General features: G+C 35.9%; 2 protein-coding genes and 1 long non-coding RNA gene across 5 annotated transcripts; 1 reads left to right on the top strand and 2 right to left on the bottom strand.

The window, feature by feature from the left end:
- The first annotated feature begins 3,888 nt into the window (after positions 1 to 3,888).
- On the top strand, positions 3,889 to 9,598 carry LOC111503135 (protein N-terminal asparagine amidohydrolase). Its single transcript, XM_023157362.2, has 4 exons — positions 3,889 to 4,022; positions 4,078 to 4,527; positions 4,620 to 4,889; positions 5,599 to 9,598. Exons 2-4 carry the CDS (start codon positions 4,236 to 4,238, stop codon positions 5,964 to 5,966), a joined length of 930 nt encoding a protein of 309 aa, XP_023013130.1. The 5' UTR covers positions 3,889 to 4,022; positions 4,078 to 4,235; the 3' UTR covers positions 5,967 to 9,598.
- LOC141483853 (uncharacterized) lies at positions 4,746 to 10,266 on the bottom strand. Its single transcript, XR_012466326.1, has 2 exons — positions 7,318 to 10,266; positions 4,746 to 7,194 (listed from the first exon to the last, which is right to left on the bottom strand). It is a non-coding gene; the product is annotated as an uncharacterized lncRNA (long non-coding RNA).
- A 3,592-nt stretch (positions 10,267 to 13,858) lies between these two features.
- On the bottom strand, positions 13,859 to 154,093 carry Pde11 (Phosphodiesterase 11). Of its 3 annotated transcripts, none has more exons than XM_074178755.1 (17): positions 153,856 to 154,093; positions 111,646 to 112,297; positions 85,362 to 85,551; positions 77,145 to 77,469; positions 67,884 to 68,195; positions 55,051 to 55,158; positions 54,518 to 54,766; positions 37,280 to 37,380; positions 36,628 to 36,691; positions 34,529 to 34,864; positions 30,814 to 30,900; positions 30,506 to 30,673; positions 30,301 to 30,410; positions 23,367 to 23,549; positions 22,073 to 22,286; positions 18,234 to 18,317; positions 13,859 to 17,176 (listed from the first exon to the last, which is right to left on the bottom strand). In XM_074178755.1, the coding sequence occupies exons 2-17, from the start codon at positions 112,031 to 112,033 to the stop codon at positions 16,967 to 16,969; spliced, it is 3,129 nt and encodes a 1,042-aa protein (XP_074034856.1). In that variant the 5' UTR covers positions 112,034 to 112,297; positions 153,856 to 154,093; the 3' UTR covers positions 13,859 to 16,966. The 3 variants fall into 3 exon arrangements, with proteins under 3 accessions (XP_074034856.1, XP_074034855.1, XP_074034857.1); XM_074178754.1 differs by having other exon boundaries at positions 34,517 to 34,864; XM_074178756.1 differs by lacking the exon at positions 111,646 to 112,297 and having other exon boundaries at positions 34,517 to 34,864.
- Positions 154,094 to 214,222: the final 60,129 nt, after the last annotated feature.

Below are 214,222 nucleotides of genomic sequence, written 5' to 3' on the forward strand. Positions count from 1 at the left end.
GCATACATCAATTGCACCACCTTTCCCAGGCTTCAGGAAAAATAAATTCTTGTACTGCTGCCCAAGCCCTGTCATGAGCACAAGGAGATCAACATCCTCCCCAACCAGCACCACAACATCACATTTCTGGGCCTTGGCTGTGGCGGTTTCCACTTTGAGTCTGTCAGCATCCTCATGAGCCTGATTGACTTGAATTCCACAATCCTCTAACTCTGTTTTGAGTAGCTCAATTGAACTGATCTTGTTATTGGCGTTCGATAGAAACTTGTCTTGAGCAACTGCGTTGATTGTGGTTTTGTCAAAGATCACATCAGGAGAAGTGTGGATCTGTATCTGGCGTAATCTTTCAGCGCTCTTTGTGCCAGACTCTGCAGGGTACCCATCAAAAATAACTGCTACATCAGCTTCGTATCGCTTCGTCAGAAATGATCAGCTACTTTTTTATATGGCACTGAAGGAGACGTTTTTCTGCCAAACCACTTCATGTAATTATATGACGAATGAATTTACTACCACTTCATTTCAATAAATACCTACTCATTCCTCATGAGTTATCAAATTGGGTGGTGTGGGGGTGTGGTGATGGGGAGGGGTCTGGAGAACCTTATCGGAAAGTACAACCAAAGAATTCATGGGTCGCAATAACACACACAAAAGAAGGCGCTATTTGGCTTTTTTACCATTTCGAGAAAAATTGTCCATTTTTGAGATGCTGTAGCTCGCTCCCTTGATTGATTGATTGTAGAAAAAAAAATCATTTATGAAATTTGTAGGGAATTTAATGTTCTTCAACTTTGTATGGTAACCATTTTCCGCTATAAACACTCCTTTTCGAGATATTGCGAAAAAACCGAAAAATATCCGAAAATGTCGAGGTTTTTCGGCTACCAAAAATTGTGCCGACAGTCACATTTTTTATATTTTACTCTTCACACCCATTAAAACGAAAAAAAAATGAAATCTTGTACCCCACCTTTTGTAAGTTGAACCCCTTTCTTGGTCTCTGGGAACTGAACTAGATATGCGGTTGCGAATAATCCCCTTAGGGAACCGGGCGAAACCTCATCGTGATCAGCCCTCCTCTGGTAATGCGGGGCTCTGCCAGAGGTGACCAACTCTTCCCTTGCTACTCATGGGAACACACATATATGAAACAAACAAACAGACACACAAACACCAATCCCGTGGCTGGACAGAAGTGCTCATCTCAATATATGGCAATATGAACAGAAGTATTCACCCCAATCTACCTCTGGGAATGAGGCTGGACATAGATCACCTCGTGATGTAATACAAAGATGGAGCATTTGCGGCGCTGAGGCCAAAAGGAGAAATAGAGCAAAAGAGGTAGGCGTGGCAGCAACTATAAGTGCACCCTCCTCCTCCTCCCCCACTCCACCTCCAACAGCAAGGGCACTTCCTGCAGCGGGCGCCAAGATCTCCGCCTTGAGCCGGCTTCACAAGGAACCGGCTGCCCCTGCAGAAAAGAGCCTTCACTTGAAAACCACCATTAGGGGAACCCCGGAAGGTTGAAGAAGCCGCGCAACGACAGAAATGTCGCTGCACCTTCCAAAACCTTCGAGGCCGCCGTAAGATACCTCAAGGTTGCCAGAGAGAGTGTGTGTTCGGCGAGTCTTGGCCTACACCTGCCGAAATAAAGGAGATGTTTCCTAGTAACCTGTCCATCTTCCTGGAAAGGACAGGATGGATGATGACTTAGGAGGACAACTCCTCACGGGATGTACAATGGGTCACATGTGGCCTAAGTGCTTAGGTATACACTCACCCTTCCTACTATATACATACATACATACATACATTGATGACAGAAGTTGGTCAGTAATTTAACATATCATTTTGACTTCCAGATTTGTAGACTGAAGCTACTCTACCAACTTTCACTGGGACGGCATATTACCCTTTATGTAATACAAATTTATCAAATGAACTTGTGGTTTCAATAAATATTTATGCAAAGGTATGTTTATTAGTTTGCTAGTTATTTCTTCAGAACCTGAATGAAACAGTCGTTTCATAAACTGTTTGGTGAAAATCTCATAATGAAGTGAATGAAATAAATTCAACAATAATATCATCAAGAATGGGATATGTACAAACTTTAACTTCTTACCTAAACGAAACCAATCTAAAATGCTGCATTCATATCTCAAAACTCTCCATAATTCTTTCAGTGATGTAATCTTGATGAAAACGGAAAATAGGTACGGACCCGATAAAACATTTCCATTAACTCCCTCAAAGTAGATATCTTGGCTTCTATATTGGCCCATTTGTAGTTCTCGAGGCAAAAACCGGATTTCCTCCATCGATTTTCACTTCTGCAGTTTCTCATTTGCAGTACAAATTAATCAAGTAAAAAGCTAGAAGGAACGTAATAGGTCGTTGGAAAGTTGGTAGAATTTGTTTGAGCAATTTAGTAAATTAAAAACAAGTGGGTACATAAACAGAGAAGAGAAAGAAAAGTAAACAAGGAGATGGACGTATGAAATTGGCAGAACTTTTTATTTATTCAACGGCTAAACGGTTAAAGTTCATTTAGTTGTCCTTTAGGAATAGAAGTGAACTTCTGCGTTGTTGGGGAATTTTTTCAAGGAGCATGCGACTTATCCAACAAGACCTATAAAGAAAAAATAATGAATAAAACTTTTTGAATAACTCGATGATGATAGACTATTCTTGTTGTTGGAAATTGGGTAATGATTTGTCATCGGTTGGTTAAATTAGGCTCATTATTTCATTTTAATTATACTTCAACTACCGAAAAAAATAAGAATGTGAGATCTTTTGGCCAAAATCAATAAGTACCGTAAGGCATTTATACTTGGAGATCGTTTCCAGAATTGTGCTGCAACTTTCTGTCAGCCAGAGTACTCTGCTGCGCTCCGAATAAGCTTATTTTATGCAAAACAAGAAGGGAAACAATAGCATAGTTACAAGTCATTGAAAAATAAATAAATGAAGAATAAACCTAATGGAATCAAATAGAATTATGCCTTTTTATCATTAGCTTTGTATATAGCGGATATAGTCTATATACAAAGATAGTATGATTCTGTATTATTACGGCTTCAAATTGGGACGTGTATTTGAAATCTATTCGAGAGTTTTCAATCTGTCTTTAAGAAATTTTTCAATGTGAAAGTATAAGAGAATTGAAATTTGAATCATGATTAGGGTTGGCGACGTTACACGGCATTACAGAAAGTGTGAAGGGTATATCGTGTAACTAGCGACCCGCCCCGGCTCCGCACGGGTGCAATTCTGATACTGAATATACTTACATAAATATATACAAACGCGTACGATCGCTGCGGTACTGCCGCAACCACTGCGGTACCTTCATTTTAAATCTGTGATATCTTCCAAAATATTTATTCAAATTACATGCTGCAAAAGGCCATATTGATTTATATCAAATGCACATTGTATATAGGATACTCAATTGGATAACGAGTATTTCCGTACTGCTTAAAATCGCTTCGTAAAAAAGTGAAGGATAAAAAATGGTTATTGTGGGTTATCGCTATGAGAGATAGATATATACCATTGCGGTCTTTTTTGCAAACTTTTTTTAGGGGTACTAAACTGTAGTACATTATTTTGATCTATCTCGTAGAGTTTAGCCAGCTCGCAGCGTTTGCAATGTAAGCTCAAAAATGTTTTTATCTGAACAAAATACGCGCGACAGATTTCGATTCCTGCACCATCTATCAACAAGTGTACAAGGTTGGGTCTATCATTTCTCGCGTCGAGGGTTTTTGACAAAAAAAAAGCGAATGGGTAAAAACACGAAGGTTTCTTTGCATCTTGGTCCCTATGCATCCTGCGGTCATTGCTATGGTTAGTCAAATTCAAAGATCCTGCCATTGTACATAGACTACTCATATAGGTATACAGAGATCCTCCTTTCGATTTTATAACTGGCTTTTGAAACTGAGATCAAACCCGCAAGGTGTCGCACTGTGCACAATTGAAAAAAATGTTTTTGTTAAATACTGATTGTAGGTTAGATTAAAAATTAAATATCAGTTTATATATAATGTTCTTTCGTTACAGATACGAACTGAGGCAATACATTCAATCATTACTAAGAGCAAGAGGAAAAATCTAGTGAATAGTGAGGAACAACCATATTTATGTTTAATGACAATTTATTTTTTGGAATTTTATTCAAAGTTGATTTCATTTGATGTAACATTTTGAAACTGAACAATATGGTGCTAGTTTTGAATGGAGTACTACAAACAAAATGCCCCCAAGATACACAGTCACTGTACAATTTGCATCCAGTCTACAGAGATACCGCCAGTCAGTTGCTAGCGATACCTAACAAAGTTATTGGGCCAGTGGGACTTCTATATGTCCAACAGAGAGAATATGCCGCTACCGTTCCTCATGATAAAAATGTGACCATCATCGGTTCAGATGATGCCACCACATGCATAATAGTTGTTATCAGGCATTCGGGCTCTGGAGCTGTTGCTTTGGGTCATTTCGATGGATCGGGTGAGTTTTTGGAATATTTGGTTTAGATGCACTGATGACTTTGTGAACAGACATCATGCAGTTCACTTATAATATTTTTCAACCGTTTTCAGGTACAGACGATGCCATTTGTGCGATGATCCGTCAAGTACAGGATCTTGCTCTGGGGTATCCTGAGGGTAGAATCGAAACTCAACTGGTGGGTGGTTACTCAGATGCCCGACATTTTTCTGAAGAACTTTTCCACAACATTATGAATGCTTTTCAGAAGCAGTCTGTTGAGGTTGATTTAACACTTGCCTGTGTAGGGCAATTGAATACTACTATTCGTGAGGGAACCCCTTGGCCAGTCATATATGGAATTGGAGTTAATGTCAAGACAGGTGAGAATTTATTTTTCATCAATTTATTATTAACATCTTTCAAATTTTGAAACTACACAGCGATTTGGTTTAGGTGTGAAAACATTTCAGCTCAAAAAATCAATCACAAAAAACTAACCTTACCTAAAAAAAAAAATGCTAAATTATGTCAACGCTGTATTTATTTTTGGAAGAAATATGTGCCATATTTAACGATACGCTAAATTTTTGCTATGAAGATAGTATTCTGGGAAATACATCCTTCACAGCAAAAAATACAACACAAATTTTTCCAGATTTTCCTGAAAGTGTATAACTTTTCTTCCAGATAAGCATATCCCCAACTGGGTGGTATATAGTCCAGAAACATCAATATTTTCTTGATGTTGCATCATTTCAAACTCCAAACTAAGAGTTATTGATTTTTGTTAGGCTGGGGAATGGCAGAATTTAATAAAATTCAATTTCTAAAAAGTATTGAATCCAATTTTGATAGACCCAATATTGTTCAAGGATTCCATTTTTCATTTGTTATTTCAGCTGAACAAAATATTGATTTCAGTATCTGAAACATACGGTACATTTTTTAGCTGTGTGGATGGCCCCAGACTTGTTCATTTCTTCCAAGTCAACACTCTCTTGAATTTTTGTCGTTCTCCTAATCTTGTACTTTGTGTAAACTTTTTTCATTGAAAATGACATCAAACATTTCAATCAATGCGTTTTACAGGTGAACTATTCCCAGCAACATTCCCAGAGAAAGGTCCTGAAGAATCCTTGCGAAATGCCAGACATCTAACGGGCAACCATCAACTCTTAGATATCTACGACTGTAATCTGGGTCTTCTGACCATTGGTCCCTTCAACTATACGCCTCTTCGAGGAGCTGATCTGTGGTTAGAGCAAGATGATGAGTTCATCTTGAATCATTTATCCACTTCGCCTGATGTTCAGCTGCCACATTTTGTATCACAAATTAGGGCGACATTGAAGTACATACAGGAGAATCCATTTCCGGCTGTGACTGTTTTCAGAGATAATCGACCTCATTATTTCAGGCGTGATGAACATTCAGGTTTGTGGGTTCCAGTCTATTAGCTTCGGTAGTTGACTCCAGAGAGAATGTCGTATGGGAATTCAAATTCATCATTCTTTTGGTTTTGCTAAGTTTCAACAAAATAATACTCCCTGTACACCTTGAAAGTGCATTGGTGATTATATTAGAATCATACATTCTTGTCACGCAAACTTATTTACAAAACTGCTTGACTTTGTTCGCTCTACAGTAGCTTTCTCAGATATGAATCATAAATATTAATAACATAATACTAAGTTCTAGTAACTTCAGTATACCAAAACAGTTGCGAAATTTGAAAAGAAAACAAATTGCAAGAGTGAGTTTCATACAGGTGTAGAAAGGTTGAATTCCAGTTCATCGCAATAAGTTGCAACATAAATACCTACCAATATACTTGTATTTTATTATGTATATAGATGAAATGAGTAAAAAAAATTATGCTGAACGATATTATTAAAAAAAAAGATAAGAATGATGTAGATGATGTACTAACAACTGAAAAATGAATCGGAAGGTACTAGGTAGCAGTCATCACACCACCTTCTCAGCAATCTACAGTATTGATCAGATAAAAAAATAATAAAATCGTTGGGCGTAGCTTAACCTGAGTGAATATTTATGTAAATACTACTTCAAACGATTTTGTTGTTTTTCAATCTGGTCAATTCCATCAAATTGCTGAGAAGACTGGTGTGATGACTGCTAGGACCTTCTGAATTATCGTTTTCATTGATATGTGACAAGGTGCATTATCTTGATGAAACAGCACTTTTGTTCTTAGAATGAGTCCGTTTTTTCCGTGATTTCGTTCTTCAAGCGCTGTAATAAGCCAAGTAGTAGTCGCTGTTGATGGTTTTTCCTGATATCATAACTTTGCCAGCAGACTATTGCGACTCTGCACACTTTGGAGAGTGTTCACTACTACAGTCCACTCAGATGACGTTCGTTTTGTTCCTGGTGTGCATGATGTTGTAGTGCTTCATCCATTGTCACATATCGATACATAAATTCACGTTTCTATAGTGGAACAGCTAAAAACACTGCTCAGAATCATCAATTCGTTGTTGTTTCTGTTCAATTGTGGGCTCGCGTGGCACACACTTTGAACAGAGCTTTCGCATACCCAAATATTCATGCCCGATATGTCCATCACGTTCGTTTAATATCTTTAAATCCTCAGCGAACACTTCACTTTGCCGTCATCCAAAATTATTTTGTGGACTTTTTGATGTTTTCTTCAGTAACAGCCTCTTTGAGACATCCTCTGCGTGCATCGTCTTCGTTGCTCATTTCACCTCATTTAAACTTTTAGCAAACCACTTCTCAACGGATGATTTTCTTGCTGAAAAGTTTAAATAATGTTTATCTAACCAAGCCTTGGCTTCAACAGTATTTTTTGACAAAAAGCAATGCAAGATGCTCCACTAAAAATGTTCTATCCCACAAACTAATAGTCTGACAGCTGTGAAATTTGAACGTGTCTTTTGGAGGTTAGGGTTAACTGAAAATAATGAGAATTAAATTACTAGTGGCGCCATCTGTGTGTTAGCCTACGAACTTTTCAGTCCATCTAGTGTATGAAATTAAATATGAGTTAAAATTCGTCCAGAGTATAAAAACAATCAATTGATGAAAATTATTTAAGTTTTTGTTTGAAAGTAAGTGGTGAGAGTGTCATACTGTATGACTGCATACTTAGGAGAAACACAGTATGAAGATGTTTTCGAGTTGTAAGCACATTATTGTTCTTAGTATCACAATTATATATTTCAGAAAACAAGTCGAAGTGTCTTGTCAATATATGTCAAAACTCTCAAGATGAATATGAATATATGCGTCTTTTTGTGATTGAATCAATTTTCAGTTCCGTTCATGACAGGTACTTTGATGAGACTATTTGCGAGTTTTAATTCTGCGACCAGTTTCATAATTGAAATTTTCATTAAAGGATCTGTAAAAAAAGGTATCTGAGGAAGTTATTGTGTATCAAAACTAAGATTGTAGTTTCCAAGATGATTTTCTTTTGGTATATTGAAAGAATCTCTAATTGCGTTTTCAAAAACCAAATTACGTTATAACTGATGTTATCATGTAATTTGAACCCAAAATATTTGCGCTTTTGAGAAAATTGTAGAATTTTGGGAAACTTTTTCGAATATTTTTTATTCAGGATATCAAATTTGTATCTCATGGTTTATCTGTAGTTTGGACTTTTGGTTCATTCTTCACCTTCACCAGTCCGGTTTCAATATACACAAAATTGAAGTGTTACTTTGCGATATCTTCTAAAAAAATTATTTGTACACTGACTGCAATTCCAGCTAATTTGTTTTTATATATTTACTGTGTTGATGGAAACTTCTATTCGGTGACCATTTATGTTGGTCAAAAATGTTTTTCAATTATACAGTTGAATTGTTACTTGAAATGTTTTTTCTGCAAGATGGATTTGATAGATAGGTGAAGTTTCTTTTTAAAACCACATCTGTGCTATTGAAATCTTTTGTATCTGAGGTATGAGGAAGCTAGAAAATATAAATGAATCTGTTTATTCCTTTTGGTTGTAAACTCTACTGCAATATTAACGACACACTTGCTTTCTCCAAAAAAAATTACAATTACTGTGTCAAAGCTATTTTCCAAGTTTTTTGGCCTTGATCTGCAGGTTTTTGCCTGACGTTTCGTCAACCACTGCGGTAGCCATCAAATGCGATGGGGTAACAATGGAAGTGCTTGAATTGGTGCTCGATTTGAACGTAGAACCTACAATGCAGGTATTTGACTCCGATTTTATATTACTGTACGTAGATGTGGCTTGGTTCTAGTCTATGGTCAGCCAAGGACCCCAGAGAATCTTCAGCAACACTCGTGGTATACCGGATTCATTGTATCTGCAGGTCAGGCAACATTGGAACCACGAAATAAAGTGTAGGTACCCGTTTCAATAGAAAAGAAGAAGCAATGAACATCAATAAAATCTGGCTACCTGTTTTTACTGGTACAAAAATAAGGTCAGGTTAATCCAATTGAGAGAAGCCAAGCCACGCCTAACTGTAAGACAAATTCCAGTATTGTAGTTTCTGCATGGAGTTTGTAAGACACCTAGAGTGTTCAATTAATTTTGCGATTGAGTGTATATGTGATGCGCTGATAGTGTAATTGGGTATTACAACATATTAGCAAATCACATGCAGATATCATTTTTGTAAGGATTCACACTCACAAGGACTTAACTGCAATATATAGAAGAAATATATAATGTTTAAACTTGAATTGATTAAAAAAATCATCAAATTGAGAAAAAAGTCAGATCTTTGAACTTCTTAAACAGTCTCGATTTTTACACTTTAAGATTTAGCTATTATTGTGATTTTAGCCAATGAACACAAAGAATCTAATGGTCAGGCATATAAAAAAATATGATAATTTCATTGGTCTTCAGCCACTCTGAAACAATTTTTTTTACAGGTACTCTTTAGTTTGGATAGATTTATATATTTTTGCATGATTTTACTATCGATACCTGTATAACTGTCTCTTAAATGATAAGCTAATGTGATCTACACATTTTATAAGTTAATTGGTTGTTAAAATTTTATATCAAGTGTTTGCCATATAGATATATTTCAAATAAAGCAATATTTTATTTAAATGATATTTCATTACATCCATCATATCGAAAGTGTTCTAAGAAATTTTTTTTTGCTTAAATTTTATCCATTAACTAACTATATTTATTTATCCTTTGAGACGTTAACAACGTATAGGACATGTCAGTACAACACGTTAAAATAGTATAAAGAAAGTAAACATACATAAAGATAAAATATCTCAGTAGTTTTAAAGTATAAAAATGTATAAAATATAAAGGAAAAAAAACAAGATTAGTCAAAATTGGATGTATAATAAAATAATAAAATCAGGATGAAAGTCTGGACCGCAATCAGCTAAAGTCGTCTGAAAGGTATTCACTGACACTGTAATAAGCCTTAGACAGGAGCAAATTTTTAACTTCTCTTTTAAATGATATCAAACTCGTAGTTTTAAAGTGATCAGGTAGGTGATTGAATAATTTTATTCCCCTATATTTGGGTGACTGTTCAAATTTAGAGGATCTGTGTCTAGGAATACTTAACAATTTTCCATTTCTGGTTGAGTAACTGTGGTAAGAAGAATTTGTGTTATATTTTGTTAAATTATCGTGGATGTATAGTAAGCATTTAAATATGTAAATACAAGGGAATGGCAGGATTTGATATGATATGAAGTGCTGCTTGCACGATTCTCTCCATGGGATATCAAATAATTTTCTGATATTTTTTTTTTGAAATCATCTAAAAGAACAATTCGTTCAGGCCAGTCTCAACACCCTACACAGTAGGTTAATGGACTGACACCTATCAGAAAACAACTACTCCCCTGGCTAATGCCACGAAGGGCGTTGGATTATATCCGACAGGTGTCAGTGCAGGATTCTTCACTGAAGTTATTCCTGCATATGCTGTTGGCGATACAACTGCCGCAATAGATTTTCAATTATTGGAACACACTTGCAGACCGGTTTCGGGCTGTTTGGCCACTCGTCAGTGCAAGGTAGTGTATATCATCAACATAAAGTCGATGATTTCCGATAATTGAAAATCGAATTCCGTCAGAGTATCATTCCTCGAACTAAGCTGAAGACTACAACAAACAACAGGTTTGTCGTCGCTCCATCTGCCTGTGAACAAGGTAACCAACTGCATATCCAAATTTGCCCAATTCCTCGTAAAAGGAAAGAAATCTTTCACGTATAGTCAGTCACGTATAGTCACGTATAGTCACAGGCAGATGGAGCGACGACAAACCTGTTGTTTGTTGTAGTCTTCAGCTTAGTTCGAGGAATGATACTCTGACGGAATTCGATTTTCAATTATCGGAAATCATCGACTTTATGTTGATGATATACACTACCTTGCACTGACGAGTGGCCAAACAGCCCGAAACCGGTCTGCAAGTGTGTTCCAATAATTGAAAATCTATTGCGGCAGTTGTATCGCCAACAGCATATGCAGGAATAACTTCAGTGAAGAATCCTGCACTGACACCTGTCGGATATAATTCAACGCCCTTCGTGGCATTAGCCAGGGGAGTAGTTGTTTTCTGATAGGTGTCAGTCCATTAACCTACTGTGTAGGGTGTTGAGACTGGCCTGAACGAATTGTTCTTTTAGATGATTTGATTTATAGCCAGTCTTCAAGTATGCCCACTGACTATACGTGAAAGATTTCTTTCCTTTTACGAGGAATTGGGCAAATTTGGATATGCAGTTGGTTACCTTGTTCACAGGCAGATGGAGCGACGACAAACCTGTTGTTTGTTGTAGTCTTCAGCTTAGTTCGAGGAATGATACTCTGACGGAATTCGATTTTCAATTATCGGAAATCATCGACTTTATGTTGATGATATACACTACCTTGCACTGACGAGTGGCCAAACAGCCCGAAACCGGTCTGCAAGTGTGTTCCAATAATTGAAAATCTATTGCGGCAGTTGTATCGCCAACAGCATATGCAGGAATAACTTCAGTGAAGAATCCTGCACTGACACCTGTCGGATATAATCCAACGCCCTTCGTGGCATTAGCCAGGGGAGTAGTTGTTTTCTGATAGGTGTCAGTCCATTAACCTACTGTGTAGGGTGTTGAGACTGGCCTGAACGAATTGTTCTTTTAGATGATTTGATTTATAGCCAGTCTTCAAGTATGCCCACTGACTATACGTGAAAAATTTTTTTTTTGGGAAATAAAAACCCTATTTTTGTTGGTGGCATATCCCCAAAGAACCACATTGTAGCTTAAATGGCTGTAGACCAAGCTATACTATACGTCCAGCAAGGCATGCAAGGGCATAAAATGTTTTATTCTGGAGAGAGCATAGTACGCTTGGTTAACTTTTTTACAAGTGACTGTAATTCAATTCACATAGAGTCCCCAAGATTTTCTTCTAAAACCGCAGAAGGAGCTCAATTCTTGAGTCTTTCTGTGGAACTCCGCAAGTGATAGTTTTCAATCAATTCAGACTGCAAATTGTATTTTGATATTTTCTGTGGCCAAATTTTTTTTTTCCGAAAGACAATCAGGGGCCCGACTCGTCAAATAAAAAACTTGCGGTCTACTCTGAGAAACAGTTGATCAGATTGAGTAGTATTATGATTTTTTCAAGGACAAAACACAAGCACTACAGGAAAATCCTTAAAAGGCGCTCTATGAGCGGTGCCTGTGCGAAAGGGTGATTCACGTTCTCAGGAAGTTTATTACACACGAATGCAGTTCTCCAACTGAAAGAGTCCTTGAACACTGGAGTTCGAGGTGTACTGAGTTGAACCTCAAAACAATGAGCAGCCACAGTCTGTCGCATATTTCTGATATGTACCGCTCTTGGTGGAATCAAATGTCTCAAGTCACTTGAACACTTCCCGTGAAAGTATCTGTAGAAGAGAGACAAATCTCCAACCTTTCTTCGATGTTCCCAACTATTAAGGTTGCAAGCTGCAGCAGCTTCAGAGTATGCTTAGGGGAGGAGGAGCTGCATACATGAGAACAATACTCCAATACTGATCTGAGCTTTATAAAGCATTAAAAGTTGCTGAGGTGTGTACAGTGGGGAATGTTCCTCCTGACGAAAATCAAGTAGTTTTCATAAAAGACCTCTAAAACAACGCATTTTAAATTTATCATTTCAACCTCTTTCTTCAAAAAATTATTTAAATACTCAAAAAAAGAGGAATGAAATAATGCATTCAACATTTAAAGGGATACGTTTATATTTTTTACCATTTGGCAACATCGGTTATAGCTAATAAAGGACAATGAGTTTGTGAGACAAACAAAGATGAAATATTTCAAAGGCGTGCTGTTCTGTTTACTTATGTTCCGAGACATTCTGTGACATATGACATTTTGTTCACCTAACCTATCTTCTTCTATATAAATAAAAGACAAAACAACTGTTGTTTATGTGGCTTGTGGAGGTGGTATTGAACTATAATTTATATTTTGCCGTAATTTAACACTATTGACATGATTCCTCTTCTTCTAGCATACTACTAACCTGAACTCCGATCTTGCATTCTAGGCGCTGTTGCCAATATGTGAATTAGAAACAAATCCCTTTAAAAATTAAAACCCAACATTTGAAACATCAATTTGAATACTTTTCGAAGTGAATTTGAAAAACTCATGAATGGAACTCAACTTTATTTTGTTCAAACTTGCATTTGCTGTAATAACCCAAATTGAGGAACATTCCCCATTTTCTGGTTCGGAACAGTGTTCCAAGCTTTTGCAATTCCAGCGGCATGATTGTGCCAAGACATATTGGTATCCATTTCAAACCCCAACCAACCTATCGAAGCAGAAGGTGAAATTGTCTGACCTGACGTTATTGTATCCGGTTCGGAGACACTTATCTTTGTGGAGAAAACCAATGCCTGGGTTTTTGTGGCATTGAATTGAACCTGGTTACTTTCACCCCAATTCGAAATTACTTCTAGATCCTCATCAAGATATGCAAACTCTGCTGCTGGTGAAGAAGTGTATCTGCCGCAGATGTTCTGGAATCCAAATGGAATGACAAAACAAGTGTGCTGTCGTCAGGAAAGCAATATATTGCATTCTTGATTTTTTCCAATAAGTCATTGATATACAATAGAAAGATAAAACTGCTTTGTGAAATAATAGTCAGATATTAAAGTAGCGACTGATTTTAGTTTGAAGGTTCAATTACAATTCGAAGAATTAAAATCTGTCTGTTTATCGTTAACCAGCTGTCACACCCCTACAATCGACAACCCTCAGAATTCAAAACTTGTGCGAGCTAAGGGTTAACGAGGTCTTACCTTTCAACGTGTGATTCCTAAAAAAACACATACATCTGATAAATATAATATATTATTATTGTGGTCATTTTTACATACTCTGTACATATGTTAAATCTTACAAAAGAAGATAGAGGTTTTTGAAATCATGTCCAGGTAATTCACAATCACACTACTTACTAAAAATATTAAATTTGCAGAGGTTTAACTAATTGTAAGAAAAATACACTTTGGTTCGAATAGTATGTAATACCATATTGAAATACGGTTTTACTGCCACCGTTGAGGAAAAATCAACAGGCAGATTAACAAAATATCACAAACACAACTTAGAAGTAAACTTACTCATTTGAGAGAGCTAAATTAAAGAATACTTGCACAAATGATTATTCTAGGAGATTTCGAATAAATATTTAATCCGTGGGAATTTTCACACTTCTGACTCAGACCAGCATGTAACTGCTAGTTGTTTTTTCAATTGTATTCAATTGTATAATTTTCAACTGAACGCATCCAGTTTAAAATTCAGTTTAACTGATAATCTGAAACTAAGTCATGTGTGACAACTTCCATCCAAAATATACCATCCCATTTGTTATTCCATTATATTTGTTGACAAGTATCAAAGGAGTCAAAAGTGAATTTTACAGGAGCGAAACCTACAAACTATTCCCTGTTATCTTTTAACTTTTCATAAAACAAGTATCGTCAATTTGGGAGCAGAGAACTTTTTACGATAGGACAAAAATTATAATGTGTCGTCAAAACAGTTTATTCATTCCCTTAGAGATGAAACGGATAGCAGTTTTGCCGGATACCAACCTTGCCGCCGGATATTTACCGCCGAATATATCCGGCGGATATATCCGGACATATATATCCGGCCATTTGGTGCATTTAAAAATATCTATTAGAGATGAAACGGATAGCCGGATACCGACTATTGCCGCCGAATATATCCGGCGGAACGTAGGCATTTGGTCTATGGATATTCGACCAAAATTGCAGCCGGATGTTTGCCACCGAATTTATCCGGCGGAACATAGCTATTGGTGTATGGATATTCGGCCAACCTTGCAGAAGGATATTTGCCGTCGAATGTATCCGGCGGAACGTTGCTATTTAGTGCATTTAATGATATCTATTAGAGATGAATCGAATAGCAGCCGGATAGACGAATATCCGGCGGCGCGCAAAAGGTAGGGTGGTCCAATTCGGATCTTTTCGTTAATAAGCGAAGTTAACAATTGTTTCATTCATTAACTTATTGTATCGACTGCAGTGCATCTATCTTTCATCAACTTGCAGAAGTGTGTACAGCAAAATACTTTTTCCTGAAGCTGGTCTTATTAACGAGGACAAGCGAAATCACCTGCTATCTCGCAATGCAGAAAAAATAGTGTTCATTTACCATAACTTGCCCTTAGTGCAGTATTTGCACTTCATTTTCTGAGTTGTAGAATTATGGTGCAATTACTGATTGTATTTCTTGAGTGATACATATTGAACAAAGCAAATAATTACCTGAAATTACTTTTTTTAATCCGATATACCGCTGGATAGGCTCTACTTATCCGGTATTAGTCCGGGTAGTATTTAGATTGCCGGATAGTTGCCGGATATCCGTTTCATCTCTAAATACAATGCCAAAGTGAAATACTTCAAATAAAATCCCAATTATAGCGCATATTCTAGAAATTCCGAAGCAATGTCATTTTCAGGTTCTGTTTATAGTAAGTTAATAACGTAAAAAAACTATGAGAAAACATTATATAATTTCAAAAAATTTTATCATGCCTTGACAAGCATATTAAAACTTTATTGTTAGAATGTTCCATGTCTCTATACAGTAATTTCATGTAGTTATTGTACAGGGATGCAGATGTGGTTCAGTAAATGAAATATTTTTTGAATTTGTCTATCATAGATGAATTTCTAGGCCTTGCTTCAAAACTATAGAATTTTTCTCTGGTTCATTTCAAACTTCCAAAGTCAATTTATTTTATGAATCTTAAATAAAGAGCTAGATATTAAAAATTATAAAAAACTGATATGTTTCAGGATTTTTACATAATTTTAACTTCCCGAATTCACTTCAGTGAATTTAAATTTCAAAATTTTAAAGAGTAATATTGTTTCACAGTAAATTTCAGCAACAATAATTAAATAATGTGTACCTGTTTCTGTGAAGAATATGAGGAAAACGAGTTTGACAATGAAATCGAATTTGAGAATGAAACCAGACGCCAGCTCGGGAATTTTCAAATACACACAATAATTGAGAAAATGATTTTGTTCACTTTATTCGTTCCATTTATGAATTTTTTTTCTTTTCAGGAAACTTGAATTTTTTTAATTTTCAGAACACAGTTATGCACAGTGACAATGAAAGTCATTGTAGGAACTAATGATTAATTAAAAGCTGACTACAAATAACTACTGTCGAAAAAAATTAAGTACCCAAATGATAACTGCAGCGTTACATAAAAAAAAATATTATCGGTTTCATGAGATTTTTATGAAATTTTGCACAAATTTAGTAGACTCAAAGACGAAAGGGATATAATAATATTGTTTGCATGTAATTTAGAGAAAGTAAATTTTTTCCTGCAAAGTTTGTCCTGTGTGTAGCTTCCTAGTGAAAAACATTTATCATGAAACAGAAAACAATGTCAACGAGAATTTTATTTTGTTTCAAATTCTTCGCATTTTGATTTCGACGAGGTTCATTTGACTCTTCTGATTACTTTTGAATATTATTTAAATTGTATCACAGTTTTTTCACACCCAGAATATTATTACATCAATGAAGAAGCAAAACAATAGTTTTATGACAACTCATCATCAAATTATTGTAGTTTTGAAATAGTTATTGAAAGCTGTCATAACGAAACTATTAAAGATAATGAATTGACAGGGTACATATATATCATTGATTTTAATGAGCCCTACAGAAAAAGCATTTGAAATTTTTACCGATATCTCATAATTACCCATTACAAATGTTCACAAAATGTACATTGGAAATGGGCACACCTACTTCACAACTCTGCAATCTACTTTTACGCATTTCACTACTCGTCCATTCAAGTCTTCGATTTAAAAATATTTCAATAAATAGACTTATCAATAAATATGTACATAAATATTAAAATTCTTCATACTAATTGGTAATTGTTTGACTGTTACTTTCCGAAGAACTGTGTTTTTGATCGGGACTGTTGGATTTTGATAAATTATCATTATTATCCCTTTCATCCACATCTTCTTCAGGAACTAAGTGTGCTTTTTGTGCTTCTTCTAACCAGTGAATCCTGTTCTGCTTAACACCATCCAGCAAAGGTTGTAGATTTTCAGATAAATTAGCGAAAGCCTTCAAAGAAAAGAAAACTATCAACAACTACACATTAAAGAAATGTAAAAGGCAAGGAATTGTCACTAAAATAACAAACGCCACTCCAAAGTAAAGAACTTGTTGAAAACTGTTAGATATTGAGTAAAGGGTATTCGTCATTTACAATCAAAATAAACATTCAGATCAACAGTGATTACCGTGGCATAGTGCATCTGGAGTTCTTTCCACATGATCGTAAGATCATTGAGGAGTATTAACTTGCGCCGCTTGCAAAAAGCAATACGAAGAAAATGTCGGTATTGTGGAAAAACAATTCATGGCTTTTACATCACCATAATGCACCTGCTCACTCTTCAGTGCTTGTTCATAATTTTTTGTCCAAAAACAACACCGTAATCATGCTTCAGCCACCGTATTCACCAGATTTGGCATCCTGCGACTTTTTCCTGTTCCCAAGATTGACGAAACCCATGGAAGAATGGCGTTTTGCGATGACTGATGAGATAGAAAGGATGTACCAGAAATTTCATCAAAACTGCTTTGAAGAACGGAAAAACTCTGGCATAAGTGAATTACTTCTGGAGGGGATTTTTTTGAAAGGGACAAAATAGAAATTGATAAATAAATAAATGTTTTTTGAGAAAAATGAAAGTTCACCTTATTCTTTGATATATCAGTATATAATAAGATTTATCTAGAGGCTTCAATCTTCTTAACAGAAGAAGAGATATCAAGGACCTTTTTCACAATAACTGAGATTCCTTCGAAGAATATGAAGTGTATTGTTTTGCCTGTCAATGGAGATGTTGACGATTTCTATTTTATATGAACTTATGATGCACTGTTTGGAACCTTTGGAGTAGTAATGAATATTACTGGAGTTTTTTCCCAACACCAAATCGTTATTTTTAACACCTCGACACGTGGTTCGATCACCAAGTGATCATCTTCAAAGAGGAAGATTAAAACTAAGAACTTGGTGATCGAAACACGTGTCGAGGTGTTAAAAATAACGATTTGGTGTTGGGAAGAAACTCCAGTAATATTTTATATGAAGCTAAATTATTGTACTTACTTCATAAATGGGGAGACAAATTGAATCAATGAAGTTTATTTGCATAACAGGTAATTTTTCTGCTTTTGTTCTGTCCATTATATCCTGAAAAAAAAATGGAGAAAATGAACAATAAACTTTCGGGAACAGTCACCTAAGAGTTTGGTACAAAAAGATTATTATAAAGTTTTAAAAATCTCCCCCCTTTCACCATACTCTCTTATTACTTATTGAATCATGCTTCCAATTTTTCAAGATAGTTTGTGCTGAATTATGATAATTCAACCGATTTGCTTCACCTGTTAGAGGAGATTATGAGTATTCATGAGTTAAGGTTGCTAATTACAATGATATTGAACTTCCAAGGAGAAATTCAGAGCTTATCTCTTAGATTTCCCAACAAATTCTTGAATGTCACTGTATTTCTTTTGATATTACAATACATGGAGGATATATTTCTTTCAACGTATTCAAACTAACTGAAAACAAGAGTTTAATTATCTTCACAATGCTGTAATGAAGCCGCTTCATAAAAATTATGAAAATAATACAATTTTTATGGAGCTTTTTGAGACATTGAGGTAGAAGGTCATGTCCCCCACTTTCATTTCTTGAACGGGCCAACTCAAAAAATTGAAATTTGGGATAATGAAATTAATGCATGAATACTTTATTTTGAAGTGAAATTGACAGATGAAATTTTCAAGATGGCGACTGGGCGCCATTGGGGAAAAAAATAAATGGAAAGGAAGATCTTGTGTCACATCATTTTGAAGCTCCTGACGAATACTTTACAACCCTAGACTATGAAGTCAATATCTTCACCTACTACAAAATGGCGGAACATTTAATAATTTACATAACAATTTTTGTTTATAAAAACGACAAAAAATGTTAGTATGACAATGAACATCATTGTTCAGTTAAAATATTCTCATTTAGTTCTCGGTAGTAAAAAGGTACCACGTCAACAATCTCTAAAATGGTCAATTCTCGTCCATTGGAAGAAAAAATTGAAGCGATTTTTATTTACGGTGCGACGCGTAACTTTCACGAGAGCGAAAGGATTCTCAATCAACGTTTTCCGAATCGTCCTATCTGTAGAAAATATTTGAAGGAACTTGTATCCAAATTCTCAACTACCAATAGTGTACAACAAAAAGCCCCACAGGTCATCCGTCCATTCCGGAAGAACAGCAAGTGCAAATGATTGGTGAAATGGTAGTGAATCCTGAACAGTCTACTTATTCCGTCGCGAATGTTTGTGAGGTGTCTCCTTCTACTGTGTGGAGACTTTTGAAGAGGAATAGGTATCTTCCATTTAATATTTGAATGGTACACCAATTAACTGAAGATGACGCTGATCTAAGAACAGACTTCTGCGAAACACAAACCCAATATCCAGAAAAAATTAAGGCTTGGGCAGAAATATTGGAAAATCATATTGTAGGACCTCTATTCAGTTGATAAGAATTCAACAGGGGAACTGTATTTGAATATGCTGGAAACTACTGTTAACCCTCTCATAACTGAAATCGTCGAAGCGTTTCCTAGTGAATTCGATATGGATATTGTACTCCAACAAGATGGAGCACCACCACATTACTCCAGACAAGTAAGAAACTATTTGTATACTACTTTTCCCGGTCGTTGGATTGGCCGTAGAGATCCTACAGAATGGCCAGCCCGCTCGCCAGATTTGACACCTTTTGACTTTTTTTATGGGGCTATTTGAAGCAAAAGGTGTACGAAACTGAACCTACTTCAATATTGAATACACGGCAGAGAATAATAAATATTTTTAGAGATATAGACGTTACTGTGTTCGAAAATGTTCGGCGTGAAATATCGGATAGGCTGTGCATATGTCAAGAAGTTCAAGGCAACCATATCGAGCATCTTCTGAACTGACCTCAAGCTTATTACCTCATATTATGCTGTTAAATGTCAATGTATTCAGGCAATTATTAAAAGTTCCGCCATTTTGTAGTAGTTGAAGATACTGACATTATATTCTAGGGTTGTGAGACATTTACCAGTAGCTTCAAAAAGATGTGACACAAGGAGTGAAAGGGGAGTTTCCATTTAATTTTTTTTCCAGATGGCGCCCAGTCGCCATCTGTCAATTTCATCTGTCATTTCATTATTCCTAATTTCAATTTTTTGAGTTGACCCTTTCAAAAAATAAAATGGGGGGACATTAAAGAAAAGCACTGTATAAAGCACATATTAAGTAGAATTTAGCTATATTAACACTAAAGAAAACGTTATAGCGAAACATGTGTTGAGGTTTTGTAAACCATTTATAGTACAATTTCATAAAAGTAGGCACTGAATTCTAAGAAATATTATTGCATTGAAACAAAAACATTGTTGTCAAGGTTGTGATTCTATATATTTTATTATCATTTTTCCTCATCTGTCTGGTATAATTTCCGTACGCCACTGCAAGAGACAGATTACGGCAAAAACGTCGGTAATTTCTGAGAATTTAGTGCCCTACTATTTTGGAATTATAGTATAGTGAAAATCTCAGTGAATACATTATGGATTTTTACAAAGTATTGGCCAATTCCATTATTTAACTATAATACTTCAACTAATTTAGCGTTCTATTAGTATATTGGTAGATAACACTTTTCACTTACAGCTTTCATTGTTATTTATAATTTTCTAAAAGAGTTAATCAAAATTTCATTGTCAAAAATATATCATTTTTATAGGTTGTCTAAAAACATAGTGATTAATTGAAAGTCAACTTTTCAGATTTTTCCTCTACAATGACTATAAACCAGTGGTCGCCAACCTCTTCAATGTGTTGAGCTACGTTGTCAATTTTGGAATAAACAGCGAGCTACCCACACGGAAGCCACGTAACGCAACGTAAATGAAATAATCTGTTTAAAAAATCTGTTTAAAATCTGTTTTTCCGTAACCAGCTGTCGCACCCCTACGAACGACAACCCTCAGAAAGCCTGTTTTATCATTTCCCCGTCTTCATAAGGTTTCTTTTTTTGTGCAATTATCTGGGACACACGGTACAATGCTTCAGTTGCAGCCTTATTTTTGTCGACTGTTCTTAAAAATATTGATTGTTGTCCAATTAACTGCTTTTTTAACTGTTTCAGTTTCTCCTTTCTGGCGGCAGAATGTAGTGGGAATGATTTTTCATTAGACTGTACAGTTTTATGATGTCTCTCAATATTTCCTTTTTAGCAACGGAGACCGAAGTATTACATAACAAACACACATTTTTATCTTTAACTTCTGTAAAAAAGTATTGTTCTTCCCAATCCGAATGAAAGTGATATGTCTTCACTTTCTTACAACTGCTTGCCATAATATTATTTTTGATGTTCTCTACTAACCCAACCGCTGGACGTTGGTTACGCGTTCAGTTTTAAACAAAGCGCAATGTCGCCGCGCCGTGCGTATTTATCCCGTTCAAAGCAATCCAGATCGTTCTCGAACACTAACGCGCTGGTCCGGCTGGTCGGTTCTAGCCGATTCTAGCTTGATGGCGTCTGCGGCAGATCGCTCACCGCAACGTTGCCGCTGTTTATGTTCAATATTGGGACAATTAGATTTTTTTGTGAAATTTTCGGAAGCTTCTCTGATTTTTGCAGTTTATATTTTTTAAATTAAAATCGTTGTGAGAGCTACCAGAATCGCCTCCGCGAGCTACCGGTAGCTCGCGATCGACAGGTTGGCGACCACTGCTATAAACAATACATTCCTCTTCAGTTTTCATTCAATTTTTTATGATGTTTGCAAATGATGATACTGAACAAAAGCACTAGTAAAAAATTTCTCTCGAGTTACATTTGATAATGTACACAATATAATATATATCAACTCACCATCGGTGTTATATTCAACTTCTCTCTTTCCAAATCACCCTGTTCGAAAAACTCTGCAGCCACCAACTCGGCAATTCTTTTCTCCACATCCCAAGGTTTCGTAATGGCCGCCAAATCACAGACTGTCATTAACATTCCCCTCACTGACTCCTTATGATCTTCCCTTTTCCAGTTCAATTCACCACTAGCTATTTGGAAGAAATCGACCCGGTTCCTGTATGAAAAAAGTCACTTTCTGAATACACAAAATCAAACACCATGATGTTGATGTCAGATTATCAAAATGTGGCTTTTAGAAACTTTTACATCATTAATAAAAGTGGAATTGTGTCGTTTGTAAAAATGATAAGAAAGGGAAGGTATGTACAGGATATCAATTCATTTCATTTGAAAGATTTTCCAAATGAAAGTTATCCCATAGCATAGTTCTGTTAGAATAAATCAAAATTAAATTTGAAGTTGGAACATACTCATTGATTTTCATAGAGGTGTCTTTTTTAAAGAAACAGTAACAGATAAAGGAAGATTTTAGTGGACTGGAAACCAGAAACTTCAGTTGAACAATTTTTATGATATCAGTTTTTTCCTTTAGTTGAATATGTTCACCAGTTAAATTGAAGAAGTTTTTTTTAGTGAAATAAGAGTGAATGAAATTCATAATGAGGAAAATGTTTATTATCATGGATACTCATTAATTGTCCTCAAGTAACGAGTCAGAATACGAGGTCTCTTCAAAAAAATAAGATGAACTTTCATTTTTCTCAAAAAATATTTGTTTACTCATCAATTTCTATGTTATCCTCTTCAAACTAGTCCCCCTCAGATATAATACACTATAATACATCTCCTCAATCTTCGCAAAAAGCTATCCTTTCATGAGTCTCTGCAATTTTGAGAACAGAAAAACATCGCAGGGGCCAAATCTGGAGAATATGGTGGCTGAAGCATGATTAAGGCACTGTTTTTGGAGAAAAGAACTACCAACAAGCAATAACGAGTGAGCAGGTTCACTATCATGATGTAAAAGCCATGAATTGTTTTTCCACAATACCGGACTTTGTCTTCTTATTGCTTCTCGTAAACGGCGCATAACTTTTAGATAATACTCCTTTTCGACTATTTGGCAAGAACTTCTGATGCACACCGAAAGAAATTCGAAAAAAACAGTGAGCAAAACCTTGACGTGCTTTTTTTGGCCTTGACTGTACCTAGCCCGAGCAATTTGAACATTCACCTCATTTTTTTAATAGACCTCATTTTGAAGAAAGTCACGAATACAAACATGATTACTCACTTGAAATATATTGCCAAATCTGTAGCTAATATGGCGTCTTCTAATACCCTGATGACCCTGGTGTGTTCTTCCGGAGTGAGATTTGAAAGAAGTTGAAGAGAATTGATGATCATCAAACATTGGTCAAAATGATGGTGTTCCATAGTGGAAGTGGAATAAAGTTGTGCAATAGGTGAGTGAATCCTGCAAAAAAAGTTGAGATTAAATTTTATAAGTCATGAGAAACGAAACGGAACTTTAAATTGTCTCTTACACTATTTTCATTACAAGATAAAAAAAATTGTTGGATTCAATAATCTATTGTGAAGAGAGGTTACTGTAATGTTTGATTCAACGGATATTTACAAAAATTAATCATACAATAAATGCATGGCACACCAAAAATAAAGGTATGATGAAAAAGGAGAAAAAAAACTGATATGATCACAGAAATTCCAAGTACAAATGAAAATTAGATATTTCTGATCATAGAAGGATTAAATTAAAAATATAGTTAACAAATCTAGAGAAAAAATGTAATTGCAATAGGTAAAAGTATAATTATTTTAATTGTTGAATTTCACTAGTTCGGACTTCCATTGTCTACTATATAAAATGATTTGAAATCCCTGAAACAACTGAAAAAGAAGAATTGAAAATGAATAGCTGAAAATAACAATTATATTAAGCAAAATAAAGCTGAAATGAAATAATAGTGAAATAAACTATAAGTAAAAATAGAACAATTGAATAAATGAAAACAAAATAAAAATAAAGGAATGAAAAAAGAAAATAAAAATAAAAAGTGTAGAGATTCCAAGTCACGTTAGTTCACGGCGTTTCGATTGTTAGTATCTACAATCATCTTCGGGTGACAATGGAGAAGGAAATCCACAACGAATTGCCATTCTTGGACGTTTTGGTGAAGAGGACCGACGCTAAGTGGGAAACATCTGTATACCGAAGACCCACTCATACGGGACAGTATATGAACCACGAATCCAACCACCATCCATCGACTAAAAGAGGAATCAACAAGACTCTATTGGACCGTGCTTTTGGGCTCTGTAATACGAAGGAAGGTCTCGAGAAGGAACTAGACATCATCAAAAATGATCTTCAACAGAATGGCTACTCCAAAGCGATGATAGAGAAGACTTTGGCTAAAAGACAGCAGGAGCCTCGCAAGGAAGAGAAGCCGTCACAACCAGTGCTTGCACTTTCCTACATACACTATCCGTAGCAGCCTCACGAAAACCAGGCCAACAAACGCGAACTGCGATTCCAAGAATTGCATTTACCGGATACCCTGTGAGTGCGGAAAATCCTATATTGGTGAAACTAAGAGGCCATTGAATGTTAGCATTGCCGAGCACAAGAAGCACACACAGCGAGGGGAAACCAGCAAATCAGGAATAGCAGACCATGTTTGGACCCATCAACACAAACAACATCGAGTGGTCCCAAGCTGAGATCTTGCACAGAGAGGAACATTGGTTTAGGAGAAAATTCAAGGAAGCCGCATACATGTTGTCCAACAACGTATTCAGCCAGGCCAGTGTAGAAATACGCAACATATGGAAACCCATCATCAAGCGAAAAATGGCCAACTCCCGCCAAAACGGTCATCTTCCACGGAACCAGTGAAGCGGAAAATGGAAAGCAGGGATAAGTGAAAGTACTCGAACGACCTATAAATAGTCATCTCTCAGAGGAATCAGTCCAGTCATCACCCGAAGACGATTGGAGATACTAAGAATCGAAACGTCGTGAACTAACGTGACTTGGAATCTCTACACTTTTTATTTTTTTTATTCCTTTATTTTTATTTTGTTTTTATTTATTCAATTGTTTTATTTTTACTTGTAGTTTATTTCACTATTATTTCATTTCAGGTTTATTTTGCTAAATATAATTGTTATTTTCAGCTATTTATTTTTAATTATGCTTTTTTATTTGTTTTAGGGATTTCAAATCATTTTATATAGTAGACAATGGAAGTCCGAACTAGTGAAATTCATCATGAAACATTGTCAATCACCTTCAAACAAATTTTAATTGTTCTTGCCAATATCTTAATAATAATAATAATTTTTATTATCCTGTAAGACAATCAAAAAGGTACATTGTGTAGGATTAGTCAGAAAATAGCTTAAAAGTAAAACTAAAAATAAGACAATTTACTAAGAGTAACACATTCATTGAATTTTTCATTTTATTATTCAATCATTTCTTGAATGGAGTCATAGGTTTTCTCTAGTAGGTAAGAAGACTTAAGTCTAGTACTAGAGTTTTTTAGTTCAAGTGGTAGCAGATTAAATAATCTGAGCTCTATTACATTGGGGGAATTGTAAGTCAGTACATTACAATATGGCATATGAAAGTCTGTCTTGCACCTGGTATCAATAGAATACACATTTTCATTTCTTATGAAACAGTTACGGTTATCATATATGAAAACACATAATTCGAATATACAGGGTCCTGCAACAGTGGCGCGGTGTTCCATATCTCTACATAGGAAGCAGATAGGAATCTAATTTTCTATAATATTACCTTATTGCTCGAGCTCGACGAAATAAAAATATTGGCGGTCACACAGGGTGTTCGATTTTTTCTGGGCGGATCCCAACTGTGTCTTTTTAAATGGCAACCTATATTTTTTATCGCTTTTTCGGTTTCTTCATAGAAAATAAAATAAACTTTATGTATATCTGCACTTCGAAAATATTGATGGTTTTCGAGATATCTAGCATGACAGGTTTTTTTTTCCAATATTCGTCACTCAGAATATTTGAAATTATAAAGTGGTGCCAAGTCCAGTTGAAATTTTTTTTTGGTCGAATATTCTACATTGGTAACTCTCTCAAACGATATATCTGAAATCGACCTGTGATATACAGGGTATGAAAAACCGCTTGCCAAATATTGTAAATGAAAATTTGCGAAATCTTTCTTAGATTAAATGGAACACCCTGTATATTATTGATCCATAAGAAGCGCCAACGAAACCTCTACAGATTTCATTAAGTATCCCCTATGGCTAAGTTCAATAGTTTTTCTTAAATGAGCATTTCTTTCGAAAAATGGTCATTTTTTCAAAGCGAAATCCATTTGACGACTGATAAGAATATACAAAAAATACCCTTTCCTTAAAATATCGCCCATTCCTAAAATTACCTGTTGCTAGATAAACAAGTTGCGAATTACACCACAAAATGGACGTTCTTGAATAGTTACAATAATTTCAAAAATCTCGGAATTTGTGCCATATTCTTTCGGTCTAAAACAACCTTTCAGCGAATGAAATATTTATTGGAAATCAAGTAGTCTGGCAAATGACAGAACAAAATATTTGGCTGCAAATGAATATTGAAATTTTTAGTCAATCGTGAAGTTGAACTGTCGGTATAATTTCATCAGAATGTTGTTATCAAAAAGTGATTTGATTGATATGATTTTCATATTAGGTGAATCAGACAGGAATTGTTTATTGGCAAGTAGAATTTATTCTCAACGGTATCCAGATAGAAGGCATCCAGATGAAAGATCTTTCCGAAAGGTCTTGGGACGATTCGTTGAAACTGGATCTAATAATTATTCCAAACATGAGCGCATCAAGCCAGCTACTAATGAAGATAATGAATTGCAAGTTCTTCTTGCTGTTGAAGAAGGTCCTAGTAGGAGTCAACGACAAATTGGGGAAATAGTGGATATAAGTGAGAGATCAGTGCAACGAGTATTGAAGAAACATCGCTTGCATCCATACCACGTTCAGTTACATCAAGAACTACTGTATGCTGATTTCGAGAAAAGAGTGAGATTTTGCAATTGGGCCATGAACAAAATTCGTCGAAACGAATATTTTTTCAATAATATTTTATGGTCGGATGAATCGACATTCCATAAAAATGGATTTGTAAATCGACATAATTACCATTATTATGCGACAGAAAATCCTCACTTATTGAGACAGGTGGATTATCAACATAGGTGGTCGATAAATGTCTGGGGAGGCATCATTGGAGAATATGTAATTGGTCCATACTTTTTTGAGGGACATATGAATGGTGCAATGTATCTCAATTTCTTACGAAATGATTTACCAGGTTTGTTAGATGATATTCCTCTTGACCTCCGCAATAGAATGTGGTTACAACATGATGGTGCACCTGCTCACTATTCGGCAGAAGTGAGAGATCATCTAAATGAAGTGTTTCCCAATAAATGGATAGGACGGAATGGGCCTGTACGGTGGCCCGCTAGATCACCATATTTGACGAAACTAGATTTTTTCTTATGGGGATACATAAAAAATATGGTTTACGTTGAGCCACCAACTTCTCCCGAAAATATGCGACTTAGAATAACGAATGCTTTTCGCAGCATTACACCAGCTGTCTTACGCAGGGTAGAACAGTCTTTCAAACATAGACTTCAGCTCTGCATTCAAGAAAATGGAAGACATGTTGAACATATTTTATAAAAGTTTCATTATCAACCTTAATTAAACTCTCCCTTTTGTAGTTTTGTAATTTGCCAGTTGACAAATTTGAATATCTAGAACTCAAGCTCTGAATGAATATAATAACATGAAAAAAATAGTTATTTATAATGTTTCTTTCTTTTAACTTGTTTGGTTTGATATTGCACGATTTATGAGTGAAATTCTGCATCCAATGAAAAAATAATTTTCCATTTAGCAAAAAGTGATAGGTACATACATTCATTTCGTTAAAAAATATTTGTTTGGACACCTTCTAATGTACAAAATTGAAACAAGATATCTTTCGTATATTTTTATCAGTCGTCAAATGGATTTCGCTTTGAAAAAATGACCATTTTTCGAAAGAAATGCTCATTTAAGAAAAACTATTGAACTTAGCCATAGGGAATACTTAATGAAATTTGTAGAGGTTTCGTTGGCGCTTCTTATGGATCAATAATATACAGGGTGTTCCATTTAATCTAAGGAAGATTTTGCAAATTTTCATTTACAATATTTGGCAAGCGGTTTTTCATACCCTGTATATCACAGGTCGATTTCAGATATATCTTTTGAGAGAGTTACCAATGTAGAATATTCGACCAAAAAAAAATTTCAACTGGACTTGGCACCACTTTATAATTTCAAATATTCTGAGTGACGAATATTGGAAAAAAAAACCTGTCATGCTAGATATCTCGAAAACCTTCAATATTTTCGAAGTGCAGATATACATAAAGTTTATTTTATTTTCTATGAAGAAACCGAAAAAGCGATAAAAAATATAGGTTGCCATTTAAAAAGGCACAGTTGGGATCCGCCCAGAAAAAATCGAACACCCTGTGTGACCGCCAATATTTTTATTTTGTCGAGCTCGAGCAATAAGGTAATATTATAGAAAATTAGATTCCTATCTGCTTCCTATATAGAGATATGGAACACCGCGCCACTGTTGCAGGAACCTGTATACAGGCATGGCAATGCTAGTATTTCAAAATTAAAAAAAATACTTTTATAGCTTTGTATTTCTTGAGACTCCTGCTCTACATCTTATAATTTTTTTCTGGGCGACAAGAACATCTTTGCATGAAGAAGAAGCTCCCCAGAAATAATACCATACCGAAGACATGATTCGACTTGAGCATGATACAACATAATCAACTGTTTCTGGTCGAAGGTTTCTCAGAAGATGATTCATGGAATTCAATTTTGATATAACTGTTCCACAAATGAGTTTTCCAGCTGAGAAATTCATCCAAGTGTACACCTAAAAACTTCACCGTAGATCACGGAGAAATTTCAGCATCTTCAATTCTCAAGTTGAAACTGGTTATTTCTTTTTGTCTAACATGAAATTTTATCGAACGTGTTTTTTGATTATTCGAATGTAGGGAATTTTCCTTGAACCAGGTGTTCAATTTTTGCAGGATTGAATTACCTTTGGTTTGTAGATTTTGTTTTACTTTATTTGATATAACCAGAGATGTGTCATCTACATATAGTGTAAAATGAGCATATGTAGAGATGGATTCCATATTATTTACATATAATAAAAAAGTATAGGGCCCAACACTGATCCCTGTGAGACACCAACGTTATTATCCACATAATTGGATGTATATAACTTTCTCAAATTATTGGTATCATTGATAATACTGACATATTGCTTCCGTGTTGAGACAAACGTTTCCAGCCAGTTGAGTGCATTTCCTTGTATGCCAATATTATGGAGTTTTATGTAAAGATTTTCGTGATCAACACAGTCGAATGCCTTACTGAGGCCAGCTAATTGTTTTTGTAAAGGTTTTTTGTACATTCCTGGAAATTCTAATATGTATAGCACTCTGAATATTTTTTTTCTGAAGTGTTATTCCAGTCAGAGGCTCATTGACTGGATAATTACGGATGTCTTCAATTTCAGCCTATATGATTCAAGGAAAGCAAATTCAAGGTGGTTACATTTTCAAATAATGAACCAACACACTGATTTTAAATCAAGTCTGAAGACTGTATCAAGGAGAGAAACATACGTATAAGGACTGAAATTTTGAAATATTCTCTCCCAACTTACATACACAGTAGGTTCTGGTTAATACCTGCTGGAAAACAACTAATTCCCTGGCATATACCACGCAGGACATTGAATTATATCCGACAGACATTTATGCAAGATACCTCACAAAGGTTTGAAGAAGACTCTGAAACGACCTAATAGTTATATTGTCATCCTCATCGACAATATAAAAGACGTGATCCAACAAACTATTAAATAACAACACAAAACAAAAAAGCAGGTTGCATCTTCGATAATAGTGTGAGTATGAATGGTCAAGTGGACTGTAATACTTTTCATATTGATATTATTTCCAATATATTTCGAATATGTATTGTTATGCAAGTTTGATATAAAATAATCATGTTCAAATAGTATTTCCATACTAATATATTATAATCTCAATGACTACTTACTTTATTTGAAATGAGTTATTTGTTCCCCTGTGGTCTAAGTCATGACAAAGACAAGCTATCATCAATGCAAGGCACTCTAAGGATCCCAAATATTCCCACCACCTTGTTGCCTGAAAATAATGCAGTTGTTAAAAGAATCCATTTACCTCAGGATCTCCAGCAATTATTGTACACAAGGTATAGATATACGCATTTTTTCACTCACAAGTAATATTGAGTACATCATTTGGCCCACATTGAAAGCGTGTCTCCAGTTGTGGTAAGTAACATCTCTGTAATTTTTCTTAATGGATAGCAACCATCTACATAAAACATCGTAGTCTATATGGAAACTCTCTACCAGATCCAAGTCTATGAACATTCTCAAACAGGCCTGAAAATCAATATTATCAGTTGCAGTAACTGGGTGTTTTAGGACATGAAACAATGTATATCATTTGATGGAGAAAATCCAAGCAACAAACCTTTGTGAAGGAAAGCTAGAAGTTCCTTCATCAACAAATATCAACTTACACTTAGAGTCTCATCATCTTTCATATGGATATCATCGAAGGCAAAGTCGAGCAGTCCAAACTTGGTGTTTGATGGTACCTTGAGGTCCTGTGAATGATGAAGACATGGTGAGAATGACGAAGGAACACTGTAACTATAGTACATAAGAAAAATAGCGAATGATGCACTAGTCAGAAGCAAACACGATGTATTCACAAACTAAATGATTGTTTTGAGTTGAATACCACAAACAATTTTTTGATTTGAAGCATTTTGAAACCATATGAAGTTAGTGATGAACATGAAAATTATTTTATAACGCGGAATTGTTACAACTTTATACGAAGAAAACATATAGGACTCTGACCTCGAGGATGTCTAATTTATCTACTTTTATAACTCGTTGAAATCATTGACTGAATCACATTTGTGCAGACTTCTTCCTCTGCACATAATTGAATCAATGACAACATTTATCTAGACAAGTTTGATGAGCTCAAAAAGTAAATTGAAAAAATATCTGTCTACCTTTATTGTTCTCATTAAATGATGATAGAAATTGTTTCGTTCTGCTCATCAAGGCAATCGAAGCTACACCTTGGAACCACTTAAAAACTTCAAATTTTAAAACTTCAAACTTTCGAACTTCATGGTCAGTAGACCAAAGAAGGTAAGGGGTCACCTATAACGATCAAATATATTCTAAAGTATTCTAAAAACACTTAATATTGTGATTTTCACTAGACAGTTTTACAAAAACGCAACACGTATTTCGCCATACAATGGCTTCCTCGGGCGTGTCGAGATTAAGACACGCCCGAGGAAGCCATCTTCTTTGAGAACGACGTTAGCAACTCTTCAGAATTGGATAAAGAAACTAGGATTTAGATTTGAAATAATTAACAAACGTAAAGCAGTTATGGAAAACTAGAATTGCGTAATAAATGCTTAAAAGGAATAACTAAATACAGACGAGAACAACGGCAAATTTTCTATTTGGACGAAACTCGGTATGACACTAACGACACAGATGCGAAAGGGTGGACTGATGGTTCGAAAATGTGTACGCCAAACAAGCCTGCAAACAAAGGATCGTGACTAATCATTGGGCATTGCGGAGGAAGTAAAGAATATGGAAAAAAATTGAGGACTGCAATGTTGACTATCATAAGAACATGGACGCTAATATTTTCTAGGAATGGTTTGAAAACACATCGATCCCAAATTTGGATGCAATGACATTTGACATATTTTTGATTACGATCGTCAAGTTTATCATAGAAAAAAGAACGACAATCATAGGTATACGTCACTGTGATTGGTGTCATCATGTGAATGTGGATCCACCCCGGTTCTACCCCGTTCCCTTCCAGAAATCTACCTCGATGAAAAAATGGCTTGTGGCAACACTGTAGCCACACCATCACTGTCAACGGCGAACACTATATGTCGATGATTACAAACTTCTTTTAGCTTGGGCGACCCTGGGAAGCTGTCTGTCGCCGAAGAAATATCTGGAAATGACCAGGAAAAACTAGGGACATGATTATGGGGCTAGTGGAAACACCTCTATGCAGGATGTGTGAACAGTAAGATGAAACTGTTAGGCATGTCCTATGCGAGTGTCCGGAGTTATCGTCAATAAGAGAGTGTGTGTTCGGCGAGTCTTGGCCTACACCTGCCGATATAAAGGAGATGTTTCCCAGAGACCTGTCCACCTTCCTGGAAAGGATAGGATGGACGATGACCTAGGAGGACAACTTCTCGGGAGGATGTAGAATGGGTCACATGTGGCCCAAGTGCTGCGGGCCTACACTTAACCTCCTTATAGTCATGGAAAAATAAACGTGTAGGATGCGCTCCATACAGATAAGTCGTGGCGGACATTTGAATGATGTTATATTACATACAATGGAATCAATATATCTTTCAAACGAATAAACATTTTTGTATTATATATGTATATATAACTTTATAACTTTATTCAGAAATAAATGCTGGTGAAGTAGCTGCCGCAGTTTTCTGTGACATTTCGAAGGCTTTTGATTGTGTTAACCATGAATTATTACTCAAAAAACTTCACCGGTATGGCTGCAGAGGGGTGACGTACAATTGATTTGAATCGTACCTCTCAGGTCGAAGTCAAATGGTAAGAACATCGGAACTCTCAGAAAGCAGGACAATCACATCTGGTGTGCCACAGGGTTCTGTGTTGGGCCAGTTCTGTTTTTGTTGTATGTTAATGATTTGACTATGATAGATATATCTGGCAGCTTTACTCTATTCGCGGATGATACAACAATATTGTGGAAGGAAAAAAACACAGAAGAGCTAAATAAAAAGATATCATCTGATTTAGAAAAGGTGAAAAATTGGTATGATGCTAATTTATTATCCTTGAGTATCTCCAAAACAAATATAATAACATTCAAATGTCTGCTAAATGAACTGTCAATAGACAATGATATCTTGGAAAACAAATTGAACACAAAATTTCTTAGCGTCTATATTGATAATAGGCTCAAATTTGATGAATACGTCAGGCAAATCAAGAGTAAAATCTCCTCCGGATGTTATGCAGTGAGGGTGGTTTCTAACGAGCTGGGTTTTCACACAGAAAAAACGGTTTACTACGTTTTAATTGAATCCCAAATAAGATATGGAATACTATTTTGGGGAACATGCAGTGCAATCCTTCTCTCATCTGTGTTAATATTACAGAAAAGGGTAGTAAGATGTCTCTGTAAAGTCAAACCTGGGGAATCATGCAGAAATTATTTTGCGGCCAATAAGATTTTAACCGTCGTTGCACTGTTCATTCTTGAAACTGTATGTTTGGTGCACAAACATAAAACAGAGTTTGACTTTGTCTCTTCTCCTTATGCTACTCGTAATAGCATATTCAATATAAGACTTCCTATACCTAACTCAACATTAATCAAGGATTCCATTTTTTATAATGGTGGAAAATTATTAAATTACTTACCAGTAGATATAAGGTCTACAAATTTGCTAGCTGATAGACCCCATTATAGCTTGCAAGAGTAATTTAATGAATCATTTTAAAAGTGTATCCCATTTTATATTTATTTTTATTGTATTTGTACCTGTTTTATTCAAACCTTCATTAATTGCCACACCATTAGTTATGCTTATATTTATACCTACAAAGCTTTGTCGATGGGATACAAAATCTTCTGACAATAAAGTATATTTTGATTTGATTTGATGATTTGATATGTATTATATAAATTTTAAGGTAGAAAGCGCTTAATGAAATGCGCTATATACGGAAAAATACATTGCAGAAAACTACACTAGGATAGAAGTTGAAAACTTCACAGAAGTAAAACACTTGAGGGCCTACAACAAATGGTACAATTTTTTATGAAAATAAACAAGGGTTGGTCCTGCATGATACAAAAGATGAGTTAAATAGATGGGCAGAGTATTTCTATGATTTATCAAACGATGGAAAATGGATAGATGCAGGAGGTGATGGAGACAATGAAGAAATTGAAACATACTGAACAAACAAACATCTAATACTGAGGTTGATCAGTTTTGTTCGATCAGTCTTTTTTAGTACTAGCATAAAAATGATCATTCAGTATACCAGTGAATGCCAGATTCCGAGGCAAATGAATGAATACAAAAGCGATGTATCAATCCTAGATGACATAACACAAAGCGGTACTCAGATGTTTCAAAAATAATACTTCACCTTTGGGCTTACCCTTAATCTTTGTGCCTCTTCTACGCTGGCTGTCGCGTGGTATGACAGAACCTCCAAGATGACCTTCTGTTTCGCCACCGCTGTTGTTGCTTGTTCATACATGCGAGTGTTATGAATGCCCATGCCGCAAAATATTGCGAAAGCTTCGACGAAGTTCTCGTCATTCTTCGTGAACGGGAGATCGTTGAATTTGTTGATGAGCTGAATCACACCGATAATTCGGCCCTTGGAGTTTTTTATCGGCATACAGAGAACCGTTTTGTGTCTGAAGTTGGTGCCTTTGTCTGCGTCTGGATCGAAACGGGGATCTTCATATACGTTCAGCAGGTTAACTGTCTGTAGAAATTGTAAATTGAAACATTTCAAACGATGAAGAAGTTGGTTTATAGACGAATAATCGGGTAATGCTTATCAGAAAGGAACCAAGCAATATTTTTATGAAAATGAGTTTATAGCACTATACAGTGTGTAACAAAGAAAACTTAACACAGCCGTTTTTGAATATAAAAAGTAAGCTTTTTAAAAAAAGCTTGGACACGTCGATTTCTAATTAAAGGGGGACACCTTTCAGACTAATCAGATTTTTTGTAGTACGCACCCCCTCGGAGGGGTGCGTCCGACGATAGGGGACGCAGATAGGGGAAGTAGACCGAGTGGCACCTTGTTTTAAAGGCCTTTTGAATACCTTTACAACTCTGTTAGAAGAAATTTTTGTAACGATTATTTTTCGAGATGAAGTTAAAATTGCCATGTTAATAATACATTAGACAGACCACTCGGTAACTTGTATGCCTAAATGAAAAAAATTTCGACCAAAATGCTAATAGAACATAAATTTTATTTAACGAGCAAAACTCTGTTAACACCAAAGCAGAAATCACGTTCTGGATTTGGTCACAAAATTCAGAGAGACAGGTTCGGTTTTAAATAAAAAAAAGAAATGTTCAGAGAAGGGTAGTAAATGACGATAATGCGATTGGAGTGATTGGTCAAGTCATCGCCAATCCCAGGTTAAGTACCAGAGGTTTATCAGCAATGACCGGAATGAGCCATATGGGCGCATGGAGAATCCTTAAAAACCACAAATTTCATCCCTACAAAATTAAACTTGTTCATGAACTACAATGAGGATGATTTTGACCGAAGACAGGAGTTTTGTGAGGGCATGAGTGAGAGATTAATGCAAAATCCCTCGCTGCTTTATAACATCTGTTTTTCGGACGAAACCTCATTTTATTTAAATGGTTGCGTGAACCGTCACAATTGCCGTTATTGGTCGGAAGACAACACACGACAATACGCAGAAATACATACCCAACATCCCCAAAAGTTGAATGTCTGGGCCGGAATATTAGGCAATCATATTTAGGTCCATTTTTCATTGATGGAAATTTAACCGGTGATTCTTATTTACAACTTCTTGAAGAGGCAATACAACCTCGTATAGTTTAAATAATTGAACAGGATCCAAGATGTCAAGATGAATTTATCCATTTTCAACAAGACGGTGCACCACCCCATTATGCCCAGCAGGTTCAAAATTTTTTGAACAATCATTTTGAAGGACAATGGATTGTCAGAAGAGGTCCAATTGAATGGCCAGCACGATCACCAGATTTAACACCACTGGACTACTTTTTGTGGGGATATTTAAAGTCTTAAGTTTATGCTACACAGCCAGACAATTTGGATAAATTACGTCGTAGAATTATTGATGAATGCCGAGCTATAACTCCTGAGATGTTGAATAATGGAAGAGCAAAATTCGAACAAAATCTTTATTGTTGCATGGAGCAAAATGGCGCACATTTTGAATATTTACTCTAAATTTCCTATGTGAGTTACCCTTATTAGGTGTTACTTTTTTTGTGTGTGCTTGAAAAACAATTATTGGGATTTATTAAACTAAATTTATTGGGCTCCAGAAGGTTATTGTATTGTTTTTCATTTCGATAAATGGGTCCGATGAATTCATGCTGTTTTGAAATTCATGTTTTAAGAATAAATGTGTTTCAAGAATTAGGAAAAGCACATAGATTGAATCACTAACTAAAAGTTATTTTCAATTTCAACAAAAAATTGAGAAGAATCAAACTCACCTCTCCTGTCGTTGCCACATAACCCGTGATTCCTATATTGATTGGAAACCGTCCCTCTAATGGACTGAAAGAATGAAAAATGATGAAAATCACTCAGCATTATTCAACTTCTAGCATTCTCTTTCAAATTAATATGAACTGAGAATTATTGACTAAGTACAATAATTTGAATTATACTCCGAAAGGAAAAATAGGTTTACAGTTTACAGTACAGTATTCGTGTATTTGCATCTACAATCGAAAAGCCAATTTGGATCTGCACATCATTTGAAATAAAAAACAACTTGAAATCCTGAATATAATATTTTATATACCTACTTATAAGAGGCCTGTTCGAAAAATAAGACGAATGGAAAATTTTTGATGCTCCTTTTAGATGCAAACGGAAATAAAAAACCACATCTGAAACAACTACTTTTCATAATGAAAACATCACTTTTTTATTCGCTATATTTCCAAAGAAAATTCATGGATAAATGAAAGGATATTGAAATGAAATGTTCTCAGTCTCAAATTTTACAAAAAATAGTTCGTAATTATTAATTGTCTCCAATCTCAAATTGTACAAAAATTTTTTTAGATGTTTTCCTTTCTTTATATTTTAGTATAGAAGTGAAAAGCCAGAAATATTTTGATTTTATGAGATATTTACCTGGTCCTACTTTCTCCTGATTCTATTATGTTCACATCACTTTCTTCAAAGTCAAAAACTCTTGAAAAGCTGGCACTCGAATCTTTGTGAGTGAGAAGAATCTGAAATATATAAAAAACAATGTTAGAATCCGGTGTGTATCACTCGTTCCGTCTTTGGCAAATTTGTTAGTTGTTCGACGCTTTTGCTGATCTTGGGAGAGTGAAAATGTGAGTTCCTTCAACAACATTCTTCGTGAATTAAAGTATTTTTATTGCTAGACGCATAAATTATTGAACTATTGAATCCAACTGTGATAATTGGCTGAACATTGAACTCAGAGGAATCTTACATAAACATGGTGGTACTTTGACAATACGGCACCATCAGTGTGTGTATCGTATTTGAATCTCTTCGCGGAAACAGCAAAATTACACGACTGGAATTTTATTGATATACAATAACTAGAAAATAACTCACAATAACTAGAAAATCCTCACTAGACGAGAGTAGGAAACCATATAATTGGTCCCTTTTTCATTGGGAGCAACAAGAATGGCGATAATTATTTGGCACTACCAAATTTAGCAAATTTATATCCTTATCCAGGAAGCCCTCAAGTTCCAGTGAATGCAACATGGTTTCAGCAGGATGGAGCACCACCACATTACATTAAGTTAATGTCCGGCAATACCTCGATACCACATTTTCCACTCGGTGGATAAGGGGCGAGGATCGATTGAATGGCCAGCGCGATCACCTGATCTTCCATCATTAGATTACTTTTTATGGGGATATGTAAAAATCAATGTGAACAAAACTGAACCTTCAGATTTGAACGACTTAAAAAAACGAATAACATCTACTTTAACATTCATATTTCTTTTTCGTATTCTACATTTCATCACGTTTTGCATTACATTTCAGTTTTTGAGTGTATTTTGCAATAAACTTGAAAGCGATAACATATTCGAATAGAGAATGAAGGGACCTTTCAAACGATATATCATAAACCTATAATTCCCATTTAAAAATTGGGAGTTGTACCTGTTATTCGAAGGGGGTTAAAAGTAGGGTTGGCATTTTCACGTTGAAGAATGTCAAATCATAATTTGCATTAGACGTGTTTCGGGATTTTTCTTAAATATGTACAGTAACCGAAACAATCAATTTATTCCATTTGGCTTTCATACACTTTATAGGCAATTCACTTACCAACAACATTGAAATTACCAAGAACATTCAAAAATCATTAGATGCAAACAATCAATGTGGAAGCATTCCAAAAAATTGAATCCCTCCAATATTTTGCTAGAAATTGCTAGAATGTTTCTGTTAGCATCTATGTTATGTTCGAATTTCAAGATTCAATACAAATGAAAATTAAAATAATCGAATGGTTCTACAAAGAAACATAGTAAAGAAATATGTCCTATTGATTTGTTATTCTACGCGAATGCCGAAAAAATAGTGTACGCAACACGTCCGAAAATTGTTTTTTTGAAATTGTCTAATAGTTATTTATGTATCAAGGGAATTAGGAGGGTCTTAATTACCAATGGCAAAGTTTGCGTCCCGGGGGCTCTGGCCCGAGGGACAGCAATTGCCTGAGGTTATTAAGGCTCATTAATTCCCGTGGTACATAGATAATTTTATTTCTAACCGATTTCAATAAAATTTTGTTCATTTTTGAATCGGAAAAATGTACCAATTCATTACCTTCCCGGTATATTTGAATCAAGTACCGTTGATTATAGTAAAGTTTTCTTGTTGCTAGGTTGTTGCTATGTTACTTGTTTATAAACGGGACTTTGTTATCAAGCTGTGTTTGCGGTGAAAACGTGTTTTCTACCACAAATATAATGGAGGATATTTTGAAAAAAGCTGAACAAGCAAGAGAATCATTAATTCCATCGAAAAGTGAAGCCGTATACCAAAAAGAATACAAGATATATCTGGACTGGCTGACACGGGAAAATGTTATGCCAAAAGATGTCACTGAAACTGTATTTCTGGCATATTTTCAAGAACTGGTAAGGAATTTTCTATGTTTTTCGGTAGATTTGGTAGTAATTGTGTTTATTCGTTTCAGTCAGAAACGTATAGTCCGAATTCTTTATGGACTAAATGGTCAATGCTAAAATCGATGGTGACTATACATGAGAAACGAGATATCACCAAGTTCAATGAACTACAGGCTTTTTTGAAACGGAAGAGTAAGAATTATAAGCCGAAAAAGTCTGCTGTTTTATCTCCTAAAGATGTTATCAGATTCCTAAAGGACGCTCCTAATTATATTCATTTATTGCATAAGGTAATTTTTTTCTTATTTTCCTTTTTGTGTGTATTTATTTCCTTTTTTTTGTTATAGATTGTTTTGATTATGGGTTATTTTGGAGGATGCAGAAGTCAGGAACTTTTGAATATGAAGATATCGGATATAGAGGACCGGGATTCCGTTATGGTAGTGAACGTACCGGAAAGTAAAACTGGTGTTTCGAAGAAATTTACAGTTGTGGATGAAAAAGAGTTCTCCGCTTTGCCTTTATTAAGACTTTATATGTCTTTGCGTCCTGAAGGCATTGAACGATTTTTTTTGAGCTTCCGACAAAATAAATATACATCTCAGCCAATTGGAAAAAACATGTTTGGGAAAATCCCCAGCAAAATCGCAATGTATTTAGGATTGCCAAACTCATCTTCCTATACGGGACATTGCCTTCGTCGCACTTCTGCTACTGCTCTAGCCAATGCAGGAGCAACTATGACTAACTTAAAAAGACACGGAGGTTGGAAAAGTTCCACGGTGGCGGAGGGGTATTTGGAGGATAGCATCGAATTGAGAAATAAAACGGCGCGTATGTTGTCTACTTTGTCATCAGAAGAGGCAGGTACCTCGACAGTAGTGAACAGAAGCTCCAGCCATACAAAAGAAGAAATTGTTTCCAGTGGCGGAAGTAATTTTCAGGGAACATTTCAAAATTGTACATTTATTATTTGTAATGACGTGAATAAATAAAATATGGTTCAGTTTTCATTTCTATTTATTTTTACTTGTGAAAGGTAGAGGGAATTATAAAATCTATAATGTCCTAAGGGAGTTATGACCCTCTTTATTGATAGCGTAACTATGACGATATAAGCTTATAATATCCCGGTCAGAAATAAACTCTTATAATATTTTATTCTCTGCGAGCAAAAATTTACTCTGTTCACAATTTAATTTTTAATCCAAGGGCCAAATTGTCAAGAGAATTTTTATCTCCACTTTTTAAAATTAACTCGTATTAAAGAAAGATAAGTCAGTTCAGGTCCTCTGACTTGTAAATCAAAATTGCACTAGTAATATATAATATATTACTGCGTAAGCAATAATCAAGTAAAATAGGTTATTTTTCTTCAAGAGTTAGTAATATTAGCGCCTTCACCAAATAAGTGAAGGCGACCTACTGCACCATTACAAATTCAATAAAAAATTATGAACCTGCGTGGTTACTTTACAGAAATGTCTCCACCTGCAAATAACCAAGTCACTCATTTCGATGGAAAATTCTCAAACCACATAGTTTCGAATCTTCTCGTTTATGCACATCCAGAAGATTTTCCTCGTGAAACCGATGTTCCGTCTTAGTTCCAAAGGCTCAATACCCACACAATTGCGTCATGCCGTACGATTCTATGACAATATTGTAGCAAGATAATGACGCCCACCACTTAAACCGTAGGATATAGAACGTCGAGTGTAATTCGGTTGGGAAGTGGAATGGAATAAAACGATGAGGTAATTGATGAAATGAAATGGGAAATTATTTCGGAATTCAACCGTATTTGGACGATATTCGCGAATAATTCTAAACTTTTTTTATTCAACGTCATTTTTTTTTCTCAGAGACGATCGACAGTGCGATGAAATGAGATATGCCATTTTTTATTTATTATAAATTTATCTACAGAAAGGTCTGTTGCTTTTTGTCGTCATATACCAGTTTCCTGGACAAATTTAGAACTGGTGGCCCCTAAAAAGGTATCCAGGAAGGATTGTTCTGCGGTAAAGAATGTAGTGGATTTAGAGAAAATCAAATGGGCTATAAACTCATTCCAAGTATACACAAATCGCCAGGAACACATGAGATTTACCCTGTAATGTGGAACTTCTACTTGAAAAATTGTTTGACAAGTTTGACTCTGGAATACATGTTGTTTAGGCAAGGTTGACTCCGGAATACATGACAAAACATGGTGAGTCACATTTATTCGGAGGCCTGGAAAAATTGGAAAGGATGTCCCATGTCATTTGAATAAAGTACACTGGAAAAACTATTTGAAAGGTACATTAGCGATATTAAACTGGCTATCAGACTACAGCATCGAGACCAATATGCATGAATGTAAGGTATGTCAACGGAAACGGCTGTATGCCAGGTCACGCCATATAGTAGGGTCAGTGCTGTCTCGATATATCAACTGAATTTCCTCATTTCGAACGATATTTGTTTCAAGGAGGCGAAAAATTTCACGACGAATATCGTCTTCTTTGTTAAGTTGATTTTGAAACGTGAAGTTAGTCTTCTGAAAACCTTTCTCCTTCACCAGAGGAAAAAGAAACGTCTTCTTTCATGATTGAGAAGGATATCAGCTTGTATCTGCCTGAGGGTGGGGAACGAGTCGTTCTGATAAATTCGGCCTATCCCATTTCCCATAACGGCTACAATATACCCGGAGGCACTAATGATGTCTCATCAATACCAGAGATTCCGCGTTGTATCAGTGGATATACGCCGCATCAATGCTGGACAAGCAAATGGCTGATTCATGGATGAGCCAAGGTCATCATGGTTCTTAAAAAGACCCCAAACATTGGCTTATCCTTATGAAATTGTAGGATTGATATCTGCAGCTTCATAAGGGTTGTTTGCTGAACGAGTACCCAACAAGAGTTCTGTTCACCACGGTCAGTGTCAAAAACCAAGTTGAGCTCATCGACCTCTTAGGTACCTTCTTGAGAAAAATCTAATAGCCCCGCTTTTTCGGAGTCTTGGACTATTCACGGGAGGAGATCCAAACTGCTGAGACTATACAGGCTTCAGTCAGAACCATTATGTTACGTTGGTACGAAATCTACGACATTCCAGTTGTAGTAGAATGTGTAACCAGAAAGGTATGATTTGGTATGCAAACTTCCATGAAGGTGCATTACTTTTCGTGTCTTCATGTTGAGTTGGTACAGCTCCACTATTCAAAAAATTAGAGCAAAATAAGAGGGTTGGGTATATTTGCAGAAGAAAGTTTGTTGCTCCCCGAGCTCATTATAGTCATTACTTCTTGGTTGCGGCGTTGTTCTATTCAGAGGTGAGTATTCGTCTATCCTAGGTTTGTTCTGGTTCTACGAAATTCAGGTTTTAGGACGTCAGGATCATGCGGAGGTGATATAGAGCGTTCTGGTTCATTGAGAATAATTTCGGATTGATGAATCCCCTGTTCTAGTATCGACTGCGAAATGATCCTAAACTGTCTTGGACCGTCCCGAATCATTCTTGGTCTCGAGGCTGAGCTGTGGAGAACTGTTCCCGTTGCTCATGCGCATTTATGTGGAAATTTGTTTGGGTTATTTTCTAGGATGTTTTTTCATTTATTTGATTTGAATAATTGATGATTGAGGTTAGATAACATAAGGATACGCTGCATAACAAAATGGACATGATCAACATTATTTTCTCATCTTCATCTCTTCATATATACGATAGATGGCACAGTGGTCTCCTCAAAATGCGTTCTGGGTCAACCAAGTGCCCGAGACTATTTCGTACTGTTTGAGATGGGGCAGGATTCTTCCTTCTACGAGCTGCTCCTTCCCATAACCCCCGCTTCACTCTCTTTCGAATTAGAAATCGAGCTTAATATCCCCCTCGGTATCAATTTGTATCCCAGCGATAACGGCATCGATTTCAGCTTGATATTTGTTTACATGCTGCAATCTTGTTAATGGTACAGCAACTAATTATTGCCGACTAACAACGGTTATTCTGGCGGCGCTTGTATTGCTAGTGAATGGGCAAATATGTCGACGTAAGTGACTCGAGGCGGGGAAAATTGCGTTATAATAATTATCTTTCTGCGTGGGTGATAAATTATATCTCTGGATAATGATTGCATGTAGAATATCAATAAAACAGCTTTTAGACAGGGCCCAGCTTGACTGAAGTTGCCTGGAGTTGACTGGAGTTTCCTCCGACACGTGAATGGAAAATTATATTAGGTTGGTTCAGAAGTTTTGTAACTCCATATCTCAATGAATATTCATTCTACTATGTCGTGGTATATACTGATCAACAGAGAATGTTGTACTCTATACATTGATGCTGTTTATTTTTTCAAAATCTTAATTTTTTGTCTCTTTTTAGCTTATTAACATGTGATTTTTGGACAATTTTTAAACGTAATCAAACTTAACCAATGCGCTGTCGAAACAGCTGCTAAATCTGGCATTTGGCAATATTAAGTGTTGATGATCGCATTGTATAACGAAGATTTTAGCCTCGAAGATGAGCCCCAAAGTGGTCGACCTACCCATCACAAACGATGCATGGGATGGCGGAAGAACTGGGCATTAGCTTCTATGCGGTTTTTTATGGTTAAAACGTAATGAAAAGATCAAAAACCTCGAAAAGTGAGTGTCCCACGATTTGAACGATCAACAAAAATTGTCACGTGTCGAGGTCTCTTCCTATTTGCTCTTGCGCAACCAAAACGATTATTTTTTTGATCGGATCTTCACGTGTGATTAAAAGTAGATATACTACGACAACAGAATACGTTCAGGACAATGGTTGGATACCAATGAACCACTCAGGCTGAAAGGATTCGAGAAGATATTGGACGGACACATCAGGAGGATGGCATTAATTGCATCCCGCCTGAATAACCACCCGTATGCTTATCAACCCGCCAAATCGACAGATTTAGCATTAAACAACCTTGTAGAGAACATTTCCCAATTCATCCACAACAAGGATATTGCGGTTGCTACATTTCACGATATTGAAGGAGCATTTGACAATGCACTACCTAAATCTATAGGATCATCTCTCGCTAGGAAATAATAATAATATAATAATGACTTTATTCATAAAAAAGAATAATTATAATCATACAAACAAATAATAGCTATGTTGAATAAAGTAAAATGGCAATAAGTGCAGAAGCACTTGTTTCCCCTAAAAAAGAAAACTTAACACATACACACACAAATACATACAGACACTTTTTTTAAAATAATGTTAGGGCTATAAAATGACCAAATTGTAAACCTAGAAGGTGAACGATCAGAAGGGTGATATTTTTCATTTCATAATAGGTACTGTTGTAAAAAAATTCAAAAAATAATAACGCGCATTATACATTATATTATGAAACTGCTTTATACTTGAATGAATTGATGTTAATGATGTACATGCAAACATATGCATCATATGGGTTCAGGTATATTACAAACATAACACACGAATTTCAAATATTTTTTTTGTCAACAAGTTCAGCAAAAAAAATTCTTGGTTGAGATAATATGAATAATCTTAATTTTTTCTTGAACAAATGAATAATTGTGACACTGCGCATTTCGTCGGGAATAGTATTGAACAGCTTAGGAGCAAGGTAATTGTATGAATGCTGGAAAATTGATTTTTGCGTTTGAGGAATAACGTGGTTATTTTTTTACGGGTGTTGTATAAGTGAGTCGGAAGAGTGAAACATCTGTTCTTGTAATAAGCTATGACAATATATAGTAAAACAGTTGGCGGATATCGAAAACTTTAGCTTCGGAATACAATGATTCTGTTGAATAATGTGGTGGTTTTGATAGCATCAATTTCAGGAACCTGTTTTGGAGCACCTCAAGTGGACGAAGGTGTATATGGAATGTTCCACCCCAGCAAGCGATTCCATAGCTCAGATGACTCGCCACGAGTGCGTGATATAGAATTTTGAGATCAGAGTATGTCAGTATTTTCAACAAATATTTGAATTTGTATAGTATACAACGTAACTTATTACAGATATATTGAATATGTTCCTTCCACTTGAGATGTGAGTTAATTATCACACCTAGATATTTCACTTTTGATTCGGGAAATATTACATGTTGTCCAATCTTCAATTGTGAAAAAAAAAGGATTACTGAAATTATTGCAACTGAAAGGTAGATAATGAGTTTTATCGAAATTTACTGTCAACAATCGATGTTCAAGCCAATTTTTTATTGATCCGAGATCAGTTTCAACAATACTTTTCAGTTCCTCCCAGCCATTCGCCTTGTAGAAAATAGCCGTATCGTCTGCAAAACCTAATATTTTACCTTTACTTTCGATAGAGTACAGTCCATTCACATATATGTTGAAAAGGATTGGTCCTAAAACCGTGCCTTGGGGAACCCCAATAACAGTTTTTCGCGTGTCACTCAACACGTCATCAATTCTCACACATTGGAATCTATCAGTGAGGTAACTTCTGAACAAATTCAAAGTTTTGCCTCTTATACCAATATCCTCCAAGGATTTCAATAGAAGGTCATAGTCAACTGTGTCGAATGCCTTCGACAAGTCGATGAATACGCATAGGCATGGTTTATTTTCATTAAGAGCTGATGATATATCTGTGATGAGAGCTATGATTGCGTCCTGAGTGGATACTTTTTCGCGAAACCCAAACTGACGATTAGATATTATGTTATATTTCTAGACGTACGATGTTAACCTTTTTTAAAGGATTTTTTCAAAAACTTTGTTCAGGTGTGTAGTAAGGGAAATGGGTCTGTAATTTGTAACCACTGTCTCATCGCCGTTCTTGAATAAAGGAATAACTATTGTTTTTTTTAGTGCTGTTGGCCAGAAACCTGTATCCATACACATATTGAAAATGAATGCCAAAGGCTCCTCGATATACAAGGAAATGGATTTCAACGTTTCAGAACAGATACCGTCAATTCCAGTGGATTTTTTTGGCTTTAGATCTTTGATAATCTCTTTGATCTCATTTCTGTTGGTAGGAAGAAGAACAAAAGAATTTGGTACAGTTTAAGGGAAATATAGGAAATTTGGGTTTTTTATCTTATCTGCCATTTTTTTTCCTAAGGTGGAATATATAAAGTTGAATTCGTTGGCGATTGCATGTTTATCTGTTACAGTACCATCCTCTTCAGTTTTTATTTGAGTAATGGGGCGTTTCGTTTTATGTGTGTTACTTACTTCTTTTACAACTTCCCATAAGCTGTCGAGTCTGTCGAGTTCATTTTAATTTTTTTCTGATAATAGTCATACTTTGCTCTTCTTATTAAATTTGTTAGTTTATTCTGATATACTCTAAGATCATTCCTCAACTGCATATTCATCGGATTCGAACGTACGCGTTTGAAAAGTTCATTTTTTGTATTAACCGATTTCACTAAACCATTTGTAATCCGTGGCGCTATCTTTGTGTTTTTTCTTTTAGGTCTTATTCGAACTGTACATAGCTCTATGGCATTATTGATGATATTGAGGAAACTATTCATAGCATAATCTGCTGAGGGTGCATTAAAGACAACCTCCCATGATATGTTTTCCATATTTTTTCTTAACTCGGATTGTTTAATGTGCGTCATCGTCTTTTGGGTGATTTTTTTATTGCATTGAGGAGTATCAAATATCATTTGAATCGCAGTTGGAAAGTGAAAAAGGAAAGGTATAGAATCGACCATAACTGGCTGAACTATCCTATGCTGTTAAACAGAACTGCAACTAAGACACTTCAAGGCGAGGCCATTCGGTTCAGGGTCACCAGGGGCTGCCCTCAAGGTGGGGTACCATCTCCCCTTCTGTGGTCACTCCTGATGGATAGTCTGCTTGATGCCCTCGACAAAAGAAAAGTAGATCTGCAAGCTTATGCAGATGACTTGGCATCTTGGCAAGGTCCATGTCGAAAAGGGTAGCTTGTAATATCCTCAAAGGCACGATGGACGTTTTTAAAGTTGGTGCCTGAAGAAGCAGATGTCTGTCAACCCCAGCAAAACTGTGATAATCCCCTTCACCAGGAGGATAAAATGACGATCTAACGCCACTTTCCCTCAATGGTAAGGTCATTCCATTTGGAAGAGAGGTGAAATAAGTAAGTAACATCATTCTGGAAATGACCTCTGGCTTTATGCTCTCCTCGATAGGAAGACTTATCAGATTGTCTCTGTTCTGGATTCCTGGCTGTACTGGACTGGAAGGCAATGAGGCTGCTGACTCCCTTGCAAAGCAGGTACTGCAAGCAGCTTCATTGGACCAGAACTTGCCATTGGCATCGCTTTAGGCTTTGCTAAACAAATATTGAACACCTGGATGGCAGAATCTTCCAGGATTGGCTTACTCCAAGGCGTTTATTCACCCTTCGAAGCTTGATACCACCAATTAGCTGTTGGACTACACTAGGGATGAACTATTATGTCTAACAGGACTTCTTACAGGTCACTGTCATTTGAACCATCATATGCAGGGACTCTGACTGTCGAAAGACAGTGTTAGTAACCTCTGTTTGGAAAATGATGAAATCGCAGAGCACATACTTTGTGCATGCCCCGCTGGGGACTGAGACTCCGGCAGAGCCGTATTCTTACCGTCTGACCTGAAAGACCACTCACTATAAAACTAATCGGCTTCGTTAAGAAGCTGGGTTTATTTTGTTGAGTGTGAATAGGTGTGATCCACAATGAACCCTTGCGGGTTGCGGTGGAGATCGAATAGACCCACTCACTTTGGAACTAACATAACCTAACTTAGCTCCTATTCGGTTTTTAATGGTTTAAAACGTATTGGAAAGACCAAAAAGCTCCAAAAGTGGGGGCCCATGATTTGAACGATCGATAGAAATTGTCACGTTTCGAGGTTTATTCCTCTTTGCTTTTGCGCAACCAAAACGATCATTTTTTGGATCGGATCGAGTTAAAAGTGGATACTCTACAACAATAGAATATGTCCTGGACAGTGGTTGGATACCAATGAACAACCCAGGCATTTCACAAAGGCCAAAACCAATCAAAAAAGACTATGATTATCGCGGCTGATTTGATTTCCTATAACTTTCTGCAACCGGGCCGAACTAATTGTCAATTATCTTTCTGTTTGATATAAAAGGCTGTAGTGTAGCTGATTCATCGTTCGTTTTGTAATAGTGAATTCAAAGGGCAGCAAAGTTCATTTTTCACATAATTTCCATGGTTGTGTACAAAGTAAATAGGTATGTGAGTGAGAAGAGATAACGACATAAGTGGCGATATACGTAGTAATATAATCCAGTACATTGTTTCCTCATTTATTAATATTTTTTATGATCTTAATATGACGTTGTTCATAATAATAAAAATTTTCATCATATTTTTACGTACTTCACGAAACGTAAATATGATTTGAGGGTATTTTATACAACGATAGTTGGGACTTATCGCTTTAAAAGGAACATATTATGGAAAGTCAATATTATGCATACAGAAAAAAGTCTACCAAGGATTGACGATTTAAAAAAAAAGTATTGAGTGTTGAATCAATTATGCTTGAGAGATTTTTCCTTTGAAATAAAACTTGTTTCTGAAGACGAACTAGAGAAATAATCCTTGTTTCTATTTCATTAGTCCACCCCGTATGATTATTCCAGTGTTCTATCACATTACATGCCAGCATCAAACATAATATGACTATAATATAATTTCAATTTCCATTTCATTTATGTCGTTCTCGAATATTGTGTGCATTAACAACCATTAAGGGATTCTCAAGCGAAACGTATCTCATTAATAACCACTCCGTCCTCTTGTGGGAGCTTCTCGTATTGATTTGTCATTATCTTCTTACAATCAGGTCTCTGGCAAGTACATCAAGTTGATGAGTTCGTGAGATAGGCGGGAAAGGGAGAAAACATCCTCTTCAAGAAAGTTGCTTACGTATCTGTACGTGGCAGTTTCATTCGGAATTTTCCGCAATATGCATCCATCAACAAAATTAGGAGTACTCGTTGTCTTGCCCTTTCTTGAGAGTTACTCTGTTATTATAAGGGTTGATTATTCTTACTGGAATGTTCTGATTGTTACCATTTACGAGGGATCTGGCCACGAAAATTCCTGCTTCAGAGCCGTCGGATGGCTCTATCAATGCTGTGCCCAAGCCGCCATGTCCAACAATTTCCGCTTGAATAATTTTCTTGGTGTTGGGAGAGATTCTGGAATCTTCCAGTATAACCACCTTGGCACTGTCTTAAGGTTGAGAGGGCACATTGAGTGGAATTTTCTCGTTTCCGACTTTCAACAGTATGTTTCTTATGTCCACCATGAATCCGTAGGAGGACATGATGTCTAGCCCTAAAGTGAACTCGTCGACGATGTTGGCCACTAATAGCAGTTCAATTTAATTCAATTCAAATATACTTTATTGTCTGAAGAATAAATTCCTATTGACAGAGCCTTGTGAGAAATATAAATAACATATACCGGGTGTCCCACATTTTATGTGAAAGGCAATATCTGGTTTGTTGAAGGAGATACACAAAAATGTTTCATACAAAAGTTTTAGGAGTTCATAAGAGCTATATTTTGATATAATTTTTAAATATACAGGGTGTTTGGTGTAGGTGCTTCAGACCAAAATTCCATTTTTTAAAATAGAACGCCCTATATATCATTACATTTTCAGATGCTACCTTAAATTCTGATATCATTTCATGTTTGGTTTTTGAAATTCGGTTACGGCGTTGTTGAGTTATTGCTTAAAATGTAAAGTCTTGAGAACGACTATTATTTTTAAAAATATCTCGTACAATTATTCTCTCTGCATCAGATCACATGAAAAAGTCAAAATTTTGGGTGTTCGAAGTAATGGTTTCAATTTTGAGTTGTGGAATTCAGTCAGGAATCATTTTGAATATGAAACAATTGCGAAATTGAAAGAGGTGTATTCGAAAACAAATCTTTAATTAATAACAATGTAAATAATATAACTTAATAAATCATTTCATAAGAATGGTAGGTACCTAGAAATAAGTCATAAAAATTGTTCAAAGTGATGCCTATTAGATATTATACAGGCTTCGAAACGTCGAATCACTTCTCTCGTACAAGTCGCTCTTATAATATCAGGCGTAATATCACTGCACGCTAGTCGAATTTTCATTTTCAGATCATCCACATTCGAAGGGAGAGTAGTGAAAACAATATCTTTTAAATAACCCCATAGGAAAAAATCAAGCGGTGATAAATCTGGGGAACGAGCCGGCCACCGATTTGGACCCTTATTACCAATTCATCTATTAGGGTACGTTCTATCCAGATATTCAGTAACAACCTGTGAATTGTGAGGAGGAGCACCATCTTGTTGCCACCAAATTCCTTGTCGTTCTGCTATGGGAATATCTTCCATCAACTGGATCAAATCATTTTCTAGAAAATGTAAATATCGCAATCCATTGAGATTTTCATTGAAAAAGTGAGGTCCTATGATGGGCCATTGAACAATCCACACCATACATTAATACCCCAAGTAGTTTGAAAATTACTTTCGCGGACCCAGTGGGGATTTTCTTGAGACCAATAGTGACTGTTATGTCGATTCACAACTCCATTATTGTGGAATCGCGATTCATCGCTCCACAAAATTTGACTGAATATGTTAGGACTTTCATGTAATATTACCTGAATACAAGCAATGAATTCAAGTCGTCGTTCAAAGTCCGTGGGTTTCAAACCTTGTACCAACTGAATTTTGAATGGGTGGTATCTATTTTCTTTCAGAATTCTCTGTACATTAGATTTACTCACACCGACTTCTTCTGCAAGAGTACGGATAGATGTGGATGAATAATAATATAAGCCAACACATTGATCTCTAAATCTTCAGTTCTAACAGATCTCGTATGACGACGATGCTTCATAGTAGAAAGAAATGACCCAGTTCGCAATTTTTCTACAACTCTCGAAAAAGTCATTCGTGACGGAATGGGTCTGTCTGGAAAACGTTCTTGGTATAGACGTTGTGCTTGACGGCAGTTTTTCTGACATTCCCAAAAATTAATAACATATCAATGCAATCACTTGGACTAAACGCGAAAGGCATACTGGAGTTTTCGCACAAAGAACACAGTTACTGTTTTGCAAAGAATCACTGAATCGAACTGACAAGTAGATACAATTCAACAACATTTGTTACTATGCCATCAACAAGCATAAGCTACTTGATGAAATTGTGCAATATAAAGCAATTCACCCTCAAGTTAGTCACATTCTCAAGAATTTCAATATTATATTCAACTGATATCGATATCGTATCGTAGAGGTGAGAATAATGGTTTGTATTCAGTAGTAGTCTAGTTCAATTTAATAAAAGATATAGACTGGATTCGTATACGAGTAAATAAGTTTTTTGAAACTTTATATTTAAGAAAAAGTGCAATAACTCAACAATGCCGTAACCGAATTTCAAAAACCAAACATGAAATGATATCAGAATTTAACGTAGCATCTGAATATGTAATGATATACAGGGCGTTCTATTTTAAAAAATGGAAATTTGGTCTGTAGCACCTACACCAAACACCCTGTATATTTAAAAATTATATCAAAATATAGCTCTTATGAACTCCTAAAACTTTTGTATGAAACATTTTTGTGTATCTCCTTCAACAAACCAGATATTGCCTGTCACATAAAATGTGGGACACCCGGTACATATTGAATCACAAAAGTATCACAAAAGTAAAATCACTGAAAATAAGTTATAACTGAAAAGAGACATGTAAATAATAATAACCTAACACAAACGTTCAGGATATAAGAACATGGTCAATAAAATTAAATAAATCAGTTTAAACTAAATTGAATCAAATTATTAAAATACCGTAGAAATTACAGTTAGTCTTCTCAATTAAAATTATCATCATAGAATTCTGCTGAGCTATAATAAGGTCTCACAAAAAGCAAGTCTTTCAACTTTTTCTTATGAGCTCTAAGGTCATTTATGGTTCTTATAGCTTGAGGAAGGTGATTGAACATTTTGAGACCGTTATAAATAATGGAGTCTTTAACTAGGGTTGAAGAAGGCAGCGGTAATTTAAAGCTGAATCTTTGCCTGGTTTGATACATTGGCTCGTTCGTCCAAGTTGTTAAACAATACCCTAATTCAGAAGAGAAGGCAGATTGTCTCATATATAAATAAGGAGACCACAGTCAGGATTCTGTTAGTGGCAAAAAGAGGCCGACAAGAGTCCCTAGGCTTGGCTTTGCATATGCATCGTATTGCACGTTTTTGTATTAGTGATACTGATTGAAGACATGTGGTAGAACACACACCCCAAAAGCAAATACCATAACGAAGATGGGATTTAAAAAGGGAATGATAAACCATTCTAGCTTCTGCAGACCCGAGCCCAAATGCAGTTACTCGTATTGCATAACATCCAGAGGAGAGCTTCGATTTCAAAGTATCTACATGTTTGTTGAATTTTAAATTGTCGTCAATGAACAAGCCAAGGAATTTAAAAGTTGCTACGTTGTCAATTTGAATATTATTTAGATGTACGGCTGGAATCTGGCAACGATAGGTCACTACTTTTGTTTTTGATAAATTCAAGCTCAAGAGATTTGAGTCAAACCAGTCTTTCACTTTCGTGATGTCATTCTCAATAACTCCTTACAACGTATGGTTATTAGGAGCATGCCATAAAATTGTAGTTTCCAAGCCTCAGTCTCACTTCAGCTCCTCCATAGACTGTCAATCTATCTCCAGTGGCTGTTTCCAAAACAGGTTCTACTAATAACCTCTTCAAACTATTTCTGTGATTATTCAGAAATCCATCGACAACTGAGCTGTTACTCTTGCGTCCTATCATGGAAATCGAATACCTGGGGTGTTGGTATGCAGCAGCCGAACCCCAAAGTTCTAGTTTCGGTGATCTCGAACGTCGAGCTCTTCTTTTGTTGGATGTTGAACGAGATCGACAGTCCCATCTTAAATGTACTCCTTTGCCGCAGTTATAACATTTTGGCCGCCTTTTTGTCTTAAAGAGTTCTGATAGACCTACCATGAGTTTTATCGGAGTTTTTTCCCAACACCAAATCGTTATTTTCAACACCTCGACACGTGTTTCGATCACCAAGTGATCATCTTCCGAAGAGGAAGATTAAAACTAGAAACTAATGCGAGCTAACCCTATTTATGCTATATAGTGGTTTCCCACTGCTGGTTTCCCACAGCAGTGGGAAACCAGCAAATCAGGAATAGCAGACTACGTTTGGACCCATCAACACAACATCGAGTAGTCCCAAGCTGAGATTTTGCACAGAGAGGAATATTGATTCAGGAGAAAATTCAAGGAAGCCGCTTACATGTTGTCCAACAACGTACTCAGCCAAGCCAGCGTAGAAATACACAACATATGGAAACCCATCATCAAGCGAAAAATGGCCAACTCCCGCCAAACGGTCATCTCCCACGGAACCAGTGAAGCGAAAAATAGAAAGTGGGGATAAGTGAAAGTACTCGAACGACCTATAAATAGTCATCTCTCTGAGGAATCAGTCCAGTCATCACCCGAAGACGATTATTGATACTAACAATCAAAACGTCGTGAACTAACGTGACTTGGAATCTCTCCACTTTTCATTTTTATTTTCTTTTTTCATTTCTTTATTTTTATTTATTCAATTGTTCTATTTTTACTTGTATTTTATTTCACTATTATTTCATTTGAGGTTTACTTTGCTTAATATAATTGTTATTTTCAGCTATTCATTTTTAATTCTTCTTTTTTAATTGTTTCAGGGATTTCAAATCATTTTATATAGTAGACAATGGAAGTCCGAACTAGTGAAAGTATTCATGCATTAATTTCATTATTCCAAATTTAAATTTTTTGAGTTGACCTTTTCAAAAAATAGAAGGGGGGAGGGGGCTTTAAAGAAATGCACTGTAGATATTAAAATTCTATAAATGATTTACTCTTAGACTGTCTTGACACTTTTTAAACGAATTATTATTTTAATGCAGTCAGGTTTTTATAATAAATTCGAAATATCTTGTTCGCGCCCTCTAGACGACATGTCATACAAACACCAATGTATTTTTTATCGAAAAATATCAAGAATTATGCCCTTTAATATAAATTTCATCTCTTTATCTTGTCCCGTTCAAAGGTTTACAATAGAAGGAAAGAGAGACTTTTTGAGCCAGCATTTCAATTAAAACCTGAACCTAAAAGTAAACTCACCTGCACCCTTTGGCATTGGATGAGACTCTGTGTGTGGAGTAAAATCCTGTAGACGACGTGCTCTAACGTTGATTGCTCTTGGAATATCATCCTAGCCAAATCTAATAGTACTTGATTCCTTCTTATTTCTAACTGCGACTTCTCGTACAGGTGAGCATTCCTGAGTCCGATGCCGCAAAACTGCAGGTACTTCGAAAATACTTCTTCATCCACCTTGGTGAAGAGCTGATCGCCAACTTTATTTATAACCTGAAACAAATATTCGCATCATACCAATTCCAGAGCAAATTGAACTGATTCATCACATGCATGATAAGAGCACTTTCCTCATTTCAGTTGAGAGATTTGAAAATTTGATCCAAATAGATACTTACCAAGATATGCCTGGAAAAATAATATATTATGCATGTTTCGACCCATCATAGTATACTATTCTCAGTGCTGACTTGAGATCTTACACTAAATTATTTTCTTATTAAAATTATTGAATTTTCATCAGTCAGTTTCATTTCTAATGCCGGAACTTTACTTACTTGGGCAACTCCAATGACGTCACCGTTGGTATCTTTGATGGGCATGCACAGAAGAGACTTCGTCCTGTAACCTGTCCTACTGTCGACCTCATGGTTGAACCTTTCATCCTGAAAAAAATATAACCCCATTTTAAATTTGCCATTAACTTGGTTATAAAATTGAGTAACCTGTTCACGCACTTTAGGAAAAAATTATCATTTCTTCTGAAGTGGGTATTCATTACACATAATAATAATATAAATAATATTTATTTGTAGTTTCTTATCACATATACAATAATTATTCAATCTATGAAACTAAAAAAAACTACAAATGAAGCTAGAAACAACATCTACGGGAAGGGTACTGTTGATCTTGATTATAGCTTGATTATAGAAAAGAAAACTAAACTAGAGAAAAAAAAAGAAAAAAGAGGAAGGAGAGAGGGAACAGGGAGAGAAAACATGTCAAATGTTCATACTGAAAGTTTCTCAGAAGTATAAAATCTATGAAATCAATGACTTTCTGATTGAGCAGCGATGGGATATTTTTTGCTAATAGCACTTAAACAATAACAATGGAGAAACAGAGGTATTACTATAATGAAGTGGGAAACAATCTAAGAGTCGAAAAAACAATATGAATCATCCAACAAACATAAAAAATGAATGTTTGTGGAATACTCAGAAATGAACATTTGGAAATAATACCAAACAAATTATTATCGATTAGTGCAATTTTCGCTGGAGATTTTTCATTAGGAAAATTACAGAAAAATATCACATCGCCTTAATAATTTGAAAAAAATGCATAATTTTTCCAAAATTGATAATAAAAATGATAAATCAACGTATTCATCTGAAAATGGGATATAAATACAAAAAACAAGTTATGCAAATACATCGGATGAACAGGCAGATTGTCAGCGAGATCTGTTTCTTTAATAAACCTTCAAAATATACAATAATGAAAAGAAAAAAAAATCAAGATATACAATGGAAGACAAATGTACCTAAAACAATACAAGTAATACAAATTTTCTCAAAATGAATTCATACGAACTTGGCAATTATCGATATACAGAGCACCAATTACTGGGATTGAAGTCACTGAGATATTTCTACCCGCTTTGCCCCTTCAGGATACCGCTAACGAGGTATTAAAATAGTGACATGCGACAAACGACGTCAAAAGAGGCGGCCGATCATTTTTTTCTAATTGCGTTAAAGATAATATTGATGGGCGTCGGACTTGGGGTATTAATGTAAATTATCCAATGATAAATTTCGTATGATGCGAAAGTAATTGAAATACGAATGTAGAAAGGGCAAAAAACTGCATTTGATAAATAAGATTTTCGAGGAAAAACTTTTTTATCAGTAATGTGAATTTATAAAATTCTGCATATAAAAATAAATATGTATCATCTGGTGACGTTTAAAAAATTGTTTAATGTCTAAACAGGAATAAATTCCAATAACAAGACATACTAATATTATCAACAAGCATGTTACAGTTTTATATCTGCCTATATACACACAATACACATACATATATACATACATGCATACATACATACATGAATACAATACTAATTTATCAACTAGAAACACCTGAAGCGAGTAAACAAAAACCAAAGTAAAGTAAACATTTGGGAGAGTTAAGCAAAAAATTAGGTGGAAAACTTGTGTGCAGCAAGCTAGGAGAGTAATTGTAAAAAAACCATAAGTCAGATATAGAGCTAACAAGTAAAAACATAGTTCAAGTGTATTACAAAAAAAAATAATTTAGCAGTATTACAGTAGTAGTAATAAGCTCACATGGTAGAATAACTTTCAATTTGGGTTCATGTGTTTTGACTAGAGTGTAAAAGTTTCTCAACGTGGTTCTAAACTTTCAAATCATCTGCAAAGAATAAGAAATTGCTAAAGAGATTATTTCCTATGTCGTTAATGAAGAGTGAGAATAAAAGAGGTGCTAAATTGCTTCCTTGAGGGGCACCACTGTTTGCAATAAATTGGAACGACTTGTGACCCCTATAATCTACGAATAGGATACGTTGAGTTAAGTATGAGCGGATCCATATTGGTGAAGTTTATTGATAGGAATGTTATGATCCAACTTGTCAAACGCCTTCGAGAAATCTGTACGCTATTATTAAGTGCATTACTTACTGATTGTGTGAAGCACATTAAGTTAGTTATAGTTGATATTTTGCTGAAGAAACCATGTTGATTGTTTGAAATGAAATTCTTAACTTCAGGAAAGATTCTGTTGTACAAGAACATCTCAAAAATCTTTGCAAAGTTTGATAAAAAGGTTGTGTAGGTCGGTAGTTTTGGATATTGTTTATGGCACCAGCTTTGAAAATTGGCGAAATTTTTTATATTCTCCATTTTTTAGGAAAGCATCCTGTACTTAGTGTTAGATTGAAGATTGGGTGTAATGGAATAGCTAGGAGGTGTGCACAATCTTTAACGAAAAATCTAGGTTTTAAAGACTATCCATTTTCTTAATTCAACCTATTTAAATCAAAACATTATAATTTGTGGTGGTGTTTAGTCTTCCGATGTAAATCAATTCAATATTATTATTATTGACACTGATGATATCAAATTGATTGTAGATTTGATAATGAAGATGGATACACTCTTCAAACCGTCACCAGATAAGTATACAAACAGAATAGGTTTCCGTGGTTGGAACATCTGAATTTCGGGATGAACCGCGCCCAAAATTTTGCATTGTTCGACGTTCCGGCTTCGACTTTGAAGCCATTTTCAAGAAGTAGAAAAGTGTTTCTGTACTGAGAGACACACTTTAGGGTTTTGTGACTTGACGCCGGCCTCGATCTCTCTACTACCAGACATGATTCTCTTGGAACGCGTGGCGATCAGTTGCTAGATAAATTAACTTCTTGAGTAATTTGTATGATTACCACGTTTTCAATTTGAGGTTGGATGAGAACACCTTTACGGGCAGAAGGACGTAGAAGACCAGTAAGGAATGAGTACCATAATTATTTCAATGAATCGCAAGACCACCCATGTTGATTATTTATGATCGGGTATTCTTCAAATAGTTGCGCAATTATTACTATCCAAGAATGGGTGGTTAGGTACTCAAATTCGAGTAAGGTAATCACTTAAATGAATTGTTCACTCGAACAGACACGTTCCTGTACTCAAGCCAGATCCATAGAATAAGTACTGGACATAACAATGAGGACCCAATTGTTAGAATTTGTTACGTGAATCGTTTGCTACGGAGAAAAACTAACAAGAGCAGTCCTGATTTCTAGAATATTGGGACTTGAAAGTCACAAAGTTCTACAAAATATACTTCTGTTATGTTTTTATAGCACATGAAGATTTATTTCTGTTGAAGGCAGCCATATTTGCAGATTTTTGGACAATTTTGTTGAAACATGTAGTCACAATTACTTTGAAACAAGACTTAGGGACTAGATAAACCAACAAGACCATCGGAAAAATACGCTAAGTTGGTTATGAGACAGTTTCTTGTTGGGTGAGAAGTCAAAATGCCCCATAACTCACATCATCGAATCAAAGTCGACCAGATTCATGAGTCAATACTCACACACGGGACTTTTCATAACTTTACAGTTGTGTCAATCAAAATACAAAACTTAATCACTGAACTGACATTTTGTTTTAGAGTATACGAGGCCTCTTGCAAAAATTTTTCTTGAAAAACATTCATTAATTTATGAATCGAAGAGGTTTTTTGTATTAAAGTGTATAATTTTTAAAATTCTTGCAAAGCGCTTTCGAATTTCGTCATCATCAGGCCTACTGAAAGTAAGTGATCTAATTGAAAAGGAAATTTAGTGAAAATTGAAGTTGCAAAAACTTTTGAGGTTAAAAAATTTGGAAAATTGTTTGACATTACTTACTTGTCAGGCAACAGGAAGTATCAAAATAAGTACATGGCACATTTGTAATATTTTAATTATATAAAACAAAATAGGCTTATAGGCAAGAAAATATATTTTTGGATTGAGGCCATGTGGTTCAGTCAAAGTATTATATGAAGAAGGACAACTTGAGGCAGGATGTGTCAAGCGTCATGTTGAAATAATGGTACCAACTTGAGGAGTGATCCATTATGGATTTAAAATAATTATGTTATGGAGAAGCCTATATAGAATAAATTATATTAGTAATAAATTTTATCAATTATTCATAATCCCTTTATGAAGGGGAAGGAAATCTCTGATAAAGTTGACTTGAGTATTCAAACAATGGTCATTATTGGAAAGATCTTTGGAAATCTCTAACTCTTCAAACAAGTCAAATCTAAGGAAATTTTTAATATTTTGGAATTTCCATTGGGACTGAAGTTATGATTGTGAAGATTTTAAGTGATTGCCAAAAGCAGATTTGTCAGGTTTTTTAAATGTTCATTAATACGAGTAAAAAGGGTTCTATAGGTTCCACCAATGTAAGATGCCGAACAATCAGAGCAGTCAAGCTTGTAGACTCCACTTCTGTGTAGTTTGTTGACTTTGTCTTTGAAATTTACAAAAAAGTCACTCAAGCTATTTTAAGATTAAAAGGAAATTTTTGTGCCAGGTATGGTATTTTCTATAAATTTGGAAATAACAGTACACATATTTTGATCAAAATAAGGCAAGGAAAAATATTTCACAGAAGGTGAATTAATCAAGGTGGTAGAGTTGAAGGCCAATCTTCTATCTGACCTGTGTTTGAATTTACTGATTAATTTGTGAATAATGGATGGTTGATCATTGTTGACAACAATCTGTTTTACTGTATTCAATTCTGAATTGAAATTGGAGGGTGATAAAGGAATGTTCAACAATCTGTTGACATAGCAATTGAAGGCAGCCATTTTATGTTGCATAGGATGAAATGAATTGAAAGGGATGACATGATCAGTCTGGGTTGGTTATCTGTGAATGGAAAAATCTAGTTTGTTGTTAATTTTTGTTTTTGTCATCTGTAGCATTCGTAGATTTACTCATTAATGGTTCGAAAATTATCTCACGAAAAGGAGTCAAATTGTAAAATCCTCACCATCCTCATCAGAAGGCGAAATGAAAAATGGCGTACCGCAAGGTTCAATACTGGGATATAGAAGAAAAATTTATTCTATTCGTCGATGAAACCACAATATTATAGCGTAATAAAACTGTTATTTGATATTTCCAAACAAAGTTGATATAATTTCGCTGTTTAATTAACAGCGAAAATTTTTTGACATCTGTCGAAGAAGAAAAGAAAAAAATAATCAAAAAGGGATAACTGCCAATATATTAGAATTTTTTTGTCCACTTCTGAAGACGAAGGTAGATTTTGGTCTCCGAAACGTTAAGATAAGTTTGTATTATTTCTTAACAATTTTTTTGATAAGCAACATTGTTAAATACGACAAGTTACTGATAAATAGAATTTTTTTTTGTGAAAAATACTTTGAATTCTACGCAGTAACATATCGGGGTAAACTGAAAAGTTTGCCCTTCTACAATTGTATAAAGTTCTCCATTATAATTTTTATATTTTTCAGATTGTGGAAGGTAACAAATACCCAAAAAAGGTCGATAAAAAATATATACATATATTGCATAGTGACTGTCCCTGATGTTTTTTGGATAATATCAATATTATTATCATTATTATTTGAATCTGAACTTGCGCTGGTCGGGCCTTATCTTCCGAAGCCCTGATACATTTAGGAGTGCGCGCCAGCATTATCAACCAACGACTACTCCCCACACCGTGGGGTAAGTGATCATTGGGACCGAGAATCATGTGCCATGAGCAGGCACAATGAGCTGAAAATAGCAGTTTTATTATTACCATTATTATTATTATCACATGAGTATTTGATTCCGGAATCGTTCTACAGTCTTTTTCTATCCAATGTTGTGCTGTATATCTACTCAACAATTTCTTTGAACCTTTAAACAGTTCCCAATTTCTTATACCCACTTATTCTTCACAATGAAAACTTCACACTGTACTGCATTGCTTCAAAACCATTTCTGTGAAATGTCTTTTCCAAAATTTTCCACAACTTTTTGCATTCAGCCAATAAAGTTATTTTTATCCCGCCATGCTGATTAGAATTTAAGAAAAAAGTAGGAACTGTGAATGATTTTGTCGTGAATATGTCAAATACTTCCAATATATATACCATGAGGGAAATAGGAAGTATTTATTTTCAGTTATTTATATTGTACTCATTTGTCAGATTATATTTGTGAAAACATAAACACGGCGACGAATTTTTTTGACGCACTTTTAATTTTCCCAATCATGCTATCTAAATTTGTAATATTCATTAGTCACGAGAAAAATTGCGTCTAAATTTTTGGCAGCGATTGGAACAGACTGCTGATAAAAATATTTATTTATCCTAGACTTAACAAGTGTGTTTCACCAAAATAACCTTAATAGGAGTATGTCTTCTATAGCAGGCGTTGATATCGACACTGTTAATAAATATTGCCTCAGTAAAATATTTTTTTCGTATGAACAAACTTCCTCACTTTCACTTGCCATATTTACGGTTTTGGATGAAGTTTCATCATTTCCTGCGAAAAAATTAGATAACCGTAACATTTTTTTATACTTGTCAAAAACTCATTCAGATTTTTCCTCTAAAGAACAATTTTTCAATATTTTTCAGACCAGACCCATATGAAAGCCGTTGTTTTTAGCTGTTCCAAACCGGTAATACCTACAAGGTCGGTCGAAAGAATTCAGTGTGGTCGATTCGAAAAAGTATTCTATCAACAGTAGTAAACGCTACGTCTCTCTCTCTCTCTCTCTCTCTCTAGCTCTTTCTCCCTAGGAAAAGAGTTATGCTGCGGGCATGAATATCGCGACGGCCAAGCGATGGCGGGGCGACGCCACGATGGAACGGCGGCGATGGATACAACAACATCTACAGTATAGGTTACGCGCATGAAACGAGCAGTTCCACTAGTGTGATTAGGTGATTAGATTATAGTGTTGTAAAAAAAATTATAGTACCAATACTAATAGAAATTGAAGATTTTTTCTCATCTATTTTGTCAAAACCTGCTCTTTGGGACATAAAAAGTGCCATCGCTCTCTATTGCCATGGCTGAAAGCCTTACAATCAAGAATCTTCCCTCTATCTATCGATACTACTGTCAAGGGAACCCCAACTTCTCAGAACTCACCCCCCTCTACGTGCCGCCGACGCTTGACGTCGACCATACGAGAAAGTAAATCATCGGGGGCAGAAGGCCATTTTATTTTATTTTCAAAAAATTACAATAAATAACCTCTAATCCTGATTCCAATACATTATGAAATCAATATAAAGCAAACATAAACTTTAACGATTAACTCTATAACTATTTAGAGCTGAATGACTCTTTCATTCTGATGTGTAATACTCAGACTCTTGCGAAATTACAAATACATGTGTTTACAATCAGATGCCACATTGGCTACAATTTTTTTATTCACTATGATTGGGGAGATCACTGTCCATCCCTAAGTTCTATGGCGCCAAGCTGAAAACCTGCCCTTTACCCTCACCACATTCCTTGTCCATTCATTCACGAACCTTATCCATTCGCTATTCCATCCGTTGTCTCCTCTCAGTGCCATCTCTCCATTTTCCCGCTACTTTTGTTCCTTCCATTCACGCCATCCAGTCCTATCTCCATCCATGCATCTTTTTATCACATGTTCTGTCGTTTCAGGCAGTATAGCCGCAGAAACATAACTCCGGACCCAGATTGAACCTGGTAAGATATCCCGGTAAGTTACCATATACCGTAAGCAGCTGGATGACCTTGCGTGACAGATTTAGTGATTCCTGCCCGACTCTTCTACAGAATATGTAGAACACCTTCCCAGTCTCCCCCATGTCCCATTCTCTCTGCCACTCTGCCTTGATTCGTTCTTCAATTATCTTTCTCTCTTCGTTAATACTACCCATTCTCACTATGTCCCATGTGAGGTTTAGCTTACCCATGCCTTCCGTAGCCTCTTTGTGGGCTTTCTTGTTGCCGAAATTGCTGTCCTCATGGCTCCTCGCATTCCTCTTTTCAATCATTCTCTGTATTCTCGCTACTCTTTTATTCTTTGTTCTTCTTGCTTTCATGCGTTCCAGAGCCATGGCAGAATTACAGTAGTGTTGTAAAGAAAAATATTGTACCAATACCAATGGAAATTGACAGCGAAGATTTTATCTCGTGTATTTTGTCAAAACCTGCTCTATGGGACAGTAAAAAAGTTCGCCATAGCTCGTAATGAAAGGTTGAAAATTCGCCAAAATTACTTCTTCCTTTATTTATTGCATGGACATCATCTCTCCGTTCTCATTAGTAGACTTGGCTCCAAAAATTATCTTCGACGTAAACGATGACGCTCACACTCTACTCCAGCACGACTTACTGACCGAAGTTTTGAGCCCTCCCAAGATACTTCTCCCCATCGCCGAGCCGCGCCTTCATCGCTTGGCCGTCACGATTTTCGTGCCCCCAGCCTTAGATTCACAGGCGGAGCTGCTTCAAAACACGCTGAAACCCATTCTAACAATGGTTCATATTCGCGTTCATAACCAAAAAGAATGACACAAATGATCCTTGCGAAATCTAGGTTAGTGCGTTCGTTGACAAAAACCATTGCAAATTTCTTTTGCAATCCAGCCAAGAGAAATTATTTCAGCGACCTCGTATGCATATGTTTATTGATAAATGGAACACTGCGCACATAAACAATCTTTTCTACGTACTATGAATATACCAAGAAATCTATTGTTGCCTTAAAAGATGTCTTAATGTGCTTTGTGTCAGCATTCACATATCGATATAACGCATCGTGAATATTTATTTTCATATTTTAAATATTAGAGCTATTCATTACTTTCTTCTATGACAATTTCTGCGTATTTTGTTGAAGGGCATGTACGCGATATTTCATGAAGTGAGACGGTATACTGAGGGGAATTTTTCAACAGGTATTTCTTGAAAACTTCGTTTGAGGTAATTATGAACAAACAATGGGAATTCCTAGTACATGCACTCCTCTAAAATATCACAAAATCGACTGATTCCCCTGAACTGAGAATTTTTAGTAAACGTTAACTCGAAATATATACGTTCGTTTGTTACCGGGAAAATGAAAACCAAATATTGGAGATCTGATATTGAGATCCTGTCAGTCTATTCCCAAGGATATTGTAACTTTATTGTTAATAATAATAATAATAATAATAATAATAATAATAAATTGGCTTTATTGATAATACGAAGAAAAACAATACAAAGATATATTTGAAAATGAAAATAGTTTACAGGAGATTCTGGTACTCCTTGGCGAAGTCTAGCTCAAAGCTACTCTAACTCAACCAACAAGCACCACTCCATAATACACGCAAACATACAAAAATAAAAGCAATTAACAGTGATGGTACCACGAAATGAGAACCGTAAATAAAATAATAATTTGTGATTACCTTCTAGAGATAGTTGATAAATAATGTTAATGTTAAAAATGTTGATAAATAATGTTGATGAATAATGTTAATGTTCCTGATAAATAGTGGAGATTATGGAGGTTGTTGACCCTGAGGATCACTAGTTGGTGAATGTGACTTGACCTTTTTTTGACCAAACACGACGTACTGTTAACGATATCTAAGATTTGAAACTAATAATTTTCGTTATCTTTAGTAATACCTGCTTCAAACAAGTTGTACGTATCATTTAGTATCTCTAACGAAAATGAGATGAAACTTTCATTATAAACTTCAGAAATAAAAGTAGTACTTTGTCAACATAGAAACAGTACTTTCAGAAAAACACAGCTTGAGGAAAAACCTATTTTGGGAGGCAGCCTGAAAAAATATATTTCCTCCAAGATTAATTTCAACCAGCTACTTTATTTTCGATCATTTGTTTACTAACAAAGTGTGAACAATAACTTATCATATGGGAGCTGTGGCTCTAGTTCAAAACAGAAGATTCTGTGGCAAATCATTCACAAAATAAAAACACGATAGCAAAAAAGTGACGAACAAATGACTGTCATAATGTTTCGGAGTTCCTCAGGGAGGCCACTGTGGACCATCGCTTCTCAACCGGTTCATGAATGATATTGTGAAAGAAGTATCAGGATCAAATGTTCACTTTTCCATGACGATCCTAAAATTTACCGCGTTATTGCATCTGAAACTGTCTATGTACTTTTCTACAAGAAGACATTAATCAAATAGCTCACTGATGTCTGGTGACTGGCATGGACCTCAATATAGACAAATGTGTTATCAGGTTTTTTTCTCGTTCTCATCCTCGCATGTACTTTGATTACCATACAAAACTGCCTTTCAAAAATCATATATCCAGAGTGGTGCAATCATGCCTACTACTCTGAAGATCCTATACTATAGTTTAATTCGTTCTGACCTTGATTATTTTTCTGCCATCTGATATCCATGGTATTATGTACTAACAATCTCTCAAACTTGTTCACTGACTTCGAATTGGGTTGTAAAATAGGGAATTATACTTTTTTTTGCTGCGCTGCGTGAAACAAAAATGGTCGTTTCTATTTATGATGGAACTAAGTGTTGGACGGCTGACTACTGTTATACCTGTCTGGTTCGATTCTTCTTCAATAATTATTGAAACAATTTTTGTGTTATAAAGTGCCCATATTCATGTATTTCTATGGTCTCTCTGAATAGCCTGGTTTTATCACGAACTTACCTACATTCAAAGACAATGTCATGTATGCCTTCTGAGAGAGACAATTCTCTATTCTCTATCGTGTCTTTGGGTTCAAAAATGCACCCTCAACTCCACAATCATTCGAAGATCCTTCTAATTTGGTCCAACACTCTGCGTATGTAGGCCAGGAAAGTTCTTCCATTGGCCGTTAGCTCCAGTGTAACCGTGTAGTGTTTTTAATGGGTCGTAAGTCTCGGTTTATTTCGGCCTCGTTATATCCTTTACCCAGAAACGCATTTTTCAGATGACACATATGTAGCCCTTCCGGTTCGTTGATACGTCTTGCCCCCTCTACCGCATTCTTAACAACTCCTCTTTTCTGATGCGCATGATGAATGGATTGCTTGTTCAAATATCGGTCCGTATGAGTTGGTTTTCTGTATACTTCATGTCCCCGTCTGTCACGTTGCCGTACATCCAGAAAAGCGATTCTCCCTTTCCGTTTTTTTTTCATTTCTCCTGAGTTTTCGGGTTCCAAGAATTCAAATATCCCAGAAATTTTGCCCATTCTTCTTCCCCGTGACTACAAACCACGAAAATATCAACATATCGGGGACAACGGGAGGGCGAACCGGCGAATGTTCTAGAGCTCGTCGTTCGAATTGTTCCATGTAGAAGTTGGTAACTACTGGACTCGGTGGACTTCCCATTGCAACTCCTTCTTTTTGCTCATACAATTTTCACTCGCAATGAAAGTATGTTGAATTCAAGCAATGTTCATATAAGGTAATGATGTCTGGAGGGATGAACCCGCTAATGAGGTTTCACTAGGTTATGTTAGGTCCAAAGTGAGTGGGTCTGCTGTTTCATCATTAATGAGGCAGTCGGATAGTCAAGGTGCAAGATTCCCACCTTGATACCCGTGACAACTTTCCCATATGAGGGTTTTTGCACATCAGCTACACCTGACGATGCCTCAGACTTAGCGGTGCAGGTTTTTTTCGCCTCTGGTTTTGGTAAATCATTACTTGAGCGCAAACGTTTGCTAACCTGCTTATGGGGGTTTGTTCCTCCACTTGAGACAGATTCTGCGTACGCCGCTCAAGAATTTGGTGCAAAGTGGTTTCATAAGGTACCCCGCTTTTGAGGAGACAACTCAGTCATTTCCTGGCTGCACCACTAAACGTTTTTTTAAGGTTCAGTTTTTGGATCAGGTGTTGGAGAGTTGAGAAGCTCTCGCTCCAGATCTGAATTTACAGGGAGGTCAGTTGGAGTCGTAAGCTTGATATCCACCATCTCCTCTGTAGACTCAGCATAAGAAAGAATTTTCAAGTTTACTCTGTCCATAAAAGTCCCACGAGTAGCAGAAGGTCAATCACGGCAGAGCCACGCATTACCGTGACAAGGCGATGCTATGACGAGAGGGCGCCCGGTATCTCGAAGGTTCCGTAGAGACAGCTGATGGCTCAGTGTCATTCATCCTCTTGGCACGGATACACATACCTTAGGATTGAGCCGTCGTTGGGATGCCATTCAGTGAGGGAATAACAGAACCACAAGTGATTCTGTCATTCCCGTATCCAGCGGGGCTACGTGGAAGCAGGCATCCGATGGCCGGTTAGCTCAACCCCCACATCCCAGGGTTTCACTAACCGGAACCGTTGTGAATGAAGAGCGCTTCGCATGCATACGAGTGATTTCCAATGCGTAAGTAATATCAAGTTCATACAGGTGTAACAAATTCATTAAAACATGTTCTATTTCATAATTTTAGTTGAAAAAAAGATTTTTGGAACATATGGTCATATGAAGTTGGGCTATCAAAATAAACCAAACGTTTTTACACATTTCATATGAAAACCAACTGCAATGCAATTTAATTAAATCAATGGTGAGGGTTTCTCCGTAATAGAATTGAGTAGAATTATTAGAATTAAGTAGAATTATTAGAATTAAGTAAAATTATTAGAATTAAGTAGAAGAAAAAAATTACAACACCTCTAACCCCTACGACAGTTGATGGTGAATACAAAGAGAGTGTTATGTCAAAACCAAGTACCTATAATATTTGTCACTCTGAAAAATTGATTACATATTTTTTGTGTGAGAAGAAGGGATAAAAGATTTCTTTTATATAATCATTTAATCACTCACCTGGTAGGCGTCGGGTATATTAACGGGCTCCCCACTCTCAGCCACGTAGCCAACTATGCCCGTTCCTAGTGGTATTTTGATCTCTTCTTTTTTTTCCATCTCCATGAGGGTACTCTTGGAACAGACATCGAACAGCTTGGATACTAAACACCGATCTCTGTTTCCACTTCCGGGACTGTGAGGACATCCACTGTTTTTATCGCCTTGGACTAGAAAGAGGGAGCCACGGTCGGCATGGAGGAGCATACAAACATTCTGGAGAATTTTGTGACACAAACACCGAACTTCGAGCTCGTTACAGATGTCCTTCACCTGAAATGAAAGTTTGAAAAATATGTAGTTACATGTACTCACAACCCTGTTGATTTTTCATTCTGCTCAAATTATGGACAATTCTGTCAATAGATATAGAAGCAAAGAACTTCGCAATTAGAGAATTAGGGATAAACTGGTGTACAATTCCAAAGGGTCTAGATCCTTCTGATCGGAAGCTAAAGCTATTAATCAAAACTTTACAAAATCTACAATACCACCACTTATACAAGCGGATGATTCAATTGCAAAAACAGCCATAGAAAAGTCAAATCTACTAGCTGAACAATATCGTCCCATTCCTCAGTCGATTTTTTGGTCTAAGCACATTCTATTTCCACAGTGGAATTCACAATGCTGGAAATTACTTTTAAACAACGTCTAGTCAGGCGAATTTTGAAACAGCTTAATATCAACAAGGCATCGGGTCTTTCTTTCTTCTAATATAGTGATATTTTCCCGTGGGTTGGGCTACCTATCGGGGGCGTCCCCAGGTGGTAGATAGGGGAACGGCCAGGGGACTGGAGGCCCTGTCCGGGAAGCCAATGTCGCCTTACGGACGGGGTCGCCGGACTCCTGGTCAGTGGCAGAAATAAGTAGGGTGAGGGGAACTAAAACTCCCTACCGTGAACCAGCCTACCCAAGCAAGGTCAGGCGACAGCTGAATGGCCGAATGATATGTGATCACGAACGATCCCCTTGGGGAACTGGGCGGAACCTCATTGTAATCAGCCTACCTCTGGTAATGCGGGGCTCTGCTAGAGGTGACCAACTATTCCCGTGCTACTCGTGGGAACACACATGAATGGAACAAACACAGAAACAGAAACAACAAAAACCAATCCCGAGGCTGTACAGACGTGCTCACTTCAATCTAAGGCGGTGGCTGGGGATGAACAGAAATGCCCACCTCAATCTACCGCTTGGAATGTAATACAAAGTCCAAGGCGTAAGCGCATTTGCGGTGCCTATGCCAAAAGGAGAAAGAGAGTGAAGAAGACAGAAGTGGCAGCAACTATAAGTGCACCCTCCTCCTCCCCCACTTCACCTCCAACAGCAAGGGCACATCCTGCGGCAGGCGCCAAGAGCTCCGCAAGGAACCGGCGGCCCCTGCAGGAAAGCTCCCTCAGTTGTGCACCTCCACGGAGGGATCCCCAAAAAGGTTGAAGAAGCCGCGCAGCGACAGTAATGTCCCTGTACCTTCCAAAACCTTCGCGAAGGCCACCGTGAGACACCTCAAGGTTGCCAAAGAGAGTGTGTTTCCCAGAGACCTGTCCACTTTCCTGGAAAGGACAGGATGGACGATGACCAAGGAGGACAACTCCTCGGGAGGATGTACAACGGGTCATATGTGGCCTAAGTACTGTAGGTCTACACGCACGCACCGTACTCTACAGATATGGATAGTGAAATTTTTTAAACAACTACTTCTGAGAGGTTATTCGAAAAGATACAATCTCTAGACGGTTCAAAATTTTTTCAAGTGTTTCAAAGTGTAGCATCAATTTCAATATTCTAAGTTTTCCTAACTGGTTCCATTAATACTATTTTAAATAGTTACATTAATTCTGCCACTCGTTATTCAACTAGCGAGATTCTGAGGCTTTCACTGGCGGAATATTTCAGGAAAGACAAAAAAATCGTTTCTTTTCCACCCCCCATTAAAGCGACTTCCGTTTCGCAGGTGGTAGTGATGTATCTGTGAGCCGTGGGAAGATTTTTGCGTGGTCTCTTGCATGATGAGGCTGAATTAGTTTATGATGAGTTTCTGAATGTGTCCAGAGTCGCACTGATGAGATTCGTTTCTGTGACGTAAGTTGGAAATATTTTTGAAACGGGATTGCTATCGGATTGAAGGCGGATGTGGTAAAATGAGTGATGGAAGACTAACTCTACCTATTCATGACGCGGAAGGGGATTTTTTATCTTCGGGCTCAATTCACTTGACAAAATGACTACATTTTTCAACAACGATCATTAGAAATATTCCATAACAGTTTTAAAAATATTAAAAAATACCATAGATTTGATAGTGGTCAAATTGACAAATCTATTTAATAACTGTATTAGAGCAGGTGTTTTTCCAGAAATTTTCAAACATAGTTAAAGTTATCCCAATACATAAAACTGGTGATTTTGATCTTCCAGATAATTTCAGACCTATTTCTCTCATTCCTTTTTTAGGAAAAATATTCCAGAAAATTTTGAAAATTCGTTTATCCATGTACCTACTTTTAGAAATCCGAATTGCTTCATGAAAATCAGTTTGGATTTCGGAAGAACACCTCCACTATAAAAGCTGTAGCCAAAGCAGTTGAAAACATAGTAGAAGGATTTGAAGACTCTATTTGACTTAACAAAAGCATTTGATTGCGTAAATCATGATTTGCTACTCGAAAAACTGAATCCATACGGCGTATGAGGTATAACCCTAGCTCTCTTTGACTCGTACCTTAAAGATAGAAGACAGTCAGTGTGCTTCAATGCTATCACGTCAGAAACAGTAACAATGAAATATGGGGTACCGCAGGGCTCTGTGCTGGGGCCCCTTCGATTTATCATTTACGTAAATGACTTATTTTATCATTTAGTTGATTCAACCTGTTCGCGGATGACACCACTATCTTTCATCAAAATATAAACCAGACAATAACAAATGGAGCAACTGAAAAAAAAGCCGAATGTTGGTTTGCAACAAACAGTTTGAAACTCAACGCTAGCAAAACAAATCATATGACATTTTCGTCACAGGCAACACGTTGCAATGAACCTACAAAACTTTTAGGAATTTTTCTAGATCCCTTCCTGAATTGGACGTTTCACATCGAGAGGCTCTGCTCCAAACTTTCAAGCTCCATTTTTATTCTGAGAAAACTGAATAATATAATAAGTTTTGACACACTAATGAATATCTACTATGCTTTTTTTCACTCTCATCTGAATTATTGCTAGTGCTGCCTTCAGAGACCATTGTGAATCAGAAATTCAATGTCATGACACTACCTGCTCTTTATATTTTCCACCAAGTACTAGAAATCTATAGTAGAAAAAATAAACTTAGTATAAATTCAAACTTTCATGAGTATAACACCCGAGGTGCTGGACATCTCAGACCACAGAGATTTAGATTAAATAAATCTGCTAATAATTCTCTAGATATTGCTCTCTACAATAAATTGCCATCCAGTTGGAAAATTCTAGATATAATTTGCTTGAAAAAAAATTAAAATGATTTCTTTCGGAAAATGTGTTTTATTCAATTCGTGAGTATATGGACACACCTGTTAGCGATACGCGTAGTCGTAGTAACACCTGAAATAGTTATGTTATTGATTCCATGTGGAGTTCAGATCTACAGGACCTTACAAATGTACATCTTTTTAGACCTGCTACAAATATACATTGTATTTACGTAGTTGATAACGTTATCTATCTTATATATCTATCTATCTATCTATCAACAACTAGAACTGAATGTCACTGGAAAATGGTACAACTGAATCTCTACAATATTTTATACAGGCAAGGTGTCGTAGGATTTTTTGGGTTATTTCCTGCAACAGAAAAGATAATACAATCTGGCAAATGACGTCCTGTATTGTTAAACTAGTGTCTGTTCATTTTTAGTGTTATTTTATTACTGTTAGATAAAACAATTTTTCCAGTATTCAGTTGTCATTAAATTCTCATTTATTATCAATGTAGTTCCTGGAATAAACATCGTCCTTATTCTTAAGCAGATAATTGACACCTCATATTTTAATGAAAGGATGAACTCATCATGTCTTTTTCCATTATTCATGTCCTGCCTTCAATACCACAAATCTATTGATTTTACTTTCAAGGTAATTGATGATTCTGTGACATCCTTGATCCACCGCTGTTTCCTTCCGTTTTGAATAAGATAATGTAAAAAGTTTATGTACCACGTATAAATGAAATACCAGGGTCTTTCCTTGAGGCCGGAATCTTATAATGAATGAATTCTGAAGAGAAAATATTAATTTTATACATTAACTTGTTTTCAGTTCAAATGTTTCAAGAATATTTGATATAGCAGTCCAGAGATCAGAAGTTCTAAAAATTTTCATATGTATTTGAATTTCTCATGTAATTTAAGCACTACAAAAAGTGAATAATTTTAATAAATTGATGGATGTAGACGTTACTATTTTATTTTTCTATTTTTTTCTTTCAATACTCACAATACCACGACAAGGCAAAGCAGGAATTCCCAAACAAATGTGTTTAGTTTCTTGTTCAAAAAGCCATGACGTATGTATAATTTTTTGATAGTAGCTACAGCGGCAGATTTTTCATATTTTGTTGATATGGAAACTTTTCACCCAATTCTGCATTTTTTTCAGTTCAAGATTTTTCACTACGTCTGGAATTGAGGAAAAAACCTTTGCCTATTACTTGTTTTTCCCAAGAACTTGAAATTTTTAAAATGAATATTACAAAATGACACCTTACTTTCAACACTCATATCATAAATAGCTATTTCAAATTTTTTACGACATTCGAACAAGTTAAAAGAGAACAAGGTTGACTATAAATCATAAACATATTATATGTTTAACTGTGAGACAAAGTTATAAATTTTCTATTTCATCAAACAGGAAGTATACAGGATCGAATTTGAAATGAATGAAATAATCCTTGGATTAATCGATGATCAACTACTTGTACGTGATAAATAATTGAAATCACTTCTGAAAAAACGACACTGAGACTGCTAGAGAAAAGGGACAAAAACTGCTCGGGGACAAAGGCTAGTTATAATTCTTCTAGAGGTGAAGACGTGACTGAAATAGTTTAAATCACTGAAGTCAACTGAAATTATTGATTACAATTCAAATCTTTCGTCGGAATCTTCAGTGTCAGTTAGCCAATTCAATCGGTTTCAAAATTTGGAAGTGTTCTGAAGGATTTTCAAATGCCTGTATTCATCAAATTTGATGAGTCATGCAAAGGAGGTACACATGAACATTCAGGTTCATCCTGTGCCAGGTACACAGGATGAACCTGAATCTAATCTAGTCTACTGATTCGGCCCTTCACCATGTGGTTGGCAGAATCGAGAGATCATTGGACAATAAAGAATCAACCCTGGGTATATTTATAGATAACAAGGGAGCGTTTGATAAAACAACCTTTCCAACAATCACCCAGCAACTACACTTCAGGAATGTACACCTGGTAGTACACCTTTCGTCTGAAAGACGGATGTGTATAATCCTAGCGGATAGCAAGGCGTTTATTTACCCTCTTCGAAATAATATTGAAACATTTTTCAATAGAAGATTTTCTGGAATTCAACAGAAATGAATAGATAGAGAATACAAATCCTTCATGGAAACAAACAGTTTCAAGAAGCAAAAAAACTTTGGAACAGCACACTGGTGTTGTCAGAACGTGATTTTATCGAAACCACGGTTCTGTATTGGAAAGAATACTTGCTAGGAGTTGAAACTACAAAACGAAATCATACTCAGATTTAGTGAAATACTTTAGATGCGAAGATAAGGATGTTTGTATATTTACACAGCACTTCAATTAGGATCATTATCACTTTCAAATTGTTAAGTTAGACTAGACGAAAACAACAAATTTCTATTGAATGATCATTTCAATCTGGAGTTTCTGGTTCAGATTGTAATCAGATAAGAGATCAAGGTTTTAATTTATAGATATTGTCCTAAAGCTGATTTTTTGAATTCGGTTCTGATTTATGTGGATCAGCACAATAATTACTACTATAATTGAAAAGATTATCAACAGTGAAATAGTCTAGACTACAAATAACAGGTTTAACGGAGGTAGCGATAAGTAATTGAAAAAAATATTCATTTAGCACCAACCATTAAAGCAATTATCAATGCTTTTGAATCCGTGGTTGATAAATAATTATTATCAGCCAGTTCTTGAGTCTATGAGAGAAACCCTTCTCAAAAAAACCTTCAAAAATCTTAGAAAAAGAAGCAGTCATGCATATTTTATCAATCATCTATATTTCATCAGATATACGTGCCGGTTTACTAAGGGCAGAACACTGAGAATATAGATCAATGATCTACAGAAAGATTGAAGTTTTTGAAGAAAAATATACTGTGTGTTTTCAATAAATTTAATTCATGCCAGACGTTCCAATGCTATCTATCAAGTTCTTTCAATTGTTTATCATTCACCATTATATTATTTACTGAACGAATTCGTATATTTGCGTATTGTTTTGAGTTTAAACAACTATGCCCACCGAGCATATGTGGGATTTCCTTGAACGAGCAATCTCAAACAGAATTAATCTTCTCATCACCCTTCAAGAACTCACACATGCAACTAAAGAAGAATGGAACAACATCCCAATGGATACCAATACCGCTATTATTGTTTCCATGCACAGGCAACAGTGCAACACCTCACTGTAGAACAGTTCCGTTGAAATTAAATAAAGCGCCAATTTGCATTGGTTACATAACCGAATTGAATGTCCAATTATTTTAACCCATTAAATATCACTATTGAAAAAAATCACATACCTTCTAGACATTTGAATAAACGAAAATCAACGAAAATAATTTTTTTCCGTGATTATTTTATTAGTTGATTAACTAGTTAATTAACTAAATTTTACAAGTCCTAAATTTACATCAAAACCTTGATAATTTTCAATCTAAAAACCTCAAATTTTGTTCACATCTCGGAGCTTTTCTTGAAAGCCTCCAAAAAAGATTTCTGTGGGAAAAATAAAGAAATTTGGATTTTTTACTTTGTTATTAATAATCAAAAACGTTAAAAAGTGAAAAATTCAATTGAAGCAATGGAAAAAAAAATAAATTCAAATCTATTTGTATTCTTATTATTTAAAGTCACATAAAAATGATTATTCATAATTTTCAGCTCTATTGTATGTTTATATTGTTTATAAGATATTTGAAAAATTTTTTGGGGGATTTTTATCAGTGATTAATATTATAGTTTTCAAAAATAAAATCATTTAAAAATTATTGCTTTTGTTGATTAACAATTTTTTTTGCTACTAAATTTTTTAAATCATAATTTCTATTTCTCTTTAATATTGTAAAAAAAAAGCTTTTCTTAAATTATATTTTCTTTATTTATGCTATGCAAATTTGAAGTAAATGAGTGTTTTAATGATCAACAAATAAATTAACAATCAAGTAAAGCACACCAAAGAATGAAATAAATAAAATTCACTAAGTTATTCATCATCAGAACAATTAGTTTGAGAAAATGAGAACCATGAGGAATTACCAAACGCAAAAATAGAAAATTAAAAAATTTGTAGAAAATTAAGAAAACTTTTCTTGAACAGAAAGTGACACATGGTTGTTTTTGTTATGTTTGGTAGTATTAAAAAAAATATATTGTGAAAATAAATTTGCTTAAAACAAATTGTTTATTGCATAAAAATAAAATATGAATATAAAATAAATGTTTTTTTTTTCAGAATATCAAAGAGAAATAGAAATTATGATTTTAAAAAAATCATTCCTTATTACTCCTATTCAGTAGCAAAACAATTTGGTAATCAACAAATGCATTTTAAAGAAATAATTTTTCTTTAAAAGAAACGATTTGTATTTGAAAATCATAATATTCATCCCTGATAAAAATCCCTCCAAAAAAATTTCAAATATCTTATAAACATTGTTATAACAATTGTTATAAACATTTGTTTATAACAATTTTTCAAACGAATAGAGCTAAAAATTATAAAAATAGATTTTTATGTAATCTTAAATACGAATAAATTTGAATATAAAAAAGTCACTGCTTTAATTGAATTTTCCACTTTTTAACGTTTTTGATTACTAATAACAAAGTGGAAAATCGAAATTTTTCAATTTTTCTAACAGGAGGCTTTCAAGAAAAACTCCAAGAAGTGAACAGAATTTGGGGTTCTTAGTTTAAAAATCATCAGGGTGTTTATGTAAATTTGAAACTTGTAAAAATTAGTTAATTAATTAAAGTATTATGTAATAAAATAATCACGGGAAAAAATGTTTTCCATGAATTTTCGTTTATTCTAGTGTGTAGAAGGTATGTGATAACGATATTCAATGGGTTAAAATAGTTCTTATTGTTCATAGGTCCGTATTGGTCAGCGCGTGCTGATAGAGTTCCGGAAGGTGAAACTTTTTTTTAGGAAATTTCCTCCTTTTTAAGGATCTTCCTTCAAATTTAGGATATCTTTAATATTTTCCGAGATATTTTCAAAAAACCAAACCTCTCTTTTTTTACTGAATTGCTTATAACTTTTGCAATTTTTTAGAGGCCCCCTTCAAATTTTTCAAAAAGTTGCTAGAGGTCATTGCGAATCGAATGATCCCTGGAACATAATTTTCGGTGCCCTTGGACAGACGTTCCAAAAAAAGGCAACATTTCAATTCTCAGTTCGATGTCTTTATCGCGAGACCAAGCATTCAAAGTTTTTTGTTTATGGTTTTTTTTTATGACTTACCAGAAAGAAGATTGAGTGTGTTGTGAATGATTTTAGAAGTTGAATCGCAACCGTTTTGAAAACGATATAATCAGTTCGTTCGCCATCTCCTCGATATACCGCTATTTATCCCTTTTGTGAATGTTGTGTCAACGAGTATATGCATCAACAGTTAAGTTATCTGGAAAACATTCCAAGGAGCTCCTGAGAAAACCATTGCAGCTTATACAAGAGGAAAACTCCAACTATCAGGTAACTTCGATGCTCTCGTATCGAAATTAATTACAATTAAAATTACAGTCCACTGATAACGCCATTTATGTACTTTCGCTATATCTTTTGTATTTTTAACGTACAGTGACCCAGACTAGTAGGTATATGAAACCATATTAGGTCGAGATGCTGTTTCCAGCCACGGTCTGCGTTATCTACGTCTTGCTACGAGAGGTTGTGATCAACCAAAAGCTAACCAATGGACTCACCAATTCAAAAATGAGATCCTTTTCGTCCATCTGCCTCAACTCATGCCTTGACCTCCGATGCCTTCGACCTGGGGTTGGACTACTCGTACCGCCAGGAGTTTGATTCTCGTTTGTTAAAAACGTAGGCTGACCGTCGATGGTGTTGATCATGGGTTTCAGGAGGCCACCTCGCTCGAACTCGTGTGCGGAGATCTTCCGGACGGGTGTTGTAGCGCCCGAACTTGCTCTTGATTGGTTGTGAGTGGGTGAAGCCAGTTCTACACTGGATGAAGTTGGAGTGGCGTGGGAAACTTGCCATTGTTCGACAACCTGGCGAGTGGCTTTCCTGAAAAAAAAGGACAGTGTTTATTATCTTATTCCAGATGGTGCGAGCCACAATGAAGCCTCGCGGGTTGCAGTTAAAAACTGCAGATATAATAAGAGAAGATTGACGATTGATTTACTCATCATTTTTATTGGGCGTACACTATCTCATCAACAAGAAATTGTCTACAAAAAAGTCGCCAAAGTTCTGATAAGTATCATCAAAAAAAATGTATGTTTCTGTACGCATCAAGTGGCTGCAGGGGTCGAACCAATTGAAGGTCTTGAATTTTCGGAAATTTCGTAACGCGAAACTGGATTTACGGAATTTTCGAACAGCGGCCCAGGCCGTGTACTAGTACGCGTATGCAGATAGTGAGGAAGTACAGTCCTCATAGGGCATTTTTCCATAAGCTAAACACAAAGTTTCAGCTGTGATTCCTCTAAAAAAAAAATTAAAATTTTTCATTTTCAGTGTTTAACTTATGGAAAAAGCAAAATGGCGGAGAGGACTGTAATTCATCACTATTTACGTACGAGTCGGTACGGGCTCTCAGTATCGGAGAACGCGATGATTTTATAAATGACACATTTTTATGTAAAGCATCATTATAACTGTTTCAAATTCACTAGTGTTTGATAAATTAATTTATAAATCATGGAAATACGGTAAACCTGTGTTATGGGACTTCACGTGCGTTGACACGGTCGCGGCTTCCCATCTAGCCGAAAGTTCCAAGTCTGCTGGAACTGCAGCATTGTCTGGCGAGAAATTGAAAAGAAAAAAATACCAAAATCTTGGAAACAACTATCTGTTTCATCCAGTAGCGGTTGAAACTTTTGGTGTTTATGGCCCGGAGTCTCTGTTATTCGTTCATGAACTTGGAAGAAGAATAGGCCAAGCAACGAAAGATCACCGTTCTACCTCTTTTTTGATAGAAAGAATTAGTATTGCTATTCAACGTGGCAATGCTGCTTCGGTCCTTGGAACTATTTCTCCTTCACATGATTTTGATGAGATCATGCATTGCCCTAATTTCAGTACTGAACTGAAACCTCTTCGAAACAAGCTGAGATATGTGGATATTCATCAGTCTCCTATCAAGGTTAATTCACAAGTGATTGATCCACCTTCTTCTTTTTCAGTGCGGTCAGTGGACTCAGGTCATTCTTGCCCCCCAAATATGAGTTGCAGTCCTCGTAGAACTGGTTCCCTTTCAATGGAAGAGCTTCATGAAGCAAGAGCCGAATCGGTCCCTCTACGAAACCCTTCTTCACTTGGAAGGATCGATCGCAGCTTGAGAAATGGTTCTTATGGAGATTCTGTGAAACATGTTCTTCCTTACGAATCAGTAGATTCCTGAAAATCTAGAGAAGAAAATTGGATATATGGGGCTCATATTTGGTGAAGGTACTTAACCGGGTACAAGGTATCCCCCTGTATATTAACCTGCCGCGCTTCAGTAAATCCCGAAATCCCCGCTTGGGCTCCACTATTATAATGTTACGAAATTCAATGAGCACATAGTAAAAATTTACGCCGAGTAGATTTTCGGAATTTTCGGATGATGTCAAAAATATACGGTAATTTCGGACCTTTACCAAAATATCGGAGTTTTCCAAAAATTTCGGAGCCGATTCGACCCCTGAGTGGCTGTGATAGAAGCATTTTGATCAATTTGTAGCAGTATTTGAAGAAGAAAACTGCAGTTTTATGATACTGCTAAATCTGTGGAAAGAATCGATCATCTTCGTTATGCACAATACGTCAGGTCTACAAAACTGAATAAAACTTTACAGTTATAATTTTATCCCACGAACAAGTGCTGCAGGTTGCCAACCATTCAATCGCGTTTATTATCAAGTTCAAACTTTGTTAGGGTATGATTTGGAACCCCAGGAGTAGAGTGGACAACGCGTGCTCTTGAGTTCGTGACCAGTGCAATGGACAAACTTGTCTCAATGCTTCACCACATCAACAGTGACGTCAATGAAGGCTGAACTTTTGACCCAGAAGTCATGGAAGGCCTGGAAACAAATTTCGATGAACACAATAAAGAAGAGGACTTTGAAATACTATAGCGGTCGGAAGACGACGAAGAAGAAGATAACTAAAATTATAACTTGCAGTAATTTTCATTATTTTTTTTTTAATTCAACAATTATCAATGTATGGAATATGTTTAAATTGTCACTTCTTTCTTTCTTTTTTTTATTTATATTGTGAATTATATTGGAATTGAAATATAATTTGATTATTTTCCTTGAATATTCTATAACTACACAGGCATGTTAGTATTATTGAAGTTTTTCAAGGGCAGTTTTAGGGTGCTCTGAGAGCGGTGTCTGTGTGGAAGTAGCGATTCACGTTGGATTTGAAAGAACATTCTCATGAAGATTATACCACATACACGCAGTTTTCCAAATGAAAGAGTTCTTGAGTAGTGAAGTTTGAGGTGTACTGAGTTGAAACCCAAAACGATGAGCAGCAACAGTCCGTCGCGTATTTCTTATAGGTCCCGCTCTTGGTGGAATTAAATGTGCCAAGTCACTTTGAACACTTCCAGTGAAAGTATCTATAAAAGAGACAAATCTCCAACCTTCTTCGATGTTTCAGACTATCAAGGTTGCAAGTGATGTCCGAGTCTCCAAATAGGCGGATGGTTCTTTCCTGGATGGAATCCAGCGGCTTCAGGGTATGCTTAGGGGTGGAGCTCCATACATGAGAACAATACTCCAAAAGTCTGCTCTGAGCTTTATAAAGCATCAAAAGTTGCCGAGGTGTGTACAGTTATCTGGTTTTTGGGAAAGAAAGTTTTTGGCTTTCTACTATTCCATCTTGATACAAAAAAGAAGGATGAGGGAGTCTTCCAAAGAAAGGAAGGAAGTAACTCTATACATGGATGTGTAGATCATGCAAAGAAGTAACTTTCAGTTACTTGTACATTCTTGGATTTAAAGAGGGCATTCGAAACAATAGACAGATATATATTAATCCATGTAGTTTTCAAGTGGATGAAAAGTTACCTCAGTTTGCGGAGTCAAATAACAAAAATGAATAGGTGCTACTCACAAGAGTTAGTGAATGATTTTGGAGTTCCACAAGGTAGTGCATTAGGACCTTTACTATTTCTGATTTATATAAACGATATCAATTACGTAGATGGTGATCATGTGATCAACTTATTTGCAGATGATACATTAATATATACCTACGATAAAATCTTGTGAGTCGCTATTGAAAAGATGAAAAATTCATTGAAAAATATCGAGTTGTACCTTGGAATAAATAAACCGAAACTTAATATCACTAAAACTAAGGCGATGATCATTACAACAAAGTATAAACAAAATAAAATTGTGAGAAACACAGTCACAATTAAAATTAACGAAACTGTGTAGAAATAGTGAGTAAAATTAAGTATCTAGGGTTCATTGTAGATAATACAATTTCATTGAATGATCATGCTGACTATATAATAATCAAAATATCAAAGAAACTGTATTTTTTTCTAGAGTGGCATCTGTATTATCAATGTATGCCAAAATAACGTGCTATAATTGCATAATAAAACCTCATCACGACTTTTGCGGGACTCTCTTATATCTCTTGAATCAGAACATATTAAATCATTTACAAAAATTACAAAATCGTGGAATGCGAATAATATTACTCTGCAATAGAATGACACCTATACATAATATGCTCTGTAGTTGATGATAAAAGGATTCATGAGATATCCATGGACGGCCACTTACAGGGAACGTTCTGTCAGGGAGCTGGAGAACCATACACAAAAAAGATCCATTGCAACAAAGTTTGCTCAGCAAAGCCTCGTTCCACACACGGTCAAAGCTCTTGACTCTCCATGTTTCTCGACTGCATTATTCCAAATATGGGTGACATACGATGGAAGGTCGCATGTTGATCTTTGTTTCCGAAAGCCATATTGATGATCGCTCAAGATGTTGAAGGCTTCCAAATATTCAAGGACATCGTAGTTTACGCCTTTCTCCACGATTTTTGATATCACTGATGACCAAAACGACTGGTCTATAGTTGTTTAGATTGTTTAGAAGATTGTTCCCACCCTTTTTGGTAAAAGCAATCTTCCCATAAGAAGGAAAAACCTCTTCCTTGTAAGACCGGTTGACAGGCTGCAAAATACTGGTACGCACTTTTTAAGAATACATTGAAACTTGATTAAAAGTAGATACGTAAGTTAAATAATCATTAAATATAATGAGATAGTTGATAAGAAATGCAAATTATTAATAATTATGCATTTTTCAATAAAAAAAGAACTATATATGGCGTGTTTCAGATCGAAACAACCTGTTGAAATTGAATGAGGCTCTAACCACGCGCTCTCCGCCCTCGATCTCGAAAACGGTTCAACGTATAAAAGAAATTTTGGATACAAAAGTTGTAGAGAATGTAATCCTCTGAAATATTCTGCAAAAACTGTGCAAAAAATCGATTTTTGTGATCTTTAACCTCAGATTTTAATAGTCGCCTACACCCCGCCATATGTAGGTTTTGAGACATTTCTCAGAATGTCAAAATATAAATGTATACGAGTTAGTAGCTGAGTATCTCTAATTCCGAGGTGAACTTACTAAGATGACTGCACTATTATATCTCCACACGTCTCGTTCTCTGTCTCACATGAGTCTATCTCTATAGTCTACCTCTCACGATGTGTGTACCAGACACATGCCACTAGTAATCGATCACTTGCTAATAGAAATTCACTTCCACTTATATCGAGGATCGTTATGTGTGTGGCATTGCATAAATTCATTTGCATTTCATTAAATTCGAACAAAGCTTTTTCTGTGGCACGACAAATCGGTTCGAAATTGCAAATTTATATTCACAGTCATGCTTCAAATCGAATTCCATTCGATACGATGCGATGTGCTCCGTCTTTCCTCTGAATTGCTATCATAATAATTTTTCGTATCGCTAAAATTGATAAAATAGCATGCCATATTATTTTATGCAAATTGGTTCAAACGAGTAGGAGATGGACAGGTACATGTGCAGGAAATTTATTGCCCCCTTTCTCCAGATAGAACCAGAAAAATTATTTGAACCGGGATTCTCCTTTTTTCAATGTGAGAATTTGGGGACATACAGGTATCACGAAACGTATTGAAGGAAATTGCAAAAAAAAAATTAAAATCATATTGTTTCCTAGATGTTTATGTGAAATATCTATAGCTGCACGTAAAACCAATTGCAACGGGTCGTCTTGCAAAAGCGACTGTGCGATTATCTTCCCACTGGCTCGGCGTTACGCTATTTCTCACGCCACACTGAACTCCGATACCTATAGTGTACACAATTGTGTTTACCACAGTGTGCATGACCTGTGTTTCACTGAATAAATTATTTTTAAAAATAATCAAAGATAATTTACTACAGTATACATAACCTGTGTTTTACTGATGATTGTAAACGACCAGATGGTATGTCTCTCATACCATGGAAATACAGTTAACCTGTGGTATGGGACTTCACTTGCGTTGATACGGTCGCGGCTTCTCATCTAGCCGGAAGTTCGAAATCTGCTGGCACCGCAGCACTGTCTGGTAACAACTATTCGTTCCATCCAGTAGCGGTTGAAACTTTTTGGTGTTTAGTGCCCGGAGTCTCTATTTTCGTTCATGAACTTGAAAGGAGAATAGGCCAAGCAACGAAAGATCACTGTTTTACCTTTTTTTTTTGATAGAAAGTATCAGTATTGCTATTCAACGTGGTAATGCTGCATCGGTCCTTGGAACTATTCCTCCTTCACATAATTTTGATGACATCATGCATGGCCCTAATTTCATTACGGAACTAAAATCTCTTCGAAACAAGCCGAGATATGTGGATATTCATCAGTCTTCTATCAAGGTTAGTTCGCAAGTGATTGATCCACCTTCTTCTTTTTCAGTGTGGTCAATGGACTTAGGTCATACTTGCCCCCCAAATATGAATTGCAGTCCACGTGGTTCTGGTTCCCTTTCAGTGGAAGAGCTTCATTAAGCAAGAGCCTAATCGATCCCTCTACGTAACCCTTCATCATTTGGAAGGATCGATCGCAACTTGAGAAATGGTTCTTATACAGATTATGTGAAACATGTTCTTCCTTTTCGAATCAGTAGAGTTGTCCCGAAAACCTTGAGAAGAAAACTGGATTCGATAATTTAGGAAACACATGCTACATTAATAACATTTTATAAGTGTTGTTCACGACGAAGAATTTCAAGAACGATGTTTAAATGATGAACGAGAACGAACATGTTTCCTACTTATTCACCAAACTCAAACATCTATTCATGCAGCTGCAGTTTCGTGAAAATATACCATCTTTCCCTCCAACCGATTTCCTGGAGTCTTTGAAGTCCACTAGATACTCATTAGGACAACAAGAGGATTGTTTCGAATTTTTTGGGTTCTTGTTGAATATTCTTCGTGAGCAAAAAACAGATCTCGTCTTGTGTTTGTAAATCTTTTGCTGGAAAAATCTACACTTGTTTACTTTGTAGTAAATGTTCAAGAGGTTCAATTACACTGACGTCCGTGCCAAAGCGAAGCTCGAATATCGATCACTGAATAAGAAACTGTGAATTACATCCATCCATCAAAAAAAGTAACCCAAACAAAGCTAGATGCGTGATCAAAGGATTATCACCACGCACATTTGCATCTATTGTGTGAAATAAACAAACCTTCTCACGCTGGCCAATCAGTTTCAACTGCAATCGGCTGGCGGAATTCATTGTTACAGTGTAGAAGTGGTCAGTTACGTTTTAACACCTGTGGTGTGTACATATACGTAGTTTTCGAGTTTGAAATTTTTAAAATGTCAAGTACTGACACGACTGAAGCAACTGCTGAAAAAATTCCTATACCCGCATATTATTGAAAAAAATCGGTCGTTCCTGAAGGATCACGTGCACTCTGCATGATGATGTTTTGGATCACTCTGTTGCACAGATGGACACTGTTGAGATACATTTTTTCCTTGTAGGAACAGAAATGTCAGATTTAAGAGCGTTGAAAAATATATTGTGGACCAACATATACAGTGTTGGGAGAGTTATTGAAAACTGAAAAAAATATCCAGTACAGAAGAATTTTATGTCTTAATTTGTTTTTTCACACATTATATCAAGATATTGCTTTTTTGACTTAAAACAACACCGCAGTCACACCTCAGCAACCGTTTTTAACATATTTGCCTTCCTGTGACTTTTTCCTGTTTCCAAGATTGAGGAGGCCCATGAAATTGAAGACCCGAAGGGCAAGGAGGAGTCCCAAGGGGGGACACGCTTTTTGAATCTCTCCGATACTTATTCCATCCTTCTCTGCATAGATTACATTACACGTTTCTCTCTCCCACTCACCAAAGTCCCTCTCTGAAACACTAACCAACGACACGCGACCTTGAAATGGCCCAGAAATCACTTTGTTCCCCTACTGATTTGAATTTCCCGCTGTACGCGCGGAAGCTTCCGATTGGTCGACTGAAAGACGGTAAAGATGGAGGAGTGGGGGTGGTTTGAAGTGGGCTCTGAGAGTCTAAGGCCCAACTCACACAGAATGGACGTATAGCAGAGATGAGGCGCGGACTCTTGTCCCTTTCAGTCTGTCTGAATTGGACATGAGGTCGTAAAATCACCAGAATGGACCTGGCTCATTCCATAAGGAATGAGCCAGAACTTTGCAGATATATTACTAAAGACCAATGAAAGGATGACGTTTTGAGACGATTGAGGAAATAAAAACCGAATTGCTGAGAGAGCTGAAGGACATACCAAAAATGCACATCAGAACTGCTTCAAGAATTGGAAAAACGCTGGCACAAGTGTAATCAACAAATAAATATTTTTGGATGTTTATTGAATATTATTTTATACCTGAGAAAGTAATCGTTAACAAAGTCCGGATGTTCGTCCATCCATGATTCCATCTGAGCGTACTCCGGGTCGTAGAAATGTCCATGACTGTTGTGGTTATGCCTAGGGAGCCTATTTGCTGACTCCGATCCTGAATTGGCGCCATCAACTGTCATTCGAGTCTCGTCGCCACTGTTGCGTAATTGCAAGCCTGAAAAGAAGGAAAAATATTATATTAATGGTTTCAATGTTTTTATGCTTTGTGATATTTGGCTTTTCTGAAAGGTATTTGGCTTTTCGAAAGAGATATACGAGTATATGAATTATGTATCACTGCGGGTTGAGAGGAGACAGTACGAAGTCGGATGAATTAATCATTTTCTGAATACACGTGCATGTGGAGAAAATTCTGCAGTATCATCATTATTAATGATTATACAGGGTGTCCCTGGACTTCCTCTTTTCCTCTCGGGAATGTATAGATGGGGTCAAAATATCACCAGTACTTCATATAACTTTTTTTCCTAAAAGTCTTCGTAACCAAGTTACGGGCCCTCGAAGTTACAAAATGAAAAATGTTTTTCTTTGATAACTTTTCAAGTGAATATTCAAAATCATCCAAATTTTGGTAATTGACTAAACAAATGAATTCCGTCGATGAGCTTTCATGCAGGAGTCAGTTGTTTTGCTACAAAGTCAGGAACGGACTACCCCCGATGGTCCACACCCCAAAACTTTGAAATGAAAGATGTTTTTCAATATTTTTCAACAAAATAAGGTTACTTGGACAATTTTATGAATAAAAGTACTCGTGTGGAAAGTCGATCGGAGCAACGAGTCTTGATAAAAATGTAGTTCTACTCGACGACATCAAACCCGCTCGTCCACCATTATTTGAAATGAATAATTATCAAATCAGAAATAATAATGATAACGTTAATTCAACAACATTTATAACAGGAATAATACAAAGTATGCTAAAATGAAGTCGTAAACAAAAAGTACAGTACCTATATGGAAGTTTAAGTCACAATTGTGATAGCAGATATTTTTTCAAAAGAAATATCAAGTTCTGTAGATTCGTGGTGTTTTTAAACTAACAAGCTACTCTACTATGAAATATCGAATTCATTCCATATTTTGTATGTACATAATACGTGTGGAATAATCACGTTTCGTGTTGATCAGTTATCTGAATCTCATGAAACTCAACATTCGAATGTTTCAAATTCTTCTTCACAGCTAAACTGTTGAGGAGTTTCACTGATAATTATAATTTTATGGGAGAAATTCTTTAACACGAATCTAAATTTAGCTGAAAAAACGCACATCGGAAAAAATATTTACTATACTAATAAAAAGCAAACGAATGAACTACAAAAACGGCTGCACATGATCAGGTGAAAAATATCCAAGGAATAATTATGTTCCATTTCTTTCACAGATGTTGACAAAAAACCTTTTAGAAAGTTTTGATAAAAAATGAGAAACTGGAATGCGATTTTGTTTTGTTGAGTGGTGCGTTGTCATATGACTATCATTGTATTGTCAATATTCTATAGGATATTTTGAATTTTTTTGATATGACCGAACAGTTTACATTCAATGAATATGCAGATATGCATGTATTTTATGGACGAGCATTTTGTAATGCTACAGAAGCTCGTCGTCTGTATTCCGAGCATTTTCCCAATCGAACGGTACCGTCAAGAGAAACATTCGAGCGTGTCGATCGCAGCTTGAGGGAGACAGGTATGTAATAATTGATAATTAATTTGAGCACGTTGTTTTATTTCGATATTATTGTAGGTACAGTTTTGCCAAAACGAGGTGGTGAGGGCGCTCCTAGGACTGTACGTACCGTTGTATTGGAGGAAAATATTTTGGAAGCCGTCGCTGATGATCCTTCAATGAGCATCAGAAATCTATCAGAACAGTTCAATACATCCAAGTCCACTATTCATAGAATAATTAGGGAACAACTGCTCCACCCATTTCACATCCAGAAGGTACATGCCATGACACCTCAAGATTTTCCAGCACGACTGGAATATGCCAATTGGTTCATGGATAGGCAAAGAGAGGATATGACTTTTATTAATCGAGTTTTATTCACTGATGAAGCAGGTTTCAGTAGAGATGGAGTTATCAACTCTCATAATCTCCATATATGGGCCGAAGAAAATCCCCATGGGATATTGCAAACCAAACACCAACGGAAATTCAACGTGATTGTTTGGGCTGGTATCATAGGAAACCATCTTATAGGACCATTCGTTCTACAGGACCGATTGAATGGAGAACGTTATTTGGAGTTCATTCAGAACGATTTGAATGGACTTTTGGAACATGTTCCATTGCAAACCCGAAGAGATATGTGGTTTATGCATTATGGCGCTCCTCCTCATTTTAGTTTGATTGTGCGTGACCATCTGAACCATATTTTCCACAATAGATGGATTGGTAGAGGTGGACCATATTCATGGCCATCGCGGTCTCCGAATTTAAATCCATTGGATTTCTTTCTGTGGGGGCATCTAAAAAGCCTTGTTTACGCTACACCTATTCACACAAGAGATGCATTGTTGAATAGAATAACATTACATTGTGAAGCCATACGAAACGACCCTGGAATGCTATTTCAAGTACAGAGAGGGTGTCTTCGTAGACTAAGAAAATGTATAGAGAGAGAAGGTGGTCATATCGAGCAGTTTCTGTAGCGGATTTTTCATTTCTGTTTGCTCTTGAGTTTCGTTAGTTAAACGTGTTTGCATTATAAAAATTCGTTATGAACATTTTACCTATCATTTCCATTTTCCTTAAAAACTAATATTTTCGAATAATGGTAGACATCTCAGGATAAATGTTGTTGAATTAACGTTATCATTATTATTTCTTCTTTGATAATTATTTATTTCAAATAATGGTGGACGAGCGGGTTTGATGTCGTCGAGTGAAACTACATTTTTATCAAGACTCGTTGCTCCGATCGACTTTCCACACGAGTACTTTTTTTCATAAAATTGTCCAAGTAACCTTAATTTGTTGAAAAATATTGAAAAATATCTGTCATTTCAAAGTTTTGGGGTGTGGACCATCGGGGTAGTCCGTTCCTGACTTTGTAGCAAAACAACTGACTCCTGCATGAAAGCTCATCGAAGGAATTCATTTGTTTAGTCAATTACCAAAATTTGGATGATTTTGAATATTCACTTGAAAAGTTATCAAAGAAAAACATTTTTCATTTTGTAACTTCGAGGGCCCGTTACTTGGTAACGAAGGATTTTAGGAAAAAAAGTTATATGAAGTACTGGTGATATTTTGACCCCATCTATACATTCCCGAGAGGAAAAGAGGAAGTCCAGGGACACCCTGTATAAATGTGTAATGAGGCGCCTGTTGGTTCGTGATATACGGAAATCCGCAACTGAGGAATAATATTTAACATTTCCACTGAGTATCAGGTTGTTTCAAAAGTTTTGTCAGTTTTTCAGAGTCTACTCCAAACTATAATTGAATACCTATTCAATTCGATTGGAATTAGCGACATTCAAATCATTGCACTTTTGCCAACGTAACACAAGTCGATTATATCCGTCAGCTTGAAAAGTGGGTGCTCGGGATTTGGTGAAGTCGACGAAAGCCGTTATTGCTTGGTCCTAATTGGGGAGGGTTCTATCGATGAGTAAATCATTGAAGTTCTTGAAAATATGGTAGTCGGTTGGCATGAGGTCTTGGGAATATGATGGGTCAGACATAACTTCGACGCTTCGTACGATGATTTGTGAAACATGCGGTCGGGTGCTGCCTGGAGCAGGACTGGACCTCTTCTGTTAAGCAGTGCCGGCTACTGTTGAGGCAAGTTTAGTTACATTTGGTAGATTTCCTCAAAATAGGACTCTGCTGTGATGGTTTGACCTGCTTACAGAATGTTATAGTGAATCAGCCATAAACTGTGTTTTTTTTTGGAGGTTTTTGCCTTTGGAAAGTTTCTGGGTGGCTCATAAGCGTCCAACTACTATCCTGAACGTCTCATGTTGTCGTAGAATATCCACTTTTCATCACACGTAAATATCTGATCCAAAAAAGATCGTGAGGGTCCTCAAATCCTCATCCTGGATTACTGTAGATCGATGAGTCCAGAGCTCATCTTCGAGGCTTCAATCCCCGGAATGACATTTCGCAAACCAACGTCATTCATTCACTATCATCAGCACTATCATCGCTATCTGGTTGATGTTCCGGCTGTTTCGCTTTAGTTCAATTTGACTTCGTAGAGAATTGGCCGAAAATCGCTGACAAGATGCAAAAAATTAAAATTTGGAGAACATGAACATCGTCAATGTGGAAAGTACAAAATTCTCTATTGATCAGTGTCTACCATACAGTATTTATTGGGATATGGAGCTACAAAAATGAAATGACATTGAAATGGTCAAAACTTTTAAAAAAGCTAATACAATGAAGCCAAATAACTTGCAAGAACAAAACTAATGTATTTGGGACAAAAAAGATTTTTGGATTTCTTCTTCTCCCTCTTATTAAAAAACTATGGTGAATCTTTCAGATACGATGTAAAGTTTACCTACTGTTAATATCTGTTATAATTCCATAACAAGAAGAAGAAAAAAAGCATGTGTTCTTTTTTTACAAAACCGTTGAATGGTAGATTCAATTCTCCTGAATTGATTCTATAATAGATTTTCTTGTACCCAGATCAACATCTAGAAATAATGCCACTTTTTTGTGCAATAAAGCTGAAACCAGTTTCTTGTTAAAATCGCCAGTTCAAACCAGCTGTCTAACTCATGTGATATATTTTACTGTAGTCAAGTACATCTAATCGCAGATGATATACAGTTATACTTGTCTTCTCATAACACCGATACAAAAAGTTTCGTGGCCAATATAAACACAGATTTGCACAAAATATTCCTATACTCGAAGAATCATTGACTGAAAATCAATCCAAATAAAACTTTGGGCTTGCATAAGGTCTCAAAGACAAATAGTAAAAACTCAGTATAACTTTAGGCTCACTCTCGATAACGCAGACATTGACTGGGTAGACAGTGCTAAAAATCTTGGTGTAACCATAGATAGATCTTTGTCTTTCCATGAACATGTGACAAACATTTTCAAAGTATCATTCTTCAAACTCAAATCGCTATACAAATTCAAGTATCAGAAGAGATGAATCTCAGGCTAGTTAAAAGTCTTATTTACCCCCATATCAAGTATTATTGTTCGGTGTATTACAATTTTTTGCCGCAATATAACAAGCAGAAGTTGCAACGTATACTAAATGCATGCATGCGATTCGTATGCTGTATACCATATGGTGAACATGTTACACCATTTTTGTTATAAATGAAGGAGCTGAATGTGAGGTACAGAGTCCAATATTTGATAAAAATTTTTTTGTTTAAGTTGTTTCAAACTAAAACACCTAGTTATTTATATAGTTTATTAAGCAGCCATTGTGACATACATTTGGTCAATTTGAGAATTAACTCATTCAACATACCTAGGCACCGTACTTCCAAATTTCAAAGATGTTTTTCTTATATAGCCCCTTCTTATCTAAATGAAATTTTACCCCATTTAAATCATAATATTCATCAATTTAGGAAAGAAATGAAATCACAGATGCTTACTGCTGTGTGCAAAGAAATTGTTAAATAGACCAAAATAATGTTAAGAATATTAAGAGTTATTAGCAAGTATTTTTATAATTATTTTCTTACACTCACTGTATAATTTTCGGGATGGTTAGCCTTTGGCTAACCCATTTCCTTTCATGTATAAATGTATTTTTCATGCATAATAGACGATATTATTATTATTATTATTATTATATGCGATCAGAAAAGTAAATATCGTGCAGATTTGTGAGATATGGATAATTATTGAAAACTTAAAATCTCCAAATTTTTTGTATTTTATGGAATTCATTTCTTTTTGTATTTAAATTAAATATCTAGTGCTATAATTTGTATTATTTGTTTTTTCTGATTTTTGCTCTATAGACGGAAAACTTTTCACTAGTTCGGACTTCCATTGTCTACTATATAAAATGATTTGAAATCCCTGAAACAACTAGAAAAGAAGAATTAAAAATGAATAGCTGAAAATAACAATTATATTGAGCAAAATAAACCTGAAATGAAATAATAGTGAAATGAAATACCAGTAAAATAGAACAATTGAACAAAAATAAATGAAAATAAAGAAATGAAAAAAAAAAAGAGAATGAAAATAAAAAGTTGAGACATTCCAAGTCACGTTAGTTCACGACGTTTCGATTGTTAGTATCTACAATCGTCTTCGGGTGATGACTGGACTGATTCCTCCGAGATATGATTATTTATAGGTCGTTCGAGTACTTTCACTTATCCCCGCTTTCCATTTTCCGCTTCACTGATTTCGTGGGAGATGACCGTTTGGCGGGAGTTGGCCATTTTTCGCTTGATGATGGGTTTTCATATGTTGCGTATTTCTATGCTGGCTTAGCTGAATACGTTGTTGGACAACATGTAAGCGGCTTCCTTGAATTTTCTCCTAAACCAATGTTCCTCTCTGTGCAAGATCTCAGCTTGGGACCACTCGATGTTGTGTTGATGGGTCCAAACATGGTCTGCTATTCCTGATTGGCTGGTTTGCCCTTGCTGTGTGTGTTTTTTTGTGCTCGGCAATACGAACATTCAATGGCCTCTTAGTTTCACCTATATAGGATTTTCCGCACTCACAGGGTATCCGGTAAATGCAATTCTTGGAATCGCAGTCCGCGTTTGGTGGCCTGGTTTTCGTGAGGCTGCTACGGATAGTGTTACCGGATCTGAAGCAGGTTCTGATGTTGTACTTGGAACCGATTCTTCTTATCCTCTCCGATAATCCTCAGATGTAGGGAAGTGCAAGCACTGGTTGTGACGGCTTCTCTTCCTTGCGAGGCTCCTGCTGTCTTTTAGCCAAGGTCTTTTCTACCATCGCTTTGGAGTAGCCATTCCGTTGAAGATCATTTTTGATGATGTCTAGTTCCTTCTCGAGACCATCCTTCGTGTTACAGAGCCCGAAAGCACGGTCTAATTGAGTCTTGATGATTCCTCTTTTAGTTGATTGATGATGGTTGGATTCGTGGTTCAGAAAACTAGTGAAATTCATCATGAAACATTGATAATCACCTTCAAACAGATGGAAAACTGTTGAACGCCATTTATATTATTAGTACCTACTATTGTTTTCATTAATGAATGGGATATCCACTTCATTAGTTTGAATTTAATATCATCTGAACGACAGTATAATGATATAACATGTTCATCAACCACACCATAAAATAATGGTAATGTACGTACACCACCTTCATTTCAAAGGGAAAATGAAATAAATGTTTCATATGCCCATTTACAGGGTGGACTAAAACAACTTCATTTACCACCTGAACATACCAATACACTCGAATTTATCGCTTCACTTCAATTTCTCGTTGCCATCAAATATTTAATAACGAATAATGGGACTTCAGAACCACTTTTTATTTAAATACGATATAAAAAACAGTTCTTATTTCTATAAATATGTTCCTTGACCATGAATAAGTCCATTTGTTATCAATTTCTCAAGTATGCCTAGTCTGAACATATCTTTCGAACCTCAAACATCAAATGTTTTCCTTTATAACAGTTCAGACGACTCTGTGACAACAATCGCATATATCCCGTGACGTCACGCTAGCTTTCGACAAATGCCCAGTTTTGAAGTTGTTTATCTTGATAGGCCATTGACAAGCACTAGCTGAATATATTTGAAAAATGCACCAAACCTAGATTGAATTGAACGACCTCATTGAATAATATCGACAAAAACATGCACCTGGCATAATAATCCGATTATTAGGCCCTTCAGATGTATAACCTGATTCAGAAATTTTCACTCCACTTGATTTTGACACCGCTCACTATAATACGTCACGCCCAAGTAGATCATTTTCAGGAAATTTCTATTTCTGGTGGATTCATTCTATAGCTAGTGTATTTACTAGGAATGAGTTGGAACCATTCGAAACAGTTATATGAGTGATTTAATATCCGCTACGTATCTTCTCGCAAATAACGCCTACAACGTTGAACGTAATATATTTTATGATCTTTCGAGGTATTTCGAATTAATTAAACGCCTCCTGAGAAAAACGTTTAGAATGAAATAAAAAAATTCCATAAAATGAAATAGCTTTCTGGAAAAATACACGAAGCGACTATATTGAAATTCCTGATATAGGACACGAAACAAAATTCCAAACAAAAATCATCGGCATGGCTAATATTTGATAACCTGAAAACGTGACGTTATTTCGTCAAGCAATATAACATGTAATATAAAGGGAAAGTAGTTGAATTTCTTTCAAGAAACTCAGCAGATAAACAATGAAAATCGTCTGGGTAGACAAGTAAGTTACTTCAGAGGTATAGGGGTCCTGTTTAAGAGTACTCCCATTTTTTAATTTCCACATAACATCACAATATTCTAACTTACATTTCGAAGCGATTTATTGATTTTAAATCGTTCCAGAAAAATTAACCCTCCGATACACTAGACGACAACAAACAAATAAATTTAGTTTAAAAAACTAAAAAACACGATTTTGAAGAACATCGAACTGAAAAGGTAAAATTATTTTTTTTTGTGACGGGAAAAAAGTTTGACATTTTATCTGGTTCTGGCGTTGAATGTGGTCATTATTACGCCTTGGTCAAAGAAGAAACGGACTGGTTTAAGTTTGAGGATAGTCGTGTCACGAAGTGTTCTGGCGATGCATTGAATTTATTGGAGCCTCTGGAGACACCCTACATTTTGTTTTATGAGAGAGAGGACATTGTTGGATCAAGATCTTCAGATGATGTGGTGCTGCAGGTTTTTCCGGGTTTTCCTGCAGCTGAAAAAGCAAATGCGCCACTGGAATCAATGAAGTCGCCCCGGAGCGCTAATTAATTTTTATTGTTGTTTTTATTATATTTTTATCGTTGTTTAAATAAAAAATCACAGAAATAAATTGACAGATGTTTGATTTTCTATTGATTTATTTTCTAGCAATGCTATAAGTACAACAGCCTACCTGTTTAAAAATTCAAATTTCACATCGATAATTTTCTGACTTTAACATATTGTAATGATAAGTTTTTTTCAATATTAAATCGTTGTTTTTCCCGTCACAGAAAAAAAATGTGTATTATACTCGGTCAAAATATTAGATTTTAGCTCTTCGCTTCGAGTCGGGAGACAACACAACCTCGAGCTAAAATCTAATACTTTTTTCCATTGTATAATAAATACTTATTTTTAAATAAGCTTCAAACAATAACAATCGAAATATACTAGTATTATTGTGAAAAAGCGACAGGCGCTTGATATGAAATCACCTATCAAGCCAAAGTCAGCAGGTGCGCAAAGGAGGGTTACAAATAAGGCAGCAAGAGCGCGTCTTAATAAAAACAAATACTTTTTTGAAATGAAGAAATACATGTAAAGTGAGTTTGAATTATATTAAGGAGGTTACGTACAGCGCCATCTGCCCGCGAATAGATCAAGCAATAATGTCGATATATCAAGGAGGTTACGTAGAGCGCCATCTGCCCGTGAATAGATCAAGCAATAATGTCGATAATTCTGTCAAATACAGATCCCGAGCTTGAGAGTTATAAACAAACAACATTCAACAGCAAGGGCACTTCCAGCGGCAGGCGCCAAGAGCTCCTCCTTAAATAAAGGCAAGGAACCGGCTGCCCCTGCAGGAAATCTCCCTCAGTTGTGCACCTCCACGGAGGGATCCCCAAGAAGGTTGAAGAAGCCGCGCAACGACAGTAATATCGCTGCACCTTCCAAAACCTTCGCGGAGGCCACCGTGAGACACCTCAAGGTTGCCAAAGACAGTGTGTGTTTGGCGATGTATCCACTAGGATACATCTCCAATATAATAATAATAATAATAATATGTCTTTATTCACACTTAATTATAATACGATAATACAATACTATATCCCATAATAGTGTGTAAGGGCGGAATTCAGTCGCCCCTATCCAAGGATACTGGTGACTGCTCTTCCATTCAACCCTTAAAACAAAACTAAAGAGAACGAGAAAAGAGAGAAAAAAATAAGAGAAGAGAAAACAAATCTAAATCTGGAGGTTCACAGGCTTTACAAGTGTAACTCGAAGTCACGAAAAAATATATATTATTTACAAATCAAAAATAATAGTAATATAAATGTTTTTAACTGCGTGAATGAGAATCAGATTAAAGCTAGGGTGCTAACAGTAATTAGATCATGAAGGTTCCAAAGGAAGTGATAAAAACAAAACAAGAAAACAAAGGGAGAGGCTTGAAGGCAGAAAGCACATCAATTATTATTGATCAGACTTTTAACTCTTGCTTTCGTGGCACAACACTTATATTTGAAGTCTATCCTCAAATAACATGTTTCTCAGTGAGTACTTGAAAACAGATTTATTCATGGTTTTTAACGAGTCAGGAATGGCATTATAGATCTTTGTTACATTATAAAGAAACGATCTTTGGTATACTGAAGTATGGTGTATTGGAGGGGTAAGGCGGTATCGATATCTGGTATGAAATGCGTGAACGTCGTGTCTGAATAAAAGTTTGTTGTATAAGTAAATAGGTACTTTCGTTTGAATTACATTATGTATAAAACAACTTGTCTGTAGTAACCATCTTTGTTTCATAGTTAACCAATTCGATTCTTTAATTTTATGAGAAATTGAATTACGTTTCCTTATTCCACAAATGAACCGGGCACATGCATTTTGAACAATCTGAATACGATTTTGATCGTGATTGGTTAAACTAGAGTAATACACCATATTTGCAAAGTTAAAGTGGCTCAACACTAAGGTTTCACACAATATCTTTTTTGTTTTAACATCTAAAATTTTTGAAAAATTTGATACTAGTTTGAGGTTACAATATGCATTTTTGATGCATTTCGTTACATGTGCACTGAACCTCAACTCTGTGTCCAGAACTACACCTAAGTTTCTTGTTGAGCTCTAGACGGTTCAAAATGTTTTCAATTGTCTGCCTTTCAGTATGAAAAGTGTAGCATCGACTTTAATGTTCTAAATTTTCATAACTGGTTTCATAAATACTATATTAAATAGCTATATTAATTCTACCACTCATTATTCAACCAGTGAGATTCTGAGTCGTGGCCTACACCTGCCAATATGAAGGAGATGTCTCCTAGTGACCTCTTCACCTTCCTGGAAAGAATAGGGTGGACGATGACCTAGGAGGTCATGTACGAATGAAAGAAAGAGAATAGGTCCTAGGACGCTACCCTGGGAAACACCGGTGGGAACGACACAGGTTCTAGAGTGGAAGGTCCCAGCCTCCAGTTTAACCCTCACAGTCTGCGTTCTGCAATCCAGATAAGATCTCAACCAATCCAGAGATGAGCCACGAATTCCTAGACAAAACAGCTTGCTCAAAAGTAAATAGTGATCAACAGTATCGAAAGCTCGTGACAAGTTGAATAGAACACTTAAAGTTTTTTCACCCCTATCGAGAAAATAAATGTGTTATTATTAGTTGTCTTTTAAGAGTTTTTGTTTGTGTGGGGGGGGGGGGGGAAAGGTGGTTAACGAAAAACAGAAAACAGACAGAAGTGTAAAACATGCAAAGAAGTAACTTTCAGACAAAAACTGCAGGAAAAAGATCTCTCAAAACAATTACTCTCATATAAACATAGCAGCATGTTATTTCGAGTGTTTTTGGTAAACGGAAACACGTTCCTACTGTAGCAGTGGATCTATAAATTAACCTATGAATTATATTTGGCCAGACTATCGATGTTATTTTCAAAACGAATCGTGTTATTTGTGGATACTTCGAACCTATACAGCTAAAACTCGATTATCACTGATGACTGAGGCTCAAACAATGAGGAAAGTTCGAATCGTTTTCTAAAAATAAATTTTCATCGATTTGTGACGTGAACCTTTTATAGCTTCCTGGCAATAATTGTCGTTTTGTTGGCGTCATTTCAACTGAAAGGGCTGTTATTCGATTGACATACAGAGATCAGCGAGCAAATTTTTCACAATGCGGATAAAAATTTACATTCATAGGTGATAGTAGGTACAGAAAAACTGAATATATTATAAAGTCGACAAAAATGACCTTCTGAATAATGTTGACGTAAATTTTGTTCAGAAATGATGAAAAAATATGTGATATAACGAAATAGTAATATTGGATACCGTATTCAAAAAAACACTTCTTTGTGAGATTTTCACTAAAAGATTTCACAAAAACCAAACACGTGTTTGGCCCTACAATGGCTTCTTCGGGCGTCGCTTTACTAACTAATTCTACATTAGTTAGTAAAGTTTTTTCAACTAGACTATTGTCTAGTTGAAAAAACCAGACATCACCAGAAGATGGCAAATGAGACTTTGCCGAAACGTTGTGAAAATAATCCTTATGGGGATAAAATACACAGAACACGGAGCGAAACCCGAGAAAACAGCTCATCATACTTTATCCGTGAGAATCTTATATATATATATATATATATATATATATATATATATATATATATATATATATATATATATATATAACTTTTGTAATACTGGTATTTAGGAAAAATCCAAAAACACGTCAATTTATGTTGGAAGGGGCAAGCATTATGGCTTATTCAAACTTACTGGAAAAGCCACCCCCTCACCCCTAGCATCATCCCATACTTCTCATATTTTTTATGTAAAATTTGGATACTCCACTTTGAGCTGATTTCAAAAATGTATAATACTTGTAGGTTAAAGTGGTTAGTTTATGAGATAAACAATTTTTCTTTTAATAGCACAAATTTTACTTATTTTTTACTTTCACCTTATTTGCCTGTACTAAAATGGGTTGTACAACAGTTCAAACTCTTTAATATGTTTAACAGTGCTATTTATTCTACTTCAAAAATCCAAACAACAAAAAACTCTACTTTTTATTAAAGTTTGACATTGTCAACTAGAATTTGTAGTCACTATTGATAGTGTACTTTGATACATTATTTATTTTGTTTCGCTGAAATGGTTTACTTTTTGCAAGAAAAAATTGAAATTGTAGGTTTATACCACCAAAATAATAATTGTGCAAGAGCTGCTGCTAGAATATTTAAAGAATTACATGCAGAAGACATGCAACTCATAAGTATGTGATTAAACTGATGGAGAAATCTACCACAACAGGGTCTGTTTGCAATAAAGTGCATAAGCGAGAGGGCAAGTCAGCTTAGAGGCTCAACAATCCCAATCGTTGTCAACAATAAGTAGAGCGATCAGTGTTTCATCTTCTACAGTTTTCCGAGTTCTACATAAATTCAAGTACCACCCATACAAAGTTAAGTTGGTGCACGAGTTGAATGAAGATGATTTTGATCGTCGTCTAGAGTTTTGCGAATCAATGACGCAATTTATCAATAACAATCCACAATTGTTAAACAATATTTGCTTTTCTGATGAATGCTCATTTTCATTAAATGGCTTATTAAATAGGCATAATTGTAGATATTGGGCTGAAAGTGATCCACATATTATGCGTGAATTCCATACACAACATCCCCAAAAGTTAAACGTTTGGTGTGGTATCCTAGGTGACCACATTGTCGGACCTTTCTTCATCAACGGAAATTTAAATGGTGAATCATATCTTGAGTTACTCAGGGAAGGGGTTGACCCACGTATTACAACAATAATAGAAAATGATGATAACCTTTCCGAAGACAAGACGGAGCTCCCCCACACTATGCTATGCCTGTCCGACAATTTTTAAACGAAACATTCCCCGCTCGTTGGATAGGTAGAAGACGGCAGATGATGGAGTGGCCACCTAGGTCACCAGATTTAACACCCCTAGACTTCTTTTTCTGGGGGTATTTAAAAACAAAAGTTTATGCTACCCAACCAGAATCTCTGGATGATTTACGAGAGAGGATAGAAAATGAATGTCGACATTCAAATCCAGCCGTTAAGCAATGTCAGAGAGGCATTTCAAAATAGATTATACCATTGTATGGAAGTGAATGGTACTCATTTTGAACACTTATTGTAACTTCATAATAAATAGCAGAGTTGAAAAGATTAAAAAGTTTGAACTGTTGTACAACCCATTTTAGTACAGGCAAATAAGGTGAAAGTAAAAAATAAGTAAAATTTGTGCTATTAAAAGAAAAATTGTTTATCTCATAAACTAACCACTTTAACCTACAAGTATTATACATTTTTGAAATCAGCTCAAAGAGGAGTATCCAAATTTTACATAAAAAATATGAGAAGTATGGGATGATGCTAGGGGTGAGGGGGTGGCTTTTCCAGTAAGTTTAAATAAGCCATAATGCTTGCCCCTTCCAACATAAATTGACGTGTTTTTGGATTTTTCCTAAATACCAGTATTACAAAAGTTATGAAAGGTGGATACTTTTATCTGAAAAGCACTGTATATATATATATATATATATATATATATATATATATATATATTATATATATATATATATATATATATTATATATATATATATATATATATATATATTGCACTAAATCGTTTACTTGAACTATACCTGGTGGGTACATATTCTTAAAATCACCTGTTCACCAATTAGTGATTTGTATGAATTGCACTATAAAGTACTGTACTAACTACTGTAATGCTCTTTGGAAATAAAATCTATATTGTGCAGATTTAGAATTATCATAACAAATAATTTACAGAAAAGTAAAAGTTAAGCCGATATTTTTCCTCTGAACAGGTAAAGCCATATTTCACTTTAAATATATTTGCCGCCGGAGACGTCAGTAAAGAAATAAAGATGTCGGGATAGCATCAGAGTAGTGTGGGAATTCATTTCACCTGACTAGATGTAAGCCGCTTTGTCAGCTCTTTCATGTGAACTTTTCATGTTGAATCGAGTTTAACCGAATGCGATTTACACCGCAGACAGCATCTCTCAAACTTTCAGACTGAAATATGCCTCCAACAGATGTCTGAAGCCAAGTTGTTGCCTAAGTGCTCGGGGCGATTTGTGTATTTTGACTGGTCCCATGAATATTTGAACGAAGTTCACAAGTTTTCAATAAGCCCGCATATTCTGGAAAATACCCATATGTGGTAATTTACAAGCAAATGTACCTATAACGATGCAGATTCGTATGTTTCCATTATTGAACTGCCAATAGTCTAGTGGCTATTTGGAAAAAGAATTACAATAATAACTGTTTGACCCACGATTATTTTATCGTGAATATGAATACTCAATACACACAAGAATTATATTACCTCTTGTGAAAAGATAGGATAAGAAAAATAACTGGCAAGATGTACTATTGACAAGACAAGATTTATTCTTACTGTACTCTTAAAAACTTCAAAACGAAATGATTGATTTTACAAATACAATATTTCACCTATAGTAAAACCAATAATGATTGAGAGTAAAGCGCGTTGTCATATCTAGATTTTACGTTACCAGTTTATAGCAGAATCAAAATATAGTAAGCAGTAGAGTTGTAGGTTGTGGCAAATTATAGATAATACACAATACTAGTACGATTTAAAGGTATTATTTATGACAAAAATCAGTAATGAGCTTGTAATGAGTAATACTTATACATTTCCTGATAACTGATCAAGTTAAAATTCATTATTTTCTGTATAGTGTTAGATATTTATTACAACTAGTGGCAACGCTGTATGCAACGATATTTCTGTCTTTGTTACTTTACCGTAACTTCCATCTCATCGTTGCAGTCCTCACTAATGTACTTGCAGCCATGAGCGTATCATTGGTTTGTGAATTATACAGCGTGAATTGTACGTTTAACAGTTAAGTTAGTCAGCAATCGACGTGTTGTGAGAACAATTGGTGAAAATAATAGTGCTAATAAGTGTTTAAGTGTTACATAATTATATTTCTACACCGTTCTCAAACTACTCAAAAAATGGGAGACATGGTCGGGCCTTCCACGTCGAAAAAGGTAAAACGGTCGGAGTCTCGGTCAGTAAGAGAAAAACGAATTGTACTACGACTATTTCACTGTCTTGAAAGAGATCATCAGCCACCAAAAGATGACTTTGTGCATATGTGCTGTAATTCTACGTGTGTACCTCCGAATAACCAACCGGGCATTTCTACATCATTAAGTTCCACAATTACAAAAGATAAATCAGTTGATATGTGCTCTGATTATACCGGTGTACCAAAATCATCGATTTACAAAATACTAAGAGAAGCAGAGATTCTTGGGGACGTACAAACGCCAAAAACTAGTAGCGGACGAAAAAAAATCACAGTTGATGAAGAAGCCAAAACCAGTATAAGCAGAACTATTCACAGTTTCTTTTTCAGAAATGAGCTGCTCACACTACAAACAGTTCTGGAGGCACTTAGCGATCATGAATTGGTCCCAAAGATGGGTAAAGAAACTTTTAGGAAACTTGTACACGAAATGAAATTTACTTACGGAAACGTTGACAGGAAAAGCATTCTCATTGAACGTTAAGGAATAATAGCATGGAGAAGAAACTATCTAAGAAAAATTGACGAATTTCGGAAGCTCAAAAAAAATTGTACTTCATGGACGAGACGTGGGTTAACCAAGGACATACGGTCAAAAAGTATGGCAGGATGGTAATATAACAAGTGCACAAGCCTTCATTAAATGTTTGTCAGTTGGGTTAAAACAGCCATCTGGAAAAGGTAGTCGTCTGATAGTTACGCATATAGGAAGCGACAGTGGATTTTTACCAAATGGTGAATTAATATTTAAATCTAAGAAAACAGGCGACTATCATGAAGAGATGAATGCGGAGGTGTTTGAAAAATCGTTTGAAGGCATCATTCAACTTGTGGAACCTGGGTCTGTCATCGTCATGGACAATGCCCCATACCATAGTCGACATTTAGAACCATTACCGAAACAATCATGGAAAAAAGCAGCAATTCAAGAATGGTTAATTAACAAGAACATCCAATATAACAAAGATAGTTTAAAGGCAGAACTACTTCAACTAACAAAATTACACACAGACAAATATAAAAAATTCGCAGTGGATGAAATGGCGATAAGTCGTGGAATTACAGTTTTAAGGTTACCACCATACCACTGCGAATTAAACCCAATAGAATTAATCTGGGCGCAAGTAAAAGGATATGTGGCACAAGAAAACAGAACATTTAAATTAGTGGAGGTGCAACATCACCTACAAGAAGCTATTCGAACTGTTTCTGCAGAAGACTGGAAGAAATGCATGCAGCATGTTTTAAAAGAGGAGCAAAAAATGTGGGACGTAGACAACCGTATTGAACACAATATTGAACCAATCATAATTCACTTTAATGATAGCGGTAGCAACAGTGACGAATCTGAGGTTGAAGATTAGACGAAAATTTGTACATTTACATTTATATTATATTTAGTGTAGGTAGTTAGAGAAGGGGTTCAACTTGGTCAATGTGGAAAGAGGTTTGGATTAACAAAGGAAGGAAAGGTCATAATAGCAGGTAAGTCCCAAGATAAGGGGCACAATGAGGAACAATAAAGGAATTGAAAATCTTGTTATTTATAGCTTACAATATTCGAATGGAAATAGGCCTAAATATAAGAGTTGCTCAGGTGAAGATACTCGGGAATATTGAATTTTATGAGGATACATGGATTAGAAAAGACCCATATATTAGAAAACCAACTGGAAAACCCCGATTATGAGACACTTAAGAATAATGAAAAACTAAATAACTTTAACAAAATTCTTTAAAACTACCTAAAATAAAAATAATGTCATGAAACAATCTGCTTTGTTGTAGAAATTTCAGAGCTGGCAACTCTAGGCTAAATACTAAAAATTAAAGATTCACAATTCACTCTTTGAAGAATTGAAATTTCGAAATCAATCACCATCAAAAACATAACCATCGTTTATGAAGAATAAACAGATCATCCGCAAAAAACCGATATTGCCAGTTTGTATGTGAAACCCCTTATGTTTGGTGTTGATATTCTCAATTCATACTGCCGGGCATAAAATTAGGGTCATCCCATGAGTTGAGGTTATCTCGGAAATGTAAATGTTTTTATTCGAATTATTTTGGATGTACCATACTGTATTAATGAATTGCTTCAAAAACATAGTTGTTGTTGTTTCTGCGATAAGCGTTTGACAAAAAACGAGCCCTCGCCGGAATTCCTAAAAACCACTATTAGTATAATGAATAAAAGAGAATTGAAACTTTCTGTTTTCACCGCTTTCATTTGTAACTTGCGTTATTGCAGTTTCGTCCAGTTTCAAACTTATACATTGAACTAAAAATGGTCGATTACATTAGCCCTTATATAGCACCACTGCAGGTAATAATAGAGGTACTTAGCTTGATTGAGTACCTGAATTTTGTTTACAAGTGACAATGTGGATTGTTAATTTGAAAACCTGTGAGTACACTAAATCGATTTGATTATTTAACAAGTTGCACCCACAATGTTTATGCTTGTGAATTTCCAAGGATTCCAAATAATTGAGTTTGCAACACTTCCTTGCGTAGTGCAAAATTACCAAATCGTTTAGATTCGGGAACTTGTAGTTGGATTCGAATCAGTTTTACCTAGTTAGAAGGACTTTTAATGTTCAGCATACCGTTTTTTGTAAATTTCGACCATATTGTCTGATTTTATTGATCTGTGGGTATATTAATCTGTAAGGGAATTTACAACTTTGTTTTCTGACTAACTTCTGGATTGTATCTGCGTTGAAACCATTATTATGGCCTATCTGTGTAATTATATCAATTTCCCTAGCTAGATTGTTAGCAGACAAAGTCAGTGATAATGCTCTGTGCAACTTTAAATTGTATGCTGCTAATTTATGACTCTCTGGATGGAAAGAATCACTTGGGATGATAATGTCTGTATTGCTTGGTTTTCTGAAAACATTGAACTCAAATTTATTCTGACTGTGTGTAATGGTCAGATCTAAGAAATTTATCTGACCTGACCATTCTTCTTCAGAAAAAACCATGTGGATGTGGCATTCAGACCACATGCTAGGTTCTGATTTCCTTTTCGAAGCCGAAGATAAACTGGACAAGTTGGAGAAATCTGAAGTTTATAAGCTTAAGTGTCTGGAGTGTAATAGTGTTTATGTGGGACAATGTGGTCGAAATTTCCAAAAACGGTATGCTGAACATGACAGGTCCTTCAGACTAGTAAAAATGATTCGACATTTTCAAACCATTCCTTGGCGTGCAACCACAAGGTCCCGAATCTAAACCATACGGAAATTTTACACTATGCAAGGAAGGATTGCAAACCCAATTATTTGGAATCCACATTGTCAGTAGTAAACAAAAGTCAAGTACTCAATCAAGCTAAGTACCTCTATTATTACCTGCAGTGGTGCTATATAAGGGCAAATGTAATCAATCATTGTTAGTTTATTGTATAAGTTTGAAAATGTCCATATAGGACGAAACTGCAGTAACGTTAGTTACAAATAAAAATGGTAAAAAACTTAGAAAGTTTCAATTCTCTTTTCTTCATTATGATTTTATACTACGTACTAACGGCTACATCCATCAATTTACTACTGGTATTTTTTTCCATAGTTTATCTGTCAATTGCCCTTTGTTTGTGTACTGTCGTCTCAAATTCATCTAACATATACCGAACGATATATTTTTTGATAGTAAATGTGGAGTTGAAACAGAAAATGTTATTTCACATATTCAGTTAATAATTAAGGACTAGTTTTTTGTGAGTTGATCGAGAATACGATTCATAATATTTCTTTGGTAACGTAAATTGAAGATCAATTAAATTTCCTAAAACACAGTGAAATTCAATAACCTGTTTTCTCAGTGGATCTACTTTATTCCTGCAGCAAATCAGACGTTTCCAATACAAAATGGAATGATTCATTGGAAAGATAATCCTTACCTGTTATATTTCCAAGCAATGATCGATGAACAAATTTGGAGAACATATTGGTGTTACCTCGTATCAACGTATGACTGATTTCTTCTTGGTTACGGCTGTTTCAATCATTTCAAAAGTAAACAAATACCACCCGCAAGTTATTCAAAAGATAAACATAGGATTACACGGTTTCATTAGACTTCCTGTATAGATAAAATTTTCAGCTCCTGCTACAAGTACGTCACTTGAGTCGGAGTTAAAAATAATCCATCACGGGATGCTGACGAGAAAAAAATTCCGCTCGAAATTATTATAAGATTGTTGAAAAAATCGGTTATTTTTTCAGTGTCCGCTTATTGATCAGTGAAAACATGTAGGATCAATCATTTAGGAAATTTTCTTTGATATAAAAGTGTTGGATGTGTGAAAATATGAATATAACTTGAATTTCGAACAAGAACTTTTAGAACCTTTACAAATGGGAGATACTCGAGAAGAAAATGAATTTCACATGCCCATAGCGTTCAATTTTACAGTTCAAATCTATATAACGAAAAACGGAAAAGTAACTCCAGCTAGGCTGGTTATGGAAAAAGTTTTCCTTTCCTATGTTGAAAATATTACAGACCGAATTGGGAGAAACTACGAAAAGAAGAGTCGAAGAAATTGTCGACTCGGACAAACCGATAAATCAGCTCTCAAGCAAGAATGCATTCACATTATCTCAGTCTAAGATACAGTAATACTCGATAAAAACTCAAAATTACTATCCAAAAGTATATAAAAATGCAATAAAAATTCAAAAAACAGGAATAATTCCAATAGACAGGCGTCTATATGTTATATTCAATGGCTTCAAGTCTGTGGAATATGCAGTTACCACTGGTGTTCCACAAGGAATCAACCAATGTCCACTTCTCTTTAACGCCTCCATAAACGACATAGTTGACGTCATTGACATAAACTGTTTGATATACTCGGATGACCTGAAAATATATTGTAAGATCAATGACACCGATGACTGTGTTCAACTCTCCCTCAATCTGAAACGTGTTGAACATTGGTGTTTTCGCAAGAATCGCATTTTCATATCAATATTCAATAAACCATATTCCACTTCAACGGCCTCTCACATTCACCGATCTAGGTGTTACCTTCGACACAAAACTTTCCTTCATACCACAGATTGAAGCCACTTTGTCTGCTGCAAACAGAATGTGTGGATTTATTGCACGAATCAACAGAGAGTTCGCGGATCTATCTACATTGAAAACCATATACTATGCTTTTGTCAGATCAAAAATATAATATGCATTCATAATCTGGAATCCATCTCATCAGTTGAATACAGAGACTGTTGAATCATTACAATGTCTTGCTATGCTTGGTTCTCGCTCTGGTCTTGCAGCATTGATGAAAACCAAAAATCCGTTTGCAATTACGACGAATTTCGTTGTTCACCGTCAAGCACCAAGACGCTTCCAGAATGCTTTGCTTTGACAATGAAAATAGCTATGAAAGTAGTAAATTTCATTAAAAAGAATGCACCCAATACTCCTTTCAAACAATTGTGTTTTGATATGAACTCTGAACATGAAACTTTGCTTTTCCACACGGAAGTGCGTTGGCTTTCCAAAGGAAATTAAGAGGAAGTAAACCTATTTTAACTAACAAGGAAAACAAAGAGTTGTTTGATCAGTTCTGCGAGTTCAAATTTGTAATACATTTTGCATATTTGGTCGATTTTTTGAGCAACTGAATAAATTAAAATAATGATCCAGCTAGTTATTCTGATCTCAGAATTATCAGTATACCTCCAACCATGAGTAACATTTTTGAAAGAGTTATTTATTTACAAACTAATGAATATTTCAATAACAATAATCTATTATCACCATCGCAATGTGGTTTTAGGCAGGATTTCAGCACGGCTACAGCTCTTGCTACTGTTACACAATACATTGTTGAGGGATTTGATAAGGGAATGATTAGCACTCTGGTACTACTAGATTTTTCGAAAGCATTCGATACCATCAATCATGAGCTGATTTGCACGAAACTCAAATATTATGGTTTTGATAGTGTTGTCTTATTTCTCATCTGGTCTTATTTACTTGGTCGATCTCAAAAAGTTGTTGTTGATGGTCATCACCCCTTCCCTCTTGATATTCTATCAGGAGTACCACAGGGTTCCATTTTGGGACCTTTATTGTTCATCATTTATACTACTGACATTATCTCGTCCATCAAGAAATGTAAAATACAGGCGTATGCTGATGACATACAATTATACATGCACTTTAAAATCGATGAGTGTGCTGAGGCACAAAATCTCTTCAACACTCATCTTGATTTGATCAATGGGCTATCAAGTGAACATGATTTGAAAATTAATCCTAATAAAACAATGATGATGCACTTTGGATCGCAGAAGAATCGTAAATTTGCAGAAAACAATTTCCGTTTAGACCTAGGTTATACTATCTTGACTCCTGTCAATACAGCTAAAAACTTAGGGGTCATGCTTGACACTGATCTTAGATTTACTAGTCACGTTAAAAATTTAATAAAAAAAGCTTATATGTCATTGAAACTGTTATACTGTAATCGTTTTATTTTGAGCCAACCTCTAAAAAGAATGCTCTGTGATAGTTTGGTGCTAAGCCATTTCAACTACTATGACTTCATATATGGGCCATACTTATATGATTCATATAAAAAAAGAATACAAAAAGTGCAAAATTCTTGTTGCCGCCTAATTTATGGACTTCGTAAGTATGATTCAATTTCTGAAGCCTTTATAAACTCCCGCAGGCTCAATATGAAAAACCGTATGATTTATCATTTGGGTTGTTTTGTCCATATATTGATCACCCTTCCCCATTCTCCTCTTTTAATACAAAAACTAATTCTGCGTGAAAATATTCACTCAAGAAACATCAGACATAAAAACAAATTAACTATGCCACAACATCGCACTGCACAGTTTCAGAGATCATTTCTTTTTGGTGCTGTAAAACTCTATAATTCATTGTATGAGCAATTGAAGAGATTCAATATCAGGAAATTCAAATAAAAATATAAAAATTATATCTATGATAGTCAGTAATGTCAACTTTTACTTTTTAGATAACAAATCAATTCAATTAAATTATTTATCAACTATCTTTAGAAGGTAATCACAAATTATTATTTTATTTACGGTTCTCATTTCGTGGTACCATCACTGTTAATTGCTTTTATTTTTTTATGTTTGCGTGCATTATGGAGTGGTGCTTGTTGGTTGAGTTAGAGTAGCTTTGAGCTAGACTTGTGTTTGGTAAGTTAAATCAAATTATTGATGGAAAGAGTGCTGAAATTCAAGGAGAAATACAAAAGAACATATTTACATTAAAAAACTTAAAAACTGAATACGATCGCTATTTTCCCGACCGCGAGGATAAAAGTATTCAAAAACTGATCTGCAATCCATTTATTGTAAACGTTTCTGAGGTGCCTGATGAAGTTCAAGAAGAAGTAATTGATATGCTACACGACAGCAACTTAAAAGATACATTCGAATCAGGAATTAATCTAGAAAAATTTTGGAGCCGAAAGGCAATTTCTTTACCAAAATTTCGAGACATTTCTATTCGTTACCTACCTAACTTTATTTTCTTCAACATATCTATGTTTTCGGCGCTTCTGATTATTAAAAACAAGCACAGAAATCGGTTGGATGCCAGTGCTGATATACGTTTAAGTTTAAGTAACGCTGAACCAAGGATTCAGAATTCAGTAAAGAGTATGTAATCACAAAAATCACATTTATTTATAATGCAATTTTTGATAGAGTTACAGATTTTACCTAATTTTTGAAGGACATTGAATAATGTTTTGCCTATTTTATTTATAGATGAATTAGAACAACCAGTCCATTTATTTACTGCATTGTACTGTATTTATTTGTAGGTACTTTATACAGTGTGTAACAACGAAAACTTAACAGAGTCGTTTTTTTAATATAAAAAGTAAGATTTTTAAAGAAGCTCGGACACATCGATTTCTAATTGAAGGGGGACACCTTTCAGACTAATCAGATTTTTTGTAATAAGCACCCCCTCGCAGGGGAGAGTTTTTCGGGGGATGGGGTTGGTTACCACCCTTACATTTTAGGTAAATTGGGTGGCACCTCCTTATGAAGGTTGCCTTTTAACGTGGATATTTTATGCTCCTGATAAAAAAGTGAATCATACTAAAAACTTACCTACACAACGAATACAACCTGCTGATTTCCTTGAATGCTGATGACACAGAAAAATTTAAAAAACTGTTTTAGGGTCAATAAATCCCAATAATTGTTTTTAAAGCACCCACAAAAATGTAACACCTAATAAGGGTAACTCAGAAAGGAAATTTAGAGTAAATGTTCAAAATGTGCCTCATTTTGCTCCATGCAACAATGAAGATTTTGTTCGAATTTTGCTCTTACATAATTCAACATCTCAGGAGTTATAGCTCGGCATTCGTCAATAATTCTACGACGTAATTCATCCAAATTGGCTGGCTGTGTAGCATAAACTCTAGACTTTAAATATCCCCACAAAAAGTAGTCCAGTGGTGTTAAATCTGATGATCGTGCTGGCCATTCAACTGGACCTCTTCTGCCAATCCATTGTCCTTCAAAATGATTATTCAAAAAATTTCGAACCTGCTGGGCATAATAGGGTGGTGCACCGTCTTGTTGAAAATGGATAAATTCATTTCGACATCTTGGATTCTGTTCAACTATACGAGGTTGTATTGCCTCTTCAAGAAGTTGTAAATAAGAATCACCGGCTAAATTTCCATCAATGAAAAACGGACCTATAATATGATTGCCTAATATTCCGGCCCAGACATTCAACTTTTGGGGATGTTGGGTATGTATTTCTGCGTATTGTCTTGAGTTTTCATCCGACCAATAACGGCAATTGTGACGGTTCACGCAACCATTTGAATAAAATGAGCTTTCGTCTGAAAAACAGATGTTATAAAGCAGCTCGGGTTTTTGCATCAATCTCTCACTCATGCCCTCACAAAACTCCTGTCTTCGGTCAAAATCATCCTCATTGAGTTCATGAACAAGTTTAATTTTGTAAGAATGGAATTTGTGGTTTTTAAGGATTCTCCATGCGCTCATATGGCTTATTCAGGCCATTGCTGATAAACCTCTGGTACTTAACCTCGGATTGGCGATGACTTGACCAATCACTCCAATCGCATTATCGTCATTCACTACCCTTCTCTGAACATTTCTTTTCTTATTTACGACCGAACCTGCCTCCCTGAATTTTGTGACCAAATCCAGAACGTGATTTCTGCTTAGGTGTTAACTAGGGTTTTGCTCGTTGAATAAAATTGATGTTCTATTAGCATTTTGGTCGTTGCCAAAAAATTGAGCAATAACTGAAACCCTTTAAACAAATAACAATACACGACCCGTTTAAACAAAACAATCGAACGATGGACTAATGAAAACTGGAAGAAGAGGAGTGGGTATTGATTTTAAAAAAGGGATTTCATTTAACAAAAAACTGATAAGAAGAACTGCTCGATTTTTTTTTATTTAGGCATACAAGTTACCGATTGGTCTGTCTAATGTATTATCAACATGGCAATTTTAACTTCAAATTATCTAGAAAACTAATCTTTAAAAAAATTTTTTTTCAACAGAGATGTAAAGGTATTCGAAAGACCTTTAAAACAAGGTGCCACTCGACCTACTTTCCCTATCAAATAAGGGTCGTCGGACGCACCCCTCCGAGGGGTTGCGTACTACAAAAAATCTGATTAGTCTGAAAGGTGTCCCCCTTTAATCAGAAATCGACGTGTCCGAGCTTTTTTTAAAAATCTTACTTTTTATATTCAAAAACGGCTCTGTTAAGTTTTCGTTGTTACACACTGTATTAACTACAAACTAATTAACCAATTTTAGTGGTCCATGGTCTGACAGAAATTTTGTCAAATTGTCCCGCATGACTATAAGGTTATGAACCACTGATCTAGATCAACCTCTAGAGTGGCTAATCCTATGAACCACTGATCTAGACCAACCTCTAGAGTGGCTAATCCTTTTTATCTGCCAACACAACGTACAAATATTCTGAAACGTTCACCTCTGCATAACATGTGTATCAAATGCAAATGATATGAAGGTACACAAACAATATAATATATACCGCAGTAGTAGACGAAACGTCAGGCACAAAAACCGGCAGACCACAACTAAAAAACCTGGAAAATAGCTTCAACTCAGATATCTACGGCCGTGAAAGTTAAAAGAAAGTTTATAATGATAGTCTTACCTTTTTTGTGTCTGCAGTTATTGAATTTGCACATGCTGAAAGACTGTCCCATGGATCGCGGGGATACCCGTCTGTGACAACAGCGGTGTCGAGTGGTATTCGAGCCTACAGATGGGGAGGCCGCACGGGGGCATAGCCCCACATCGCGCCACCACCCCTTCAAAGTCACCGCCACCCCTGTCGCCTTCCCAATTATGCCTTTGTTCTTTTTCTTTGACGAAGATATGGTGGCGCCTGTATACCTCCACTGGAGTTTTATCTGATTGGATGGAATTTTCAACAAGTTCAAATGGAAGTTCTGGATTTTATTTCTGTACGAAAACTTTGAGGAAGCCGTTTTCGTGCGATCAGTGAAAACAAGGAGGAAAGAACGTCTACAGATCACCATTAATTTCGGATGCGAGCTTCTGGTCGAATTGAAACATCCAATGGATCTTCTTCCCTTTTAGATATTTCGATCTAGATTTTTAGTCAAGCTTCTGGAAGCTCTTCAATCCCTTTCTGGTGATCAGTTGTTATCTATTGTTTCTTCTGCGAGTTTGTTTTTGAACGATGAAAATGTTATCGACCTGATTCGTTTCTGAAGACTTACTGGTCAGAGATAGATTTTGTTTCATAACTATCTGGAATTTTGATTGACCAGCAGGTTTCACTGGAAATTCAGAAAAAATATCGAGTTCAATTAGGAATATCAACAACTTTTGGTTTGTGTGGATCAAGACTCTGAATGTGTGTCTTCGCATCGTATTATTTCACCAAAGATTGATAAATCAATTACAATTCGGCACAAAAACATACATTCTAACCAATTTCATACTACACTTAACAATTTTTACTTTCTAGTCCGCCATTCGATATACAGTACGATGTAAATGAAAATAATAATAATGATAATTAATTTATTGTTTACCAACATATAAAGTGATACAGCGTAATTTTTCAACACAAAAATATCTGATGGAGGTCAACAAAAGGAGAACCATTAGAATTTGCAGCCAATTCTTCCACATTCCCCAAGAAAAGTCAATAAATGATAATAATAATACTAATAATAATATTTATTCACAAAGAAACAATTTTTACATGATCATAGAATATGGAAAGTATTACAATGTGAACACATTTTTCAGAAATATATTTTCCCATATAGGCTCCTGAAGACCCTATCCATGGGCATACTTAATCATACATATACGCAACAATGAATAATGAATACTACCTAAAAAGATACACACTGCTCATATTCCAGTATAATTTTTCGAATTTTTAAAAAGTAGAAATATTCCTAATAATAACAAACACTCACAAAGAAAAGAAAAACGAATAATTATAGTAATGGTTCCTTAATTTTCAATCTACCCTTACCCCTAGCTACCCTCACTCAATAAATTTAAATGGCAACCCCTATCTTGTAACACATCACTTTTTTTAAAATAATAATAACGTTTTATTCATACTATTTCATTACATATTTCAATTCTACCAATCATGAAATGAACAAAACAGAAAAAAACCACAAGGAAATGATTCCGCGCGTGGCATGAAATCTTTGTCCGAACATTAGACGTGAACATCATTAAAGTACAAATATTCTTAATTTTTTTTTTAATATAAAAACATACAAATCTAAAAATTGTTAATACTAGAAGATTTAAAATCCAAACCAAAGACTATACAATTTAAAATGGAATAAGATTATAAAAGTTTAAGTCATGTCACATTTTTAAAATATTGAATTTCATATCAGATTAAAGAAAAATTTTGGTACTAATATCACATTACAATAATTACATCCGAATAATTATATCTGCAGATTATATTATGAGCAACACCTCATGCAAGTCTATAACATACTCTACTTGTAGCTATAAAGCTTTCTAGTGTTTCTGGCGGAAAAGTGAACAGCCAAGATTTGACCCTTTTCTTGAACATTTCGTATGAGTTGATCGTTTTGAGTTCGAGCGGTAGCTCATTAAAAAGTTTTGGTCCCAAAATAGTATAACATTTCTGCCCTTTCGTTTTTTTAGTTCTGGGTATCACAGCGTTAGTTTTATGCCTTGTGTTGTAATGGTGCTGAAGAGGTACCAACGACGATTTATGTCTATACTGCCTCAAGAGGATCGCAAAAACAAATATCTGACTTACATTCATTATCGTCGTTTCTCTATATAGGCTACATAACGGATATTCTCGCGGTTTTTCATATATCATTTTAGGAATGCATTTTTGAATTTTTTGTAGATTATTGATAAGTGTTTTTGAGGCTCCTCCCCATGCAATGATTCCATAGGAAAGATGACTTTCGACCAAAGCATGGTACAGTATTTTTAGATATTTTAAATTAATGATGTTAGATATGTTTTTGAATTTATAGACCATGAATTGCAACTTTTCAATTACATAATTAATTTGATATTCCCAATTCAAATGAGAATCTATATAGGTATTTAAGCTTATCGACGGACTCTATTTTCAGAAGGGTTCCGTCGTGATGTTGTATTTCCAGTTCTTTATATGGTGGTAAATTTGTAGAGTAGGATGTAAGCGGCACGAAGTGAGTTTTTTTTATAATTGATTGTCAGTATTCTATCGTTGAAGAAATTTATTATATTTTGAAAGTCAACCTCGATGTTATTTTTGAGAGTGGTCCAGTCAGTTCCTTCGTAGAAAACGGCAGTGTCGTCCGCGAAACTCACAACTTCACCACACGTATCTTGTTCGAAAAGATCATTGATATAAAGATTGAAGAGAGTTGGCCCCAAAACAGTACCTTGAGGCACTCCATATGTGATCATTTGATAACTGCTCATAGCTTCATTGATATTGACGCATTGTTTCCTGTTACATAAGTAACTCTCAAATAATAGGAGTAAGGGGGTTAAACCTAAAATACCACTGGCACTGGTTTTAAACTTCTCCTTTGATACCTAAATTGGCATGTTCTTTGCCTACGGCAAATTCTCTCTGCTGAACGAAGTACTAGGGGTGGAAAGTTTTGAAATGAAGGCACCGTATAAGGACTTCGTTCCATCAGAAACAATAATTGAACGTTGGTTTGCTGACTTCAAAACTGTGGTCGTAAAGACTTAAAGACACTGTTGATGCAGAACGCAATGGATGTCCAAAAGAGACAGCAACACCAGAAAACATAAAAAAAACACAAAATCGCTTTGAATGATCGAAAAGTGAAGTTGCGGGAGTTAGCTAACATAGTAGTTAGGATATCAAAAGAACGTGTTGGCTTTATATTGCACTAGTACTATATTGCTGTATTGCTGTTGTTGCGCTGTTGTGCGCAAAATTGTTCTACAGCCATCTAGTAGTGAGTTACAGAAAAATGGATAGCCTTAAACCTTCTCTATGAAAAATTACCTATGCATGTCAAGTTTCGTCACGATCGGCTGAGCGATGTAGAAGTTTATCACTTACCAACCAACCAACCAACCGACTAACCAACCAACAAACATCCATTTTTATATATTAGATGAGCATTTGGCTATGAGAAAGCTCTGTTCAAAGTGAGTGCCGCGTGAGCTTGGCCATGTTTAACCATAACAAACTAGAATGTTTGCGTGGATATGTGACATTGGATGAAACAAGGATCCATCACTTCACTCCGGATGACGATCGTCATCTGAAGGAAATATCATTAATAGTGAGTATTATATACTACAGCGTTTGATGGCCAAAATTGCATAAGAAACGACTGCACAAGGCAAAGAAAAATATTGTTTCATCAAGACAAGGCACCGTGTCAATCAAAATAATGGCAAAACTACATGAATTGAACTTCGAGTTGCTTCCACATCCGCCGTATTCACCAGATTTGGGTCCCAGTGACTACTGCCTGTTTGCAGACCTCAAAAAAAATGCTCCCCGCTAAGAAACTTCGTTCCAATGAAGAGGTTATTGCTGAAACTGAGGCCTATTTTGAGGGAAAAAAATTAATCGTTCTACAAAAGTAATATTGTCATGTTGGAGCGGCGCTACAATGATTGTGTGACTCTTGATGGAGATAACATTGACGAATAAAGCTAATTTAAAAAAAAAACGCGTTTCTTAGGCCCGAGATTTTAGTATTTAGTTCACATTTATGAATGGAACTGAACATTAATAAAGATTTTTATTGTTATTATTATAAAGTGGAGGAGTTACGACACTCCTAGTCCCAAATTAAAACATCAGTAACTCCGAAATCGGTTATTCAAAATAAATATAGTTTAAAAAAACTAAAAAACACGCTTTTGATGAACATCGAACTAAAAAGTTAAAAATATTTTTTTAAGCTTAAAACAATAACGAACGACAAATACCAGTATTATTGTGAAAAAAGCGACGTGCGCTTGATATATAAAAATATGGCACAAAGCGCCCACGCTTTTTTCACAATAATACTGGTATTTGTCGTTCGTTATTGTTTTGTGTTTATTTAAAAAAAATATTTTTAACTCTTTAGTTCGATGTTCTTCAAAAGCGTGTTTTTTTTTAAACTATATTTATTTTCACTTTTTGGTCCGATTTATTGTGAAAAAAATTTTTTTTTCAAGTTCTAGTCACTATTATTATAAGTCTTCAACAGACGACGCAAGAAGACGGCATAAAATTCCTCTCAAACAACATAATAAAGTTTGAGCATTGGTTTGTGGTCTTAGTAAGTCTCCAACAGAGGGCGGACAGTTGTAAAATTTGTTTCGAAGTAAAGAGAAAATTTGCAATAATAATTTTTAAAAAAAATTCAGTCTTGATGTTTTGATTTGAAATTTCATTCAAAATATTAATGGACTAAAAATATTTTTTCAGTGAATAATTTCATTTTTCAAACCAATCTTTTGATTTGATATGTATGTCAAGCACCTCAATTCTAATTTTTCGATATTTTGAAATATTTAAGTAATTGAATTTTTTAGGTGTACAATTTACGATGAAGTTTTCATTGTTGAAATCCATATTCTGGTTTGCTTTCAAATAATCGAGTTAGATTTTAAAATGTATCTTCCGTTTCGGCCAAAACTTTTTTCTGTACTGAATCAAGAGTAATTGAAAATATTTAAATATTTCATCTGTAGTACAAAATTTCGCTAACACTTATAATTCTTGAAATATGTTTTTTATTTTGATTTTCTTCTGAACAACCTATCAAGAAGGTTACGTATAACGCCATCTGCCCGCGAGTAGCTCAAGCGAAGTTGATTCTTACTATTATTTTCTACCCATTCACTTTTATATTTTTAGGCTTTATAGTTTTTATATTCTCATACTTACATTTATGTGTTGCATGAGAATATTCATTATTATCATTATTATTATTTATTTCAATATGTAGCATATATAATATCACTTTCTGACTACTTTTTCACCCCAAAATGCTGAAATCACCAAAAGTTCAAATATTACTTTCAATTTGTATAACTTATATTCTTTAAAATGATAACATAATATTTTATCTTCGACAATATCTATTGAGTTGTGTATCTTATATTTCTTAGAATAGTAACATTTTGTCAATGAGATTTCATCTTCAACAATAAAGTACATTTTGATTTTATTTGATTGCAATAATTGATAGTTACATACAGCGCCATCTGTTCGTAAATATATCAAGCAATAATTGATAGTTACGTATAGCGCCATCTGCCCGCGAATAGATCAAGCAATAATGCCGATAATTCTGTCAATACAGATCCCGATCGTGAGAGTTACATACAAACATGCATACAAACAATCATACATACATACATACAGGTGAAGCTAATATAAAGCGTGTAATGAAAAAAATGTGTCAAGATAATTGAAATACCTATCATACGAAATGTCACAAGACCCCACTTTCTTTTCGAAAAAAGTTGATAGCGCTTCTCGGTTGCATTTTTTATCAAAAAGTATTGCAAATTATTCCTGTTTTACAAAAAATTCGTCCAACCGGTAGGTTGGAGGTAACTTACGTCCGCACTGTATATAGTTGAATGTCAACACCGAATAAAATTTTCCTGGATTCATTAGTTAAAATCTTGTATCAGAAAATACGGATCTTAATGATGTCTCAATTCAATGGAAAACAATTATGAAGAAATGTTTGCTTGTTTACTTTCCATTTCCACCGGCGTTTATACTCAACTCGTTGAGAAAAACAAATACGAAAACGAGGTATAATCAGCGCATAAAGGTCAGCAGTAATGACGATATCAACAACGCAAAATGTGCAAAATGAAATTCATTGCACCAACTGACCTTCCATAACACGTAACACCATCAACATGTGCATATATACAATACTGAAAAAAACCGGTAAATATTTTCAATGAACTTCAAAAACGTTATGAGAGATTGAATTCAGAGGCGGACTCTCGAAATTTATCTGGGCCAAGTTTCAATAGATGGAATTGTCCATCGCCTTGTAATAGGCATGATGACAGTGGGTAAAAATCACTGAAATGATGTATTTATTCAATGAAACTCTAATAATGGATTACAAAACATTTATTGTATTATCATATTGTATTATTATAAGCCAGATTGATAATATTTTGGTTGAAATTATTTATACCACGTGAGAACAATGTTGAAACTACCTACTAAAATGGGAACTATTTGTAAAAGATTCTTTCCATCATTAATATTGTAAAATAATGGCGAATAATGGCACATTTTACAGCCATTTGTTGCAATTCTTATTCTTTTTAGTTGTTTGCATTTTCATTTAATTTTTACATATTACCTTTTTACATTATTACATGATTATATTTTTACATTTTAACATTTGTAACATTTAAGGTTTCCACATCTTTACATTTTCATAACCTAAATTGTCAAATCCATTTTACTCTGTTCTGATTTATAATCTGAATATTGTGAATAAAACAGTAATATTCACGCACAGGGTGTCCTTTGTGGGTTTCCTGAATTTGTTCAGATTGTTCAAATTGTTGAACAGGTAAATCAGAAAATCTATTTTTATAATAATTACCGATCAATGACAAATAACGTTCACCAACAATTGAAGAGTGTGAACTACTCTTTACAGCACTTTTGTAAGTTTATTATTATTCCCTTTCGATCCTGAGTTCGTTGTAGACGTTACTAAGCAGAACAATCATGAAGGTAAGATGTCGTATAGCTAAAGTTATGGTAAAATATGTATGCGATGGTCTGAATCTATGCCACTCTACTTCATCGATTCAATTTATCACACGTGTTATCATTTCGAATGTTCGTACTTATATAGATAACGACTTTGAATGGCGCCTTTAGATATGTAAATGAAGTGTTAGTTATATAGACGTGAACGAATTGTTACGAACAATTATTTTGTAAAAACCGAATACGTCATAGTAGTCCAGTAACTTTAAACATCACAGCATGCGTCAAATCCGGTAATTTTTTGCAGACTTGTTTATGATGTTGGCCAATGAATAATCCAAGTTTGTGACCTCGAGCGCCAAACGCAACTTTGTCAAAAATCTAAAAAACCGCGAAAAAATCGGGTTTCTTCAAATTTTGCCGAATAAAATCCTGAAGGACTGGTTTTTGAAACAACTTGCTTTCTAATTTTTTAAAGTAGACTAAATTTGCTACAATATGATACTAGAACTGTCTGTGTAGACCCAATAGTTCCGAGATTGATCCTTTCAAAGTTTATGATTTTTTTCGAACTTTTTTTGCAATTCTGTCTTTCTGATTAATTCAATTTTGACCCTGATTATATCATCGAAACTTTTTATGACGGGATGTTAAAAAAGAAAATGAGAAGTGTGAACGATGATGTTTAAGAGTGAAAAGTAAACTAGGAATACATTGAAATAACAAATCAAAGAGGAAGGAGAGAAATATAGAAGAATTGATAAATTCTTATTTATGTAATGGAACACATGTTTTAAAACTGAAAGTCAGTTCATTTATCATCTTTGATTCCGTGAAGTAAAAAAGATAAGTACAACAAAAGTCTATTTGTAGGAAATTGAGTAATATTAAAAATAAACCAATAGAGTAATAATTGAGTAATAAATAAATTAAATTAATTTAGCTCTCTTGGAAAGTTGTATCGTACACTTACGACCGTATATCCTCTCGTATGACTTCCGAAGTTGCTTTCACGTCACGTAGTCTTTCTGTTTGAAAAAATCTGTTTAAAATCTGTTTTTCCATTAACCAGCTGTCGCACCCCTACGAACGACAACCCTCAGAAGTCGAAACTTGTGTGAGCTTAGTGGCTAAGTAAGCTAAGTAGAAGCTCGGATCCTCTGCTTGAGGATCTGAGCTTCTACTTTCATACCATGTACTGGTGAGAATTTTGTGACCTGTGTTTACAAAAACAAACAAGCGAGTTTTCACTGTTTGTAGTTGAGGTCGTTCTCCTTCTATCTGTTCCATGAGTTCATCTAGAGAGAACTGACACTCCTCAGTGTTCTCTTTCAGAAATGAGTAAATCTTTTCCATGGCCTTATCAACTGTGGGATGCTGACGATTTCCCCTGAACTTTCCTGTTGGTGATGCCTGGTAGAGCTTTGTTTGACAAAACCGATGATATCTGACATCAAGGGCTACCAAATCTGTGTTCTCAGATATACGCTCTTTTATTTTAAGAGCCCATTCATCACCACGTTTCTCAGCTGCTTTCAAGATTGTTGCACTGAAATTCAACTTTTCCGCAGTAATGACATTGTTTAATTTTTCTGGCTTCTTCTTCCTTTCCGCCACAAGGAACTCTTCAGTTATTTTATCTCCACTGCTAACAGCTTCTTTGATCAACTTCGGATTGTTGTATTTTATCTGACAAGCACTGTGCACATATATCTCATTTACTCCCTTCAATAAACGCTGATTTTTATGAAGGGATTTTACACCTCTTTCCTTCACTAGGCGCAAAAAATCTGCAAAAACTCAGAACTACCGGATTTCAAAAACTAATCCTTTAGGGTTATTATCGCCAAAATTGGAGAAAAACCCCGATTTATTGCGGTTTTTTAGATTTTTGACGAAGTTGCGTTCGGCACCCGAGGTCACAAACTTAGATTATTTATTAGGCCAATATCACAAGCAAGTCTGCAAAAAATCAGAACTACCGCATTTGACGCAAACTACCCCATAATTCATGCGACAAAGTTACTGGATTATACCCTAAATCGTTTCGTCTCCACTCAGATATTGCATATTGTTCAGAATGAAAGACAATTCGGAAAACATTTCTTTCAAAGCCGATGTTTTCGTTATGATTTTATCATTTATTTGTAGTGAAAAATTTAAGTAGTGTCTTTGTTGAATAACAAAGATATTTCGAAATCAAAAATGTTGAACTCTCTCGATATTATAAATTAATATACTTTACACTATCATGAATAAACAAAATCCAATCCAAGAAAAGGCGTTTCAAAATTAGACTACGCCATAATTTTACTCTGATTTCAAGCATCTATTCCCCCAGGTTCTGTTAACTTTATTGATAGGTCGGCTGAATCAAATCAAAATCTTCACATTTTGAAAATTTTGAGATTATATTGAAAAATATTTTGGCTTCTCGTTTGAATTGAATGTTTGGGTGAATCTCGATGATCACGCATTCAACTGTGTTCACTTTCAGCTTGCGTTGAAAATGAATATAACTTAACCTACTGATCTGAAAAAAAGGCAAGTGGGAACTGAAACCTAAGCTTGTCGCCTACTTGTCTGGCACAGTATAGCACGGCGCGGCGACGGATAGTAGGTTTGTTCTGGTTCTAAATTTGTACTTTTCCGAATCGTCAGAAATCAGCGAGTCAGCTGAGGACTGAAAAGGTTTACGCGACAACATGCTCAGTATTCAGTTGGGTGACTGTTTTCTGACTGTCAGAAAAAGTCCAGAACAGGCCTAGTAGCATCGCCCACTTGTCCAGCTACAACCTGCCTACTGAAGGTGTTGTTTGTTCAATTTCAAGGGAATTTCAGTTGATATCGAGCGGTGACAGAAACATATCTATCACTAGCAGTTCTGACGAAGAAGTCGTCATTATACTGGCCGCATTATTGAATGTAGAAGAAAATAGCTACAAAAAAGAATATTTTTATTCCATTCCATTAATCAAAAGAGGGCAAATCTGGGAGAGTTTCATCATCTTTTCAACGACCTAAATGAAGACGGGGAGAAATTTTTGGCAGTATTTCCGAATGACTTCCGGCAAATTTTCAGAACTTCTGGATATTCTAGAGCCTGCCTTAACAAGCAACTCTATTTTTTCTCGTCCATTTTCATAGGTACCGTCTGACACCGCGCTGTCAACTAATGGAATAGCAAAATAGAGAGAAAGAAACTTCCCAGGCATGTTTGGACAAGTTGATGCTGGCAAGCGTTGGTCGGCGACGCGCTCACTTGGCCAGTCCGTCACAGCACGTACCGTTATTTGCCGGACAGGATCGGAGAGCCGGTATCCTTTCCTGCGGAGGACGCAGGAAAGGATACCAGTCAGCTGTGGCAGTACACCCACTGAGTGAAGGAGACCACATAATTTTGTTTGAGAACACAGAATTAATTGCCCCCAACCAGGGATACCATAGCTGACTGGTACGGGAGGCAATAGAGATCCACAAACACAAGTATAATTTTAACAGAAAAGAAGAAGCGGTGAACCTCAATCAAATATGGAACCCCATTTCAAGGAATTCGAGAATAACGAACAGGACAACAGGCAACAAGATTGTTAATGTTACAGGATCAAGTGCAGGTACGAATACAGGTACAAATGCAGGTACAAATACAGATACAAATACAACTGATTACCTGACAAGGCATAAATACGCTTTACGAAGCCTAAAAGGTAGTCATCGGACAGCAAGCCATGATGGTTAAACCTCTGAAGAAGCTAGCCACTCGCGCCAGCGAAATGTCAGGAAGAAATTCCAAAAATCCACGGCTTTCAAATTCGAAATGTAATAACACTGAAATAAATAGTTTTTGAGAAAAATGAAAATTCACCTTAGTTTTGAACAGAGTATTTTGATTTGACACATCCTGGAAAAACATTACCATCTCTGCCTGATATAACACAACATTATAGTTAACAAGCAAAAAATGTGTCAATTGGTTAATTGAGGAGCCCAAAATGAGCCTATGATATTTCGAAACGAGTACAAAACTAGTGCTGGAAGCATTTCAGTTTTCCCACACTGCACAATATTTCCAAAGAAGTTATTTCCACCTTCACCGTTTATTTAAAAATTATTCAATATGAAGTTAAGTTAGTGAAGGATTTTTATTTGCTTCGCCCAGTTAACAACTAGCTAGCTGAATTCAACAAATCAGTTTTTACTTTGGTCGGGTTCTGCTATGCTCAATTTCAAAGCTAGACATTTCCACTGAATGAAAACAAAAAATTCGAGAATGTAGTACAAAATCAAACTGAAATAATTATGGTCTATATACGAAGTATGTTCAAATAATGAAGTGGATTTTAATTTTTCGCAATAAAATATTTATTTATTCATCAATGTCGATTTTTTCTCCTCACAGTAGTTTCCGTCAGATATAATACACTTGTGTCAGTGTATTTTCCAATCCTGCAAACAGTTCTGATACGGTACTTTTTGGTATATCCTTGAGCTGTCAGCAATTCGGTTGTTATCTCCTCAACCGTCGCCAAACGCCGTCCTTTCATGGGTGTCTTCAATCTCTTCAACAGGAAAAAGTTGCAAAGGGGCAAATCTGCCTCATACGGTGACTGAGACATGATAACAATTGAATTGTTTCTCCACAGTACCGGATGTTTTCTTCGTATTGCTTCTCGTAAGCGGCGCATAACTTTAAGATAATTCTCTTTATCGACTGTACGACCATGTTGCAAAAACTGCTGATGCACTACGCCACGGTAAACGAAGGAGCAATCGAATTGAGCAAAACCTCAGCATTTGATTGAACTTGGCGTCCTTTTTTGGTGTTGGCTCTTCCATTGGGACGATTGGACTGTGGTTTTGATGCCATAACCATGTACCCATAATTGGTAACCAGTTATGACACTTTTGAGCAAATCTGGATCGCCGTTGTCGTCATCAACAATCCAATTCAAGTACCATCACCGTTTGCCACTGTCAGCATATCAAGTGTTTTTGAGCACTTAATTCCATTTTTTACACAAAATTCGATGCAAATTCTCCGCCCATTTTATTCGACACCAAAAAATAGCTGAACACGCAAAACAGTTCAGTTAGTATGCATCTCACCAACAAACTAAACATGGTAAACCTTATCGAACAGACCTCTAAAGAAAATGTTTTGCAATAGCCACTATTGTAAATCCATCGCTAATTATAAGCTTTGCTAATACCGTAGTCGAATTCAGAAACATTTGAATTTACCTCATAACTGCGTTGTTATCTCTTGAATAAATAACCTTGGACCCTCATTCTCGATATTGTCATTGGACATCCTCCAATACAAACAGTTCTCCTTAATAACAAAAATTAAATGAATTGCGTAGTAGTCGAAAAACAAATCTGGTGAATACTGTTATCAGGTGTAATCCGTGTTCATTGTTTCAATACACATGACAGTTGTTGGCTGGAATTATGTACGAGGGCAAGTCGAAAACTATTTGGACCGGATTAAATCCTGACAGGCTGAATATTTCTGAATTGTGGTCTCCTACCATATGGTGGCAGGTACTCCATGGTCTACTTCAGCCAGTAAAGGGCTTAACATTAGCCCATCCATATCGACCATAGTATTACTCACCAAGAGGACTAAAACGGGGGGTCTCGGACCTCTAAAACTTCGAGGTGAAAAAATACAAATGTCGGGAGGAGTTAAATATCTGGGAGTATTTCTAGATTCTGAACTGACCTGGAACCAACACTTGGACAGGATAAAGAGGAAAGCGGAGGTAGCACTGATGCTCGCCAGACGTCTGATCCGTCTTTCAGGCGGAAGTGTATGCTATCTTGCAGTGTGCTAGGCTCATTAAATTGAGACCTCAAAGAAATGAGCGGATCAATACTTTAACGGACAGCAAAAGCGCACTAGTGGCTCTGACAAACCCGAAGGTGACATCAAAACTGGTCTGGGAACGCCATGAACTGAACGAACTTGCAAACAGGAACAAATTAACTTTGTACTGGGTGCCAGGGCATTCAGGAATCATGATAAAGCTGATGAATGTGCTAGACGCGGATCATCAACTTCATATATAGGTCCTGAACCAGCTCTGGGGGTACCAAAATCATTGGTAAGAAACTAGAGTAGCACATGGACCAATAAGAAGCACACAGAGTACTGGACAAAAGTACCTGGCAACAAACACAGTAGAACCTTCATTAGGGAACCCTCCGAGAAAAGAAACGAAGAACTACTTCAATATAGTAGGGATCGGTTCAGAATACTAACCGGTAATTGTCCGCTTAGACACCTGAATAAAATGGGGCTGTACAACGGAGACCTCAGCTGCAGATCATGCAACGAAGGGATATAAACAGCTCTAGACATCTTATGCGAATGCGAGGCACTGAATCACAGGAGGCAGGTAATATATAGACGTACGAAATCACGTCCAGAAGAATATGACGAACATACAACACGGAACCTGTACAAACTAAGTACAGGGAACGAGACTGATGGAATGGGCCCAAGAGCCTAAGAGGCTGCAGTGTTTTCTGTAGTCTTGGACTGAATGGACAAGTCAGACAGGTCCCAAGGTACAAAAAAAAGTATAGTAATAGATTTACTAACGAAGCATTGTCGGATCTTGAAACATATGAGCATTGTGTGCCTGGCGCAAGAAACTCCATGCAAGTTCTGCAGAGAAGAAGAAGAGACCACACTACACCTGCTATGTGAATGCAAAGCGATAGCAAGTGTAAGATGCGGATATAAAGCTATGAACTACACGAAGTAGCCAATATCAAGGGTTTGAAGTCTCATCAGAGAGATCAGGATAAATAAAGAGCTCTGGATACCAAGGAGCATCACAATAGATCTGTAAAGTTCGCAGTGAAACAGGCTACATGCCAGCTCCCCTATCAGACTGATTTATGAGCCATTCTGAAAGACTTACTATTATTATAATTTGTAGGTATAACGCAGGAGCGGAAACCAATGGTAAGTGTTGATTATTCGGTGGATATTTTGACGAAATGACCAACTTCTTCTAAAAGTTACATAGTTATAGAGTGCAGATGTGAAAGTTCCCCATAAATTTGGTTACATTGTGATGATGATGGTGGATAAGCCAGAAATACCTGTTATACATGATTATAAGGCCAGTGAAAGTAATTTGGCAGATAAACGAGTGTTCCTCAGATGTGAAGAATGCCTGAAGGATTTTAGAATAGAGAATTTGATGCATATTCTTGATATAACTTCATTACATTGAATGAGTTTGAAAACAATAATCATTTAAGCGCCCTGGCATGACTATCATTGATTTTAAATTGAAATTATTTATTTTTTTTAATTTTACTGCTGCTCCTCACCGTCATAGCCTACTTCGTATCCGCAGCAAAATCTAGTTCAGATTTTGAATTATTCAGAAAGTTAAGAATTTTGAAACACCACCTTACGCAAGCTTTCTCACAATTTTTTTAATAAATAAGATAAAATTACAATTTTAAGAGTCATTTGAAAAATTTACATTTTTTTGCACTTCCCTCAAATTCATTTCATTCATATTTCTCGTACTCCCTGTATTATTGTGTATCAGAGTATTATTACTCATTCAGCTGGTACACCATACTTCCCTGCATGATTGAATAATGAAATAAAAACCCGTTTTCTCTAAAATATTCCACACAGGTAATGCAGGTGGAATAAATTAACAGATAACATCTAGAATGATAGGCGCCATACATTATTTAAATTACACCTGTACAATCAAGATAATTGCAAAAACCTTGAGTTGGTACAAGAAAACCGCTGCTGTTGGAAAATTGTCTCATTCTGAACCGCACGATTTTGTTCATTTGCAAATATGATTCATGTACATGAAAAAAAATTACAATAACCGACTGCAATTACGAGTGTGTACCGAAAAAAAGTATTAATTCGGTAGGTACACTGAAAATGAAAAAAAAATCTTGAAGATGTAGAAGTACCGCAAGAAATTCCTCAAAATGCTCTGAGAGCGGTGTCTGTGCGAAAGTAATGATTCACGTTGGATTGGCATAGCTGTAGAATGGATTCATTTGGAAAAACCGTATTCTCGAAGACTATAAGGTTGTTTATATGACAATTAACAAAAAGATACAGGCAAAAGTTGCAAAAAAATAGAAAAAAAAACAATCGATCTGAGGATAGCCAACTCAACTAATAAAACAAAAACCACATGGCGGTTGGTTAACAATAAAAAAGAAACCCAACCAAGTAACAGAAATTTCTTCGAAAGAAAACGGAACAGAATTATCCACTAGAGAAATGGTCGAGAAATTCAATAATCATTTTACACCCACTCCAATAAAAGTCGGACTTGATCTTGAATTAACGCAAAAAACTTCACTATTTTCCCCTAATTTGAGGTATTGAATTTGATTCATAAACTCACCTACATTTATTTAATTGCAATAGTTATTATTTCATTTTTTTTATAATAAATTTACTTTTTGCCCCATTTTACGAGAACAGATCAACCAATTTCAGTTTTCTAAACGGGGTTGAGTGAGGATTTTCAATATCTTCAAAATGATATGTTACAAGATAGAGAGTGCCATTTAAAACTATTAAGTGGGGGTAGTTAGGGGTAAGGAGGTTAAACCTAAAATACCACTGACACTGGTTTTGAACTTCTCCCTCGATATCTAAATTGACTTGTTTTTTGTCTACGGCAAATTCTCCCTGCTAAACGAAGTACTAGGGGTGGTAAGTTTTGGAATGAAGGCACTGTGTATCGCTATTCCCACACAGGCATCGCTCCCGAAAAGCTTTAAGGATTTTCCTGCAGTGCTTGTGCATGCCATAAATAATTGAGAGTAGGGAAACTATTTTACATTTAGCACTCACGTTTCCGTTACTTACTTTGATAAAGAGAGTGAATTGTGTATCTTATCAGCAGTTAGAAAAATCTTATTACTGATATAAGAGCATTACCTAATAATATGGTATAGTTTTGTGATAGTATCTATGTAATGACAAGATTACATTAAAGAGATGAGCAAACATCTAATCCAATGATAAATTTTTAGATAAATCTACTTTATGTTTTAAGTGGAATGGTGAAAAGGCAAAGCTGTCTACTGGCAGAATCAAATTCTCACTGATACGATTTTTGTATAACCCGTTGCCCAAGCTTTGTGTTTTCATCATTACAATACTAAAACCCTCCAAATTTGGTTCACCATCTTCATTCACGTGCGAGATTAGGTATTACAGTTCATTAGCGGAAAATTAGAGAGAGTTTGGAACTGGAGCCTAAAAAATCATTCTTGAAGAATATTTCCAGAAGAATTTGTTTCCAGAAAAGTACTTGCTGAAAGCTACTAAGCTACTTCAACGAAAAGTAGAAACACATCATTAGCGCCTAAATGAGTCTAAGGTTGTAAATATGTTTCAATTTTTTCCATACATGAAGAAAATTTAAAAAAAAAACGACGAGAAAAAAATTATTTTAACTTTTACTGTTTATGCCTGCGGTCATCACCCGAATATTCAGGTCAAACGCCATCACTGATTGGACTAAATGTACTGAAATGATTTTCACAATGTCTGAATATTACTGAAGTTTTATCCCAACACCAAACCGTTTTTTTAACACCCCGATACGTGTTTCAATCACCAAGTCTTCAAGAGAAACGACTAAAACCAAGAATATATCTCAGTCCTATACCACCAATACACGAAGAACTCTGCAAAGATTTTCAAGGAACTAGGTATAAAGGTGGTATTTAAAACAAGTCATACACTACTACAGATCCTTTTAGGAAATTAAAAGGACAATGTCGAGAATTCAGAAAAGTTTGGAATTCATAAAATGAGGTATAAGGAACGCCTTAAATATGAAAGACCAGAAAAATCAGCAGTTGCCCATCATGTTTTGCAACAAAACCATTCCAATATACTTCAGTTCATTAAAATTAATTAGACAAGTTAACAACAGGTATCTGAATGCCTATGATAGCTTACAAATAAGTCAACATAATAATATCATGAATAACGATCGTGGACCAATACTTTATAGTTTACTACATAGCAGTTGTCAGATACTCCTGACTAGTAGATAAGGCAACATTGTGAAATTAATTTCAAGACAATGGGGAATGTTCCTCAATTTGGGTTATTACAGCAAATACAAGTTTGATCAAAATAAAGTTGAGTTTAATTCATGAGTTTTTCAAATTCACTTTGAAAAGTATTCAAATTGATGTTTCAAATGTTGGGTTTTCATTTTCAAATGAATTTGTTTCTAATTCACATATTGGCAACAGTGCCTATATCAAGTTGAAATAATTTAGACGTACCTAGATATTCTACTTTAAAAAAGGAAAATTATCTTTATAAATCAACAATTGAGCCAAATTTGAATTATAGTTCAATAACACCTCCACAAGCCACATAAACAACAGTTGTTTTGTTATTTATTTAGAGGAAGATAGGTTAGGTGCACAAAATTTAATATATCACAGAAAGTCTCGGAACGAAACATCTTTGTTTGTCTCATACAGGTAACAGATTCATTGTCCTTTATTAGCTATAACTGATGTTGCCAAATGGTGAAATAGAAACGAATTCCTTTAAATGTTGAATGCATCATTTCATTCCTCTTTTTTGAGTATTTAAATAATTTTTCAAAGAAAAAGGTTGAAATGATAAGTTTAAAATGCGTTTTTTTAGAGCTCTTTTATGAAAACTACTTGATTTTCTTCAGAAGAAACATTCCCCATTGAGACGCAGGTACCTAGCGAAGGTATCTATGCTATGAATATGGACAACATTGTATGTAGATTTCGTTCAATCTTCCTCTTGATGATTGAAACACGTGTCGAGGTGTTGAAAATAACGGTCTGGTGTTGGATAGAGAACTCTAGTGATATTCATTACTACAACAAAGGTTCCAAAGAGTCCATCTCAAGTTCACAATAGGATGAGATTCTCATTCAACGCGCTCAGTGCTGCAGTATCAACGGATTCGACGGTACCACGGGCATCGGATTAGTTATAAAAAACGGTCGGAAATTGATATTTTTAGTTTATTCGCTGTTTTTATTATTGTTTTCAGTTTTTGCAGTCGGTTATAAGTAATTTACCACGCCTACGGTAAAAGAACGAAATTGGATCCGCAATTCGTTTCGAGGTTACCGGGAACTTCGTGAATTTATGAATGAAAGTAGTGGGAGTGGACTTACTGGTTGATATTTACTATGTTCACAATGTCTGACTCCAAGTTTCCCCGACTTTGTCCACAATATTGAAATATTTCTGTACCTCTGAAGTTGTTCTGCATATTTACCGAAAGCTATGAATTTCCCATGTATGAAAGAGTCTCTACGCTACCCACCTATTTGACGAAAGTTGAAGAAGATATGTAGAGATACTTCGGTTTTGTGCAACCTTGTGCTCGATTATGTAAACAAATATAGAGTTCGCGAATAGCGAAGGTAAAGCTCAATTTGTTATATTAACCAAACATCAAGAAGACAATGATTGTATAACAAATTTAATATTTGTTTGAGTCAATATGACGATGATTTCATATCTATTACGTCGATTCAAAAGTTTTGTTCGTTTTGACGTCATTTGTTTTTGTAGCTCCATATCTCACTAATACTTATTCTACTGATGCTCTATACTTTGATGCTGATTTTTTCCAAATGTTTTGCCTTTTTTCAGCTCATTACTTATATGATAGCCGATGCTTATCTACGAATTCAAATTGGACCGAAGTGCTGCTGAAACATCCCGAAAAATTAAACATACATTTGGAAATCTGTTAAAAAACGCACTATTCGGCTTTGGTTTGAGATATTTCTTGCCAGGTATTTTAGCCTAGAAGATGAGCCCCGAAGTGGTCAACCTACAGTGATCCAGGGTGAGGATTTGAAGACTCTGGTGAAGACTGACCCATCACAATCGGTGCGTGGAATGGCCGAAGAACTAGGCGTCAGCTCCGATGCGGTTTTTGATGGTTTAAATCGTACTGGAAAAGTGAAAAATCTAGAAAAGCGGGTTCTCCACGATTTGAACGATCGCCATAAATTGGCATGATCGAGTTGCTTTTGCGCAACCCAAAACAATTCTATTTTGAATCGGATCGTCACGTGTGATGAAAAGTGGATCTTCTATAATAACAGGAGACGTTTAGGACATTGGTTGGACGTCATTGAGCCACCCAGGGATTTTCCAAAAAGGAAAAGCCACCAAAAAGAGAACATGTATCGTGGTCAGCGGCAGATGTGATTCACTATATCTTTCGGCAATCGGGCAGCTGGGTCCTATTGGTGGAAAAACGACGAAATATAACAAAAATCGTGTCAGTAGCAGCCGGACTGGTCAACAGAAGAGGTCCGATCCTGCTCCATGACGGTGAGTTGGCTGTCTTTTTTTATCTTTCACTGCCTGAACCACTGTGCATGCTGTTTTGGCGAGTGCATTGGCTTGATCCAATAACTAAACTTGAAAAAAAGGTTTGGTGGTGCATTTGACCTGAAAGACTACTCACCATACAAACTAATCGGCTTCGTTGAGAAGCTGGGTTTATTTGGTCGAGTGTGAATAGGTGTGAGCCACTATAAACCCTTGCGGGTTGCGGTGGAGGGTCGAATAGATCCACTCACTTTGGACCTAACCTAACCTCCTCCATGACCATGGATACTGTCCGAAAATTAGACGAATTGAGCGTGGAAGTTCTGCCTCATCCACCATAACCCCCAGTCCACTCACCAACTAACTACTATTGTTTTAAGAACATTGATAACTTCTTAACCAGCAAAACTTTCGCCAGTCAGGACCAGGCAAAAACGGCCTTTGTAGACTTCATCGAATCTCGAGCACGCAATTTTAATGGTATCGAAATTTATCGAGTCGTGTTACGTTGGCAAAAGTACACCGATTCAAATGGCGCTTATTGCGATTGATTTGAATAAGTATTCACTGAGATATCACACAGTTAATAGTAGGCACAGATGCGTGTTATTTATGTGACTGTTCACGTAATATGCCTCTCGCGTAGGATGAACCTAAAACAAGCACTTTTCTCGATCATCAGAAATACAATACTGAATAAAACTGGTTTCTTCATCTCCTGATGATGCTAGTTTGGTTGGTGAAACGCGCCTCGAGAAGATTATTGCATTTATGAAGATTAGGAATAGTGTTTGTTTTGGAAATAATCCTCAATTATTTTACGGTGTTGCCTTCTGGAGAAGTAATCGGAAATTCCCATTATCGTTATATGTAGGTATTTCACAACTAGCTGCACATCAGTTTGTAGTGTGAAAACCAATATTGGAAAATTTGGGTTTTTCACAATACTCCATCGGGCTGGATATTGAATAATATCCGACATTTATGGTAAATACCATGAAAAGGTTAGTCTCGCAGATGATTTTTTATCCGAAATGTATCAACGTCTTCAAAATTCGAAGTATAAAATAGATAAAGATGATTTAAAAATCCTCCATACATGCGAAGAAGGGAAAAGGATAAATTTCTTAGAATCTATGGAAATAAACAAGTCAAAGAAAAATCCCAATTCTATTAGCCTCAACGAACAACTTGATCTAAACAATAGTCCTCTCCTGAACCTATAACTCAGTTCCCAAAACCTACATTTTATCAAAAAAAATTTGTAATGTTCATCAACATACTGCTATTAATTGAGGTTTTCCCAAGTATAGACAATGTAGGTATCAAATTATTATTTATGATAGGTATAGGCAATGTAGGTATAAATATTCTGATTTGAATGTAATCCGAGTATTTATACCAGAGTACTATAAAAAAAATTTGTTTTGAAAATGGTGCAATGACCGTAACTAGTCAACAAATATAAAACTATCGTGGAAAATAGGCGAAAGTGTGTTTTTGAAGTGTACCCCCACTGAACATGAATTTCCACAAAATGAACAAGTCCTCAATTAAAGAAGTAATACAGTGATATTTTCCAAACAAATGGGTAAATGATTATGAGGTTTTTGATTTTCAATTCTCTGTGAAAAAATGTGTTTTTCCCCGAAAATAGTTTGAATCGCAGCATTGTAAACGGTCTCATTAGGCTTCGCAGCTGGCCCTCAAACTTCGACAATATCGAATTTGACCCAGAAACTTGGCCCACTTTTAGACTATTCGAAAAAGGTAAATACATAAACAAACGAATTGACATCTATTTATTTTGTTCCTGAATTTATCCGATGTAACTTTGTTGTATGGTGATAGAAATCAAACTGCCACGCTTCCATCAAAAATATAATTGTTGTCTACTACGAAAGGAAGTTTGATATGATAAGAAATATATACTTGTCGTGCCCTCATTATGGCGCCAGCCTTTATCACTTATGCAATGATAAGTTCTTTTCTTTGCTTGATTTGAATTTGGAGATTCTGACAGAGACACAGTTTTCATCGATTTGTGACACGGTATATGGTTTTGATGAAAAAGTTTTTTTTTCAAATGTGGCCGTTTTTTCGCAATTTTGTCCTTCAAACCCTCCAAATATACTATGTGAGAGTCGCTTTTCATGGTTTTTTCCTTTTCAAGATAGTCGATGAATTTTATACCATGCGCATCCCAAAATACTGACACTATAATATTACCAGCCGACTGATGCGTCTTTGCTCGCTTTGGACTCGGTTCGCCACGTGTAGTTCCCTAGCACCTGGCCATACAAGGCAGACAGATGACCCAGGCAACCAGAAAACACCAAATTGTCACATGGTGTCCTGTCACCCAACGGTGAACCAATCAGAGTGTACCAAATTGTCACTTAGCGTCCTCAATCTGTCACGCAGCTCGCCAGCTAATCAGAGCGCACGCTTCTGCATCTCAGAACGTCGTGGCGGGAGATTTGAATTTTCTGTGGACATAAATAATCCATGCAGACAGACGACCAGGCGTATCCCTCAACGAGACAGACTCAAGGTCTTCTATCCCACAAACTATTAGTCCGACCGCTGTGAAATTTGTACGCATGGCTTCTGAAGGTTTGGGTTGAAAATCAATCTTTTCAGCCCACCTTATACATATGGACAAAGAACAATTCTCCAAGCACCTAAACCAAATGTAATTATCAAAGTGCTGATGCTACACTGTTTAAAATTACGATAACGAATTCCAAAACCACAGTGCTACCATCGAGAGATTCTCGTTAGTCTCTGATATGCGTGAATTGGGTCTTCTGTCAATCCAATAGATGGAGTTTTCGTAAGGGAAAATATCATCGCCTTTACCTAATCAAACTTGTCTTTCAAAAAACAGATAAGTCCAACAATGTATTCGTGGTTCAGCCTAACATCACCGATGAGACCTTAGCGAGTTGATACAGCGCTATCTGTTGGTTCAAAAAATTGTATTTTTGGGCTCTGGTTTCATCAAGTCTATTTATCTAATCAATAAAACAAAGAAACAATATTCAAAGTGTTCATAGAACTCAATGTATCTATTAAAGTGAATTGTGTTCATAAGTTACCCAGCTTGCTACGGAGTCTAATGTCCTGAAAATTTATCAGAAATTTATTGAATGAACTTGGATTTTCAGATGAAATTTTCCTATGCAAATAATCGTTCTTTTCAGCCAAACCCGGGTAGAATCAATACCATTCTGAGAAGGAAAAGATAATCAAATTAACAAACCTACTAAAAATCGTTAAAACCAATTGCAATTTTCGCTTCTAGTCCATACTCTATTCCCTTCTCTAGAATGATTCGCATATTCTATTAAAGTAAGAAAAACAACTGTGGCGTATCACAAAACACACTATTTCACAGTAATGAACTTTTATCTGAAACCTTTGATAATTCAAATGTGTATATATCGAAGAAATAATATATGAAACAATAGAAAAATAAACAAACTCATCAATATGGAAAATCACGAAGAACTGAAATAACGATTGATATGGAATTATTATTTGAGAATACAAAGGTTAATGATCTAGGAATATTTGTGACACTGTTTTTTGTGTGCATATCGTCATTATTCTTCAGAGTATCATACTTTGTCAATATGGACTAGAAATTTATCTCGGTCGTTATTAATAAAGAGTACAGGTTGATCTAGAAGGAAGTCCAAATGTAGTTGAATAAAGATAAGATTAATGGTGAATGTTTAGAAACGCTCGTGAGTACATCTGTCTTTGAGAACGGCGCAATTCTTTATTCGAAGAGAGCAAATGAGACTAGAACGTACAAAATACAGGAATAACAAGATAATGCGAATACAGGAGTTGTTTCGATTTTACTTATCAAATGGACAAATTGTGTCAAGTTGACATGAATATCCTAATCATGTTCAACAGTCTTATCGTTTATATGCAGTTTTTCCTCCACTGATTATTTTCATTACTCAACTTCTTCCACAGATGGCCTGTGATTTATATCAATGTTGTTGATTAACTCCAGAAACATTCGATGTAGCACAGGGTGTTCTTTGATGTCAGTGACATTGAAAACATTTCTCCCAGAAATGTAGTTTTGTAAAGACTTCCCTTACTGCACTTTTGCAACATATTCAAGCGATACCTATAAAATAATCCGAAGACAGTTTTATAAGAGTTTTTTAGTAGTTCCAAGTGGGCGTTATAAAATATAATACAGCCAAAAACGATAACAATACTGCAAACTGTCGCAGACATTGTTTGTGTTTCGAAGATTGATATTTTTATTGCAAATGAAATTTTATTGACAAATATATAGCCTATTATTAGCAAAATTTAAGCGCGCCACACATTTATAAATGTTTTCGGTAAAATTATTAATTATACACAAATTCACTCTGTTGACGTATTAATTTTCTAGTCACAAACTTAACTCACTTTATTCTAAATAATATAATGTTATAATATTTATGTACTTCACAGCTGTAAATATCACTATATGTGCGATATTTCATATTTTCAACTCATCTAATTTCAGTATCCCGGATCGCTATCATTTAAAATGGCGTCGTTCTATAAAATAAATTGGTATCATTAGCAAGCATTTCAACGTATTTTAGCAACTATATTACTCCTTCAAAAGTGTTAAGAAACACTTAGTTCTGGGAGTGATGGTATTGCGGCAGAGTCGGACTACTTTTAAAGCTTTTCACATACAGTTTGGATAAATATTACCTATCTGTCGGGATGTTTTGGCTAAAAAGTTTCTTTCATCGATTATAAAGGCTAAACGACGAGTTTTAACCATTATAATAACCTTTTCCTGTTTTTCGCAAAAAAAATTGAAGCACTTAGGTTAGGTGGGATAGTTTCAAGTGTTTTTTTTTAGTATTTCAAATATACAGGGCGACTCAAAGCTTCCAGAAAGTTTTTTTATGGAACACCAAGTCATTTCTTCGTCTATTTGAAGCACCTTGAACTGAATCTAAAACTATTATATACCACCCAATAAATGTTCAAGATGGTCGCTATTGAGTTATAAATAAATAATTACGGGATATATATTCGGGATGCAAACAGAAAAATCCACTACAGTATCCACACAATGGAATTATTATCAAATTGAAAGTATAACATATACATACACATATATATGCATATCCTAGTGTCTAAAATTAAGGATGAATTAAAAATATTGAATTTACTTATGGGGTACCTATACTCAATAAAAATGAAATATATAGAAGTTGCTGAAGAACTAATTTCCACCACGATATCGATGGTGTCCCACTTGAATAACTAAACAAAAATATTCTTACTAAATATAACTGAAATTTTTAAGAATTTTTCAAAGCTGTGATTACGAATCGATGTCAGCTGGTTGTTCCTAAATGCTGCATTTTATTCTTGGTGGCAGCAAATATATATTAGCAAAAGCAATTTGATTTTATAACAGTACTATTAGTGTTTTTGAATTGTAGTTAATATACCACACTATAAAATAGTTGGGAAATCATCATTGAAGTGACAATATGGTAATGAAAATAAAATATTATCTGAAAGCATTCCAATAAAATAATTTCATAAAAGCTACAGGAAACAGTTATAAAATAAGCTTGAAATCGTTTTATAACTATCATAAAAATCTCGCAGAAAAGTATTATGAAACTGCTACATAACAATTCACTTTTATAGGAAAATATGTTTTATAAGTTAGTTGCAAAAACGTGTCTGTGATAATTTCCTGACTATTTTATAATGGCTTTTTAATTTTATTTCATAAACGTTTCTATGACAAATTTATAAAACACTTTTATTGCCTAAAACTGTATTGTGTTCACCGATCATCTAATATAATCAATTAGCATTTTGGACGTAATTATAAATAACAGTCATCCCGGAAAAAATGTGAATGATTCGTACGTTGCCAAGTTAGTCCAAAAGTTTGTCGATACCGGATCTGTCTGTAATGTGAAACACCAGCCACGGAAACCGATCAGAAATGAAGCAATGGAAGTCGCTGTTTTGGGACATGTTGAATTGGATCATACTCAAAGTACCCGTCAGCTTGCTGCAGCCTCAGGTGTCTCCTGTTCGTCCATAATACGGATATTAAAAGCCTATAAATTTCATCCGTACAAAATTAATTTAGTACAGGAACTCAATGAAGATGATCCTGATAGAAGGCTGCAATTTTGTGAACAACTGAGCCAGCTACTAATTGATGATCCGCACCTATCATTCAACACGTGCTTTTCCGATGAGAGTACATTTTTTTTGAATGGAGATGTTAATAGGCATAATTGCCGTTACTGGGATAACAGTAAGCCACACTTATTCCGAGAGGTCCATACCCAGTACCCTCAAAAAATGAATGTCTGGTGTGGCATATTAGGTAGTCATATCGTAGGGCCACTTTTTATTCCTGGGAATTTAACTAGGTCTACCTGAACATGCTTGAAGATTTAATTGATCCCCTCGTAACAGAAATAATTGAAAATGACCAAAATCATAATGATGATCGGCTTCATTTCCAGCAAGATGGAGCATCTCCTCACTATATTGCTCCGGTAAGAGAGTTTTTAGATGACCGGTTTTTTGGACGGTGGATTGGAAGGAGAGGCCCCATCGAATGGCCTGCCAGGTCACCTTATTTATCACCTTTAGACTTTTTCCTTTGGGGACACTTGAAAAATTAATGTTTTGCTATGCAGCCCGAGTCCATAGAAGATCTTCGCCAACGAATTACAGCAGAGTGCAGAAGTATAACACCTGATATGCTACAGAATGTTAGGAATATATATGAACAAAATCTGTATTATTGTATGGAAGCAAATGGGTCACATTTTCAGCACTTGCTGAAGTAGGATGCTACTAAGTCAATTACACATTTCAAAGTACTGGGTTGTAGTTGTTTTTCTTCATAATACCTACAAGTTTGAGTGAAATACAACAAACTAGGTATCATTGAAAAGACAATTTTGTGCCCTTTCAAATGATATATCACTCGACCCCACTTTCCATTTGAAATTTTAGGGTTGTTATTCACCCTCGCTAGGGGGTTGAAGGCACAGGTAGAAAAATACATCTAAAATGTGTCCCCCTCAAAAGCAAAATTGACCTGTCTGAGCATTTTTGCGTTAAGTTACAAAAAAAGGAGAGAAGCAAGGTGCATACTTTTCGTTGGACCACTCTGTATATGCTTAAAATGATCCATCTGCCTTCCACAATACTGAACATGGTGATTAAAGTATATCACATTTTTGGTCCTATATTCGCAAATTTTTTTTTTACCGAAATCGGGAGATTTATGATTCACAATCTCAGTGATGTATGTAGCGCTTTGTGAAATTTTACTCGAGGATAAACTGGAAATGCTCGGCAGTTTAATGTACAATCTACACGACTGTAACAATTTTCGAATCTGAATCTGCTGGTTAAATCACAGTTAGATTAATAATATCGAAACTGGATCGGGGATTGGAAAAAACCCCGGTACAAGTGTATTATATCTGAGAGGGACTATACTTTGAAGAGGACAAAATAGAAACTGATGAATAAATATTTGTTGAGAAAAATGAAAATTCACTCAATTTTTGGAACAGACGTCTTATATTCTATTGCCAAATTTTTTTAAAACATTCGGTTTACCAACATTGAAACTTTGCAGTCTTCATGAAGGCCGATTGAATGATAAGTGGGGACAGAATCGAGACGCCACGGAAAAAAGAAGCATTGATCCCAATTTTACAGAAAGTCCTAACTCATAGTTACTAGATTTGGTTGTGAAACTGAAAACCCGTCAAGGCCACACACCGACATTACATTGATAATTATTTCTTCTCACTATTACAACAAACTGAAAGTGATGAATGAGCGTCTGAGTTTATTTTCACAAAAAACTCACTAAAGGAATACCGTCGGTTCTAAATATGAATAAAAAAGGTAATGAATTTCAAGGCGGTCGTATATCAGCCAGGCCAGAATGAAGTGGGTGTCAAACTTTTCGCCGATTCCACACCTTTCTCTTCTCATTATTTTCGACGAAAGACGCTGATGAAGAGGATTGTTGGTGACTATAATTTGGGAGGCGGGCTTTCGTGAGGTGAATAAATTCTATAATGATATTCGATTTTTGTTTGCTACCTGCCACAGGTCGAAATCCCGCCATTCTCTGTACGTCATAACACCGAGGTTAACAGTCACTAATAGAGTCGACTGATACATGTACTCCAGGAGGAATCGGCCCGTGAGTATCGAAAACTATTTCACCTCTATTTTTTCATGCGCTCCTCTTCAAATTACCTTAGGCCGGTGACAAACTCTGCGATTTCCGAGCGGTTTTTTCCAGCGCGGTTTCCGAGCGGAAATTGCTGGGTAAAAATCGCAATAGTGAGTACCTGACAGTGTCCGCAATTTCCGAGCGATTTCCTGGCAGTCCGAATTTCTGACTGGAGGGGTAAAATTCCCTTGTGGTCCTATAGTAATCATTCCCACCTTCAAAGCAACCACTATGAAGTTTGCTGCTGCTGTTGATGGTATCCCTTTGCGCTTTGGAAGCAGAAGGCGCTCTTGCTGGAAGACGCCACCCAAACCCAAGGAGGTATGACGTGCATTCGTACCACCAAAAATGAAACCAAGTAGAAAGGTTTTCTGTTTTCTACAGAAAAATCAGAGAACATGCAGACAAGTTTTTCACCTATAACCGAATGTCCATAAAGTCGTTCCATGAACTTGTAGCATTTGTTCGTCTTTTGCTACAGAGACCTTTCTTCCTGATTCAATATTGGGTGGTACGGGCACAAGTTGAACCTCAATGGGCGGCGTCTTCCAGTAAGAGCGCCTTCTGCTTCCAAAGCGTAAACGGATACCACCATTCGATGGTGAAATATCGCAGCAGCAGTCTTCATGGTGGTTGCTTTGAAGGGGAGAACGGTACTAGAGGACGACAAGGGAGTATTTCCCCTCCAGTCGGGAACCCCGGAGTGCCAGGAAATCGATTTTTACCCAGCGATTTTTACCATTTTACCCAGCGATTTTTACCATTTTTACCCAGCAATTTTCATCAAGCTATTTTGACCCAGCGATTTTAACCATTTTGGTCCAGCAATTTTTACAAATTTTACCCAGCGATTTTTACCATTTTTACACACGATTTTTATCATTTTCACCCAACGATTTATACCCAGCGATTTTTACCCAGCTATTTCTACCCAGCAATCTTTACCATTTTTACCCAGCGATTTCTACCCAACGATTTTTACCCAGCGATTTTTACCCATCGAGTTTTACCATTTTTAACCAGCGATTTTTACCATTTCCACCCAGCTATTTTTACCCAGCTAATTTTACCCAGTGATTTTTACAATTTTTACCCAGCGATTTTTACCATTTCTACCCAGCGATATTTACCATTTTCACCCAGCGATTTTTTCCATTTTTATCCAGCGACTTTTACTCAGCAATTCTAACCATTTTTACTATTTTTATCCAGCGATTTTCACCATTTTAACCCAGCGATTTTTATCATTTTTACCCAGCGACTTTTACCCAGGCTGTTTTGCCATTTTTATCCAGCGATTTTTACTATTTTCACCCATCGATGTTTACCATTATTACCCAGCGTTTTCTACCCAACGATTTTTTCCATTTTCACCCAGCGATTTTTACAATTTTCAATCATCGATTTTTACCATTATTACCTAGGGTTTTCTAACCAACGATTTTTACCGTTTTATCCAGCGATTTTCACCATTTTCACCCAGCGATTTTTATCATTTTTACCCAGCGACTTTTACCCAGGCAGTTTTGCCATTTTTACTATATTCAACCATCGATTTTTACCATTATTACCCAGCGTTTTGTACCCAACGATTTTCACAATTTTTACCCAGCGATTTTCACCATTTTTACCCAGCGATTTTTACCATTTTCACTCAGCGATTTTCACCATTTTACCCAGCGACTTTCACTCAGCGATTTTTAACCATTTTTATCCAGCTACTTTTACCATTTCTACCCAGCAATTTTTACCCAGCGATATTTACCCAGGGAATTTTGCCATTTTTACCCAGCGATTTTTACTTTTTTCAATCATCGATTTTTACCATTATTACCTAGGGTTTTCTAACCAACGATTTTTACCATTTTTACCCAGCGATTTTAATCGTTTTTACCCAGCGATTTTTATCCAGCGATTTCTATACAGCGATTTTAACCATTTTTACTCAACGATTTTTACCATTTTTACTCAACGATGTTTACCATTTTTACTCAGCGATTTTCACCATTTTACCCAGCGACTTTCACTCAGCGATTTTTAACCATTTTTATCCAGCTACTTTTACCATTTCTACCCAGCAATTTTTACCCAGCGATATTTACCCAGGGAGTTTTGCCATTTTTACCCAGCGATTTTTACTATTTTCAATCATCGATTTTTACCATTATTACCTAGGGTTTTCTAACCAACGATTTTTACCATTTCCACCCAGCGATTTTCATCACTTTTACCCAGCGATTTTTACCCATCGATTTTTACCCAGCGATTTTTATCCAGCGATTTCTACACAGCGATTTTAACCATTTTTACCATTTTTACTCAACGATTTTTACCATTTTAACCCAGCGAGTTTCACCATTTTTACCCAACCAATTTTATCATATTCACCCAGCGATTCTCACCATTTTTACCCAGCAATTTGTAGCATTTTCACCCATCGATTTTTACCCAGCGATTTTTACCTGACGTTTTTTACCTTTTTCACCCAGAAAATAGCGACGTATGTCACCGGCCTAACTGATGACACAAATGCATGTTGCCATGGGGCAATCCTGTGCCGAATTGTTTAAAAAACTGCAAGGAATTGTTATTTTTCAACCGACCAATTGTTTTTGAATTCTGTATTGTAGTACAAATAAAAAAAATGTGCGTCTCGGAGCGCCCGATAGAAGTGATAACTTTAACTAATCTAAGTTGAACTATTCAATATTGACATTGTTCAACTTGAGCTTAGATTATGACTTCAATTCTATGTATATCAATACGATAATATAAGAAAAGGTTATTTATTGATAGAGTATTTTATTATGTTGTGTATGTACGTATATTATAGCTACCATGAGCCAATTATTACTTTTGTAGGATTAAATAATGATACTTATAATGTGCATACACAAAATATTAGTATCATCATTTTTAAGCCATATTTCACATAATAAAAAAATATTACGTGCTTGGTAGTAAGATGTTCATAATACTGTCAACAGTACATGCCTAACGCACACTGCGTTAGGCATGTACTTTCCGTTAGGCGTACCTTCCGCTGACGTATGCGTGAGAGAAAGGAAAGCCAGAGAAAATGGCGCCGTTACGCGTTAGGTAACGAAGCGGTTTACCCTCCCATAAGAAGTTATCACTTCAAAGTCATTTTTTGTGGAGGAAATCAAAGTTTTTTATCGACCTTCCGTGATTGTGCCTATTACGAAAAGAGCTAAGAAATTGTATAGACACTTGTATAGACACATCTTGATGACAGCAAAAATCAGTTATAACTTGCAGTGTTTACCTTCGATAATTTTCAAACCGTCTTGTAATTTGTGTTAATGAAGTGGTTGAATTTGAAATCGTGTATTACTTTTTTATTCACTCAAGCTCGCAGGGTCGTCCAACTGGACCAAAAAAGTTTGCAAAAACGAACGCTTCACGCCCTTGGTTGCATGATTATTCATCCACATTTCTCGTCTCCGAAACCCTTTGTTCCATATTTCTTTATGGAATACACCCCAAAACACGTGGTTTTTGTTCACACAAAAATATTGAAATCATATGTAAACAAACTTTCCAACAAAAACGACAATAGGATTAGGCATATCCCTTTGAATTTGAGATAATTTCAATTTCATAGCAAGAAACATATACTAACTTTTCTATCCTTAAACAAATACAGAATAATATATTTCATCAGCCGCATCTGTAGTTTGATCCTGGTGAAAGTGTTGACGATGGAATATTTGTAATCTCCATTGTCAACCGGGTTTGATAAGATAAAAGCTCAAACAAGTATGTTGTTTTCAATTGATTTGACAAATGAAAAACCCACACCGGCTTTTGAGGAAGTGGTTTTACGATTATGATATATTGGAAAATTCGGAAGATAATAAATATTTTTTGATCAGGCACGTGTTAAAGTCTCTTCGAAAAAAGTTATGTTTTGCTGAAAGTTGTACTTTGCGGGAAAAAAATTATTCAGGTGGTTCCGTAGCTACTTGTAATGATTTCATAGAGGTTTCCACATTTCAATACACTGTTAAATAAAATTGTGGAAAGTTTACTTTATTGCTCCTTTGCATGAACGCGGTTCTTTCTCGACAAATATTCCACAACGGTCTCGCTGTTCAGTTTCAGCACTAACCTCTTCATTTGAGTGAAATTTTTTGCCGGTGTACATTTTTTTGAGGATTGCGAACAGCTAGAAGTCGCTGGGAGCCAAATCTGGCGAATACGGTGGATGTAGGAGCAAACTTGTGTGAGCTATTTGTTCATCGACTTTATTTTCAATAACGAAAAATGATTTGGCAAATTCCCAAATTCACAATGGTATTTGATTTTCAATTGGTGGAAAAAAAATCTCTTTTTTTCAATGAAAAAATATTTTCTCACAGAAAGAGCAGAGAATTCCCAAACTTGGTTTCAATGCCACAATGAAAATCCTATATAACCAACTGAAATGGACAAAGAAATTGATACTAACCTTCATATCGATATCCACATCCGCTAAAACCACTAAAAATATGTTTACTGATTGTCTAATTTGTCATTTTGCCGCAATAAAATTCAGACGGTCATTTGTCACGATCAATGAAGCAGAAAAGCAAATAAAAAGTAGCAGTTAAGTCGATTGAGATAATTGAATATTCAATTTGGCCAATTGAAGAGTACAACAGCCGTTAGACAAATTGTCATGAACTACCTATTTGTTCTTGATGCATAATAGGTACCTTGATCAATCAAATGGGAGTTTTATTATTTTTTTTTAGTTGTATGTTTCACCATTATCCAGACTGCTCTTCAACATGAGGTTGTTTTAAAGGTTTTGTCCGTTTTAATATCATGTATTTTTGCAGCTCCATATCAAAATTACTATTTATTCTACTGTGTCGTGGTATACAGGGTGTTTATTAAACATGTGGCAAAAAATTTAGGGACTATTGCTTGGACTATTCTAAGGATATTTTGTCCTTTTTGTCGAAGATACGGAGCGAAAAAGAATTGTTTTATGTTGAGTCCAAACAACTGATGATCATCTTACTGCTAGTAAAGGCGGATTCCTGTAGAGCAATTCAATTATGTCGAAAACAGTCACGGCAAAGAAGTTTTTGCTCACCACTGAATAACTTTTATATTGCTCTTACCTTAACTCATTTTAAACAAATAAAAATCAATGAAACTGATTACTAGAAACAATGAAAGCTATTTTGAAGCTCAAGTATCACATACTTGAAACCAGGAAGGTTAGCCATCAACCCATCATCTTTCTCATTGGAGGAATTTACTCTTACCATATTTTTTGACAATCCATCAATTTGCATAATGAATAACATACGTGAATGACAGCTACACTACGCAACCTTCATTGCATTGTTCGAAATAAGGTTAAAAAGAATAAGGCACAACCCCATACAGAGTTTCTTGATCTACAAGATCTCAGTGCAAGTACGAGGGTTGAATATATAGATGTGTGGATGAAATTTGTATCGTAATTAAACTTGACGATAACTTCTATGAAGTCTTCTCATTCACCTGAGTGTGGGAAAGTACTCTTTCCGGTTGAATAGTTTATTCCAGTTCGTATCTGAAAAAACGTTTGAGCATGACTCAGGACATGATCCACACGTCTTTCGAATCAAATTGAATCAAATAACTTTATTTCTTTGAGACAACATACAGTCGTATAAAAAAGAGTCATAGTTACAACCGCATGGTTGAAATGTACAAAAGGAAAATAGCAGTACATTAAGGATTGTATATCATTACGAAGACATGTTTACATATACATATACATAGTATACATAGTACACAGAATACTGACTTACATAAAATTCAAGTTAAAGGTATTCATTTAACGAATATAGACATTTCTTAACCAGGTATCCTTTGAGATTTTTTTTTAAAGTACGTTAATGTTTAAAGCTTTTGATGGAGTTGTTGAAAAATCTTTGCGACGATTTGATTATTCGACAGTGTAGAGTCTCCCCATAGGCAAATACCATACCTCAGTCGTCTTTCCACTTGTGCGTAGTATATGTTTATTAATTGTTGCTGTGTCAAAACAATTTTGAGATTTCTGAACATATAGTGAAGAGACGAAAGTTTGGAAATCAGGAGCTTGTAATATTCTTTCCAATCTGAATGTGAGTCAACGAATAGTCCTAAGAATCAAATGCTTTTATTTATAGGCAGAGGTGTGTTATTCAAAATTATATCTACGTCTACCAATTCCCTCTGATGACTATGGAATTTCATAAAGTTAGTTTTGTCTGCTTCGAAATAAATAGTGATTTGATTGAACCAAGAAGTTAGTTGGCATAGAGCAGTTTCACAGATTTATTTTAGTTCTATTTGATTTTTGTTGGAAATCAGTAAAGAAGTGTCGTCTGCATAAATAGTCATCTCAATATCCGGAAAGGAATTTGAGATTTCATTTATGTACAAAATAAAAAGAACTGGGTCCAAAATAGATCCTTGTGGAACACCTATATTATTATATTGGTATTGGCAGATGTAACATTAAGAATTATATTATTTTGATGATGTTTCAGACTCACATATTGAGAACGATATCTAACCATTCCAGACAAACACCTCTAATACCATAGTTATACAACTTCGATAAAACAATATGAATATGGGAAGCTTATCACTCTTCATTAATTAAAAAGTAGAAGTTAAAAACTGACCTCTTTCAAAAATATTCACTCCCAACTCCCCGCAAATTTCAATTTAGTGATTTCTAGAAGGAATACAATGGCTGTTTGGAATGGGACCTCTACTACTTCCCGACTTTCGAAAGCATCCAGTTTGTATCTATTCTGTGGCCGTTCTCCAAGGTATGTTGAGCGATACTAGATTTGTCTAGCCTTGGAAATCTTAAAAGTGCTGCGTGTTCTTTGAATCGAGATTTGATGGATGTTCTAGTTTGGCCAATATATTTTTACCGCAGACCTCAATACATCTAAAAGTACCTAGTATGCTTACTGCAGACATCGAATTCTAGAGCCTCCTTAATGCTTATAACCGAGATATCTAAGGATGCTGCAAGCAGCTTCATCGTACCAGAACCTGTCATTGATACCAAACAGTTGTTGGACCACAGTATGGATGAACTACGATGTCTAACAGACCTTCTTACAGGTCACTGTCGTCTAAATCATCATATGTAGAGACTCGGACTGTCGGAAGCCAGTGTGTGTCGCCTCTGTTTGGAAAATGGTGAAACAGTAGAGCATATGCTTTGTACCTGCCCCTCTGCGGACCGAATCCGGTTTTTAGAGTTCGACTGAGCCGTAATCTTACCATCTAACCTGAAAGACCACTCACCATACAAACTAATCGGCTTCGTTAAGAAGCCGGGTTTATTTGGTCGAGTGTGTGAGCCACAATAAACACTTTCGGGTTGCGGTGGAGGGTCGAATAGACCCACTTGCTTTGGATCTAACCTAATCTCTTCGTTTTCAATTCCATATGAACTAATATTTGGTTCTGTTGTTGAGAGATGGAACAAATTCCTCTACCTCTGTATCAAAGCGATATTTACAATAATAATACAAAAAATGGAACTATTAGAAAGTCTAAGGAGATGTATGTTGGAGACAATGCTCATTCGGACCTATATTTATATGTAATTTTCAAAAAATCAGCTTCTGAAACATTTTTCGAAATTACCGGCATAATGCATGACTCTTGTTATAAGTGAATAAAAATGAATATGTACGTGGAACGATCAAAATATGAGATAAATGTTCAAATTTCGCGGGCTAAATACATTCGACTAGCGTTTGTTTTTATTTTTTATGTTGGTAAACTCGTATCGGTCATATGTTCACAGCTTCGTCCTGTTTACCATGTTTGGTTCGTTGGTGAGAGGCATAAAAGTTAGGAGTATTTTGCGTGTTCGACGATTTTCTGCTATCGAAAAAAATTAATGAATAGATCTTTATTTGAAATAGAAATCCTAATGTATAAATTCACTTGGATCATAGAATTCGCATCAAATTTTGTGCAAAAAATGGAATTAAGTGCTCGAAAACACTTGAAATGTTGATAGTAGCCTACAGTGATTGCTTCTCACAAGTGGGGGAGATTTGAATGACGACGCTTGCCTTGAAAGCCCCAGCACAAAAATCAATGAAAATGTTGAGAAAGTGAAGAAAACTCTTATGGGAAATCTTCGATTGACTATTAGAGATGTTGCTGAGAATGTGGGCATATTGGTTGACTCATACCATGCAATTTTTTGAAAAATTTTCGACAAGAAGCATGTGGCAACGAAATTCTTTCCAAACTGGCTGAATTTCGACTGAAAAAACCGTCGCATGAGCATCGCTCAGGAATTGTTGAATAACAATAACCGCAATCCTGATTTGCTTAAAGGGGTCATAACTGGTGATGAATCATGGGTATATGACTATGACATCGAAAGAGCCTAGGTGAGCCAAGATAAAAAGAAGGACGCCAATTTCGATCAAATGTCAAGGTGTTGCTCACTATTTTCTTCGATAACTGTAGCGTAGTATACATCAGCCTTGGCGTAGTACATCAGGAATTCGCGCCACAACATCAATAAGGAGTATTCTCTTGAAGTTACGCGCTGCTTGCGGGAAGCAATATGAGGAACATGTCGAAAACAGTCATGGCAAAGAAGTTTTTGCTCACCACTAAATAACTTTTATATTGCTCTTACCTGAACTCATTTTAAACAAATAAAAATCAATGAAACTGATAACTAGAAACAATGAAAGATATTTTGAAGCTCAAGTATCACATACTTGAAACCAGGAAGGTTAGCCATCAACCCATCATCTTTCTCATTGGAGGAATTTACTCTTACCATATTTTTCGAGAATCCATCAATTTGCATAATGAATAACATACGTGAATGTGACAGCTACACTACGCAACCTTCATTGCATTGTTCGAAATGAGGTTAAAAAGAATGAGGCACAACCCCATACAGAGTTTCTTGATCTACAAGATCTCAGTGCAAGTTCAAGGGTTGAATATATATATGTGTGGATGAAATTTGTATCGTAATTAAACTTGACGATAACTTCTATGAAGTCTTCTCATTCACCTGAGTGTGGGAAAGTACTCGTTCCGATTAAATAGTGTTTTCCAGTTCGTATCTGAAAAAACGTTTGAGCATGAATCAGGACATGATCCACACGTCTTTCGAATCAAATTAAATCAAATAACTTCATTTGTTTGAGACAACATACAGTCGTATGAGAAAGAGTCATAGTTACAACCGCATGGTTGAAATGTTCAAAAGGAAAATAGCAGTACATTAAGGATTATATATCTGAGACAGCTCAAGGACATACCAAAAATTGCATATCAGAACTCCTCCAAGTATTGAAAAAAACACTGGCACAAGTGTATTATATCTGAGCGGGATTTACTTTAAAAGGGATAAAATAGAAATTATTGAATTAATAAATATTTTTCCAGAACAATGAAAATTCCCCATAGTTTTTGAAGAGACGCGTATTTCTCTGGAAAAAAAATTAGCGGGTATGCAAACAATTCGTTTCGGAATATTTTTATATCCATTATCACATAAGATAATATTGACTCAAAACAAATTCCTATCGACCAAAGGAAAATCCAAGACAATTAATATCCCACGATAAATTACCGATGACTGTACAGTACAGTTGAGAACTGACAGCAACACACACATCAAGTTTTATTTGACTGACAATGCCCTGAACCTTACGATTTGCAAAATGTGAAGTTCAAGAGTATCTCCAGTGATTCGAGGCTTGATTGTATGTTATTTTTTGTGGAAGAGTACTATCACTTCTGAACTACTGATTGGCAGAGTTGGCCTAATTGAAATCAAATGATTCAAATCATGATTTGAATCGCGATTGGAATCAAGTGATTTTGTTATGTTTATCTTCGAATCTAATAAAAAAAACTACAAAATTCTGGCATTTCTTTAATTCCGACGAAAAATAAAATCATGAACTATCAAAAAAAACTAATTAAGTACTTAATTTTTACAAAAATTCAAAGTATAAAAATGAATTGAATATTTATTTATTTATTTATTTCTTACACCATTCTACAGGATGAACCCAATTACAGAATAGAGAGTAACAGTGGCATTTACAAATATGTACTTACATAATATAATTTGTGAATCTATATAAAAAAATAAATAAAAACAGAACTGTCAGTTTGCTAAGAAATGTCTTGATTTGCATAATCTGGCATAATTGTATAATCTGTATAATTGGCGATTTTTTTCATTATATTTGTACGCGGGTGTTGAGATAAAATGTGACACTATTCCTAGATGACCGTCTAGGAACTCAAAAATTCAACATATGTAACAGTTGAGAGCGGGTGATGATATTGTTCATTAACTGAATTAAAAAAAAAATGAATAATATTTATAAAACAAATGCATTTCAGTATACCTTCAGTAAGTAATTTTATTTTTAAAATACAGTGTTTTCTTGCTCCATTTTTTTTTGTTTATTCTGGCCAACAGTTAATATTCAATGAATTTAAATGAAAATAATCATATGTGACATATATTTCTTCTATTGGCTGCATTTTCTTGCAAATTTCATGGTTGTTAATGATCTGCTAGTTGTTCCTTGATATTTTTTTTTGCAAATTGCTCTGTAAACACTTTTTCCTTTTACAGTTTTCCTAGAATCTTCCTATATTGTATACTTCTCTCTCCCCGACAATAACATTATTTATATCTCTTCATTCCAAAATACTTTCCACCATTAATTTGAATCTCCATATAGTCTTTTTCAACTGGAATTACTTTTTACGCCTGACACTTTGTTTCAATTTTCCCCAAATCAACTCGATGGGATTGAAAACACAAAAATAGGGGGAATTCTCAGTATGGTGTGTCCATACTTTTCAGCAAACCTCTATTTGGGTGTTGAAATTCGATATTGGTGCAGTTATAATTACTTAAAATTTTTGTTGTTTCTGTTCAAAATGTGGCGTCCTTGGACAAGTGATAATAGTAATAACGAGTGTGATAACAACGCAGACGTTTTCCAGCGTAGTGATTCCAATAGCAATGGTGGACAATGCGAAAAAGAGGTTACAGTGAATAAGATACGGATGCATTTTAATATTGAAACACAGAGAATATGTTTCAATGTACAGAGTGGTCCAACGAAAAGTGTGCACCTTGCTTTTCTCCTTTTTTTGTAACTTAACGCAAAAATGCTCGGACAGGTCAATTTTGCTTTTGAGGGGGACACATTTTGGATGTATTTTTCTACCTGTGCCTTCAACCCCCTAGCGAGGGTGAGTAACAACCCTAAAATTTTAATTGGAAAGTGGGGTCGAGTGATATATCATTTGAAAGGGCACAAAATTATCTTTCCAATGATACCTAATTTGTTGTATTTCACTCAAACATGTAGGTATTAGAAAGAAAAACAACTACAACCCAGTACTTCGAAATGTGTAATTGACTTAGTAGAATCCTACTTCAGCAAGTGCTGAAAATGTGACCCATTTGCTTCCATATAATAATACAGATTTTGTTCAAATCTATTCCTAACATTCTGTAGCATATCAGGTGTTATACTTCTGTACTCTGCTGTAATTCGTTGGCGAAGATCTATGGACTCGTGCTGCGTAGCAAAACATTTATTTTTCAAGTGTCCCCAAAGGAAAAAGTCTAAAGGCGATAAATCAGGTGACCTGGCAGGCCACTCGATGGGGCCTCTCCTTCCAATCCACCGTCCAGGAAACCGGTCATCTAAAAACTCTCTTACCGGAACAACATGGTGAGGAGGTGCTCCATCTTACTGGAAATGAAGCCGATCATCATTATGATTTTGGTTATTTTCAATTATTTCTGTTATGAGAGGATCAATTGTATCTTCAAGCATGTTCAGGTAGACCTCACCAGTTAAATTCCCAGGAATAAAAAGTGGCCCTACGATATGACTACTCAATATGCCACACCAGACATTGATTTTTTGAGGGTACTGGGTATGGACCTCTCGGAATAAGTGTAGGTTACTCCATTAAAAAAAATGTACTCTCATCGGAAAAGCACGTGTTGAATGATAGGTGCGGTATGACTCTTATTAAAGAGGCGAGCAGTAAGTCTAGCACAACTATTATGTTGATAATAAAGTTTAACAATTTCAACTCGTTCAGGAATGGAATAAACTATTTTTACAGTAAAGTTGAAATAATTTCAAAAGCAACCGAACTGAATCAATGAACGTTTGCCTAAATTATTTTTGTACACTCATCTGCTGTTGTTATTTGAACCAAAAAACGCACGAGAGAAATTGAGGAATGTAGTAGTGATAAAAATGCCGTTTTTTCCGCATTTTCATTAATACCAAAAATATCGAGTAAATGTTCTTGCTTTTTTTTATAACTATTCAAGTAAATACAACAAATTAGGTATCATTGGAAAGAGAATTTCGTGCCCTTTCAAATGATATATCATTCGACCCCACTTTCCATTTAAAATTTTAGGGTTGTTACTCACCCTCGCTATGGGGTTGAAGGCACAGGTAAAAAAATATATCTAAAATGTGTCCCCCTCAAAAGCAAAATTGACCTGTCCGAGCATTTTTGAGTTAAGTTACAAAAAAAGGAGAAAAGCAAGGTGCATACTTTTCGTTGGACCACTCGATATATAAGAATTTACATCTCAAGTTATTTCGAAGGAAATAAACTATTACAAGCAACATCAGATTTGACCGAAATTCCTTTCTTAACTGTACGTAAAATAGTCAAAAACAAACCTTATGAACGCAAGACGTGATATGATACGGGATTACCAAAACTTTTAGATGTTCATCTAATAAAATAATTGAAAAAAAAACAATATACGACTGTTACAAAAGCAATGAGATTCCTACAACTGCAATCATAAGAAAAAAATTTAATACTTTTGTCCATAACGTGAGCTGCTGTGAAAAAACTCTTCAGAATTGGATAAAAAACTAGGATTTAGATTAGATTTAGAAAATAATAAACAAACGTCAAGCAGTTATGGAAAGGAGAAGAATAGTGGAATTGCGTTAGAAATACTTAGAACAAAATAACTAAATAAAGACAAGAACAACAGAAAATTTCCTATTTGGACGAAACTTGGTAGGTATGACACTCACGACACGTTACGAAATGGTAAACTGATGGTTCGAGAATGTGTACGCCTAACATGCCTGCAAACAAAGGATCGCGACTAATAATTGTGCATTGTGAAGGAAATAAAGGATGGCTTCCGAATTCTTTGAAATTATGTGGAAAAAACTTGATTACTGCAATGTTGACTATCATAAGAACGTGGAAACTAATATTTTCAAGGAATTGTTTGAAAACACATTGATCCCAAATTTGTATGCGAATAGTGTGATAATTCTTGACAACGCTTCCTATCATTTGAAAAAGTGTAGCCCTTGAGAGTATTGCTGAAAAGTATGAACACACCACATTGAGACTTCTCCCCTATTTTTGTGTTTTCAATCCCATCGAGTTTATTTGGGGAAAATTGAAACAAAGCATCAGACGTAAAAATAATTTGATTAGAAGGTAATAGAGCTACTTAAAAATCAAGTATCTAATATTACCGAAGAATACAGGCAGAAAAAGACGATGTGGAGATTGGAAACTTATTATTATTAAAATGGTGGATATTAATGGTGGATATTAATGGTGGATATCAATGGTGGATATTAATGGTGGAAATAAATTCATTATTGATTTAAATGAGGACAGTGATAGTGAAACAGAGAATATGGAAGAGGAATTATCAGAAGCTTTCAAAGAAAGTTAGTGAAGTGTTCTTATATAATCAGAAATGATTATTGAATAACGAAATTAGTTGGCTCCCTAACTATATTATTTAACGAGAGCTGTTAGAAGGTAGGATGCACTATATCGTTTACTTGAACAATACCTACTGTGATCACGAATTTAAACCGAGGTCGGTTTCAATGTACTAAGATGAACAGATTCGAAGCAGAATTATTGTCAAATTTTACATTGTAGACATCCTAAAATAACATCGGTGGGGTTTATATTTGGTAGTACTGTGTTATGACATACTTAGAAACCTGACCACCGCAATTTTAAATACGTGCATTCCTTGTCAGTATTGATATGAGGACTTTGTCAAAGAAGTCAGTTTATCAATAGTAAGTATGTAAATCGTGTGATGAAGTGATAAAAATCGGTACCTTCACCTGATTCGATAATATGTCGTTAGGTTATGTTAAGAATGATGTAATGTCGAACAATTTTCAACATGTTTTCAGCCGTAAACGTTCATTCAATACAATAACCAGTACTGATAAAAAGGTTCACGAGAGTCATAAAAATATTTCAACTGTTGTTAACAAAAATGTTGTCTTGTGCAATACGACTACGAAAATATCTAATAATAACATGAACATGATCCACACAAACCTGGCTGCTGAAACAAAAGAACAAACAATTGATTTACCACAGAGAAATCCTGAAATGAATCCAAAATTTTGAAAAACCAGTCACATACACTCAATAAAGAAAAATAATCACAAATAACTACAATGTTACACAAGAATTCACATTGTACGGAGCGAAATTTTCCACGACCAACTAACTGGCCACACAGCGGAGCATGGCCTGCTTAGCGATGTCTGAGTACACTTCCTCCGCCAACATCAACAAACGAACGTTTCAAAACAACTGACTGCCAAGAGGCGATGGCGGATAGCGAGCGACCGACAAGCGAGAAACCGATGTACAAGAGAACGACCGATGTTGTCAGATTTTCAACCTGATCAGCGTGTTAAGGATTTACTTTCCTTTTCGCAGTTTCACGAACGGACTGGGTTGTTTCCTAAGTACGTTGAAATATAACAGGAGACGATTCTGTGATGTGACAGTTGGGCTGGAGAATTCGAAGGCTAACACAGACAAAAAAATGTTTTTACAAAATTTCATTTTAATATTCAATACAGGGTAGGGTGTAACTGAATAAGTGTAGAACATTGAAGGAGGTGATTCCTCAACGAAAAAAAGATAGGATCTTTCATATAAAGAAACTTCATTGGAGCATCCCTTGTTAAGATACAGCCCCTCAAAGGGGGTACATAAAATTTGTATTACAATTTTTTTCACAAGCACTGGAGGAGTGAAATGAATCCGAAAAATGATGCATCCCAAATCGTCCGTTCCACGGCTCTACTTCCCCCGACAACAGGAAGGCCGTGGACTTTTGAGTTTGGAGTGTCTACATGAGGGAATGTTACTGGATATAACCTGTTATGTCGTCAGGAGTTGGGATCCCCTTCCCTGCATGGTTCGTGACCATGAAAGAGCAGGAATTGGAGCATTTCTCTGCTCTACCGTTTTAGTTTTCGACACTGAACGAGGTGACCACAACTCTATCACCGAGTTGGAACCCGTTCAGCAAAAAGCTCATATAACAGCCGCAGAGATCACCTCACTTCTGCGGAAACACAAGGATGAGCCAATGCATGTGGTCTTCTTCAATAACATTGGAGACCTCAGCTTATCAAAGCGCCTGGCTTTCGCTTTCCTCAGGTCGAGTGGGCTGAAGTCAGAAACTGAGGAGTTCATCATTGCTTGCCAGGATGTTGCCTTCAACACCTCAGTCTACCGCAGTCGCGTGATGGGTACAGAGGTTCCTGACAGAAGGTGCCGAGCCTGCCGCGAGGCGCCCAAGACCCTAATGCACTTGCTATCAGCATGTCCAGCATATGCGGTCTCGACCTATATCCATCGACATAACGCAGCCCATAGAGCGCTATATTACCATCTACGGCACTCTTACGGTATTAACGAGACACCGGTGTTGCCCTACGCTCCTGGAGATAATGAATCCGTTGTGGGGAACAAGAAGTGCCGAATTTTTTGGAACTATTCGTTCCCCACCCTCAGGCTCAAACAAGCTGATAAGCTTGATGTAGTCCTTCTCGACCACCAGAGCAAGTCGATATTTGTCGTGGAGTTTTGAGCTCCTGGAAAGACGAATATCGCCCGAAAAGAGGAGGAAAAACGGATGAAATATTGAGATTTTCTCTTCGAACTCCGCAGACTCTAGCCAGATCACTCTGTCAAGATGGTTGTTCTGATTATTGAAGTTCTTGGTGAAATGATACCCTCTCCACTCTCGAATCTTAAAATCACTGAGGCAGAAATCTTAGCCGGACAGATGCAGAAGGCTGTCATTCTTGACTCACTACGCTTGCTCAGGGCACATGATTCCTGGACCCAATGATCACTTACTCTACGGTGTGGAGAGTGGTCGTTGGTTGATAATATTGGCGCGCCCCCCCGAATGTATCGGGGCTTCGGGGGATAGGGTCTGACCAGCGCAAACTACGGGATAAATAATAATAATAATAATGATGAAAATTTATTGCCCAACAAATAAATCCATTTACAGGACAGTATATAATATAATAATGAAGTATAAATAAAGGCTACTCAAAATGAGGAAAAGAGAAATGAAACTTTCTATGTTCTCATACTACATATATAACAAAAGACTGACATATTAAGGATTTGACAAATTAATAAATGAATTCATGATCGAATTAAGAAAAAAAAATACATAATAATCAATTATTTTTATATAAATATCATGAAATGAAGACAGTAAGCCAGATGATGGTTTGTTCAATTTTGGATAATGGATAATGATCTTCAGTGGATCGAATTTGATATCGCATTGGCTTCAGTGGGTATTATAATTTTCACCCATCAAATGTATAGGAGAGACTTTTCCAAGGTTGGATCTAGTAAAAGGGGTATAGAAATTGATTTGTAGTAGCTTGAGGTACGTTGAAGTTAATTTGTTCTAGTAGCGCGGGTGCATCAATGAAACAATCCAACATTTTGTATAACATAACAATACTTGATGAAACTCTACGTTGCTCCAAGAAAGGCACACCGAATCTATGAAGTACTGTGGAGTGGTCAGTTCCTCTAGCAGGGTACACGCCTTCAGTTCTAAATGCAAGAAATTTCAGAAACCGCACATTCTCCAAGGTTTCCTTATGTACATTATAGAGAAGATACCAAATCAAAATAGCATACTCTAACTTGGAGCGAACAAGAAATGTATAAAGTATGGTTAAGGCGGTAATGTTGATGAATGATTTACAGTTGCGCAGAACAAAGCCAAGCATTTTTGTAGCCGATGCCGCGACATTATTGGTGTGGCCAACAAATGTCAACCCCTAGATCTTTGACAGCTTCCTCGCGAATGACTATTTCATCATCGAAAGTATAAAAATACTCAATAATATTGGCACTACGTGTAAAGAAGCAAACTTTGCACTTTTTAACATTCATTGCCAATTCATTGATTTGACACCAGTTATCTATCAGGTCTAATTGAGACTGGAGATAAGAGCAGCTCTCTAAACTTGTGATAGATGAAAAGATCTTCAAGTCGTCTGCAAAAACTTAGTTGCCGCACGAAAGCTCGGAGTTGAGATCATTTATGAAGATGAGGAAAAGAAGGGGTCCCAAATTGGAGCCTTGTGGCACATCGGATAGTGATAAATATAGTGCAGACGCAAATCCGTTATAAAAAACAATATTGGTTCTCTGATCCAAATAAGAGCGTAGAAGTTGAGTTAGTGAGAGAGTTGAACCCATTTGAGCTATTTTCTCTAGTGAGATGGAGTGACTAATTCTGTAGATACTTTGATTTATAGCCAGTTTTCAAGTATGCACTCTTACTTCATGTATACATTTACATACAGGTAACTTAGAAAATGTGGACAATACCTGTTCTTTTACTATTGAGAGCTGAATGGTACACAAATATGTAGGATGGGGAAGGACAATACGAGCGGCTGCTTTTACTCCTGATGAGAGTAGTATAAGATGAAATAGAAGGCCGAGGTAGTACTGATGACATCTTCTGGATATGGTTCAATCCATGGTAACATATTCATCTTTCGTTTGGAGTCCAAAGATAAGACAATCACAAAATTAAACAAATGTTAATCTTTGCAGAAACTAATGAATTTACTTCTTCTATATGTTTTGTTTGGAACACATGCAAACGCAAACTTTCTGGCTACTAGTCACAAATTGTGAAGAATAGATGATAAAGAGCCATCTGGAGAACATGTCCAATAAGACAGACCGGTCAGAAACTACATAGGACAGTAACTGTAATATACTTGGCAAGTAGAATTTTACAGCTACCACCTCCGGTTACTACATCTGAGTCTTCTACGCTATTCTGCAATATGCAAGGGATATGAATTTATGTCTTCAAGCAATTGAGCAAATTGACTTTTCCTCAATAAACGAAGCCGTTTTTGTGATCTCAAGAGTGGCATCGATACTGACCTGGAAGAGATGTGACGAACAGAAAGAACGGGCACAGAGTCGCTCTATAATAGATGCAAGATCACATACAAATCACGAAAAGCAAAAAGCAGATGGCTTGGCTTCCAAGCAGCAAGAAAGGGAAGTACCAAATTGATGTGATAATCCAGTTTGTATTGTTCTGAGTTTAGTATCACATAGTTTTCTGTTAAATTTTACACGACGGAATATATTTCTTCATGTAAAGCGCCAGGTTGTTTCAGGCTTCTTTGCTCGTTGAGGTTGTTATATAACCTTATCCAGGATGAAGTCATGATTATAGAAAGGCCACTGATGTTCATGTGTATATACTATAATATAGTATAGTAAAGTCTATAATATAGTCTATACTGTATATACTATAATATAGTATATACATTTTTTTGGATAATGCAACTAATTTTCCTTTATTTTCAGTATTTTACTACTATTCTTTGTGTTGGATCTTCTCTAGGTTTATTGTTTCTAGGAGTGTGTCTTGATTTGTTCAATATATTGAATGTTAGGCCTTGTTGTGTTTTGATTTATACTTGTTCCTCGATAAGTGATTTATGACTGTTGAATTTATGAATGTTTGAGTTTTCCCAAATGAATTCAATAGTCATAAATTATTTATCGAGGAACAAGTACAAATCAAAACACAACAAGACCTAACATTCAATATATTAAACAAATCAAGACACACTCCTAGAAACAATAAATCTAGAGAAGATCTAACACAAAGAATAGTACCTGATGTAATCCAAATACAGGCGTTGTTGGACAACATATACGCGGCTCCTTTTAATTTTCTCCTAAACCAGTGTTTCTCTTTGTGGATGATTTCAGCTTGAGCCCACTTGATATTATGTTGATGAGTCCAAACATGGTCTGCTATTCCGGATTTGCTGGTTTCTCCTCGCTGTGTGTTTTTTGTGCTCTGCAATGCGAACTTTCAATGGCCTCTTAGTTCCACCGATTTATGATTCTCCGCACTCGCAGGGTATCCGGTAAATGCAATTCTTGGAATTGCAGTCCGCGTTTGGTGGCCTGGTTTTCGTGAGGCTGCTACGGATAGTGTTCCCAGATCTGAAGCAGGTCCTGATGTTATACTTGGACCCAATCCTTCTCATCCTTTCCGATTATCCTCTGATGTAGGGAAGTATAGGTACTGGTTGTGGCGGCTTCTCTTCCTTGTGGAGCTCTTGCTGTCTTCTACCTAAAGCCTGTTCTACCATTACTCTGGAGTAACCATTCCGTTGAAGGTCATTTTTGATGATGCCCAGTTCCTTTTCGAGACCTTCCTTTGTTATACAAAGGAAGGTAGCCTGTTGATATTCTCAAATTTCGCGTTGACGTTTTGAGATTGTCTTCAATAGCTCCTGAAACGAATAATTCTTCCAACTCCTCATTCACTTGATATAGTTTACCTAAAGTACCTGAAGTACTTTACCTGAAGTATTGAGTATTGAGTACCTGAAGTATTGAGGCGTTCAGACCGTATCCCACATAGCAATAGATATTCCAGGTATATTTCATGAATATACATTTAAGGATATTGTATTATGCTATGAATATGCCATGGATATATATATCTTCTGGAGAATATTCCCTGGAAGTGCTCCTGGCGAACCTTTGATATATTTTAAGAATATTCCTTGGGAATATTCTTAGAATATCTTATAATATTCTTAGAATATCTAAGGTATATTCTATTAAGAATATTCCAGGAATAGAACCCGAGGAATATTCATGAAATATTCAGGATATTCTTAGTTTATTGTAGGAATATACAATAGAGAAACACCATAGAATATTCTTTAAATATATTTTATGAATATTCTAGGAATATTTGGAATATTCCAAGAATGTGACGAGTAACCGCTATTAGGCATGTATATATTGCATTTTGATACAAGATTCACACAAGTAATAAAACACATAATATTCATAAACAAATATATTTTAAAAACAATATACACTGAAATATTTGGCGTTTCAACCAATATTAAAAATAAAAAATCTAATTCAAAATATTTATTCACTGAATAAAATATTCCTGAATACTGTCATATTACAAATATTAAAAATGTATTCAAATTAGGATGTTCCTACTCTCAAACAAATGTATACTAAAAAATATACTAAAATTAACAACTCTGTGAATTCATCAGCACTAATTAAAAAATAATAAATATATCATTTCATTGAAAAAGAAAAAGTGTATTACATCAAGAAATAGGTTAGGTTAGGTTTCTCACTTAGAAAAATAAACCCACAAATGAAGTTTTTAAAATGAGTGGTATGATGGGTTCTTCAATGAATTTCACTTACTTAAAGTTATTCAAACTTTGCTCACCAGAATAGTTTTCCTTATATTTGTCCAACAATGCATCAGCCAGTGTTTCAATAATAATACCTGGAACAAAATGTACATTAACGTTCATTATCACTATTTGAAAGTGGCACAATAAAACTGGAATAAAAATCAAATAGATAGTTTTCGCATAGGTTACTCATGAACATTTACAACATTTTATGACTTGGAGAGCAACTTGCATTGTCTTGTTGAAAAGTAATCATTACGTTTTCAGTTTACTATCGATACTATTGCATTTTACTTACTTTTCTTGAAGACTGAATAGATGCAACTCTCCTGTTTGAAGATCCAAAATCAAACTATTCGCTGTACTGCAAATTGGACAACCCCAAATTATAAATGGTACACTGAACGTGACAGAATTATACTTTGATAATAACACCAACACATCATGCATTACACACGCGAACCTGCCACGTCAACCGCCATGTTGAACCAAATGTCGAATTTAACGCAAACGCAAATGTACCATGCATTAAGGGACAGCCGCTTTCACAGAGCTTATTCGACTGTCGCGCGCTACACTTCAATTGACCAATGAGAAACGTTTACTCCAATTATTCACTTCCCCATTTCTCTGTTTCCAGGATTTTTCGCTTTGTAATTAAATAATTTTAAATACAAAAAGACAAATAGGATGAGAATTAACCAATTTATTGATGCAATTGGTTCATTTATTGGCCCATTCAAATTTTTTTGTCGTTTCCAACAGTTGCTGTTGGAGCAATTCATCCAGAATCTTTGCGTTGAGTTCAAAAACTGGTTAACACTATCAGGGTTATATACATTAGGTTATGCATTCGATTAAGATCTTCAAATATTTTTGTTTTCAATAATATTGAATTATTTGAATACGTTATTATAAGATAATTCAAAATTCCATTGTATAGAATATTCCAAAATATACCGTGGGGACATATTCTAAGAATATACCATATGGTATATTCGATCGACAATATTCTTAGAATATTCAAGGGAGAATAATCCATTTATAGACATTCTATGCACATTCTTTCGGGAATAATCCTGCCATATTCATTCAAGCATATTCTATGAATATTCTAAAGGTATGTATATATTCCAAGAAAATTCTATGAATATTTGGAATATATACGTTCGTTTTATGATATACAGGGAATATTCCAAAAATATCTAGTGCTGTGTGGGATAAAAGGACACACAACAGGATGACACGTTCAGATAGAGTAGGGCCTAGAGGACCAGATGTCGAAAGCGCTCGCAGATAATCAAATAGAAGTTATCTTTTTTGTAACTTACATTATTAGTAAAAAAAGGATATATATAGTATAGTTTATGGTATAGTATATCCTATAGTATAGTATATAGAATACTATATACTATAGTATATTATATACTTAGTATAGTATATACTATAGTATAGGGACACGCCTGAAGAAGCTATTATTTAGCGAAACGTATTGCGTTTTCGTAAATCTGTTCAGTGGAAGTGTCACAATAAAATTTTCACATAAAGTGAGTGGACAGACTTGGAGACTGGATGTTAATCGAATGATCTAAAAGAGGTTTTAGTATTAGAATTCAACTAATACAATAAAAGCCAAATTATAGAAGTGAATGTTATTTAAATCTCAACGAAATATCAAGTGTAATTATGATTGATTTTTCAATCAATTGTTTTTCCTTTTAATTGATGATTAGTTATGATTAGTTATTCCTAATCAGTTATTCCCAATCGGTGAGTTAATTTTTTTTATCGACCTTTTTTGGTTAATTGTTACCTTCCACAATCTGAAAAAAAGACTTTCGTTGAATGAGTATTCTTGTGTTGTAATTCAGATAATATAATGAAAATTACATTATTGAAGTGAGAATATTATGCAAATTTCAACGAAGTATCAGTGAAAGGTATATGGTATTATTACTATTTTCATTAATTGTTTGATAGTGGAGGTGATTGCAAGTAAAACATAGGTACAAAGAGGGAATATTATTTTCTGTGATTTGAAACCAGAATAATCAAAGCCAACTCTTGTAATTTTGAGCCCTCAAAGTAGAGACTTAGTGCCAGACTTAGTGCCAGACAGATTTAGTGCCACGACTAGAAAAAAAATTCACTCCTATTAGCATGTAAATGGGAAATCAGAAAAAAAGACTTGTCGAGGTTATTTTATAAATTGCAACTTTAGCTAGAAATTACGACTTCAATTTCGAAATTTTGACTTCAATTCTGAGTTTAAAGTGAACATTCCGAGAATACAGTGAAAATTTCGAATTCAATTCCGGGATTTCGAGTTGTATGGATCCACTTGTTGAAAAATACATATCAAAATATACTGATACTGAAGCATACTGATACTAGTGGTCGAAGTGGAATATGGAATGACATTGAAAGAGTTATTTTTTCATCAAAGCTGGTGAATAGAGGCATTTTAGGGTTGATTCGTTCTGACAGGATGCATAATTGTTAAAAGGACTTGAAATCATTCAGACATGTGTTTTTCAGCACTTCGCTTTACGAAAATATGTTGAACTCAATATAAAAATACTTATTGTCGTTCAAAAACATGTATTTTTGAATATCCAGGTCTTTTTATTTTCCCTAGCCTTTATACCATGCCTTTCCTGATAGAAAACTCTTTTGGACCAAAGTTATCGTTTCCTCAGGGTAAAATTGGCCCAAAATGAAAAAAAAAAGATTTTAAGTCAAAGAGTCTGCAGCAGATGAAATATAACATGTTATAGATGTATAAAAATATTGACAGTACTTACATTCAGTAAAAGTGATCTGTTTAAACAAAAAATCGTATGGAATTGTTGAGAGTTGGGCCAAAGTAGCCTAAGTTCACGTACCCTTGATCTTACCAAATTGCCCAGCAAGCTATAAATATCGTACATTCCATTTTCATTTCGTCCGGATCTGTTTAGGAACATAAAAGCCCCTCATTCAATGAAAAGCCTCTTTTTTCTTTACAATTCGCAGTCTGCAGACCCATACATCATCCTGGAGCTAGTGCATGGGTTGGGTGAAGGGAAAGTATAGTTCAATGACACGTTTGTTTATGAAATATTGGATTTGCTCTCACTCTAGGATTTATATCGGAACAAACGTGTTTGTATTCTGCATTCACGAATTTTCAAGAATGTCACGTTGACAACAGCGCACAATTCGCAGAACATGGTAGTGTGGTGAGCAAGAAACAATCGACTTACGTTCTTACGTAGATGCTTCAATTTTCTTTTGTTTTAGTCGGTCAGCTGACTTTCGATATCGCACATTCCAGTCGAAAAGTGATGAGAAAATAAAAATAAAACAACTTCTACGAAACAGTTGAAGAGCTTGGTAGTCTCGAATCAGGTGATTTTTCTGTGTAAAAATTTACTGCGACCACAAATCGTATTATTTGACAGTATAATATGAACAAAAACGGTCCCATTATTTTGTTCGATATGCTACTTTTTACTTTCCTCTTGACGAAATTGAATCGAATGATATTTTGCTCTGTGGAATAAATTCTGAAATATCCCAGGAGATAATTTAGTGAAAGTGATATAATGGTTTGTTTATTAGTTGCTGAATTGATTAATAATAATAATATGTAATAATGTTTGGTTGAAGGTGGTTGACAATGTTTCGTGGTGTATTTCATAAGTTCGCACTTCCATTGTCTAATATAATATAAATTGATTTGAAATTTGATGAAAATTAAAAAGGTTAACGGAAAATAACAATTTTATTAAACAAAAAAACTGAAATTACGAAGAAATAACATATAAGCCAACAACCAAAAGCCAACAACCAAAATAATAAAAAATTGAGATAATAATGAAAACTGAAAATTGAAAAGTATTATTAACAAAAAATGAAAAATTAAAATTAAAAGATTCCAAACCAAGTCACGACGTTTCGATTGTTAATATCTACAATCGTCTTCGGGTGATGACTGGACTGATTCCTCCGAGAGATGACTATTTATAGGTCATTCGAGTGCTTTCATCTATTCCTTCTTCCCTCTCTCCGCTTCATTGGTTTTAGTGGGAATTGATCGTTTGGCGGGAGTTGGTCGTTTCTCGCTTGATTAGAGGTTTCCATATGTTACGTATCTGTACGCTAGCTTGACTGAATGCGTTATTGGACAACATATACGCGGCTTCTTTGAATTTTCTCCTGAACCAGTGTTCCTCTTTGTGGATGATTTCAGTATTAGCCCACTTGATATTATGTTGATGAGTCCAAACATGCTCTGGTATTCCGGATTTGCTGGTTTCTTTTCGCTGTGTGTGTTTCTTGTGCTCCGCAATGCGAACTTCCAATGGCCTCTTAGTTTCACCGATGTATGATTCTCCGCAGTCGCAGGGTATCCGGTAAACGCAATTCTTGGAATTGCAGTCCGCGTTTGGTGGCCTGGTTTTCGTGAGGCTGCTACGGATATTGTTCTCAGATCTGAAGCAGGTCCTGATGTTATACTTGGACCCAATCCGTCTTATCCTTTCCGATAATCCTCTGATGTAGGGAATTATAAGTACTGGTTGTGGCGGCTTCTCTTCCTTGTGGAGCTCTTGCTGTCTTCCTGCTAAAGCCTGTTCTACCATCACTCTGGAGTAACCATTCCGTTGAAGGTCATTTTTGATGATGCCCAGTTCCTTTTCGAGACCTTCCTTTGTAGTACAAAGGAAGGTAGGCCTGTTGATTCTTTCAAATTTCGCGTTGACGTTTTGGGATTATCTCCAACAGCTCCTGAAACTAATAATCCTTCCCACTCCTCATCCCTATTCGATCCACATAATTTTGGCCTTTCATTTTCAATTCAACCACCATCAATTAGGTTGTGTCGCGATCTTGTGAAATTTATCTAAAAGGTTGTTGTCTCCCGTGATACAAATTGCTTGCTGCGTCTTTATTGCTCCAATCAAAATTTGACAGCCACCAGTAAAAATTTGCATTCTGTTTTATCTCCGCATCGTCCAAATCTACTTCGATGAAAGTATGTGTTTCTCGGTCTACATGAAGAAACGTAAAAACGTTGTATTTCGAAGATGACTCTAGCAAAACATCAAGTGAACTACATTGTTGGAAATGTAATTCTAAAATCTATTGAATTATGCAGGAATATACAGGGTTTCTCTTTGAAAGAAGTGTTTCATCAATAACTATTGATGTCTCATTTATAAAAATTAGTTTTTTACACCAATGAATTCTAAGTGCTTCAGAAATGTTTCCATGGAAACAAAAAAATTTTGATAGGAAAAACGTTACAGCAATTTTTCGAAAATGCCCATTTTCGAAAAACATGTAACTCAAAAACGATGATAGATACCGATATATGATTTTCACTATTGAGTTCGTCATAAAATTTGATCCTCAGACACAGCCATTAATGTTCATTTATCTAGTTTGAAAACAGGGGTTTCCCTTTGGAAGTATCCAATTTGGCTAACCCTCAATTTTCCAAGGACTGTCCCTTACTTGTTTGCACATTTGTATTGGGGTGAGTTATATCCAATCTAGTTATTTTCAACCTCGAATTTTTGGTACAATTTAGTACCTACCTTTTTGTTACACTCTGTATTTAACCGTTTCCCCCTATTTTTCCTGGAGTTCAACAACTAGAGTATATCATGCCATTGAATGCATGAATTCATCAATCACAACAATTTTTTTCGAGCTTCCTTTCTTCTAGTTTCCAACCTCTGGTTCACAACAGCTCCAGACCTGGTTGTCTTGGAAAGGTGAAGTTTTATATTTTTGTTGTTAGGGGAAATAAGTATGGAAGTTATCTGTTATTTTTGTTCGAGAAAGAACTGTCTGATAATACTGGGAGAGTGAGGTTTCGAATAACCTCTTATTATCTACACCTAAACTCGAGTAAACTAAGTTTACGAAACAAGATAACTCTTAATCACGTCGATAGCCGAACTCAGTTTCGAGAACTCTATAAATGTACAAATATTATTGAAATTAAAACATGTGACCTTTTCGATGAATGCACAAAGATAAATGGAACAAGTTTTTCCATTTGACTTACGAGTAGTTGATATCTAATACGAATTCATCAAAACATCTCCATAACTACTCATTTTCTCGGCGCCAGCTGTCAATCAATCTGGTGCAATCAAAACCTGTTCAGATTGTTCACGATGTTTTTGTAGTTTTTTTATTTTAATTAACTTCAACTACGTGGTGAACGGTTTGAGATATACAGGGTGTTTCCTAACTACCGTAAGAAACTTCAGAGGGCGATTCATTTTAAACATATGATCGGAGTTGCTTCCTTTCTGAAATACATGGCATTAAAATTGGAAAAAAACAATTTTTATAAAATACCATGAATATCCTTACACTGATTTGGTTGAAATTAGCTAGTTATTTGAAGTGATTAGGCGCTCATTTAGCTCGAACTAGATTGGACTTATTAGGTCCAATGACGTCTCAGCCAAAAATATTGAGAAAAAAAGAACGCCACTGACTTTTTTGTATTTTTTCATCTCCTATTTTTCCTCCCTTGTATTTTGTCTAATTTTTTTCTTTTTAAGTGTGGCCAAACAGTTGATTATTGAATAAAAAAATAATGAGTGACCCAAAAAGTTTAGATTTAGGTTAGGATTAGACAGATATAGGTTTAGCAGGTTTAGGTTAGGTAGGCGAAATGAAAATAATATAAGCCTTACTACAACAAGGGTTGAATGGTAGAGCACCAATTGAGATTTTCTGTCATCCGTGTTTGTTTTATTTCTTATCCAATTATAATTGTTCTATATGGAATATGAAAATAAAGACATTTATTATTGTTATTATTATTAAAATTTTATCTCAATCGGTTGAGGATGAGGGCTTCAAAATTCAGTTGCAATATTTGACCCGAACTAACATACATACGAGTATATAAAAAAATTGCAAGTTGAATGTACTTTTTCAATCACTACTATTGATGAATGGTATTGATCTTAACTACTGGTTACACCAAAATGAATCCTGCGCTTGTAGGTTCTTTGTAATTTTATAGCGGAACAACTTTAAATTACAGAGTTGGCAGAACATTTCGCACAAGTTCAATAGTCCTTAATGTTATTCATAAACAGTTATACGCATCAGACTGTATGACCCAATAATACTCTAAGACTTGCCGCATAGGTAATTATAAAATAATGATTCAGCAAAACGTTCTTCTAGTGTCAATCTCCCATTGGACGCGTTTTTATACGATCGCTATCAGTCTCTTTGATTCCGCAGGTTTCTCATTCCTTTTCATGACACTTTTATACTTATATATATCACAATAGCAAAACTTTCTAATCACAATAAGTTTTTCGCTGTTCAAAAACGTTATTACAATATCAAATATGGAGACAGGAAATTCAGATGTTTCAAAATACTGAATTTGGGTGATTTTACTATTTGTTGTGTAAGGCAATCGTGGAGGAAATTTTGTGAAGAGGTAATGGATACCCCCACTTGTTCGAGAACCCACAAAGTGCTAGCTAAGGAGGGTACTATAAACCAGGTAGGGTTCCTGAAAAAGGACGATGATACCTACACAACAACATTTGGGAAAAGCATAGAAATGCTCATCGAGGCACACTTTCCGGCCGCAACAATTCTAAAAGGCCCAGTGGCAGTGCACTGTCCGCAAAGCAAGCCGAATAGGCCGAATGCCTCGAACTGGAGACTAGCTATAGAGATAACAAGGCCAAGTAGAATTAGGTGCGCTATAAGTAAATTCCAGCCATATAAATCTCCAGTAGAGGACGGAATATATCCCATCCTACTTCAAAAGGGGCAGGAATCACTGATTCCATACTTATGTAGAATATACAGGGTGTTCCTTAAACACATGCTAATATTTAAGGAGGTAATTCTTAGACCCATTTTGAGAAAAAAACTTCCTATGGACGTATGTCCTAAACGCCTTAACTTTTGAGATACAGGGTGGCAAAGTTTTCAAAAATAACCAGTTTTTTAATAATAACTGAGATCATTTTGTAGACATCTTTGGCATATTTGGTACATATGTTCCATGCCTCAAGGCGCATTTTCTGATGTACACAAATTTGTATTTTTTCAAACAGTGGCATCCCTACGGGTTTCGCATTGAATATTTTTGGGGAAAAAGTACTACGCCAATGCTTTCTTTTCAAAATAAAATCATTTTTAAAATCCTCATTTATTTTTGAGAAAATGATTTTCACTCAAAAAAATAAAAATCGACAGAAAGCAAATTAAGAAATTAGATCAATTCTAAAATGAATGAGAATCTGAAAATTGCATCATAACGCATTACCAATTCCCTAATAATATTTGAAAACATAATCTACAAAAAAATTAATTTTTCACAAAAACGAGTTTTATTTTATTTTGTGACAGTAAGTCTAAACGAATAGCACAAATTTGTTAATTAGTAATAATACCAAAACTGATTATAAAAATTGTTGGAAGTGGCCACCTGCACTTAGTATGCATGCTTCCGCCCTTCTATGCATGGAATTACGCACCCGTTCAAATATTCCCGGCGTATTTCCTATAGTTTCACACGAGGCAACTATTCGCTCTCTTAAATCTTCTAAAGTATTAACGGGAGTTTTATACACAAGAGTTTTAAGGTGACCCCATAAAAAAAATCTAAACTGTTGAGATCGGGGGATCTTGCTGGCCATTGCTGAGGTCCTCCGCGACCTATCCAACGATTAGGATAAACAGTATTTGAATGGTTTCGGACAATTACACTGAAATGAGCAGGGGCGCCATCATGCATGTACCATATTCGATTCCTTAACGCAAGTGGCACATCTTCCAATAACCCAGGTAAGTCTTCTTCGAGAAAGCGTAAATAAGAACGACCATCAAGGCGTCCTGGTAGAAAAAATGGGCCTATTAGATGATCACCTATAATTCCTGCCCATACATTAACCGAAAATTGGTGTTGGAAATGGGTTTCGGTTATTGCATGGGGATTTTCTTCAGCCCACACATGATTGTTATGGAAATTTTGAATGGCATTCCAAGAAAAATTTGCTTCGTCTGTGACCAAAATTTGTGTCTCAAACTGCGGATTTAGTGCAATACTTTGTAGATACCACTGACTGAAGTTCACACGTTGTGGAAAATATTTGGGGAGTAATGCCTGCACTCTTGAAATATGGTTTGGGTATAACAAAAAATCAACCAAAATACGCCAAACAATTTGATGACAAATATCCAGAGTTCTAGCGATCTTCCTCGTACTCGTCTCAGGATGTTCCTCAATTTCTTGCAGCACCGCTTCCTCAATTTCAGGAGTTCTTACTATACGAGGTCTACCTTCCGGAGTCCCTTTCTTGAAACTACCAGTTTCCCCAAGTCGACGATGAATATTTGAAAAGGTTCGGCTATCTGGTAAGGCACGATTAGGATATCTTCCTGATAAATGCGCCTGGCTTCTGTTGCATTACCATCGGCAAGGCCATATACGTAATGCATTTGCGCCATTTCCGCATTCGTATAATTTACCATATTTACTGATATTCAGAAAAACAGCGGACTACCAAAATAACTTCAATAACACTTCAAAATCAATCAAAATGCGCTGTGACAGTTTTTAACACCAACACCTTACTTTAAACCAACATCAATATTAGCTACTGACGTTTGTACATACAGAGAATTCGTTTTTTATTGCTATGGTGGGTACGCTGTTTTTTCTGCTTTTAATCTTTAAAAGAAATCACATATCGACAAACTCCATATTTCCAAGAGGTGCAGTAAATAAATTCTGCTACACGTCATTTATTCCAGGATAACTAAATTTATGTTTTCAAAAATTATTAAGCGGTGCTGCGTTGTGACGTAATTTTAATTGAGAACAGTGCATCTGACAACAAACAAATACCTTTTAGATCCTCAATTATTTTGCAACAAATCTGATCTCTTAATTTGCTTTCAGTCGATGCACGTTACCGCATCAGATTTTTAAGGAATTTATCCGTAAGTAATGCGATTTTTAATTTTTTGAGCGAAAACCATGCATCGGACAAAGAAAACCCAGCAAATCAAATGTGCTCAAAAATGTATGGAGATTTTAAAAATAATTTTTAGTTCAAGATAAAGCAGTGGCGTAGTATTTTTTTCGCCAAAAATATACATTTCAAAACTCGTACGTACGCCACTGGCAGAGAAAATTAAGAAAATTGTACATCAGAAAATGCGCCTTGATGCATGAAACATATGTACCAAATATGCCAAAGATGTCTACAAAATTATCTCAGTTATTATTAAAAAACTGATTATTTTTTAAAACTTTGCCACCCTGTATCTCAAAAGTTAAGGCGTTCAGGACATACGTCCATAGGACGTTTTTTCCTTAAAATGGGTCTAAGAATTACCTCCTTAAATATTAGCATGTGTTTAAGGAACATCCTGTATAAGGCTTGCATAGGTATGAGATACATACCGAATGAGTGGCAAAAAGGCAGAGTCATCTACATACCCAAGATGGGGGAGGTGAACGATATGACGCCCAAGTCATACCGACCAATTGATCTAGTGTCTTTCCTGCTCAAAACACTGGAAAGACTGGTAGATAGATACATAAGAGATGTATCTCAATGAACGCCAATATGCGTACCAGCCAGGTGAGTCGACAGATCTGGCATTAGATGATCTTAACAGGCTACTAACAAAATCCTTAGAGGATAAGGAGATAACCGTGGCAACATTCTTCGATAACGAGGGTGTCTTTGATAACGCATCTACAGAGTCCATCACCAAAGCTCTAGATAGAAAAGGGGTTCCAACCCTCCTGTGTAAGTGGATAAATGCCAGTCTGGAAACGAGGGTAATCATATCATCTATAGGCGAAACAACAGTCACAGCTAGAGCTGGCAAGGGGTGCCCACAAGGAGGGGTGTTATCACCCCTACTGTGGGCTATCCTAGTGGACGAACTACTAATGAGGCTAAAATCCAAAGGCATGCATTGTTTAGGATATGTCGATGACCTCGCAATTATCGCAAGAGGCAAATTCGCAAGAACTGTCTCGGAGCACACACAAAAGGCTCTAAACATAATAAATAAATGGTGCCAGGGGGAGGAACTAACAGTAAACCTTTTTACAAAAAAGAAAGTACTTAGAGGGCTGAAGCCACCAATACTGCACGGGGTAGAAATTCCAATTGCACAAGAGGCAAAATACTTGGGAGTCATTTTTAACCACAAGTTGACATGGAATCAACACCTAAAAAAATAATCCAAAAAAGCACGATAGCCTTCAACTTGTGTAGAAGGATGTGCGGAAAAATTGGGGTTCACAACCAAAAATGACCATATGGCTATATACCAGGGTTATCTTACCCATGATAGGATATGGATCGGTGGTATGGTGGCCAAAGACTCAGCAGGCTGGGGTGATTCGAAGGCAAGCTTACTTGGCTGCCACAAGCGCTATGAGAACCACCCCAACAGTCGCATTAGAAGTCTTGTTGAACCTAACGCCACTAAATCTATATAGTCATGGGGAAGCCAGGTCAGTCATCAGTAGACTGACCAGAGGGCAAATGCCTATAAGTATGCTGCACGGTAAGAGGTACAACGAGCTGAATAAAGAGTTGGAAAACGACCCCATAATGGGAATGCCATCGGATGAGATGCTTCCCCAGTATAGCTTCGGAAAAAACTTCAAAACAATTATAACTGGCGGAGAGGGATGAAAGGGAGGACCTCCAAAGAAAGCAGAGGTTGCTTGTTATACAGATGGCTCAAAAACTGAAGAAGGTGTAGGAGCAGGAATCTATATAACTAAACCAAAGACAAAAGTCTCACTAAGCTTAGGTGAAAAAGTGACGATATTCCAGGCAGAAACGGCAGCAATACGTCACTGCGCAGAAGAGTTACCAAGGCAAGAGTTTAAGGAAGAGACTATTGCAATATACTCTGATAGCCAAGCAGCTATGAAAGCAATTAGCTCCATGCAGGTAAATTCCAAACTGATCTAGAACTGCCTAGAGAAGCTACAAGAACTAGGTAGTCAAAACAGATTGTCCATTAGCCTGTGTACCAGGCCACACAGGATACAATGGCAACGAAGAGGCTGATTCAGTAGCACGAGAAGGAGCACGATGATCCACCATTGGCCCAGAACCCTTTTGTGGTACAGCAAAAGCGCTGTGAAAAACTTGTAACAGCAACTGGAAGGGAAAACAATCTCAAAAATGGTGGAAGAAGGCGCCGGGTATGAGACTGGCCAAAGAGTTCATTAAAGAGACATCGCCATTCACGGAGTACCTACTAAGTCTGAATAGGCGATCAACTAGAGTTCTGGTCGGGCTATTGACGGGACACTGTAGACTCAACAAACACATGAACAACATCGGACTGGCAGACACAGCCCTATGCAGGCTTTGCCAAGAGGATGAGGAAACCTCCGTACACATACTATGCTATTGCGAAGGTCTGTCAAGGATAAGGTTTGCAACATTAGGAGAAGAAAAACCACAACCCTCTAAATATATGGGAAACTTGAGGACGGGCCTAGACAAGTCCAGTGTGGTGTCCTGTTCTGGTGCGCGATAGGGACTTTTTGGAAAATATACAGCGTCGAGCCACACGTATGACTTCTGGTGAAGTGCGTCCAACCTATCCCGAAAGACTGAGGATGGCACAACTGCTAGCTTTTGACCAACGTCGACTCCGTGGGGACCTCATCATATCTTTCCGTATAGCTAAGTATAACTATGCTAATTAGAAACAACTTATTGTTTTCAACAATGATTCGCGGTTACGTGGTCACACACTCAAATTAAAAAAGGAAAAATTCGCAACAAGGCAGAGACAATATTTTTTGGTGAATCGTTTTTTCGAAACATGGAATAACTTACCCAATGATGTTATGAATTCCGACTCAGTGAACAGTTTCAAAAACAAAATAGACATTTGCTTATTTGCTTAATCGGCTCTATGCATATATTAATTAATTTTCTTTTCTTTTTGCATGCATTGTATTAACTTGTTGATATTCTTCATTTTTAGGCTTACATAGGACTTTGTCCTCAGCCTTTATTTATAAGTAATAATAATAATAATAATCATTCTTCAAAATAGGAATTGCGGTGTGAATTATTTACCAGTGGCAATTTTCTGTCATTCAGGGATGCAATAATTATCACTCGAAAGAACAATGTGTAGTGATTGACACTGCTTTATAAAAAGATTCATGAAGTTATTTTGTAGTCAGTCGTTTTTTCCACAAATATTCTTGAATTTTTGGCCCGATATAGACAGTCACCTCTGCTTCATTTTATATCAGTACTGACTTACATTTTTTGTTTTCGATTCGGTCGTTTGGATCAATTCGCCTTTTAACTTCATACATTTCTGGCCGAAGTAAAGAATTTCAACTCACCTGAAACAAAAATAAAATACCAATTGAAATCAAGAGTCAAACTGAAGCAAAATTTGATATTGAATGTTGGAAATTTTGTTAGAAAATGTCGGTGTCAAAACATTGCGGATGGATGTGATCATTATTGCGAGAAAGCTGTTACATATATAAGGTGGATGAAGGTGAAAATAAGATGCATTTTCATTTTTCTCAAAAAATATCCACGTATTCATCAATTTCCATTTCTATTTCTCTCATCGATTAGGTTTTTATCTCCTCTGTCATCGCAAAACGCCGTTTATAATGGGTCGATTCAATCTTGAGAACAGGACAGTCATAGGGGGCCAAATTCGGAGAATACGGTGGCTAAAGCATGATAACAGTGGTGTTTTTGGCCAAAAAATTACCAACAAGCAATGACGAGTGAGCAGGTGCATTAACGTGATCCAAGAGCTGTTTTCTTTGTATTGTTTCTTGCAAGAGGTGCATTACTCGAAGATAATACTCCTTCTTGACCGTACGACTATGTAGCAAGAATTTCTGATGCACTACGCCACGGTGATCGAAGAAAACAGTGAGCAAAACCTTGACCTGTGAGGCCACAGGTCAAGGTTGACCAATGAGGCCACCAGGCCTCCGGCCTGGTTGCCGGAGGCTTTACAGAAAACGGCCTAGGCGAAGCTCTTTGGCTTACAGAGACAGGCTTGTCTGGCCATCAGTGATGCCATCAGTTCCACACCGTCAGATACCATGGAGATCCGTTTAGATCTACCTCCTCTCCACATTTTCTGAAGAGAGAGGCTAGATGGACTGCATATAGACTTGTGCACATTGCCAATTATACAAATCAATTTGATGCAGAATGCACTGCAGTGGCAGTCACAGCATTTTGAAAATGACCTCTGAAAATAACCTCTGACCTCCAACTGTCAACTACGAACTGCCTCATAAAGTACTGTTTCCGTGTTGAGAGGACTGGATTCTCCGAAAGGAGGAAATATCAAGAGCAGATTGTTGTTGATTAACAGATGAATCAAAAACACCTTCAGGTTCTGTTGCAGGTGATTTTATCGCAGACCCAGGACAGAGATATCAACCTGCCTAGGAACCTAAGCGACTTCATTTCAAGTGAAAATTCACGCTATTGAATTGTGTGCGGAGAGATTGTAAAAATCCAACCTCATACACAAGTCTATGAAAATATTGTCGAACAGTCAAGCGGCGTTGGAAGCTCTTGTCTCCTACCGAGCAACGTCTAAATTGGTATCAAATTGCCAAAAACGACTCTCCTCGATAGGAAGACGTAACAGGATATTTCCTGTCTGGATTCCTGGCCATACTGGCCTGGAAGGCAATGAGGCTGCTGACACCCTTGCTCGCAAAAGAGGGTGCTGCAAGCAGCTTCATTGGACCAGAATCTGTCATTGGCATCGCTTTAGACTTTGTCAAACAAACATTGAACACCTGGATGGCAAGAAGATTTATGGACTTCTGGCAGAATCTTCCAGGATTGGCTTACTCCAAGGCGTTTATTCAATCTTCGAAGCTTGATACCAAACAGTTGGTATCAGTAGGGGTGAATTACGAAGTCTAACAGGCCTTCTTGCAGGTCACTGTCATTCAAATCATAATATGCAGAGACTCCGACTGTCAAAAGATAGTGTGTGTCGCCTCTGTTTGGAAAATGATAAAACAGCAAAGCGCATCCTTCGTGCCTGCCTCGCTGAGGACCGAAAAAGGTTTTTAGAGTTCGGCAGAGCCGTACTCTTACCATCCGACCTGATAGACCACTCACCATTATCAGCTTCGTTAAGAAACTGGGTTTATTTGGCGAGTATAGATAGGTGTGAACCACAATAATCCCTTGCGGGTTGCGGTGGAAGGTCGAATAGACCCATTCACTTTGGACCTAACCTAACATAACCTACCACATCGCCTTTGATAATGTCTACCGTAGTAGTAGGCGAAAAGTTAGGTTTTAGGGTCTTATATTATATAATTAATTTCTATAAAAACTATAGATAAATACAATGAGGTGATTGTGTTCTCGCTCAATACTTTATGCCGAAACCTTATTTCTTTAATAATATAAATATTCAAAGATAGTATTATAACCTAAAAATACCGTACTCATGAAATATCGAATTCTCCAACGTGATGAAAACCAGGAGAATTAATGATTTCCTTGTTCGGTGTATACTCAACTTTGAAGCGAGTTTACAGTTCAATGTGGCGCCATAATCATGACCTTGCCTTCGGCGCGTCGCCTATGTTGCAGAAACCAGGATCGTATTTCGCAAATTGACCATTTCAATATTTATTACCACTCCAATCAATAATAATTACAAATTTAGCCGACCGCCGTTTTGATGTCATTCTTGTAAATATACAGTGTGTCGATTTGAAAACGCCTCATTGTTGGGTCCCTGTAGAAAATTGAATTGCATATGCATACATTGAAAGACTATAGATTAGCCCAGAACTATGATAGTGGCAGTGATAGTGTTAAAGAACATGCTAAAGAGCCACATTTTTCAATAATTGTTTCTAGGAAATTTAATCCAATTTTGGAAATTTTGGCCAATTTTCCTGTATGAATTCAAATTGAACAAAATCGTTGCCAAAAAAGTCCGAAAAATCAACCAGGCATTTGGCAATTACAGTGTTGAAGAACGTGCTAAGGGGCCACATATTTTCAATAATTGTTTCTAGGAAATTTTTACCAATTTTAGAAATTCTCACCAATTTTCCTCTATGAATTCGATTTGAACAAAGCGCTACCGAAACAGTTCGAAAAATCAACCAGACATTTGGCAATGATAGTGTTAATGAATGCGTGAAAAGGCCACATATTTTTAATAATTGTTTCTAGGAAATTTTGACAAATTTTCGAAATTTCGGCCAATTTTTGTCTATGACTTCAAATTGAACCACAGCGCTGCCGAAACTACCCGAAAAATCAACCAGACATTGGGCAATGATAGTGTTAAAGAAAATGTTGAGGGCCACATATTTTTAATGATTGTTTCTAGGAAATTTTGACCAATTTTTAAAATTTTGGCCAATTTTTTTCTCTATGAATTCGAATTGAACCAAAGCACTGCCGAAACCATCCGAAAAATCAACCAGACATGATAGTGTTAACGAACGCGTGGAAAGGCCACATATTTTTAATAATCGTTTCTAGGAAATTTTGACCAATTTTGGAAATTTCGGCCAATTTTTCTCTATGAATTCAAATTGAACTAAAGCGCTGTCGAAACCACCTCAAAAATCAACCAGGCATTCAGCAATGATAGTCTTTGATAACATGTTAAGGGCCACATATTTTTAATAATTGTTCCTAGGAAATTTTGACCAATTTTGGAGATGTTGGACAATTTTTCTCTATAAATTCGAATTGAACCAAAGCGCTGCTAAAATTGTTCGAAAAATCAACCAGGCATTTGTCAATGATGGTGTTAATGAACGCGTGAAAAGGCCACATATTTTTAATAATTGTTTCTAGGAAATTTTGACCAATTTTGGGAAATTTTGCCCAACTTTTCTTTATGAATTCAAATTGAACCTAAGCGCTGCCGAAACCACCCGAAAAATAAACCAGGCATTTGGCAATGATAGTGTTAAAGAACGGGTTAAGTGCCACATATTTTTATCAATCGTTTCTAGGAAATTTTGACCAATTTTGGAAATGTTGGACAGTTTTTCTCTATGAATTCAAATTGAACCAAAGGCTGCCGAAATTGTCCGAAAAATTAAGCAGACATTTGGCAATGATAGTGTTAATGAACGTGTTGAAAGGCCACATATTTTAATCATTTGCTTTTTGTAAATTTCGACTTAAACACGAAATAACGACGTGAATCTCAAAATTATGACTTTATTCTGTGATTTTGAGATCAAATTTCTGTTTTAAACACGATGTTTTCCAAAAAACAATCAATAAAAATATGTTGCCCTCCTTCTCTTTCATAGAGTTGTGACATCTACCAAACATCATATGAAAATAGGCAACATGAAAGAGTTCACTCATGCGAATATAAAGGGAACTTTTTACTCCAGAACAAGTCCCCATCGTTTATCGTTTGAATCTTCAAAGAAAGATACGATAGAACAAGCAGAGTGAATTACATCAGTAATGGCTTGACTTACCTAGAAAGAAAATAAAGTTTCGATTTCTCTATACAGTGTGACTCTATACACTTGATGATTCTAAAAATCATTTTGATAATCTACACTCTACAGTATTAGTGAAGTCCGGTTCATATAGATTTTTTCATGAATAGCTCCATTCTAAATTTGACTTGAGCATCAATTTCTGTTTCGATCAAAATGAAGATTGGAAATGATACTAGTCTCGTGATTGGTATGTTCTGTCAAATTTTAATTTGAGGATCAACCTCAGTCTTTTCTATCGTGATGTCATACGTTACGGGCTAGTCATAAATTGTATTCAGGTACATTTTGGTACTGACTCTCTTGCAAAGGAGGGTGCTGCAAGCAGCTTCATTGGACCAGAATATGTCATTAGCATCGCTTTGGGCTTTGCCAAACAAACACTGAACACCTGGATGGCCAGAAGATTTATGGACTTCTGGCAGAATCTTCCAGGATTGGCTCACTCCAAGGCGTTTATTCACCCTTCGAAGCTTGATTCCAAACAGTTGTTGGACTACAGTAGGGATGAACTACGATGACAGGCCTTCTTATAGGTCACTGTTGTTTGAATCTTCATATGCAGAGACGTGGACTGTCGAAAGACAATGTGTGTCGCCTCTGTCTGGTAAATGATGAAACAGCAGAGCATATACTTTGTGCCAGCCCCGATGGGGACCGAATCATGTTCTTTGAGTTCGGCAGATCCGTACTCTCACCATCTGACCTGAAAGACCACTCACCATACAAACTAATCGGCTTCGTTAAGAAGCTGGTTTATTTGGTCAAGTGTGAATAGGTGTGAGCCACAATAAACCCTTGTGGGTTGCGGTGAAGGGTCGAATAGACCCACTCACCAAGGGCTACATTCAAAATGAAACTGAGGAATTCATCTATTTTTCTAGGACGTAGCAAGTTACAGGAAACGGTAGGAGTTGAGTCAGTTCCATAGCTAGTCATCGAAGCGTAAATACATTAATTACTTTATGAAAACGAATGTTGTATAATTTTCTCTACTTTTATGAAACATGTGATAAGCGGAGGCGCCAGAAATCATATGCCCACCTAGATACGCCTTGGTGATTACATGAATAGAAATTAAACCAAAAAAAAACAGACACCAGCATATGATTTGTTATGTAACTAAGGCAAACAATCATTATTGGTAATTGGACTCTTTCTCCATTCAATAGTACTATGTCCATTATTTCTCTACTTCCATGACTATTATAATAATTTGACCAGGCGCCAAGGTTTTTTTTAAATAATTTCATTGTGTTATACAGTGTCACCCAAGAAGTGTTCAATGAATGAACAATTGGACATTTATTTTTCGTTGCTGGATCAAAATTTTAATACAGCAAAATTTTGTGAGTTTGGTCATCGTATTAGATTGACTTAGATTGACAGGCAATATTCACTGAACTACAGAAGTATATTTTTCGAAAGCTATGGAAAAAGTGGATCTTCTTTTTTGTATTTGAAAAGCAATAATAATTCAAACCGATAAATATGAAAATAAATATATAAACAATGTTTAAAATATGTTTTTTCGTTGACCAGATTGTTTTCAATCAAGATGCGCAAAAATAATGAAAAGTACATTTCAAGTAATCATTCCAAACTGTTGTTTGCTTCACAATCACATAATATAATAGTCATTACTTTTATATATGATGGAATCGGCCGATACTTGATGAAAATCCATAACTAACGTATTCTAAAAACACTTCATTGTGTGATTTTCACTAGATAGTTTTAAAAAACGCAACACATGTTTCGCCATACAATGGCTTCCTCGGGCGTGTCTTGATAACTAATTCTACACATTAAATGCTATATATACCTTATTCTACAATTTGAGGTACCTGAATTTCAAGTACCTGAATTTCAAGTACCTGAATTTCAAGTTCCTGAATTTCAAGTACCTGAATTTCAAGTAACGGAGAGTTATTCAGTTCTAATTGATCATTCAGTAAACTACTCGAATTCCTGAATCTATTGATTTCTAAACATTCAGAGAAGATTGAGTTTCAAACTCTTCTCTTCTAAATGTAACACATCGTATTCCTGATTGAACTCATGTCCTTTTGCTAATAGGTAGCTTGCAAATGTGGAATTGGTCTTTCGATTTATAAAACTGCTTCTATGCTCTTTAATTCTTTGGGAAAATGTTCTTCCAGTTTGGCCAATATACAGTTTTGGACAAGAGCCACAAGTCAGCTTATATACTCCTGATCTATACAACAAAGAAGTTTTGTCTATATTGTTTTTAATAAATTTACTTAGATTATTATTCGTTCTGTAAGCTACGTTTACGCCTTCTTTCTTCAAAAAACGGGCAATATTCCTGGTTGGTTCACCCAAATATGCCAATGTCCTATAACTGACGTTATCGCATCTTGAATATGGGTATACCAAGTCCATGGCTTGCTTTTGAAGTTTTTTGGTAAGAATGGCGTTTATAATATCTACTTTGTAACCGTTATAAACCGCGATTTGTTCGATCAAATTCAGCTCTTTCTGGAACTCCCTATCAGACAGTGGAATATTCGATAATCTGTGAAGCATACTATTGAATGCAGCAACTTTATGCTGGTAAGGGTGTGTGGGAGGAATTATGTATGATAATGTCTGTGTACGATGGTTTGTGGAAAATTGCAAATTCATGTTCATTGTTATTTTTCGTAATGGTTAAGTCAAGGTGATTTATTGAATTATTTACCTCCCTCTCAGTGGTGAATTTTATTGACGGGTGAATGGAATTGGCATATTCAATGAACTTGCCTAATTGCCTATCAGTACCAGTAAAACATATCAAGATATCATCTACGTATCTGTACCAGTACAATACATTACTTTTGATGATATTGAGGGTAGATTTATTGTCCAGAATGGACCACACGGTATTATCGATATAAACATTTAATACCCCATAAATCACTATTTCATTGCTTCATTCATATTGTGTTCAGTATTTTATTAACGAGGTGTGACTGTTGAGATAATTGTTCTGAGAAACATTTCTTCATGACTAACGATAAACTGTTGAGTTCAAGGAAAGTACTTTTGATAAATTTTTTCACAGTTATGTTCTAGGCTCTCAGTAGAACTTAAATTTTTACCTGAATTCAAGTACACAAGTCTCAACATTTTGTTTTCAGGTAAGGAGTCAGAATAAGAGTTGGAAGAAAGGAATTTTCCTTGTTCAGGATATTCTGATGGTTTATTCGGCCTCGATTGCAATTGAGGCATTGTTCGATAGTGAATTTTTTTGGTTTTAAAAACATAAATGTTTAAATAGATTTCGGAAGCTGAACACACTCATTGAATGAATGAATCGAAGAGGTTTCTGTATGAAAGTGTATAATTAAGTGTATAATTATACACTTTCATATAAAAACCTCTTCGATTCATACATAAATATTTATTTTCCCAAATGTCAACCATACATACATACATACATACAAAAATCAGTAAGATGCCACAGAGTATTTGAATACACTTATAACTAATTTATCAATTTGCTTTTAGGAATCTGAAAAGTTTGATTGAATATACGAATACTGTAATATTACCGATGCTGAATTCATTTATGCTATTTATTCTAATCGAATATACTGTATAGGATTTAGGATTCATCAATTCTTTTTCTGGGATTAAAACTGGAAAATAATTCGGAAATTAAAGAACAAGTGAATATAATTAGTCTAAAATTTATAGTACTTATACATTTTGTTCATGAAAGAAAATTGATGAAATGAGAAAGTAATTTTCAATTGTTGAGAACTGGATGATGAATTTCCAAATAAGCCAAATGATTAATTCATTATTTATGATGAATTGACTTTTAATTTCGTTGAAAACAATTCCAAGTTTGCCGTATATAAAAGTATGAAAAGTTCCAACACAAAACAGTTTCCTCAACAAAAGAATTACAATCTCCTTTCTCAATTTCCATCACCAAATATTTTGTAACTTACATGACAAAGAAACGAATTTGAAGAGTTTTATTCGCATTCCTCTAAGCCCTGGATTCGTTGTAGGGGTCCGACAAAGAACGAAACGAATTCAAATTAATACCGAGAAAGCTTTTTGATGGATCATCAGTTCCAGAACACGAGAAATGTATAGGCTCAGGCAAGACAGTAATCGTTTGTAAACAAATCAAATACACTCTGCAAAACTTTTATTTAATTTCAACGGTCGCGACGTTTATTTTCTCAATTCACTATCAAGAATGTTTCAACCAACAATTTCAATTGTATGTGTGTACTTTTTAGGATTATCATACACAGTTTCTTGCAACCACATCAAATTATGCGAAGAGCTTGAGACCAATCAGTTTCATGTCGTTAGCAAGACAACACAAACGCTATTAGACACAAATACATAGTATGTTAGGAATCACATGATAAAAGGTAAGATCACGTTAGTCCTCAGCTCGCACAAGTTTTGACTTCTGACGGTTGAAGTTAAAAAAAAACTGTATTCATTAAAATATCATAAATATCCTTACACCGATTAGGTTAAAATTTGCTACAGTTATCTGAAGTAATAAGGCTCTTATTAGGCATCAACTAGAATGAAATATTTAGGTCCAGTGGAATCTCAGTGGGAACCGCAGCCAACAATATTGAGAAAAAAGTACGCCACTGAGTTGTTGTTGCACTTTTTTATTTTTTTTGAATCAATCTACTGAAAATACAACTTTTTCGTCGCTTGTGTTTTCTTGATATCTAGCTTGGTTTTTGAGAGAAAAAAATTGAACCGCGGAGAATTTATCAGGACAGATATCTTAGCAGAGTAATTCCATGTGCTGAAACATTTAGAACACTACAATGATTGACTACCTGATTGGCCATTTTTTCTGACCAGCAAAATTAACAGGTGAATGCTACATGAACTTTCTGCGGGATCATTTATAGTCCAGTTCCCAGAGAACAAAAAAGGGGTTCACCTTACAAAAGGTGGGGTAGGAGATTTTATTTTTTTATTTCGTTTTAATGGGTATAAAGAGTAGAGTATAAAAAAGTTACTGAATCTGGGCTCGTCACAACTTTTGGTAGCCGACAAACCTCGAAATTTTCGGACATTTTTTGGCTTTTTCGCAATATCTCGAAAAAGAGTGGTTCTAGCAAAAAACATTCTCTATACAAAGTTGTAGAGCAGGGGTCTTCAAACTACGGCCCGCGAGACAAATTCGGCCCGCCAGTGTCATCAATCCGGCCCGCAACAGCCAATGATTTACTGTCATCAATCTGGCCCGCGACAGCCAATGATTACCTCATTGTTGTTACTATTGCTGTGATAAGTTGAAGAAGGAAACACAGAATGATAATTACTCGGTTTTATTTACTTGCAAGGTAAACCTTAACGACAGAAATGATGACAAAGAAAACTTAACTTAAGTATCTAAGTTAAAGCATATTAATAACTAATAAATAATTGAAATGAATCACAGTTAAACAAAAACACTAATGAGATTTATGTAATTGTGATTTTCCACCGACAATACTTTGTAGTTGTGGATCAATTTTACTTGTACCAATTATCAAAAGAGATTTAACATGCTCATCGGTTAATTGAGATCTGTAAACATTCTTTGTGTACTTCATCTTGGAAAACGTTTTCTCACACAAGTAAGTAGTACCAAAAACAGAAAACAACCCACGAGCAAATTTATGCAAATTATCAAATTGTTCCACTGGAAGACTCTTATAAAATTCCAACAAAGATGAATTTTGATATTTGTTCTTAAGCATATCACTGCACCGTAAATCATTAATTTCCATTTGGACTTCCAGAGCCAGGGTTTCAATGTCAGAATCAAACGGATTTTGAAAAAGCTTAATTTCATTCGCAATAACATCAAAATCTGAAAAACGAATATCAAAATTTATCTTCAAAGCACTCAAAGTTTCGATTGCAAAATTGACGGAAAATTCAGTCTCTGTAGTGTGGCAGAATATTTCACATGTGTCAAAATGTGTGAAATAGTATTATTTTCTGCCTGAAGGATTTGATATTGGTGTATAAATCAGGGAGAAGCTGATTTTCTTCTTGCAATCTCAAATTCAGTTCGTTCATATGATTTGTCAAATCGACATAGAAGGCTAACTTCCACATCCATTCACTATTTTCCAAATCGGCAAAAAGGCGCTGCTTCTCATTTAAAAAAATTTTGATCTCTGCTCGAAGTTCAAAAAAGCGCTTAAGGACTTTTCCGCAACTAAGCCAGCGTACGGCAGTATGATATGGTAAATCATTTTCTCCAATCTGTTGAATAAACTCGCGGAATTGTCGGTGATTCAGCCCAGTGGATCTGATGAAGTTAACAACTAATATGACTGGTTTTAGAACTTCAGACATATCCAAACATTTTCCGCACAAGGACTGTTGATGAATGATACAATGTAAGACTAATGGTTTTGAACCACCAGCATTTTCTACAGCCTTTGACACAAGTGCAACCACTCCTTTATTTTTAACATACATATTTTCGCCTCCATCAGTTGTTATAGATTTCAAATTTCTCCTTCGAAGGTTTTTTTTTTATTAATGGCATTTTCAATTCCCTTGAAAATATCTGCCCCAGTTGCCGTGCCGTGAATACTATCAATATCAAGAAGTTCTTCATACACTCCATAGCTTTTATCTACTCCGCGAATAAAAATCAACACCTGATGTGTCAGACAGTTGATGTCCATTTTTGTCAGACAGTTGAGATGATATATTTTCTGCGATGTCTTGCACCCTCTGAGCCACGGTGTTTGCTGACAAACTGACACTTTTAAATAAATTAACCTTTTTGGGGCATATTTCTTCGGCTACTGCAATCAAGCATTCTTTTATCATTTCTCTATCGGTGAATGGTTTGCCACGTTTTCCGATTTCAAGAGCCACAAGAAAGCTGGCGCGAGTTGCAGACTCTTGTTCAGTATTCGCTTTGGTGAACAAAGATTGCTGCGGTTTGAGTCCGCGTTTCAAAGCTTCAAATTTTTCCTTCCGCAAACTTCCTGTATACTTGGAGTAACTTTGAAGATGTTTCGATTCATAGTGTCGTTTAATGTTATAGTCTTTAAGAACAGCTATGGTTTCATTACAAATTAAACATAGCGCCTTATTACTGGACTCAATCACAAAATATTGAAAGTTCCATTTTTCTTGGAACTTTCTGCATTCACTGTCGATTTTTCGCTTCTTTTCCATACTAACAAATCTCCCATAAAAACAATAAGTCAAATCAAAATACTTTTATTGACCGGTGTTACTTTATTTCACAATAGATAGTTTCGCTTCCTTCGCCTTTCCTACGCAGACTAACTCGCAGTTGCGCCGCTAGCCTTTTTTTATGCAATTATAACTGCCATCTCGAGGTGATCGGAATACACTAGGTAGAACCAGAACTTTCTGGAACCAACGCGGTAATTCCAAATATTTAATTACGCCTAATGCTACCTAGCGGGTAGTTGAAAAAGATAGTACATAGTACCACTACTCGCCACTAGATGTCGTTAAGTGTCACAATACACAATAATATTCGAAATGCAAAAAAAGCGTAAGTTTGCTTAGGTCACGCACTTTGCGTGACCTAAGAAATATAGTTAAGGGCAGAAGTTGGCCCTTGGAACAAACTGAAAAAATCATTATGGCCCGAAGGCTTCAAAGTTTGGAGACCCGTGTTATAGAGTATCAAATTCTCTACAAATTTTATGCACAATATTTTTTTCTACGACTAATAGGGAGCGAGCTACAGCATCTCAAAGATGGACCATTTTTCTCGAAATGGTAAAAAAGCCAAATAGCGCCTTCTTTTGTGTGTGTTATTGCGACCCAAAAGCTTACTTGAAAGTGTCTCGTGCACTTGCCGATCTGGATGCCAGTGAGCCTGCTCGTGCCTCAAAGCCGGGTTGAAATGCTTCAGCATCTGCAAGAAATGCAGAGGCACTGCAACAATGACCCACTGTACTCCTCCGACGTGGACACAGATGGTGAAGAAAAGGAAGATACATTCACCTCATCAACTATGGATGAGGTCTACGAGGACCCAACCATCATAGCACCTGTTCGTGAGGAACCAGGTCCGTCGAAACGCCGAAGAAGGAAGTGAAGTGAAAGGTTAACTTCTCTTTTCATTGGTCAATTTTTCAATGATTCAATTGTAATTAAATACTCCACTTGTTTAATACATTTTTTTCCACACACATGTTTTCGCACTCTCTTTTCTCCTTTATTTCTTCAGTTGGTGATTAATTTTGTAATTACAGAATAGTTCTAGATGATTCTACTTCATTTTCATAACAATAACGCCTATTTCGAATTTACTGCTAAGCACCATTTTGTGGAAAGAAAACTCTTTTTTTTTCATTCACTATAGTTTTGTTTCACTGTGTTGACTTTAGGCCCTGATGAAGCTTCAAAACAATGCGAAAGCTCGGCGAATAGATTGAAGTACTTTTTCTCACATTGCATTGGACCGTGAGGGTTTAGATATGCCTACTCATTCCTCATGAGTTATCAAATTGAGGGATGCGGGTAGGGGGGAGGGGGGTTGGTGATGGGGGAGGTCTGAAGAACCTTATCGGATCAAAATGTAGTTCGAAAATACAACCAAAGAATGCATGGGTCGCAATAACACACACAAAAGAAGGCGCTATTTGGCTTTTTTACCATTTTGAGAAAAATGGCCTATCTTTGAGATGCTGTAGCTCGCTCCCTATTGGACACAGAAGAAAAAAATCATATATAAAATTTGTAGGGAATTTATTGCTCTACAACTTTAAAGAAAACTGTTTTTCGCTAGAACCACATCTTTTCGAGATATTGCGAAAAACCCAAAAAATGCCCGAAAATTTCGAGGTTTTTCGGCTACCAAAAGTTGTGCCGAACCCAGATTCAGTCACATTTTTTATATTCTACTCTTCATACCCATTGAAACGAAATAAAAAAATTGAATCTTCTACCCCACTTTTTGTAAGGTGAAATACTCTGGGAACTGGTCTTATACCCATTTTGTTAGGAGAAGTGCCGGTACTTGTAAGAGACAACATGTGGTTTTTGCACAACGGGGCTCCAGCTAATTTCAGTGTTCTTGCTCGTCAGCATCTCGACATCACCTACTCTAATCGCTGGATTGGACTGCAGGACCCCAAAATTGGCCAGCTCGCAGTCCTGATATGAATTCTCTAGATTTATATTTATGGGGTCATGTGAAGCTTCTTGTTTATTGAGCTCCTGTACTAGATGTGAATGACTTGAGAAATCGAATAATTGACAATTGCAATGTCATGAGAAATACTCCAGGTATTTTTGAATGTGTCGGATAATCAATGACAAATCGATTGCAGAAGATGGGCATTCTGCTAATTTACTTCAAGGTCGGGATTGTTCATTATTCATTTCGGTTTTTATTTTATGTTGTCCGTGGATAGTTTTTGAAAGTGATTTTTTATCGAAAACGAAGCTTGATATGAAGAAAATACAGACGACGAAAAAGTTGTATGTCCAATTGTCAATTAACAGTGATTTCACCACGAATAATTACACTAACGCTGAACTGGCTTGACATGCATTCAATTTATGAATTAGCAAATGTAAATGCAGGACAAGCACGAAGAATTTACCGGGACAGATATCTTAACGAAGTAGTTCCATGTGCTAAAACATTCAAATCGCTACATGCAAGATTATGTGAAACTGGGAGTTTTGATAAAAAAATGCAGCTGGTAGAAGACCAGAAACTGTAACAATGCCTGATTCGATAGAAGAAGATCCTTCAAATAGGACCTAATAATTTTAATCTAGTTCAAGCTAAATATGCGCCTTATTGATTCAAATAACTATAGCAAATTTCAATCATATGGGTATAAGGATATTCATGATATTTTATAAATAACGTTTTTTTTTTGAACTTCAATTCCCTGTATGTCAGAAACGAAGAAACTCCAGACATATGCTCATCAAAACTTTTTTTTAACAACCCAACGAATCACCCTCTGGAGTTTCATACCGAAGTTAGGAAACACCCTGTATAACAGATCACTGGGTTCCTGGATGATCAGAAATCATAGAGAACACAGAGTTTCATAGAAACAGGTCGTCAACTCTAATTATTGGCTCTGAACCAAAAATGGAAGCTTCGAAATCTGTGGCATTAGATCATATACGGAAAAGTACTGAGTATTCAAGAACATAAAGGAATAATATTCATAGAGCTAGCGCCTGAGAAGACAACTGGAGAAATACTCTAATTAGAGGTCTAGGTGCCGACTGTATTGACAATTGAAATCTAGAAGGATAATATGACGTCACCCAAAGATCTGTACCAATTAGCAAAAGAAACAAGATTCTTAGAACAGGTGTTATGGAAGTATGAGAAAGAAATGCAATAAATTCATGAGGCTACTCAATTTTGAGAAAACTTGGAGCAAAAAGACCGAAGAGTACCCAAACAGAATAAAAACGAATACTTTCGATATTATATAGTGTGAAATATCGAATTTATAACTCAACTCAATAAATAGGATAAAGAATGTAGGCTTTCCCTTTTGGACTTGATTTCAATGCGGCCTAAAAACTTTTATGCCTGATATACAGTATATAAAAAAAGACAACAATACAATAAAACAACGAACAAGGAATGCCAACTGAATGACAAGCGGACCCAAATATCTTCTATACAATGTTATTAGAGAATTGAGAAAAACTATTCCACTCTGTCGAAAACTCCACTTTTTAATTTCACAAAAATTCATCGACGTTGATTATTGAACTTGTAATCGTATATGATCCGGTGAAATGAAAAAATGTGGGGTTCTTGAAAGTTTTTCACAATAGGGTTTGCAGGGTATATCTAATTCGTATACACTCACCTCTGCACACTGAAACATAGGGACTTTGCTCGTAGGGACAGAAATAACGGAAAAAAAATAAAATGGTATACACCGTCACCGCCTACTTAAACAATGACTACATCAATTGTTTTGTGAAGGAACCCAATTAGATTTCGTGATGGAAACTCCCTCTTTTATCTTTCCCAATTATCTCTGTAACGCAACACTTCAATTACTTTCTTCATAGAGTTATATTTGGGATAGGAATATTAATAACTGGCGTGATCGAAACCAGTTAGAGACAAGGATACACGAAAAATATCCTAACCAAGGATGAGTGAAATATACGCGGTTCTCTTATTGCTTACATATTTTGTAGAGAGACCTGGTTTGGAAAAACTGTTTTTTAATGTCAATATACATATATACATATATATATATATATATATATATATATATATATATATATATATATATATATATATATATATATATACGGAAAAGTCTAGGGATATTTTTAAAAATGTTTTTTTTTTAGATCGCTTTAGGGAAAAAAAAGTTGACGGGTGATTATTAAACGAATGTAATTTACAACAAAATTTATTAAATGGTCAAAAATACTGAGTACGCATACAAACAAAACTAAAAAAAATATGGCTCTTCTTTGGCACCCCGAAAAAAAATCATAATACAAAAAAAATTAGAATCAGTACAAAGTATGGCCTTCACGCTGGTTTATTACATCTATCGTGCATCGACAAAATGGAAGTTTTCACCAACAGCACCAGCAAACGGACGGACGATAGGTAGAAGAATGGTGTCGAGGTACTGTCGAGCTGTGAGGGAGCGATTTGGAAAAACGAGATCGGTTCTGCCGCCGATCATGATTCCGCCCCATAGCATTACTGTACCACCTCTGTATGTGTGGACTTCCTGGACGTGTCTCAAACGTTCATTATTTCCAGGTCGTCTCCACAGTCTTACTCGACGAGAATCTGGATGAAATCCAAATCTGGATTCGTCTGTAAAGGAAACTGTGGCCCAACCATTTGCATCCCAGTTTTGATGTTCTTGACATCACTCTTATCTTTTACCGCGATTGCCTCTCGACAAAGGTGGACATCTAAGTGGCCTTCTGTTGTGGAGATCTGCTTCATGCAGTCGATTTCTGACAATATCACGGCCAATGGTTACCTGGTGCGTCTGCTGCAACACGTTAACCAACTCAGGTGCTGTGATTGTCGGTTGTCTTCTTGCGGTTAAGACCAAAAATCGGTCTTGAACTGCAGTTGTAGTACGTCCTCGCCCTGGATGTTGTTCGGCTGGACTGCCAGTTTCACGGAAACGCCGCCACAATCGACTGATAACACTTTGGGAGACCCCCAAACGAAGAGCTACATCATTTTGTCGCATGCCACCTTGAAGAAGCCCTGCAGCTCTATTCATCTCAGCCAATGGTAAGTGATGGCATTAAACCATAATATTTCCAGTTTAATTGTTGGGCAAAACTGCATAGAATGTACAAACTCGACACTTTCAGATTATTCATTTTAGCCGAAAACCTACAGTTTGTAAAAATCTTGATAAAAGATTAGTTACCGTTTTTGCAGGATTTGTTCAACCCATAGAAATCTACAGGGTGGTCGAGTGTACCAATTTAATCGAAATTAAACGACCTCATGCATTTATTTTTATGATATTTAGTATGTTATAAAAATATCCCTAGACTTTTCCGATGTGTATATATATATATATATATATATATATATATATATATATATATATATATATATATATATATATATATATACGTCAGTACCGGGCAGGCGGTCCTCGATTCAAGACAAAATGTGAATAACCAAGAAAAGTACGTGATGAAAATGACTGCGTAAACGCAAGCGAGACATAAGTGGAACCACCTATTGGTATGACACACATGGTATTTCGTTTGAAAATAGTTTATTAGTTTGTCTAGTTTGAAACTATGGAACAATTGAGAAGAGTTTTGGTGCAGGTGTGATTAGAGACATCTGCTGTTATGTATGTCTATCAGTGAGAAAACCCAATGTCAACTGCATCAACTCCAAATTTAATTAATTGAAACACATTTAATAGTCGTTATGGATATTATGAATTATATTAATGAAATTTCAGATTTGTTGCTGATTTGAAAATCTTGTAAATTTTTATCAGTATCTTGTAGAAAGGTATATATTTCACTGAGGTGATCAATATCTGATCTTCTGTTAATGCAGTTATTTGATTGTAATATAAATGATATTTCCAAGAATAATCTTTTGGACGCAATTCTTTCAATCGTAAAAATCCTAGTTGGATTACAGTCCATTTCATGACCTTCTTTGCAAACATGATAACTGAGAGAGCATATTTCTCAGGATGTAATCTACTGTCACATTTATGATTCTATTATTGAGTAATCTTGACGTTTGACCAATATATTCGCTACTATAGTTCACACATGGAATGGAATAGATTCACTGAGATAGGAATGTTTAACTGAATCAGCGTGTATATCCGATTATTATAAATCACATGTACTGGCTAACTCACATTTCACTTATACAGTCAACAGCAAAATTACAACTATAAGATGCTTTCAAAACTGCCAGTTTTTCGCTATCAAAAAGCTCACTCAAACAGGAATGGAAAACCTATTTAATCTTACAGAAAACTGTGTTTACTTCTTTGATTGACGACTTGTTCATTTTGTGGAAATTTATTCATTAAAAACTCAGTTTTGAAAATGGTGTAATGACCGAAACTAGTCAAAAAATATGAAACTATCGTGTAAAATAGACAAAAGTGTGTTTTTATAGTGTATCATCAGTAACCTGTATTCAGTTGCAACTAAGATGAACTACTCGTATACTGGAAAAGAAGTGAAAAATTGGAAACACACGAGTGAAAGTGAAAAGTAACTCCAACAGAGGATGCTGTAGCGTTATATTCCAGAGAAAAACAAAAATAACCAGTCTCCTCTTACATTAATCGTCTTTAAGTGAGATGGATATAACTCAGGATTAGGTGAAATGCATTTGTTAGTTGACGAGAATCATTTCTTGGGGGAGCTCGAGAATCCCTTGAAGGTATATAAATTATCACGAAACGCTTTTAGAACTTTACATGAGGGAGCGCGTGTTTGTCGGTGACACTGATTTATGGACACTTCCATTTTAAAGTTCTGTTCACCATTTCAGTGGAGTATCACCGGAAAAGTCATTTGTTACCGATCATTCATTGTCGTGAAAGGACGAGAGGAAGCTTTTCAAGAAAACAGGCCACTGTGTCCCAATTAGTATATTTTATTTTGGACAACTTTTCACTTAAGCTCTAACTTCCTCGGAACCTTTTTCTCTAGGAATCGTATTCAAATTCTACATCATGTGTAATCTAAAAGGATTTTCGTACCGAAAAAACGTACTCATCATTTTGAGACAAATCGAGAATCAACACGATTTCGAGAAAAAAATTACTACCCATTTTTATTTAAAATTTGACGAATTGTTAATTATCCTCCCAAATACCTATATTTCGAATATCATACAAATCAATAATTATTCGATACATTCAATTTCACCCCTAAAAAATTCAATTTTCTCAAATTTCGTTTGTAAGCAAATAATCTCTCCCAAAAATATATCCCGGAGCGCCAATTAATTTTTGTTGTTTTATAATTTCATGGTTTACATTGAAGATAATTTGAAATACCATTTCATTATTGAAAGGATCAACTGTTCTTGGAATGATAGAAAGAGTGTGAAAATTATGGACTTCAATACATAAAATTTATATAGATACAGTTCCCTATGTATTGGCTTATCCTTATGTTGCCGCAGGAGTGAAGTGATCTCTGGGGTTTTATGTGGAGCTTTTGGTGAACGAATTTCAACTGCAATGTCGAAAACTAAACCGAGTTCATCAGCCGCTCGAGCAGCTGCTCCAAAAATAAATGCTTCTGCCCTCTCATGACCATGCAGAGAAGCGGATCCAAACTCATGTCGACTTCATAGGCTCAATCCAATATAATTCTGTCATGTAGACACTCAAAACTCAAAAGTCCACGGCCTTTCTGTTGTCAGGGGAAGTACAGCCGTGGAACGAATGATTTAGGACGCAAACTCCAATGGAGATGCATAACTTTTCGGGTCTTTACGTCGAGCTGATACAGCTTTTTCCTAGTCCACTTCACCACTCTGAATGAATAGAGAGAAGAGCATATTCCAATGACCAGATCTGTGGCAGTTTGTATTGATACTTGCAGTCGAGAGAGTTCTTCATTACTGTTACCTCTTGTGAGAGGCGTTGTTTCATCCTGACGTGAGTTTACATCTCTCCGCTATCCAGATGGTGCTAAATGTTTCCATCTTCCAACTGCACATCCTCTCTGTTGAACCGTTGCACATTTGTCTATCCTAAATTTTTCTCCAGACGCATGAAGATTGAGATCACTCATAAAACAAATGGATGAACTTGTGCCTTCTGTTTCCGGGCATGTCACAGTTATTTTCTTGAGTATTTACGAGCGCAAAAGATAATGATAATAGTAAGATGCAGAAAAAAGGAGACTGAAGACGTCAACCTGAAATACACCTCTTCTAAAAATGACTCACTTTGTTTGCACTCCAGCCTGAACAGATGTTGTGGTAAAGCGAGTCCGCCAGAATGGTATCAGTTGTTTGAGGTATCCCACTATTTTCGCCGTTGCGCAAGGTATCTGAGCAAATGCAAGACAAGCTCATGGATCGACAAATCCCTATTTTTGTGGAATGAAAGGTAAACCCTACGACAAAGCAATCAGGAATTGGATGCTGTCGGTCCAGGCTTGAGTTCAATACTCTAGCCAGATGGTAGAGGGAGCTAAGAAGTGTTTTAAACTAATTAGTATTCAGTCCATCTGAGCCTGGTTGAGCAAACTTATTTAAACCCTCGGGGTTATCAGGATATGCAGCTTATTGAGCTCAGGTTGTCAAAGTTGTTTGCTGAAAGCTTTGAAATGCACTAGGGCTGGAGTGTCTTAGATGACTAGCATATCTTCAGCGGTCGGGTGATTATTCACAACACACGGACAACACACGGACACACAACTCAAGTTCCGCGAGGGTTTTCCGCGGTACTTCTCGTTCGCCTCACAAGTGACTTTTTAACGGCCACTATCATCCATGTCAGATCAAAACAATGCTGTGTAGTCATCAGTAGTATCAAAGTATGATACGTCGTTGGCCTGTTAGCCCTTCACGCCCACAGTAATCCATCAAACATTATATACGTGACACGTTTTGTCTCGCCAAGTTTATTTGAGCCTTCATCTTGTGTACCCGTCGTTCAATTTCACGAACCGACAGGCCGAGATCCCATCCTTCCGACTTGGAAAGTATTTGAACATCTGATTACTTGGCGGTTATTATACCAAACCATCCAGTTCTTGTAGCATAAGGAGCTTCATAGGGTAGAGCGCCCTGCGCTCCATTCCACTAATGGAATGATGAAAGTACATTTTCCAGCCGTGCCAACAGGTAGTAGAACAGCCACTCCCACCACTTCATTAGCTGGCTATACAGCCCTGTCTCAGAAAATACGATACATGAACCCTTTAGTTTTGGGTGGAAAAGGAGCCATGCTCCGGATGTGTTTACTTCACAGAGCATGCATTCTCGCTATGTACCCTCCTCGCGCAGGCTCACTACTCTCATAGCAATGCCTAAGGCTGTTCCTCAGTCCATGCATCCACTTCAAGCGGCCAGTGGCATTGACTTCGTTGTCTGCTTGCAAATCCTAGTTATATACCTCACCACCGCGCCTTTGACCTCTAGTCCGAAGGGGTTTTTCTTGATTGTCTTGAACCAAGTTTGGAGTTGCAGTTAAGAGAGCCAAATAGACCCACGGCCGGCGAATGAGTTCTCCCTTCCGGGTGCCCTTCGGCTGTCGGTCCAGCTTTGCTTTATATACCCGCGTAAGTGGTGGCGTTGCGCACTCAAGGCCTAAGATATTGGATGGTCAACCCTGCTTATCATATTTTTTTCTCATAAATTATAGCGCCAGCCAGGTCCTTTCCCCGAAACTCTGCTGCATTGCACTGGCATCAATAACCATGACAACTCCCTAGCCGCGCGTGGGCTGAATGAACGTTGGTTGTGAGAATCATCATCCTTAGTTCAATGAAAACACAAGATTCATCCATCTTTGAATACCAACTCAAAGAAGCATATGTTTTCATGGGCTTGAGAGCATCATATGAAATAGCAAATAAATCATATCTGGTTCAGCACCCATATCTTCTCTTAACTGCAATCCCCACCCTTCTCTTTATCCTGTATACGTATTGGTTTCAAGTTAGTCTGGATTCCCAAATGTTAAGTATCCTACGTCAGTTGCACCTCTTCATTTCGGAGCTGTAGTGACTCTTTTTCAGTTCATCATCTCATAATATTCAGGGTCGTGCTTCATGTGTCTAATTATCCAATACCAAATTCGCCTTGGACTACGATGAATAAATGTTATGTGCCTCCCTCATGATAGCAAGGAAGTGTTCAAGTCATTGGGTCTATTTGATTCTTGACTGTAATCTGCACAATTTTATTGGCCCAAGTGAATTTAGCTACAAAATGAAGCCGATTCTTTATTTAATGACGGATATTTCCGGCCTGATAGCAAGTGTGGCACTTTCGAACTCAAACGTTGAAAACCTGATCGGGACAAATACAGGGCAGGTACAGAGTATGTGATCTGCTACAAGGGTCTGAATTTCCTCGTGAATATCAATCCATTAGGAAGTTGAAAGGGTGACAAACTAAGCGTATCGTTCCGATACGAATACCTTAGGATGAAGCCGTTGTTTAGAAGGACTTTGGCCGGTACTGACGACCCGTAGTGCAGGGCGACACCCCTAATAATATCCCAATTTTTTCCTGTATTTGCAGTTTATGGGTTGAAGAACACTTGTTGAGGCTAAGAAAAAAAAATTGAAAGCTACTTTTATGTCCAGTTTTTTGTGAATTCCATCTAACTCATTGATATATTTTGGTTCATGTAGAATAACAATGAACTTTGACGCATCGTCCTTAAAAAAAGATATTCAGAAGTGTTCAAGAGAGAATGGCTGATTATTTGGCATTTTCAAGTGTCTAAAAAGAGGTGAAAGAAAAAGCAAATGATATACCAGATTATGAAAAAAAAGTTGGGCGTAGTTAATAATGAAAGCAAATGAAAACATGTATTGAAGGAAGTTGACAGTGGCATACTGTTATTGGCATTCTCGAATCACTATTATATAAGTTGTTGAGGCTTTTGGCATATCGGTTGGATCCTGCTATGCAATTTTTCCGAAAATTTTGAGCATGTAACACGTGGCAGCGAAGTTCATTCCGAAATTTCTAAATTTTGACAAAAAAAAACGACACATTAACATTGCTCAGGAATTATTGAATGACGTTAATGGCGATCCAAATTTGCTTAAAAGGTCATAACTGGTGACGAATCATGGATATATGGTTATGACATCGGAACAAACGTCCAAAGGTCCCAATGGAGGAGCCCAGGAGAGACAAGACCGAAAAAGCATTTTAATTCTGATCAAAGATTTTGCTCACTGTAGTGGTGAAGTGTATCAGGAGTTCTGGCCACATTGTCGTACGGTCGTTAATGAGTATTATCTTGAAATTATGCACCGCTTGCGAGAAGGAATACAATTGTCATGTTCAAAATTTTTTTCAATCGTGCAAACATTTTGTTTTCTATATTTTCAATATATGATTAGTTCAATCACAACATTTTTTCAATTTTGTAAAAATTTTCATATAATTTTTTTCTGCAGATTGATGATCCTCAATCTACTTTCAACCTGCCAGTGGGCCAAACAAGATTATTCCGATTTAAAAAAAACCATGAAGCGATTTTGTGTTGTTTTCTTCAAAAATGAAAATTTGACACAAACCAAGTGGGTAGAAGATTTTGAACTGAAGTTTTGTCTAGTCGAATTATTTCGTTGGTTAAGTACCTGAAAGGGATTTCGAAATTTTTGAATGGAGATGGTTTTTTTTTGATATTGTGTGCTTTAGAGCAGTGGTTTCCAAACTATGGGTTGCGACCCACTGGTGGGTCGCGGGAGCAATTTGTGTGGGTCGCGGAAATAGAGCAGATTAAAAACACTTGATACTTTTGAATTGTTTTTTTTCTTCATTTTGGATAAAGGCTAGTGGAGAGTATTTAGTTTTTTCAAACGTTGCCTTAATAGAGAGGATGAGGTTTTCAACCACATATTTGTGTGAGAGGGCATTCTCCACTTTGGTTTATTCAAAAAATAAATATGAAAATAAGATTTGTGTGGAAAGTGACCTGCGTTCAAAGCTTTAAACTTTCTACCCAGATATAGGCTCTCTTGTAAATCGTAAGCACCAGCTCCACAAGTCACATTAATTACATGAGTCTCATTTATTAATTTTTTGTATTTGTTTAGTAAGTAGTAAGATACTGTATTTTATTTTCAATTGTATCATCTTTACCATTTTCTTTCAGATGTGTATTCCTCAATAGTGAATTTTCACGATAATAATAATGAAATTATCATTATTGACAATAATTATACATAATATTATTTAATATGTGGGTCGTAAAAAAATCTCCAATGAAGGTGGGTCCCCAGGCAAAAAAGTTTGGGAAACACTGTTCTAGAGCACATTGTAGTAAATTGAAAACCATAGCTGTATCCGTAGCAATCTTACCATGCATATGAGCAGTATCTACCTCTCCTACCAACTTTCCAAGAAAAATCACCGTGAAAACACCCTCCATTGTTAGGAGGTTGATAGAATATTTGTGTGCAACTCAACTCGTGATGAATCTCAACTATTTGTTTTTCTTTTCACATTATACATATAAATAGTGTCGTGACGGAGAATATTTCCTTCATGGTGTTAAGCTACCCCCATAGAAAAACGTATCTGCAAGACAGAATCAAATAAACTGGAAACGATCGCTTGTTTCAACGATTTTTTGGGAATATATCGTAGCAGTGGGAGCACCGTCGAATTTCCGAAGCGTCAGTATCCCCAGAATACTGTTGAGTCAATCTGCACCCCCTCATTACGTTATAGGATCACCAGAAAAGCAGCTAAGTTTAGGCTGAGTTCACTGAAGAATAGAGAAACTTGTTTTTCGGGAAAGAAAGTTTTTGGCTTTCTACAACTCCATTTTGATACAAAAAAATGATGAGGGAATCTTCCAATGAAAGGAAGGAAGTAATTAATTTGGAAATAGCTATACATAGGTATACATGTGTGTGTAGATCTTGCAAAGAAGTAACTTTCAGACACAAACTGAAAGAAAGTCCTACTTTCACATAAACATTGAATTACACGAAAGAAAAAATTCTTTCGAAACAAATACTTCTATATGAACACTGAATTATACAGAAGATACTTTTCTCTACTCAGTTTGTATTTCAAATATTCGTTGTGGAATAAAAATCAGATATAAAAATAAAAAATAAAAATCACCTAAACAAGTCCAACCCACCAGCTCTATTGCATAAATTCATTCCACGTTCTAGAATACATTCAAAAAATGTCAGAAACAGATCTGCCCTGACCATGCCCCAGCACAAATCTGCGATATTTCAACGATCTTTTATTTTTAACTCCATTCGAATGTACAATCTTCTTCCTGACCAATTCAAGTTATATAACATAAATAAATTCAAATATAAATTGAAGAACTATTTATTACTCACACAATGATGTAATATAGCAAATTCTGATAATTTACATTTTACCCTTTAATTGACTGCAATTATTCAGGCTAGTGAGTTTTCAATAGTGTATATGTGATGGTGATTAACCTGTATAACTTATTTATGTTTACTGCGCCACTCAATTATTTTTGTAATCCACCAAGTACAGCCATTTACTAAAATTATCGTTTACCTAACTTGTGAACTTTCTTTTTCAAATCGGGGTTCAAACCCCTGTTGGTTGAGTAGAATAGCTCTGAGCTAGACTTCGCCAACACTTTCATTTCATTTGTATATCACATGTCATTTAATACAATAAAGACGTTTATTATTATTATTATTATTATTATTATTATTATTATTATTATTATTCACATGAGTTCTACTTTAAATGAATGGTAACTAATTGCACTTACATGGAACACTGTCATCCTCACTGGTATGCATCGATGTTTCGCCTTAAGACACTTGCCCCAAGGCTCTTCAGTACCAAATTGGATAACATAGAAAATACACACAATTAATTCATGAATTAAGATTTTTATTGTCAAGGAATAAGCTTGATCTGCTTATGTCATCGATGACATCGAAATGACATTCATTCACCTATTTGATTTAATCCCAGCCAAGAGGAATCTTATTTGAATTGAAGAGGTAATATTTTTAGGAGTGATTAATTTTTGGGAAAGAAAGTTTTTGGCTTTTTACTACTCCTACTCCATCTTGATACATCTTGATACATGATGTATCAAGATGGAGTAGTAGAAAGCCAAAAACTTTCTTTCCCAAAAAAGATTATATATAACCCCTTCAATTCAAAAGAAACTTGCTTGTGTTAATATATTCCTATATCTTACAATACGCAATTACCTGATTGCGATATATGGCGTGATCCTTTACGTGACATATTATTATCTGGCGTTTATTTTAATTTTTTTGTTGTCTTTCTTTAGGGTAAATTCATTACTTGAGTCAACTCTGCAAATCAGACAATTTGATGTAATTTGTTTGAAATGCGAATAAATTGTCTTTAATAGTAATACAATTGAGATTTAGATATTTTTTGACGATAGTGGATTTCCGCACCAACAGGGCAGTCTTACGGTTTTTATTAGGCCAAGGAAAATTGGTGGCGCTCCACTTTTTCTTTCCATCATTTTGAATTGAATGCACCCACGATTTAGTGCACACCGCTGACCTAGTCGGGTTTGTTAGTGGTGTTTTCATTTGGCAACCCTATTGTAATTTTTCCATATCCTGAACGGGAAACCCTTGTAGGTCAATTCATGACTTTTGCATCACGATAATGTACCCTCTCTCGTTATTGCTTGTTAGTAATATTTTTCGGCCGTACTCAAGCCTCAGCCGCCGTGTTCTCCAGATTTAGCCTCCTGCGAATTTTTTCTGTTTCCAAGATTCAAGCGACCCATGAAAGAACGGCGTTTTGCGACGATCGAGGATATGAAAACCAAATCGCTGAGGTAGCTGAAGGACAGACCAAAAAGTGGAAAACTTTGAAGGGGACAACATAGAAATTGATAAATAAATGAATATTTTTTGAAAAAAAAAATGAAAACCCACTAAATTTTTTGAACGTAGTAGAAATAATATTTGTTAATTGACAATCTGATTCGTTTCGACACAAAATTCACTACAAAATTAACAGCGTTCTAACCTCGATGCCTCAAGGACCGATGAAACGTGATATATGATGAAACCTAACCCAGACAATAATCGTTCACCATCACAAAAGACGTCGTCAACCATAATCTGAATGACGCTTTTGTCCACGCTATCGGTGTTATCGGAAAAAGGCGGAAGAATGACCTTCCACATAATGCAAGTCAGCTGTCCTTTTATGGAACCAGACACTATTCGCCCATACAAAAGATAAACATTTCGAATCAAAAGGCAATTATTTCCAAGATAGAAGTAAACTAAATCTGCCTACGTAATAGACCAGTTCGCCAGTGCTATTTCACAGAAAATAATGACAGTGTTTGGAAAAATACATATATTTATTATATATATTTTACTGGTAAAACAGGTGATTAAGCTCGCACAAAATATAATTTTCGCCCATTGAGTATTAGTAATAGAGAATAAAGAAATAGGTACCAGCTGGATAATTGAATGAATAATAATCTGTCGGCAAAAAACTTACTCCAATTTTTCTCTCAGTTATGCTTTTGATCAAAGAATGTAAACATTCAAGGCCGGAGATAAGTGTCTGAGTGCTATTTTCCGGGTTTCTTGGACGTGGCCTGAAGGTTTTTATGCCTGGCGTTTCATCTACTACTGCGGTAAACATTAGCAAAGCCGATGTGGTAATGGTCGCAAAACCCGAGCTGGTGCTCGAGTTGTTGTTCTCATCGTTTCGACCGCGTTAACGATGCTCTGGTTTTATATTCAATCAATCAATCAATCAATATATGCTTTATTGTCGAAAGATTAGTATCTTATTGACAAAGTCTTGTAAAAAAATCAAATGAATGTCATAAAATATAAAAATACAAACATAGCAATTTCACAAATGAAACATTAAGAAGACAAATGAAAAAAATAACCCCTTCAATTCAAAGACACATGAGTTTAGGGGAACTTTAAAAAATCAAGTAGAATTTTACAGGTTATCATGGTGGAATTCATGGATCGAATAATAAGCTTTTTAGATTGAAAGATCTTTAACTGTACTTCGGAACTTCTTCATATCTGTGCTATTTTTTAGAATGGTAGGAAGGTGATTATATACTTTAATATTTTCATAAATCAGAGAATGCTGAGTCAAGGTGAATTTTGGAATAGCTAAGTAAAGCATATGGTTTTGTCTGGTGTTTTGACAATTTGTTCCGGAAGTATACATACTAGTTTTATTTTTATGAATTAAGCATAATGTTTCCATTATGTATAAACACGTGACGACAGTTAATATTATGTGGCTGATGAATAAAGGCTTCCAGTGATCTCTAGGCTTAGACTTTGTAATGTATCTCAATGACCCCTTCTGTAGCTTGAATATCGTATTCCGTAACTGTGAATTACAATGTCCCCAGAAAGCTATTCCATAGCGAATATGAAATTCGATTAGTGCAAAGTAAGCCATTCTAGCTGTACCCTAGTTCATTTGATATCACTCTAATAGCAAACGATCCACTAGATACTTTTTCACTTAGATGGAATATATGTTATTTATATTAATTCTTAACCTAAATTATCATAATGTGTTCACGAAAGGTTGATTATAAGAATTATTTGATTATTTTTTTCAGATAGCTCTACTTCGAAAGTAAGCATCATAGTTTCCATTGAAAGAAAAAACTCAGTGACTTCCATTACACCTTCATCTGAAAATTCTTCCATTTTATACCTATACTAAATAATTCTGCACCCGCAATTCCAGCCCAACCTTTACAGTTGAATGAGAAGTGAATCGCCAAACGGTCATTATACCTTCATATTCAAATTTCTCGCTGTGCAATGCAGTAAAACATAGCCCCCGTTTTCTTGAAATATTAACTCTCTCTTGCCTCCGCAACTGTGAGTCGTTCACAGAACTCCCACTGACGAAATTTTATGAATGAACGTCCAGTTGATGAAAGAGGTTCACTTAGATATCGTGATGAGCGATGAAGTTTTTTGAGCATTGTTTTACTCATCAAGAATATCATTAATTAACATTATACCTTGTGTATCAGCAAAATGGAATACATTCGACTTTCTGAAAAGCTTTCTGACACGTCTAGAGGAACTTTTTTTAATTGATCATACATTTCAACAAAAACTTTGCATTTACAGCATAATGAGCATTATACTACAAATAATAATGGACCAAAGCTAATTGATTTTGCAATTGGAAGGGATATGATTCTGAAAAGCACCCATTCACTCTGGAAATGAATTCATTAAGGAACATGGAAATATCTGAGAAGAGCTGAATGTAACTTCAATCACTACCTGGTGGGGATCTCATCCAGAGGGGAGCAAAAAGAAATAAAGGAATTAAAGTACATACAAAATATGTAGAAAAAAACAACCAAGATCTTTTGAAAAATATAAACATGATTAACAAATTAAGAGAAAATATAGAAACAGACTCGAGCCAAAACTCCCCAAACACAGGAACAGATGGAATGAAAGCCGATATAAAAGTAAGACTGAAGGGTTGGTATCTCGAAAAATGCAATAGAGCAGCTGAGCCTGAGGAATCATAAATGAATGAAATGAAGATGTTCAAGTAACAGTTTATTGTGAAATTTTCATTTCATCAACTGTGGTCCAATTCCATCACATAAAATGGAGATATTCATGAAGTTGCGAGGAGAAATGTGGATAAAATGTACAGAAAGTAGAGAAGAAAGTATAATGAAGATGAACTGAAAAATATACTGAAGTAAAGGAATCAAATATTTTCACCAAAAGACAAAAAGTTGACCGAGGGTATTGTTTATATCTATCGAGGAAGAGAAAAGAAAACATAAGTGCAACAAGAGAGGTACCAGAGAGATGGAAGAACTACTTTCAAAAATTAACTATGACTCAAAAGGATGTGGAACTTTGAAGGTCAGTTCATGGAAGAGATAGACCTTTTCATACAGACACAAACAGGAAGAATTAGACACAATCAAATGTGAGTGCAGCTACATAAGCAAATATACTACCTCAACAGATTTGAGCGGGAAGAAATTTACCGGAAGACTGGAAAATAGCAATAATATATCAAATTTCAAAAGCTACACCTCACGATTTAATTTCCACTTTATTTGAAGAATATATCACACCAAGTTTAGCTAGCACAGTAGCAGGTAACAATAATTGAGACTACCTTCAGAAAATTACCTAAACCTCTACCTAAGGTACCTGCTTAATTATGATTATAGGAAGCATATTAGCTCACATCTATATTAATAATAATTCTTCCTCGGTTTTTAAGAAAACAAGTTCAGAGCTATTCAAATCTAGTTGGTCATTCATTAGAATGCTTGAATTTTTCAAAAAATCTCATCGACATGGTCGAATCGACTATGTCAACAAAACCTTTGATTTCTTGAATTTGGGAAATTTTGAAATGCTGAAACGTGATCCAACTAAATGTGTGTTTCTTGTACTCAGCAATGCTAACTTTCAATGGCCTCTTAGTTTCACCGATATATGATTCTTCGCACTCACAGGGTATCAGGTAAATGCAATTCTTGGAATCGCAGTCCGCGTTTGGTGGTGGCATTTTTGTGAGGCTGCTACAGATAGTGTTCCCAGATCTGAAGCAGGTCCTGATGTTATACTTGGATCCAATCCTTCTTATCCTTTTCGATAATCCTCTGATGTAGGGGAGTAAAAGTACTGGTTGTGGCGGCTTCCCTTCCTTGTAGAGCTCTTGCTGTCTTCTAGCTGAAGCCTGTTGTACCATCACTCTGGAGTAACCATTCCGTTGAAGGTCAAATTTGATGATGTCTATTTCTTTTTCGAGACCTTCCTTTGTATTACAGAGCTCGAAAGCACGGTCTAGTAGAGTATTGATCATTCCTCTCTTAGTCGATTGATGGTGGTTGGATTTCTGTTTCAGATACTGTCCTGTGTGAGTGGATTTTCGATATACATATGTTTCCCATTTAGTGTCGGTCCTCTTCACCAATACGTCTAAGAAATGCAATTCGTTGTGGACTTCCTTCTCCATTGTGAAATTGATGGAAGGACTTACGTTGTTGATGTGCTTCAGGGAAATGTCTAGTTCTGCATTCCCATGGTTCCATATTATGAAGGTGTCGTCTACGTATCTCAACCAGACTCGGGGCTTCTTGTGGGCTTCTTCAATGGCCAGAGTTTCAAACCACTCCATATATATATTAGCTAAAATCGGTGAAAGTGGCGATCTCATTGGCAGTCCCTCATCTTGCGTAAAAAATTTGTCCTTCAGTTGGAAGTAAGAGCATCCTAGTAATTCCATGATTACTTGTACCGGTGAGTTTGTTCTATCTTTCAGGTCCCCATCTTCGGATAGTTTCTTCATTATGATTTGAAGTGCTTCTTCGACAGGAACGTTGGTATAGAGGCTTTCCACGTCGAAACTGATTAGTTGATCCTGCTCTTCGACTTCGATTTCCCCTAGTAGTTCAACGAAATGTCTTGAATTTTTCACAAAAGATGATGTTTTACCTTGCAATGGTTTAATTATTGGTAGTAAAAACCTGGATGAGTTTTGAGTGGCTGAATCTCTCGAGCTAATGATCGGTCTGAGCGGAACATCCTTTTTGTGGATTCTGGGTAGTCCATACAAGTGGGGTGGCTTACTGTGGTGCGATGTTAGCGATGATCGCTCTTTTTCCGAAAAATAGACTTGGTGTTGTTTCATAGTCTGGAACAACTTCCTTTTCAATTTCTGGTTGTAGCTTGTATGTTATTTCCTTGTCATTTTGGTTTTTTTCCTAATAAAATTGTTATTTTCGGTTATTCTTTTATTTTCTTCCGGGATTTAAAATCAATTTATATTATATTAGACAATGGAAGTCTGATGATATACACCACGAAACATTGTCAACCACCTTCAAACAAATCAACAAAAATCGTTGCATTACTTTTGTGAGACGTTCTCTCTATGACTCTAATAGGCATATTCAACTTAATTTTAACAACTTGTGCCTTTCCTGAACGGCTCGAATTTGTCCGATATTAAAAAAAGGTGACTCAAGCGATATCACAAACTACAAGGCAATTTCAATTTTATGTAACTTCTATCAACTCTTCGAGATATCTGTTCAAAATGATATGTACTCCCATATTCAAAAAACTATTTTTACTACTCGGCATGGTTTCGTACAACAAAGATCATGCATGAGAAATCTTGCATGTTTAAATCAATATCTCTGTGCGTACCTGGACAAGCAAAAACAAGTCAATGTTGTTTATGTTGACTATTATTATGTTCTTCTCAGTAATATGACAAAATTGGGACTCTATAACCAACTGCCTACTCTAATTGAATCATATCTAGTTAACAGGAAATAATTCACCCATGATGCACTGTTTGGAACCTTTGGTGTAGTAATGAATATTACTGGAGTTTTTTCCCAACACCAAATCGTTATTTATTTAGAAAATGATTCGTCGAATATGAATCTTTCGAATAGGCTCAGTACGTAGTTATGTCTGGAGTACCACAAGGTTCTAATCTTGGACCTCTTTTATTTTTAATTTTTATTAATGATCCGGCGACCTCTTTGAATATTCCTAGCCTACTGTTTGCAGACGACCTGAAACTATATTATATAATCGGCGACATTACTGAGTGCCATCGTGTACAACTTGAACTAGATGTAATCAAACTTTGGTGTAACGATTATCGAACGTATCCAAATGTAAAATAACATAATTCACAACAAAAAAGCGATATTTAATGTAAGATTATTCAGTCAACAAAATTGCAACCAACAAGGTACACGAGATAAAAGATCTTGGTATAACATATGAGCGTAAATTAACATTCACAACACATATGAGGAATATGACTGCTTATTCAAATAGTATGCTTGGATTCATTTACAGAAATGGCAAAAGTATTGCCTCCTCAAAAATTTCTATATTTTGCGTGTGCCAGATCTAAGTTAGAGTATGGCTCTGTGTTATGGAATCCATTTACAACTACCAAAAAACATCCATTGAGAACGTGCAGAGGAAGTTCCTATAATACTCATGTCTGAAAGTTGATGGACAATGCCTCACGAGAGGCATCGATCATAACATTTTGTTGACACGACTTGATATGACATCTTTGGAAAATAGGAGAGTTATCCTTGGTATAAAATTCATGCACAAATTACTAAATAACAATATTAACAGTACGGTTCTTTTACCCGTGATCAATTTCTCGGTACCAAGAAGTGAAGGTCGACACAATCTGAAATTGTATTGCAACGCATCACGCACTATGTTATGCTACGATCACCATTGAATTTTATGCGCAGTAGCTTCAATGAAATCTGTGAACATGCCATATTAATTTCAACTACTCTCTGAACGCCTTGGTATCATGTATCGACAATCACTTTTGATAATACTATGAATAATCTTTGTGTCAGTACTGCTACATTGTATGATTTGTAACTTTTTTTGTACTATACTATATACTCAATTTTTCATTCCTCTTTTGAAATTCTACTTATATGAATATTTTATTTATACTTTGTGTTTCGACATTTACTTTTACACATTTCTATATTCCAGTATTTTTAATATATCAAACTCTGCTTTACTCTGCCAAGCTTTCGCTTCTAATGGGAAGCTTCTTCAGGGCAGTAAAAACGAGTGAAAAACAATAAATTGAAGATATAAATTGACGTAAAAGTTAACATGTATACGATTTTTTTTGTGGGTATACATGTTAACTTTTACGTCAATTTATATCTACAATTTATTGTTTTTCACTCATTTTTACTGCCCTGAAGAAGCTTTCCATTAGAAGCGAAAGCTTGGCAAAGTAAAGCAGAGTTTGATTTTTGATTTTTTGACTGAGAGACTCTGTTAATCCATTTTACCATACATTTCTCCAGTCGCTAACATTATCCAATATATATATAGATATATATATATATATATATATATATATATATATATATATATATATATATATATATATATATATATACCGCAAAAAGGCGGTATACTCTTGAAGCGTTGTTGGGGTTCTTTGCCTCGTTATCCTTCATTACTAGTTCTCGCTGGAGATGGGAGGAATATCTCAAGAGCAGGGCCGTAGCGAAAAGGAAAACCAGGGGGGAGGGAATCCAAATTTTCCCAACAACCTCACCAGCAAAATTTCCCAACTTTCGAAAAAATGAAAGCCGAGGGATTACTTAGTTACTACTACAATATATCAATTTTCTTACTTAGCTATCCAAAGATTAGCTGAATGATTATGCCCGTTAGGGTATGCATAAACAAAAATACATTTTGTTAATTATAAAAACAATAAAAGAAATTATTCTACTTCGAACCAAGGTTCAAAGTTCAAAGGTCTTCCACCATATCAATCAATCAATCAATCAATCAATATGCTTTATTGTCGGATGATTAGTATCTTATTGACAAAGTCTAGTAAAAAAATCGAATGAATGTCATAAAATATAAAAAATACAAAATACAATACATGACATAAAATATAAAAAATGCAAATATAGCAACTTCATGAACCAAAAGGTTCATGACTGATTGGTGACGGCATGAAGTCCTTAGACATCAGTGCCGCCCTTCACGGGATACCCCTACCTGGCTGGGGTGGGATGGATGAAAAAGTTATTCATCCGTTAACGGGGGACATGAGAGCCTCATTCGACAGAGTGTCGGAGCCTTCTATATCGGGAGGGGTCGTCTACAGTATAATCTGTGGCTTCCCTAACTAACGGGTTTTCATGAGTTTCCGTTTTTTCGAAAAATCTCTCATTCCTCGACTGAATGGACTGCCGAATGGAAGGCAGCTGCAAATCTCTGCGGATGGCTTCATTCCGCACGAACCAAGGAGCATTCACAATCATCCTGATTATCTTATTTTGCAACCTTTCCAAAATGGAAATGTTGGACGGAGCCGCTTGTCCCCAGACGCCTGAAGCGTACATGATGAAGGGCTTGAACATCGTGTTATAGATCGTGATTTTGTTTTTCATACTCATCTTTGATTTTCTGTTGATCAGAGGGTACAGACTGGCTATCCGACCCTCGATCTTAGATTTAACGTACATAATGTGCGGGTTCCAAGTGAGCCTACGGTGTATCAAAAGGCCGAGGTACTTTACCCGCGCTTGCCAGTCAATCTCCCTTCCAGAGATTCTCACTTTTCTGGCCGGAGAAGATAGTAATCTTCCCATGGTTATCGCCTGAGTCTTTTCCGGGTTTACTCGGATCTTCCAATCGAGGTACCAGCGCTCGAGGTCGTCCAATGCACGTTGCATATAGACGACGCCGAGCTCTCGACCCATCGAAGATGAGAGAAGAGCCGTGTCATCGGCGTACAGGTATATCTTCACATGCTCGGACCTGGGGAGGTCGCTGGTGTAGAGAGAATACCGCGTCGGAGAGAGCACGACCCCCTGTGGCACTCCAGCGAGGATCTCTCTGTTGTCAGACAGAGAGCCCTCTACTCTGACCTGAAAAGTTCTGTCTTTCAGGAAAGACCCGATCCACCGGATGAGGCCCCGAGGTAGGTCGAACGCGTTTAGCTTATGCAGAAGACCTTCGTGCCATAATCGGTCGAAGGCCTTCGAAATGTCTAACAGCACAATATGCACTTTTTTGTTAGTGTTTAGCTCGCTGATGGTGTTTTCGACCAACCTCAGAGCCTGTAATTCAGTGGAGTGATCTCTCCTGAAGCCGAATTGTTCGTTAGGCAGAACATTTCGGTCCTCAACTTCTTCGTTGAGTCTTTGCAGTACAACTCTTTCAGCCAGCTTAGCCTCCGACGAGAGTAGACTGATCGGGCGATAGTTTTGCGGGAACAGCTGGTTCTGACCCTGTTTTGGGAGCATGACGACGATCGCATGCTTCCACCTTCTAGGGAAGTATCTGAGGGCCAACGAACTGTTGACTAGATTCAAGAGAAATTCCCTGAGGAGTCGGTGAACCCGGTCTTCCAGCAGCATATCGCGATCGATGTCGTCATCGTCGTCAACGTTAAGTTGAAACTGACGTTCCATCGTGTACCCTACATTCTGTTTCATAAGAGAGAGGACATTGTTAGATCAAGATCTTCAGATGATGTGGTGCTGCAGGTTGTTCCGGGTTTTCCTGCAGCTGAAAAAGCAAATGCGCCACTGGAATCAATGAAGTCGCCCCGGAACGCCAATTAATTTTTATTGTTGTTTTTATTTAATTTTTATCGTTGTTTCAATAGAAGTTTTGATTATTTAAAAAAAATCACACATCAAGTAGAATTCTGAGTATTCAGTGGGCCTGTGTATCTTCTATATCTTGTATATATTCTATTTCTAATTTCCGAAGTCTCGAACACGAAGGAAAATGTATATCAACAAACTGCATTTCTAACTAAAAATTCAACGAATTGATATCTGCGGAATGAATATGAAATCCTGTGGATCAATTTTAGTACTCGTGAACTTAAAGGTCTATTACGAGTATATTGTGTTTTCTGAAGTTTAGCCAGAACTGTAAATATCTCAAGCCTGTAAACAGACCACAGTGAATAATGTAGGTTGAGGTAATCAGGGGTGGAATCCTTTGAAAACTTCCGCATCCTTCTGTTTACAATATTATAAGTTATTCACAACTCCATTCGGGGTTTTGCTGGAAGGAAATATACAGTATTTTATGAAAGCATGCATAGAAGAGAGACAAATCTCCAACCTTTCTTCGATGTTCCAGGCTATTAGGGCTGCACGTGATGTTCGCATCTCCAATCAGGCGAATGGGTCTTTCTGGATGAAACCCAGCAACTTTAGAAGTTCTGACCTGAGCTTCATAAAGCATCAAGAGTTGCTGAGGTGTCAACAGTTTTCTGGTTCGGAGCAGTGCTTCAAGCTTTTGAGAAGCAGCCTTTGCAATCCCAGCGACATGATTGTGCCAAGACATATTGGTGTCCATTTTAACCACCAACAAACTTATCGAAGCAGAAAGCAGAATTGTCTGACCTGGCATTATTATATCCGATTCGAAGACATTAATCTTCTTGAAGAAAACCGATGCCTGGGTTTTTGTGGTATTTGAATTGAATCTGGTTACTTTCACCCCAATTGGAAATCACGTCTAGATCCTCATTAAGATATGCAACCTCCTGCTGCCGGTGAAGTACCGTCTCCGTAGCCGATGTCCTGGAATCCAAATGGAATGACGAGACAAGTGTGCTGTCGTCAGCAAAGCAATATATTGGATTTTTGTTTTTTTGCCAATAGGTCGTTGATATACAATAAAAGATGGTTGGAGACAATATGGATCCCTGGGGAACACCAGCGTTGATGGTGAAAATAAAGTACAGAATGACCAAATATAATTATGAACATTTGAAAAAAACAGGTCAAAAATAATATTTCAAAACCCTAAAAGGAAAATCCCCTCAAGTATCTCAAAGGTGCGAGTTTTTCACCTTTTCTTAAAAAAGGACGTATGTCTCTCCACTCACAGGGAATTTTCGTGAAATTGGTGACACGTGTGAATCATTGTATTCGTACCTCGCGCTAGTGTAGGGATGTCTGCAATATGCTGTGTAATGTCTGCTGTGCAGACCCACTGTGATTCGAAAGTGCATAAAGATTACAACGATAAGGAGTCATATTGTCTGCTGCATGATTGCTCATATATCTAAACCATCAACAGGAAATTCGATGGCAACATTTGATTCGTCTCTAAATCTTTCCGTTAGAGAGAATCTCTCAAAATGAATACGGGGAAACTTATGGATTGTGCAGTTTCTTATTTTCTTGCAATTCGAACACATCGCTTTCTCATGTCCATCTGAAGTTTTCTCTTTCGTGAAGGAATCCAAGCATTGTGACAAACTCAATTAACCAGGTATTTGTTATACAGCGTTACTCTCGGTCGATGATAGGTTAGATGTTTCTGGAAAACGCAAAGCATGATTTTTCTGAAAATTTCACCTCTCACATTTCCTTACCTGTTCTATCGATCTAAAATATTGTCAGCATTGCGGCGTTGCCACTTCTATCAAAAAGTCCTAGCAATTATATTTTTTTAAACGGAACATCCCGTATATTAATACATTTTTGTAATCGCTCTAGTATTTTAATAATTTTTTATTGATAATGTTCTATACCTACCTCCATCTGTTTTCGATATAAAAAATAAATTGTGCTAAATATGGTCCAAAACATAGTCTTAATTGAAATTAAGTACATCAGTACTCTCAATTCATGAAAATTTGATATTTTGATGATAGTTTGGACAAACTCGAAATATTCAAATAACACCAAGAAATCGACTCCATATCATACAGGGCGTGCTAAAATCACTATTTTTCCATTGTGCATAAAAGTAGTCAAAAGTTCATTTTTTCAAATGAAACCCTCTTTATATTACTCGATAAATTGAGAGATGGTGAAAAATGCTTCAAGATGATATATCATGTACCTATACCTAAATCGTCAAGTTTTCTCAATAAAGTCGCTTCTTCTAGGAACATTATTTTTTTTTAGAATTTGGATTTAGGTAGGAGTGGAATTATCAAGCTTATAGCAGTTCGGTTACTTTCATAAGTAATTTACAAAGAGTTATCGACAGGACCCCTATGAGCTCTTGCTTTCGCAGTGACCTTAAAATAACGTGAGTTGGCGTATGTAGTTCTAACATATGCCTTGTAATCCAAAGATCGTGTGTTCAAAACCCATGAACCCTATATTTTTTTTATTATCAGCAGTAACGCTATACAAAAAAAATTGTATGATACATTTGTTAAAAGTGATTTTATTTTGCTCGTGAGTTTGCTCCACTTGCTGACGCTCGTTTTGCAATAATCCCCACTCACAAAATAAAATGCCACTTTCAACACTTGTAGGTAAAACGTTAATAACTATTATTCCACAAAAACGGCTTTATTAAGAAAACTTGACGATTTAGGTATAGGGACATCATATATCATCTTGAAGCATTTTTCGGCATCCTTCAATTTACCGAGTAATATACAGGGGGTTTCATTTGAAAAATTGAACTTTTGACTACTTTTATGCACAATGGAAATAATAGTAATTTTAGCACGCCCTGTATGATATGGAGTCGATTTCTTGGTGTTATTTGAATATTTCGTGTATGTCCAAAATATCAACTCTTCATATGAATTGAGAGTACTGATTCACTTAATTTCAATTAAGGCTATGTTTTGGACCATATTTAGCACAATTTATTTTTTATCTCGAAAACAGATAGAGATAGGTATAGAACATTATTAACAAAAAAGTATTAAAATACCAGAGCGATTCCAAAAATGTATTAATATACGGGGTGTTCCATAGAAAAAAATAAAGTTGCTAGGACTTTTTGATGGAAATGGCAACGCCGCAATGCTGAAAATATTTTAGATCGATAGAACAGGTAAGGAAATCTGAAATTTTCAGAAAAATCATGCTTTGCGTTATCCAGAAACATCTAACCTACCATCGACCGTGAGTCACGCTGTATAGGGAGTGACAAATCCCAGAAAGGATCGAAGGTTACTGATGAGTGTCCACAGTGTGTGCATTTTATCGTGGATTTCAATTGACCAACGAACTTATCTACAGCGAGAAATAACTGCATTGATGGTTTTGCGAGGATGAAATGTCTGTCGGATGAAATTCAATATCCGTCGAGGTAGTAACTGGAGAAGTGAGTTTTTCATCAGGTATTTGCACAATTTCACGGTGGAGGTATGCTGAGAGAGCTTTGTGTTTCGAATTCCATTCAAAATATTCATTTCATTTTGAATTATCTTCGAAATACTTTTATTCTCCTGAAATACCTTCTCTATGAATCTAGAGCGGCGAAGTTCCGATATATCGGAAATGAAGTAGTTGTCAAATCAATATCGTAATACTCGGTTTCTCTCATTATCAAGAGAAATTCAAAATATAATGACTGCAGAACGGCATTATGATTGTACTGCAGTGAGCATGAACAGATGGTAGACGGTCCCGACGTGGCCGGATGTCGTGGGTTAGCTTCCGGGTCGGAAAGGCGTGTTTCGAGTCGTGGGAATGCTGCGTTCCTACTTGCAATCCGCCCAAAAATTAGTAGATCAATGAACAGACCTTGAGAATGAATTAATTCTCAAAATTGAGGCCTATTGATGCTGGATGCCAAAAATCATTTGAGAGTATTCTAATTAATTTCTAGTGGAAATTCCCAACTAAAGTTTCCGAATTAAAGATATTGACAATTCACGAACGTGATGGAAATTGAATATTTTTTCCTATGAATATTTTATTAGGTTCAGTGCTCTTCCACCCACACCACAATTAATGAAAAAGTATTTCAATAATACATAATTGATGAAGAGAAAGGCTAAGGCCCTTTAGCGATTTCCTTTCATATAATCTGGGTTATGTACTTTTTAATATCTCTGAATTCTCATTTTCAGAACCACTTCATGAAATGAATGGAATAACAAGAAAATAACTAATGCATAATGTAAAAATGTATGCAGGTAATATCTGATAGTAACACAGATCATCAGTAGTATCTGGAATTCACAGTGAATAAAAATAAATATTTTATTTAAACAACGATAAAAATAAAATAAAAACAATAAAAATTAATTGGCCTCCGGGGCGACTTCATTGATTTCAGTGGCGTATTTGTCTTTTCAGCTGCAGAAAAACCCGGAAAACCCTGCAGCACCACATCACCTGAAGATCTTTATCTAAATTATCCCACTTCCATAAAAATTAACTATGATGATAGTTTTTGTTTCAGATCCAAGCAAAATGGACTTGTCCACTCAGTTTCAGTTGACACGTCAAGAAGAGTACTTCAACCACGCCACTGAAGATGACTGTCGCAGTTGCAGTCGAAACGTTAGGAGATTATAACCAAAGAAGACCATGACAAAACCCAGAAACTTATCAAAACATTGACGCCAGCTGTTAAAGCCTACATTCCTACATTTGCTCCATTGTCACATGCAGAAATATATTCCACTCCTCAAAATTCAAACAACTGTCAAAATGACGTTAGCAAAAATGTCAATTTATGTGAATTGTGTTGACAATGATGATTACCAGTTTAAAAATTATGCTGCTTCGCGTGGTTAGTCAACAGAAGAGAATCAAAGCAGGTTACAGAAATGTCTTGAATTGTACTGCGAAAAAAATAACAAAAGTTTTAAATATTTCCGCAAAATGTAGAAAATGTAACAGAGTTATTGGAAAATGAATTTGGTTGATCTGAACATTTTATTACTTTATTACTCGATCGTTTGAGAAAATTTTCAATGGTCATTTGCAGTCGAAAAGTTTGGAGATTGTAACCAAATAAGATCACAGTAAAACCCAGAACACAACCAAAACAATACCTTTGCAGATCTGAGAGTGATCCATAACATTTTCAGTGTTCTTGAAGTAGGGTTTGAA

The sequence above is a fragment of the Leptinotarsa decemlineata genome, unplaced genomic scaffold, assembly GCF_025532065.1.
Source record: "Leptinotarsa decemlineata unplaced genomic scaffold, Ldec_3_MD MMD2_tig00004307_RagTag_RagTag, whole genome shotgun sequence".
Lineage (NCBI taxonomy): Eukaryota > Metazoa > Arthropoda > Insecta > Coleoptera > Chrysomelidae > Leptinotarsa > Leptinotarsa decemlineata.

Excerpts from the sequence above, each read along its gene's own strand:
- LOC111503135 (XM_023157362.2), top strand. The coding sequence starts at position 4,236 with ATGGTGCTAGTTTTGAATGGAGTACTACAAACAAAATGCCCCCAAGAT. Across the intron at positions 4,528-4,619 it reads GGGTCATTTCGATGGATCGG|GTACAGACGATGCCATTTGT; the intron begins GTGAGTTTTTGG and ends AACCGTTTTCAG. Across the intron at positions 4,890-5,598 it reads TGGAGTTAATGTCAAGACAG|GTGAACTATTCCCAGCAACA; the intron begins GTGAGAATTTAT and ends TGCGTTTTACAG.
- Pde11 (XM_074178754.1), bottom strand. The coding sequence starts at position 112,033 with ATGGTGATCTGTAGACGTTCTTTCCTCCTTGTTTTCACTGATCGCACG. Across the intron at positions 34,865-36,627 it reads ATGTGGCAACGACAGGAGAG|ACAGTTAACCTGCTGAACGT; the intron begins GTGAGTTTGATT and ends CAATTTCTACAG. Across the intron at positions 30,411-30,505 it reads TGATGTACTCAATATTACTT|GCAACAAGGTGGTGGGAATA; the intron begins GTGAGTGAAAAA and ends CATTATTTTCAG.